The sequence below is a fragment of the Erpetoichthys calabaricus genome, chromosome 8 (genome assembly GCF_900747795.2).
Source record: "Erpetoichthys calabaricus chromosome 8, fErpCal1.3, whole genome shotgun sequence".
Taxonomy (NCBI): domain Eukaryota; kingdom Metazoa; phylum Chordata; class Cladistia; order Polypteriformes; family Polypteridae; genus Erpetoichthys; species Erpetoichthys calabaricus.
The window spans coordinates 170,809,940-171,098,297 of record NC_041401.2 but is presented as its reverse complement, the minus strand read 5'-3'; the positions used below and the strand labels follow the sequence as shown (position 1 = coordinate 171,098,297).

The 288,358-nt window shown below is 40.6% G+C and overlaps 4 protein-coding genes and 1 non-coding gene across 7 annotated transcripts; 4 read left to right on the top strand and 1 right to left on the bottom strand.

Annotated features, from left to right (window-relative positions):
- The first annotated feature begins 6,053 nt into the window (after window positions 1-6,053).
- LOC127529032 (kazrin-like) lies at window positions 6,054-46,139 on the top strand. 2 transcript variants are annotated; one of them, XM_051931319.1, is made up of 7 exons: window positions 6,054-6,635; window positions 7,533-7,651; window positions 7,757-7,988; window positions 16,163-16,264; window positions 18,613-18,779; window positions 25,361-25,469; window positions 45,758-46,139. In XM_051931319.1, exons 1-7 carry the CDS (start codon window positions 6,534-6,536, stop codon window positions 45,914-45,916), a joined length of 990 nt encoding a protein of 329 aa, XP_051787279.1. In that variant the 5' UTR covers window positions 6,054-6,533; the 3' UTR covers window positions 45,917-46,139. The 2 variants fall into 2 exon arrangements, with proteins under 2 accessions (XP_051787279.1, XP_051787280.1); XM_051931320.1 differs by lacking the exon at window positions 16,163-16,264.
- A 25,313-nt stretch (window positions 46,140-71,452) lies between these two features.
- LOC114656279 (transmembrane protein 51-like) lies at window positions 71,453-135,925 on the top strand. Of its 2 annotated transcripts, none has more exons than XM_028807796.2 (3): window positions 71,453-71,786; window positions 134,921-135,324; window positions 135,491-135,925. In XM_028807796.2, the coding sequence occupies exons 2-3, from the start codon at window positions 134,993-134,995 to the stop codon at window positions 135,915-135,917; spliced, it is 759 nt and encodes a 252-aa protein (XP_028663629.1). In that variant the 5' UTR covers window positions 71,453-71,786; window positions 134,921-134,992; the 3' UTR covers window positions 135,918-135,925. The 2 variants fall into 2 exon arrangements, with proteins under 2 accessions (XP_028663629.1, XP_028663630.1); XM_028807797.2 differs by lacking the exon at window positions 71,453-71,786 and adding an exon at window positions 71,831-71,932.
- trnai-aau (transfer RNA isoleucine (anticodon AAU)) lies at window positions 73,903-73,976 on the bottom strand. Its single transcript has one exon. It is a non-coding gene; the product is annotated as a tRNA-Ile (tRNA).
- Window positions 135,926-140,173: 4,248 nt separating the features above from the next.
- LOC114656787 (chymotrypsin-like elastase family member 2A) lies at window positions 140,174-163,508 on the top strand. The gene is made up of 8 exons (XM_051931272.1): window positions 140,174-140,309; window positions 154,987-155,075; window positions 157,845-157,942; window positions 160,590-160,712; window positions 161,102-161,238; window positions 161,712-161,857; window positions 162,209-162,361; window positions 163,360-163,508. Exons 1-8 carry the CDS (start codon window positions 140,174-140,176, stop codon window positions 163,375-163,377), a joined length of 900 nt encoding a protein of 299 aa, XP_051787232.1. The 3' UTR covers window positions 163,378-163,508.
- A 2,117-nt stretch (window positions 163,509-165,625) lies between these two features.
- On the top strand, window positions 165,626-286,264 carry fhad1 (forkhead-associated (FHA) phosphopeptide binding domain 1). The gene is made up of 31 exons (XM_051931318.1): window positions 165,626-165,685; window positions 183,816-183,928; window positions 186,369-186,575; window positions 187,153-187,417; window positions 189,230-189,324; window positions 193,254-193,478; window positions 193,585-193,708; window positions 196,452-196,582; window positions 196,957-197,031; window positions 201,469-201,573; window positions 201,778-201,885; window positions 204,841-204,927; window positions 207,580-207,732; window positions 213,193-213,388; window positions 214,283-214,353; window positions 214,726-214,863; window positions 217,481-217,609; window positions 223,370-223,459; window positions 227,500-227,716; window positions 230,330-230,429; window positions 232,867-232,973; window positions 242,547-242,706; window positions 253,849-253,996; window positions 259,324-259,465; window positions 266,308-266,429; window positions 269,576-269,671; window positions 271,861-272,081; window positions 273,938-274,103; window positions 274,647-274,727; window positions 285,527-285,667; window positions 285,981-286,264. Exons 2-31 carry the CDS (start codon window positions 183,833-183,835, stop codon window positions 286,074-286,076), a joined length of 4,092 nt encoding a protein of 1,363 aa, XP_051787278.1. The 5' UTR covers window positions 165,626-165,685; window positions 183,816-183,832; the 3' UTR covers window positions 286,077-286,264.
- The last annotated feature ends 2,094 nt before the right edge of the window (window positions 286,265-288,358 follow it).

Sequence of the window (288,358 nt, the reverse complement as noted above, 5' to 3'; positions counted from 1 at the left end):
ATGAGTATTGCAGATGCCTTCAAAGACCCTAAATTTCTGGAGCTGAAGGAGGAACCCAAAGTGGTCATGGAGTGAGATGTTAACATGGTGGCAGCTCCACTCCCCTGACTCATATGATGAAACCCTGTGGTCTCTGTCACAAGAGCTTAGCGGGTGTGCAGGGCACGTCCACCAAAGGGGCACCAAATTGAGGCCTGGCAGAGCTGTTTGTGAGGCTGTAGTGGACCCATTGGGCAGTGTTCTCCTATGGATTAAAAACACACACCAGAGATCAGTGAGCACATGTCTTCATGATGGACGTCTCCATGTGACCCTCTAACCAAAAAATCAAAACTTTACCAAAACAACAAATTAGTTAAACAGAAATGCATAGAGAGCACAATCAAAGAGGGAATACAGAGGTATCAAATACAAAGAAGTAAAGTCGGGCCTTTGTGCCCACCAGACACCCGACGATCGTTAGGATTTCATTTTTCTCAGCTTTCATTTGTGTCGTTTTTATATCCCCGTTTGAGCTCCTGAAGTACAGTGAGGTCTCTGTGTTTGCTGGGGTTACGCGTCAATCCCTCTGAAATGCACAAATATTATGGAGCCTTCGCCCAAACTGCCTTCCCAAATCTGGATTCACTAGTAGGGAGCAGCGTTTCAATTGCCCCCATTTTGGGTTCCTTCCGGAGAAAATCTCTGAAACACATCCCAAGATCAGGAACACCCTTTGAACAGATTGGTGTCGTCTCCTCAGAGCTCCCTCTAGCAGCCCCATCACCCAGTCCAAACACAAACGCTAAGTGGAGAGCTCCGCCCATCGGTCATATAGAGCCCGCCTCTAACCACGGTGAGCGGTGTGCATCCCTGGTGACATCAGTCTGAGGAGGGACGGTGGTGGAGATGGTTATAAGGCAGGGTAGGTGGGAAGTGACGTTAGATATCCTCGTGCCATCGATCATCTGGTCTGCAGGTAGAAGAGGACGAGAGGCTTTAGGCGATGGCGCCAACCCTCCACTCGGGGTGGAATTACCATTAGATGAGCCCTGAAGTTATCTCCCACGTGTGTGTGACACCCTAAAGGGCTACACACACTCCTGCCAGCAGACAGTTACTGTTGAGAGGGCTGCACGAATGTTCTAATGAAGGCCACCAGAACCTTATGCCAGCAGGTTACTTTTATTCTTCGAGTCCCAGAATCTGAAAGTGCTGAACTTGAACATGAGGTCATACAAACGACTTGGAAGGCACACCTTTCTACTAAACTCCTGTTTAAATACGCACAAGTTTATTCATGTCAAAGCTACATCATATTTACATAATCCTAAAAAAAAAACAAGCTACCTAAATACTACGAGTCGTATTTAACAAACTGAAAGGAGACGAACGACACAAGTTTGGAGAGCTGCGGGTGGTGGGCTCTGTCCGACTCCGAGGCGAGTGCTTTGTAGGTGATGTAAAGAGAGAGCTCCGCCCACCAGCCACGCAGAGCCCATTTCTGACCAATGTGAGCGGTGCGCTCCCCTGGTGATGTCAGCTGATCTCACTCTGTGTCAACTAACCCCCCCCCCCACTTCTCTGCGCAGTGTGGCCACTACAACAAGCAGGAGCCAACACCTCAGCACCTGCCAGGGCCCCCTGGACACTCATGGACCCCCAGGGCTCAATATGGTAAAGAAACAAAAAAAGCAAAATGAAGAATAAAACAAGACAAGAGTTTAGAAAAAGGTAAACAGACAATAGAAAACGTAAAGAAAGACAAACACATAAATACAGTACAGGGGAGCATCGGAAAACAGTCTCACAATTAACAACAACGTGTTACTTATAGAGCACGATTTCATACAAATGATGTCACTCAAAGGGTAAACTAGAATTAACAAAACAATTTTACAAGAAATAATAAAAAAAAAATGGATAAAACTAAATCTAGAGATGGCGCTAAGTACAGCAGTGGACAACATGACATCAGCGCTGGCCGATCACTGAGTGAGGTCCATGCAGCAGAATGAGGTAGCAGACCTGTGGTCGCAAGGGTCTACACTGCCCATAAGTGCTGACCATGGTGGAGTTTGGAGGGGCACACCAATGTCTACACTTATATAGCGCTTTCTCACTACTCAAAGTGCTTTACATAGAGAGTGGGGGGCCACTACAATCACCGCCAATGTGCAGCATCCACCTGGATGAGGGGACAGCAGCCATTCTTGTGCCGCTACGCTCAGCACACATTAGCTGTTAGGAGGTGAAGGAGTGAGAGATAATTAGATAATAAGGCACAGGAGATGATTAGGGGGTCAGAATGACTAGGCCATGGTGGGCAGCTTACCCAGGACATCGAGATACACCCTCCTCTTGTAAAGGATGCCCAGTAATCTGTTATGACCACAGAGAGTCAGGACTTCAGTTTTATGTCTCACCCAAAGGAGGGGGCCATTTGTTTTTACAGCACCGCACTGGGATCCACACTCAGACCACAGGGTTAGCCCCCCTGCTGGCCTCACCAACACCTCTTCCTAGATGGTCTCCCATCTAAGTAGTGGCCAGGCCTGAACATGCTTAGCTTTAGGTGAGATGGCTGCTGCACACAACAAGTCATACGGTAAGGATCACCCAGGACTGCCTCCAGAAACATGAGGGCCGCCATGGCATCCCAGCCTGTCTGATCAGCTGTTGGATGAAGTGAAACTATTTAGCCAGCTGTTAGGATTTGCATTCGTTTTTTTTTATTTTTGTTGACCTTTATCTGCATCTTTCTGTATCTGTCCTGCTCCTGCTCTCCTGTGTGAGTTTGGTGAAGTGAACGATACATTTTCACCACTTCGAAAATGAATACTTTCTTTGTAAGCATTAAAAATGTTTCAGGTTTTATCATGGACCCCTCCATTAAGGGCCCCTTTGGTTTATGGTTGCTACGGTTTTGTTTCTCACAGTGTGTGGCTTGTGATGTCATTGATATGACGCTTTAAAAGATCAACACCACACACGTTCTTGAGTCTTCTTGTGAGATTTCTGCCATTCGATCCCCTGCTTTGTTTCTGACTTTCGATTTCTGGTCAATAATTCCATTAAGGCAAATCTTGTTAAGGTACAGAGTTTCCACAAAGGTAAAATGATTGTGAGACCACCAAATGAAGCCATCAAAGTAGGCCTGGATCTTCACTGGCCCACTAATAGTAGCTGGATGCAGCTGAAGCCAGCCCAAAAATAAGGAGCTAGGAATACCACACAAGAGGACGGATGACTGTAAACCCACGACTTGTATAGAAAAGGACAAACAGAGGAATCTTTATCAGAAAATTGTAAGAAAGTTATCAACGAGCAAAAGGAGTTGCCAAAAAGGCAACCCTAAGCAAACAAGTCCCAATGTGAAAACCAGAATCCTTAATCCAAAGCAAAAAAAAAAAAAAATCAGTAAATCTACACAGAAAACAGAACTCATGTAACTTCACAGCAAATGAATGATTTCCAATGCCTGAGCCTTCTCAGCTCACTTATATACAGCGCATCCAGAAAGTATTCACAGCACATCACTTTTTCCACATTTTGTTATGTTACAGCCTTATTCCAAAATGGATTAAATTCATTTTTTTCCTCAGAATTCTACACACAACACCCCATAATGACAACATGAAAAAAGTTTACTTGAGATTTTTGCAAATTTATGAAAAATTTAAAAATTGAGAAAGCACATGTACATAAGTATTCACAGCCTTTGCCATGAAGCTCAAAATTGAGCTCAGGTGCATCCTGTTTCCCCTGATCATCCTTGAGATGTTTCTGCAGCTTAATTGGAGTCCACCTGTGGTAAATTCAGTTGATTGGACATGATTTGGGAAGGCACACACCTGTCTATATAAGGTCCCACAGTTGACAGTTCATGTCAGAGCACAAACCAAGCATGAAGTCAAAGGAATTGTCTGTAGACCTCCGAGACAGGATTGTCTCGAGGCACATATCTGGGGAAGGTTACAGAAAAATTTCTGCTGCTTTGAAGGTCCCAATGAGCACAGTGGCCTCCATCATCTGTAAGTGGAAGAAGTTCGAAACCACCAGGACTCTTCCTAGAGCTGGCCGGCCATCTAAACTGAGCAATCGGGGGAGAAGGGCCTTAGTCAGGGAGGTGACCAAGAACCCGATGGTCACTCTGTAAGAGCTCCAGAGGTTCTCTGTGGAGAGAGGAGAACCTTCTAGAAGGACAACCATCTCTGCAGCAATCCACCAATCAGGCCTGTATGGCAGAGTGGCCAGACGGAAGCCACTCCTTAGTAAAAGGCACATGGCAGCCCGCCTGGAGTTTGCCAAAAGGCACCTGAAGGACTCTCAGACCATGAGAAAGAAAATTCTCTGGTCTGATGAGACAAAGATTGAACTCTTTGGTGTGAATGCCAGGCGTCAAGTTTGAAGGAAACCAGGCACCGCTCATCACCAGGCCAATACCATCCCTACAGTGAAGCATGGTGGTGGCAGCATCATGCTGTGGGGATGTTTTTTCAGCGGCAGGGGACTGGGAGACTAGTCAGGATAAAGGGAAAGATGACTGCAGCAATGTACAGAGACATCCTGGATGAAAACCTGCTCCAGAGCGCTCTTGACCTCAGACTGGGGCGACGATTCATCTTTCAGCAGGACAACGACCCCAAGCACACAGCCAAGATATCAAAGGAGTGGCTTCAGGACAACTCTGTGAATGTCCTTGAGTGGCCCAGCCAGAGCCCAGACTTGAATCCGATTGAACATCTCTGGAGAGATCTTAAAATGGCTGTGCACCGACACTTCCCATCCAACCTGATGGAGCTTGAGAGGTGCTGCAAAGAGGAATGGGCGAAACTGGCCAAGGATAGGTGTGCCAGGCTTGTGGCATCAAATTCAAAAAGACTTGAGGCTGTAATTGCTGCCAAAGGTGCATTGACAAAGTATTGAGCAAAGGCTGTGAATACTTATGTACATGTGATTTCTCAGTTTTTTTATTTTTAATAAATTTGCAAAAACCTCAAGTAAACTTTTTTCACGTTGTCATTATGGGGTGTTGTGTGTAGAATTCTGAGGAAAAAAATGAATTTAATCCATTTTGGAATAAGGCTGTAACATAACAAAACGTGGAAACAGTGATGCGCTGTGAATACTTTCCGGATGCACTGTATGTATATATATATATATATATATTGTGGAAGATAAATGGGTGCTATAAAGCGCTAACCCGACACAGACAGACACTAGAGGCACAAGTCCAAAAAGCACACGTGATTTTATTTATATACAGTGTCCTCAACAGCCCAAGCACACGTCTCCCAGAAGTGCTCCAGGTGTCTGATGATGCGTTTCTGGCAGCACCACCGGTTGTGGCAGAAGAGCTGCTCTGTAGGGCTCAGCTGCAGTTGTAGCACCCCCTGGCGGTGCCCTTTTATCCCAACAGGGCTGCACCAAACTCCAACTCCCATGAAGCCCTGCAGGAGTCCGAGGCACCGCTGCAACCCAGGGGGGCTGCCATCTAGCGTTCTGGGGGAGGTAACGTTCTGGCCACACTTGTTCCCTCAGTCCTCCCAGCATGTAGGTGTCCCGGCCGACTGCCACAATATATATATATGTGTGTGTATATATAAGACCAGAGGGAGGGCTCAGGTGTGGTGGCATCAGGGTTTTAGTGAACATGCCTTAGGTACAGTAGAATGCATTCATGCTGGTTTGGTTCAGACTGGCATCTTTGGGGCATCTTGCGGAGAAGACAATTGTAAATCATTGGCACTCCCTTTGACTGAGATGTAGAGAACCCTGCCCGATGTCATATTCCAGATCAGGACTGGGAGAAGACACAATGATATCAGTAAAGAGAGAGCTGGTGCCAACCCAGCCAAGGATGACGGGTGGACCAGGTAGGACCTCCACCTCCCTGATAAAACATTCTGTGCTGTGTTAGTGGAGGATTCACTGGCTTTGTTAGACTGAATGGCCTGTGGCAGTGAAGACAATGTCACAAAAGTGGAAATAGGAGAAGAAATCGGTCCCGTCTGCTAGCCACATGGTCACAATGGCTCCCTGTTATGATTCGGCCAGAGTAGCAGTTGGGTTGAAAAATCAGGGCAATGCTTAATGCCTTGGGACACACATGAGTTTTTCTTGGTGACATTACAGTCGGAGCAACAAATGTCTCCCAGTTACACCTCCAGTGTGAAGACTTCCCACTTAAACCCCCAATGTCTCCCAGTTAAGGCTCATGTGCCAAAGGCTGTGGGGGTTGACAGTCGCCATGTTAAATAACAGTCAGGCCAGCTGGTGACTCCCACTGCACTGCATGTAAATGGTCCTGGGTAGCCTCTCAGACAGGCCAGGGGTACTTGGTGCAAACTCATCTCCATTACACTTTGGACAGAGTGGCAGAGCAGTTGGCACCATTAAGACTCGTACTGCTGCCTCAGCTCTTCTAACACACTGATCTGCCTCCCATTCCAGATCCAGCCAGCGATGCACGTCCCACTCGCCTGAGCCAATTGGAAGAGGATGACCAGCTGGATCTCCTGCAACAGGTGGAGCTGGCCAGGACCACCTTGATGTCCCAGTGGAAAGCGAGAACCGTACAGGCCTGGCTTGAGGTGATCATAGCGATGCCCATGTATGTGCGTTCCTGTGCCAAGAACGTCAAGAGTGGAAAGGTAAGATGGGCAGAGGTGCCCAAGACTGTGGGTCACATGCAGCGAATGCCTGTAAGTGTTGTGCAGTCCAACTACAAAAATGTAATGGAAGGGGGGTGCAGGCCTGAACAAAACCCATTCAATAAGGCCAGGCCCACCTTAATTTCTTGGACCACCTAGGGTAGGTATTGACGACTACATACCAGGAACACCCCACAAGTTCTGCCATTTTGGAGATGCCCTGACCCTGTCACTTAGCCATTACAGTTTGGCTCTTGTGAAAGTCGCTCAGGTCCTTACGCTTGCCCATTTCTTCTGCTTCCAACACATCACCTTCAAGAACTGACTGCTCACTTGCTGCCTAACGTGCCCCACCATCCCACCCCCTGACAGGTGCCACTGTAATGAGATCGTCAATGTTACTGACTTAAATGGAGTGGCTGATTGATGTATCTGTGGACTGCGGGACATGGGGAGAACGTGTAAGCTCCACAAACTTATTAGAAATGCTTATTCACACCTAAATTGCATATAATTAACAAATCACTTTCAGGTGAGGCTTTCCGAAATCGACCAAACTTACAAATCCGAGTACAACTCTTCACTAAAATCAGATCCTCAGCACTCCAACAACATTAGAACTTTCTAGAAACTGCAGACATGAATCAAATTAAACAGAAATGCCCAACCACTGTAGTGGAGAGTGCGTCCTATCAAAGCTGAACTGAGTGACCATCATCTAGTCACATTTTAAAGAGATTAAAATATTATGTCTAAAAAAAATCCTATCACTTAGCTGCTTAAATGAAGGGCCGTTGCTCTTCTAAGTTGTTGGAACAAGTGGCAGCGCCAAATGATGGGCCAGACGCTATTTACTAATCAAGGCGCCACCTCACAGCAGACTGCTTGTACCATCAGGTGCTGCTTGGGCTGACCGACGAGGACCTGGAGTTCGGTCTTGGCATCTGCAACACCCTGCACCGCCGGAAGCTGCAGCTGGCCATCGAGGACTACCAGCTTGCGGAGAGCAGCCAAAGGTGAGATTTAATGATCAGTGGCCTAGCAAACACCATACAGTGACCACCAGCTAAAGCCATGCCAGTACTGGACAATGACCACTGACCCGAGGTGCTCTCCTACAGGTTGTCCAATGCAGCAGATCTGGATCACCACTGGGTGGCTAAAGCGTGGCTCTGTGACATCGGTCTGCCTCAATACTCACAAAACTTCCTGAAGCACCTGGTGGACGGCCGAGTCCTCCGCTCACTGACCCGCCGGGACCTCGAGAAGCACTTGAGCATCACCAAGAAATTCCATCAGGTCAGCATCCTCCTGGGAATCGAGCTGCTCAGCCAGGCGCACTGTGACAAGGAGGTGAGTAAAGTGGAAACGGGCGAGGGTCAGAGTCAGGCCACTCCCACATTCTGGGTGTGTGGGTGGGGACTTTCTGACTGGGGGCGTGGTTAGTCAGACAGATATATACACTAGGTGGCTCTGCCCACTGCTCGCTTCGCTCTCCAACCCCCGTGTGGGCGCTACACACTAGTCACTTTGTGGCTCTGCCGCTCGTGTATGGGGAGCGGATGTACAATTTAAACAGATTGTTATTTTCATGGGAATTGTTACATAATAGACCTAACTACAGCATTACAACATTACAGCGAGTAATTAACCATAGTAAAAAACAGTAAAACATAATAAATTGAAAGAAAACTATGTTTCCTGTTGCGTTATACGTTTTTGTTCTTTCTGGCTTTGAAATTAACACGCAAATACTTTTTAAATTTACACTTTTACTGTAAAATTTCAGTAAAAACAATATTTGGAATTAACTTTTCATCAATATCGCACTGAATTTTGATTCCGTGTTTGGACTTACATCGTGACAATGCAACGTATAACTTCCCGTGAGTGAATATCGTTTCTTTCTCTCTAATAAATAAACCGACTTTTTCAAATGTTTGTCCCTGTGATTTGTTGTCATAGCAAAAGCTATTCTAACGGGAAACTGTAAACGTTTTAATACGAATGGCATATCAAGATCTCCTTTGGTGTCTAATGTTATCCACAGAAGATGTACTTCATTATCTTTCTTGTCGCCTGTTAAAATTTTACGTTAGAATTGTTCGACCAATTTTGAATACAACTAATCTTGTCCTATTAGCCCATCACTCATACATAAATTACACAATAACATTACGATACATCCTTCTTTCAACAGTAATTCATGCGGTGGAAGACTGGACAGTGTTAACGGTGTAGATATTCTACGTCATATTGTAAGTTGATGTTTTCATCTTCCGCACCATCACCACCAACTGTTTCAGCAGAGTCTATTGATACGCATTTAACCAATTTGCATTTCTGCGTTAATTCGTTTGACTTCATCGTTTCTCTGTGCTAGGATTGCCAGTGTACTCATTTCCTCTGTTGGTAACCCTTTGGGATGAAATTCTTCAATAAGATGTGGACATAATAAGTCTTCTTCTTTTATTGGAAACTTAAAGTGAGGAAAACATAAAAATTTATAAGAGCTGAGAGCACAGGAACTGCGTCTGACAAAAGCATTCACACCAATGAGAGGTGAGAGGGCCGTGGGTGTGGGCTGTTAACCGTAAATGGTTGCGAGGAGGGCGGGACTTGATAAAATCTCTTGGCAATAGTCTTGTCTCAAGATTTTCTTTTGTAATAGAGAGATAACGTGACCTAACATTGTCCATCCATCCTCTTCCGCTTATCCAAGGTCGGGTCGCGGGGGCATCAGCTTGAGCAGAGATGCCCAGACTTCCCTCTCCCCGGCCACTTCTTCTAGCTCTTCCGGGAGAATCTTGAGGCGTTCCCAGGCCAGCCGAGAGACATAGTCCCTCCAGCGTGTCCTGGGTCTTCCCCGGGGCCTCCTCCCGGTTAGACGTGCCCAGAACACCTCACCAGGGAGGCGTCCAGGAGGCATCCTGATCAGATGCCCAAGCCACCTCATCTGACTCCACTCGATGCGGAGGAGCAGCGGCTCTACTCTGAGCCCCTCCCGGATGACTGAGCTTCTCACCCTATCTTTAAGGGAGAACCCAGACACCCTGGGGAGGAAACTCATTTCAGCCGCTTGTATTCGCGATCTCGTTCTTTCGGTCACTGCCCATAGCTCATGACCATAGGTGAGGGTAGGAACATACATCGACTGGTAAATTGAGAGCTTCGCCTTGCAGCTCAGCTCCTTTTTCATCACGACAGACCGATGCCGCACCGATCCGCCTGTCGATCTCACGCTTCATTCTTCCCTCACTCGTGAACAAAACCCAGAGATACTTGAACTCCTCCACTTGGGGCAGGATCTCGCTCCCAACCCTGAGAGGGCACTCCACCCTTTTCCAGCTGAGGACCATGGTCTCGGATTTGAAGGTGCTGATTCCCATCCCAGCCACTTCACACTCAGCTGCGAACCGATCCAGAGAGAGCTGAAGACAGTCCAATCCTGAGTCCACCAAACCGGACCCCCTCAACACCCTGGCTGCACCTAGAAATTCTGTCCATAAAAGTTATGAACAGAATCGGTGACAAAGGGCAGCCCTGATGGAGTCCAACTCTCACTGCCGGCAATGTGGACCAAGCTCTGACACCGGTTGTACAGGGACCAAACAGCCCTTATCAGTGGGTCCGGTACCCCATACTCCCGGAGCACCCCCCACAGGATTCCCCAAGGGACACGGTCGAACGCCTTTTCCAAGTCCACAAAACACATGTAGACTGGTTGGGCAAACTCCCATGCACCCTCCAGGACTCTGCTAAGGGTATAGAGCTGGTCCACTGTTCCTCCTGAATCCAAGGTTCAACTATCCGACGGACCCTCCTCTCCAGAACCCCCAAATAGACTTTTCCAGGGAGGCTGAGGAGTGTGATCCCTCTGTAGTTGGAACACACCCTCCGGTCCCCTTTCTTAAAGAGGGGGACCACCACCCCGGTCTGCCAATGCAGAGGCACTGTCCCTGATGTTCATGCGATGTTGCAGAGACGTGTCAACCAAGACAGCCCTACAACATCCAGAGCCTTTAGGAACTCCGGGCGTATCTCATCCACCCCCGAGGCCCTGCCACCAAGGAGTTTTTTGACCACCTCGGTGACCTCAGTCCCAGAGATGGGGGAGCCCACCTCTGAGTCCCCAGGCTCAGCTTCCTCATTGGAAGGCATGTTAGTGGGATTGAGGAGGTCTTCGAAGTATTCCCCCCACCGACCCACAATGTCCCGAGTCGAGGTCAGCAGCGCACCATCCCCACCATATAAAGTGTTGACACTGCACTGCTTCCCCCTCCTGAGACGCCGGATGGTGGACCAGAATCTCCTCGAAACCGTCCGAAAGTCGTTCTCCATGGCCTCCCCAAACTCCTCCCACGCCCGAGTTTGTGCCTCAGCAACCACCAAAGCCGCATTCCGCTTGGCCTGCCGGTACCTATTAGCTGCCTCCAGAGACCCACAGGACAAAAGGGTCCTGTAGGACTCCTTCTTCAGCTTGACAGCATCCCTCACCACCGGTGTCCACCAACGGGTTCGGGGATTGCCGCCATGATGGGCACCGACCACCTTACGGCCACAGCTCCGGTCAGCTGCCTCAACAATAGAGGCACGGAACATGGCCCATTCGGACTCAATGTCCCCCATCTCCCTCGGGATGTGGTCGAAGTTCTACCGGAGGTGGGAGTTGAAGCTACTTCTGACAGGGGGCTCTGCCAGACGTTCCCAGCAGACCCTCACAACACGTTTGGGCCTACCAGGCCTGACCGGCATCCTCCCCCACCATCGAAGCCAACTCACCACCAGGTGGTGATCAGTTGACAGCTCCGCCCCTCTCTTCACCCGAGTGTCCAAGACATGTGGCCGGAAGTCTGATGACACGACCACAAAGTCGATCATCGAACTGAGGCCTAGGGTGTCCTGGTGCCAAGTGCACATATGAACACCCTATGCTTGAACATGGTGTTCGTTATGGACAATCCGTGACGAGCACAGAAGTCCAATAACAAAACACCGCTCGGGTTCAGATCGGGGGGGCCATTCCTCCCAATCACGCCCTTCCAGGTCTCACTGTCATTGCCCACGTGAGCATTGAAGTCTCCCAGCAGAACAAGGGAGTCCCCAGAAGGTATGCCCTCTAGCACCCCCTCCAGGGACTCCAAAAAGGGTGGGTACTCTGAACTGCTGTTCGGTGCATACGCACAAACAACAGTTAGGACCCGTCCCCCTACCCGAAGGCGGAGGGAGGCTACCCTCTCATCTACTGGGGTAAACCCCAATGTACAGGCTCCAAGTCGGGGGGCAATAAGTATACCCACACCCGCTCGGCGCCTCTCACCGGGGGCAACTCCAGAGTGGTACAGAGTCCAGCCCCTCTCAAGGAGATTGGTTCCAGAGTCCAAGCTGTGCATCGAGGTGAGCCCGACTATATCTAGCCGGAACCTCTCAACTTCGCGCACAAGCTCAGGCTCCTTCCCCTTCAGAAAGGTGACATTCCACGTCCCAAGAGCCAGCTTCTGTAGCCGAGGATCAGACCGCCAAGGTCCCCGCCTTCGGCCACCACCCAACTCACACTGCACCCGACCTCCTTGGCCCCTCCCATAGGTGTTGAGCCCATGGGAAGGGGGACCCACGTTGCCTCTTCGGGCTGTGCCTGGCTGAGCCCCATGGGTGCAGGCCCGGCCACCAGGCGCTCGCCATCGAGCCCCACCTCCAGGCCTGGCTCCAGAGGGGGCCCCATTTATCCGCGTCCGGGCGAGGGAAAATGCCATCCAAATTTTTAATTCTTCATAGGAGGTTTCTTTGAACCGCTCTTTGTCTCATCCCTCACCTAGGACCAGTTTGCCTTGGGTGGCCCTACCAGGGGCATAAAGCCCCGGACAACAGAGCTCCTAGGATCATTGGGACCCACAAACCCCTCTACCATGATAAGGTGGCGGTTCGAGGAGGGGCCTAACATTGTCAAGACCACTTAATGCAATTCATCGACCTGGGGATGTCAGAGCCTATGCAAGCCGCATTGGTCACAAGGCCAGTCCTTCGCAGGGCACCACTATTGTTCACACCCACGGTCACTCACACTGGGCCAGTTTTCAGCTGCCAATTACTGTCAAGCGTCTACTTGACATTTTGGATTTTGACAATGTGGCATGGCATCTGTAGAAGGTTTCTGCAGAGGAGTCTTCGTCTTGCTGGAGTTGTCTTGCCACTCACATGCAGTGCAGAGACAAGCATCTGAGTCAGTGATGTGGCACACTGGCACATTCAAGAAGGGGAGCCATTTTGAATGGAAGACCTCATGGCTGTAGCTCCTGTGCCAGTGTGGCCCAAACTAATGCCTAGTCTCTGATCTGCAGATGAATGGTCAAGAGCTCAGGAGCATCCTCTGGGACAAGCAGTGCAAATCATGAGGACCATTCTGGTCACCCTGCCACAGCTGGCAAGTACTTGTCTGTGCCAACCACACATTGCGCCAACAGTTCTAATAGTGATCCTCTCACAGGGAGTAGGCCTCATAAAAAAACAGATCTGCCCTTCATGATGGACTGTGCCAACACAGCCAGCCTCGCCACATCAGGTGGCCGAGGGCCAATCTCAACAGACAGGCTTCAAGTCCGAAAATGCCAATAAAATATAGAGAGGCACACCACAAAGGCGCTGTCTGGGTAACAAACAAAACAAAGTTCTTGATAACAAAAGGTTTCTTCCAAAATGAATACAACAGCTGGAGTGAGAAGGAACAAAAAGGAGCGAAAACAAACAAAGCCAATCAATTGTAAACAGAAAGACACAAAATCCAAACAGTAATCACAACAATAAAGCGTCACTCCGACTCACCAATGCAAAGCTGAAGCTGCTGAGCCTTCCTCGGCTTCAGCTTAAATACCTCAGGGCCAGACCCCAGCTGTCTAATCAGGTGGTCCCACCTCCTTAGGCTACATAGACAGGTGGTTGAGCAGACATCAAGGAACACTTAGACAAAGAAATTTAACATAATACCAAATTGAAAAATAATTAAAAACAACAGCATCTCAAATAATTAAAATACATAGAGAACAAAATATGAAAAATAATATTTAAACAACAAGAAGATTAAACACATAAGGCTTACATTTGAGCCAGTGCAGCAAACCTGGCTGTAACTTGACGCTCAAATGGAGGAACAGAAATGGAGGGGAGTTTCCAGTAGAGGGCGCTACAAAGCAGTTTGATGAGGTAGAATGAGACATTTCAGTCTGCAGCCCCCCAAATGGCGGGGGCTGCTGCCCATCCTGATGAGTAATGAGGGTCCGTGCCGGCAGGTGGGAGGTGGTCTGAGGCGTCAAGTGTGCTTCTCACTGAGGTCAACAGCAGAGGACTGGCCTTGGCTGTCTTCAGCTTTGTTAATAAAACTGCACAGGCGGTGGGCTCACCTTGGGTCTCGGGGGCCGCCTACTGTGGCTACTGACAGAGCTCAGACGAGCTGAATCAAAGGCGGAATATGAGTTTGTGTTGACATGAAGTAATTCTGTGTGATTTCTTTTATTAATAAGCACCGATAAATAAACACCCAGAGGGCCTCTTGAACACAAGTGTCTCCTGGGCACGATGCCCTCGCTCTTCGTCTTTTTTAAATGGTATCCGTACACAGCAGAGAAATTGTAGTACAGCGCTATGGTCTCCCCTTCCCAGAACACCATCGATGGAGGGAAGCAGTTTATTTTTGCAGGCGGGCAGTGAGGCCCAGTGATGAAGGCCCTGGTGAGCTCGACCACCAATCATGTCATCCATCCATTGTCTATTAAACCCAGCTCAGGGTCACAGGAGGCCGGCAGTCGTATCATGTGGGCTGTGATGTTTCAGATGAACGTGTCAACTAACTGAACAAAGACATCCGTCTCGGCTCTGCAGCCCAGGCAGGGTGGTCTTGCCATATTTTCAACTTGGCCATTAAAATGAAAGTTTACCCATCTTATGGGTTATGGGAGACCCACTCAATAGAAAGTACTGATCTTGTCTCACCCAGGTGACCCCAGCTCCTTTTCTTTCACCCAGACCACCTTACTCAGAGCCCACCTGCTAAGTTGTCCCGGAAGGTGATATAAATCAGTTAATCGATCTTTAAATAAACAATCGAATATCGATAACATACATGATATTCTCAGACCCACTTGAATCAATTCTGAGTTACTGGGGGCTTCACAGGGTGCAAAGTGGGAATCGGCCCTGGGTGGGCCACCAGTCCACATCCAGACTCTCACAGGGTCAGTTTAGAGTCACCGGTCAGCCTGACCAACATGTCTGTGGAGATGTGGGAGGAAAACCCAGACAGGGAACCCAGGATGCTGGATCCACCGCCCACTGTGCCACCCATCTTTTATTATTTATTTGTTCTTTTCCTGATTTTTCTGTTGTTTTCATTGCATCATCACAATTATAATGTAAATCGTTCATCCATCCATCCATTTTCTTATCCTGCATACCCAGAGCAGAGTCACAAGGAAGCTGGAGCAAGGAGGGGGCACAAGGCAGGAATAACACCTGGGCAGGGGGGCTCAGTGTGCGCAGGGTGAGGACACACACACACACAGGACCAGTGCCACCATTAATACGAATTAAGCATTCGCTTAGGCAGCAGATCATAATGGGGGGGAAAACCCAGCCACACGGGTTAGCTACCCAACAGTCGGTTGGCACACTAATAAGCTTGGCCTAGGGCACTAAATAACTGGCACTGGCACTGCACATGCAGATCCACCAACAATACATGTCAATACATGTGGGCACAGTAAGAACATGAAAACTTCACTCCAGGAGGGCCAGGGGCACGAGGCAGAAGTGCCACCACTATTAAAGGTTTTTTATTTCAGTGTCAGTTTTGTATATTTTTTTATGCCATTAGAATGTTGTCATTCTACCATCTTCAATTCTGATCATTATGATGGCCACACTTTCCTCGGGTTGTCATGAATCTCAGGTGTTTGCCACTTACAGTTTAATTTTCTCACTTTCGTAGATTTCACTTTTCTTATTGTTGTTAAGTTGTCACGTTGCCCCCTTGGTAGTTTTATTCCATGTGGTTTTCTTCCGAGTCACGGCCATATATTTATATATACACACACATACATTTGTAATGCAAAATTGTGTTCAGCATTTCCTATAAATTTAAAAACAATATCTTGGCCTGCACTGGCACTTTACAATGGAGGTTATAGGGGACAGACGACTACTGGAAATCTAAAGTTTAAAAACTTACCAATGAAGTAGCAAAGGGATGGAAAAAACCAAACACACACAGCCTTGGAGTGATGAGCAAACTTCTCAGAGACAGAAACCGGAGCTCAGGAGCTGTGGATGAGCAGCACCAAACACTGCACCACCATGCTGCCCCAAACTTAGTATGTCAACCTTTCATAGCACCCGTCAACACAACACTGTCTGAGGACTCAGCTGATGGCCGTGTTACCATAACTCCTGTCATCGCTCCCGACTCAAGGGCTGGACAAATCTGAAGGGGAAGGAGGCCGCAAGGCATGCTGGGACAGTTTTTCTCTTTCCCATTGCAGGTGCTGATTGAGAGGCGGAGCCAATGTGAAAATGTCAATCGCGATCCCATTGTCTGGACGAACCAGCGCATGATGAAGTGGATCAGAGACATAGACCTCAAGGCAAGTAGAGTGGGCCACATTTAGGGTGCAGTGGTAGAAATGACGAAAATACAAGCGAATGTCCTTTATAAAGCACGCAAGGCGAGTAGCTGGCCTGCATGTACATATGTTGCAAGCAGGAAAGAAGTCGCCAGGGCTGAGGACACCACAAGGTTGGCACAGGATAGGGCCATACTGGCAGGAGGAAAAGCAGCATGGGGCCACTAGGGGGCAGCATGCCGTGTGTTTGTACTGCAGGCCTCGGGAAAAAGAATTAAGGAGCCGCCGTTGTGAACACTCAGAATAATTCAAAATGCACCCTGGGAAAAGGAGAAAGGGGGAAATAAGAGCAGGAGATGAAAGGTAAAACTCGTCATCTAAGGTCAAGCAAGCTCACAAGGCAAAGTCCTTCATAGCGATGGGCATTTTGGCTCAATTTAACTGATTCAAATCTTCCAAACTACACATTTTAAGCAAACAAATTCTTTTAATTCATTAATAGGATTCAAGGTCGGCTCATATGGGAAGTCCAGGGGGACGGGATCCCTTTGGATTACATCACAGATATGTAATTTCCATGCATTATTTTGTTCATATATAACTGATATATTTAACATTTATGACATAGTCCTGTGTTTAAATACACAAATGACATGACAACACATTTAAGATGAATAATTAAAATAAGATGCTATTGCATGCTATTGAATGAGATTTGTGGAACTTGTTCACAGGTAATCTTCTTCTTCTGGCTGCTCCCGTTAGGGGTTGCTGCAGCAGATCATCTTCTTCCATATCTTCCTGTCCATGTCATTTTGTTCTGTCACACCCATCACCTGCATGTCCTCTCTCACCACATCCATAAACCTTCTCTTAGGCCTTCCTCTTTTCCTCTTCCCTGGCAGCTCTATCCTTAGCATTCTTCTCCCAATATACCCAGCATCTCTCCTCTGCACATGACCAAACCAACGCAATCTCGCCTCTCAGACTTTGTCTCCCAACCGTCCAACTTGAGCTGACCCTCCAATGTACTCATTTCTAATCCTTTCCATCCTCGTCACACCCAATGCAAATCTTAGCATCTTTAACTCCGCCACCTCCAGCTCTGTCTCCTGCTTTCTGGTCAGTGCCACTGTCTCCAACCCTTATAACATAGCTGGTCTCACTACCGTCCTGTAGACCTTCCCTTTCACTCTTGCTGAAATCCGCCTGTCACAAGTCACTCCTGACACTCTTCTCCACCCATTCCACCCTGCCTGCACTCTCTTCTTCACCTCTCTTCCACAATCTCCATTACTCTGTACTGTTGATCCCAAGTATTTAAACTCATCCACCTTCGCCAACTCTACTCCCTGCATCCTCACCATTCCACTGACCTTCTTCAAATGAATGAGAAACGTGAGACTCGTTCTCGGGTAATGTTCAGTTCAGACAGAATTTCCATGAGTGACACATTTCCAGTAAAGTTGAAAGCAAATAATTGTTAGAAATTAGAATAATATTTTTTGTAAGGTTCAGCTTTGCATGACTAATTTGTTGAATGTGCAAAGTGACACAAACGTCTTAGTTTAATATTAGTTTGAGACAATTCTAATAATGACTTGTACAGAACAAAGCAATGAATACATTCTAACATAAACGTGCTGCTACTGTATTGTACTTACTGTCCATGACGAATGAGAGACTCATCAGTGACATCATGTGACTTGCTGCACAGTAGGGGTTGCTTAGCAACAGCCACCAACAGGACGGGCTAAGAGTAAAGGCAATCAGGGATGGGGCCACCCAGCTCAATCTTGACCTGAAATCCAAAATAAAGGAAGGTCTTGGGGTGGCATGGCAGTCCATTTCTGGGAGGATGTTCTGCCTGAAAGAGGAGATGAGAGCAGAGGAGAGCTAGTTGTTAATCAAAGCCAAGATCTGAAACCAAAAATGATTCCTATCTTTCATCAAGACCAAAAACATTAAACTAAATCGCTGCCAAAAAGTCTTAGCACAGACAAATATGAAAAAACACGTACCAAATATCAGAGGGTCTATGACCTGTAATACACATCAGGGTCTTCTGCAGCCCACCTTGACATTTCTCTCCCCATGGAGTAGTTAATGCATTTTAATGAGATGTCTTATACCACCCCCTGGTGGTGTATTTGGGTTTAACACTGGCATGCTAAGCAGTGACCGCCAGCCTTGTCTCCCTTTCCTAGGGTCTTGCTGGGTGCTGTTTTTGTCCAGTGCCACCCTTTCCTGCCTGGCAACCACTTATACAAGGTGTAACTGTTTTTAAATATGGAATGATAAGAAATGAATTATCCAAAAGTAAAATAATGAATGTTGCCAACCATTTTTATGTCCTTCTTCTGTACAAGGAGTACGCTGATAACCTGGAGTTCAGTGGTGTGCACGGTGCAGTGCTGGTGCTGGAGCCCGCATTCAACGCTGAGGCCTTGGCGTCTGCCCTTCACATTCCCAGCCATCGGCATATCCTCCGTAGACACCTCTCTGAGGAGTTGAAGGTGCTCATCACATCCAACAGGTGAGGATCAAGATGTGGGGAAGTGACGTAGTAACATCTGAAATGTACTTCATGAGATCTTTAAGCAAGGCCCATAAAGTGTCTGGAATTGAAACGGTCTGCAAATCATTTACAGGCTGCCCCAAAATGTAACAAATTTGACCGGTCCAAGGATTCTGGTGTCAGTTACCAGTCTCACAGCTTTATGGCTCCAATCAGAAATGCCAGTTCTGCAAGGAGTTTCGTAACATCAAATTAAAGAGGAGGTGCACTTGAGTATCACTGATTGACCCGAGCAAATTTTAAATAAGGCTTCTGTGCAAAGTCCTGAAGTAAATGCCAAGCAAATGGGACCTGAGAAACTAACAGGACTGACAGGAGATCCTCGTCCTCTCTGCTCAGGTCCCTCCAGCAGGTTAGATTCATTGTTGTCCTGGTGTCTTAGGCCTCCTCCTCCGACACCTCGTATTCTGTATGTGTGCACCATGTTAGGTCAGACTGCTGTCTCCTGGTCCCTTTTTGTTTGACTTTCACCTAAAGATACTGTGTACTCCACCCACAAATGATATTTTTATTTTATTTATCCAATCTGTTATCTCATTTTTCATGCAGAATGGAGATAACTAATTTTCTGATCTAATAATGGGTCTGTGGTGACCAGTGCTGGAGAGTAGCAAAGAATATAAAAAGAAAATCTATGTCAAGTCATCCATTCATATGCTCACATTTGGCAAAACGCATACATTTTTGATCAAATATTGTTAAATAAACACTTCTGAATAATCAGAGCCATACCTGCAGAGGAAACGCATTCTCAGGGGAACAAGATTTCAAACTGAAGATGGACTGTTGTCCAATGAGAGAGACAGAGAGGTCGTTCTTCACTTGAAACCTATTATTCAATTTTCTCAGCCATCACTACAAACCACACGGGGTACGTAAGATATATTAAAAAAAAAAAGGATTCAACTTCGACGAGCCTGCTGCCACCAAACTTTACATTCTTGCACTTGTCTCACTCTCATTTTCTGAAGCAGTGTGTTTGAGTCAGGATCGTACTCAACTCATATTTAACTGTAAACTGATATGTCCGCTCTCACAGCACCTTATTTGCTTCTGTCCTTGCTGAAAATCAACCCCTCTATTCTCATCCAAGTCGGTCAAAGTTAATCCTCCGCTTTTAGCAGAGCCGGTCAATCCATTAGGCAACCAGGCACCAAGGGGCACCGTCATCTGAGAGGCGCCATATATGAAAGTTGTACGTGCCAAGGGGGGGACCCCCCGATAAGAATCTCAGCGGTATGTACACAAAGGGGCATTGTTGGTCTGACGGCGCGGGTGCACTCTGGATACAGAGGGGACAAGGTTGTCCAACTATAATGAGTGGGCACCAGTAATGAAAAGTAAAGCGCCAAACCACCCGCCGTCATCAAACTCTGATGATAATGAGATGGTGCTGCTACTCTCTGGGCACTGCTTATGAAAGTTAAGGTGCACACACTCCTTATGCGCAAAGGGGTGCACACAACCCCAACCTCAGGTTCTCAAAGTCTAAAACTGACTACCCACTACGGGCAACAAGGGGGCAACGTCTGTCAACCCACCTAGGGCTCCAAATAGACTCTGACCAGCAATGGCCTTCACCTCAGGCCCCCACCATTCAAGCACATCAGCTGCTATGCTCTTATTTCAGACCCTCCTCTGTTCTGATGTGCCACACTTAACTTCTCTCAGCCCCTCAGCTCCTCATACCTTCTCTCTTTCTAGAACTTGTGTCCATCGCTTAAATCTTCACATTAGCCTTTTCTCCATGGGGTGAACCTCCATATCCCCCCTTATGTTAGCACCGTGCACTTCTTGTTGTCTGAGGTGAGATGAGTTGTGGCGACGTCACAAACCGACATTTAAAATGTCCTTTGAGAGACTTTGCTGTACTTCTGAGTGTGATCAACACTTCTTAGCACAGTCCCTCCGAGGAAGGACAAGATGGACTACAATGCTGACGGAGAGCTCCGCTGAGGTCACCAGGAGCTGCACGACTATATTTGTGTATTTTGGTGTTTTTCTTTATTATGGTGATTCTGTTTTTGGGGGTTTCTTAATAATTTTGATTTATTTTGACAAAGTTCGATTTCATTCCCATCCCGTTTTTCTTTTCTTTAAGGGACAGGGTACTGACATGGCTGTGTTTGTTGCATTAATGACATCACAGGACGGGATGATATACAAATGGTGCCATTACCTGTATGTATTATCCCTCGGTGGATTCATATCTTAAAAAATAAAAGTCTGTTAGTGATAGTTAACGTCTGTCTCTTAATTCCTATTTTTTGATCTCGCTTTACCCTCATGTTTAGTTTGCCTGTTCTTTCGATTTTCTCAGCTTTGATCTGTGCTTTCCTCGTGTTTATCAGCTCCTGGTTATCTTCTGCTCACCTCACAATAACCATCGGGCACTCATGTCTCATAAAACTAAAGAGGCTGTACGTGTAAAGCGGCAGCTCAGAGCGTTAAGGAGCTACTTGTGAGCGCGTCTTTGTATCCTAACTGTCGCAGGTTTGTAGCTGCCAACTGTCAATTCCACAGGCGATGTTAGACGAGCACACTGTATGGTGGTTTTGCATGGTAGTCCAATACTTAAAAAGTGCCAAACTACCCAGTTTTTCAAATGGCACTATACCAGCATTAGGCCCATTCAGTAGTGGCATGTCATGCTCTGCTCCTCGCCACTCTTCAAAACAAAATTGATATACAGTGATCCCTCGCTATATCGCGCTTCGACTTTCGCGGCTTCACTCTATCGTGGATTTTATATGTAAGCATATTTAAATATATATCGCAGATTTTTTGCTGGTTCGCGGATTTCTGAGGACAATGGGTCTTTTAATTTCTGGCACATGCTTCCTCAGTTGGTTTGCCCAGTTGATTTCATACAAGGGATGCTATTGGCAGATGGCTGAGAAGCTACCCAGCTTACTTTCTCTTTCTCTCTCTTGCGCTTTCTCTGATCCTGACGTAGGGGGTGTGAGCAGGGGGGCTGTTCGCACACCTAGACGATACGGATGCTCGTCTAAAAATGCTGAAAGATTATCTTCACGTTGCTACCTTCTGTGCAGCTGCTTAGTGAAGCGACATGCTGCACGGTGCTTTGCATACTTAAAAGCTCGAAGGGCACGTATTGATTTTTGACTGAAAAACAAACTCTCTCTCTCTCTCTCTCTCTGTCTCTCTCTGTCTCTCTCTCTCTGCTCCTGACGGAGGGGGTGTGAGCTGCCGCCTTCAACAGCTTTGTGCCGCGGTGCTTCGCATACTTAAAAGCAAACAGCCCTATTGATTTGTTTGCATTCTCTGTCTTTGTGACAGACTCTGCTCCTGACACACACTCCTTTGAAGAGGAAGATATGTTTGCATTCTTTTAATTGTGAGACTGAACTGTCATCTCTGTCTTGTCATGGAGCACAGTTTAAACTTTTGAAAAAGAGACAAATGTTTGTTTGCAGTGTTTGAATAACGTTCCTGTCTCTCTACAACCTCCTGTGTTTCTGTGCAAATCTGTGACCCAAGCATGACAATATAAAAATAACCATATAAACATATGGTTTCTACTTCGCGGATTTTCTTATTTCGCAGGTGGCTCTGGAATGCAACCCCCGCGATGGAGGAGGGATTACTGTATTAGTGTGTTCAGAATTCCAAGGGGAACCCCCACCACTCTTTCAAGCTATATTTGTGTGCTCAAAACTTCAAGGGTGACCCCCCTACCCCACCCCACCCCGGCACTCCTCCTCATTACTATATGGTTACATCTCCGCAATCTCAATTAAGCAATTACAAGCCTAGAGCAGACCCCGATGGGGAGACGTTATCTGTTATTTGCTCCTTTTGGTAGCGGTACTGAAGTCATAATGTTAGTAGCAAACCAACACTAACACTGTACAGCATTAGGGTTTGGATTGTTTTTTATTTTTTATACATTTTTTCCCCAAATTCTAAGATTACACATCGATTTTAGAAGCTTTTGAGGCCCCTGAATTTTGTCAGGAACAGGGAAGGGAGTCTCAAAAACTGCTGCAAAAAGCCCCAGAAGTGGACGGGTCTGTCAACCTTTGGATTGTAAAACAAAGTGCAGCTGAAGAATCTTTTGTAAAATAAAAAGATTTATTTTCAAAAATGCTCAGCAGCACAAGAAGCTGCGAGGAGCACAAAAAGCCCAGAAGGAGTTGAATTAAACAACAAAGGCAATCCAAGGCAAGCTAGTCCCAAAAACTCAAATCCAGAAGGTGCTGTAAAAGACAGAGCATAAAGGTCAAAAATCAATAATTAACAAGCAGTAATCACAGGAACTCGCCAACAGCAGCACGTCCAATGAACCTCAAGAGCCCGTGTGTTTCCTCAGCCTTTATAGGGTGGACGACTGTTTTGAACTTGAGAGTTCAGAGGCACATAATTCCCAAAAAATACTCCAAATGTCCACTTGAGGGGGAAACTGTCACCCAAACTAGTCACACAAAAGGGCAATAAAGAATTTTGTATAAATAAAAAATGTATTTATTATGCAACCATAGTCTGTAGCATAAAAATAAGCGCTGAGGAGCTCAAGACAAAGGCCACAGAAGGCAGTGCCTTCAAAACAGGCAATCCCAAAAGCGAGCAAAAGTCCCACAACACAAAATCCAAAGAATGATCAAAAACAGATCACAGCTTGAAAAAATCCAGGAAATCACAAAAGCACACTAACAATAATCAATAGTGGAAGTGGCCACCACACAAACACATTTAGAATGAACCACAAGGGCCTTTATAGGACTGAGGGCAGTTACTTAACAGTGATGGGCAGATGGCCTCGCCTCTTGGCAGACTACTTACAAAACTAATGGCACACCGCAAAAGATGTTTAGTCAGCAAGAAACTAAATAATCGACAATGTCAACATAAATAAAGGAATGGAAATGAACAAAACAGACATAAAAATGACATTTAAACCCCACCCAGCAGAGGAGTCCTGGTGGAAACATAAGAGTCCTTTGACGGAGATTGTCAGGTGGCTCTGCCTCTTGGAGAACCACACACAAAACACAAGGAACACAGTAGAACACGCATAAAAACACAGACATTAAATAATAACTGATTAAAACACATGATTAAAATAAATAACAATAAACAAAAGAGCCAAAAAGGACAAATCAAAGGAATTTAAACTCAAGTGAGGGGAGAGACCCCGGCTGAGACATAACAAGTATGAATTTGATGTTTATTTCTGGAAATTCCAATTGCCTTAAACAGATTTTCTCAGATTATTTGGACCGTTCTGTCCGCCATTTTTGGTTGCCATCACTGGAACCGCTTCAGGTGTTGCTTAGGGACGTGTCTAGGGAATCCATTCCCGAGAATCCCGGGCTCCCGGGAATGACACAGTACATGGGCATCTTACATGTGAATGGTTTTAGAGCGAGCGACACTTATTTTTAATAAAACTACTGCAATATGTTGACACAAATAAAAGACTAACCTTAACTACAAGCAGTTCATGCTGTCATATAAGTACATGTATCTTTAGTTGCAGTAATAAGAGCGTAGAAAGCACAACGTGTCCAGTGTGCAGTCATCCAGCCGAGAGCGCACCTTCATGCAGAGTACGCCAGCCGCTGAGAAAGCACGCTCTGCCTCTACTGAAGTAGGCGGCACAGTCATCAAATACTGATACACTTGTTCTAAACAACACCCGCACTTGCCGTTGCTCTGAAACACCGCCATTTCAGCTTTTACTGATGCATCCAGTTTCTTGTCATCATTTGGTGATGGCAAGTGGCACAGATAATGTGGATGCAACAGACTGACGCATTGCAATTTCAAGTTGCTGTTCAAAGCTGTTGTCTGATGAAGTGCAAGCTGCAGCAATGGCGCCTCCTTAATTATTTCAACTATAACTCTGTTATTTCTTGATTGATTTTTACACTTTTACACGTTCTATATGCGAGCTTGGCCGTTCCTGTTCAGCCGGGAATTCCAGCAGTTTCATTCCCAGGAATGCAGGAATGGGAAATGTCTGGGATCGGGAGCCCGGGAATGGATTCCCTAGAGATGTCCTCAGAGGTTGCCACAGGTCAAATGGTCACTCAGGAGTTCACTTCCTTATCCAAGTTGCGGACTGAAAGGCTTTCCACAGATCGATCTTCCCAAAGGTTTCTCAGTCTTAATGTGTTCTGGTTCTGACTTTAGTTCTGACCACGATTCTTGCCTCTCATTTTAGTTCTGCCGCTTGTGTTTTTGATTTCCCAGTTTTGACTTCTTTTCTGTTCACGCGTGTGTCCTCCTGGTCATTCCCACAATCTTGTCAGTTCGCTGACATAACACACTGCCCTACGCACCTTCACTGTCTGTTACTCTTTTATGTTGCTAATAAGACATTTGGCTCAGTGAATTCTGTTTAAATGGTCTGTCATGACGTATACATCAAGTGTTTGACTCCATGTGCTCAGAACTGACAGCCCCTTCCTCACTTACAAGGGTCTCCACAACCTGATGTGAACAACCAGGACTTCTGTTACACAGATTGTTCCCTAAAGATGGAGTTTCAGCACAATTTAACTCTTTCATTTCAGAGAAAGCTTCCCAGCAGACCAGGACAGACAAGGCTTGGGTGGGCCCACCTCTTGGCCAGGAGTCAGACATACAGAGGAGGAGCGGGCCGTAAAGTGCAGAGAGGGGAAGGTATGTACAGCCGCCATGCGCTCCACTTGCCATTTGAGCAGTCCTCCCTTTAGACAGGCATCATCTGACAGCTAAAGATCTTCAGTTAAATAAACTCATACATTAAAAACAAGAAAATGATGATACTGACAGCAAATGTTTAGTCTGATTGGCATCGGTAAATCGTGGCCATGTCAGTCTGATTGTTATGGTGAACAGCCAGACCTGAAGTGGCATCACTCCCAGTGTTACCCCCATATTCAGAAATGTGGAGTAAACTAAATGAAGAGCTGAATGGATGCTAACTATCAAGAGTGATAAATATTCAGAGTAATGTTTTATTCTATAATGATGCTGTATATAGAAAACCTACACTGTACAATGCTTTCAAACTCAATTAACAAGCTGATAAATAACTCCTGAACACTCAAAGCTACAACTGATTTTAAAGAAAATTCTTCTCATCCAGTAGGACAAGTCGTAAGAACAGGAAGTGTGTTTGACTGGGGGCTAAACAGTATAAAGTGACATGAAATAATTAATGTAGGATAAAAAAAGTTATTCTTTTAAATCCATCCATCCATTATCCAACCCGCTATATCCTAACTACAGGGTCACGGGGGTCTGCTGGAGCCGATCCCAGCCAACACAGGGCACAAGGCAGGAAACAAACCCCGGGCAGGGCGCCAGCCCACTGCAGATGAAAGTAAATAATACATTTAAATAAAGTTCTTATATTTCCACTATAAACATCAAAACTAATTTCTAAAAATCAAATTATGATAAATTTAACCCTAATAATTCACTAACTGTTCCTAAAAATCCTAGTCTGCAATGTGAGGTGCTGACAATGGTGTTTGGAGAATAATAGGAATAAAACGAAAGCTTCACACAGGCGGATGTGTTGTGATTTATGGCAGGAGGGGTGCGGATCACAAAATACACAAAACAGCAAGAGCAGGACCTCACTAGTCTGCCCCCAAACAGGCTTCACCCCAGACAGCCAGACTTTCAGGCCTGACAGGTCCAACTGGCTTTAAAATGAAACAATACTTCTAAATGTCCCAAATACACAAACATGCACTTCAAGGGGGAGGACGACCCCTTGTGTACTAATAAACAGTCTTTAGAAATAAATGATTTATTATCAAACACATAGTAAAATACCAGGAAAAAAGGTCAAAAGCTCAAAAATGGACAAAAGCAGCTGCCTATAAAAGGCAATCCAAGTGCAAAATCACAATCTAGAAGATGTCAACCTTAAACAGAAGCTGGAAATTGACAAAAACCAGTAAAACCAACTAAAATAGCAATGCTTACAAATCCTTCTTACACAAGTGCAATGCTTGGCTCACTCCTGAGCCTCTTCTGCTCTGGTTAAATAGCCAAAGGGAGAGCTTGGGGGGGGGGGGGGGTGTGTGATGTCAGAGTGGCCCCGCCCTCCTGGGGCTCCACCCACAAAGCACAAGGACTATCACGACATTTAAGTGAAGGAGACATCATAGAAAATACTGTGACAGATAGGGGGCGCTATTGCTCCCTTGAACCCTCGGATCAGACACCAGATAAAAGTCCAATAATTATTTTATTTGGACAATACAGTGCACAAAGCACCCAACACTCCACAATACTCCAATAAATCAGTACACAATAACAATAACCAATAATCAATCCTCCACTCCCAGACGCATTGCCACCCTTCCTCCCGACTCAGCTCGTCCGTCTGGGATTTCCCAGAGTCCTTTATAGTCCATGACCCGGAAGTGCTTCTGAGCCCTCAGTCCATGTGATTATCCAGCACTTCTGGGTCAGGTAAAAACTCCTCATTTTCCTTCAGCCCGGAAGTACTTTATTTCTTCCGTCCTCGTGACAGTACAAGTACTTCCGGGCTATACGAATAATACATGTCCTTCATCCTCCCTGCAGCGTCCTCCGGTGGCCCCCACGGTGTCCAGCAGGGCTGTGAAGGAAAACTCCAAGGTCCATGATGCCCTGCTGGAATTCGGGGCATCTCCATGCTGCAGGAAGGGCTCCACCTGGCTGCTTGGGGGTATTGGCCGGGATAAGCTGCCGGCCATAGCCCACAATACATAAAGACATGAAAAATAACAATAAAACGCATAAACACATGTTAATACATAACAACATGAAAGGAAGAAAAAAAAATCATACTTTTTTTCCCAAAAAACAAAGGAAATTAAATTTAATTAAGTCCAGTTTTTCTTTGTATAGGACTGGGGTGGCAGATTTTCATTGTGAATGTTTTCTAAGACAGATTATTAAAATTAATTTCAGAGCTCTCAAAATATTTGATAAGATAATTGCTTTGAAATTAATCTTACAACTGATATGTGTTGGCATGAGGGTTAAACCGTTTGCTAAGAAGTTGTTTGTTAATTTAATAGGCCCCATCATTTATTTAATTTGATTCAGGTTTTTGGCTGAGAGCAAGGCACATGTTGTTTATTAATGTGAAAAATAACTGAAAAGGGATGAGTTAAATATGAATTATTGACAAGTCAGGAAGCTCCTCTAGAATGTGGATTGCCCAGATGGAAAGCAAAACTCTTCACCTGGGGGCTGCCATCCCCTGGGGTTTTAACACAATGCAGTCATGAACCGACCCATGTAAGGAACAAGATGGAGGTGGCCTAGCGTGAAAGGTGCCTTCTTGATGGCAGCCTGACATTTTACACCACTATTCTAGTTGGTTATAAGGTCCATGGTGAAACACAAAGCCTTCATTGATGTTCTGTATAAGACACAGAAAAGATACCGTAACAGACCCTCAAATACATGGACACGGTCAGTGGATTGGCAGGTACCCTGAGGTGCAGTCTATTGCTACATTTTCTTACTCGACACATTTCTGTCTCTGCTCCAAATGGTTCTCCACCTGGCTGAGGTCTTCTCAACAAAAAGCTCCTTTTTGTAGGCTTTCCTTTGACATGTTTGGCCATGGCTGTTGGTTGCCACCATAGTGGTTTTTGTGTCTCAGCAAGAGACAGTGAAAAACCTTTTAATGAAGTAATTAGGAAATGAAAACAAGGTCAAACAAATATGAGCAGAGGTGAATACCAAAAAGACAAACTGATCATTTGTCTAAGCCAGAAATGTAGGACAAGAATCAGAAATCCTTAAACTAAAAGAAAGCCAGAATTCAGAGATAAGAAAGACACCGAAAATTGCACTTAAAAAATCATGGATAGATGAGAATAGCACAAGCCAGGACTTATAGGTCATGTCACACACTCCCTTTTCAATGACTGAGGGGCCTACCATAAAAAGGAGCACCAGGAGCAGCTTCCTTCCTTCCTTGCTTGCTTGCCTAGCACAGCTGCTGCGAGATGTTGTGACACAATTGGAATAGCCACTGCGACACTGTCAGCTTAAACTCCATCATATTTAGCTTTGGAGAAAGCAGAGGTCCATTTAGGAATGGACAGATGTTGGTACAGTTTTAGGAAGAAGTCCGTCAAGAACAGGAAGTAGAAACATCAAAGGTATGGGAGTCAAAATAAATAAATAAATAAATAAATAAAGGATAGCTGGAAGTTGAAATTAAAATTATATCCAAGAGTGGGTACTGGTAAGCCTCACACCATCTTCATAAAAATTTCTTTTAATAAATCTGTAGCTTCAACAATATTTTGTGAATAGCTAGCTAGGATTGTAAGCTCATGGCTTAACAACTGAGTTGCTCCAAAAATTAGAATGCAGTTATGATGTTGGAGAGACGGTGAATGAGAGTTTCCACGTCGGAAATTCCACACGAACGCCCTACAAACTTGAAGTGAGGCAAATCGAGGAAAACAAAGCTACTGAGTTATGATGTGATGCCGACCTTTCACCTTAGTCAAATGTATAGAATAAAAAGTGTAACATGATTATCCAGAAATATAATTTTTTTGGTTGAAATACATTTGGAGCAAAGTGATTTATTTTGCTTGTTATTTCCAAAAAAATGCAGTTTATCTTTGTTTTTCTTTTCTGCAAACCAAGTAATAAATCAACTGGGAGCTAAACACACTGAACTGGGAGGGTGAAATCAGAGGCGTAGCTAGGGTTTTCAGTGCCCGGGGACAACTGAAGATTTTGCGCCCCCCCAACCCCCCGTTTGCCAAAATGCAATGGGGAACATCAATTTGGCGCCCCCTGGATGCTGCGCCCAGGGACAGATGTCCCTCCTTGCCCCCTGCCAAAGCTACACCACTGGGTGAAATGTCACAACTAGGAGCTCTAAATAGTTCAATACCACATGAACACAGCATCATAGTCAGGGCCTGGTGGTGCATTGGGCACAAGGGGGCACATGTCCCGGGGCCCATCACGTTTTCAGAATTCCTCACCCATGCTCAGTACATTTTAAATTGTCGCTAATTTGGCTATAACGTACATGGAGAGAGCCCAGATAGAGCCCTTTGTCCCAAATTTGAGTGATCATGAGGGCCCTAATCATGAACCTCTGTCTTTGAGGGTCTATGGACCACGGAGTAAATGAATATTTGAATTTTTTGTTAAAATTTGATTAAACACAAAAAATTTAAAGCCATTTGGAAATAATAAAAGCTGCTGGCCATTGTTCAAGTTGATTAGCAGGGATCTTGAGACAGCTATCCTAGGGGCTTTAGTAGGGGAACATCTAGTTTTGCCTATAGCCGGGAGATGTTTGCTTGACCAGAAGTAGATATGGCACCAGTGCAACCAGGAGAGTGAGAAGAAAATCAAAAGTGAATGGATTAGCAATACTTGGTACAGTATTAACAGTAAGGAGAGTTGGTGTAGGTCAGGGGTCCTCAATCGCTGTCCTGGAGGACCGCAGTGGCTACAGGTGTTTGTTCTAACCCGGTTGCTTAATTAGAAAGCAATTCTTGCCAATAATTTAATTTCGTGGTTTGTTAGTGCATTAACTCTGCCACGTCAGCTCATTCTCATATCCTGGATTTTCTTCCCCTTTGTAAGGATGTCATCCAAATGATTTGAAGGCTAAAATGGAGGAGTAATTCTCAGTCCTTCACTTTTTTCTCTTCACTTTCCTTCCAAGTATTTGATTAAACCCAATAGTGCACAATAAAAACACAGCGGTGAAAATGGTAACAAGCTAAAAGGAGAACTGCTGGTCTCTTCTGTCATTTGCATGTCATTGTTAATTAGGAGCCATTAAAAACAGAATGCAGCTGCTTAAGACTAAAATAAGCAATAAGGGCTCAAAATCTTAACGAGCGAGACAACTAAAGTGAAGCAGAAGTGTTACTTGAGCAATAAGTGCTTCTTATTAAGCAATTGGGATGGAGCAAAAACCTGCAGCCACTGCGGCCCTCCAGGACTGTAATTGAGGACCCCTGGTGTAGGTATTATAAGTAATGGGATATTCCATCCATGGTATCTACTATCAAATCACCCCAAGATTTAGGGGCCCACTGTAAGTAAGGCTGCACCAAAGATTTGACTTCCAAAGTCGTCCCAGTGTTTAAGAGTCAGTAAGTAAGTTGAATGGGGTGAAGTTTAAATAACTATTTATGGTTTTGAATTTACCTGGACATCAGTGAAGAGCCTTGAGCACTGGCATCACACAGTCATACTAATTACATGTAAGTCGAGTAGACCATGAGTGATCGGAGTGCTCTACTTGTTCTGCTTGAAACAAATAAGCAAGGTAACACTTCTAAATCCACCTTCTTTTTGGAATGTTTCTAAGATGGAGAATCATTTCAGTATTGTATATGAAGTATTTTTAAAGCTGTGCCTGATACGCACTATGCTACATGAAGTTAAAAAGTGATAAAAGGCTTTTGTGTGCAGATGCATAGCACTTTCCAGACTAACCGGTGTCTACTAATTTGGTGTGTGGGTTAGCGTGAAAGGCAGAACACGCTGCAGGACGGGGGGTGGTTCCCTGCCTGGATATGGCGAGTGTACATTGGATGTTTAATTACACAATACAATACAATACAGTTTATTTTTGTATAGCCCAAAATCACACAAGAAGTGCCGCAACGGGCTTTAACAGGCCCTGCCTCTTGACAGCCCCCCAGCCTTGACTCTCTAAGAAGACAAGGAAAAACTCCCAAAAAAACCCTTGTAGGGAAAAAATGGAAGAAACCTTGGGAAAGGCAGTTCAAAAAGAGACCCCTTTCCAGGTAGGTTGGTCGTGCAGTGGGTTTCAAAAAGAAGGGGGTCAATACAATACAATACAGTACAAAGAACAAATCTTCAGTCTATACTAATAAAAGGCAAAGCCCTCACTGACTCACTGACTGACTGACTGACTCACTCACTCATCACTAATTGTCCAACTTCCCGTGTAGGTGGAAGGCTGAAATTTGGCAGGCTCATTCCTTACAGCTTACTTAAAAAAGTTAGGCAGGTTTCATTTCGAAATTGTACGCATAATGGTCATAACTGGAACCTCTTTTTTGTCCATATACTCTAATGGAGGAGGCGGAGTCACGTATCGCGTCATCACGCCTCCTACGTAATCACGTGAACTGAAAACAAGGAAGAGATTTACAGCACAACTCAAACGCGGGAACGAAGGTAAATGACGTTAATTGTTGAGTGTCTTTTAATACTGAGTAAGCATACATATTAACACATGTGCAATTAAACGTGTGCATTTACGGGGTGATTTCTCAGGCTTAAAAGCTCGCCTTTTATTAAAAAGGTAAATGCAAACTGTTTTCATTCTGAAGGGCACAAACCACGTTACATTTCAGCCGTTAAACGCGCAAAAATGTCGGTACACCAGATAAATAAGCGCAACATATTATCAGTTGTATTGTATGCTTACAATACATATAGAAATGTGTTAATCGTTAACTAATAGTATGGGATGGTGTTTTTCGACTCGCGCCTTGATTTAAACGATTGCATTTCTTGGTGGGTTTGCGTAGCTTATTGTCAATATCTTTACACCTTTTTTTAAGACTTATTGACTGAAACGGGCTTTCACGAAAAAAGTTAGGGCTTTGCTACAGGATACACCCTCCACAAGTTAAGGAAGTAAAAATAAAGGTATATATTTCTGTTTTATTGAAAACCTTTTAAGTTCGTATGCATAGCCCCATTTGACTGTTTTAGTTTTTTTTTTTCTTTCTTCAGTAATATTTAATCTCCTTAAAGAAAAAGAACATATGCATTTTACTTTTTTTGTATCTCTTTAGTAATATTTTAGTGTAAAAGGATAACCAGTATTTAAACCTTTTATGTTACTTAATAAAGTTATTTTACACAATGTTGAAAAATTAGTAAGAAAGCTACATATTTTGGCAGCTGCTGCTTTAATTTTCAATGAAATGAAAAAAGCTCTCCAAGAGAAAACCTCAATGAAGAAGAAACAGTTTGCACTATCTAAAAAGGAGAAACCATCATTTCTAAAGGTTTGCTGCAGATGACTTAACTGAAAATAAATGAATAGTTCCTATGTGTATAATACATATTTATCTATTTGACTTATGCCTTTATTCCAGCAACTTGCAACATCTGAGGTACAATTTGTTACATTACTTTTGTTTTTTGCAGCACATGCAGGTGAAGTGACTTCCTCAGGGTCACACAGTGGTGTCAGTACCAGGATTTGAACTGAAAAGCTCCGGGTTTGCTGAAATATTACTGAAGAAAGAAAAAAAATGAAAACGGGCAAATGGGGCTATGCATACAAATGTCCATCCATCCATTATCCAACCCGCTATATCCTAAATACAGGAGCCAATCCCTGCCAACACAGGGCACAAGGCAGGAAACAAACCCTGGGCAAGGTGCCAGCCCACCTCATGGCGCACACACCCACACACACCCACACACCACGGACAATTTAGAATCACCAGTGCACCTAACCTGCATGTCTTTGGACTGTGGGAGGAAACCGGAGTACCCGGAGGAAACCCAGACAGACATGGGGAGAACATTCAAACTCCACGCAGGGAAGCGAACCCGGGTCTCCTAAATGGCACCTTTCACTGCGCCACCATACCGCCCGCATACAAACTTAAAAGGTTTAAATAAAACAGAAATATATACCTTTATTTTTACTTAACTTGTGGAGGGTGTATCCTGTAGCAAAGCCCTAACTTTTTTCATGAAAGCCCCTTTCAATCAATAAGCCTTAAAAACAGGTGTAAAGCTAAACTTGCAGCACCGCTATTCAATTACACTTGCCTAACACCTCTCCTAAGGGGAGATACTGTGGGATCTGGGCATCCGTCAAAGCACCAATCACAGGCCCGTTTAGAAAGCGGGAAGCTGTGATTTGTCGTCTCCCTCCCATGTAACAATCACAGCCCGTGTTACAACGCACTATGTGTACATGTATATATGTGTATGTGTGTGTGTGTATGTATGTGTGTATATCTATGTGTATATATATATGTTGATATGTGTGTGTATATATATATATGTATATATATATATGGATGTGTATATGTATATATATATGTATATATATGTATATGTAGATATGTATATGTAGATATGTGTATATGTAGATATGTATATATGTGTATATATGTATATGTATATATATGTTTATATAACCTCTTTAACACACTACTTCTCCGCTGCGAAGCGCGGGTATTTTGCTAGTACAGTATAAAATTAAAATTTTACAAGTACGGAGCAGAATTTAACAGTAGACGATATCACTAAATATGATTTAGATTTGTTTAGAGTCCTGGAGACCTCAGCCATCAAGCTGCCTCCCTCATTTGGCCATTCCACAGCTGAAACTGCACTGGGCCAGCCAATCCGATGAAAGGACCCCTCTACCCCACGATTCCTGCGATCCTCCATCAGGGATGACTTTACCTTAGGCAGGCAAAACAACTTGGTAGGTGGGCCGTGGCACCAAGTGCCACATTTGAGTACCGAGAAGAGAAACAGAATAGGCGAGGGTTAGTATCAAATTATAACTGTCATGTTACTTATGTTTTAGTGCTAATGACTAACAACAGAGATGCAATCTGTACCGTTAATCAGCAGCTCTAGTCAGGGTATACTAAACTGAAGTAGTGAGTCTTAAGCCGGGATTTAAAAGCTGAGACCTATGGGACATCTCTTATAGTAGCAGGCAGACCATTCCACAGTTTAGGGGCCCTGTAACTAAAATCTCGACCTCCCACTGTTATTGTACTAATCCTTGGAATCATAAGCAGACCGGCATCTTGAGATCTTAATGTGTGCTTTGGTTTGTAAGTCATAATAAGTTCAGACAAGTAAGCCGGACCTTGGCCATTTAATGCTTTATATGTTAAAAGGAGGATTTTGAAATCTGCCCTAAACTTAACTGGGAGCCAGTGTAAGGATTTAGGAACTGGAGTTATGTGTTCGTATTTTGTTGTTCTTGTAATAATTCTTGCAGCTGCAGTTTAGATGAACTGGAGGCTGTATAAAGAACAGTTTGAACATCCAGTGAACACCGCATTGCAGTAGTCAATCCTACTAGAAATAAATGCATGAATTAATTTCTCAGAATCCTGTTTATTTAGAAAGTGCCTTAATTTCCCAACATTTGTAAGATGGAAGAGACATGATTTGGGCAACTTTGTAATATGCGCTTTAAATGACATGCTAGAGTCAAAGATAACTCAGAGATTGCGGGCTGATTCAGTAAAATTAATGGGGATTCCAACTGAGTTAAATGATGACAAAATATTGTTATGATCAGCATCATTCCCTCCAACAATTAACATCTCTGTTTTATCGATGTTTAAAGACAAGTAGTTCTCATCCATCCACTCCTTTAATTCACTAACACAATTAATTAAAGACAACATTGGAGAAACTTCATCTGATTTAAATGAAAGGTATAACTGGGTGTCATCTGCGTATGAGTGAAAATTAACATTATGTTTCCTAATGATAGATCCCAGTGGAAGCATGTAAAGTGAAAACAGTAAAGGTCCCAGTACTGAGCCCTGCGGGATACCTTATTGAACTTCTGTGTATAATGATGGAGTACTGTCAGCACATTTCTGTACATATTGGAATCGATTTGATAAATAAGAACTAAACCAAGCGAGCACGGTGCCTGTAAGCCCAACATCATTTTCTAGCCTGTGCTGTAAAATAGAATGGTCGATGGTGTCAAATGCTGCACTTAAGTCCAACAACATAATTACAGTGGAGTGTCCTTCATCAGAGGATATCAGAATGTCATTTACAACCCGCGTTAGTGCTGTTTCTGTACTATGACCAGTGCGAAAACCAGACTGGAATTTCTCAAATAAATTGTAATGCGTAAGGTGTGACTGAAGCTGACTGGCGTTTTTCTAGTATTTTAGAAAGAAAGGGTAAATTTGAAATAGGCCTCTAATTATTTAGTATGTGTGGGTCAAGGTCTGACTTTTTAAGTAATGGTTTAATGACTGACACTTTTAGTGTATCAGGTACTGTGCCATACAATAATAAACTATTGATAATGTTTAGAATAGGCGCTGCAAGAACATCCATTGCACTTTTTACTACTTTTGTTGGCACTGGATCTAGGGAACAAGTAGTGGGTTTCATTTTAGAATTAGAATTATATAATTAGGTTCCATATTTGGAAACACATGCCAGTTGCATATTAAAATGCTGGCAGAGTGAAGGCCTGGGTCCCCCTGCACCCTCCGTAAAGACTCTCAGTCTGATCCAAAAGAAACTGCACACTTGTTAAAATTCATTTCAAAGCCGTGAAGAGAGACAGAGTTGGAGGTTTGCTGCACTGCAGGCTACTTGAGCCTCCTGCTGAATCCACTCCACTCGCTGCTTTAACTCCTCGCCTCAGAGATAGACATCTGGCGGTCCTGCAAAGACGGTCTTTTTGGGTTAGTGTTAAATCCTCTTTTGCTCTCTTCCAGCAATTATATTTTGGAGCTCTTCCTCCCTGGCGCTGGAGTAATTCAGCAATCAAAACCAGACCAGCTCTGCCGTCTTTGTGCATCAATCACATGACATCAACGGCGGTTTCCATCAAGATGATTTACTAGCATGAAGATGTGGATTGTGCCACTGGCAAATAGAATCGCTTAGGCTGGTGCTGGAATTGCATTAATTGACTTTCATTTAAGTTTATACCACATCAATCACAGCTGGTTTACCTTTGATGCAGAGATTTTAAAAAGGCCACCATGCATTGTTTGAAGCTGATGATCCACTGCTGTGTGATCATGAGAGCCTTCAGAGCTTCAGTGCTCTGAACGGGCCCTCCATTCACAGGACTGTCTTACAACATAAAAGAGAATGAACATGAAGATAGCTAGGTAGCTCAGATCACTCCATTTTTACACCTAAGCAGCCAGTGAGATGCAGCTTTGTGTGTGTCACTAACATGACAGGACACCTGAATGGTAGAGGGCTCCCAAGCGATTTTTAAAGAAGGGACTCACTTCTGAAGGTTCATAATGGGGGGCTGCTGCGAGTTGCAAACGCCCACATGTACACTGAATGCCCTAGAAATGAAATGAACTCTTAATGTCTGAAAGGGAAGGAGTAGCGTGATGGCACAGCTATTAGCACTGTCATGTGCACTGACTTGTCATAAACATTGGGGATGAGAAAAATTATTGGCTACAGCATATTGTAAAAAATTACAACAATAATAATAATTCTTAAATGAACGTAGGATAGGAGACATAAACCCAGCAAAACAAAAATGAACTAATCAACACAGCAACAGGACTGCAACTGTAGCCTTTGACAACATTGCTGAAGATTGATTTTACTAAAGCATAAGCATCTCTCAGATGAGCTGGCATTGAAAATTGCATTAAAACTCCATAAATAAACTTTTTCGCGGTTATCACATCCTATGATTCGATTGATTCCGCTCTTCGCATTTGCTCCTGGCATGCTAGAAAAGTTCTCCATAGTCATTCACTTGTGGGAAAAACCTTGATGTTGTGCATTGATTGGATGATAATGCTGCCTGTTTTGCATATGTAGACTAGGATACACAGAGCAGGAATTATGGGTAAATGTTTAAAATAACCATTATACTTTAATTTCATTGCATTTCTTGACTATATGAGGCTAGTCGTTTTATTTTAGGGATCTTAATTTAATTTAAATGCTTATGAAGCTGCATAGTAATGTTATAATTATATTGTCACCATCACTGTAATCTTCCTGTTAGGTTGGCAAATTAAATAAAAAGCTACTCTTCCCATTACTTTTTTTAGACTTCTGTTAAACAGTCATTAGTTTTTGACTCGTGTTACAAAGATTCAATCTTTTTAGAGAAAAGTGAATTGCAAAAGTGAAAGAAAGTCTGCCAGTTCAGCCCAATTGCTTTGTGTTTTCTGAAATGTGCTTATTTTTCCGAGACAGTCTCGCTGAGTGGCTCCTCTCTTGTATCCGCAGGATTCACTATTCAGATCCGGCAGTGCTGATTCCACTCAAAGCATCTTTGAGCACTTGTCATTATGAGCTGATAAATTTCAAGATGTCTGCATGTACCTGATATTCATGGTTGTCTATGAGGAAGCATCTGTCTGATAAATTAATTTTGCCAATTCAGGATGGATATCAGTACACAGATATATTACATTGCAATCACTTGCAAAATTAATTTGAACAGTCAAACAAACTCCAAAATTTGGATTTGACTCCCTTCTGCCTGCAGTCTGGATGTAGATTTAGTAGCTCAGAGCAACATGAAACACTGCTGATATGGGCTTTTCAACTCATTTTTACCATTGCTGGTTTTCTCTAGCCTTTAAGCTGCCCCTCTGCCCACCAGACTCTGCTGCCTCATGGCTCTAGGAGACTTCGTTTGAATCCCAGCAAATTACTTGTTGTCCATATGTCTGTAGGGGTTCATCTGTAGGTACTCTAAGATTCCTACAAAAATAAATTGTATTGTATTGTATTCCTCCCACATTTCAAAGATGTACATGCTGCGTCAATTATTCACTAAATTGTCCCTGTGTGAGTGTACTGGCATACCTACGGCACTGTTTCCTACCTCGTGTCCAATACCACTGAGATAGGCTCCAGTCCCCATTACTATATACTGGGTTGATTCATTTTTATGGAGAGGTTGGCACTATATTTGTTCCAATCTTTTCCCAATTTAGGTAGAACAGTGACACTCTGCATTCTGGGTCTGCACTAGCAGGTGACATTAGAAGGCAGTTTAATGAGGTGCATAGTCATTTACACATGAAACAGGGCTCAGGCCTACTGGAAGGTGCTATGAATCACTCAATCTTTATTTTATACCGCGCCTTCTACGATGAGGCCCACTGCTATATGCGTTAGAGAATAACCCAAAATCCAATATAACGAGCAGCTCTGTGTGAGTGAGCTCATGGAGCCGAGGCAGCAGCTCAGTTGGGATGAAAGCCATTTTAAGGAGGTTCAGAGTGGAGGTGATAAGGGTCAGTCCTACACAGTCAGGCCAGTGCAGAGGACAGTTTGTGTTACTCCTTTATTTAACCTGCGTTCTTCTCCTTGTATGATTAATGAGTTTATGGTTTCCTTATTTTAAATTGTTATATCATTTTATTTGAAATCGGAGAAGAACACACTGAGGTGCACTTTAAATCCTGTAGTGCAGAGTTAAAAAGCACCGGCATCACTGAGCTGGAGCTTTAAAGGCAACTGCTGGCATCTCCAGAGAGGGGAGGGAGGGAGAGATAGATAGATAGATAGATAGATAGATAGATAGATAGATAGATAGATAGATAGATAGATAGATAGATAGATAGATAGATAGATAGATAGATAGATAGATAGATAGATAGATAGATGTGAAAGGCACTGTATAATAGATAGATAGATAGATAGATAGATGTGAAAGGCACTATATGATAGATAGATAGATAGATAGATAGATAGATAGATAGATAGATGTCAAAGGCACTATATGATAGATAGATAGATAGATAGATAGATAGATGTCAAAGGCACTATATGATAGATAGATAGATGTGAAAGGCCCTATATGATAGATAGATAGATAGATAGATAGATGTGAAAGACACTATATGATAGATAGATAGATAGATAGATGTGAAAGACACTATATGATAGATAGATAGATAGATAGATGTAAAAGGCACTATATGATAGATAGATAGATAGATAGATAGATGTGAAAGGCACTATATGATAGATAGATAGATAGATAGATGTGAAAGACACTATATGATTGATAGATAGATAGATAGATGTAAAAGGCACTATATGATAGATAGATAGATAGATAGATAGATAGATAGATAGATAGATAGATAGATAGATAGATGTGAAAGGCACTATATGATAGATAGATAGATGTGAAAGGCACTATATGATAGATAGATAGATAGATAGATAGATAGATAGATAGATAGATAGATGTGAAAGGCACTATATGATAGATAGATAGATAGATAGATAGATAGATAGATAGATAGATAGATGTGAAAGGCACTATATGATAGATAGTTAGATAGATAGATAGATGTGAAAGGCCCTATATGATAGATAGATAGATAGATGTGAAAGGCCCTATATGATAGATAGATAGATAGATAGATGTGAAAGGCACTATATGATAGATAGATAGATAGATAGATAGATAGATAGATAGATAGATAGATAGATAGATGTGAAAGGCACTATATGATAGATAGATAGATAGATGTGAAAGGCACTATATGATAGATAGATAGATAGATAGATGTGAAAGGCACTATATGATAGATAGATAGATAGATAAATAGATGATAGATAGATAGATAGATAGATAGATAGATAGATAGATAGATAGATAGATGTGAAAGGCACTATATGATAGATAGATAGATAGATAGATAGATAGATAGATAGATAGATAGATGTGAAAGGCACTATATGATAGATAGATGTGAAAGGCACTATATGATAGATAGATAGATAGATAGATAGATAGATGTGAAAGGCACTATATGATAGATAGATAGATAGATAGATAGATAGATAGATAGATAGATAGATAGATAGATAGATAGATGTGAAAGGCCCTATATGATAGATAGATAGATGTGAAAGGCACTATATGATAGATAGATAGATAGATAGATGTGAAAGGCACTATATGATAGATAGATAGATAGATGTGAAAGGCACTATATAATAGATAGATAGATATGAAAGGCACTATATAATAGATAGATAGATAGATAGATAGATAGATAGATAGATAGATAGATAGATGTGAAAGGCCCTATATGATAGATAGATAGATGTGAAAGGCCCTATATGATAGATAGATAGATAGATAGATAGATAGATGTGAAAGGCACTATATGATAGATAGATGTGAAAGGCACTATATGATAGATAGATAGATAGATAGATAGATAGATAGATGTGAAAGGCACTATATGATAGATAGATAGATAGATAGATAGATAGATAGATGTGAAAGGCACTATATGATAGATAGATGTGAAAGGCACTATATGATAGATAGATAGATAGATAGATAGATAGATAGATGTGAAAGGCACTATATGATAGATAGATAGATAGATAGATAGATAGATAGATAGATAGATAGATAGATAGATAGATAGATAGATGTGAAAGGCCCTATATGATAGATAGATAGATGTGAAAGGCACTATATGATAGATAGATAGATAGATAGATAGATGTGAAAGGCACTATATGATAGATAGATAGATAGATGTGAAAGGCACTATATAATAGATAGATAGATATGAAAGGCACTATATAATAGATAGATAGATAGATAGATAGATAGATAGATAGATAGATAGATAGATGTGAAAGGCCCTATATGATAGATAGATAGATGTGAAAGGCCCTATATGATAGATAGATAGATGTGAAAGGCACTATATGATAGATAGTTAGATAGATAGATAGATGTGAAAGGCCCTATATGATAGATAGATAGATAGATGTGAAAGGCCCTATATGATAGATAGATAGATAGATAGATGTGAAAGGCACTATATGATAGATAGATAGATAGATAGATAGATAGATAGATAGATAGATAGATAGATGTGAAAGGCACTATATGATAGATAGATAGATGTGAAAGGCACTATATGATAGATAGATAGATAGATAGATGTGAAAGGCACTATATGATAGATAGATAGATAGATAGATAAATAGATGATAGATAGATAGATAGATAGATAGATAGATAGATAGATAGATAGATAGATAGATAGATAGATAGATAGATAGATAGATAGATGTGAAAGGCACTATATGATAGATAGATAGATAGATAGATAGATAGATAGATAGATGTGAAAGGCACTATATGATAGATAGATGTGAAAGGCACTATATGATAGATAGATAGATAGATAGATAGATAGATAGATAGATGTGAAAGGCACTATATGATAGATAGATAGATAGATAGATAGATAGATGTGAAAGGCCCTATATGATAGATAGATAGATGTGAAAGGCACTATATGATAGATAGATAGATAGATAGATAGATGTGAAAGGCACTATATGATAGATAGATAGATAGATGTGAAAGGCACTATATAATAGATAGATAGATATGAAAGGCACTATATAATAGATAGATAGATAGATAGATAGATAGATAGATAGATAGATAGATAGATGTGAAAGGCCCTATATGATAGATAGATAGATGTGAAAGGCCCTATATGATAGATAGATAGATAGATAGATAGATAGATGTGAAAGGCACTATATGATAGATAGATGTGAAAGGCACTATATGATAGATAGATAGATAGATAGATAGATGTGAAAGGCACTATATGATAGATAGATAGATAGATAGATAGATAGATGTGAAAGGCACTATATGATAGATAGATGTGAAAGGCACTATATGATAGATAGATAGATAGATAGATAGATAGATAGATAGATAGATGTGAAAGGCACTATATGATAGATAGATAGATAGATAGATAGATAGATAGATAGATAGATAGATGTGAAAGGCCCTATATGATAGATAGATAGATGTGAAAGGCACTATATGATAGATAGATAGATAGATAGATAGATAGATAGATGTGAAAGGCACTATATGATAGATAGATAGATAGATGTGAAAGGCACTATATAATAGATAGATAGATATGAAAGGCACTATATAATAGATAGATAGATAGATAGATAGATAGATAGATGTGAAAGGCCCTATATGATAGATAGATAGATGTGAAAGGCCCTATATGATAGATAGATAGATAGATAGATAGATAGATAGATAGATAGATAGATAGATATTAACAACAACAGCCTGAAGGAGCAGAAAGAAACTGGCAGATGGTCTTTGTTTAGATGTTAACTGTTGATCTGTTAATTATTTTCTGCCTTTAGTTTTTGATGCAGTGCTGCTTATCTTTATATACTGCTCTTCAATAAGTGCAGGCACACAGCACTTTGATGAGTTCACAGGTAGATACAATTACAAATATTAGAAATGACTCAGTGGGTTGAAAATGGATGGATGGATGAATACAAATTTAATTTATAATGTACTTTTCTTAACCCAAAGCTCTACAAGGCATAACAAAAAAGTACAATAAAAAGTATAAGCTAAGCAGTAAATAACAAAATGAAAAGACAATATGTAATAAACAGTAAAATGTATAAACAAAGCAGAATATTAAAACAGAATAAAACATAGACAATACAAATAAAATCCACGTAAAATAAAAAGCAATCCTAAAAGTTGTTAAAAGTGTCTTCAGTCATTTCTTAAATCAGTCAAGCAGCTGGGCATTTCTGATACCTACTGGCAGGGCAGTCCATGGGCACAACAAGACAAAAGCTCACTCCTAACAGATCGAAGGTTGAAGCTTGGCTGCTGCAGGGTGAAAGAGCCAGCAGAATGGAGAGCGCACAAGGGAGCTTAGGGACCAGTGCTTGAAGTGGACTGCTGCTCACCTCTTCCAGTTTCTACGTGGAGTACTGGCACCTTTGCTTAGCATATCAGTGATAACCAGCACCCATTAGCGAGTCTTCACGGAGACCCCTCACCACAGTGTTGATGTATCCCAGCGCTTGAAGCTTCACAGGGACACCGTGCTCTTATGTAGATCTGTTGTCAATGTACAGGGACAATCAAAGTTTCACCATACTGGCACCTTTTTGTGAATCTTCAATTGATTGTGGGCGCATCCTGAATTTGAAATATCATGAGGGACTACACCGCCACCTCAAGATCTTTAATCGAGTGTTACTGTAAAAAGAGTTCCACCAGTAATTCAGTTCCATTTCCATTTATTTATTTGGCTGATGCCTTTATCTAAAGCGACTTACAACATCTGAGATACAATTGGTTGCATTTCTTTTCTTTTTCCAGTTGGAGCACAGGCGGGTAAAGTAACTTGCTGAGGGTCACACAGTGTCAGTGGTGGAATCTGAAGCACCATCCTTAGGGTTTGAGGTCCAAAGCCTTAACCACTGCACCACACACAGTTCCGCTATAAGCACTCATATGGACTGACGTGGTCACAGATTAAATGAGGGGTTTTGCCAGGGACTGTTTTGTATGTAAGAATAAGAGTTTAAGTATAATGTGTTTGTGAACAGAGAGTCGTTATAAATGTGAGAGTACAGGGATGATGTGGTGGTTCATTGATGTACAAGGAAGAATCTAAGCAGGTCAGTTTTGCACATACATTCGCTTTTTTTTGAGAATTTGCTGGAAGAACAAAGAGAAGCACATTTGAATAATCTAAACGAGAGGTGATAAAGGCATAAACAAGCCTTTCAGTGGCACTTTGTGAAATTGTGACAGACGTGGTCGGAGTCTTGCAAGATTATGAAGATGAAAGAAGGAACATGGAAATGTTTTTAATGTGTGCCTCAAATGTGAGCTGACTGTTAAAAATAACTCCAAGGTTATAGGCATTAGTGGTAGGTAATACCTGAATACTATCAACAGATACATTATTATGATTATTATTTTTTTGTATTGACAAAGGAGTACCAATTAAAATAAACTCAAGTGTATGAAAAACTTAGTTGAAGGAAATTATGCAGCAGCCATGTATTTGTTGGAGACTGGAGACGACTGCTGAGGTGAGTAGAGGTGGAAGTACATACATGTGGGTTTTACAACAATCCATCCATCCATCCATTATCCAACCCGCTATATCCTAACTACAGGGTCACGGGGGTCTGCTGGAGCCAATCCCAGCCAACACAGGGGGCAAGGCAGGAAACAAACCCCGGGCAGGGTGCCAGCCCACCGTAGGGCGCACACACGCACACATACGGGACAATTTAGAATCGCCAATCCACCTAACCTGCATGTCTTTGGACTGTGGGAGGAAACCCACGCAGACACGGGGAGAACATGCAAACTCCACGCAGGGAGGACCGGGGAAGCGAACCTGGGTCTCCTAACTGCGAGGCAGCAGTGCTACCCACGACTGCGCCACTGTGCCACCGGAGTTTTACAACAATACACATCTGAATGTCATCTGCATAACAATGACAACCCAAACCGATTTCCTTATGATTTGCTAACATAAAGATGCTGAACAGAACAGGCTCCAAAACTGAACCCTGGGGCACACCATGACATACTGGGACAGAGGGAGATTTATTGTTACCCATAAAAACATAAAGTCACAGAGTAGTTTGAAAGTGATTAACAATAAATGGAGCCCAGCAATATCTCTGCAATAATGAAGTGTTGAACTATGGCCAGCTGACAAATTCTACTCGGATTGTCTTTATATGACTGAGTGTGCCCTGTGATGAACTAACACTCTGCCCAAAGCTGCCAGTATAGGCACTGGGCCTACAGTACCCTGAACTGGGTAAGTGGTTACAAAATGGATGCATGAACTCTTAATTTCAACCTCAAGATTGACGTTCAGGGTGTGGAAGACATCTTGTAAACCTTTTATCGCTTTTCTGATTGTTTCAGTGCACCCACGTTTTTGCTCCTTAGATTGATTATTTAATACTGGAGAAAAATGGAGGGATTGGTTTAAAGGTATTAGAAATGAAAAATGCATGACTTGATGTCTTACTGCTCTTTTCAAGTGAGGTGTTCACCCAGAAGGAGCTGTGGCTGTGAGACGGACTGTTCTCTATTGTTCTGTTATTGGTGTTTTATTCCATACTGATGGGCCAATTGTATGTGTATACTGGATGTGACCCTCGTGTTCTGCAGATTTTTATTAAATTTACACTTCTACCCTCAGCAAAAAGAAATATGATCATGGTTACAAAATGACATCTCTAAGACTGTGCTGTTCTCTGTGGTTTCTTTAAAGGTTGCAAAGATGAGTTAGCGTTGGGGTGGCTGAGCATGGGGGTGCAGCTCTGTAATGCTAAACTGTTTTTTCTGTCCTCTGTTTTAGCCACCTGTAGAACGTTCATCCAGAGTGTTCACAGACAAAGACCTCGGGTTTCATGGGAATCGCAGCTCGCTGCCGCATGACAGCAATAATGGCAAGACGGGCAGACCACATGGGAGCAGCATGGATAGCCTTGCCAGTTCACGGGTTACTAATGTTTGATGTGTCACTTCAGACATCTTTGCAATTCACACTGGGATATGGAGGAGCAGACAGTTAACAGGCCACAGGTTTGTTCCTAACTGCTGCTGCTGCTCCCAGGAGAGTGTGGGACATCCAAGTGAGCTCCTGTCAGCCAGCACAGTGCACACATGTTTGAAGAGTAACGGCTCTGTAGGGCTGAACAGGGCACTCGACTGGCGCTGCCCACCGCAGAAAGGGAAGTCACTTGGAAAGGCACAATATAAAGGAGACCCCCAGCCCACCAACACATCCATCCTACTGTAAAGCAACAAATGAGCATCTAATGGCTTCTTTTGGAGAGAATGTGGAACTTAACATTAATTTAATTTCAACAACTGTTTTTCAGTCATTGCATGAAAGGTGCTATATATAAGAAAGAGTATTCTGTTCACTGATGTTAGACATTCCATAGGAAACAGCTAATAAAAATGCTTAGTCTTCAAAAGCACAGCAGGGGAAGTTGTTTTGGTTTGTTTTTTTTTTCAAGTAAAAGCTTAAGGTTTTGAATTTCTAAACAGTTGCATTTTGGCTCTCTGTTGTGGTGCTTGGCATTGCTGCCTCACCTTAGACCCAAGCCTGATTTCTGGCATGGATATGGCATCCCAAAATATGGTTGTGTGGTTGTGACCTTGATGAATGTGTCGATATTTTATTTTGATAATAAAGCGACACAGACATCATAAAGATTTGGGGCAGCCACCTGTATATTGTTTTCCCGGCTGCAAACGTTGAATTTTAGAAGCACGATGCGCATAGAACAGAGTCCAAAACAGAACTGATCATTACCAACAAAGATGGAGGCTTTAAAGGTCCGTAAAGGGAGTCATATTATCAAAAGGGCCGGAATCGGAAAGTGATGTCTTCTGGTCCGGAAGTGACGTCAGCAAAGAGGTCGGCACCGGAAGTGATGTCTTCTGAGGCGCAGTAACTTTGCAGGATTTCCTGGGAAAGGTTTGTAGGGAGGGGCGGCACGGTGGCGCAGTGGGTAGCGCTGCTGCCTCACAGTTGGGAGACCTGGGGACCTGGGTTCGCTTCCCGGGTCCTCCCTGCGTGGAGTTTGCATGTTCTCCCCGTGTCTGCGTGGGTTTCCTCCGGGTGCTCCGGTTTCCTCCCACAGTCCAAAGACATGCAGGTTAGGTGGATTGGCGATTCTAAATTGGCCCTAGTGTGTGCTTGGTGTGTTTGTGTGTGTCCTGCGGTGGGTTGGCACCCTGCCCAGGATTGGTTCCCTGCCTTGTGCCCTGTGTTGGCTGGGATTGGCTCCAGCAGACCCCCGTGACCCTGTGTTCGGATTCAGCGGGTTGGAAAATGGATGGATGGATGGTTTGTAGGGAACTGAGAAAGACAGTCGCCGCACTCCGCTGCCCCCTGGTCGGATGTTTTATTACAATTACTCAGGCCCTTTAGCTGCCCTCCTACTCGGACGTGTGTGACAGACTATAAGACGTGGCCTCTCTCTTGGAAGTTTTTACATTTTATACACAGTGGATTTCATTTGGCTTTTTTTGACACTAATCTACAGAAAAAGACTCTTTAATGTCAAACTAAGAACAGATCACTGCCAAGTGGTCTAAATTGATGACAAATATCAAACAAAACATATCTGATCACGTAACTATTCACTCCTTTAATATGATACCCTTAAATGACCAGTGGCATTGCCAATTTGTTTTAGAAGTCACTGAATTAATTTAATGGAGGTCACCTGTCTGGGGTCTTCATTGACTGTCATATAAATGCACCAAGAAAGGGCCAACTTGTGGTGAGTCAGTAATGGTGGCCTGATGTATGCAACGAAGTCAAAGAATACACAAAGCAACTTTGTGAAAAGGGGATTGAAAAGCACAAATCAGGGGATGGAGACAAGAAAATATCCAAGTTGCTGGATATTCCTTGGAGCCGTTAAGTCAGTCATTAAGAAATGAAAAGAGTACTGCACAGCTGTAAATCTGCCGGGAGCAGGCCATCCACAAAAACTGAGTAATCATGCCAGAGGAAGACAAGTGAGGGACGCCACCAAGAGACCCATGAGAACTCTGAAGGAGTTACAAGCATTAGTGTGTGAGAATGAAGAGAGTGTGCAGGCCACTGCTGTGTGGGTGCTTCATCAGTCATACTGTAGCCTTATGGGAGAGTGGCAGAGAGAAGAGCCACATAAACGCACATAATGTCGTGACTAAACTTTGCCAGAAGGCACAAGGGAGACTTTGAAGTCATGTGGAAGAAGGTTCTATGGTCCGATGAGACCAAAATGGAGCTTTTTCACTATCGGACTAAATGTTATATTTGAACACCTTGCACTCTCAAAGACACACCATCTCCACTGTGACACACATATTAAGCAGTCAGGATGCTTCTCTGCAGAAGGCCCTGGAAGGCTTGTGAGGGTAAAATGAATGCAGAAAAACACAGGGGAATCTTGGAGGACAACCTGACACAGTTAGCAAGAAACCTAAGCCTTGGGAGAAGACTGTTTCCCATCAAGACAACCACCTTCAAGCATAAAACCAGAGCTGCACAGGAATGTTGCAAAAACAACAAAGTGGATGACCTGGAGTGGCCGAGTCAGAATCTAGATCTCTCAATCTAACTGAGAACGTGAGGCTTGACTTAAAGTCTGTTCATTTGTGATCGAGACGCAGCCTGACAGAGCTTGAGCAACTTTGCAAAGAAGAAGAATGGAGGAAAATGGCAATGTCTGGATGTGCAAGGCTGATGGACAGAGAGCTGTGCACACAAGCTGTCATGCCTGCCAACGGTACATCTACTAATACTGACATGAAGAGCATGAATACTTAGGTGATCAGTTCTTTTAAGTTCTATATTTATGAATAATTTAGACCACTTTCTAGAGATCTGTTTTCACTTTGAGACTTTTTTTAACTAGCAAAGAGGTAGTAGGCAGTGTGCTGGAGTAGTGGGTAGCACTGCTGCCTCAAAGCGCCCGAGTCCTGGGTTCAAATCCCTGTCACCGTCTGTGTGGAATATGCGCGTTCTCCTTGTGTGTATGAGGGCTTTTCTCCGGTTCCTCCCACATCTCAGGTTTATGTTTTAAATTGATTGAAGATTCTAAATTGACCCCATGTGAGAATGCGATGACTGGCGGACCTCCAGGGTTGTTTTCTGACTTTCAATTTCAATTCTTTATTGTCACGTGTACAAGTACCATGTACAATGAAATGCTTGCTTGCATGTGCCCCTGCAGACAGTGAACACAGACCAAAAAAAAAAACCACACACAATAAATAAATGAATATAAATAAGTAAATAAATAAAACCAGAATCCTAGGAATAAATAGAGACAGTGGCAGACGTATATGTGCAGGTAGCAGTGGAGGTGACACAGGGTTACTGATTGTTCACTTGGGTAGAAACTGTTCCTGAACCTGGAGGTGTGCATCCGAATGGACTTCAGTCGCTTCCCAGATGGGAGGAGGGTGAAAAGTGACAGTGTAGGGTGGCTGGGGTCCCGCCTGATACGGTTCACTGTCCTGAGACAGCGTGTAGTGTGGACGTCATGGATCGCAGGGAGCTGTGTGCCCGTGATCTGCTGTGCTGTGTTCACCACACGCTGCAGAGCTCTGCAGTCCTGAACTGAGCAGTTGCTGTACCAGGATGTGATGCATCCTGTCATGATGGATTCCACAGTACACCTGCAGAATCTGCACAGGGTTGTGGGGGACACCTGGGCCTTACTCAGTCTCCTGAGGAAGTAAAGGCGTTGTTGGGCTTTCTTGACTACTGCCGCATGTGTGACTTGACCATTTAAGGTGAGGGTGACTCCGAGGAACCTAAAGCTGCTGACCCGCTCCACAGCCTCACCTCCGATGTAGATGTGGCTGGGCTCTGTTGCCTGTTTGCGGAAATCCACAATCATCTCCTTAGTTTTGCTAAAACTCTGGGAAGAATAAAAGTGTAATAAGAAAAATCAAAAACTGACATAAGAGTAAAGTTGCAAAATCAATTGGAAAAGAAAGATTCTTTTTCAAAACTTTGGTCTTTCTTTTCTTTGGTTTGTTACAGTGCCGGAATCTTCATCCCTCTCTTTTTTTTTATATATAATTAGGCCTCAGCTTGGAATAAAAATAATCAAGTCAAGGTCTGAAGACAAGCACCAGTGCTGAATTTCATCCTAATTGACCCGTTTGCTGGGTCTTTTCTGCCAGCGTTAATTGCAGCATATGTATCCACGAGGCGATATTAGAAATTAATGAGCTGTTTATCTCTAGTAATGGTTGAAGACGCTCTGGTGGGGAACTGGGCTTTGCAACTTTTCCAGGTGCTGAATTTAATTGGAAGATAAAGCTGAGCTACATCAAGGCGGCTTGAGCCCTTCAAGGCACACAAGACATCGTTGTCATGGAGAAGTATGAAATTGCCTTGCTCTCTGTTTTAACTCAAAGCCTGTGTAAAGACGGCCTTAGAAACGCAGGAGGATGAGCAATTTGGATCCTGGAGGGCTATGTGTCCCTTGCCTATCAGTGAAGTTCCTGATTATGCCATGGACAGTGGGGCCCCTAGTGGCTAAAGTTTTGGAGTATTGACTACAAAGGCATTGGCTCAGTCCTGGGCGTCTGTGACTGAATGACCAAAATATGAAAACGTTGCTCGAAGAAGCTCATCCTGGATGAGGCGCTACTGTGCAGTAGGTCTACAGGCACATTGGCCTAATAGGTGTACAGGATCAGCACTGTTATGTGTACAGAGCACAGAGAAATTCTTACCTGCATGCACTAATCAACGTGCAACATGGCACCATATCCTACCCTTAAACCTCTTTCTAACCTTACCTAACAAAATCTCAGGCCACATTCTTCATAACACGGGAGTAACAAATTCTACACAAACTGTGGTAATGAACAAGGCGATAGACTTCAAACCCATCTGATGGAGAGTCTCCAATGACTGAGTTGTTTTTTAAGTTTGCACAGACACTCTAACTAGTGTCTCCAGCTGGGCACATGCACAGAAAATGCACCGTTGTGATTGGTGAGTTGCTTTGGATGAAAAGTGGTTATTAAATAAATAAATGGAGACTCCTGTGAGGTGACACCACTCTGCGGCCTACTGTACATGATACCATGGGACTTTATTATCCAAGGCTGTCAATTCAGTCACTGCCTCCAACCCACCCTGTGACCCGAAACCTGCCTGGGCTCCAATTACAAAACAATATTACCTTACCCATATTTGAATTGGCACAATGTTCCCCTATAGAAAGGTGCCATATAAAATACTGCTTGCCTGCCAAGCATTTACAAACTGATGGACACCACGTGCAGCCATTCGAGGTGGGCTTCACAAGTCCTATTCATTCCACTTTGCTTGTTCTTAGGTGTGTTCACTTAAAATGCTGTCATTGTCATATCTGTCTGTCTGCTAGAGACAACTCAGCTGCCAGTGGGACGATTTCATTGACATTTGGTATTCTATATTATTTTCCATGGAAGTTTGTTGGGAAATTTTTATTTTGTTATACTGTCTAAAATAGGTCATGCCACACACATTTTTGAAATTTCAAAAAAAAATCCCATTTAAAAAGCATTGGTGAATTTTTGAATTGTCTGTCTTAACTATTAGAGAAACACTCCGTGTGATCTCATTTACTGATTGATTTACTTTTTCAAATTACAGTGGTTATTTTAACTTCTGTTTCTTGTTGTTTCCTTCTTTCACACTACTGATAGCTGCTTCTGATGGCAAACCAAATCCCCAGTACAAATTACCGAAACGCAGGCATATGGCCAGGAAGTCACCATCACATCCACTGCTTGCACTTCAACTGTCCATTGGGTACTTCTTTTAAAAATTGTATGTTTAAGAAATGTGGACTATAATTAGCCATAGACCCTCCACAAGCAATCAGTAACAACAGCACATCAATAAAATGCAAACGTTACAGTGCTTGAATTCAGTATTGTATAAAGTACCCACGAGCCATCTGCTATATAATGAAATGCTAAGGTCTGAGTCTGTCCAGTCCCTTTGAGCAATCTGACGGGTCAATTTGGCTTTGGTGACAAAATCGAAAGAGAAGTGTGAGTGTGAGACACACAAGGAGGAGTACAGGGGTAGGAATCATGCAGAGAATTCAATGACTGGAAGTATAAAACCAGGCAGGAGGCAAGTGGGGCATCTGGAAATGAGTCTGAGAAGCAGGCGTTACAGGAATGTGCTCAGAAGTGGGGTTTAGATCCACGAGGATAAGGGCAAAGGAGCTGAAGGTACACTTAGGGTAAGAGATATGAAATATTGTTGAGTTTGTTCCACTACCTATTTTCAACAGTAGACGTTTTCAAGTCTTTGATATTAAGTTTGCTTAAGTATAAAAAGTACAAGTAAATGTAGGATCTCTCCTTGTTTTATAGTCAAAAAAATGTTCTTACAAACCTAAAACAATCCAAGCTATGTTATTTTTGCATGCAACTTGTATTTTCATCATGTTAGTAACAGCAGCTTGAAGCAGTGACATTTGAAATGAGCAAATGTCTTAATGAGTAAGTGGAGTGATCAGTAACAGCAGAGGTGTCCTGGCTTCCTCCACTTTAAGGAGCTAATCCCATCCAGAAAACACCTTCATAACATCCATCCATCCATCCATTTTCCAATCCGCTGAATCCGAACACAGGGTCACGGGGGTCTGCTGGAGCCAATCCCAGCCAACACAGGGCGCAAGGCAGGAACCAATCCCGGGCAGGGTGCCAACCCACCGCAGGACACACACAAACACACACACACACCAAGCACACACCAGGGCCAATTTAGAATCACCAATCCACCTAACCTGCATGTCTTTGGACTGTGGGAGGAAACCCACGCAGACACGGGGAGAACATGCAAACTCCACGCAGGGAGGACCCGGAAAGCGAACCCAGGTCCCCAGGTCTCCCAATTGTGAGGCGGCAGCGCTACCCACTGCGCCACCGTGCTCCCATGGAAATTATTACTCGGTGAAATAACGGAACAGCGAAAAGAGATTGAATATATTGTTTGGCTTTAAAGTTTAAGTCGGAGACTTGTAGATCGTCTAATTCGTGTTGCCATCAGGGAAAAGTAGTTTTTCTTCAATGAAGAGGCGTATCCGCGAGAATTAAAAAATTGGTTATTTGGTGAAAGTGAAATCCCTCGTGAGAAAATTTCAAGCCCCACAAGACAAGACTTTATGCAAAGAGATTTGGAAAAGTCCTGCCCACATCTAAAACATTTACAACCACGCACACGGTTCAATCATTTCTCATTTGTGTGAGTGCTATTGTCAGACACAGTTCGTGTAGAGAGAAAGAAATGATATTCACTCATGGCAGTTATACGTTGCATTGGCACGATGTAATTCCAAACACAGAATCAAAATTTAATGCAATATTGACGAAAAGGTAAAAGCAAAAAGAGATTGAATATATGGACATAGGTGATATGACCAAAGTATGTAGATATTGTTTGGTTTTGAACTTTAAGTCGGAGACTTGTAGATCATCTAATTCATGTTGTCATCAGGGAAAAGTAGTGTTTCTTCCCAATGAAGAGGCCTGTCCGCGAGAATTAAAAGTTTGTTGTTCGCGAGCGGCAGAGATGCAAAGTTGCTGACACGTAGTGCAGAAGGGGGGTTGGCAAGTGAAGCAAGCAGGGAGTGAAGCCCCCTAGTCTCTGTAAAAAAAATTCAATAAATACTGAAATTATATGTATATGGACAGGTTGACAGATGAGATTAGACAGGAGTCCCCCTGGACTGTGATGTTTGCTGATGACATTGTGATCTGTAGCGATAGTAGGGAGCAGGTTGAGGAGACCCTGGAGAGGTGGAGATATGATCTAGAGAGGAGAGGAATGAAGGTCAGTAGGAACAAAACAGAATACATGTGTGTAAATAAAGTGGGAGGTTAGTGGAATGGTGAGGATGCAGGGAGTAGAGTTGGTGAAGGTGGATGAGTTTAAATACTTGGGATCAACAGTACAGAGTAATGGGGATTGTGGAAGAGAGGTGAAGATGAGAGTGCAGGCAGGGTGGAATGGGTGGAGAAGAGTGTCGGGAGTGACTTGTAACAGGCGGGTGTCAGCAAGAGTGAAAGTGAAGGTCTACAGGATGGTAGTGAGACCAGCTATGTTATATGGGTTGGAGATGGTGGCACTGACCAGAAAGCAGGAGACAGAGCTGGAGGTGACAGAGTTAACGATGCTAAGATTTGCATTGAGTGTGACGAGGATAGATAGGATTAGAAATGAGGACATTAGAGGGTCAGCTCATGTTGGACGGTTGGGAGACAAAGTCAGAGAGGCGAGATTGAGTTGATTTGGACATGTGCAGAGGAGAGATGCTGAGTATATTGGGAGATGCTAAGAATAGAGCTGCCAGGGAACAGGAAAAGAGGAAGGCCTAAGTGAAGGTTTATGCATGTTTTGAGAGAGGACATGCAAGTGATGGGGGTAACAGAACAAAATGCAGAGGACAGGAAGATATGGAAGAAGATGATCTGCTGTGGTGACCCCTAATGGGAGCAGCCGAAAGAAGAACAAGAAGAAGATTACCTGTGAACAAGTTCCACAAATCTCATTCAATAGCATGCAATAGCATCTTATTTTAATTATTCATCTTAAATGTGTTGTCATGTCAAGTCTCTCTGGAAGAAAACATCAGCTACAGAAATGTAAATGATTAGCATGCGCTTGGCAACACACACAAGGAAATGCGTCACAGTGGGGAACTGAAGGGATTTAGATTGGCACAAGCAGACTCCTTCCTTCTGAATATTCATTCTCTTGGATGTTTCCATGTCCTTGGTGTTATGCCAATATTCACTTTCATTCAGAAATCTGGCCAAATTTTGTCCTTGCCTTTCAAACCACAGCCCACCTGAGGGCTTCAGTTCTGCAAGGATCTAAGAACCTGCTACAGCTGACATCACACTTCATTAGGTGACATGTTGGTAGGGTTATACCATTGGGTTTCTAGGTGAAATATCAATGGTAAGTAGAAAGATGGAGGGCAGCCAGTAAAGTTTCACCATTCACTCACAGCTCCTAATAACATCTAAATACAGAGTGGGCACCGCTTAGGACCTCCAGTCACCCTCAGATCTTTTTGCTTTCATGAGATCTTTCTGGCTGAACATTCAGAGCAGTTTCCAATACTGCAACTCAGCTTGCATTTTGTGAGTAATTATGGGCACATGAGTAAAGACCATGCAACATTACATGACTTTTCAACAGATTTTCAGTCGCAGACGTCAGTTACATAATCTTAACGAGTCAGGCGCAGGTGTGGTGCGCTGTCAGGTCACATAGTGTGACATACCTAGTAACTCAGTCCAACCAGACTGCGACTCACCCCATCTGTGTCTTAAGTCATGGGGACGGGCTTATATGCATGAAAGCTGACCACCAATGAGCGCTCACCCGGAAGTACAATGCATATAATGCAGCAAGAAATAAGGAACGTGTGTGTTTTGGACCTTGCAAACAGGAACAAGGATCATCTCTGTGATTCTCATGTTTTACATACCATAACTGTTGAGAATTTTGTTCACTTATACTTTTTTGCTCTATCTGTGTGAGTTACCGTGTAAGTTGGGGGCTTTCCACTTCAAGGATTCTGGAGGTGATGTTTGTTTCTCACATTATGGTTTAGTTTTGGTTTTATAATATTATTTGGACACCATATAGTCACCATTTTGATTATTTACCAGTGGTGTCATTTTGTGTTCCCGTTATCACGTTCCAGGTCATTTCCTTATCTGAGATCATGGAATCAAAACAAAACCTTTGCCTTTGCTAAAACCTGCTTTCTAACAATCTTTCTGGTTAAGAGGTTTTACTTTAATTTTTGACACTGATCTTTGTCTTGCAATTTTTTTGGTTGCTCTGCTGCTGATCTCCCGATTTTTTGACTTGTTTCTACCTTTTGACTACATGTTTTCTCCAGCTTACTTACAAAATCCCAGTGAGTTTCCATTATATCATGACAACGACTGACTGGAAATAAAAGGGCAGATTCTGCAAAGTAACTCAACATACCTGGAAAGCCTTCAGTGCTTCCATCAGGCAGCACACTATTGGCTATCAGAAAAAGGGACAAACTCTTGATACTTTGGAAATGTGAAACTGTGTAGTCATTAAACAGTCATCTAATTTGAGATACCTTGCAATTTCTAGTCGTGTAATTGGGAATACTCGGGTGTAGAGAAATTGGGCATACTCGGGCATTGAGATCAGCATTCTCAAACTTGCTTAATCCAAGTCTCAAAGGGGGCAAAGCCTATTCTGGCAGGATCAAATGCAAGGCATAAAACAACCCTGGATGGGGTGCCAGCTTAATGGAAAGCCCACTCACTATTATGCTAGGCCAGTTTAGAATCTCCAAATAACCAAACATACACATCTCTTTACATGTAGAAAGGAAAAACCAAAAAGTCACAGATAGATCGTGCAGGGGTTCAAATCCAGAATGCCACCTTACTGTTCTTTCACATCAGTAGAGTACCTAAACCTATTTCTTCTAAATGGGCCCTAATAATAAAAAGAGCTACCATTCAAAGCATCCCTATCTCAATCCCACATGTTTTGCCAGTGTACTGTAGTAATTGATGGAATAGGCAAAATAGGCAAGGTGGCAGTGACTAAAATGAACCAATCAGATGCTTGAACTTAGTTTTGATTATGATCCTCTCAGTTTGTAAGGCATTTGCATATTTCTGAGGAATCGGACAATCTGGAGCCAATGCAGAGACTATTTTGCAGTTGATAATACAGTCTTGCTGCATAAATTTTTTTTAGTATTACCCAATCTATCTACTTTGAAAGGCACTATATATGGCACAATAAAAGTATGGTTGATTGAGGAGCCTCTAAGTATTCTAGGATTAAGAGAGGTCTTCTTGGAAACAGTGTGTGGGTTGGGTGATCAAGAATGAGGAATTCAGGCCCCTTCCCAGAAGTGGAAGCTCAGCTACTGCAGCCAGCCACCTCCTGGGAGTGATCTTTATTTAGAGTCAATTAATTTGGGAGAATGGAGATGTGCCACTGAGCCAAGTGAATGATAACAAGCGTGGGCGGCATCAAAAGCTGATCCCTGAGGCTAAACTCTGTGGTCCTAAACCTAAACAGTCAAGCCTTTGAAGGGAGTATGTAGAATGAGTAAGCAGCTCTGGGATTATTTCAGGAGTTTTGCAGCATGGGTAACAAGCAGTGTGAATGTTGGAGAAGTAAAATGCATAGTCTTCATTTGGTAAAACATGGATCTGAACCCTAATTAGCTTTAAGCTGCTTTCCCACCATGGTGGTTGTTGTTTTACTTGGTTGCAGATCCTCACACAAACAAGGAGCTCCTTTGAGTAGGGAAGCCTAGCAGGTAGTGAGCCCCATCATAGCCCTGGAGGACCAAAATAAATGAAGATGAATTACATCAGGTGTAAACAGAGAAGAATGCCAATTTTTAAGAACATGTAATTCCATTTTACAGATCCCTGATAGTATTGCATGGACAGCAGAAAACCACCATCTTAGGTAGTCACGCCAAAAGGAGAACTTCATAAGTGCAAATGACTAATTGGGCTTTTGATGGTGTGGGCATCTATGCTCTGCAGCAGACTCAATCCACTTGAGCGCTGCTACAATATGATGATATTTACAAATTCATTATGCACTACATTGAATGGTGTAGTGGCCAAGGCACTAAGTCGGAGTCCATACGGTTGTTGGTTTAATTCTTGCTTTCGACTTACTGTGTGACCCTAAACTGCAAATAAAAAAACCTGTAAGCAGTTGCATTTTGTTCTGATGTTCAGGATAAAGGGGTTAGCCAAACATACAGTAATAACAGTAAAACTTCAAAGGTTTAGATTTGTACTCTGTGGAGAAAAAAATCACTGCAAAGAATATAAAACTATACTATATTGATAAAGTAGTTGTATTTATTACTGTACATACAGTAGTTCTAGTCTAGGAACTGGGAGCAAAAGTAAACATCAAGTAAAATATTTTTTTTTGTTTTTTGTCAGACATAGCAGCGATAGACAAAGTCCAGCGAAAAGAAAGTTGACTGATTGCAGGTCATTAGCTATTAAGAAAGACAGACAGAGATGATTTGTTTTTACTTTAAGCTATGATAGACATGATGGAAGTGTTCAAAATTAGGAAGTTAGTAAGTCTGTCGTGACGTGTGTTGTATATTGGTCAAATGTGCAAATAAGAATTTCACTGTTGTACTCAGTTCATGTGACGATAGATAGATAGATAGATAGATAGATAGATAGATAGATAGATAGATAGATAGATAGATAGATAGATACTTTATTAATCCCAAGGGGAAATTCACATACTCCAGCAGCAGCATACTCCAATACTACTATTCACTGTAATAATAAATTGGGTCAGTATAAGTATTTTGTCATGAAATCACACCACAATCCATCCCAGTCTAACCAGTTGCAAACCCATAAAGTCCAGATTACAATGGCTCTCAGGAGGAGCTCCTTTTACACTGGGAGCTAACCGAACTCCTATACTCTTGTGTACAGTGACAGCCTCTAAGCACTGTAAGTGAGCTCTTCCCGGTGACATCAGTGGAGCTCCGTCTCTCTCCTTCCCACTCAGCCCCCTACTTTTTTGTGCAGCACCACTACTGCACCCCACCCATTTACAATGCAAGTCCTCACGACTAACAAGCCATCCCACCCACTCTGGACATTTGCATGTTGAGGGTTCATGGCTGGCTGCATACAAATGTCTGAAATGGGACAGATCGTGGTGTGATTCCACGACAAAACAACAAACATGGATTTGTTCAACACTGGGGCATGTGACAACCTGCTGTCCCAACTAGGGTTAGCTCCTGCTTTGCATCCAGTGCTGCTGGGGTGGACTCTGGCTCCTTATGACCCTGAGTTAGATTAAGCAGGTTTGAGAATATTAATACCCATTATTTGATAACCTCTGTAATTTGGAGCAATGGGTGATTATCTCTTAAACATACAATAATTAGGCTAAGTATATGTGTTTGGAAGAAGAATTACTACATTCATACGTAGAATGCTATCTCTCGGAGCTTTACTATTGAATAGGTGTTAGTTACACGCTGACCCTCGGTTACTGCTTCTGTTGTGGAGTTGCATTCCATTTTGTGACGTTCCACTCTAAGAGTCAGGGTGACCCTGGAGAACAAGCCAGTTAATGAAAATGAAAATTACCAACGACCACATCTTACCGATCTGTGAGGCCAGCCTTGAGCAGGCCAAAAACTGCACTAAGGTATCGTTTAATATAATAAAATGAGTAGGATATATTTACATTAAATAATTAATAAAAGTGTATATTATTTCAATATATATGATAAAAACTCTCTATCAAATGTAGACAATATATACTGTACAAGTAACGCCTTGGCAGATGTTTGATTTAATAAAAAAAAAGTCAAGTAGTGCCACTTCTGGCCTTCACTTGGCTGAATAGCTGACCTCCAAAGCTGTTTTTTTATATTAGACAGTTATGATTTTTTATTTTTTATTATTAGATTCAAGTCAGTGTAATAGTATACAAGTTACTCCAACACAGGTTCAGTACTGTATTATATTTTAATATTCTTAAGTGATTTTCATAAGAAGTACACTGTGTCACAGTTGTTTAGTTGCCAGATAGAAAGCATTAACAAATCTTTATTTAAGGTTGTAATATTAAAGTGCTGAGAGAATCAAACAAGCTTTTTTATGTTATATAGGACTAGCTGTAGTGCAAATCTAATACATGCTGAAATCTAAGTAATAAACCTAGACTTATGTTTTTTATTTGATACATGGGATGTCTGTTTGGTCTCATATAATAATAATATGCACCCGAACCCTGTCCCTCATGGCAGCCTTTTACACTTTGGGTAGAGCTGGCCGTTTTTACCACTTCCTCTCAGTGTTGCTTGTCAAACTGACCACTCTTACAGTCAAAGTATTTTGCTGAGACAATGCGGTGGTGGTTGCTACTACACTGGCCTGCTTTAGCAACTTTGAGCTAGTCGAGTCAGGGCTTTGCTTTCCTGACGCACATATGGATGTGTTGTTCTTGTCACTTATCAATAGGCGGAGTGGTGGCTCTGAGGCTAGGGAGCTGCACTGGCAATCGGAAGGTTGCCGGTTCGAATCCCGTAAATGCCAATATGGTCTCTGCTCTGTTGGGCCCTTAAGCAAGGCCCTTAACCTGCAATTGCTAAGCGCTTTGAGTAGTGAGAAAAGCGCTATATAAATGCAAAAATTATTATTATTAATTACTGCCAGCTACACAAGTTTATCATTCATTAGCATTACAGCTATAAACCTCATCCATGTGGCCCAAGAGGGTGCAAGAAAGTTGTTACAACACTACAGTTGCCAGTATATAACATCGGACAACAATATAATCTAATAAGACTAGTTTTCTCATTTTTAGACCTGTATTTGGTATAGTTACTATCATTTTTGATTTTTTTGTTTACTCTACTCTACATGTTATACATATTTTTATTTTTTTCTTTCTAACCCTAGCAACCAGATGGACACAAAAACAGACACACAGAGAGACACTTGTCCTTCTATTAAAGTGGACTAGTAACACTCAGAGAAGCACCTCTCATGAAACACATCACCTCCAGTTCGCTCAGCCAATGATGCTGCAATGTCCTTCACTGCCAGCTGATGTCGCCACAGCTCTTTCCTGACAGACATTCCGCATGCGCGCACGTCTGTTCTTTTCTTGGCAGCCATGTTGCAAGGCTGTGTCTCCACTCAGCTCCCTCAAAGTCCAATAATGTGACAGAGGAAGCCCACACCTCTAACTCTTTGGTTGTGTTAGACTTTCTGCTGTGCTCAAAGTGCTTTGGCAATTAAAACAATCAGTCGACCTGTGCTTCACTGTGAGCAGAGCCTGCCATGGTTATTTTCCCATCAGCGATGTCACTTGCCCATTCAGCTTTTTGCATGACAGACAAACAACCCTAAGCATCGTGTATCAATACATATAAAATAACCCAAGTATAATGTCACCCGGTGTCCACAAGAGGGTTGCAATGTCCAATGAAGAAAGTCAGTAAGGAGTACAAAGAAGGATGGATGTGCGGGCTAGCATATCTGGTGAACAAAGGTTCATAAATGCAGGATGTGATCAAAACAGACAGGCTAACCATTGTACCAGTCTTACTAAATGGGCATTTTGCTGTGCTAACTTTATATATTTAAACTATTTGTGATTACCACTTTTGGAAAGCAGGGTGATGCGGTGGTTAATGCTGCTGCCTCACAAATCCAGAGACCTGGACTCAATCCACCACAAACACAGTCTAGTTGAGTTCCCACCAACACTTAAAAGGTTTGCACTTTGTTAATTGGTAAGTCTAAAATTGTCCTGTATGAGTGACTGCCCTGCGATGGACTGATGTCCCATTAGTGGCCTCTACTGCCTTATTCCCAATGTTGCTGAGACAGGTTTTGTTAGCAGCCTTGAAGAAGTGACTCATCATGATCTGGATTAAGATAGAGAGGTACAGAAATGAAGAATTAAAATAATATCCATAGTACAGTCGAGCATTGTAGTTCCAGCCTTATAATTACAACTCAAATCCCCGCCTGATCATAACATATTCCTCATATCTGTGAAGATTTTTACTGGGTACTCTGTGATCACTCTGCATCACAAATATGCACAGACTGGTTTGATCGGTTACTGATAATCTGCCCAATATGAGTGTGCTCAGCAATGAACTGGTATTATAATCTAAGGCAGGTTCATTATAAAAACCTAATGCTGCTGCAAAAGGCTCTGGCTCTCCAGGAAGCTCTAAAAAAAGCATTAATAGGCATTATAAACGGCAAGGTCGCCAGTTCAGACCCCACCTCTGACAGATTAAGTGACCCTGACTGAGTCACTTGACTTGCCAGTACTATGGTGGTAGAAAAATGTAAAAGACTGAGCTGTATGTGAGAAGGTCAATGGTGTTATTACAGACTTCAGCCATCCTGCACAGTCAGTCAGTTTTCTCCTTCCTCCATTGGCACTCACAGCACCACATTAAGAGACATTTGAATCCACAGGTCATAAAGCTACACATACTGACAACTTCCTTTATAAGCACAAAAGTGTGGGTCCATACTGGACTAGTAGTACTTGCTGATCATGGCCCCATGTATTACTCTGTCAGGCAAGTAAAAATTTCATTTTAATTTGTACAAGTGACAATAAACTTGAGCTTAATGTTGCACTTACTACAGTATACGATGATGTATTTGCCGTTTGTTTTTTTTTATTTATTGTCTGTTGTTGGTATTATACTGCTGCAAGTCTTCTGCAGTAGACATACAAGTAAGAATTTCATTGTACTGTGTACAAGTGGCAATACATTTCAACTCGGACTTGGCATGGATTGACCCAGTGAGGTGCTTTTCCCTGCCTTTCGCCCAGTGCTGCCTGGATAGGCTCTACCTCCCAAAACCTGAGTTGGATTAAGCAGGTTTGAGAAAGTCAAATTCTATAAGCGGACGTCACTAAAGAAGATATCTCTACAATAAAAAAAAATCTTGGGAAGGAGACTAGGGAGACGAGACGTGATCTTCTCAGAAGACAATTTGACGTCCCGCGAGAGACACTTTAACGTCCCGCGAGACAAGGCAGTGAGACAACATTTAAAACAAGTTCACGGACATCTAACCTAGCAGTTGTTGGAATGCTTTTGGTAGACACGCTTCATGTGCTGCCAGCTCTTAAAACAACGACAAGCGACAAGCAGAACACGCAGTTCACCAGAAGCAGCAACAAGCCAGCAGATGATCCGACCGCTTCTCCTTAGCGTGCGTTCAGCCCCAAACCCACTTCACAACGCGAGCAGCGTTGAGAAAGAGATTTAAGCATGCCTGGGGCCGGTAATAAATGACAAGTATTGTTTTTACAAAAGTTTTAAAGTAAAAGTGAAAATAATGCATATACAGTATAACAATTTCCATGAAAATAACTATCTTTAAATTGCATATCCGGTAAACCAAACCCAGGGGTGGGCGAGCGAAGCAAGCAGGGGGCAGAGCCCCTAGTACTATATAAAGAAAGTTTTGTATGTTTACTGACATTGTGAAGACGGTTTGTCCTCTCTTGTGCCCACACTCCCACTCTATTTCTATTGTGGCAATACAGGAAAAGACAATATCTGCCTCTGTAATCAGCGATTAAACATCAACATGATTAAAGGAATACTCCACCAAAAAACATTCTTTTTTTTAACCTTCTTTGTTTCTTTGTTTGATCATTGTTTGTAGTAATGGACAAGAAAATTTTAACCCCATTATAATGAGGAATAGAGATAATAAAGTTTCTGACTTCAATAGGCTTCTATGGCAGCCAATGCTGAACAAATACCAAAAAATATCAAATCATCCACAAAAAAAAAATCTCAATTTACATGTATTGCATAATCCATATGTCAGATTTCCAGCTATATACTGATAATGTCCCAATCACATGTATTTTTGCAAAAATAAAAAAAAGTAAGCCACTTCCAGTCATGAATAGCTGGGGGGTGAGATCAAGCTTTTGAATTTAGGGTGCAGCAAACTTACCTCAAAACTCCTGTCTTGCTGACTGAAAAATCTCAGTACATTAATGGAATAGAATGATTATGGAAAAAATGTTAAGATTACAAAAATAAATAATCATTTGGGGCATTAAATGTTGAAAACAACTACTGTGTGACATTCAGAAATGCCTGAAGGATTGAACAAGAGCGATGACGAGACGTAGAATTGAATAACATATTTCATTATCAGACACTGGCTTCTAATTTAGGAATTAGAGCGACTGCTGCAGCTTTCCAGGTCCGAGACTACGAGCTCCAGTCTTTCGATGCTTGTGGCACCATCTGACTGAGCTTGGAGAGGAGAGCGGTTAGAAATCTTTACTAAAGCACAGGCTTTATTTTACTTAGCTTTTGGTGTGCATCCCATTAAGGAATGCAAGTCGGATTCTATTAGATTTGGGTTTTTTTTTCCCATAGTTCCTGATCCTAAATTAGCCCAATATGAGTGTTAATGTGATTGGTGTTGAACAAAGTGGGCACTGCCCATTCTGCCAGGCTTCTAGCGGCACACAACACCTGTGAAGTCAGCAGTTAACATGGATGCAGAAATCCAGCTGCACACCCACCCCCACCTGCATTCCTGAGTGAATGGCTGCACTCGCTTTGGTCAGCTCTGCACTTCATCTCATATCAAAGGTGTAAATCAGAGTTGTGTGGGCACGTCTGCAGAGACTCCTTCACACAAAAAGACGCACAAATGGATGTTCATTTTAGGGCAACCACTATCTGAAGTCTGGATGGATGCGATGGACAAAATAACATGTCTATAGGCAGGCACTGGATATGTAACTGGAAGTGACCTTGAACCAATCACCAGAGGTTGCACCTTCCTTCAGAACAAGTCACATTTGTCTCTTCTGTCTCTTATGGGGACCAGAAAGCTGGCACTCTGCTTTGTTTGTGAGCTGAAAGTTGGTTTGTTGCTTCCTTTGGGGTGAGAGGCCACTGACTCTCTGTAGAACAAAAAGCTCATGAACTTTCTTTGGTCTGGAAGTTCCTCTCCCATCAGCATTAGAGCTGAGCTAGCACTAAGAGTCACTCTGCCAAGCCAAGCTCTGTGCCAGTAACTGAGCCCTGTCTGAGAAGGCTGGAGAGCAGCCATTACTTAAACAAGGAAACTTCAGCACCTACACTCTTGTGCCAGAAACAGTCATGCTTTTCCCCAGTGAAGTTGCAGACGACATGACAAAGAACCTAACAGTGAGCTAAGGAAAGCAGCATCACACCACACCATGGACAAAGAACTATGTGGTAAATGACAAAGAATGTACACCAATGTAAGAAGAGACCTCCACCTGAACCAAGAGCAACAACATGCAGCTCCACACAACATTGGACATCATCCTCAAAGACCTGTACCCATATTTATCAAGCATCACACAGTAGGAAAACGGTCCTAACTGGCTCAAAAATCCTGAAGTGATGCAATTGTGGTCCTACTCATTGGAATAAAAGCATTTTATCAATATTCCTAATTTAGGAAACAACTCCTAGGCTCACCAGGACTTAGAAAACCACGTGAGCCATCCTAACTTGCTAGGAGCTGCCAGAATGTGGCGTTCAGGCAGAGATGGGCACGCATATCTCGGGAAAGACTGACTGCTTTGGAAACACTTGACAACAATGAACTCATGAAAAGATATCAATTTGACAGAGATGGATTAATATTCATCACAAATTTTTAAAGTTACGTGATAGCTCCATATATGTAGAAGTGCCATTCTCAGCAGGCTGAAATGAAAGTGTAACATTGTGTAAAACGCAGCTTTTGATTTCTGCATGTCAAAACCAAGCACTTCTCGTGTTTTGCACCAATCTTTAAATGCCCTTATAACACTTGAGGTAATACACTGATTTACAGTATACATTTCCCCACCACTCTACATAACATAATAGCAAGATACATTCATGCAAATTGACAAATACATAAAGATCATTGCCCCAACTGAGGATGATCATGTATATGTGAATCACATATAATAGCACAGTCATGGCTACACACTGTACTTTAGTAGCCAGCACCCCTCACTCTGGAGGATTGATGGGGCTGGATGGCGACTGACAACTGAATGTCACACAGGTATGATGTACATGAGGAACATTACCATAACATTTTACAAGCTTGGGAAGGCTCAAGAAGGCAGGCAGAGACTCCAGGGGCACTGGATAAACAGAGCCTTGAAGAAGCTAAAGGGAGATCACAGAAACAGACACGGCACAGCACAGTGGAATACAACTGGGACACTGGAAAAGTGAACGTGACTGCAAAAATAGTGCAGAAATAGCTGTGGCTAAGTTCATTAAAACTTACATTTCAAAGAGTCTTCATTTGGCATAAAAGGGAGAAGGTGATTCATCTGAATGTACGGCTATGGATCACCCATCCGTCTATCCATCCATTTTCTAAACTCACTTTACCCTGAGGAGGGTTATGGGGAAGTTGGAGCCTATCCCAACAAACATAGTGCTCAAGGCATGAATAATCTCTGGAGCATTCATTGTTAAACAGACATGCCTGTGCAGAAGAAAAATTAGACTTAGGGGTCACATAGTCATTTAGGGGTAATATAGTTATTGTATATGAAGTGTTTTAGTATGCATTTCATATTGAAAATATAACAACTATCTTAGAAGTAGTTTAAACAGTTAATAAGTTTAGTCTAAGAATATCAGTAAAACAGATAAAGGTCAAGTGAACAACAAAGAACAAGAAGGTTCTGGGTAATGGTTTAAGAAGCTGGCTGACTGTCATGTACCCAGTAAGAATTGACAGATGTCACAAACACAGGAACTTGAGAAGTATTGGAATATACTGTAAGGACCATGAATATAGTAAAATGAGACTTTTATTTGGGGGTATGTACAGTAAGCTGGTTATGCTTTCTGCTGGAAACAACCGATGTCTCTTGAGCAAATTAGAGTTGAATGCATGCTAGTGAACCAATCAGATTAAGCAATAATTCATCACTGTTATGCAAATTCAGTTATCTATAAATATAGCTCTCCACAATTACAGCAGCCCAGGTAAGCAGAGAGCTGAGGAGACTACATGCCAGCAAAGCAGCAGGTCCAGATGGAGTATCGCCACGACTGCTGAAGGCCTGTGCGTTGGAGCTGGGGAGTCCTCTATAGCGTATCTTCAACCTGAGCCTGGAACAGGGGAGAGTCCTGAGGCTTTGAAAAACATCTTCCATCACCCCCGTCCCAAAGGTATCACGTCCTAGTGAGCTGAATGACTTCTGGCCTGTCACCTTGACGTCACATGTGATGAAGACCATGGAGCGGCTGCTGCTTCACCACCTGAGGCCACAGGTCTGCCACGCCCTCGACCCTCTGCAGTTCACATACCAGGAGAAGGTGGGAGCGGAGGATGCCATCATCTATATGCTACACTGATCCCTCTCCCACTTGGACATTGGCAGTGGTGCAGTATGAATTATGTTTCTGGACTTCTCTAGTGCCTTCAGCACTATCCAACCTCTGCTCCTTAGGGACAAGCTGACAGAGATGGGAGTAGATTCATACCAGGTGGCATGGATTGTGAACTATCTTACAGACAGACTTCAGTATGTGCGTCTCGGGAACTGCAGGTCTGACATTGTAGTCAGCAGCACAGGAGCGCCACTGGGGACTGTGCTTTCTCCGGTCCTGTTCAGCCTATATACATCAGACTTCCAATACAACTCAGAGTCCTGCTACGTGCAAAAGTTCACTGACAACACTGCTATCGTGGGCTACATCAGGAATGGGCAGGAAGAGGAGTATAGGAACATAATCAAGGACTTTGTTAAATGGTGCGTCTCAAACCACCTACAACTGAACACCAGCAAAACCAAGGAGCTGGTGGTGGATTTTAGGAGGACCAGGCCCCTCACGGACCCCGTGATTATCAGAGGTGACTGTGTGCAGAGGGTGCAGACCTATAAATACCTGGGAGTGCAGCTGGATGATAAATTAGACTGGACTGCCAATACTGATGCCCTGTGCAAGAGAGGACAGAGCTGACTATACTTCCTTAGAAGGCTGGCGTCCTTCAACATCTGCAATAAGATGCTGCAGATGTTCTATCAGACGGTTGTGGCGAGCGCCCTCTTCTATGCAGTGGTGTGCTGGGGAGGCAGCATAAAGAAGAAGGACTTCTCACGCCTGGACAAACTGGTGAGGATGGCAGGCTCTATTGTAGGCACGGCTGGACAGTTTGACATCCGTGGCAGAGCGATGGACGCTGAGCAGGCTCCTGTCAATCATGGAGAATCCACTGCATCCACTTAACAGTATCATCTCCAGACAGAGGAGCAGCTTCAGCGACAGACTGCTGTGAATGTCCTGCTCCACTGACAGACTGAGGAGATTGTTCCTCCCCCCACACTATGCGACTCTTCAATTCCACCCGGGGGAGTAAACGTTAACATTATTCAAAGTTACTGTCTGTCATACCTGCATTTTTATCACTCTTTAATTTAATATTGTTTATATCAGTATGCTGCTGCTGGACTATGTGAATTTCCCCTTGGGATTAATAAAGTATCTATCTATCTATCTATCTGTCCATAAATATTTGGAGACAACTTTTTTCTAATTTTGGTTCTGTACATTACCACAATGAATTTTAAATGAAACAACTCAGATGCAGTTGAAGTGCAGACTTTCAGCTTTAATTCAGTGGGGTGAATGAAACGATTGCATAAAAATGTGAGGCAACTAAAGCATTTTTTTAACACAATCCCTTCATTTCAGGGGCAGGTGTGGGCAAGTCCGTCGTTATGTCATTATCAATTAAGCAGATAAAAGGCCTGGAGTTGATTTGAGGTGTGGTGCTTGCATGTGGAAGATTTTGCTGTGAACAGACAACATGCGGTCAGAGGAGCTCTCCATGCAGGTGAAAGAAGCCATCCTTAAGCTGTGAAAACAGAAAAAACCCATCCAAGAAATTGCTACAATATTACGAGTGGCAAAACCTACAGTTTGGTACATCCTGAGAAAGAAAGCAAGCACTGGTGAACTCAGCAACGCAAAAAGACCTGGAAGTCCTCGGAAGACAACAGTGGTGGATGATCGCAGAATCATTTCCATGGTGAAGAGAAACCCCTTCACAACAGCCAACCAAGTGAACAACACTCTCCAGGGGGTAGGCGTATCAATATCCAAGTCTACCATAAAGAGAATACTGCATGAAAGTAAATACAGGGGGTGCACTGCAAGGTGCAAGTCACTCATAAACCTCAAGAACATAAAGGCTAGATTGGACTTTGCTAAAGAACATCTAAAAAAGCCAGCACAGTTCTGGAAAAACATTCTTTGGACAGATGAAACCAAGATCAACCTCTACCAGAATGATGGCAAGAAAAAAGTATGGAGAAGACGTGGAACAGCTCATTATCCAAAGCATACCACATCATCTGTAAAACACGGTGGAGGCAGTGTGATGGCTTGGGCGTGCATGGCTGCCAGTGGCACTGGGACACTAGTGTTTATTGATGATGGGACACAGGACAGAAGCAGCCGAATGAATTCTGAGGTGTTCAGAGACATACTGTCTGCTCAAATCCAGCTAAAAGCAGTCAAACTGATTGGGCGGCGTTTCATGATACAGATGGACAATGACCCAAAACATACAGCCAAAGCAACCCAGGAGTTTATTAAAGCAAAGAAGTGGAAAATTCTTGAATGGCCAAGTCAGTTACCTGATCTTAACCCAACTGAGCATGCATTTCACTTGTTGAAGACTAAACTTCAGACAGAAAGGCCCACAAACAAACAGCAACTGAAAGCAACTGCAGTAAAGGCCTGGCAGAGCATTAAAAAGGAGGAAACCCAGCATCTGGTGATGTCCATGAGTTCAAGACTTCAGGCTGTCATTGCCAGCAAAGGGGTTTCAACCAAGTATTAGAAATGAACATTTTATTTCTAGTTATTTAATTTGTCCAATTACTTTTGAGCCCCTGAAATGAAGGGATTGTGTTAAAAAAATGCTTTAGTTGCCTCACATTTTTATGCAATCGTTTTGTTCACTCCACTGAATTAAAGCTGAAAGTCTGCACTTCAACTGCATCGGAGTTGTTTCATTTAAAATTCATTGTGGTGATGTACAGAACCAAATGAGAAAAAAGTTGGCCAGTGTTTGCCCTGATTAATCAAGGGTTTCATGCACAACAATAAATTAGATATACCCAGTCATATTATATTTAGAGCCAATCAGCGACACAAGACATACAAGGCAGAAAGCTACCATGGATTGAAACCCAGTCCATTTTTGCACACACTGACCCATTCTCTCTCCAGCACACATAAACCATTGCAAACTTAAAACAACTGTTTTGACCATGACTCCATATCATCTGTCCGAATGTGCCTCCTTGTTGCCACATCATCATATTCTACTAACACTATGAATAAAGCTGTGCTACGCTGACAGGAAGACAGTTGTACTCACATATAAAAATGCCAGCTAAGGTGTTGATGTTTAAAGCACAAGGTGGTCAGTTCAGTCAATAACTGACTGCTAATTGTTCTGTTACTGGTGATTTCTAATTTGCTTTGAATTAGGCTACCTGGCAAAAATGGCTGGATCTCACTTTAATCTTTCAGTCAACTCTGGGTGGATTTTACAAAATCGATAATGTGATCGAAATTTAGCGTCATATTAAAGAAAGAAACATCCTCTAACAGGACAATTCAGTAATCAGGCTGGAGAAAAGCTGTTCATTGTATCTTTTAATGACTTCTCTGCAAAATGCCATGGAGTCTGTTACAGCATGGTCAGAGAAACAAAGGATAGAGGTTCATTTTATAAATTGTTGAATTTACATACAGTGTCAATCAATGCATACATTTTACTCTGGTTGGTTCATTGGTTTACACCCAAATGATTTATATAAAATAAATGTCTGCTATATTATATTTTGGTTCTTCTTCTACCTTTTGAGATGAGACACCACCCTTGAAATTTCTGTGCATATAACAACTGTCCATTCTAATTTATAGGACAACTGCTCATTTCTTAGTCATCCTTCAGTACATTTTGTATATTACATCAACCTTTCTTCTGGCACATTCTTAATTTACTTGACCATCTCAGTATTTTTCCTAAACTAATTCTTATATTTCAGGGTACATTTTGTTGTTCACTTCACCTTTATTTGCTTTCCCACATTTATTAATCCTTTATGCTATTTCTTTAAGATGAATGCTATGTTACCCTAAAATTATTCTTCCACAATAAGACCTGATATGATGGCGAAATTCAGAATACAGTCAGAGGGTGAGTCGCCAAATCGGAAACATGAAGAATTCCGGTAAGGACAAAAGCTCATGTTGTTACTCTTGACACCTGGCTAAGATTGGCAACAAGTTCCATCCCTCTTACCCAGTTCAGGATCGCAGGTAATTCAATATACCTACAATGACAGGCGCTAGGTGGTGACCAAGACGGACACATAACAGTAGCTCAATACAGGACGTGTTTACAGTCACCAATTAACCTAACCTGAAACGTGGGAGGCAATCCAATTCGAATCTCAAAAAACGGCTTTAGCAAACCACCCCCAGGTTCCCTGGACCTCCTGCAAGGTACGAATTCATAAATGGTCTCCTAAAGAGCGGTTACACAATTTTTGATGTTTTAATATTCCAAAAATATAGAGATGAGTTCAATTGGCGGCTCCAGATTTTTCTAAACGTGTAATTCTGCGTAACTGCCCTGGCGCCCAGTCCAGTGTTAGTTCCGACATTAACAAAATTTAATAAGAGTGCTCGGTAAATGGATGGATGGAATCGCATTTCAAAAGCTTAGAACATGTGAAATTAAACGGATCGATACTTTTGGGTGTGCAGTTACTTTGGATCGTTTTTAGCCCACACTTTCTTCGTCCTTTTCTCACGTATGATGTGCGCCCCCGCGAGCTCACCTGACGGCAGACGCGCCCAGTGGGCGGAGCCTATTGGTAGTACCTCAGAGACTATTGCAGCTCGCTTCGGGACGAGCGGTCCATTTGGACTCCACATTGTTCTCCCCAAGTTGAGAGCTACAAACTCTGTAAGTGGAGCTAAAGGGTTTTAAGACCCGGGGGCCGACGCCTCCACGAACTATAGTCCCTGGGAGTAGGCAACTTGAACAAAGTTCCTGCCATTCTATCCACCAGAGGAAGAAGGAAACTGAGGATTTGGACAAAGGCCTGCTGGCTTAAGAATCTAAGACACAGCGCCTATTGAAACAGCTGGAGGAGTTCCCCAGCTCCACGTGTGGAACGCTGAGAAAAACCTCTTAAGTGCCAAACATCGGTAAGTCGTACTTTTGTTTTGCCAGCCCGAACCGGAGTGGACCACTGTTTGCGCAGCACATGCTCAGGTCGCACCTTTTGTTGCCGTCCTCGTGTCCCCACGAAGTGGGCTGCTTGCTTCGTGGAAGTCATCGTTTTGGATGGGTTGTGAGTACCCATTAAGTTACCCCTCCGGTGTTAAAGGTGCCTGAATTGTTTCACTTTCTTACCTGCAGCGCACGCGCAGTTCTCCTGCATGAGACCCACCTGTTTGGGTGAGGTGAGACAAGGGACCGTTGCACTCTGAGTCAGATCCTGCCAGTCTATAGTTCTATTCGCGTCTCATCTTTCTTTTTCTTGAGGCTTATTGAGCTGTTCTTTAAGGGTAGTGATAACTTTTACCGGAATCGCGCCATCAGTGTAGAGAGAATTAGTACTGAACTCTGTCAAGCTTAGAGTTTCCTCAGAAACAGTGATGGTGTATGGTGGTGGTATCCTCGAGAGACTTGCCTAAAGGGCATACTTCAAGGTTAAAAATAAGCACGTACGACTGCTGATGATACCGCTAAGGTGGTGTGTGTTAATTGCGACTGAGAAGCAGAATACTAGTATACGTGCATACAATTGAGACCATGTTAAGTGTTTTCCATGTTTTATTTAATATGTCGTTGAGCGGATACAAAAATGATTTTGAAGCGACCACCAGACAAGTTATAATTTATGCAGAATGTTTCTAGTATTTATCCAGACTAAAAAGCTTAATTCATATTGTCTCAAACTGCTGAATTTGCTAGAGTGCCGATATAAATGTATTGTTTAATACTTAATAACATGCACCCGTGAAGCTACAATATTTAGGTAAACGTTTACTTTCTTGTGCATCTTGTAAGCAAACATTTTGTTGTTGTTTTTTTTTTCTCCTGTCTCTCACTTAGTATAATATTCCAGTTAAAGCTGTCTATGACATGTGGTTTCTGAAAGAACATTTTCAGTAATGTTTTATACTTCTTGTGAGTATAATACAAGTAATCTGAAATTGCAGAACACTCTGTAATTTAAATACCCAATGTCTGTATAAATGAACCTTTTGAAATATGCTATTTCAAACACAATTTTTATATAGCTTCAGAGTAATGAAAAATTTAATTTGGGTTAAAACACAGATTTAACATCTTGCATCCCAGCCTTTATTTATTTATTTGTCTGACCTCTTTAGCCATGGCATTCTACAAAACCTGAGAAAGCAATTGGTTATATTTAATATATACACATACACTAGGGGTCTGCCCCCTGCTCGCTTCGCTCACCAACCCCTGGGTTTGGTGAACTGGATATACAATTTAAAGAGATTTTCATTTCATTCATTTTTTATTTATTGATATTTGCTAGTAATAAAGCTGTAGTGAATGAGTTATTCCCCCTCCCCAGGGGGCACGCTTTAAACCAGCTGCCTTTTGTGCCATGCTGTGTGATCTGCATGTCGCGCTGCACATCGATCATTTAAAAGCCTGTATAGCAGCTGTCCTTTGTGCTAGTCTCTCATGACGTCAAAGTGTCTGCCCGAGATGATGACGTCTCGACCCAAAATGTTTTTATATAATTGTGCCTGTGAAAGCTTTTTTCTCTGGGTATAAAGGTATGTTAGGTTTGTTGTCTGCTTAAAATTGCTCTAATGTGAGTGAGTGAGTGTGTCCTACAAAAGACTGGCACCGCATTAAGAGTTGGTCCTTGCCTTACACCTTGCAATGCCAGATATATTCCTGCTTTCAACAAACAAGCTGGTTCTGAAAATTGATGGATGGCATCTTTGCCAATTTCAGCTTTGTCTGCATGCTCACAACCTCTCTCTCTCTCTCTCTCTACACCTGTGAAGATTTTTTTTTTTTTTTTGTTCTTTATTTCGCCTTATACAATTTCTTGTATTAGGAATTTGGTAGTTTTCGCATACCCCTTGGGGTCAGTGCGCAGGGTCAGCCATTGTACAGCGCCCCTGGAGCAATTACAGGTTAAGGGCCTTGCTCAAGGGCCCAGCAGAGCAGTGGCCTTTAGGCAGTGACGGGGATTCGAACCGGCAACCTTCGGGATACCAGCGCAGATCCTTAGCCTCAGAGCCACCACTCCGCCCTAAAGTAGCCACGTGGCCCGTACGGGGATCGAACCCGCGACCTTGGCGTTATTAGCACCACGCTCTAACCAACTGAGCTAACCGGCCGCCGCTTTATGCCTTTTCTCCCCTTCTGCACACAAGCTAAAGAAAGATGATATAGATACATTTGTCAATCCGTTCAACATTTTATGTTGACTGCTAGAAATGTAGATAGGGCTACTTATTTTAATTCATGTAACATTTGTTCAAGAAATTTTTGATGGCTGTTCTACCCAATATAGTATGGAGAGTTTGGCTCCGTACTACTTGTAGATTTGTTTCTTTATAGTGCATTATCACTAACAGGTCCAGGGAACTGCATACATTTTAGGGAAATAAATAAATACATAAATAGGTAGATGAATGAGAATATATATACACACACACACTAGGGGGGCTTTGCTCGCCCATCCGCTCAGCCTGCGATACGCACCAACCACTTTGCGTCTCTGCCGCTCGCTTTGTGAATCCCCCCGCTGAACACACCCCAAGGAGTTGCAATCACTCCTCCGACACCCCCTCTTAAACGGTGATACAATGGGAAACGCAGTTTTGTATTTTTTTTACCTCCTCTTTGCTTGATCAGCTGCTGGCTTGCTGATGCTGCTGTGCTGTGTGATCTGCATTTCACGCGGCGCACTTCTGTCATGTCGCCTGCAGTATGTCTCTTTTCGCTTTTACCTTTTCATCAATATGGCATTGAATTTTGATTCCATGTTTGGAATTACATCATGACAATGCAACGTATAACTGCCTGTGAATGAATATAGTTTCTTTCTCTCTACAAGAAATATGTCTGACATTACCACACAGGGCTTTTCCAAATTTCTTTGCATAAGCTCTTGTCTCGCAGGGCTTCCGGCCCTGGGTGTGGTTACATCGCTTGGCGCGAAGACTTGTCTTGCGGGACATGAAAGTGTCTCTGAGACAATCGTGTCTCGTTTCCTTCCAAGATTTTTTATATATGTATACTTATATATATATATATATATATATATCTTAATACATAATTCGCCTGCCTCCTCACTCACTCACTCACTCACTCACTGACGTCAGTCCAAACTGAATGCGCAGTCACCTTCTGCGCCGCTGCCCGAAAAACCTTACGAGACCGAAATCCAACCCCAACATCGCGGCAGGCGGCGGATTTAGCCTTCGCATTATACAACTGTCTTCAACAGGTACATTCATGACTTAAACATTTCAAAGTTCGTCTCACTTCCAACTTATACAAATGCCTCTAAAGAGAAAATTTGCTTCATCGCGGCAGGCGGGCGGATTTTAGCCTACGCATTTTGGGATTATTATTCTGAAATCCCAAATCTTTCCGCCCAGGCGTAGGATATTAGCCCCGATCACAGCCAACCCTCACACTCAAAATAATATGTAAGAACATATTATTATTAAGTACTTTCAGCGGGCGAGTGATGTGAAGGTGTAAGTTAAAGATGGGACATATCAAGGGAAATTACTACCAAACAGTGAGAGTGTCTTCACAAAAAATATAGTCTACAGAGAGATTTGACAACTTTAGTTGCATACTGACAGGCCTCCAGTATACAAACAAAAAACGTCCTAGATAGCATGTCTTTTTTTAAGTGTACAGTATTTTTTGTCGTGATAAAGTTATACATATCCCAAAACTTAGTTAATTATCATTACTTACATCACTTTCTTAGTTATTTCTAACTTATCATTTGTTCTTCATACACTACTGACACAAACACGTGCCTGTTTCATCTTACATTGTCGAAATGGGCTTTTTGTCTAGTGTAAAACGTTCTGACGTGGCTGTCACAGTAAGGTATTATGCAGGTATATTGCTGTTAGTATAAAGGAGCCCCCGTACTGTTTCTTGACATACTTTTGCTGAATGATACACATATAGTAAAAGCAAAATAAGTTGCAACAGAAATGCACTATGCAGTATACATACAAGGTGTTTATATATGTACAAGGAAGTCTAGCTAATCTAAGAACAGGTGAGAGAAAAACAAAATTATATCTATGTAGATTTACATTAGCCATTATCCATTCAATCATGTGGCTATGTCCTGAGCTCTCCCATAAAGCACAATGACGCATACAATCTGTGGCAATCTACAACAAAGTTTTGATGCCAGATCAACCAGAGGTAGTAATGCTTTCACCCTAATGTCCTGTTTCAGTTGAAAAAGGGGTGACGTGATCAAAATAACAGGGAACTGATAAACAAACAACTGTCCATCCATCTGATTTAGATTCTCTTGATCTTGTTCAGGGTGGGGGTTTTGGGGTGTTCAGAGCCAATTTCTATAGCATCTGGTGCTAGGTAAGAGCAGGCTCTGGACTGTGTGGAAGTCCATCACATTCCACTTTCACACCCACACAGTTTCATATGGGGACAATTTGAAGTCTGATTGATTGAGTACCTGAACCGTTATAGCAGCTCACTGTTCTTATTAATATGCTGTTGGTCAGAGCTGCAGAATGAATTGTTGGCCTTGTATAAAATCCAGTGACTCAGCGACTAGGCCAAAAGAATAGGATACTCTGTGATATGCAATCAAAATGACTAACACAATTATTAAAATGTAATATGAACAGCTGTCTTGCCAGCCCTAACAAAAGTATACTGTTAGTATAATGTTTATTTATTCTTCGTGCAAATCCTGATACCAAAAGGGCATATGATATTGGTAGGTAGGTCAGTGCAATATTAGGTAAAGGCTCTTCACATTCAAAAGTTTCACTTATCCTGGAAAGTGTGCTAAGACCTAAATCCTGCAGGAATAATTTTAGTGAGAGAAATAGGGTTTAAGCCATTTGCAAGTTTGTGTTTATATATATATATATATATATATATATATATATATATAAAAAAAAAAGAGGGTTTTGTAGTTGCTTCAAATTTAACAGGAAGATAAAGAACAGCCTTCCAAATGAGACTGCTGTGGTGATACATTCTAGCTTTAAATTATTGTCTTGTGTGCTCTGTACAGTGAAATTCCTACTTGCATGTCTGACCTTGCCATTGTTTTCAAATAACTATAAAGGTCTAATCAGATAATCTGAACATCCTAACAAAGTGTTACTGCAGTCAATGCATGGCATTCTGCAGTAGAAGTAACCTTGTCCTGTATGGTAAGAAACTAGTCTTTTATGATATTTAAGAAGCAGAGAAAGTTGTTTGTAGTGTTGAAATGTGATGACTACAGGTTAAATCTGTGTCAAAGAGAGCAACATAATTTCTTGTGTGAATTCAATCAAGCTCAAATTAAGCACTTCAGACAAGTCATTGTGGAGAGTTCCAGTCCAATAAAGGACATTTAGAATTTAGGGACACAAGTTTTACTAATTTTGTATAATTTGTATTTTGTATAATTCAGTATATACATCCGGTGCCGCCGAGAGTGGCAGCCTTGTCAGCAGCTCCGTGTATGACTGTATGTGTATGTGTACTTTTCTACTTTTATTTTTCTATTTTTATTTATTGATCACTCCTTGTGAATTTCCCATTGGGATTAATAAAGTATCTATCTATCTATCTATCTATCTATCTATCTATCTATCTATCTATCTAATTTTGCTTCATACTGTATTATTAAAGAAGCTAGCTTAATCACATAATAAAGTTTTAATCATTTTTATTGATTAATATCATTGGATGTCATCATTATACAAACAATTCAATGTTATATGTCTTAATTATACTTCATATTTATCAACATATGAGGAGAAAAGAATTTGTTCCAGCACCGAAGTTTGAGGGACACCATACTAAATGCACACAGGAATCAGTGACTTCGGCATGTACAGGGAACAGTTTGGTAAGTACAGTATATAGTACACTGACAACATAACATTCCCAAACATGCTTATTCCAATATAACCAAAAACAGTTTGATAATCCGACTAAATTAATGAGCCAATCCAGTAGAATACTATTGTCGATAATATCAAAAGGTATTTACAACATTTCCATGGTGAAAGATACACTCCAGGGGCCTCATGCATAACACTGTGTGTAGAATTCACACTAAAACCTGGCATAAGGACAAAAGCAGAAATGTGCTAACACACAAAAAATTCAGATGCATAAATCTGTGCGTTCGCCAACTTCCACGTTCTTCCACTCCATAAATCCCAGTCAGCATAAAAAGTAACGCACGTGCATGCGCCTGCTGCCACTCCCCAAACTCCTCCCGGAATTACACCTCTTTGAATATGCAAATCAGTATAAATAGCCCTTAAGCTCAGCGTTCTGTGAAAAGGCAATAGTAAAAGCACGGGGGAAACAGAAGAACTTCAGCAAATACCAAGTGGAGGCAAGGAAAAAGTACTATACAGTGGTATAAACAACAAAAGGAAGTTGATCGAGTGACATAGAGTGTCGGAGAAACTCAAAGCTCAAGTTCACAACGTCGCATAGTGTCCGAAATAAAAAAAGAAGTTGTCAGATATCAAAGTCGCCATGAAAAGGCAAGTTGTAGCCCACCGTCTGAGTGTCATATGAAAGCTTTTTAGGGTACAGAGAATAAAAATAGGCACACAGTGGGGGAAAAAAGCACAATGTCAACTTTAATCTTGAAATTTCCACTTTAATCACAGTTTATTTTGTCATTAAAGTAGAACATCATAAACTTCATCTTAAAATCGTTTAATTTACTAGTCTCTCAAATCCCATCGTAACTAAAGTAGCACGTTAAATGCTTTGTTTTGTATTTAATCTATGTGCTCTGTGTGTGAATCACTACGTGCTTCTTAAACAGGCTTTCTCTTCCTCCGATAGGACACAGAATCCATTACATTCGTGATATTACAGTTCTCTGAATAATTAAAATACTGAGATGTATACAGTACTTGATATCATTTTCATGATGGTAGGAGTTAAAGCTTGTTATTAAACATGGGAACATGGTGGTGCAGTGATTGTTCATGCATCACACAAGATGCTTGCTGCATCGTACACGACCTTCGATGAAATAATTTATTGCAGCAGTACCGTCTCTTTCAAATATACTAACCCCCAATTCCTGTCCTTACTTTTCTTTCTCCAAATACCCAATTGCCACACAATCAGCTCTGTAATAGACGTTAAGCCATCTGTAAGCTTAGAACGCCGATTCTTCAAAACTTTTAAGGAACATTGAAATATCTTTGTAGTACATGTTTAATTATTCTATCCTTCCAGTGTCACGCCAGTCCCAGCAAGAATACAGCACGAAGCAGGAACAATTCCTGAACGGAGGCCAGCTCCTTGCTAGTGCTGCGACACCGTGTCCTCACATGTTTAATTATTAACAATATAGATTATTTAAATTAAGTTAAAGTTTTATCTGTATAATAAACATTTTGCTGCATTTCATCTTAAAAATGATATCGTCATCATATGTAAATGCACGCTTTATAAAGTGGCTCAGGTTGTGCAATATTATAACTGTATCACAAGTTTACAGTGAGGTAATTGTACTCATAGGTACAAACGGTTCTACAAGGAGCACTTGATGGACTGACTGAGTGCGTTTTATAGTTATTGGGATGAAACTGTTTCTGAACCGCAATGTCCCTACAGGAAAGGCTCTGAAGTGTTTGCTGTGTGAGAGCAGTTCAATAGACGGCATGGCTGAGGCAGCATGTGCTGTATACCGATAATTCTGTTTCCAATCAGCTGTGGTAGATCTGTGATTCCCCACTCAGATACAGTGATATAAATACTCCAAGTGGTGCAGTGAGAGTAATATGGAAAAAGATGTTCCTCTGTGGCAACCCCTAGCAGGAGCAGCTGAAAGAAGAGGAAGAAGAAGGTGCAGTGAGAGTAATATGGAAAAAGATGATCCGCTGTGGCAACCCCTAGTGGGAGCAGCTAAAAGAAGGGGATGAAGGTGCAGTGAGAGTAACAACACTAAAGCAGCTATGGTATTTAGAATAGTTTGACCATTCTGTGGACCATTATATTGTTACAGGTTAATTACAATGTGATACATTAAACTAATAAACAATATGCGGTTAATTTCAGAGTAATTATAAAGCCGCATCAGAGATGTGGATCTAAAAAAGAAAGGGAAACCACACTAGAACAGTAGCACTGCTTTGACGCTGGGTGCCACCAGTTTACAAAACTGAGCGGAGAACTTGCATATTGCCAGGGTTTTAGCTAGTGTGAAAATGTGCATGGCTTTACGCCAAGTTTAGGTTTTATACATCGCGATTTGAGCGTGGAAACTGGCTTACACAACATTTTTGTGTGTATGCACCATTTATACATGAGGCCCCAGATCTTCATAAAGATTTTGTTTTTAAGGTCAGTGTCAAATTGCATTATTATGGTTTGGGCAAGTTTAGAAACAAATGGTGAATTTTCTTTTTTATTTCTTAACCTCCTTAGCGTTGGACCCGAGCATCACTCGGGCTGTAAAAACATGCTAAAAGCATTTGTCCTGAGCATCAATTGGGCAACTGTGTAGATGTGTCTTGTGTAAGCGTTAGACCTGAGGATCACTCGGGTTGTAAAAGTGACAACAGCGTTAGTGCCGAGTGTTGCTTGGAAAACGATACAGGAGTGTCTTGTGTGTCAGTCCAAGTGTTACCTGGGCAACGGTGTAGACGCATCTTCTCCTAGCCTCATAGTGGCTTCTCTCAAGAAATGTTTTTCAGCAGCCCAGGTGTTACATGCTCTTGACAGTGATACGAGCAGTGATGACGAAATGAATCTGTCTTTAGACCGTGAAATTGAACGAGATTCTGATGAATCTGAAAGTCACGCTTGTATAAATCACACATGTGCAGTGTACTGTTCAAAAGCTGATCAGTCTGGAAAGAAAATCTGCAAGGAATCACATCATGCCCCGCCTGTGACGTTGGATTGTGTATTTCACCATGTGTCAAGATATACCACACAAATGACATATTTTGACAGTATATACAATATTAGCATTATTATTTTTCATCATTATACTTTCTAAACTTCTGACTTTGTACTTTTAGTGTTTTGTATATTTTACAGTAGAAAGATGAGATTTAATAAATAAATATATAATTTTTCAAGCAAAAAATGCAAAGCTTTTTTGAGAAAAAATGTAATGCTAAGGATGTTAAGGACATTTAAATGTAGGTATAACTTAGGTAAAGTCTGACCATGGCTACTCTGAAAGATTGGGGTTAATACCTTTCAAAAGTGATGCATTATTAGTTATGTTCAGTGCAAGTGTGTGTTTGCTTTGTTTATTATAATTTTAAAGAATATTTGGAATTGGGACTGAAGGAGAGAAGGTATATTTAATTTTAGAAACCAATCAACATTCAACTTTTAGAAATCAGTCTTTTTTCCTTAAATTGTATAATAACTACTGCTTATCATGTACACTATATGGTTTGAAGATTTTGTAACTGCCTTTACATTTTTATTTTCATCTTTATTTCGTAGTTCACAGAATTGTATTTAAAAAAGTAATTTTCTAGGACACCTGTGAGTTATGAAAGCCACACCAAGTCACTTTAAGGTAATAACAAGATGAAAAAAAATTTGTGTATATTTTTATAAGTTAAGCGTGGCAATGGAAAAGACTTTCTCAGAGTTTCAAAGGTGGATTTACATGTCAAAATGCCATTCTGTTCAAGAGTTAGCTTACAAGTATAGGACCAGCACGATCCACCAGTTTGACCCACCTCAGATAGCAGTGCAAGTGCTCTGCTGAATTCTGCCCTCATGAGTTGCAGTGTGTCTAGAGCGTCTGCATTTTTACTCCTTCATTGTGTACTGTATATCCTCTTAGCAGCAGTGTATCTTCTAGAGTACAGTAATCCCTCGCTGTATCGCGCTTCGCCTTTCGCGGCTTCACTCTATCGCGGATTTTATATGTAAGCATATTTAAATATATATCGCGGATTTTTTGCTGGTTCGCGGATTTCTGAGGACAATGGGTTTTTTAATTTCTTGTACATGCTTCCTCAGTTGGTTTGCCCAGTTGATTTCATACAAGCGACGTTATTGGCAGATGGCTGAGAAGCTACCCAACTTACTTTTCTCTCTCTCTCTCTCTTGCGCTGACTTTCTCTGATCCTGACGTAGGGGGATTGAGCAGGGGGGCTGTTCGCACACCTAGATGATACGGATGCTCGTCTAAAAATGCTGAAAGATTATCTTCACGTTGCTACCTTCTGTGCAGCTGCTTCCTGAAGTGACATGCTGCATGGTGCTTCGCATACTTAAAAGCATGAAGGGCACGTATTGATTTTCGATTGTTTGTTTTTCTCTGTCTCTCTCTTCCTGCTCCTGACGGAGGGGGTGTGAGCTGCCGCCTTCAACAGCTTTGTGCCGCGGTGCTTCGCATACTTAAAAGCCAAACAGCCCTATTGATTTGTTTGCTTTTCTCTATCTCTCTGACATGCTCTGCTCCTGATGCGCACTCCTTTGAAGAGGAAGATATGTTTGCATTCTTTTAATTGAGAGACGGAACTGTCATCTCTGTCTTGTCATGGAGCACAGTTTAAACTTTTGAAAAAGAGACAAATGTTTGTTTGCAGTGTTTTAATAAAGTTCCTGTCTCTCTACAACCTCCTGTGTTTCTGCGCAAATCTGTGACCCAAGCATGACAATATAAAAATAACCATATAAACATATGGTTTGTACTTCGCGGATTTTCTTATTTCGCGGGTGGCTCTGGAACGCAACCCCCGCGATGGAGGAGGGATTACTGTATTAACACAGGCTAATGAGCAGGGTTTACAAATGAGCTTGATTTAGCATCACCAGTTCTTCTAACCAGCATATCTATGTTGAGAAATGTCATCCATTGTGATTTGTATGCCTTATTTATACATTTTTTTCACAGTGAAAATGATCAGATTGTTTAAAAAAAAACAACATAATTTTACATAAGAGACCCAGATTAAACAAATAATTTTCATATGTATTCCATTTATTCTTGACAGAAAGTTAATAGTCATTGTGATGATAGGAATTACTTTCCTGTGACCTTTAACTGCCAAGTCACACTTAGTAGCAGTGACTGTGGCCAGAGGTTTCCCATAATTATTGATTAGTCAATGCCTTCCCTCAGAACTGCTTCATCTCTGACATTTTGTGCGTTTTCAAGCATTACTTTGAGGTCTTGCTGTGTCATTGCATTTTAGTGTAGTTTACATACCCGTTGACAAAACCTTTTCAGATTTTAGACTTGCTCGTGTGTTTTTATTGTCTTACTGCATGACTCAGCAGCACTTCAGCTCAAGGATAGATGGCTTGAAATTCCCCTGAAAAATTTGCTTATACACAGCAGAATTTATTGCTCCTTCAGTTACAACAAGTCATCCAGTTCCTGATGCAGCAGAATGTTACCAAGCTAAGACACTACCTCCCACCCTGTCTTGAGATTCCCACCATGAAGTGAAATGCTTTTGAGCAGAAATAACTGGGCACATGTCAGTAAGCAGAAATAACTGGGCACATGTCAGTAAAAGTTACAATTTTCATTTATTTTTGATATATAGACTATATTTCTGCAACTGACTACTTATTCATGTTCATTTTGGCAAAACTGAGGTAAGAACTCCTTTCCTTGTATTTAACAAGCAGTTTCTGTTTTCGTACCTTGATATGCATTTTAGTTTTTTCCCCAATACCTTATATGAACTTAGCCCAGGTAAGAGAGGCCTACAGATCATTCAGATCTTGTTGAGGTTCTTTGTGGCATCATGGAAAATCTCAGAGTTTGCAGTAGAAGAGATTTTGGAAGGACAGCTACGCCTATACAAACTTTCTCTGCATGGACAATATAGCTCGAGTCCAACAGACATTCCCCTTTATTCTACTAAAGAGAAGCAGACTTAATGTGCACAATGCCAGAAATGATATTGTGGTGAAATGTGAAAAAGCACTTTGAGTTGAAGTACAAACTGTTTCCTGTTCACTGTTTAGGCCTACTTTCCAAGTTTAAGTAGAAGTGAAACAGAACAGCTTTGTTGCATTTTATGCCATGTGATATAAAAGCAGGTGTTTTTTTTTTTTTTTTTTTTTTGTAAACTAGAAGAGAGTGATTAGTGTGCAGCTGACACACTTACACAAAAGAGTACGTACAACCCAGTACTTTGAGTGCATTATCTAATTTAAAGATATGCAGCTCAACATTCCATTACAAGGACTGCTTATTGATATTCTCTGTGCATGTTTTAAAGAAATTAATTTTCATACACAAACAATCATCATTTTCTTAAGAAAGGACAATTACCTTTAACGCAACAAAGACCATTTTGGTATATTTGTGTGGTCAAAGCATAGTTCTGATAAAATTAAAGGGCAGCAATACTATGCCTTTCAATAGTAAGTGAAAATACACAGCAAAAATTATGTCTTTAAGCAGAGAATACTTAAAGAATTAAGAAACACCTGTAGGTACTTTGAGTCCTGTAGCATGAAGTCCATTCACACATGGGATTTCACAAGATGTTGTTAAAGTGAAAGCATCATATTACACATGACGACAGAAGGACCACTGGCCATCCTCTTCAGAAAACCGAGAGGACTAACACGCTAGCCTAGATTGCATCTATTAGGGTCACACCATTAAACACCTCGTCTTCAGCTCTAGCGTCCGATTTGCAATTGCGTCAAAATAAATTAGTACTGTAGGGTAGATTTTAAAAGTGCAGCAGCGTTTTTACCAGACTGCTGCAACCATTGTTCTCAGGATGAACTGAAAACATTTTTGAAGTGATGCTACATTTTTAGAATCTTGCAAAGGAGCAATTTCATAATTTTCTAAATGTAGTTGGATAGAGCACATATATATTTGCAGTGTTTTACTAATTAGAACCACATTCATTAGAAGGTCACATTTTAAAGACGTCACTTAACTTGTGCCTGAATACGGTAATGACTGCAATCCTGCACACTTGGAACATTCAAAACTTTGATACTTTTTTTCAATTTGGAGTCTTTTCATTTGCTAGCAAAAAAAAAAAAAACTCTAAATGATCTGGATTATATTCAGTGTGGAGTGTGCAATCTTGCAGAAAATTGGTGTGGGAGGCACTGGGAAATAATTGTTTATTATATAAAAAAATCTGCTACTTTTTCTAAATCTTTTGTTTCATTTGTTTGTTACACTTGTGTACCAGGAGTCAAAAATCTGAACAAAGATTACAGTGGCGTTAAGAAGAAAAAAGTTTTTAGCTATGTGTTTGTCAACTCTGGGATGGACAGATAGGTAGGGTAGCAGGTTAAAGTCGAACCACTATTTACTTTTTTTTTTTTTTTCTTTTCAATCTAGTTAAGCTGATGTTATGGGGTATGTCAGATTTGCCAGTTGCAGTTGCTGATCTTGTCACTGCACCATGTCAAATTACATAATTGAAAAAAGTAGCCTGTGTTAATCTGCCGACTGAGCGCAGATCTTCCAGCACAGTCATGCTTGCACCTTTTTCTGACAGCCAATAGCGTGCTGCCTGACAGGGCTGGCGTTGTACGAAGGGTTAGCAGCTGGGATCTCTGCACTCTATTTATCTATTCTGTTTTAGTACGTAAAACATGAGACATCGGACAGATAAGTTTCTGTATTATTTGTGAGGTTCAAAACACACATGCTCCTTATTCTTCACTGCTACATTCTATGCATTGTATTTTCAGCTGAACACTCCTTGGTTCTCAACTCTTGCATGTAAAGAACCCACCACTGCAACCAAAGAGAAAATCAAACATGTTTAGTTTGGGATTTAACAAAATCATCAAGCTCCAGGGCCTGCATCTGAGAGCTTCATTGTGCAGCTGGGTTTTTGACTTCTTGACATGTGGGTGGCCACACTACATCATTCCTCACTATCAACACAAGCGCTTTACAGGACTGTGTTCTGAGTCCTCTGCTACACGCCCCCTATACCTATGACTGCGTGGCCTCACGTGACCCTTAACAGCATTTAAGCAAGTTTGCTTATGACACAACAGTGGTAGGCCTGATGACGAACAACAGTGAGCAAGCTTACATGAAGTGGAGAGTCAGTCGCACTGGTGTAAGGGCCACAATCTACTCTTGAATGTCAACAAGACAACCGAGCTGATTGTGGACTTTGGAAGAAAACAGTAGAGGCACTTCCACCTCCTCTGTAGTAACAACACTGGTGGAGTGGGTTGACAGACTCCGATACCTCGGTGAAAAAAGCACAATGATTTTCTCTCCTCGGATGCATCAGGGATTTCAGGCCACAATTCTGTCTCAAATCCCCCAGTCTCTCTCTCTCCCCCAGACTAACCAATTTATTAAGAACTAACCACCATTGAAAGTATCCTAACAGAAAGCATTACTTTATTTCCTCAACCAGCTGAAATACTAGGTGAGTTGCTGCAGAATGCAATGTACTCGTTTGTGCCCTTGCCATGTTTGAGATGCTAGTGTTTTTTTAATATACTTAAAGCAGTCTGTGTTTTGCCAAGTGCCTCACATTAAAATGTTGTACAGTTGTGCTTGAAAGTTTGTGAACCCTTTAGAATTTTCTATATTTCTGCATTAATATGACCTAAAACATCATCAGATTTTCACTCAAGTCTTAAAAGTAGATAAAGAGAAACCAGTAAACAAATGAGACAAAAATATTATACTTGGTCATTTATTTATTATAGAAAATGATCGAATATTACATATTTGTGAGTGGCAAAAGTATGTGAACCTTTGCTTTCAGTATCTGGTGTGACCCCCCCCATTGCAGCAATAACTGCAACAAACGTTTCCGGTAACTTTTGATCAGTCCTGCACACTGGCTTGGAGGAATTTTAGCCAATTTCTCCGCACAAAACAGCTCCATCTCTGGGATGTTGGTGGGTTTCCTCACATTAACTGCTCGCTTCAGGTCCTTCCACAACATTTCGATTGGATTAAGGTCAGGACTTTGACTTGGCCATTCCAAAACATTAACTTTATTCTTTTTTAACGGTTCTCTGGTAGAACGACTTGTGTGCTTAGTGTCGTTGTTTTGCTGCATGACCCACCTTCTCTTGAGATTCAGTTCATGGACAAATGTCCTGACATTTTCTTTCAGAATTCTCTGATATAATTCGGAATTCATTGTTCCATCAATGAAGGCAAGCCGTCCTGGCCCAGATGCAGCAAAACAAGCCCAAACCATGATACTACCACCACGTTTCACAGATGGGATAAGGTTCTTATGTTGGAATGCAGAGTTTTCCTTTCTCCAAACAAAACGCTTTTCATTTAAACCAAAAAGTTCTATTTTGGTCTTATCCATCCACAAAACATTCTTCCAATAGCCTTCTGGTTTGTCCACGTGATCTTTAGAAAACTGCAGACGAGCAGCAATGTTTTTTTTGGAGAGCAGTGGCTTTCTCCTTGCAACCCTGCCATGCACACCATTGTTGTTCAGTGTTCTCCTGATGGTGGACTCATGAACATGAACATTAGCCAATGTGAGAGAGGCCTTCAGTTGCTTAGAACAGGGGTGGGCAAAGTCATTCCTGGAGGGCCGCAGTGGCCGCGGGCTTTTGTTCCAACCCAGTTGCTTAATTAGAAAATAATCCTTGCCAATAATTACATTTCATGGCTTGCTAGTGCTTTAACTCTGCTATGTCAGGTCATTCTCATATCCTAGATTTTTTTTCCATTCTAAGGATATCATCCAAATACTTTAAAGTGTAAAACGGATGGGTAATTCTCAATCCTTCACTTTTTCTCTTCTCTTTCCTTCCAAGTATTTAATTAAACCAAATAGTGCAGGATAAATACACACAGATGTAAAGGGTGGCAAGCAAAATGGATAACTGCTGGTTTCTTTTGTCATTTGCATCTTATTGTTAATAAGGAGCAATTAAAAACCAAGAATGTTTAAGCTGTTTAAGACTGAAATAAGCAATTAGGGTTCAAAATCTTAATGAGGGAGACAACTAAAATGAAGCAGGAGTGTTTCTAGAGCAATAAGTGCTTCTTATTAAGCAATTGGGTTGGAACAAAAACCTGCAGCCCTCCAGGAATGACTTTGTCCATCCCTGGCTTAGAAGTTAGCCTGGGGTCCTTTGTGACCTCGCCGACTATCACACGCCTTGCTCTTGGAGTGATCTTTGTTGGTTGACCACTCCTGGGGAGGGTAACAATGGTCTTGAATTTCCTCTATTTGTATACAATCTGTCTGACTGTGGATTGGTGAAGTCCAAACTCTTTGGAGATGGTTTTGTAACCTTTTCCAGCCTGATGAGCATCAACAACTCTTTTTCTGAGGTCCTCAGAAATCTCCTTTGTTCGTGCCATGTTACACTTCCACAAACATGCGTTGTGAAGAGCAGACTTTGACCAATCCCTGTTCTTTAAATAACACAGGGTGCCCACTCACACCTGATTGTCATCCCATTGATTGAAAACACCGGACTCGAATTTCACTTTCAAACTAACTGCTAATCCTAGAGGTTCATATACTTTTGCCACTCACAAATATGTAATATTCGATCATTTTCCTTAATAAATAAATGACCAAGTATAATATTTTTGTCTCATTTGTTTAACTGGCTTTTCTTAATCTACTTTTAGGACTTGAGTGAAATTCTGATGATGTTTTAGGTCATATTTATGCAGAAATATAGAAAATTCTAAAGGGTTCACAAACTTTCAAGCACAACTGTAAATGGACTTGAAATTATAATTCTTATCATGTGGAGCACCATTCTTTGAGGTTGGCAAAAAATGGAAAAGACAATTTGTAGAGTCTTCTGTGTTGAGCACAGTTGAGAAAGTGTGTGAAAGCAGACTTTTAGAGGTAAAAATGTGCCTGTCCGCTTTTCTAATGATGAAAGTGGCTGAAAGTTAAATTTTGAGGGTTTTTGTAAGAGTACAATTTGCTTTTTTTGTGTATCTGTAAGTGAATCAAAAGAATGATGCATTTTTATTCTATGCTCCTGAAATTTAATTCAGATTTTGATAATTATCATTTATGTACTGTGAGGTATCGTGGCACAGTGGTTAGAGCTGCTGCCTCATGGGTCTCTAGATTTAAATTCTCTGCCAGGTCTTTGAGTAGAAGTTGTTGCCTGCCTTGCTGGTATTGGCAGCTGTCAATCTGTAAACATTGCTATTTCTGTCTCTCTCTATTTGGTTGTATTATCATAAGGATAGACAAAGCTCTTAATTCATCACTTTGCAAATCACCGATCGTAATACACGTACATGTATTTTTATGATGTACGTCATTTTTAATGGCTCCAAATGATGGATTTGCATACATATGCCTTTTCTGACTCTAGACAGAGGGTCACATAATAGAGCACAGTTTATGACGCTGTGTGTCCTTTTATTGCTTATTTTCTAAACATAAATAAATCCATTTCTTCAGTCTGATGGCATTTATTTGTATGAGTGGTCTAAAATAATGCAAAGGAACAGTTAAACTATACCAAAGATAAATTAAATACAATATCTTTACAGTACTTTTGACAGTTCAAAACACTTTTGAAAAAGTTAGCAACCAATTTTTGAAACAGAATTGCAAAATGAAACTAAAGACATGTAGTAAAATAATTTGCATTTATCTATAAAGACACAGGAAGAAATGCAGTATCCCAAATGCAGCCATACACAGTGTTTAAAGATGTGAATGAATGCTTGCTAGAAACATAATACAGAACCAAAGATAAAACATGAAGGACATTGTATTGATAGTAGGTAGTCTTTTAGAACGAATGTGTTTTTTAAAGCTGTCTATACTTGTGTTTGATCATTGATGCAAGCAACTCCTTAAACGTGTTCTAAACTGCAGGCTGCTATTTCTTAGAGCGACAAGACACAAAGTATGGCAAGTACAAGATGACACAAGAGTGTTACTTAATCATTCTTTCTCATAGTCATTAGGAAGTTCAGTTCACCTGCTAAATAAAAGTACAAACTCAGTATTTGGTACACTGTATTAATCTATATGAAAATAAAATCCCCAGTAATGCAGTTTACTCCATAACTAATACTCAGACTTTGAAGAAAGAAAAGGAAAAAAAACACATGAAGGGTGCTGTGTATATTGCAGGTTGTAATGTTTAGGTAGCGGAGAGCGTGTGAAATGAAGGGACGAGGGCTTACATGTTGTGCAGATGTCTCACTTCTGGTGTGATGTGAATTACTGGCTAGTTTAGTTTTTTGACCCTAACAAAGTACAAATATTTTCTGGGCATAAGTTAAGTAAACAAAAGTGTGCATTAACCTCTTTTGGGGCTGAATATTTTTTCCAAAAAAACACAATTTTCTGAAAAGCACACAAAGAAATGATTTCAGACAGAAATCAGCCAAAGACGTCTATTGCTGCTTGCTGTGGCTGCCACTTCAACAGGAATGTGTGGCAGGCTGGCTGCCAGGCTGTGTTTGTGTGGTGGGGGGCAGCAGCGGCGGTTGCAGTCACAGTGCATCGCAATCTGGTTTGTAGCTCTTGTCGCTGTAAGTGACGGTCCTCCCAGTCAAATGTTGCCATAGGCACGTCAGCTACATGAACATGTTCAGCACCACGATCAACTGGGGATTGATCGGCTGATGCTGGTACCTCGCATTCATTTTCGAACACTTTGAGTCCAACAAGTCAGAGTCCAATTCAGTGATAATATGCAAAAAGTCATCCACAGAGTATTTTGCTTTGTGCCTTCACTTCTTATATCTCCCCAGATATCTGTGCCATTTCTGCCGTTGTTTACTCCCTGCTACTCGAACCAATGAAGCTAACTTCCCTTCTAGCAACTAAAACATAACGGCCGGTTTTGTTACCATTTACAGTTGATTACCGACATCAATTCCTCCTTTTGAAAAAAGTTGACATCTGCCCTGAAAGATTTAAAATACAGTGGTCTCTGCAGTTCTTAGCCTCTCCGTTATTGCATCAGAACAGCAAACGTTTTATGGAACTTGGCTTAGCAGGGACCTGTTTTGTCTGGAAGGTAGAACAGCGCATTGTAGTCACTGCTTGTCCAGGATGGCCTTTTCATGGGCAGTAACCTGTTTTATCTTTAGATACTCCACTGCTTGAACTTCGGAAAACCAAAGCATTTGCAAAAAGCAGCGCTTACCTGATCTGTTACAGTGTTCTCCCCAGAAATTTTTTCCAGTCGGGTGGCATGAAAAAGTAGCCGGGCGGGGTGGGGAAAATTAAATGTGCACTATTTTTATGAGTTAATTATTATTAATTATTTTCCAATGCTCAATATGACTTCATTTTTTAAGGTTTGACACTTGTGCCAGAATATTTTTTATTAAATTTAAGAAGTATCCAATTCAGGATCCTGCAACCCTAACAAAAATTTTAAATAACAATTGTTATGACATAAACCAAGAGGCACAAGTATTGTTGCTGTCAGGAAGAAAAGTGAAAACAATGAAAAATATTTTAAAATATTCTTCAGAGCCAACTTGCATATGCAGAAGGTGTCTTCAGTTAAATATTTACTCTTCTTCATAGAAAAGGAACAACCCATTTCTTTACTGTGTTCCAACAGCTTTTCAAACAACGTTGTATGTGACAACTCATTTTTTGCCAACCAATACATGGATCAATTAGGGATATTAACACCTAGTCCTAGTAAGAATCCTAAAGCTCCCACAAAGGCATCTCTCTGTAAGTTATTTAACACAGATACAGATCTTGCAATTTGACCAATTCCAGTTTGCTCTAGTACACACTTTCCTAAAAGGTCAGCAGAAGACTCAGAATGTGCGTTTTACTTTTTTCATGGTACAGCAAGCTTTCTTTTTGAATTCTTGTGCATGGCACGTTTACCCAAGGTAACTCCCTCCTTGTTTGAATATTTCATGCACAATGAGCACCACATACCATTTTCTTTGATCATTAGCCAATATTTAAACCATTGTTTGTTTATGCCGGATAAGCGGTGCTTAGATTTATCAATTGGCAGAGTGTGTGCTGAAGAGATTTCTGCAATGTCTTTGTCTGAAATTGCCACATGAGGAGTTGACGCTGCACCTTCATTAGTTTGTGGCATCTCTTTTCTGGAACGAAAGTTGTCTATATAGAGAGAAGTCTGACTATGAATAGTTGCATTTTGGAAAGTAGAAGTGAGGTTCAAAATTACAAAAGCCAGTTTTTCTTCACTAATGTCTATTATGTCTGGTTCCATCCCAGTACTTTCCCATATAGCTCCAGGAATCTTAATTTTAATTTGCATCTTTAAGTGGAGCATTTAAACTATTACGGAGAAGGTCCTGGATGATGAAAATGTGCCTCACAGTATGTTGTATGAAGATCAAATTATCCGGAATTACAGATGTATATGTACTGTGAAACGTAATTTTTTCATATTTGGTATTAAGCATAACTAATGGCATAGTTAGCTTCAGTTAGTGTTAGTTAGGGTTAGGGTTAGTTGTGAATTTCCCATTGGGATTAATAAAGTATCTATCTATCTATCTATCTATCTCTATCTAGTTATGTTTAGCAGATCTAAGCTATGTTTTATTTGATTATCTATTGAAAATAAGACACTTAAGTTGTACTTTTTAATAATAAATCATAGCTGTTCACACTTCTGTATTACTTTTCCATCCTGGAGGGAGAAGCCTTATCCACCCATGTACTCTCAAATACAATTTAGCTCTTCTGTTTTTATAAGGCAGATTAAGTATTTTAAAGCACTCAGTTATCCCTTGTGAAAACGTTTAATTTAAATTAACGATCTTGTATCTTGGGTATAGGGAGGTAGACACATGCAGCCCTTTCAACATTTTTTTTTGGCAGTTTCCCCTCAACTAAGGGTTATAATCACCAAGGGACATTTTACAAGCTTAACTGTATATGGTCCAGTAGAAGAGGCTTTTTCTTTGGTACATTCGGCTTACCTCTGTTTTCAGATTACGGTTTGGCTCAACAGTAAGCTACCCAACCCAGGTGTACCTAGATCTAACACTAATTAACCAGTATAAGGTGGAAGATTTCTGCTAAGGAAGGTAGATGAGTTAATATTGACCAGTGATTACTGTTACACATAATTGCATTTCTTTAAACCTATGGGATGCATAGGAGCCAACTGTCTGTTCATTATTTAGCAATGCACTTAAAATATTTGGATTTTTTTAGATAAATGTTAGTTTTTTTCCATGTGTGTTTGTATATGTAAATGTCACTGGAATAGACCAAAAAAGCATTTTTTTCCCCGTATCTGACCTTCCTGATTGGTAGGGCCGAAACATAGATGACTGCAATTCAATTCAATTCCATTTTATTTGTCATTCAGCAGAACATCCAAGATGTGCTGCAGAACGAAAATACGGTGCACAAGACATTAATAAAAACACATAGTTAAAATCAAGTACATTCAATTAAAAGTGCAGAAAGATTCTGATTAAAGATGCACAAAAATCTCCACTTGATGCTGTTTTGTCTCCACAGAGACCTGGTCGGCCTGCAACCCCCTGTTCTGAATAAGCAGATGGTACACTGCTTTTTCCTCCTCGCATCTTTGTATATTTCCTAATACAGACACACATGTGATCATGTTACCTTATACAGAGAGCAATCAGCTAGTGTTTATACATTTAGACCACGAGCATCTGCCTGCCTCAGGCACTTTGCCACCCTTCGCACATGTATTGTAGGCCGAATTGGAAAATGATTATGATTGGCAACGTTGCCTAGCTGAGCTATCCTTGACCAAATAGTATAGGTACTGCTTTTCTTGATAGCAAAAATCCTGTCCTTTGTGCAGATTTCTGTGAAACAGTGAAATAAGAAAAAATGGTAAGTCCTGTGATTTTATTTTTCTTTTGTGCCTCTGGGTATTAATTTACAAATATACCAAACACGATCATCATGAGATGGAAAATAGCGGGCATTGTCAGAGGGCTGTGCTGTGTGTTTGTTCTGCAATGAATTATTTTTCTGTGGGCAGATACTTGGACTATCATGAGAACATCTCCATTGTAGAATGGGAAGATATACAACAGAATCCCAGCAATATCAAGTTACTTATTCACAGGAGAAGGATTTGGTTTTAAGGAAAACCGAGCAACCATTGGTTTGCAGTTAATAAAAAATAAAGAGAATTAAAAAAAAATGTGACATTTTGTCTGAAATATTAGATTTAAACAAATTGCTGTCTTCTGTTGGAGCAAGAAAGATATTCTGTGAAGATAGTTCTATTCTAGGTAAAAATAAATAAGATTTATAAAATGCCTATACACTAAAATACCTAGAACATCAACTATCATAGGCATTTTAAAATGGCACCGGTGCTGCCATCTTTTAGATTAAAAACAATACACAGAATTGTTGTTTTGTATTATCCATTATCTCTTTTGTTCTTGTCCATGCTCCGCCATTACAGTAACCTTCAGCTTACATATGTGTAAATATTGTTTGTTTCTTTTTATTTGTTCAAAGAGTATTATTTACAAAATTTTCATAAAATGCTCCATTATATATTATTAATGCTTAGTTTATCATGGCACCTGAGTGTGACAATAACTTTCACTATCAATACTTCCACAGCTATCTAAAGTGGCTGTTTTTAGTTGTTGTTTTTTATATCAAATGCTGTACTTTTTTTTTTTTAATATTTTATCATTGGTTTCAGCAGCCTCAGTTCCACCATTACTATGAGCACCCCACTGTTCACTAACAAAACTGCAAACATCCATCCATCCATTATCCTAACTACAGCCAACACAGGGCGCAAGGCAGGAAACAAACCCTGGTCAGGGCGCCAGCCTACCACATGGCACACCCACACACACACCCACGCACCAAGCACACAATTTAGAATTGCCAATGCACCTAACCTGCATATCTTTGGACTGTGGGAGGAAACCGGAGCACCCGGAGGAAACCCACGCAGACACGGGGAGGACATGCAAACTCCACACAGGGAGGACCGGGGAAGGGAACCCAGGTCTCCTAACTGCGCCACCATGCCGCCAAAACTGTAAACAGTCCCACTTAATTGACATTACATAATCAAAGACATTGTATTTTTGGGAGAGTTTGGAGCCTGTTCAAAACTATCAACACTGAATTTAAAATGAATTCAAGTTGACTTTAATGTTTTTTAATGGTATTGGACAAGCATTTGCTTGTATTTATAGAGTGCAAGTTACACCGAACTGTTTGTTAATTGTACCCATAAAACAATGCAGTGTGTTTAGATGAGGTCATACATTTTTAGAATAAGCCTTTTTACAGAGGGTGTTATGACTTCATGGCAAGTCTGCACTCACATTAGTGACTAGGCAGTTTAAGTACAAAATTAAGTTCTTCTAATGTAGAGGAGTAGTTTTTAGCACCCTTAGTTTTAGGGTGGCCTTTCATAGTTGGTTTGATTGCTACATTCACAACTTCACTAAAGACACTTACATTAAACCTACTGTATGCTTAAGATTTCATTTTAACTGTTTAAGATCCAGCTACGTACAGTACAGTAAATGACAGTCTCTGCATATTGTGCAAATGCTGGCTGGTTAACTGGATGCATATTATAGATGGCCTGAAATAGTGACGTTTTATTGCAGAACCAGTATAACATGGTGCTTGGTGACATTTTCCTCGCGTTTTGCAAAAAATACTTTAATGTGTGAAAGGGTATACTAGCAATACTTCATTATCAGTACTCCTCAGGGTACAGACATGATGTCCAGAACAACATCTGTGCTCTGACTACTATTTAAGTGCTCTAACGGATTATTATCGCTGATCACTATTCAAGGTTGTTTATTATTTTTTTTTCACTGCTATCTACAATTTGATACTTAATGTGGTGTTATGATTTACTAGTGACACTTTGATCTTTGGACCTCAACCCCTGCATATGAATAGACCTGTTTTATACACACGGCTATACAAAAATACTCTGCCTTAACCTCTTAGGAGAATTGCTTAACTAGGTGGAGATAAGTTACAACATAAGGGTAGTTAATATATACTTGGCTTCTTGATGGGTAAGGCTGGACATAGTCATAGCCAGACTGATACTGGCAGTGAAATTAGGAGTTTAAATGGTTGTGGGCATGGTGGTAACTGAAACTTCAAACAGTCATTAACTTAGAGCCAGTAGTGCTGTGTGGTACATTGTCTGTCTATACCAGTACAGTACTGGCTTCATACAGTGGTGAGAATTTTTAATTTTAATGGTACTTGATGATAGTTAACAACCTTTACATTCTCATGAAACATAAATCTATTAAATAAAATATTGTCTTTTCAGCTGCCCAACCCAAAGTAGTAACATCAAGGTATATAGGCTAACTCTTTATTTAAAAAAAAAAAAAAAAAAAAAAGCTTGTACAAAAACAAAATGCAACATCCATCACTTGGTCCAGGTTTAAATTTAAAAATGCAGACACTGACCAGATATATTTTGAACTTTCCAAACAGTATGTTGTTGAAAAGGGTGATAACACACACCTTAAAAGTATCCATGCTTGTGACTACAGTGACTGTTTGAAGAGGCGAGCCATGGCTTATTTTGGCATGAAACAAACTTTAATCTACAATTACCCAAGTCATTTGCCACCAGATGATTTTAAAAAGAGGAAACTCTGGAATGAAATAATGAATGCTTTATTAAAACACGTTGCTAATGGAAAAAGTGGGATTCATACAACATTAGACACCAGGTAAATAATGCCAAGATGTTGTTACTTCACCACAACAGCAATCCTACAAAAGAATGAGGAATGCAGGCTAAATATCCAGCCATAAGCTACTGTAGTTCAGTTGACTGTTTTGCATGCGGAATGGATCCTTATGCAAGGTTGACTTCACTCTTTATTTACAACGACTGGACGCTAATAAGCAAGTGCTTGCAAACCTCATACTTCTAGAGAATTGAGTATACATGAAAACTTAACAATGCTGCTAATATACTTAATGCCATGGATCTTAATGGCAGTCTCAATGGCTGGATGAGACTACGGTGTTTTGGACATCATCTTCATATGGGGGGTGTTGTTGTCATTTGTTTCTGACCTAACAAGTTTACAATGTTACATGGTGCAATTTTTGAATTCACAATTACTGGAATTTTAATTAGGCTATATTTTATAATGAATTTCAGCCTCCTGTAGTTTTCCTTTCCTTTATACCCAAATTGCCTTTCTAGGAGTAAATGCTTTATAAAAAGATAGCAATTAGATATTTTTCTCAAAATCATATGGGCTGTACATAGTATCCTCTTAAATTTCTGTTTACAAATAGAAAATGTACATTAATGGTAGTGTGGACACTTTTTGTGACTGAAGACAGAGAAGAAAATTAAAATTAGTCAAAACCTTTTATTAATACATACCAGGCAAGGGTAAAATGTCAGAGAAACACAGTCCTAGGACACCGCGCTTCATCTGCCTCGAGCGCAGATGTCCTTGTTCTTTTATACCTTTCTAATCTCCTGATCGTTGACCATGTAAGCAAAAAATAGCATCCTGACTCATTGTACTTTTCCAATTTTGTAAAGTCATTACCCTAAAGGTATATTTTCTTGTCACACACATCATCAAAAGAAACTTCTAGAAAGTATACATGCTTTTTGTCACGCACGCAAAACACAAACAAGTTTCATCACTCTGTCCTATTTTCTATACACACATACATTTTGTTCAATTACATCTTTTTATGTTTTCACACTCCTCCCTTTTTGAACAAAAATGATGTGGGCCTATAAAATTCTATCTTGAAATGGTTGATGAAGGGGAAGGGGGAGAGAAAATGGAAGAAGCTATACGAGTCATGCGCTCCTCATGTAGCATATATGCCCTTTCCATAGAGGCGGTAAAGTACTTAGATATTATATAGCGAACCAAAGGGATAATACAACAACCAAACAGGAGGAGGAGACAAAATGTCACAACCAAAGAAATGAAAACAGATCTTATCCATTGTCCCCAGGATCCGAAGGAGGATGCAAACCACTGATCCCAAGGATTTGTAATGCCAGAATTAGTGGAAAGTTCTTTAGAGAGAGCAGTGAGGCCTGCCAATGCACGAGTTATTGATCCATCTGGCACGGTATTATTTGGAATATATGTACAACAAGCATCACCAAACATAGCACAGACACCTCCCTTTTTGGCAAGTAACATGTCCAAGGCTAGACGATTTTGCCAAGTCATCAGAGAAGTACGATCAAGCTGTTCATGTATGCTTTCAATAGCGTCTTTGGTGAAGTTAAGGAAACGTTGTTGGTTATAATAAAGGTAATTAATCCAGTCTACATTCTTATTAATAGTAATTTGGGGTATGATAGATTCAAAACCGGCTGCGACTTGATCCCTAGCTTTAAATCTGTCTGGGACACCCCTAGGGACTCCAATAGCATCTATGTATATTCCAGGGCCATGTAAGGAGATATTAGTAGAAGGCAGGGCAACCCCACGGGGTCAGAAATGTTAGATAATGGGAAAGGGACTGTAGCTAAATGAGGACGGGCTGCAGCACACGCATAACAATGAGAACGATTAACTTGCTTAGCTGAATAGAGAACCCACTGCAACCATCTATTCTGATCCCCATAACCAGTTTCTACTGAAAAAGTGGATGAAAGGGTGGAAATATTCATAATCTTAACAGGAGAAAAATCTGAACCAAAGGTTGGGGAGATGGGTGTGTGTGCCAGAGAATGAGGGGTGTTAGTAACAGGATTGTCAATCTTAATTAGAAATCTCCCTAAAGGGTCTGTTCCAGATACATATGCCCCTAATACATAAATACCTGAGTTACAATGGTTGTCAGCACATACAATGAGAGGCATGTCCTTTTATGATAGAAAACCGATTTTTCAAACCGTATTTTTGGGCCTCAAAAGGTTGATAACCCCAGTCCTCAGTTCCAGTGTTAGCAAAAACCCATTGCCAGTTGTCGCAGTCACTTCCCCTCATACACACGTATTTGTCAGATCCGGTCCACTGGGCTTGTCGACCAGTCCCACAGTTGATAATAGAGCAGAAATCAAACTGTACTGATGTGGTAATTCCTAACGGGAAAGTCAAGGTGACCAGGGCAGTAGACAAGGGAAAAGAAAAACATAATAGCACAGCAATCAAGGGTGCCATCTCTTGCAATGTGAGGCGTGGATCCAGGCAGGCAGTCCCTCAACTTTCACGGCGTGTGGTGTGGATAGAAGAATTTGGAATGACCCTCTCCACCTAGGCTGATGCCAGTGTTTCCTCCGAGTATCTCGAACCAGGATCCAGGTACCCAAAGGAATTGGTAAATCCTTGGAAAGGGGGCTGGTCCTCCAGGCTTGATCAACCTGCTGGTGGATTTCCTTCAACGAGGTTCGCAAACCTGCAAGACTAGAGAGAAAATCATTGGGAGAAAAGGTTTGTTAGTGTGTTTATGAGTCCAGACTCCATCAGAGAGGGACCCTTCTTTGGACCATTTTCTCCTTTCGATATCCGTGGCTGCATTCTGTAAAGAAATAATTTGATTATCAGGGTCCTGGTCATTTCTCTGTTGGAATAAAGAAATTGGTGTGTTATTATATGCAGCCTCTTTAGCAAAGTGGTCAGCTAATTCATTCCCTTTGCTAACAGGATCCTGTTTTCCTGTGTGAGCTATTATTTTCACAATCGCTAGCTTCGATGGTTTGGTATGGCTTCTAAAAGGGATTCGATCAATTTCTGATGTTGGATGGGTTTGCCAGTACTGGTCTTAAGTTGTGCTTAAAGGTTATCTATGCAACATACTTAAACGCGTCTTTTCCTTCATGCTTATTATTAACAAGGAAAACATACGTGCTTGAACCTTTATTCGTATCAAGTGTGCTGACCACTGCGTCACCATGCTCTTCCTTTATAGTACCTAAAATACACAACTTCCATTCATATTACAATTAGACACACATTCATATCACAATTAGACACACATTCATATCACAATTAGACACATTCCGCTTATCGCCAAAAAACTTGTCTCCCTTCTCATGTAATATTATTAAAAGAGTATTTTTCCTTCAAACTTGATCAGGGTTTAAAAGGAAAAATACTTTTGTATATTTACAAGCCTTAAACAAAAGTGGAGACATTCATTTGCGCTAAACCAATTACACAAATCGATAATTATCTTTTTCAGTTTTTAGTTAGAGCTCTCCAGGACTGGTCTTAAATTCCCTTAGTTTCCATAGTGTTCCATGATCATGGCAGACTCCAAAAGCATACCTGGAATCTGTATAAATTGTTACGATCTTCCCTTCGGACAGCTGACATGCTTGAGTGAGTGCTACGAGTTCAGCTGTTTTGTGCACTTAGCTTGATGAAATTTGATTTGCCTCCAGCAGGCGGTCCCCTTGGACCACTGCGTAACTAGTTGAGATGTGAAGTTTTTGCTTGTACTAGGATAGAATGTACAGCGTGAGGCACTTTAACTGTTAGGGGGCTGTGAGTCACCGGTCTTTGTTTATCTCCATGCATTCATAAATCCCTGCTTTTCGTCCACGAACAAAGTGAATGGACGAGAATGATCAGGCAAACCTAGCAGAGAGCCTTCTCAACCAGTTGTTGCAACGGCTGTGCTCTTTCAGTAAAATTTAGAACCCACTGTCTGCAGTAGCCCAGAATACCTAAAACAGACATAACCTGTTGTTTTGTGACCGGTCTAGGAAGATTTTGGATGGCTGTAATGCAATCGCTAGAGAGAGCTCTTGTTCCAAACGTAATGTCATGACCTAGATATTTTACAGTTGTTTTGATTAGCTGCAGCTTAACTTTTAGAAACTTTATGGCCATTGTCCCCCAAAAACATTCTGGGTATCTATTGTCCCCCAAAAACAGCAACAATTTCTGGGTATCTATTGTACAATTTTCTTTCCGTAGCGCTACATATTATTTCCATCTACATACTGTATCAATGTACTACCTTTTTCCGGCCAGACGCCTTCTAAATTTTGGGCAAGAGCTTAACCAGAAACACAAAGGGCTTCTCTGTATCCCTGAGGCATGATGGTCCATGTCCATCGGCGGTACCGCGTTTGACGAGATCGGGATGTACGGCGGAGATGCCAGCCTCTGCTTCGGGAGACAAAGGATATTGGGCACGGTGCGGGCGGAAGGAGGATTTCGGGTGGATCACCAGAGGCTCACAATGGGCTATCCTTTGAAACACTACTATAGTTATTAAATGGTCAGGAGTATCAAAAATACCCGGAGTAACTTGTAACCAGTCTGTTCTTTCAAGGCATTTTTCCACCCATGGTCCTATTTCCCCCCATTTAACAGTGTGTGATTTAGCTAAGGAAAAATATGAGGCACTATTTTGCCAAGATAATATATGTGCTGTGAGCATGTAAAATGAACAGAAGCAGCTGCCTTTGTGGATGAAATAAAAACACAGTAGATGTGAAGGGTTTCGGGGCAAATACAAGTAAAGGAAGATTCTAGGCAAAATGTCAGGGGCCTGTAAATTGGGAAAAAGACAAGGGGAAAAAGAGTGTAGGGCTTTGAGGAGAATGGTGTGTGGGGAAATATCTAAAGTCCATGCTGCAAAAGAGGGTTTGGGGTAAGGGGTAATTTGACACAACAACTTGGGGGTTGAACAAAGTATGTCCGCCAGGACGTGACTGGACTTGAAGAGGTTTTGATACTTGAAGAAGGTAAGGTTGTCCAGAAGCAGTAAGCACAGTAACAGTTTCGTTCGAAGCAGGGACCTTTGCCAGCGAGCGAGTGGCACCAGTGTCGATTAAGAAAACAGTCTCAGTGCCATCAACGAACAATGTCAGTAAAGGATCAGTCTCTGAATTATGAGTGAGCAAAGGTAGTTGAAAAGAGTGGCTGGAGGTCCCAGCGTTTTCCTATGGCCAGTATTGTTAGTCAGGGGTGTCAGAGGAAACAGGTGGAATAAGGGGAGGTGGGGGCTGTTGCTGTCTGTGAGGGCACTCCCGACGAAAATGTCCAGTTTCACCACAAGCGTGGCAAGAGTAGGAATTAACATTGGGATTAAAGGGAGAGGGAATAAAAGGATTCTTAGTGTGGTCAACAGGAGGAGCTCTAAAACCACCTCGTCCTCTTCCTCGTCCTCGTCCCCTTCCTCTAAAGCCATATCCTCGACCTTGGTCAGGAGTATTCCTGGTATAATAGTTCATCTGTGCTGCCAATAATTTGGCATGAGAGTTCGATTCGGCCTGTTCAGCATGTCGTTTGACTTCATCAAACGTGGCACTTTCCCACTCAATACAGGAAGTGCGGACCTTGTTTTGTATATCAAAGCACAAACCGGAAACAAAAGGTGGAACTTGCAGCTCGGGTGCGGTCATCAGCATTTCCCAAGCCCGAGTGATTAGCCATAAGGTCTTGAATCCTATGTGCCCATTCATCAACCGTTTCGTGTCTCTTTTGTTTTGCAGCAGAAATAAGGGACCAGTCCGTTCCTTTTTTATATTTTTCTGCAATATTTTGTCTCAACGCCTCCCATTGTGGGTTAAATTCGCCTTCTCCACCTATCCCCTGTCCTCGAGTTAAAGCTGGGTTCCATACCCATGGAACGTCATTGCGGACACCCCTGCTAACAGTGGCCCATGTGGTCCCAAACTTTCGACGAAGTACCTGGGTCCATTCAGCAGCATTAGGCTTATACATGCTATCTAACTGATCAAGTTGTTCAACAAATTTTAGTCCTCCTACTTCCTTTGGATCTGGAAGTGCATTCACGACATCTTTTAGTTCTTGGATGTCCCAATTCCGATTTATCATAACTGTTGTGGGATTTTGGGGTCCAGCTGGATGGGCAGGGTTATAATGGGGATTGGGAACTTCTATTAAAGGGCAAGTAAGTGAAGGATTAGAGGAGAAAAAAGTTGGAGCTGGTTTGTGAGTGGAGGTTTGACTTCGAGTGCATTTGGAGACGGGGGTTTGTCTAGTACAGGGTGGGTCATCACGATGGGTTGAGGGGTCATAGTGATCTGTGCCTGGGGAATCATCAGGGGAAACTTCTGCTAGTTGTAGTGTAGGGGGGGGCAATCGGAATGGGGAATAGAGGAGGGGATAATAGAGGTGTCTGAGGTCGGTTCTGAGGAGGGGAAAAAAATAATAGGATAAAGGGAGGGGAAAAAAATAATAGGATAAAGGGAGTACTGCTTCTAAATTTCTGTCGATTCGATACGGTCCACTATTATTTACATCTCCTGTTCCCTCTATTGGCCAACGCCCATCACTCTGTCTATTCCATTTCTTACATGCCTTCTTGAAATCTAAACCTGTCTTCTTTTCTATTAATTTTCTAGGAGACCCATTTTTACGGAGCGTCTGTTGATCCTCCGAAAATAATTCTTCCAGCATTAATGATTTTGATCCCCCTGTGCGGCGATTAACAGGCTTACTGTTATAAATTCCCATTATATCCCCTTGCTCTCCCGGGTTCTGTATTTAATTTTCCAACTATATACTGATTCGCCTAATCCCTTGTACGTATGAATCAGCGAGGCATTAAGTGTGCCACTCACTAAACCTAAACTGTTCCCTTCTTAGTTTCAAGGGGAGACACCTAACTATCGGTCCTGATCCAGTTCCCAGGAGAACACGGTATTGTTGCTTATTCCGTATGTAGATTTATTTATTTTCCCATAGCGCTACATATCTTCCATAGCTACATATCTTCCATAGCGCTACGTATCATTCCGTTCCTAACAGGCAATCCTGCAATCTGTGCTCTTTTCGGTTTATATTTCCATACCACCCCGTTACTCGTCCCGTTAGCCTGTCCGCTCACATCCCCGGATTCCAGCTCAGGTGACTTCGTGTCCGATTCGGTTCAAGTCTCCATCACCTTAAGCAACCCGTTGAGATATGAGTATGACTAGACGGTCAACAGGAAACTCGCCCTCCCGTTATTTAGAAAATAAAAAATATTCGGAAATCCCCCGGTGCTTACCCCAGCCTGGAAGTGTGCAAGCTCTGTCTGGAAATCCGTTCAGTCACTGTGGATGTAGCAAAGAGGAGACCAGGGGCTCCTCACGCAAGAACTGTTTCAGGACAGGGCAGTCCTAACTTTTGCCGGAGCTGCATGCTCTGCTGCCGGATATCTCAAGTTAACGGCAGTCCGCTGTTAAGACGGATCACTGAAATGGTCTCGCTGGAGGAGTCGACCGGCCGTCTCTTGACCCACGTCCGGGCGCCAAAAACTGTGGACACTTTTTGTGACTGAAGACAGAGAAGAAAATTAAAATTAGTCAAAACCTTTTATTAATACATACCAGGCAAGGGTAAAATGTCAGAGAAACACAGTCCTAGGACACCGCGCTTCATCTGCCTCGAGCGCAGATGTCCTTGTTCTTTTATACCTTTCTAATCTCCTGATCGTTGACCATGTAAGCAAAAAATAGCATCCTGACTCATTGTACTTTTCCAATTTTGTAAAGTCATTACCCTAAAGGTATATTTTCTTGTCACACACATCATCAAAAGAAACTTCTAGAAAGTATACATGCTTTTTGTCACGCACGCAAAACACAAACAAGTTTCATCACTCTGTCCTATTTTCTATACACACATACATTTTGTTCAATTACATCTTTTTATGTTTTCACAGTAGAGTAGTGTTCTTTTCCTGTTTTGAAGTTCACCTAAATGATAAGCACCATTCAAACTGAAAACATGTAGAAGGAAAAAGTTTACATATATGTGTGTGTGTGAGTTTGTAGAAGGAATATCAGATACAGTTGCTGAGGCTTCTAAACCAAAGCACAAGAAGACTCTGGGAGGCCCTTTTAGAAAGCTCAAAAAAGCTCAGGAACTGTTTTTGCCAGCACACATGCATTTTAAGAAAGAGCTGCAAAGCTGTCTGCAGATGCCTGAGGCAGAGAGTGAGTTTGACCCTCTACAATGGTGAAGAACCAATACGACCAATTTACTCAGAGTGTGTCACTTAGCAAAGAAATACCTCTGTACAGTATTCCGGCATCTACTGCCCAGTATGAATGGGCATTTAGTACAGGTGGAAGCATTGTTACTTGCCATAGAGTATCATTCAAGCCTGACTGTATGGGCAAGCTTGTCTTTCTGTCCCACTGCGTTGGCACAGTTCTAAGAGTACGCTGTTAACAAAACCCCTGATGTCAATGTCAGCACTAGAACACCTAATTTGTGAACAGCCTTACATGTGTTTGTTTGGTTTGATCTATTCTGTTGTTGTTTTTTGTATTCTGTTTTGTCCATACCGTTTAAATATTGGAAATCCTTAAAAGTCAATAGCGTGAACTAAAGTATCTGTCCTTTAGTGAGCAGTTTATTTTTCTATTCAATTTTTGTGTAGTTTGCACAAATATTTAAAATAGTGTCCAGTACGAGTTACAGTAATGTCATTTAGTGAATGGTTTTATTACAATGTGGAAAAGTTATTGATACAAAGTAAATAATAGCAAAGTTTCCTTCTGGAAATTTTTTCTTCCTGGTGAAATTCTGAAATACTGGTAAAGTTTTCAATCTTTTTGACATTGAGTACTGGTACTCTAGAGGCATTTTATTACCTTTATTAACGCACATTTAAATATTGATATTGTGAGATATTGGGTAACTATGATATTTGATGTTATCAATATTGCCCAGCACTACAAGCCAGGGTAGGAAATTTGTTTTTTAAGGTGGCAGACTTTGCCCTCACTCACTGAACTATAGGGACATTTTATAAACAAATAGACTTTTTGCAAAATAAACAATAATATTTTAACTTGTAAGAATAGTAACAAACTGACAAATTTAATATTACCAATAGCAAAACAATTAAGCAGTCTACAGATTCAATTACCTTTTATCCCTTTTAAAAAAATGTCAAAACATAAGCAGCATATGCAATATGTTTTCCTTTGAATCGATACATATGAGTTGGTGGTAGTTAAAGACCAAGGACCAATTTATTAAAGTCAAAGATACAGAGTAGCACCTATGGTCAACAGTCATTTGCTAGTTTTCATTTTCAAGTAAAGGTAATCAAATTTATTTGCCTAAAGCTGGTTGTTTTGAAAAATGCTAATCCAGTGCTGCCAAATTTTCATTTCAAAACCATAGATTTCAGCCACTGGTATTGAAAGCAGTATAACAGCAGGCAGCCTGACTACATTGATACAGCAGAAGGGGCACTCGCCACCAGCAACCCGGAATTTAAGGGTCGTAATAGATAGATAGATAGATAGATAGATAGATACTTTATTAATCCCAAGGGGAAATTCACATACTCCAGCAGCACCTTACTGATAAAGAACAATATTAAATTAAAGATTGATAACAATGCAGGTATACAGACAGACAATAACTTTGTATAATTTTAACGTTTACCCCCCCCCCCCCATGTGGAATAGAAGAGTCGCATAGTGTGTGGGTGGAACGATCTCCTCAGTCTGTCAGTGGAGCAGGACATTGACAGCAGTCTGTCGCTGAAGTTGCTCCTCTGTCTGGAGAATATACTGTTTAGTGGATGCAGTGGATTCTCCATTATTGACAGGCGCCTGCTCAGTGCCCGTTGCTCTGCCACGGATGTCAAACTGTCCAGCTCCGTGCCTACAATAGAGCCTGCCTTCCTCACCAGTTTGTCCAGGCGTGAGGCGTCCTTCTTCTTTATGCTGCCTCCCCAGCACACCACCGCGTAGAAGAGGGCGCTCGCCACAACCATCTGATAGAACATCTGCAGCATCTTATTGCAGATGTTGAAGGACGCCAGCCTTCTAAGGAAGTATAGTCGGCTCTGTCCTTTCTTACACAGAGCATCAGTATTGGCAGTCCAGTCCAATTTATCATCCAGCTGCACTCCCAGATATTTATAGGTCTGCACCCTCTGCACACAGTCACCTCTGATGATCACGGGGTCCGTGAGGGGCCTGGTCCTCCTAAAATCCACCACCAGCTCCTTGGTTTTGCTGGTGTTTAGTTGTAGGTGGTTTGAGTCACATCATTTAACAAAGTCCTTGATTAGGTTCCTATACTCCTCCTCCTGCCCACTCCTGATGCAGCCCACGATAGCAGTGTCGTCATCAAACTTTTTCACGTGGCAGGACTCCGAGTTGTACTGTAAATATGAACAACAAAAATAACTTTTTAACCAAGTTAGAGTTCAGCATATGCCAACAACAGCACCACATGCATCAAGGTCAGACTTAGTGTTTTGTCTTCTGTACATTTGTATAAGATGACAAATACTTGAATTTGATCTTGGCTTAATTACTGTATGAATCGAGTGTATGTTCATACAGCCCTGGAGAAAACCACTAGAATATTACTTCAGATTCAAACTTGGAAATGGCTCATGAAGTGAAAGAAGCTTAAGCGTTTCTTGTTTTTATTTCTCTTTGCAGACCTTGTCAACTTTGAAGTGTTATATTAGATCACAGTGACTGTGTTCCGCACAGAATTAATATTTTTTGATGAAAATATCTATCCATTTTCTGACCATGCCTATTTAGTATCAGCGAGTTGAAGTCTATCCCAGCAAAAATAAGTGCATGAGTAATCATCCCTGGAATGCAATGCAAATGCCACATCCCCTCAGGGACCTTGGAAAATCTAGAGTAATCCGCTAACGCAGTGTTTCTCAAACTCGGTCTTGGGGACCCACTGTGGCTGCAGGTTTTTGTTCCAACCAGATTCCTAATCAGTGACAACACCTGATAACACGGATCTCATTTAATTAGCTGGTATTTTTTTACCTATTATTCTACATTCAGAAAAGCACATTAGCATGATTTTTACATTTATAAGGAATATTTCTGCCTTTGATATAGATTTAAGTGCTTAACTCTCTCTTTCGTTGATTTCATTATATTTTGCCCTTTCTGTGTGCAGTTTTGCCCCTTTGTTGTATCTTATTAATGACAGTTAAAAAAGAGCAGAGCAGACACCCGGGCAAACACTGAATAACTAACAGCTGCAACTACTTCAACGTTAGGCCCACTAATTAGAAAATAATAGATTAATTAAACAATTGGAACACCTGGAAAAGTAGAATGAAAATCAAGATGAAAATATTGATTTAAAAAAAAAAAACAAAAAAAAAACATTATTACCATATAACTGCTTGGTAAATATATAACTTTTTTTTTTTTTTTTTACCAAACGTAGTTTTCTAATTTCTATATTGTTCCCAATATACAGACTTGGGAAATAACAATTCACTTAATTACTCCAGGAGTCCAATTAAAAACAGAAACTGGTTGGAACAAAAACCTGTAGCCACAGAGTGACTGAGTTTAGGAAGCACTGCGCTGACCAAAGCTCCCATTTTTTGGAATATAGGAGGAAACTGTGCTACTTGGGGAAAGTCTAAGTAGACACAGGAAGTAAGAACAAACTCCCCATAGACAGATGCTATGCCACAAATTGTCCAAATGTGAAATATCAACTGCACCATCCTGCTGCTCCTTTTAAGGGCTGTGTGTTTTTTTTCTTGATCTATTTCTTTTTTTCTGAATCCTTTTTTTATTACGTTGACATTTGTTTGCCATTGTTTCTTTATTTCATTCACCTTCCTTTCTTCCACTTCCTGTAAGTCATGGATGTTTGAAGGAATACCAAAAGCCTGAAGCAATGTGGGTCTCTGCAGAAAGAGGAGTATCTTATAGGATTATTTGTCTTAGAATTGTAGCCACTGAGCCACAGGGTCTCGCCTGAATCATCTCTAATGTGTGCGCAGGGCACAGTCTTGTATTTTTTTTTTTCCCTGTTACCTTGCAGCTGTGATGTTTGATTCTTATATCTGAGTACTCACTTTTGGAAAGAATTTTCTTACCATTTCCTCCCCATTTTTTACAAGATACTGATGTCAAAAAGAAGCTGTTGTGACCATGCTGCCTGATAGCTCTTGATGGACCAGATGCCGATTAGAAGCTGGCACCAACTAAATTGAAAATTAGAGGGCTGAAACTGTAGGCATCGCTAAAGTGTTTCTGAATCTGCATAGTTGAAAGGCCAGCTGCAGATACTTTTGTATGCGGTGTGAAAGTAGGAACATTGTCCTTAAAGTGATGGCTCCATTCATGATGTTAACTGTCATGACAATTACTGTGCACATTTTGCAAAATGTCCAGTGCCTCAGACGCTTTAGTGTCCTGGGTATTTGGTGCTTTTAGCTCTTAAAAGCATTTTAAAACTACTAGTGGTGGAAAGGTAAAAGTAATTCACATTCCTTGGCATTGTTCTTTTATGCTTGGGTGAGGGACTTGGTTACCAACAGCCTCAAACTGGTAGCAAAATCAATAATTTAAAGTTAGTCTGTTTTTAAGCAAATGAAATGTCTTGAGAATTCACAAGTAATCATGCAGGAGTACATGTGCTAACTTATGCTGCGTTCCATTTGAAGTGGAAGGTTGAAATTTGCGAGTTCCAAGTCAGAACTTTCAATTGGAATGCTCCCTTAAGTCGGACTTCCAGCTTAGAAACTCAAGGCTGGTCTGTCAAGTCCAAGTTTGTCCAACTTCAGATCATGACGTCAGTCCAAAATGACGTGAACAATGTGAACGTTAGTGTAAGCTGCATCCATTTGTGTCTCATTAAATCAGTCGTACACACAGTACTGTCCAACTTCTACCTGTGAACATGTTTCTATGATGTTTAGATGCACAAAATACTGTATAGTGCATTGTTATCAACTGCTATTTATTCTGATGGAGCAAGCACAACAAAGGTTTTCCTGGATGCGTCCAAAATGGTTTTCCTGGAACGTGGTCGACTTGGGTGTGACGTCATTCCCAGCCCTGACATTCGAGGAATGCAGTATTATTACATTAGAGCCACCAAACATGTGCATTATACCTTTTTTGCAACTGTTTTTTGAGGATGCTCTTGGTTTGAAAGCAGAAAGATGGATAGATGAGTGTCTTTGGTCTGTTGCTATTTTGCGACTGCATTTTTATTCTTTCATGATGGCCCATTGGCATTGCAGGTAGTTTTTTTTTTTTTTTCCATGTACCAGCAGCTGAACCCGGGTTTCAGTATTAGCTGGGGTGCTGACTCTCTGAAATGTGTTCATGTTGTTTTTTTTTTTTTGTTGGTGATACTGATTTCCTCTCACAGTCATGTTGTTGCATTAAATATTAACTCTTTGTTGCCTAGAGGGTTTATAAATGATCAAAAAGTTTTTGGCCAGATCTATTAAAAGAAACTTCAGTGAATACTAACTTATTAAATCGTCTCAAACTTTTTGCGTGGCAGTCAAATCACACATTTTAACTTGCTTGTACAATTACTCATCAGTAGCTGACTTGATGACTTTGTCATTGGCATAGCACAGAGGAGTCCAAGTCTGGTAGTATGTCTTCAGATCTGCAGTTTCACAAAACAACCTGCAAACACCTACCTGTATGCAGTGAAAGCAGGCAAATTATCATGAAGCAGATGGGGATCAATGGCAGTTTCCTTGGAAAAAAATATATATGCCACAATGTCAAATGAAATCTGTGTAATACTGACAGATTGCATGGACGTATTGAGCCATAAATTTAATGTGGCTATATCCTCAAGATCATTAAATAAAGTACTACACGTGATACTGTCGGCACCAATTTGGACCATGAATTTCTTTAATATTGACAATTCATTATGTTTCCATTGTTTAGATTATCCTTTGGACCCCAAGTCATAGGGAAGTAGCCGATTTTTAATCCGCACTTGCGTCTTAAATTTCTTGCAGTCCAATTTCATTAGCTCAGGTCATTCCTTCGAACATTAAATGTGGTGATACCTCATTTCAGGTGTCAACACTCTGATCATGCAAGATGTATACACTTCCTCATGTTTATTTGTTCATGAAGAATGGGTTGAACTGACCTGGCCTGTTTAGATGATTGGGTCATCTACAAGAAGCTTCCTGCCAAATTAAGTCCATCCCTTCAGTGTGACATAAGAGTGTTACTGGTCCTTGTGCCCATTGACTAGGCGAGAATCGGCTTCCCAAGGTTCTTTAGCATTAGAAATTAGGAATGATAGCAAAATACGTGTTTTTTTTTTTTGTTTTTTTTTTTTTGCATGTGTGTTAGTGCAGTTCTGCAGCAAGAAAACATACACAAATACTAGAAACATTATTAATTAACATTGAGTATTTTAGTGTGCAGAAGCTATTGCTTGGATACCTATAAAACTACCACTATAGAATAATTTGTTCAGGTCCAGAACATTTTGATCACCCCTCGTAAGTCAGTTCTGAAGCTAACTGGTGTCCTGTTCAAAACCAGTTTCTTCCGTAAGAGTGATGCTACTTGTAAATGGCTTGGCTACATTACCAAACTGATTGCTAAAATCATTGTTTAAAAACCTGCTGGTTTCGACTAGTACCACTTTAATCAAACACTATTTATTTTAAATCTTAACAGTGCAACAAAGATTATGTGGTAAAACTAACTGAATGAATACATTTAAAATTAAAACTGCAGCAGACATAGAAACAAAAATAATGTATTCGCAGAAACCAGGAATAAACTGAAAAACATTTCATCAAGGAAATAGGCAGGGGTGGCCAACTCCAATCCTGGAGAGCTACGGTGGCTACAGATCCATCCATCCATTATCCAACCCGCTATATCCTAACTACAGGGTCATGGGGTCTGCTGGAGCCAATCCCAGCCAACACAGGGCACAAGGCAGGAAACAAACCCTGGGCAGGGCGCACACAGACACACACACACACACACACACACACCAAGCACACACTAGGGACAATTTAGAATCGCCAATGCACCTAACCTGCACTGTGGGAGGAAACCCACGCAGACACGGGGAGAACATGCAAACTCCACGCAGTGAGCACCCGGGAAGCGAACCCGGGTCTCCTAACTGCGAGGCAGCAGCGCTACCCACTGCGCCACCATGCCGCCCATGACTGCAGATTTTCATTCTAATTTATTCTCTTAATTAGTGACTAGTTTTTGTTGGTATTTAAGTTCATTTAATTTATTTGCTATTTAAGACTCTGACCCTTTAACACTAGAATTACCAGAGCCTATGAAAAAACTCGTAAATCCGTCCCACCTTAAATCGCGTCTTAAAGCCGTTTGCACATCTCCGCCAGAGTCTTTTGTCATCTAAATGTGCTGATAAACAAAAGCTACTAGCAGCCAGCTATTCCATCCCCCCACCGACTTAGAATGAACTCCTAGCTCATGCCTTGCCTTGATTTGATTATTTGGGATTGAAGTGGAGTTTTACAGTGGAAATAATTCAAGCGTTATTTCGAATACACGCATTTCATGTGTGTTCCGTTTCTACAGTATAGTAGGCTGTGCAAACACATTTTTAAAACAGAAACGTTTTTCATATTCTAATAGTAAATGACAAAATGTAGGCATAAACTATATAACGTATGAAGCCTGAAGTCCATATATCAAAGAAACACTTTCACAAGGTACAAATAAGAGAACACGTGCGCTTTTCTTCAAAAATATAACTGCACAAAAAAAAAAGCCGCGTTAGCATGCCACATTGACACTCTTACTACTACTGCCGCGGTGGCGTAATGGTATCAGCTCCTGACTGGGGATCAGAGGGTGGCGAGTTCGATCCCGCACGGCTCCACTTCGAGAAGTAACCTGCTCTTATTCTTACAATTTTAGAATAACAACATAAATTTCATTTCAGTCTGTAACAGCCGGTGTAACTTATGATACTGGTAAAGGTTAGCTTTTTTTTTTTTTTTTTTTAATTCACTTTTCATTCTCGCAGTTGATGCATACTAACGCCCCCCCCCCCCCCCCCAAAAGGGTTCTGACACATAAACGCTGGCGAAGCTGCCTTCTTCGTAGCACACATAAAATTTTCACACCTGATCTGACGCTGTTCGTTTTCAAATAATATTGCATTAGTGCGATGAAGTTTTCACATATATTGTCTCTTTCAGGTGTGTAATAGAAACCACAGCATAGAGAGAAGTGAGTACATTGCTTCTTACAGGAAAAGGTGATGGAAAAAGTGCATTGGTACGAGAATGCAGTCACGAGTATTCTGCAGTCTTTATGTGAAAACAGCATAAATAATGTGAAATCATTCTCTCCTCTGCATGTCCTGGAGTACAAAAGAAACAGCATACAGCAGCATGTGGGGACTGGCAGGAACACTCAATAACACTGAATAAAAAGAAAATCAAGTGACGGTGAGATACGAAGGAAGGCAGCTTCGCCAGCGTTTATGTGTCAGAACCCTTTTGGGGTGGGGGGGGGGGGGCGTTAGTATGCATCGACTGCGAGAATGAAAAGTGAATTTAAAAAAAAAAAAAAAAGCTAACCTTTACCAGTATCATAAGTTATACCGGCTGTTACAGACTGAAATGAAATTTATGTTGTTATTCTAAAATTGTAAGAATAAGAGCAGGTTACTTCTCGAAGTGGAGCCGTGCGGGATCGAACTCGCCACCCTCTGATCCCCAGTCAGGAGCTGATACCATTACGCCACCGCGGCAGTAGTAGTAAGAGTGTCAATGTGGCATGCTAACGCGGCTTTTTTTTTTTGTGCAGTTATATTTTTGAAGAAAAGCGCACGTGTTCTCTTATTTGTACCTTTTGTGAAAGTGTTTCTTTGATATATGGACTTCAGGCTTCATACGTTATATAGTTTATGCCTACATTTTGTCATTTACTATTAGAATATGAAAAACGTTTCTGTTTTAAAAATGTGTTTGCACAGCCTACTATACTGTAGAAACGGAACACACATGAAATGCGTGTATTCCAAATAACGCACGAATTATTTCCACTGTAAAACTCCACTTCAATCCCAAATAATCAAATCAAGGCAAGGCATGAGCTAGGAGTTCATTCTAAGTCGCTGGGGGGATGGAATAGCTGGCTGCTAGTAGCTTTTGTTTATCATCACATTTAGATGACAAAAGACTCTGGCGGAGATGTGCAAACGGCTTTAAGACGCGATTTAAGGTGGGACGGATTTACGAGTTTTTTCGTAGGCTCTGGTAATTCTAGTGTTAAATCCGGGCTAAGCAATGTCTGTCCTGGAGGGCCGCGGTGGCTTCAGGTTTTTGTTCCAACTCAGTTGTTTCATGAGAAGTCATTCATTGCTGATGAAGCACTTTTTGCTCAAGTGACATTTTTCTGCTTCATTATAGTTGTCTCGCTTGTTAAGATTTTTGAACGCTTAATTGCCTATTTTAGTCTTAAACAGATGTATTCATTGTTTTAACTGCTCCTTCTTAGCAGTAAGTTGCAAATGAGAAAGAAACTTGTAGTTCTCCATTTAGTTTATCTCCATTTCCACCTGTGTGTTTTCATCATTCACTATTTGGTTTAATCATCTTCAGTTTCCTTCTGATTACTTAAAGTGAAGAAATTAAAATTACTCATCCGTTTTAGGCTTCATATCACTTGGATGATACATGTATCATTAGGAAGGGAAAAAAACTATCATTTAAGAATGAACTGACATTTAGAGTTAAAACACTAACAAGCTGTGAAACTAAATAAGATCTGTTATTGGTGAGGATTGGCTTCCTAGTAAGTAACTGGGTTGGCACAAAAACCCGCAGCCACTGTGGCTGTCCAGGATTGGAGTTGACCACCCCATGACTACAGCAATGGAGAATAATACACTTTAAATACAGAGAAGTCAATTGAAATAAGAAAAGCTAAAATATAGCATAGTACAGCAGGCTTTTTCGAGAGAATTGATGTATAGAAATACCTTGAGGTTAGTTTAATGTCAGCTGTACATTTAACCCATCGGTCATCATAACTACTAGATGGTTCACATGTAGTGTGGCTTGGGTTCTGTTTAGGATGCTTTTTAACTCTTATTTTTGCAGGACATAGTAAGTAAGAGTTTAATACTTCTTCTGAGTTGAACTGAAAATGTTAGAAAATACAGTGGATTTGGAAACTACAGTATTCAGACCTCACTTTCTGCAAACTTTGTGTTGTATATTTAACTTTAAATTAACACATTAGTTATTTTTGCACATCAATCTACACTCAGTAACCAACAATGACAAAACTGAAACATGTTCTGAGAAAGGTTTACAAATTTATTAAAAATCAAAAACTGAAATCTGTCAGTTCTGTAAGTATTTACACCATGTGCTGTGGCACTACAGCTTGTGATCAGGTGAATCCTGTTTGCTTTAATTCGCCTTGAGAACTTGAAAGAAGTCCACCCATGGCAAATTGATTTGATTGGACAGCTTAGAAAGATGCACATCTGTGTATATAAACTCCCACAATTCACACCTCAAGTCAGGACAAAAACCAAGCCATGAAGTCCAAGGAACTCTCTGTAGACTCCCGTGATCAGATTGTGCCGAGGTATACATCAGGGTAAAGGTATAAAACCATTTCTAAAGCTTTGAATGTTCCCAGGAGAACAGTCACCTCAGTAATGTGAAATGGAAGAAATTTGGTGCCACCAGGACTCTTCCTAGACCTGTATAACTTTGCAAGAAGAGGCTTGGTCAGGGAAGTGATCAAGAACTGAATAGTCACTCCTCTGCTGAGCTGGGCAAACCTTTTGGAAGGACAACCATCTTAGCTGCACTGCTTCAATCAAACATTTATCGTAGGGTAGCTAGATGGAAGTCACTCTTAAGTAAAAGGCACATGATGTTATTTAAAGGACTCTGAACATACAGTAATTCCTCCTCGATCGCGGGGGTTGCGTTCCAGAACCCCCCGCGAAAGGTGAAAATCTGCGAAGTAAAAATCATATGGTTATTTTTATATATTTTAAGCCCTTATAAACTCTCCCACACTATTATAAACATTTCCCGCACAATTATACAGCATAAACCCTTTGTATTCTCTTAGATATTAGGTAAGATTCGTTGAAATTATGTATGTAAACACACTGTTTATATACAGTAAAACCTAAATATTATTTTAAAGATATTGAGCGTCTCCGATATCACATATGTTACAGCCATTACGACAGACAGGCCACCAGCAATAAATACGTACAATGCAAGAAAAATTGTATACAGTAAAATGTGTGTACAGCGACACTAAACTATGTACATGTAATAAGTACTGTACGTAGAAAATTAATTATGGTTACTCACCAACAATGACACGACGACTTGTCCGATAATGATGAGTTTAATTTTACTGCACAACAAAGGAGAGCGGTACAGCTCTTCTAAAGGTGCCTCTTCAGGCGATTGTGTAGCACCGCCGTTGTTCTTCTTCCGGCAGTCTTCAATCCAAATCCCTACAGCAGATTCCATCCAGACTACCTCCTTATTACATCCACTTACAACTCGTTTTGCGCCCTGGTTAAAGGACACTGCGGTCGTAGATCTTATATTCTTTTCCTCCTTTTTAAATAAAAAGAATCGTGGACTCATTGATGCCGTAATGGCGTCCTGTAGCGGTGTAGCTGTTCCCTTCCTTCAATATATCCAAAACTTTTACCTTTTCTGCAATCGTTAGCATCTTCCGTTGGCGCTTGGGCACGGCCCCTGAAGCAGTAGCAGGAACAAGTTGATGCTGAATGAGCGAGACAAGACTTCCTGGTTAGCGCAGCGGAATCGAGTTCGGCGCTCCGTCGCTGAGCCAATCAGCACACAGGAACTTAACTGCGTGCTCTGATTGGGTAGCTTCTCAGCCATCCGCCAATAGCGTCCCTTGTATGAAATCAACTGGGCAAACCAACTGAGGAAGCATGTACCAGAAGTAAAAAGACCAATTGTCTGCAGAAACCCGAGAAGCAGCGAAAAATCCGCATTATATATTTAGATATGCTTACATATAAAATCCGCGATAGAGTGAAGCTGCGAAAGTTGAAGCACGATATAGCGAGGGATTACTGTATTCTGTAGTCTGATGAGGTGAAGGTTGAACTCCCTGGGCAGAACTCACTGTTTTGCAAAGACCAGACACTCCTGATAAACTTGCCAAATGCCTTCCCTACAGTGATAAGTTGTGGTGGTAGCACCATGCTATCGGGGTGCTTCTCAGTGGCAGGGATAGGCAGACTGGTCAGAATTAAGGGAGAGAGGAATGCAACCAATTATAGAGAGAGGTGCACATGGCCTTTGACTGGTTTGGCAGTACACCTTTCAGCATTACAATGACCTGAAGCATACAACCAACACAATGCTGGAGTAGCTTTGGAACAAGCCTTTGACTGTCCTTTAGTGGCCCAGATAGCCCTGACTTAACCCCCTTACAACACCTGTGGAGAGATCTGAAGATGGCAGTCTACAGACTCTTCCCATCCAGTTTAATGGAGCTTGACAGTTTCTGCCAGGAAAGCTAAGAGATGAGATGGCCAAATCCAGGTGTGCAAAGCTTGCAGAGACTTACCCGCGAAGACTCAAAGCTGTAATTGCTGCAGAAGGGATTTCTTCTACATAGTACTGAATTAAGTGTCTGAATACCTGCATGAATGAAAGGTTTCAGTTTTTCATTTTTAATAAATTATTTTCACTTTGTCATTATTGGTTATTGAGTGTAGACTGATGACCAAAACTCACAAGTTTATCAATTTCAAATTTAAATCTAAAACACAGTTAATTGTGTAGAATGAGAAGGGGGTCTGAATATTTTCTGAATCCACTTTAATTGCTTTTTATTTGCAGCACCTGGTTCAGCTTTTGGTGAAGCAGGTTTCTTCCCTCTTATATGATATGTGGAAGTTAAAGATGCTATGTATTATTTTTAATCAAAATTCATTAACATTATTTTTTTAGAAATATTTAAATTATTGCAATGGCATTTTGAAATTTTTTTATTTTCCTTCTTAAAATGAGGTTTCGTTCAGAAGAATTTTTTTTTTATTATTGAAATATTTTATATATTTCAGTTGCTGTACTGCTTCACTTAATCTTAAATAGTAAAGCCCTGTTCAAATTATTTTGCAAGCTTAGTTTAGGTTGATTCTCTTTCTTTATAATGTTATATTGGTAAAAATCATAACCTTTTGTCTAAGGTCATATGCCAGGCTGTCACAGAAAATACAAAATGTCAAAGTGCACATCTGCTGCTACATATTTCAGAACAAGTCGGCGTGTTCTCTATTTCTATCCTTTAGTTGTCAAGGTATCTCTTCTGTTGCTAGCTTTAAGTGAATTATCCTTTCAGTGCAAACTTTTATTGTGGATATTCTGTTTGCATTTCATTGAAACTCAGAGATGTAGCACAAATATTTTTGCTTCAAGTTGCACAGCAAGAACCATTAATGGCCTTTGTACCGGTTGCCTTTTGCCTTCACAGCCAGCTGTTTACCCAAGATACTTTAGCACTAAATGTTTTCTGTTGTGTTGGGTCACCACTAACACACTTCACTTAATGTTTTTTCCCCGTTTTTTTATTAAAAAATGAAGTCATAGATGAAACCAGTCTGACAATTTAAGTATAAAGATATTTGAAACAACCCAATGCTTGGTTGCTGTTCTTCTTCTTCCATATCTTTCTGTCCTCTGCATCTTGCTGTGTTACACCCATCACCTGCATGTCCTCTCTCACCACATCCATAAACCTTCGCTTAGGCCTTCCTCTTCCTTGGCAGCTCTATCCTTAGTACCCTTCTCTCAGTATACTCCGCATCTCTCTCTCTGCACATGTGCAAACCAACGTAATCTTGTGTCTCTGACTTTGTCTCCCAACCGTCCTACTTCAGCTGACCCTCTAATGTCCTAATTTCTAATCCTGTCCATCCTCGTCACATCCAATGCAAATCTTAGTTAAAACTCTGCCACCTCCAGCTCTGTTTCCTGCTTTCTGGTCAGTGCCACTGTCTCCAACCTATGTAACATAGCTGGTCTCACTACCATCCTGTAGACCTTCCCTTTCACTCTTGCTGATACCCGTCTATCACAAGTCACTCCTGACACTCTTCTCCACCCATTCCACCCTGCCTGCACTCTCTTCTTCACCTCTCTTCCACAATCCCCATTACTCTGTACTGTTGATCCCAAGTATTTAAACTCATCTACCTTCACCAACTCTACTCCTTGCATCCTCACCATTCCACTGACCTCCCACTTTATTTACACACATGTATTCTGTCTTGGTCCTACTGACCTTCATTCCTCTCCTCTCTAGAGCATATCTCCACCTCTCCAGGGTCTCCTCAATCTGCTCCCTACTATCGCTACAGATCACAATGTCATCAGCAAACATCATAGTCCACGGGGACTCCTGTCTAATCTCATCTGTCGACCTGTCCATCACCATTGCAAATAAGAGAGGGCTTAGAGCCGATCCCTGATGTAATCCCACCTCCACCTTGAATGCATCCGTCACTCCTACCGCAGACCTCACTACGGTCACACTTCCCTCGTACATATCCTATACAACTCTTACATACTTCTCTGCCACTCCTGACTTCCTCATACAATACCACAGCTCCTCTCGAGGCACCCTGTCATATGCTTTCTCCAGGTCCACAAAGACGCAATGCAACTCCTTCTGGCCTTCTTTATACTTCTCCATCAACACCCTCAGAGCAAACATCACATCTGTGGTGTTCTTTCTTGGCATGAATCCATACTGCTGCTGACTAATCATCACCTCACTTCTTAACCTAGCTTCCACTACTCTTTCCCATAACTTCATGCTGTAGCTCATCAATTTTATCCCCCTGTAGTTACTACAGTCCTGCATATCCCCCTTATTTATAAATATCGGTACTAGTACACTTCTCCACTCCTCAGGCATCCTCTCACTTTCCAAGATTCCATTAAACAATCTGGTTAAAAACTCCACTGCCGTCTCTCCTAAACACCTCCATGCTTCCACAGCTATGTCATCTGGACTAACAGCTTTTCCATTCTTCATCCTCTTCATAGCTGTCCTTACTTCCTCCTTGCTAATCCGTTGCACTTCCTGATTCACTATCTCAACATCATCCAACCTCTTCTCTCTCTTGTTCTCTTCATTCATAAGCCTCTCAAAGTACTCTTTCCATCTGCTCAACACACTCTCCTCGCTTGTGAGTACGTTCTCATCTTTATCCTTTATCATCCTAACCTGCTGCACATCTTTTCCAGCTCGGTCCCTCTGTCTAGCGAATTGGTACAGGTCCTTTTCTCCCTCCTTAGTGTCCAACCTCTCATACAACTCATCATACACTTTTTCTTTAGCCTTTGCCACCTCTCTCTTCACCTTGCGCCTTATCTCCTTGTACTTTTGTCTACTTTTCTATCTCTCTGACTATCCCACCTCTTCTTTGCCATCCTCTTCCTCTGTATACTCTCATGTACTTCCCCATTCCACCACCAGGTTTCCTTTTCCTCCTTCCTCTGTCCAGATGTCACGCCAAGCACCCTTCTTGCTGTCACCCTTACTACATCTGCTGTAGTTTCCCAGCTGTCTGGTAATTCTTCACTACCACCCAGTGCCTGTCTCACCTTCTCCCTAAACTCAACCTTGCAGTCTTCCTATTTCAAATTCCACCATTTGATCCTTGGCTCTGCCCTCATTCTCTTCCTCTTCTTGATCTCCAACTTCATCCTACAGACCACCATCCTATGCTGCTTAACTACACTTTCCCCTGCCATCACTTTGCAGTCTTCAACCTCCTTCAGATTGACTCTTCTGTGCATCTTCCTCCACTCTTGTACGTAACCCTATGTTCCTCCCTCTTCTTAAAATAAGTATTCACCACAGCCATGTCCATCCTTTTGGCAAAATCCACCATCCTTTGACCTTCTTCATCCATCCTCTCCTTGACACCATACCTACCCATCATCTCCTCTGTTCCCTTCACCAACATGCCCATTGAAATCTGCTCCAATCAACACTTTCTGTCCCTTGGGTACACTGTTCATCACTTCATCCAACTCACTCCAAAAATCTTCTTTCTCACCCATTGCACACCCAACTTGCGGGGCATATGCACTAACAACATTCATCATCACACCTCCAATTTCCAGCTTCATAATCTTTACTCTGCCTGACACTCTTTTCACCTCCAAAACACTCTTGACATACTGTTTCTTCAGAATGACTCCTACTCCATTTCTCCTCCTATCCACACCATGATAGAACAATTTGAATCCACCTCCGATCCACCTGGCCTTACTCCCCATCCATTTAGTCTCTTTCACACACAATATATCAACCTTCCTTCTCTCCATCATATCGGCTAACTCTCTCCCCTTACCAGTCATACTGCCAACATTCAAAGTTCCTACCCTCAGTTCCACTCTCTTTACCTTCCTCCTCTCCTCCTGCCTCTGGACACGTCTCCCCCCTCTTCTTCTCCTTCTTCTTCTGCTGTTATGTACATAAATAGATATGATGCTTTTACAGTATTGTTTGGTGAGAGATGTTTCTAGTGGAGATGATCCTAAAGCTTAAATATAATAATGAAAAGGCTCAGTGGCATAGATTCTAATACTGTCTAACAGTTATATTAACAAGTATTAAATGAAGACAAACACTTGTGGATGTCCTCCTGTGGCTGTCACAATTAACACTAGGAAGCCCTGTATATAACATCTCCCCTAATAAACAGTCCCTGTAATAAACAGTTACATTTACTTGTTTGGCTAATGCCTTTATCCAAGGTGACTTATAGCATTTATAATACAATTAGTTACATTACTTTTGGTTTTTCAAATGTTACATTTCTGCAGTGTGAGCACTTGTCCGTAATATGACATGCATAGGTTTATGTAGTAACCATCTAGACCACATTATGTGCCTAGACCTCTATGTGTATACTGTAGATAAAAATGTGTGGTTCCCTTAGAGATGCATGATAGTCACAGTGGTTTCCCATCTAAACAATCAATTCAGCTAATTTCTGCCAGGCTTCTGATAGCTTACCCCTCTTCCCACTGAGCATATATATTACCATTTTGCCCAATTAAACACACACGGACCTATTTAGACAATCTTTTTTTATATAGCACCTTTGTATACTGAGCACCATCTTAATACATTTTACAGAAACAGAGCTAAAGTACAATTCTTCACACTTTCTACCCAAGTTCCAAGTAAGCGACTGGAGTGTTGCAACGGAAACTGGAATTTACATAATAATGTGATATAAAATAGTTATAAGCTGCTGATTAAGCTGATGTCCCATTACATGACTTCTAGTCGTGCGATATGTCAGATTTGCTGATTGAGTGCTGACCTTCCAGCACAGTCCAAGTCCAGTGCAGCCCTTTTTGTGACTGCCAATAGTGTACTGCCTGATGGAGCTGGTCTGTATGAGTTCAGAAGCAACCTTGGATTTTGTTTTGTTTTTTTTCTCATTTTCTTTTAGTATGTAAAACAAGTGATGTCAGACAGACACGCCTCTCTTCTGTTTGCAAGGTTCAAAACTTGTGTGTTGCTTATTCCTGGTCGCTACATTCTATGCATTGTACTTCTGAATGAGCATTGATTGGTTGACAGCACACACAGCCTGCCCCTACAACTAAAGCCAAATTCCAACCTGTTTGATTTTTATTGTATTGTGTTGTAGGCTAGTTGAAGTGAATCGTTGGGTATGTCAAATTACGCAATTCTATTCATGGAAGTGCTGCCACCGACTTAACAAGATCATGTTTGTGAAGGCTACAACTAAAAATCGCTGGTAAAGTCGTGTAGTGTGACAACGGCTTTAGTTTACCATGGTGACCTAGTGCATGAGAATGTTAGTCATTAAAATAATTTTAGCAAGGAAGACCAGAATATTGAGGAATCCCCATGGTGGCTGTTTGGGGCAAGTGCAGGAGAATGAAACTTCTTAGTAATTCACTCCAACCAATAATGACATTAATGAGCCAGACCCAATCCTGACGGCAAAGGCAGAAGGGCAGTTGCACTAAAGCTTAGGACAGTTGTTAGACCCATAAATTGTGACAGTATGTTGTTGAACTACAAGTGGAAGCAAAAACCTATAGATTTGTCATTGCCTTGGTTTCTTATACCTTTTAAAGCTGGTTGTGTGGGCTTGTGATTTAAAGGCTTTTGATTCAACAGCACTTTTTAACCTCTAATACTCTTATCTATTTCATCACTTGCCTCTCTCTGTATGTTTGGTTGTATACAACCTGTCCCTAAAGGATTTGTAACTAGGAAGGTGTTCTTGCTTGACTCCTGTGTATCTTCTGTCGTGAAATAAAATGCCTGCTTTATCATTATAGGCACAGTTAGTCAGAATGGGTAATTCTTACCATTTTGATGTGGACTTCAGATGGTCATAAAGTGTTTCACACTCACTTGTTGAATAAAACGAAAACAAGCAAGTGTCTGCCTCCTGCAATAAGTGTGGAAATGAGAGCCAATTAAAATGTAATGGCTTCTAGCTCCTATCATAAAAATTGGCCTGAAAGTAAAAGCAGGAAAGAGCCTTTAGATGATAATGCTTTTGAGAAACACACCGGCATAAATGCTGCAAATTATCTTCTGTTTCCTGGCAACCTTTCAAGCTCACCACGGTCAGTGCTGGAGAAGTCTTTGGAGACATTGTGCAATATGTCTGATTACAAAAGGTACTGTTTTCTTTAAATGTATTAAATAGATGGCTGTGTAAGGACGGAAATGGAGTTAATGTAACACCTGTATCGCTTCTCTACACAATGAATGTCATATACTGAATTTTACATTTGATTGAAAGACATCTCTGACCAGACACCTCAACTGCAAATTCTTTGAGACCTGTAAAATGTGACATTTACATTTTCATTAATAGCAGTACTTTAATAATGTAGATAAAAAAAAATATTTTGAAGCTTGTTTATGAGAAGGAAAAAAAGCCCAAGATTGAAGCGGAATTTATAGTTAATACCTTGCACAGCCAGGAGGAAAGATTAGGCAGTAAAAGGAGAGTCTATTCAAGCCAAGTGGCCATTTCTCTTGTAATATAATTTGTTTTGTCTTGTAATTTACTCAGCCACCTTTGTTTTACACAGTGCCTTTAAAAAGAAAGTACAATGACAAGAAACATAGCATTTAATGATATTACAATATAAATATAACATACATCTGTAATAATACAGACAGGAAGTGATCATCTCTTTAGCAAATGCCAAGGTCAACGTTAGGCTTGTGCTCATATTTGATTATTTTGAAGTGCACTATTTTGCATTATCAGCAGTATATTCATTAATCATAAAATTACTTTTAGCAGTACTATTGTATGTTTTTAAGCATATAGCTTGTGAAATAAATCTGTGCTTGTCAAACACAGTGGTTTTAAGTTTTCATCTTCTTGTGTCAGATTTGCTTTTTGTTAACTGCTCTTACCAGTTGAAGAATGCATCTTAAGACAAATGCCAGAGTGATCTGGTTGAGTGCCAATGTTGTATGCAGTTATTGGCTTACCAAAGATGCATCTGTATGGACAAGAATTTCACCAATTAAAAAAATTACGAAAAGCACAGCACGAAGCAAGATATGTACCCCTGAGAATATTGTCATAATTTTTCAATTTACAGGTTTCCCTGCAGAGTAAGTTTTTGGCATGTTTATTTTTAGACTTTGCTAAATATTGGGAAGACTGCATCACATGAAGTGAGGGAAACCTGAAGTGCATTTTCATAAAGCTAATGACTAAAAATCTTGACAGGCTGGTAATTTTCACACCAATTGCAGAAATAGGGGACTGATTACTAGTCATTACTCATGCCTGTGTTGCTAGTGAAGGTACGAGGGTCATACTGAAAGTAATGAGCATATTAATTTTATGATTCAATGAAAATATGAAGAGGAAATTACTACTTGTCAGTGCAATCTGCATACCTTTGTTTACCTGTCTACAAAATCCCCATCCTAATCAATGTATTTTTATCACAGTTGTAGGAGTTTGCAACAGTAATCTTTTCCAGCTCCTCCGCACCATTGCTCTCAATAGGGGCAGATTTTGGGCAACCACAGCAGTGCTTGTGTTGCAGCTTATAATGTGCTTTACCCATTATCTGATACTGACAGCACCCATGACAGCAAATCCAAATCCATTTTCAAGTCGCATATAAAAAGTCAGCCACAGGGGATTTCCTCCTTCCTGGTAAGTTCAATCACAGCACTTTGTCAACATATAGTATGTTCTTATCAGCCATCCAGCCCACATGGAACTTTAAACATGTGATCAAGGGAGGTCATCTCACTTGGATTTAGGCAATAGTGGAGCTGCAAGTTACAATACCACACATTGTATTATTTTTATCAGGCATTTTAGGTGACTCCAATATGCTTGTTAGTTTAGCACAACCCTTGTACAACTAGTTATAATAAAACTCCCATTACAGCTCTGAGAGTTCATTTGAAAAATTGACATGGCCAACAAACTCCACAGTCTGGATGAAAAAGACCGAAAAAGTTAAATTGAAAAGGAACTGTTTGTGAAATCAAATTAGTTTACAAATAAATATTATTCAGCTTTATGGAAAAATAAAGTGCCATTGTCAACATGTGTTAAAGAAAAACAGTTCACTAATCCCTGTGATTAGAAGTAAGATTTATTTTTTTTAGCTTGTTGGCAAATAGGGAGTTTGTCTGTGACAAGCTAGTTCACCGGTGGTGAAAAATGTGAATGAAGCTAAAAGACTAAGAAGGGACCTCCTGACAGCTAATGTATCAAGTGACAGATGAATACTGAGACCAGACCATACCCCTGCCTCCGAACCCTCAATTACCAGGTTACCAAGCAGTCCACCATGGAACCCTTGGCTGTGGGGTGTACATACCACACCACTGGTCAGAGAATATCATTTGATGTTGGAAGCTTTTGCGTATCTTGCACTGCATGCCAGCTCTTATGGAGCCACTGTTGGCTAACAACAGTATAAAGTTGAAATTTCACAGATAAAGGTTAATGACACATTTTGTGTAGTACAAATGACAATTGGGAAATCATCTAGTAGTTCTTACCTCAGTTAAGTTTTACGAATGCAGGATTTCTTATTGATAGCAACAATAAAGGATGAGTATAGGTTAAGTATTTCATAAAGTAAGTAAGAGCAAAAATGGCAGACAAATGGGGTAGCTGATATAAATTGGGAATACCATTTTCTACCATTAGCAGTATTGAGTAGGACAGTCTAATAGCCTTTAACTCCGATTTGTGTAAAAGCTCAATGTTTATATTATACTGTGATTGTATACTTAGCTTTACCTTAAAACTAACATTGAACACCTAACATATGTAAATATTTTTCTTTTCATAAGAGAATTCAGTTTTGTTCAGGAATATATTTAGTATATAAAGAAAAATATAATTTATTCAAGTACAAAGAATTTTTTTGCAATGCAGGTACTTAATGCCAGCATTCATTTTATTTTCATATGGACGTCGAGGTCAAAAATCATATCGGGTATTGGTCAAAATATTAGTCCTGATGCACTCTGGCTCCAAATGATACCAAATCAATTTTCAGATTTCTCCACTTTAATTTGAGGGTCTAATTTACACATTTATTAGAAATCAAAATGAGCAACAGGGTACAATGTTTGAGTGTTTTTGGAGGCAGTTGTTAACTCTGATTAAAGTGGCAGTAGTGGGATTGAATACACTTTATAAATTTGTTCAAGGCTGGGGGGGCATTAAGGTTGGCAAAAGCATTGGCTATAGTAATTACTTTGGTAAGTGTCCAATTAGCATTTCTGCTAAGACTAGCACTCGTCATAAAGAGGTTACGATCAAAGTGGGGAAGGAACCTCTAATTTATTTTAGAAATAACTCTTGAAAGAATTTATGCATTTATGGAGTAAGATCACACATACTCCAAGTAAGCTGTTTTTTTTTTTAATAAGGTGACAATGTTTTCATTCATCAAATACCTGAAATGGAGAAAATGAACAGGCATGTGTGTTTTTTCTGAAAATGTTTTTTTGAACAAAGGTAGTACCTAAGCTGTAAGATTTTTTTTTTTCTATATTTGTTTTAATGTGTAGCATTAAGAAATTCACTTTTGCTTCACTATTGCTTTTGTTTGTTCACAGCAAAATCTTCCACATGTAAGCACCACACCTCAAATCAACTCCAGGCCTTTTATCTGCTTAATTGATAATGACATGACGACGGACTTGCCCACACCTGCCCATGAAATAGCCTTTGAGTCAATTGTCCAATTACTTTTGAGCCCCTGAAAAGAAGGGATTGTGTTCAAAGATGCTTTAGTTGCCTCACATTTTTATGCAATCGTTTTGTTCACCCCACTGAATTAAAGCTGAAAGTCTGCACTTCAACTGCATCTGAGTTGTTTCATTTAAAATTCATTGTGGTAATGTACAGAACCAAAATTAGAAAAAAGTTGTCTGTGTCCAAATATTTATGGACCTAACTGTATATATACATACAAAGGTGGGCAAAAGTAGGTTTACAGTAGTTTGTATGGAAAAAGACACACAGGTTATGATTATTACAATAGCTTTATTAACTCAATAGCTGCTTTAACCTTATTAACTCAAAAGAATTTCACAGTGGCACAGTGCACTTAGGTATAATCTGTGCTCAGATTGACGGCATTCAATATTTACACATTCTTGTAGTCTACTTGCTACACTCAAACACAATTTAACAGTAATAAGAAGACAAATACAAATAAATAATACAATAACAAATATTAATACAAGAATAAACTCTGTTTTGCGTACTCACAATTGTAAACCTACTTTTGCCCACACATGTATACATTTACTTTATTTTTACGTTTCCTTAAAACACACAAGAATTTATTCCACTGGAATAGATGGGTCCATATAATGTGGCCACATTTTAATTTGACTTCAACACAGTGTGTAAAAAGTTATAGTGAGAACACTTGTACTTTTACCTGTTAACTAAGAGAGCAAAGGAATGCTTATATTGTAAATTGCTTTTATGTGGCACTAGCTATGTTGCCTGGCTTTGCCCAGGAGACTGCCTAAATCAATGGGCCTCAGTTATTGTGCCATAATAACTACCGTAAATCTATGTAACTAACTGATCATTTTCTGTATACAATATTTGTATTTTCTTTATAGTAGGAGCTAATATTATTAAGTCAGTCGAGCTGCTTACATTTACACATGCTGCATACAGTCCTTGGTGGTGTAAGTGTAAAAGATCTTTCAGCAGAACTCTGTATATTAAAGTGGTATTTGGTAATAGTGCAGAGGTGGATTAAAAGTTTATTCATTCAAAGCTAAAAACTGCTAAAAAATCGGTATCAAAGCATAAAGACAATATTGCCGCAGTATACAGTGGATTTAAATAAATGTCTACGAACCAAAAAAAAAAAAAGTTACTAATTACTTCCACTCACACAAAAGCACAGTCCCGTTTTTTTCTCTTATCACATTCTGAAAAACAGCATCTCCATCAGCTATAGAAAAAACATTGTTTCATAATGTTTAATCATGGCTTGGATCCATTGGTTAATATTCAGTGATTTTTTTTTTTTAATTTCCTTTTTTTCCTTAACTTCATAAAGCACTTATCACTGATCATTGATTGGTATTGTGAGATTAATGATGATATACAGGTGGACGACAGTGTTGGCTTTTTGAAAAACACAAGGCTGTGCACTGATGAATGGGGTTTTTTCCCTGTTTCACCAAGGTGATCCTGTTCCCCTTGCTGTTCTAATTGTGTTTGATTCGCGAAAGGGGGAATGGGGCCCTGTCTTTTGGTTGTAAAAGAATCTAAAGAGATAAAACTGGACCCCAAGGCCAAAAAGGTTGAGAATCCAGGGAAACAACGGTTATCCCAACATGGTTGAGGAAAAACACAGCAGCCAAGAAAAATACAGGAGGGGCATATGCACAGGATTGTGAGAATGGTTACAGACAACCCACAGACCACCTCCAAAGACCTGCAAGAACATCTTGTTGCAGATGGTGTATCTGTACATCGTTCTACAATCTGTATGGCAGGGTGATGAGAAAGAAGCCCTTTCTGCACTCACGCCACAAAGAGTCGCTTGTTGTATGCAAATGCTCATTTAGACAAGCCAGATTCATTTTGGAACAAAGTGCTTTGACTGATGAGACAAAATTTGAGTTATTTGGTCATAACAAAACGTGCTCTGCATGGCGGAAGAAAAACACCTGCTACCTACTGTCAAATTTGATGGAGGTTCCATCATGCTGTGGGGTTGTGTGGCTAGTTCTGGGACTGGGGCCCTTGTTAAAGTCGAGGGTTGGATGAATTCAACCCAATATCAACAAATTCTTCAGGATAATGTTCAAGCATCAGTCACAAAGTTGAAGTTACGCAGGGGTTGGATATTCCAACAAGACAACGACCCAAAACACAGTTCGAAATCTACAAAGGCATTCATGCAGAGGGAGACGTACAATGATCTGGAATGGCTATCACAGTCCCCTGACTTGAATATCGTCGAAAATCTATGGGATGATTTGAAGCAGGCTGTCCATGCTCGGCAGCCATCAAATTGAACTGAACTGGAGAGATTTTGTATGGAAGAATGGTCAAAAATACCTCCATCCAGAATCCAGACACTCATCAAAGGCTATAGGAGGTGTCTAGAGGCTGTTATATTTGCAAAAGGAGGCTCAACTAAGTATTGATGTAATATGTCTGTTGGGGTGCCCAAATTTATGCACCTGTCTAATTTTGTTATGATGCATATTGCATATTTTCTGTTAACCCAATAAACTTATGTCACTGCTGAAATACTACTGTTTCCATAAGGCATGTCATATATTAACAGGAAGTTGTTACTTTGGATTTTTGTTGATCATTAGCTGAGCTTTCAAAGAATTAAAAGGGGTTCCCAAACTTTTTTGTGTGTGTATATCATCTTATATATATGTAATACCTTTCTTATTGGATCAGTTGTGTGAAATTCATGACACTCGCAGCCACATCACCTGGCGAGGTACTGAATCACCTGCTGAATGTGTTGTCTTTTAGCTTCGCCAGACCTTTCTCTTTTCACTTCTCTTCTGTAGACGGTCTTCATTTATATAAACTGTCCCATTTCTTTGTGCAATTGCTGTCAGTGCCATGGCAAAATTGGTGACATGGTGCATTAGAATGACCCACTTGCTACAGCATTATTAACCATAAGTATCAACAAACAAGAAAATGTGTTGGCTCATTTTTGTTTTTTGTACAATCATATGTGTTAAGGCATTTTTAAAATGTTGAGGCATTTAGTTTTCTGTTGTATCAGGAGGTACTGAGATTTTTTTTATATTTATTACAAAGAAGTTATCTGGAGAATTGTGTGATCGAACAATTAAGGCGAAAGTTAAAGGTAAGGGTTTTTAAAGCAGTGGCAAGTCCAGCAATGATGTATGGAGCTACTAATTGGGCAGTAAAGGCAGAGCAGGAGAAGGAGTTGGATGTGGCAGAAGTGTGAAGGTTCAGATGGATATGTGGAGTTACAGAAAAGGACAGAATAAGAAATGAGACAATCAGAGGCACAACAAAAGTAGGAGAGATATCTAAAAGTACAGGAAAGTAGGCTGAAGTGGTATGGACATGTGATGAGGACAGACAATGATTATTTGAGCGAGAGAGTGATGGGAATGGAAGTACAGGGGAAAAGTGAGGGAGGCCAAAGTGGAGGAGGAAAGATAAAGTAAAAAGATTTAAAGGAAAAGGATCTGACTGTGGAAGAGGTACAAGACTGAGCTGTTTGGAGAAGGCTGGTAAGGTACATGGACACCACATAGAAGAAGAAGAAGAAGTTGTGTGTGTGTGTGTTCCCAAATAACTACTGACGCATCGAAATGTCCTTCCTTGGTGGATACCTACAGCATTTTTTAGTGGAATGGGAAAGTGTATTTGTTGACAAGCAACTGAATGACTGAGTCAACTTTATATATACAGTGGAACCTCGGGTCACGACCGTAATTCACTCCAAAACTTTGGTCGTGACCCGAAGGACTGTATTTAAATACAATTAATCTGTTCCAAACCATACAAATTGTACGTAAATATATATTTTTAACTATACCATAGAATGCACAGCGTAATAGTAAACTAAATGTAAAAACATTGAATAACACTAAGAAAACCTTGAACGGAGAAAAGTAACATTGCAAGAATTCACGCTATAGCCTTACGAACCGCTCGCTGTAAACACTTTTTTTTTTTTTTTAATGAGTTTTAAGCACAGGGAAAAACATTAACATTTGAAAAATCTGTAATTTAATAAACGACCAAGAAAAGTAACATTGCAACAATGCACACTACGAACCGATTGCTGTAAACAGAAGTGAAGTGGAGGTTAAAATCCAATAGAAAAAAGTCTTCATTAAATACAATGAGGTTAAAACAATGCTCGAATCAGTCTCTTTAAAAACAAGTCCGGTGCATTCTTTAACTGCCTTCTCTGCCTTAGGCGGCCAGCCCTCTCTCTCTCTCTCTGCACTGGGAGAGACTGCACACGTGTGGAAATCATCGGCACTTGCGAACCAGAAGGGAAACTGGCTTGTTCGTCACCAGAGTGTGTGGTCGTGAACAGATGCAAACTTTTTGTTCGTAACCCGATTTGTATGTGGTCCAAGACGTTCATGACCCGAGGTTCCACTGTACTAGAGATAGAGTTGAAAATACTGTATTTAGTTGGGTGTCTGTCTTCTAACTCAAAGCAAGATTAAAAGTAGTGCAGTAATCCCTCACTTATCGCGGGAGATAGGTTCCAAGGCCGACCGCGATAACTGAATTTCCGTGAAGTAGGGACACTATATTTATTTAATTATTTAACGTGTATTTGGACGTTTTTAAACCCTCCCTGTATTGTTTACAACCCACCATTTACTCTATTAAAAACAGGGACAACTGCTAAGCAATATGAAATCGGTAGATAAGTCTACACTTACTGTATAGTGAAGTACACGTAGCAGCTTGTAGGCGGTCATGACGTCGTCGACCTTTATGCAAAGATTCCTAAAGCAGATTCCATCCAGACTACTGCCTTATCACGTCCACTTGCAACTCATTTTACACCCTGGTTAAAGGACACTGCGGCCGTAGATCTTATATGCTTTTCCTCCTTTTTAAATAAAGAGAATCAATGTCCTGCAGCGGTGTAGCTGTTCCCTTCCTTCAACATATCCAAAACTTTTACCTTTTCTACAATCATTTGCATCTTCTGTTGGTGCTTGGACACGGCCCCTGAAGCATTAGCACGTTAATGATGAATGAGTGAGATGAGACTTCCTGGTTAATGCAACACTCCGTCGCTGAGCCAATCAGCAGCACACAGGAACTTAACTGCGTGCTCTGATTGGGTAGCTTCTCAGCCATCCGCCAATAACATCTCTTGTATGAAATCAACTGGGCAAACCAACTGAGGAAGCAAGTAAAAAAGACCCATTGTCCGCAGAAACCCGTGAAGCAGCGAAAAATCTGCGTTATGTATTTAGATATGCTTACATATAAAATCCACGAAGTCATGAATCCGCGAAAAGTGAACCGCGAAGTAGCGAGGGATTACTGTGTATTACTTAATGTAGGAATAGCTGTGTAATCTGTTTCCCAATATAAAAAAATGAATTCTGCAAAAGTGGATGACATTAATTGTAAGGCATGTCCTAGAACGGAAATTTAGAAATATGCATCTTGCATGGTTTTTGTAACAGAAACCCTTGCCTGGGGTTGTGCACTTGATGGCAGCTACTATTCCACTGCAGAACAGATTTGATTTTTACAAAGCATCATCAGTCTCTCAAACCACGTACTCCTGAGAATATACCAGAAATTATATTTTCCACGACTGGAAAGCAAATCAACAAAAAGGGCATTTTAGTGACTTGTCATTATTTCTTTTCATAAGCAATTACTTAAAGCTGCTTACAAAGTATTCCAGTCTTCATTTGCAAGTGTACAATCAAACAGGCTTCATTGTGGCTAATGTTTGTTTTGTGATCAAATTTTAAGTTGTGGCTAATGATGATGCACTTTAATGTTTTGGCTACACCTGAATTGTGTAAAGGGGTAGTATTTTTAAAGTGGCGAATGATCTAGGCACAGAAATGACTGGGATGCAGCCTTAAAACACAATATAAAAAATTCAAACCTTTGGTTTTTTTTGATATCTCTCCAAAATTACCACCAGATTTGTTGTACCTACAAATTTCTACTTATGTGAATACTGTTAGCCATGATCAGTTTTAAATAATGCTAAACTAAATCTTCAATAAGAACTGCCTTATTAACGAGCTGCATATTATGGACCGAGGGTATGACAAATTTACAATAAGTGTTTAAGCAGCAGGAAGCTTAAGCTGGTGTCTTGGATCATCATGGGTACAAACGCCTTTTATGCAATTTAAAAATCACAAGCCAAACTTATGAGTCAATAAAATATGGCAGGAAGAGTACCCAAGTCCTGTTCAGTCATGTGCGTGATTATTTTCTTGATTCAGGGTGAAGTGTCGCAGTAAGGCAAGCTGATATGTGATCTTTGAGGAAATTACTTTTATTTACCCCTGAAATTAACTGTCAAATGCCAACCACATTCCAGTCAGTTAATCTAGGTAGAGAGCGGCAGTATGATTCAACGTACAAATATAACTTTCTTTCTTTATAAATGATATATTAGCTGAGAAATGTGGTGTTTGTGTTTTTGACAGAATTATTCAAATATTTGAATTTATTGCCTGGCTGTTAACTTGTGTACTTTTGCCCTGTGAAATGGAAACACGCAGGACTTCATATATGAAGTCTCATTTGACAGCTTGTCAGTTTCTTTGTGCAGAGCTGGCCATTGTGAGTTTCTGTTAAGAACTTTGTAGCTGGTGCAGTAGTTACTCATTGAGTGTTTCCTCATTGGACTCTTATTTTTTTTATTGAAATTTATTTAAATGCTCTGTACTAGAATGTTGATGCTATCCATCCATTTTGTCCAGTCTGCTTATCTGTGAAAGGTCATAGCACAAGGTGGGCACCAATACTGGACAGTGCACCAGTCTATCACAGAGTGTACACATACATTATATAGTTTATAGATTTGTATAGTGACTTGGTATTTTAAAATATATATAAAAAAAAAACACTTCTTGTATTTTGAATTTATTGGCCGATATTTGGATTCCTTTTTTGTTTAGTTTTAACTAGAATGTATGTGTGTTTGTCCTTTTTAATTTATTCCATAGAATATGATGTACACACTTTAACCTCCACCCTTGGCTCATTTAAGCCAATGCACTTGTGCCGGCCTTGTTGCAATTTAAGAAAAAGGGCTGCGATATGAGACCATTCAGCATGCACAGGCAGTACAATACCACATAGTGCATCAATATAATCATTCAAGGAATTCACTCGGGTGCATACAGTATTTGGATGTTGTCTGCCCTCTTGTGTTCATTCCATGGAGGTGCAGCAAAAGCATTCCTAAAGAATGAGTCCCAACTCATTTTCATGGAGATTATTGATGGAACAATCTTTTTTACTTTTGTATGACTAATAATTTTAGTAAAACTATTTTCCCCTTTGTTAGTTGATCACTGTTTTGTACAGCAGCTTTCATAATATATTTTGATGACCTGCTTTTGGACTATAGTGCTATAATCAACGTTTAACACCAGATGCTTTATGGACGTCCAGTCAGGAGACACCAGCATAGTATGCTTAGATTTTGCAGGCAAAGATACAGACAACATAGATCCAGAAAAAACATTTTAATAAAATCCTGAGTTGTTTTTTTTTTCTGACTGTCAGCCTATCCTAGGCATGGTGCTTTTGTCCTTTTGTAGATGAAAAGGACAAGGTTTCAGAGTCAAAAAGAAAACCAACAATGATAATCAAAGCAGAGATTTTAGTCCTTTATAGTAATGGGAGTCATCTTCAGAAGATCTGGCATGTTGGGCACTCGGCCCACAGTGCCTGTGATTGGTACACTGACTAACTGAGTCATGCTAATCGAGACATACATGCTTTACCTGTATAATAAAGAAAGGAGTAATACTTTAATACAGAAAATACTGCCATCGCTCACACACCATTACTGAGAGATGAAGCCTATTTTAGAACAACTGGGCACACTCAGAAAAATGACGACCCAAATGTTTTATGTATTCCATCCTCAAACATGAGGGTCAATTCTGTGCTGCCATTGTTGATAGTCAATCAAAGCAAAAACTCCCTCATGAAACATTGTGGTTGCATTGTGGCCTTAGGTGACTAAAAGTAATTGTAATATTTAACTGTACATGCATAATGTCATTTTGTTAAAACTGCTTCGGAATAATTTGGTATGTAGCACTATGTGAACACTTTTGTGCACATTTGTTATGACAGGAGGAAACCCAGTAACTTTTTTCCCCATTGCAGGTTTGGAATATTACAGTAACTGAAGACTGCTTCATCTGCTTGGGCCTCCTGGCCTGACATCAAGTGTCAAGAATGGCTCAGAGCAGCAACTCTAGTGGATCACAGTATGCACTTTCTGCATTGGGCATCGGCCTTATTGCACTGGGCATTGTGATGATCGTTTGGACCATGGCACCTGGTAACAGTATTACAATGGGCAACAGCAGTAAACCTGATTCAGGAACGGACGCTACCAAAGGGAAGACCACCTCAATTGCCTTTGTACTACTTGGTGCTGGTGTAGTCATGTTGCTGCTTGCCATCTGTTTGACAGTAAGAAATAAAAGGACTCAGCGACGACGAGAGGCCACCCCACCAAACATTCACTATGATGAAAACAGACCCCCTCAGGCAGCTGGGAGAATGTGAGTTCATTTTATTACGCAATTTGAAGCTGCGCCTTCCTGCTGTGAGATGTTTCATTATGTTGGTTGGGGGTGGATTTCTAGTTTTGTGGTTTTTAAAATGTAATTATGTCCAATCCAGTTTTAAATTTGCATTCATTCTTTCTTCTTGTGTTTTTGCATGCAGAGAAGAAGTTCCAAGAGCAGTGTATGATGTCCCCAGTTACGAGGAGGTGGTTGGGAGTGCAGAATACCCTGTGAGACAAAGCAACCTTCCAGCTGCCTCACTACCCTCCTATGAATCTCTGGTCGATGCAGACGCAGTATTGACAGCTATGCCAGCTACATCAGCTACAGATGCACCAGTTGTCACCCAGACCACCCAGCAGCAGCTTCCACCCCAACAACAATCTGGCCCTCAAAACCAGCGTCCAAGCAGAAGGCTGAGGCCACTTAAAATCCGTCGCATAATGTCAGAGAAACTGCACCTGAAAGACATAAGGCTCAACGTTGAAACACACAACCAAAACAAGCTGGTCAGCATTGAGCCTCTGACACCACCACCCCAATATGATGACACTATCATGGACAAGATCCCTGGGCCATCAGTCTAAGCAGAAAATTAAACTGCAGAAGTCTGTGATTGTTGTCGTCCGGCTGAATTTCAAAATGACCTTCCTGCTAGTGTGTGACAAGATTTACTGAAGGTCTACAGACCTGCTGCAGTTGTGGCTCGGATGGTCAACACTGAAAAGGATCGACAGGCTTGTAATGTAATCTGAAATTGTGGCTCTTTTTGACTGTGTATTCTGTGCCACAAAAACGTTGACCTCTGGCCTATTTTGTGACTTTTAAGTTGTGCTCCTGAGATTTAGGCATGTGACACCCTGCTTGCAAACTCATCCTAATGGAGGCAGGGCCTCGTTGCCACAGGCCTGTCTGGACTTATGGTCAGGGGTTGCAAGTACAACACTGTTCCTGAGCACTGATAATTTTCAACGTTTAGTTGTCTGAACAATTAATATACACCTCTTCTACTGTATAGACTCGCACTGATGAGGAAGGGAAGGTGGTTGATGTTGACAGAGCCACATTGGAACTTGACCAAAAGAAGTCAAGCGGTCATTGAATTCATATATTTTACTTTGCTCCATGATGATGTGTCCTGGTGGCAATTTTAGCCCAGTAGTAAATAAAAGCTCCCCAATTTTGTTATTCTTATTCCTTTTAATTGTCAGTATTAACATTTTAAAAAGTTTTATGAGCTTGAAGTAAGAAGATTCTAAATTTATATAACCCTACTACTGGTGGCAGCATCCATTCTGGCCATGGCATTTTAAATGTTTGCTGTATGTGTTTAATTCAAACTAGCCTAAAAAATGTACTGCCTAGCATTTTTTGTAAACCAATGAACGGAACTACATGTAGATGGCACTCTGTTTTACATTAAGTTTTACGGTTCAGCATCCAGCCCCCTGCCAATGACCGTCAGTTTCCTCGCGCATTTCCAAAGAGCGTTGCTAAATTCTCCTGATACGCTTGGCATCCCATCCAGGACCAAATCCAGTCTTGCATCTGGTGTTACCAAAATGGGCCCATTAAGGACTTGGATTGATAGATGAGTATATCTTACAGATTGTTTAACTTCAAACTTAATATTTTATTGATGGTGATCCCTATTGATGGCACAAATCCCAGTTCTGTGCAGGTCAGGTTGATTTTGTTCATTCTTAAGCACGCTAAAAATATTCGTAGACAATGCTTCATTTTCATCGTGCAGCCCACACTAGAGCAAAGCTTTAAGGATGAAACACAGATATTAAGCTACTTTCAAAGTACAAACAACTATAAGGTTTATTTAGCAGCAGGTGACGGGCCAGTAATCTACACTGGCAAACGCAGTCACGTATCGGCACACAGAACAGACCATTATTTGAAAAGCAGGCCCCTGTCTCTTCCCTGCTACAGTATTTACAAAGCATTTTTCTACTCTGTTGAAGGTCAGTGCAGTATTTGGAATAGAAGAATATTTTTACATTTGCCCTTTTTCTAAAGTTCTTCAGCGGACCACAAACCTTTTTGTTAAGTATAAGACGCAGGATAAAATGCTCTGATGTTCAGCATACAAAGACTTCTGTGAGTGAACTTTTTTTTTTTTTTTTTTTTCCATTTTATGGAGCTTTGAAAGACGCACACTTAAGTGGTGTGTATTTTTGTGTCAGTATATGCCAGTGTGGCTTATTTTATTAAAGAGATTAATGTGTACATAATGAGTATTATTTGATACACGAGGCACTCATTATGTACTAGTATTGAAAAAGCTGGCAAGGGACTTGATATTTTTAGTCAGCTGTCATATAACTGTGACCTCTCGTGCAATTGACATCCCTATGCTGGAAAATAAAATGGATTTTATACATACCTCTATACTTTATTTATTGTCTTTAAAGTGATTCAAAAAAGAAGACACCATTGCCAAGAATAAACAAACCTAAGGTGACATGATGTCTTAACATTTTACTTAAGGAAGACTGAAAGTTCAGCTAAGATCTCCAGTCATTGTCTTATCCAATGTGTGTTCATAACTGAGCATCAGCAGAAACTACCGTTCATTCAGACTGAAGTGTAAAACAGAATGTTGTTTGCAGTGATCAGGTGGATATTGGACAAGGTCGTCAGCCATGTTAGATTTCCATTTAGCTACCATATCAAGTTCAGCATGTGTACTTCAGCCTAAGTGCAAACAAAGTGACCTCCTTGGAACAAATTACGTGACTTTCCTGGGATTTGACGTATCAGAGTTACAATAAACTGAGCACCTGATGACGTTCTGAAAACTTGTCATTTTAAGCATAGTTTTTTAATCCAGGTGTGTGTTCTTGTGTACTCTGAGAACAAAAATCAAGTGATTTTTGAATATCGGTTCTATGCTTCATCAGAAGATAGTGTTGCAATTTTAAGGACCTAAACCTTCCTTATGCTAGAGCTAACCAACAAGGTTAATCTATGGAGGCTGAAAAATAAACTTTGTTAAAAATTGTTATGAATAGAATACAAACATAATATGCAAGGTTTTCTTGTGATGTTAATGTCATACAATGTTAGCAATGCACTCAATACCTGCTCATTGGTTTTCCTGCATGCCCAAAACTGGGCAGCTCAGTGGGATGCAATATGCTCCCATTGTTGAAAAACCCAATTACGCTTTTTATTTGTTTAGGGCGTTAACCACGAGCAGGTGTCGGGCTCAGAATTCTGTATAATAATGGTTAAACTGGAGTCAGGCACGTGGTGACATGTAATGATACACTTGACAGAATTAAGACTGAATAACTGTTGATCTGGTATTGTGCTGCCATCTACTGGATGAAATCATCTCATTCTGCAAAAAAAAAAAAAAAAAATCCTTTCTGCTACTTCATGGTAACTCTAAGGTAAGCCATCAATATTCATAAGTGAGGTGGAGGCCCCAACATAAAACACAATGGCAAATGAAAAGCTATGAACTGAAACTAAACCATTGCTCAAATTGTGTGATGGTGATGATGATGTGAATTTGTCATCTGATGTTGACACGGAAAATGAAACTGATGTATGTATGATACTGCAGTGTACAAGCGGACTGTTGTGCTATGCTAGTGAATTTGGTAACCTGAAGTTTTAGTGATGGAGTGATAGCTGTGTGACTAAAAGGTAAAATTACAATCAAGTGCATGGATAACCAAGACATTAACCCCATAAGCACTCTTCACAACTGTCAATGTTCATGTCAAGGGAAATGTGGATATGATTAAGCCTTGTGCTGTGGTGGCCCACAATAACACAAGGCACATGTTGATCGTGCAAATCTGGCACCGACATTCTACCCTGTTGACAGCAACAATATAAGGAAAGTGCACAAAGACTCACACTTGTGCTATCCCGATTGTGATGTCGTGCTGAGCATTGGTGACTGTTTCAAAACGTGTCACGTTAAGGACGACTTCTAAATCTGCATCAGCAGTGGACCCTCAAAAACATACCTTTTCTACTGTATGTTGAATGTTTGGAATTTACATGTTTGTTACATGTGAAAACATTTTTGGCTCATTTTTCTTGAAGTAAACATAAGGCTAAGAAGACTAAACACCAGTTTCTCCAATCCTGGTACTTAGGATACATTTAACTGAATTTAACTCGTCAGTTCCTATTAACTTATCTTTGTGAATCTGGGAAAGTAGTTTATTTGTTTATATACAGGTAGCACAGTTTAAAAACAACCAGTGATTGACCAAAATGCTTTACAACACTAAAATAATTAAAACATACAAAAATAAATGTGTAATACAAGAATATATACATAGGTCTGAATCACAATCTGATTATTTGGGTGGTTATGTTTCCAGGTAACGCTTGTGATTGATAGGGCGAATCACGTGTCATGTACTCTTTGTATTACTTGGCAGGTACCATATAACATGTTTATGATCTGCTTCTCGCAACTGAAAGGGCATGGCGGATGTTTGGTGACTGGCCGAATAACCACAGGCGTTACTTGGTAGGTGACCACCCAAATAATCAAATTTTGATTCACACCTGTGGATATAATAATCCAATCTACACCCTGTCAATTAAGTGAACCAGCCGCCGTGGTGCAACGACTGAGGCTCTGCCTCAGGTGCCGGTACATCCAAGGTTCGATTCCCCAAAAGGGGGGGAAGCAAAAGTGCGTACACCTGATGGGCCACAATAAGGGCAAAACACGTGTTGTGTCCTCTTTGTATTATATCTGGAAACTACTATATAACAAAAATACACATAAACACCTAAAAAGCTGGAGTACACAAATGAATTCTTAGCCTGGATTTAAAGCGCTCAATGGTAGGGGTTGATGGAACATGGAGAGGAAGACTATTCCACAATTTTAGCCCAGCCTTGGAGAAAGCACAGTTACTTTTACACCTCTGACGACTCTTTGGGACCAAAAGTAGCAGCTAATCGGCTGACCTCCATTCTCTACAAGGACAGTAAGGGGTGTATGAGGTCAGTAAGGTAAGCTGGAGCTAACCCGTTCAAAAACTTCAAAAAATGAACAGTAAAAGTTTAAAATTGACTATAAATTTCAGAGGTAACCAGCCTAAAGATGCTAAAATTGGGGTAACATGGCACAATTTCCTTGTTTTTCTTATCAGACGTCCGGTTGCATTTTGCACAAGCTGAAGACGAGAGAGTAGTATGACTAACCCCAAAATATAGCCCATTACAATAATCCAGACAAGAACAAATAAAAGTATGGATTAATGTCACAAAATCCACAAAAGAAAACATGTGCCTTACTTTGCTTAAAACTCTCGGATGATAAAAAAAAAATTAAAGTTGGGATCAAATAAGATGCCCAGATTTTTTGCATAGGGTTTAACATAACTGGAAGGTGACTGTAGATTGTAGGTTATGTTCTTAACAAGATTTGGAGATCCAGAAATGAAAATTTCTGTCTTGCTCTCATTCATTTTTTAAAAAATGACTAGCCATCCAATGCTTAATGTCAGTGCATCTGGGCTAGCAGATCTCAAAGGGAGGTCCAACTGTGTATTATCAGCATAACAGTTGTAGGACACTCCATGCTTTTTTTCTTCTTCTAAATAATGTGGCTTAGGGGTAACACTAGCTAGCTGCAGGTGGTCTTCGGGATGAAATAAAACCCAAAGACTCCCTAGCAGTTTTACTATTTTTGTGAACTTGGAGCAGCATCAGCTAACTTTTAAGAATTAGAGTGTGGAGGATGTGGGCCCACCAGTGCTTGCTGCCCCACTGGCTTTCGCAAGAAGACACTGGCACTACCATATCTTAGCCGTATTACTGGCATATGAGTCATATTAATTTTTGTCTCAAGAAAGTACCTCCAGCTAGACAATGTTTTTAGTGAAAACTTCAAGCCTTGACCTCCATTGCTGGGGTGTTTCATGTGCATATTGTTCAGGCACGGCGTTGGCTTCATTTTGACGTCGTGTCTCTTCAAGCGTCATTAGTATGATGTCGTTGTTGTGCAGTGGCGTTTGCTGCATACATGTCTCCAGTAGTGAGAAATAAGATGCATGCATGCGCCATCTAGTGGCTGTGGCTGAGCTTGAGCAGAGCACACTGCTCCATACACACGTCTTTCATTTATATACTGTACAGTATGTCTAAAATGTACAATGGAAATAAAATACAGTTAAGCACTGATCCTTTTTTTTGGGGGGGGGGGGGGGGGGGGGGGTCAGATAATAGTCCATTAAAAGAAGCTGAAAGTTCTCTTTTCCAAAAAGGAAGTGAACAATTTGACAGTGGAGTATGGCTATTTACTAATCTTCTTGGCCATTCCACCCCACATACTATACCTGTTGTTCTTTGTGTGAAGAAAAGCTTTTTAACACTTTTGGGAAATGTACACACAACAAGCTAACTTACTACCCTGTAGATTAACTCATTTTAAAATAACATCTTACCTTGCATTGGCTTAAACGTCATTCTTTTCCTCATTGCTCATTATGTGTAGTCCTCCAATCAGGCCTAGTTGCCCTCCTTTGGACTGCTGTCTTTCTTTTTTATTTAAGAGATGGAGACCATAACTGTACATAGTGTAGTCCTGGTTAGGGCTCACTAGTGAGTTATGTACCTTAAGCTTAAGCCACTTTGACTTGTTACTCCACACATCAGGCCATAATGGGTACTGGAGGAAAATACGACACAAGCCTGCTGTATCCTTGTCAAGTTCAGCAACTCTGTACTCCAGGTGCTGCATCAGCTAGCATTTCTTGCAGATGTCCGCCTCCTGAAAGCAGCTGTTTTATATGGTACACTAAAAAACAAAAGATTGAAAAAAATGACAGCAGCTGTTGTGCACTGACCAGTAACCCTTCTGTAAGTATTTGTAATAACGGTTAATAATGTTGTCACACAACTTGACCTTTATCACTCTGGTATTCATGCAATTTTATAGCCTTGTGCATGTTTTTTTATCTGTAGTGAAGTAACTTACAAATGATTCTAGAGCTGTTTTTTCTTTTGTGTCTTTTAATTTCAATTTTTACATTTATTAAACACCCAGTTTTACTTTTTAGCACAACTGCAGCTGTCTACATACACATGGTCTGATTAAACATCTCCCATTAGAATTAGATCAGTGGTTCTTAAATCCAATTTTGCCAATTTCATGTCTTCATTACCAGCATCTGCCAAACGTTGTTCAGTGAGAGGGGGGCACCCTTTTGAAGATTCACTGACTAACAGCATCTTGGGATGTTTATCATTCATACAAGTGGTGACCCAACCGTTCGAGACCCTTCCTTATTCTCTTCAACTGTAATTCACAACTCAGTGTGACCCAATTAGACATATCTCACAAACTAACCAACACCTTCAGGAAGTCTGCTTTAGATTAATTAATGAGGATGCCAATGAATTGCATAATTTAGTAGTGAAGCTTGAATTGTGGAGGGGCTACAAGGTCCCAAACTGATGTGCATAATACTCGAGTTGCTGTACTTCAATAAAGATAAATCAGCTGAAGTTAAGCCAACACCAAACCCCTACTTTAGTTTCCCCTCCATCACTCTTTTAGTAACACGACCACTCCAGAAGATATCGAAATACTAATCTCTACTAAGATCATACACAGTCTTCAGGGGGCCGATGTGTGTGTGTCAGAGATGACTATCAGCAGAAGTCTTCAAGAACAGAAATACAGAGGCCACACTGCAAGATGGAGACCACTAGTTAGCCACAAAAACTGGGATTACAGTTTACAAAAAAGGACTTGCAAAAGCCTGCAGACTTATGGGAAAACAGACGAGACAAAGATGCACCTGATCAGAGTGATGGCAAGAGCAAAGTGTGGAGACCAAAACGAACTGCCCAAGATCCAAAGAAAACCACCTCATCTGTTAAACGTGGTGGTGGGGGTGTTATGGCTTGAGCATGTATGGCTGCCACAGGTCCTGGCACACTTCTCTTCACTGATGATGGAACTGCTGACGGCAGAGGCACAGTGAATTCTGAGCTGCAGAGAAACATCTGATCTGCTCAAGTCCAAGTAAATGCCTCCAAACTCACAGGACGGCGCTTCATCCTATAACAAGATAATGACCCCAAACATACTACTAAGGTAACACAGGTGTTTTCAAAGCTAAAAAAATGGAAAATTCTTGAAGGGCAAAGCCAGTAACCTGATTTAAATCCAATTGAGCAGGACTTCTATATTCTGAAGAGAAATCTTAAGGTGGACAAGCCCCCGAATAGGGGTGGGCGGTATGACCAAAATTCTATATCACGGTATTTTTCTAAATTATCCCGGTTTCATGGTATTCGATGGTATTTTTTTACCCCATGCATGAGTGGATGTTAACCACATTTTCCACTGCAATTACTGGCTAAGAATAACCTATTCCACTGTCAAGAGTATTGTACATTGTACAAAAAAAACATTTTAATGTGCACACCAGTATTAATACAGGTTTGCATTGCCCCATAAAGTGATAGTTTTCAAGGGGGTGGCACTAATGGAGAAGGTATCACATTGCATGACAGATGCAGTCAAAATATAGAACCTTTTTATTGAACAAATTTTGCAAAAACAAACTATAATTTTGACAACATATTTTCAACCATACAAAGAGGCATTTAGACTTAGTAAAATATCCAGAAGTGCTTGTCAAAAATTGTATTGCACCGAATATGTCTTAGAAAAGGAATAAATAGTAAATATTTTTTGTAAACCAACTACACTTTCTGTTAATGTTAACAATCTCTGTCCACTGACACGTTAAAGTCACTTTTTCAACAACTTTATCATCATTAAACTGCATAATATTTAAACTAATAAATAATAACAATAAAATAAATAATTGTATTATTACTGATAGTTGCACTATTACTTAAAGACTTCAAGCCCAGGTGCATTACACAGTATTCACCAAATTAAAATAAAATAAAACAAGTGCAACTTGGTGATGACATCTTTACCAACTGAACCATCATTTAGGCAAACTGCATTAATATGGACCTTGCTTCAAGCTAAGCTATACTGGGAAGAAAAAAACTAACTATATGTCGAGAACAAAGTCAACATTTCCACTTTATTCTCGCCGTTTATGTCAAGATTAAAGTCGACATTTCCACTTTATTCTCGCCATTTATGTTGAGATTAAAGTCGACATTTCCACTTTATTCTCATAGTTTACTTCATAATTAAAGTAGAATGTCGTAAACTAAACTTCTTCCTAAAATCAATGTTTAATCAATTACTTAATTTAAATTAATGCAGCACATTAAATGCTTTGTGTTACGTTCCCCGACCCAGTGGTTAATCACTATGCTTCTTAAACTGACTTCCTCCGCACTAAGAGAAGACAGCGATCACCATACAGAATCCATTCACTTCATGATATTCCTGCTTTCTGAAAATTTAGAATGCTAAGATAAATACTTGATATCATTTTCATGATGAAATGCATTAAAGCAGGTATTACACATGCACGGTAGTGAGGCGGTGGTGCTGCTCCCTCGCAGTAAGGGGTCCCCAGGTGTATGTTCAGTGTAGAGAACTTTATGGCAGGTGTGACGAGGCTCCAAAAAACTGGATGTATGAATAGCTATCGCACAGGTTTAACTTAAATATTGTGTAAATGTTGGGTTTGTGATCTGCTGGTCGGAGACACGAACACAGAATTCAATGCATGTTCTTCTGAGCAGGATTTCTTTATTGCATGCATGCTGCCTCTATCTGACGTACCAAAACCCCAGTTCCTATCCTTCCTTTTTCTTTCACCACATAACCAATCACCACACGATAAACGTCTTTGTGAAATTAAAACTAGTTATAAACTTAGCCCACGGAGTGTTCAGAACTTTAAAAATATTTTTGTTATACATGTTTAATTATGCCATCCATTCAGAGTTGCACCCATCTCTGAACGAGTCGCCAGCACATCGCAGGATGAATACAAGCAAAACATACACTAGCAGGGTCAATATAGCACAACAAAACCCCACATCCTACATGACTTTGAAAGGAAACTGAAGCGCCGAGTAAACCCACCAGAAAAACATACAAATGCAAGGCAGGCACGCCGCCGTGCCCCCATATGATTAATGCATGCTTTAATGCATTTCACCATGAAAATTATATTAAGTATTTATCTTAGCATTCTAAATGTTCAGAGAGCAGGAAGATCATGAAGTGAATGTATTCTGTGCGGCGATCGCTGCCAGTGCCTCCTCTTAGTGCACTTAACACAAAGCATTTAATGTGCTATATAACTTATGATGGGGTTTGAGAAAATCTAGTAAATTAAATATTCATTTTATGATGAAGTTTAGTTTACGATGTTCTACTTTAATGACAAATTACGAGAATAAAGTCAACATGTCGACTTTAATCTTGACATAAATGGCGAGAATAAAGTAGAAATGTCGAGAATAAAGTCAACATGTCGACTTTATTCTCGTCATAAGCGTCAAGATTAAAGTGGAAATGTCGAGAATAAAGTCAACATGTCGTCACACTATTACACAGTACCCAGGTACATTACACTGTATTGAAAACAAATAAAACAAGTACAACTTGGCTTGTAGTATTATCCAGTAGTATAGAAACAGTATTTACACATCTGACCTTTCAAAACTAAAGTATCTTCAGGCGACGGACGTGACTCCTTTTTTTCGGCAAAAGTTCTTCTGTTCATCATGTTCAATTTTATTGTCGGCTTCAGTTTCGGAATGCTACCTATTTGGTGGTGTGGCAGTGAAAAAGAGCCCTAGTGCAACAAAGCTGGGTTTAGCGGTGTAGCAGTGAAAAAGGTCCCCACTTGAACAGTTTCCCGCTAGCACCATGTTCCGAACGTCGGCAATTTAAACCGGTGTTGCGGTATAAGAAAAATCCATATCATAAAAAAAATAAAAACGGTTTTCGGTATGAACCAGTATACCGCCCAGCACTACCCCCGAAACAAGCAGGAGCTGAAGATGGCTGCATTAGAGGCTTGGTAGAGCATCACCAGGGAAGACCCTCAGCACCTGGCAATGTCTGTGAATCGCAGACTTCAGGTAGTCATTACATGCCAGGGATATGCGTCAAAGTCCTGAATATTTTGGCTTTAATAGACCTGCCATTGCTGTGTCTAAAACAGGGTGGTGCTCTGAAATGGAGGGACCATGTAGAAAAAGTGTTGTCATTTCTACACGGTGAGACTGAAAAGTGTGGAAATCCCTTTAAATGAAAGTCTGCAATGAGCCCTTTAATCACATCTGAATTGTTTGGTTTGTAATTTTAAAATATGACAAATCAAGGAAAAATGCATCCCAAACATGGAGGGCACTGTATATTGGTGGCCTACACGCCTGTATATAATTTCCACAGGAACAACACAGAACACATACAGTACTGCACACAATATTAACACTTTCATCTCTTTTACATCCATGGGAGCCTCTATGGCTTCTCCCCCAAGACATGGTACCTATGTGTTTGTAATTCATAATCGGGCTTATCATTATATTGGTGGACTACACTTCTTTTAATTCCCTTTTTTAGAGGAGTGGAGGTCCGCATGTTCCACTAGTCTCAATGTCTTGTTGAAAGATCTCATCTATCATTTTCAAACTGCATACATAGCCTCTTGCAATCGCCATTAAATATCTGCATCTCTATCCACATGTAGAAAATTTCAGTCCTGTGTCTACAAACTTCCATTCTAAAAGTGCACTGACATTAAGCTGCTGCGGATCATTTTACAGCATTTGTACTTCAGCCTCATTTTCCCAGTGGGGTGGCTTTAGCGTGGAGTTTACATTTCCCCTATGTTCAATTGGTCTTCCACTGGGTACTGTACCCTCTTTTCTCAGTCCAAAGATGTGCACTTACCCCAGTATAAGTGCCTAAGTGATGGTGAGTACTGCGGTGGGCTGGTGCCCTACCCGAGGTTTGTTTCCTGCCTTGCACCCTGTGTTGGCTGGGAATGGCTCCAGCAGACCCCCGTGACCCTGTAGTTAGGATATAGCAGGTTGGATGACGGATGGATGATGAGGAGTATATAAATTAGTGCTGTATTGGTTCCTACTTTATACTCCTCATCTAAGATAGAATGCAACTCCCTGTGTACCTCCTCTGAAGAAGTGGAGACAGAAAATAGGTGGCTGATGTTCAGTTATTACATTAACCCCTCTTTCACTCTGTTGGGAAAGAACAAAGAAATCATGTCATTTGAGCACTGTCTCCCAATCCATCCATCCATTATCCCACCCTATATATCCTAACTACAGGGTCACGGGGGTCTGCTGGAGCCAATCCCAGGCAACACAGGGTGCAAGGTAGGAAACAAACCCTTGGCAGGGCACCAGCCCACTGCAGGGCGTGTGCGCACACACACACACACATACCAAGCACACACACTAGGGACAATTTAGGATCGGCAATGCACCTAACCTGCATGTCTTTGGACTGTGGGAGGAAACTGGAGCACCCGGAGAAAACCCACGCAGACACTGGGAGAACATGCAAACTCCACACAGGGAGGACCCAGGAAGTGAACCCAGGTCTCCTAATTGCGAGGCAGCAGCGCTACCCACTGCGCCACCGTGTCGCCCATCTCCCAATCCTCTACTCTATATTGTGATGGATAGGTCGCATGAATTGGCGTCCTGGCAGGGAAGACACAAGGTTCATTGTCTACACAGGAGGCCAGCCCTTCGGAGCCACAAGAAGGAAGGTGAAGATCATCCTGCCTCAACCAGCAGACAGACAAAAGATGCCAGTGTAGCAGAGGGTACACTGGCATCTCTAGCAGAGCTGGACTGAGGAATAATAACAGGTGGAAGGGCAGAGGGAGACAACCTGGCAGGGCGATACGCTCCCCTGATGCACTAAATGGCAGCCTCTTTGGACAGCCGTAAGGCATGCTGGGAACTGTAGTTTCATTAGAGCAGCCTTATCAGGTTCCATGGATGCCATAAGGGCCCATCACCTCTACTTTGTGAGACTTCAGTTTGATCCAGAAGTACTTCCAATGGGCTATGCTATAGCACCAGAAATACTCCCAAGTGTAAGATAAAACAAGCTCTTCAACCTCATCCAGGCAACTTGGAGTCGGGTATAAGGACTACGCTCAGCTTGAGGAGTGGATGGAGAAGAACATAATTTTCAAAGCCTTTTGTAAGGTACTTTATTGTAATAAAACTTGTATTTAAACCCGGGACTTGTGTAGTGGTGGTTGTGTCTGGGGTTTGCAATGCCCCCCTACTGGTCACAGAATATAACTAAATTCATCTACAAAACTGATCCATTAGAACTTTTCAGGTCCATGAGCAACGATTGATAGAAATTAAGTAAACTAAGTAAGTAACCTAAAGTTGCCTTGATTCATTTTAATAAATCGGTTGTTTAAACAGACACGGACAGCATTACTGAGATTGGGCATATGAACGGCTTCAGAGTTACACTTTTATTTTTTATTTGCTTAGACATTATTTGCGTTGGGTGTTAGTCAGACGTTGCATACTATAGAGGTGGAGGAACTAAACACAGATAAGAAAGGACCTTCAGAGAATTGAATGTGTACAGTAAACTGATAACATATCGCAGAATTGAGGGAAATACATGTGCGTGATGACAAACTTGGAAAGCTATACTGCTTAAACACTGGGAACAGATGGCTGCCTTCCACCCTTGCTTGGGCATTGCAATGGTAGGCCATTTTCTGTGTTCACGTCCATGGATGTTTTCTCCTTTAATCTAAAATTAAGTGTATAAAGTGTATTTTGCTCAGTTTATAATTTTTTCTGCATGATTTGAATGACCCACTATCTAGGAAGGGGTTTTAACTCCCAATAGTAAAAGTATAAAAATGGACAAAAATTGATCTGTTTTAAAGACTTCATGAGCATGAAGTGCTAGTAAAGAAACCACAGCTATTCATTTCCACAGACCTATTACTTGCAGAAAACACAGTGGAACTGGTGATGTTTGTGGACGCCACTTCCATGTAACATATACATTTGCTGGTGAAGCATGCTGTTCTGCTGGAAGGTTTTCTGGGATATGTTGTGGTCAGGCAGTCCTCCACATACAGGGTCTGCAAACATTTGGTATAACTGATGTCCTGAGTTTCATTTAGTTAAATGTCTTGTTCTTTCATTCATCCTGAAACTCCGACCTGTCATCAACTGAGATTTTAGAGAGAAAAAAAACATTTACTGAATTAAAGAGATTTGAGCTCCGAAACTCAACTTTGATTTTTCTTGTGAACCTTCTTATTTGGGTAGCGGCTACGTTATTACTTGCACCTCTATTGTGAACCAGTAGCTGGAAAATAGAATTCAAAAACTTAACAAGCAAAGTACCAATGAGGCAAAAATATGCTTTCACTACAAGTGAGTCCGATCACCCTTAGTGCTAATGGTTTCCAATCTGCTTAACTGCCTTTGATTCTTGTCTCACTCCAGAATTTTGATTGCTGAACAAAATCACTTCATATAAATTCTATTCCGAACCGTTCACATTAAGATTAAAAAATAAAAAACCTGGCAGGTGTACATTTCTGAAGGGAGGCTTTGTGTATTGACACAATAGTTGGAAAATGAGAAAATACACTCTGAAAAAGAAAGATACCAGAGTGGTTCTGTAGAGCGTTGCCACAGGGGAACTACTTTTTCGTTCTTAAAAGATCCATCCACGTGAAGGTTACAGAAAGAACCCTTTATTTATTTAGACCCATAACAGGCTCCATACAGTAAATAACCATAAATTGATGGTAACAGATTTATGAAATACCAGTGGGTCATGATTTTAAAAGGACTCTCGCTATACACAACAGCACAGGCCAAGTCCAGGTTTTTTTAATCTGTTAGTGCCCTGCCAGGTAGCCTACCATACATTAAAGATGTCAGGTTTTTTCCCCCCCACATATTACGAAGTCTTACATAGCACAAAGAACCAATTTTACATGTAAAGAACCATTCCCATAATGAACCAGTATTTTTAAGAGTGTAAGGTTCAAAAATAACACAAGGCTATCCAGTGCAACAAGCTTGTTTCATTAGCTAAGTTATTCTAACATTTAATCCAGACACTTTTGAAAAATGACAAAGTTTTCTATTTCAACATTCAAATGTATGTTCCAGATTTCCAAAATCCTTTGTGTGAAGAAGCCCCTCCCATCTTGGGTCTCAAATGCTTTTCTTCCTAATTTCCATCTTTGTTATAAAGTATGAGATTTGTGGTTTAGTGGAAAAAATTCTGAATGGATCCATTTGATCAATGCCTGTGAATAAAAAGGATTAGGTCCCCATGTAGCCTTATCTGCTCAGGACTAAAGAGGTTTAATTCCCTGGGGCAGTCAGAGAAGGACGGGCCCTTTATTGCCACGGTGCATTTGGTTGCTCGTTTTGGCTCTGCTTTTTTATAGCTTGATGACCTGAGCTGAACACATCCCTTCATTTACATTTAGGTTCTATTTATAATTGTACACTGTCTGGTGAAGTAAACCCCTAAATCCCTTTTACTGATTGCTGCCTATAGGTCTGCATCTTCCCATCTTGTATTTATAATTAACTTTTCTTTTGCACTTTTCTACATTGAACTGCATTTTCCAAATATTTTCCCATTTTTTAAAGATTATTCAGGGTTTTTTTTTCCAGTTGTTTTGCTACCACCTCGGTATTTACTGTACTATGTGACGGGCGGCCGGGACGCCCCTGCTGCATATGTTCCAGGGAAGCAGCCATGGGCTCCTCAGTACCTCCCCCGGGACACTTGGTGGCAGCCTCCCTGGGTGACGATGGTGCCTCAGTTTCCCGCAGGGCTCCATGGGAGATGGAGTTCTCCACAACCCTGTGGGGATCTGGGGTGGCCGCCAGGGGGTGCTGCATGGATCCCGGAGCCAACCTAGACACCTCTACAGCCCTGCCCGGAAGTGCAGTTAGCAACAGGTGATCAAGCACCTGTAGTACTTCTGGGTGGGCTATAAAAAGGGCCAGCATCCAACACTCAGGAGCCAGAATCGGGAGGAAGAGGACGAGGTTGCCTGGGAGGAGTGGTGGTGCCAGAGGAAGGATTGGATTGTGTTGTTTGTCTTAAGTGCTTTATTTGGGACTTTGTTGTGGCTGGAGGAATTACGGGGAAGACGTGCCCTCCAGCTGAAGAAAAATAAAAGTGCTTGTGTGTTTTTACACGTGCCTCTGTGTCAGTCTGTGCCGGGTCAGGTGCTATATAGCGTCTCTTTTACAACTATCACTATAATTCTGGTGTAATCTGCAAATTTCACAGGTTTACTGAGGTTATGTTCACATTACTAGGCTGAAGCGACTCAAATTCTATGTTTTTGCCTTAATGTGACACAAATCTGATGTTTTCAAAGCTGTGTGGAGACAGAGATTCAGACACACAAAATCAGATTTAAGTCAATTTAATACGTGGTCCTAGATTGGATATGTATGCGATTTGTAGCCATGCAAAATGAATGAGAACGACCAGATTGAAATCCATGCGTTTTTATGCGTATATGTGTGGGCTGAGCACTGCTGTCATCAGCCAGCACCAGCAGTGCTGCAAATCAACAATGGAGGAGAGCTACAGCTGTGACAAAAGTCACGGTCTCCCCATTGCTGACTCCTTTCTCTTACCCACACACCTCTTAGTGCAGCAGTGCCAGCAATAGCTGTGAAAACAGCAAAAACTAGCCAGCTGGATTCTTTTTTGCCTTCTCAAGCCTAGTCATGAACAGCTGGCAAACTGTTCACCATCCTCCAGAGCAAAATGCAATGCGTACACTAGCTAGTAGCATGTCCATTTTGTTGTTTTTAATACCACGAGTCATCTGTTGTACTGCTTTTGATCTCATTATTAAACCAGTAACGACGCACTGCACGTTTCACTTGACTTACAGGTTTCAGACTCTTCCTCTGTACGTTTAGCATTCGTTTGCTCAGAGGTTGATGCGCCTGCTGTTTCCTGAGCAGCTCTTCTGTTCTCCACCCTAGCGGCCTGCTTCTTCTCTTCTTTCGTTGGCATCTTTTTGCGTTAAAACTGATCAAGTCAGTGTTTGTGTTGCAATTACTTTGTATGTTTTCTTTAATTTTTCAATTAAGCCGGCACTTAAGTCTTCAATCTGCCTCAAGAATAATTTAAGATATGAAGCGGTAGTGGTGGTAGGGAATGAGAATGGCGGCCGTGCTGCTGCCGAGAGTTGATTGCACAATAAAATAAAATAAAAAGATGACTAACCTTGGAGGTCAATCATCACCCTGAAAGCGGATAGTAGACGTCACATAGTATATGTGTACCAAATTTCAGGTCAATAGGTCAAACGGTTTGCGAGCTACAGATGATTTAAAATCCTGGTCAGACAAACGGACAGCCATGGTGGCATATTATATAGGATGATTTTATAATTATTTTGTTTGCATCGTCTTGGTGCAATTTTGGTGGAGTCCCTCACTGTCATCTCATGATATCTTTGAATGGCTACAGCATTTTGTTTACAGCTTACTGCATCTGCTGCCATGACATGAAAATCATGTAATATACTGTACTGTGATAAAATCATCTCGTTCTGCCTAACACAATATGACAGTGAGCAGCAGTCTCTTACTAATATTTGCATTAGGCGTCTAGAAAAGGATTTTAGAACAGGGATCGATTTTTTTTAAACCTTGATTTTTGCATAACCCTCTGTGGTTTTGGAACTTCGGTTTTCTTGTGCTTTTTTGGTATTCAACCCTTGCATGTTCAAGGACTACCCTTTGCTTTACTTTTTCAAACAGTCTTCATTTTTTGGTCAGCTGCATTTGGGCAGTTCTTTTCCTATGGCCTTAACAACATACTCTTTGTCTCCTGACAATTGACCAACTTGAAACTTAACACACCTCTGATGATAATGGCTTATAGCTTCAACATTATTCATAGATGCCAGTCTGCATTAATGGCTTTTTACAAGACTTAGTAAATTATGTCATATACATTTACTTTTGTCTGCTTTTCCAGTTGCCAATTCTAAAAGCAGATTGCTTTGGAAGGACCTTCTTCTCATGAGCCCATAACGTTTAGTATTATACTTTCACATAAGTAGTCTTTTAATATATTTCTGATTATAGTTTCCATAATTTTGCCCAGGACAGAAGTATCGCTTTTCATTCTACTAGGATCCATTTTGTATGTCTTCTTAGATTGCTTTGGAAGGACCTTCTCATGAGCCCATAATGTTTAGTATTATACTTTCACATAAGTAGTCTTTTAATATATTTCTGATTATAGTTTCCATAATTTTGCCCAGGACAGAAGTATAGCTTTTCATTCTACTAGGATCCATTTTGTATGTCTTCTTGTGGTTACCATTACTTCCTCAAAACAACAGAGACTTGTGTTCAGTTCCTAGCCCTGTCGCTGTCTCCATGAAGGTTCTTGTTGTTTTTGTGTTGGAACAGAATTCCCCTTATACTCCAAACCCATGCCAGTTTTATTAATTTGGCTCTAAATGTGCTTAGGTGGTATATGCTCTGACTCCTGAACAATCCTATGATGAAATAAGAGGTGCAGGATAATGGAGGTCAAGTGACTTGCTCTGTAAGCCATAAAGAAGGAACCTTTGCTTTAAATTATGTCACTTAACTATACACACATTTCAGGCTGCGTTTGACATATGGATACCAACCAATATGGACCCTTTTTTTTTTTGCTAGCTCTCATTCTTAAGATACTGAAAATGTTGGATGTGATTAGTGCTTTCATTTGAAGTATGCATCTCTCTGTGTATTCCATAATGCTTCCCGATGCAAGATTTACTTTAGTTCACTTCAGTAGAATGTCTGTTACAGGCAAAATCTCTCTGGATTTCATAAGATGTGTGACTGGTGCTAGTGGACATGCTGTGGTGCTGTTCGTGTTTTGCTGGAACTGTATTCAAAGACTATAAAGTGGCATCTTACAGAATTGTGCATTATGGTATTGTGAAACAACACTCCAGAAAACATGGAAGAAGTGATCTTTTTCTCAACAAATATAATGCAATTTTTAGATTGAAAAAATGGAAAAAGCGGAGGATCAGCAATATATTATTAGAATAGAAGGTTAATAAATAACGACAAATATCAATAGAATTTTTTTTTGCCGGCTATCTTTGGACATTTATCATGAAATCCTCAGGGTCTTTTTTATTTAATCGTATGAAACAGCCAAGTTTTACGTGTCAGTTCCCACAAAGCAAGTCCTCCATGTGTATAAAAGCGTAGCACTAGTCCATCAGCAGATAGACATGACAATGCTGAAGTGTGTGGTCCCTTGCGTTTCTTGTAGCTGGTGGTAAGAATTGCTTTGTACTTCCTTTTTTTGTTGTTGGATTCAATTACCTGCATGTACGAAAAATTTTGTTTTTAAAAATGTAGTTAAAAAGAACTAAAATTTTTGTTTTAATTGCTCCCAGTTAGACCAAGCAGTTGTTAGCAGTTTGTGCTGTCAGGTAGCTAATAATCGACTCTAAGCTATCAGGGATGAAAACGTTTTGCAGTGATAAAGCAGGAGGGCTGGGTTTGACACTTCACTATACAGTGAAGAGGTTATACCACAGTATCCAAAAACATTTGCATTAAGGAACAGGAATGCAAGATTTGGTAACTAAATTGACAAAAAGGACGTCAGCTTCATTACTTAATCATGCTGCCATTTCTCTTTTCCAGTCTACAGCTGTGGGGTGCAAGATGTACCCCCCCTTCTTTCTAGGGTCGTTGGAGGAGTGGATGCACGACCAAACAGCTGGCCTTGGCAGGTATGCTAGCACGTTCTTAAAAATAAAAGGTGCCAGAGCAATTCTTCAGAGCAATGCCATAGGGGAACCATTTTTGGTTCCCAAAAGACCAATCCACTTGAATATTCCAGAAGGAACCTTTATTTATTTAGATCTGTAATCAGCTCCATACAGTGAATAACCATGAATAGATGGTAACAGATTTTTGAAATACCAATTGGTCATTATTTTAAAAGGACACTCACTGCATATAATCACACAGATTAAGTCCGCAGGTTTTCTTGATCAGTTAGTGTTCTGCTAGGCATCCTACCATCCACTAGGGTATTGTACCGTGTTAGCCATTTTGTTTCTACAAATTACTGCATTTTATCTAAGCACAAAAAAACAACTTCATATACAAAGAACCCTTGTCAGAAATAAATGATTCTTTGTCAAGAAATGGTTCTCTGAGGAACCACACAACCCAGTACAGTGCCATTAAAGAACCATTATTTTTAAGAGTGGATAGTGGATGATGTTGAAGTAGTGTGGCCTTTTAATCCCAAGGTGTCTAAGTATTTAGTTTCCATTCATTACTAATCAGCTGCTTCTTGAACATCATGGTAAATATATCACCTTTAAATGGGTGATGTTGGCTATAGCAGGAAAAAAAAAAGTTTTAAAGTGTTCAAAGCTGGAGACTCTAAAGATACTTAAAAAATTAAGGACAGATTAAAAAGCTGTTTCTGGACCCTAGGAGTAGCTTGGATGTTGTCTTCATACGTCATGATCCACATAATATTGTAAATAAACACAAGAATAAATAAACCTGTGTGTCACTAGACAACACAACACCGTAATAAAAGAAATAATATGGACAAACAAATATTTAATATTATGTTATAAAAAATGATTTAGGTAATGAGGACGTGGATTTTCCAACTTTTATAACAACAAGTCCATTCCCAGGCCTTTGTTGCTGATTTTATTATTACTATTAAACTACGTCAGTCAGTCAGTCATTATCTAACCGCTATATCCTAACACAGGGTCACGGGGGTCTGCTGGAGCCAATCCCAGCCAACACAGGGCAAAAGGCAGGAACAAACCCTGGGCAGGGTGCCAACCCACCGCAGGGCACACACCCACACACCAAGCACGCACTAGGGACAATGTAGGATCGCCATTAAACTATGTTTACAGACAAATATGTGACTTTGTGTACATTTTAACTTTGCTCCTTAAAAACTCTTCAGTTAAATTTTCATCCATCCATTTTCCAACCCGCTGAATCCAAACAGGGTCACGGGGGTCTGCTGGAGCCAATCCCAGCCAACACAGGGCACAAGGCAGGGAACCAATCCCAGGCAGGGTGCCAACCCACCGCAGGACACACACAAACACACCCACACACCAAGCACACACTAGGGCCAATTTAGAATCACCAATCCACCTAACCTGCATGTCTTTGGATTGTGGGAGGAAACCGGAGCGCCCAGAGGAAACCCACGCAGACACGGGGAGAACATGCAAACTCCACGCAGGGAGGACCCGGGAATCGAACCCAGGTCCCCAGGTCTCCCAACTGCGAGGCAGCAGCGCTACCCACTGCGCCACCGTGCCGCCCCAGTTAAATTTTACTACTGCATATTTTTTTTATACCAAACAAGTGATCAAAATAAACTTAATGTAATGATGCAATTTGGCAAAACACATTCCTCCAAATGATGCACTCTTGACCTTCATCTACATAAGTGAGTACTGTGCAACGTGTGTTAAAATGTCTTGAAAAATCACAGACTTATATGGGGAACAAGAGAAACGATGGAGTAGTTTGGAATGCAGCCTAATGCAAACGGCATCTTTTGCTCCAATTATCTACAATATCTGTTCATTTTCAGCTAACAGATTTTAGATGCTATCCTAAAGTGATAGCTGAGCTTGGCAACAGTTGGCCTATTGCAATTCCACAGTCAATTATAGAAGAATAGCTATTTGTTTACACACTAGGGCATGGTAACCATTCACTTACAATTAAACACAATGTATCACATCAATGTGCCACATAACATGTTGCATCTGTTCTCCGAAAAACATTCATGGCAAATGTGTCACACTAACACAGAACGATGGCCTTAAACCACAGCCTCCTCCTACTTCTGTTTAGTACAAGCTATCACAATAAGGATTTCACAGAGAGAAGTACAAATTTACTGATACGTTAAATAAATTCTTTGATAGCTTCTTGGATATCTCCTAATTTCCACCAACATTCCTCAGTGGGTTACCCAGTATTTAAATGTCCTACAAAATCCAAGTGCAAGTTCAAATCTATTGTTGAGTTTACAGATTACACTGAAATTCTTATTAGTTTGTCTGCCCAACATGGATTGTATTTGACACCATCAGTCTCCAGTTCAACTCACGTTTTTAGATGCACCAGTATTGCCCCAGTTTTTGGCTCTTAATTCACTGCTCAATAAGTACAATGTTTTCAGCCTACAGTATGTTCTGTAAGCTCCACTGAGCTGGCACCAAACAAGATTTAACGTGTGACCTTCAGAAGAATTAGTGATGCCCAAGTTAAGTATCCAATCCCAGAAGGCTATTGCTAAACATTTCAGGTGTCACAAATTCCAAGTTATCTGATAAAGGAGATTGTGACCTGTCTGCTACTAGTAATATGGCATTCAGATCATCACTGTAAGGTAGCTTGTATGTGACTGCGATAATTATTGTTCCATTTTCCTCACAGAATACAGCAAAACAAATGAGAAATTCTCACATTTCCTCTTCTTTGTGAATTAGATCTCTCTACAGTACTCAAAGAATGGAGACTGGGGCCATACCTGTGGAGGAACCTTGATTGCTACCAACTGGGTGCTGACAGCTGCCCACTGCATCAGGTAAAAAGAAAAAAAAAAACAAACTACAAACTTTGCCAGAAAATTGCAGCAATGTAGACAGCCAAGAAATTAGATTTAATTTATCCATGGCCCTTTGAGTACAAAAACCATTGACAGTGCTGAAACCAGTCAAGGGTAACAGAGGTGATTATAAGCTGTCCGCTCATCGTGTTTTTTCTCCATACTGTAAGAGAAAACAGAATGTCGCGTTTCACTGAGCACAAGGGTCCCAAGTGCAATGTGTGCTTACAGCGTATCATTGAGAATGAAGGGAGGTGATGCTACTAAAAGGGCAGAGAATTCTAAAACAAAATGCCAAGGTAATCCAGCAATGTGATATTTACATTCAAACAATAATTAACTACACAATTACATGACTAAACCCTTGTCATTCCTTTTTCTTTTAACTAATTTATATTCTTCACAGCTTCTGCCCCTGCTAGATGCTAGTCTTTTTTAATTTTTTATTTTTTTTTTATTTATTTTTGCATAGGATGCTGGCAGTTTGAGTTTCTAAATGTATGCCATTCTGTAGCACTTTAGACACCGAGACCAGAGGTTGGCATACAAGCCATTGTTAGATTCAGAAAGCAACCTGGAAGGATTCCATCTCTTCAAACCACTTTTCCAGTTCTTTACCAATATCGTTTCAGTCAATCAGCCTTTATTTTACATTGCTTCAGTCAGTGATATCAGAGTATATGCGGTATAAGAATATTTTGGAAAAACAAAAGAGTCCATCAATACATTCAAGAAATAAAAGTAGACATTTAACTGCAGAAGTAAACACTTAATATTAAAATGAGACTTGAAGTAAGAGTTAATGTCAATGCTTTAGATGTATAGCATAGTTTTGTTAAGAATGGCATTACGGTGGGATCAGCTGTGGAGTTACATAAAAAAAATTATCACTGCAACTCAGACTTAAGTTAAAGATGACGAAGTCAATGCGTGTGTAACATAAAGGACTAATTCTGATTGTGCATTTTGAAAATGATTATGCCATTTTCTACTTGTATTCTCACCTGCCATTGCAACATGACCCTAAATCATGTTTTACTTGTCCTGCATGGCTGCACCAGAATGATATGAAATGGTGTTTAAAAAAAAACAAGATTCAAAGCCATTTTATAGCAAAGTTTAAACAACATCATTGAAATCAGTTCTTCAAAGTGTTGCCACCAACCTCCACCAGTGTATAATGGATGTGCAAGATTTTAGGGCAAGTATTTTTTTTTTTTAGTGCTTGTAATCTTTCCAGATTTACAGTTTTTATTTTTAATTTCACTTAATGTAATCTGCAAGGACAACAGATATCTCGTATTAAAATAGGCCTCTTTATAGACCTACATAATTTTTTTGGTTCTTTTTTCTACAGGCTAATCACATAAAAGTGTGTTGGCAGCTATTCCTAATATACTGCTTTTTCTAATTCAAACAGAAGGGATCCTACATCACTTGAGCAAGGCCCTTAACCTGAAAATTGCTCCAGAGGTGCTGTACAATGGCTGACCTTGCACTGTGACCCCCAAAAGGATCACACAAAAAGACAGTTTCCCACGGAGTATATCAGTGTATGTCAGCGTATAACTGTCCCCTTAGACCAGGAGTCATCCGGCATTTCAGGATTACGTGCTGGTGGGCAATTTAATTTACTACTTGTAAGTGAGAACACACTCTTTAAAAGAGATTTCTTAAAAGCCTGCAACTGTAGGATTTATTGTCTAAGGCAGGGGTGTCGAACTCCAGGCCTGGAGGGCCGCAATGGCTGCAGGTTTTCATTCTAACCATCTTCTTCATTAGTGACCAGTTTTTAATGCTAATTAACTTCTTTTGCTTTAGTTTTAATTAACTTGACTCAGGCCCCTTAGTTGTCTCTTTTTTTAATTAGCAGCCAAACAATAATGAGACACAACGAGCCGCCACATGACCAGCTCACATGTGCCCGTTCACACAATATCTGAAAATAAAGAAAAGTGAAGGTCTCGGTAAGGTTGATCTCTCAGGTCACCAAAACATTTTGATGAAGAGAAAATCAACAGTTTTGGAAATGTCTGCTGTGGCAGAACGAGTGCAGCAATAGGCCACAAAATTAAATAACAGGCTTAATTAACAGCAAGAATCAGCTTCTCATTAATAGATTGGTTGGAGTGAAATTAGTTGGAGTTTGAAATCCCACTTTAGCTGCTCATCTGTTGCCTCATTTCATGTCTCATTTCTGTTTGGCTGCCATTTCATGAAGAAATAAATCAATTCAGAGGACTGAATCCTTAAAAACAGGGCTATTAAGATGAAGGGAAAAGGAGTTAATTAGCAGTGAAAACTGGTCACTGATTAGGAAAAGGGTCAGAATGAAAACCTGCAGCCACTGCGGCCCTCCAGGCCTGGAGTTTGACACCCCTGCCTTAGACAATGAATCCTACAGTTGCAGGCTTTTAAGAAATCTCTTTTGAAGAGTGTGTTCTCACTTACAAGTAGTAAATTAAATTGCCCACCAGCACGTAATCCTGAAATGCCGGATGACTCCTGCCCTCTTCATCTTGCTCCAGCGTCTTAACTTTGACCAACCTGCTTGATATCACTAGTTGCAGCGGCAGGGAATCCTAAGAATGTTTATAGCTGATGTGGTTTGGTTTTCTTTCTGTAGCAGCAGCAGGACATACAGGGTGGTACTTGGCAAGTACAACCTGAATGACAATGAGCCAAACTCTGTTGCAATTGACGCAGAAAAGATCTTTGTCCATGAGAAGTGGAACTCACTCTTCATCATGTGAGTATTTATCACAACTTACAGGTTTAACTTTGTACACTTTTGGTGAGGCTCCACATATTGCACTGTTAAATGTGCCAGCATAAGAAGAGGAACCTGACAGTCTTTCTCTGGGTGAGCTGGGTGGAGTTTTTCAAAAAGTGCCCAAAATTACTGGCTCTCACAGTTCATCTATGTTCATGGAAATGGCACTTTGGGCAGCCGCCTTCTCCAAATAAATGTGTGTATGACACAAATCAAATATAACTGTTATCCCTAGTAACATAAAATTTGTCAAAGGTTAAAAATGGCAGAACACAAGAAGGATAGATGATGACCACCACTTTCACCTGCAAGTTTCTTGATGTGATAGATGGTGAAAATTTGGTTTGCCTGACTGTCTCTTGCAGAAATGACATCGCCCTGATAAAACTCAAGGAACACGTCACCCTCAGCACCAGCATCCAAATGGCATGTCTCCCCCTCGATGGTCTTGAGCTGCCTAATGATTACCCTTGCTACATCACTGGATGGGGGCGTATCTATAGTAAGTGTTTCCTTTTATCAAATCCCCATGGCTCTTCCTGACTGTTGAACAAAGCATGCTTGTCACAAGTGGGCAGCACAGCATTTATTGTGTAGACCTGGTAGGAGTAGACTCATAGAAAGTCACTCATGTTACATGACTATGGCCAGACAGGACAGTATGTACTGAGGAATGATTTATACTGGAGTTTTACAAAATGCTATGATCTTTACACATACTGTATAATGGATATAATGATTTATTATGGGAAAATGTGAGCCATGACAGGACAGCATGCTACTCATTACTAAAACAATCTACTCACTGAGAGAATCACTAAGCTTAAAGAAAAGACCTTCACAGACAGACTTATTATAGGAGACTGTGTATCAGCAAATACTGCTTTACTGCACTAATGGGCATGTGCCCTCAGATAGCTATTAGTTCAGTTTGTTTCAATCTGAGAAACATTTGTTCTTATTGTTTTCTCCAAGCCAATGGTCCCCTGGCTGACAACCTACAGCAAGCCCTACTGCCTGTGGTCAGCTACGACATCTGCAGCAAACCAGACTGGTGGGGTGGCACTGTTAAGCGCACCATGGTCTGTGCAGGAGGAGATGGAAACCTGTCAGGATGCAATGTAAGATTTCTCAGTGTTCCTCTGGTCTTGTTTAGAAAGGAGATGTTTTAAAATGCTAATAACACTTTTTCAGCTATTTCCTTAAACTATTTTCAATTGTTGTAGGTCTGAAATATTAATTCAGATTTTAATTATCCAAACACATGTCATTTTTCTTTCCTGATTTTATCAAAAATATTTCATTATTCTTTCAACATATAATTCATTCTGAATGATGCTTCCTTTGCTCAACAAAACTGTTTCATTAACATTATAATTTCCCTAAACATTCCACATTACTAAAACACACACTAAATATTTTTCAGTTGGAATGAGAATTCATTTTGAGTAATTGCATATTCTCTTTGGCAGGGTGACTCTGGTGGTCCTCTTAACTGCCAGAATGCTAACAGGGCCTGGGAGGTACATGGCATCGTCAGCTTCGGGTCTGGCCTGAAGTGCAACATGGCAAAGAAGCCAACTGTATTTACCCGGGTGTCAGCCTACATTGACTGGATCAACGCTGTAAGTGCCGCCTTGTACATACCATAAGCAGTGGAAGAGGGATTTGTGTGACTGTGCAGCTGCAATCATCGTGGCACGCCTGATACTGCTATTTGACATGAGAACTATAAATACACCACTTCACTTGCTGAGACATGCCCCGTGAAAACAGGCCCGGTTATTATGTCAATTGGAGATAACATATGCAAATGGTGCAATGTTCTGCTGCACCGTGTTTAGGGTTAGCTCTTGCTTTGGGCTTAAACTAAAATTGTGACTTATATGTTTTTACAGACTGTGGTGGGCTGGCACCCTGCTCGGGGTTTGTTTCCTGCCTTGCGCCCTGTGTTGGCTGGGATTGGCTCCAGCAGACCCCCGTGACCCTGTAGTTGGGATATAGTGGGTTGGATAACGGATGGATGGGTGGATGTTTTCACAGAGACCTCTACTAAGAAAGTAAAATGTATAAATGGTGAATTTAGTCAAGAATTCCCAAGAACCCGATTCTGAGTATGGACATGCATTTGGAAACTTTATTCTGTTATTGATTGAAAGTGTTTACCTTGTACTAATGCACCCCTGATCTGTAGGTTGCTTTGTGTGCAAATGTATCAATTAATTAATTAATTAATTAATTAATGTTTATAGAAAAAAATTTTGAAGGTGCACACAAAGCTGCATAGGAACCCAGAATTAATTACTAAAATACATCTGCAGTCGATTTAGTTCTTCATTATTTTCCCCAATACTTCAACAAGATCGAATCTTGGCTAAGGAGAGTTATCCCATAAGCTTTACCTTTTTAATATATTAAAATACGTATTAACAAAAATTTTAACAAAAAAATAAGACTGGTTCAAAGCATGCAGGTGTTTCATTCTTGACCAGCAGATGTCATCTGGAGCATTTGAAGCCCATAATGTTAACAATTAGACAAATGCTACATATATATTTAATAACAGATTATTGGTTTCTCTATATTTAGCATGTAAATAATTCTGTATATTTTTTTCCTCTAGATAATGACAAGCAACTGAAAAAAAAGGAGTCAAAGACCAATCAAGTTCTGCATTTCAACTGACTGATGACATCAATGGTGCAAGACTTGTAAATTTAAGGAGTTTGTTATGCCTGATCCTTGCAATAAAGATAACTGATTCACCAGAAACTGTTTAAGATAGAGCCATTTATTATTCAGTTTTCATTGCAAAGCTCTATGCCAGTGTTTTTCAACCAGTGTGCACAGTGGTGTGTCATGAGAGCTACCAATATGTGCTGTGGAAATAATAATGTAGTGTACCTGGGTCTGAACCTGAGAGGGTCAAGCTCCACAGGTGGTGGGGCGCTGTCTGAAGCTGGCATAAAAGCAGCTCTGTGAACGCCCTGTTAGAGCACTTTGGACATGTCTCCTGGTTGCTAGAGTCCATCTGCCCTGGGTTTGTGGTCACCTGCGAGCCTCACAGGGCTAATGGATAGTGGGCATACGAGTTGCCTCTGAGGCAGAGAGGGGCAGACAAAAGGGTGAAGCAGCTTGGAGATGCCACAAAGTGCTCACTAAGTGCTGTCTCTGTGAACACTGATCTCAAACCTCCTTTTTTACCAGCTTCTCTGGTATTCCAGCCCCTTTGGGCAGTTGAGCAAGTGTATGAGATATATATGTATTTGTGGTTAGTAAAATAGTAGTGTGCCTTGGGACGATTTAGGTTACAAAAAGTGTGCCACTACAGAAAATAGGTTGGGAAACATTGCTCTACGCTTGTGTAGGGTGGAACAATTAATACACTTTAGAAGCATTAAAACTTAAGATTTAAGAACCTTTTAAAAGTCCATAATATACTGGGTTTTCAACCTGTATATTTGTTTGGACAAGTCTTTTCGAAACTCTGGTACGATTTCCCTGAAAGTCCAGTTCGTTTACTAGATTTGAACATGCCAAATGCACTCTAGGGCAGACAAAAAAACAACCAAAACTTTCTTTTTTTTTTGAAAAGGGAGATCTCTATTTGGTACCAAGTGAACCCTGGAGCAGTTCGCATGAGGTCTGAAAGTGATCCAGCATGGGACAGATTTAACTACACCTTTAAAACTAAAGGTGCCAAAGTGGCTTTTCAGAGCAATGCCACAGGGGAACCATTTTTGGTTCCCAAAAGACCAATCTGTGTGGAAGTTCCAGAAAGCAGTCTTATTTATTTAGATCCTTAACAGGCTCCATACAGTAAATAACCATGAACAGATGGTAATAGATTTGTGAAAGATTAAGGGTAATGATTTTAAAAGGACTCTTGCAGCATACAGTTACACAGACTAAACTGATTTTTCTTAATCTGTGAGTGTCCTGCTAGGTAGCATACCATACATGAAAGATTTCAGGTTTTTTTCTACATATTAGGAAGCTTTTTAAAGCACAAACAACTCTTCCACGAATGAAACAGTGCTGGTTCTACAAGGAACCACACAACCCAGAAAAGAACCATAAAGTGATATTAAAGAACCATTATTTTTAAGAGTTTACACGCCTTGAACCCTATGCTAGCAGAGAGCTCAATGTTCGTCAGTGGCCTTCCCAAATTAACCAATCTGAATCCAGTAAAGCACCTTTGGGATGTGGATGGACAGGTGATTTACAGCATGAATGTGCAGTTAACATGGACCTGAATCTCAAAAGGAGTATCTTGTGGAATCCATGCCATGAAGAAATGAGAGCAAAAAGAGGTCCCATCCATTGTTAGTACAGTGTTCCTAATAATTCGTTAATTGCCCATTGCCATCGTCTGTATTCTGCAATTTAAACTGATTACATTGCAGTTTCTGATAAGAAAGCAGAACCGTCACCATCTCTGTCTATTCTGCACTGTTCACAAGTCTGACTTGCTAATGCACGGCTGAGAGTTTAACTTTTTAATGCGTCTTTAGTATTATATAAATACCCCTGTTTGTATATGCGCATTCATGGTAACTATTTTATTCCATTCCACCAGAACAAATGGCTTTAAAATGTAAGGCTTAATTGCTACAAATTGTACCTGAATAAAAAGCCGGTACTTGACGTGGTTTTAAAATGCTTCGTCAAAAGGGTCTTCTGCCGTCATAATATACAACACTTCAGATTCCATCCCTCCATATATCCACGTCCCGTGGACAACTGCATATTTATTTCACTTCGCAAATCTCTCCGCAGTTGAACTGCACGGTTCAATTTACGCGTGGAACGCTGAGAGAGGCCAGCCTACCTATTAGTCAGCGCGCGCACGCGCACTACCCCGGATAGCCGCTTAGCGTCGTTTCCATGACAGCGGTATACACGAGATTCTCCAGCGCAAAGCGCGAGCGGAAGACGAAGTACGAGTACGTGAGTGACTAGAATTTAAGATTTTTTTCTTCTACTTATGAAATGTGGCAGACAGGTGTCCTTACCTGGGCCACCGTCCTATGTCATCGTAACGAATTTGGAGCCCATTCGTGATTTAGAGGTCTTATAGCGAGAACAGATTCCGAGTTGCACTTGAATACTAAGTCCGGGCTTGATTGGCATTGCTGAACGGATTATGAGGGGTAGCCTGCAAAGGTACGTTTTTGTGTGGCTGACTAGGCTCAAATAGGATTTTACTTTATAACTGGATTTTGTATGCTCAGCTCTCAGGTGAGCAATAGGTAGGCAACTAGTTTTAATAGAATAAAGCCTGTTGTCAGGCACTAGTTTCTGTGGTTAACACTGAGAATTAGTAGCATCACGTACCGCTTTCTGTTTCGAACAGCATTATAGAGAACGTTCTGGAGGTGATCACATACTGGTCCCTGCCTGTTCCTCAGTGGACTGGCTCATGGCACTCGTTTACATGTATAATTGTCTTAAGCTAGTGTATTTTAATTAGCATCGGCTAGTGGATCCTGCATCTATCAGTCATTGTTTTATGTCTAGGTACTGTAGCTCTAATAGAAAACAAACGTGTAGGTCCAACTTGTTATTGCAATAAAAGCTAATTGAATATAATAAATTGTTGGATTTACTTAATATGACACCTATTTTCCATTTAATTAAATTAATTTGACCTAATCTAAACCAGCTGTGTAAATCTAATGTACAACATCCAATCATGTGGTAAAAAAACTACTCTATCACGTTATTAACTAAGATTTATTTATCATTAGAAGCAATCCCACCATTGACATGTACACACCTTTTGGTGGGTGGTGGCTCAAAAGAAGTGAAGGCTGTATTTTGTAGGATATTTTAATCATGGACACAAATTAGTGCCAAAATTTTAATTTCTCTTAAACTTTGGAAGTAACTTTATTCTAGATTATAGATGGATATGAAAAGGCACTATTTGATAGATAGATAGATAGATAGATAGATAGATAGATAGATAGATAGATAGATAGATAGATAGATAGATAGATAGATAGATAGATAGAACATTATTTGTCCCTGGGGGAAATATAGCTTTTCACAGAAGCTCTTTAAATAAATAGATAAATAAATATATATACACACATATTATGGTATGAACACACAACAGAATGACTAAAAAGCAAGAAAATTAAAAAGAAGAAAACTTTTGACTTGGCAATCGCAGTCGCAGTGAGGCATTATACAGGCATATTGCCGTAGGTCTAAAGGAGCCCCTGTAGTGTTTCCTGACCCACTTTGCTGACTAATTCTTTGGCTGAAAGTGTTAGTGTGTCAGAGAGGTGATGTGCAGCATTATTCATAATGGCACTCAGTAGCCATCCCTATATGCACATCTCTGCCTTACACATAGTAGTACTTCTCGGACAATACCAGACTAACCTAAAAAAGATACAGTAAGCCAACCTGAAGGACTTGGACAGTCAAGTAACTTCTTCCATCAGATGGTACAATCAAAGTGTCACATAAAACATCTTCTCCATGATTTGTGACATGGGATGTTCAGTTGGTTTGCTAGATTATTGAAGACACTTGAGCCCAAAGCTACTTTCATAACTACACAAATCTTTGGCAATTCTAAAAAGTTATTTTCTATGCAAAGATTATCTTTGTCTGACACTGTACAAATGGATGAAGACCCCCAAAACTGTCTGTGCAGTATCTTAACAAAAAGGGGATTACAATTTAACTAACCTTATGCAAATAAGGCATGTGTGCCAGGATTAATAACTGAAAAATGCACAACCATATAAAAAAATCCCAAAAAATCACTCTGTTCAAGTGTCTTTATCCGGTTTGGCAAATTATAAAAATGTAATAATTGATTTGGGCGGACCGGTACACTGGTCAACATGGCTGCATGACTTTCTATTCTATGCCAGTGAGATTCATTGGCTTTGTTTAAATATGTGTGGCGTCCAACAAAATTATGTTGATTTTGTTAGAAACAGATACATAAAGCCTAGAAATATACTTATATTTGTTTGAATCAACTTAAAGTTGCTGTATACAGAGAGAAGTTTCCCAAAATAAGATTTAAAGCTTAAGAACAATAATTTTGAAAAAGGTCAACCTAAGGTAACTGGGCATTGACAATACCCTACAAATGATACGTGGGATTAGTGCAGGTATTTAAAGCAATTCCATCCATTTACATTGCAAACATCCATCCATCCATTTTCCAACCCGCTGAATCCGAACACAGGGTCACGGGGGGTCTGCTGGAGCCAATCCCAGCCAACACGGGGCACAAGGCAGGAACCAATCCCAGGCAGGGTGCCAACCCACCGCAGGACACACACAAACAAGCACAAACTAGGGCCAATTTAGAATAGCCAATCAACATAAATTGTACATTTGACACACATTAATGTAATTCACTTTGACTAGAAAGGAATATGTAAAGCCGTAAAACTTGCTAACTTTGAATAAAGTCTTTTACGTCAACTGTGCAATTACAACATACCCTAAAATTCATTTTTGAGCATGTGACTGGATGCACATGGGTACTTCAATCTGATACTGTTTAGTTATCTCCAGGTACTTGTCTCTTGGACTAATTCACAGTCATTCTCCAGTATTCTAAGTACATCATTCTCAGTTTTGTTCAGGTTTATAGCACTGGGAATTGTATCTTTCTGTAACTGTCTTTGAGCAGCTTTGTGAGACCGACTAGCACCAGGCACTAGTGCATACTATGGCTAACGCTGCTTTCTGAGCTTGATTAGCATACCGTACTTTGTCTGACTAGTTTTGGTCCGGCTTCAGTGTCTGAGTCGACTCAGAAATGTATTTTCTTACTGTAAGGCACTTGTTGGCTCTATGGCGGACTTTTGCAAACCTCATGTTCGGAATCTTGGGGTTATTTTTGACAGTAATCTCTCTTTTGGGAAGCAGATCAATTCTGTGGCCAAGAGTTGCTTTTTTTAGCTTTGTCTTTTAGCCAAGGTTAAGCCTTCTTTTAACTCCTAGGGATCTTGAGAAAGTTACTCATGCTTTTATCTTTTCTTGGCTTGATTACTGCAACTCGTATTCTGGGATCAGCAAAACCCAGATACCGAAGGCACAGTTGGTCCAGAATGCTGCTGCCTGTTTTTTGGTTGGGACAAGAAGGTTTGATTCTGTATCTCCAATTTAGTCTCTTGACACTGGTTGCCTGTTAGTTTCAGAATTGATATTAAAATTTTACTTCTGTTTTTTTAATCAATACATGGGTATGCTCTCACTTGTTTATATGAATTGTGTGTTATACACCAGCCATCCAGTCATCTTAGATTTACTGGTCAGTTGTCTCTTGTTGTCCCGTGCACTAATTGTAGAACTAAGGGGGACAGGGCTTTTGCAGCTGCTGCACCTCACCTGTGAAATTCTTTACCTCATTACATTTAGGAGTCCCCCTCAATTCAACTGTTTAAAACGAGCTATTCTCTCGCTTTCTGTGACCATCCTCCTAGTCATGTGTTTTGTTTCAACTTATAGCTGGATGGTATTGTGTTTTATTGTGTTTATTCTATTTTTTTTATGTTTATTGTATATTTTATTGTAAAGCACTTTAGCTGCAGCATTACTGATGTTGTTTTAAATGTACTCTATAAATAAATTGACATTTTTTCCTGTGCTTAATTAGTATCAGTTAACAGGTGTAGTTTCTGTGTCTGACTGACTCTTGATTCTTCCTCTTGTTAGCATCAGATACTGGGTTGTGGGTAACATTAGTTTTGTTACTGATTTCTGTGCCTGACTATTGTTATGCATTGTTTATTCCTGAGTGACTAGCATTAAGCTTGCATTAAATACTCTATTTGTCATATCTAATTCTTAGATAACTGTATGCCACAAACAAGCACACTTGACCACCTTTACCGTCAGCAGGGTCAGTTCCACATGGGAGGAGAGCTATAGAGGACCCAGCAGTGCTTTAGGGAGAGGGATAGGCACGACACAGTGCTAAAAGCTGGATGTATTCAGGCACAGTAGAGCTAGAAGCCAGGAAAGCAGATAAAACAAGCAAACAGTTGTATTTCTAAAAGGAAGAGGTGTAGTGTTTGAAATACACATTGCAGGAAAACAACAACAAATTCACTTGAAAAAGGCAGAAAGGTCCGAAATCCCACAGCTTCATAAGCACAAAAGCCGTCCTCAAAGATTCAAAGGCAGAATGACTGAGGCCAGAAGGGTAGATTAGTATTGTTTAAACCCAGTAGTTGTCTTGCTGTTACGTACCTGCCAGGTAATTCATGTTTCTAGGCATTTCTAATTAGAGAATTGTGTGACTAAAGGCAGATGACTCATAGAAAGCATGATAAACTGCAGACAGTGTATGGAAGAATAGGACTGAAAGTGAAGAAGTATGTGTTTTCAAAGGTGAGACATGATGGTACTGGTTAGCATGGCTGACTGGCATTAAGCATAGAATAATGAGTATGAGTTGATGCTGGTTTCTGTATAAACCTTGCACAAGGTCCTCCTTCAGATAAGTGACTTACTTATTAAAGTTCATTACCCTTAGGTACCAATTTGTGTGTCCAAGTAGCAGTAAACATCAACTTCAAGGTGTGACTTGACACTAATAATGCTTTGGAGTTGAATCAGAAAATGCTTTGATTTCTGTGAGTCACTTAACGTATTTGTTTGTTTTGTGCCTGATTGGTTTTCTCTCTTTTAACGCTGATTTTTTGTGTCAAACTAGTATCACTTTCTAATTTAGCTGTCTGTCGAGATTCACATTTTACTTTTTCTGTCTGCATAGGATCAGGTAGTAGATTCTTTGTCTGATTTACACTGTTTTTTGAAGTCTAAACAGTATCAGCTCCTTCTTTTTGGGTTTGGGTAACATCAGGTGCTGTTTTGTTTACTGTTTTTTTAGCACTTGAGAGTTTTTCTTTGACTCACATACTGAAGATGTTTCTGTGAGTACAGGTTCCTCTGTCTGAATAACTTTTATTACTATTTTTATTTATCAAGAGCCATATTAAGTCCTGGCTCCTTAGTCTAACTATAACTGATTTTGTTTTTTGAGTAAGTATCAGTTTCTGATTTTTCTGACTGCCAATGCCTGGTTTCAGATTCCAACTGGTATTACTTAATTCTCACCCTGACTGCTTCTGATTAGGCAAAGATTTGAATGTTTGATGATTCAAATAGTTAGGATGTAGCGGGTTGGATAATGGATGGATGGATGATTCAAATATAGTTGTATTTGTTTCGGGTTAGCTTCAGGAACTGGCTTTTATGATTTATTAGCACTAAGGTGTTGTACATTAAACAATAAGTGCTGGGTTTTTGAGTTTGATTAGCACCTTGATGAAAACAGAAAGAGTGAGTTTTTTTGCCTGACCTGAAAATGAATATATCCTTGTGGAAGACAATTAAGGTAGAGGAGCATCAAAGAAATGTTGGAGTACTAATCAAGTCATCCCATTTACTATCAGTGTCCAAAATGGAGGATACAAATGGTGGGGAAAACAGGTGTAAAATCTGCCTCTTAAACCTCAGTGGCTTTTGTAAATTCTCGACCGTATTGAGTGGATCAGAGTCTGGGAGCTCTGTTATGCTGGAAGTGGTTCCTCCAACTAAGACGCCATCATCTGTGAGGCATCAGATATACAGTATATTGTCCAGACTGGAAGAGGTGTGGCATAGTTGAGTGGGGGTGTGGCTGAGGTGCCTTCCTTGGGCAGCTTCTTGGAGCTATGGAGGAAAAAAGAGATGGTATTGTTAGCGCTGGTGCCCCCTCTTGTCCCAGAGGGTTATTGCATACCTTATCTGAGCCTGGAAGGTGATCCTCTCATGTCCATACACTACACCCTTTTTATTGGAACTACCCTAGATTTCATATTTAATCAGCATTGATACTGGTGTCTGTATGTGATTACCATCAAGTATTGGGATTTCTGTATCTCAAGATTTAGATACTGAATCCTGTATCTTGAATTTGTACTGATTGCATTCTTTTCACTGTTTTCCACTCGTAGGCCATCAATCCTTTTAAGAAGAAGTCTCTCTTGCACATTGGTTCCATACATATACATGCATGCATACAGTGGACTCAGAAACTATTCAGACCCCTTCACATGTTTCACATTTTATTTTGTTGTTGCCTTGTGTAAAAATCATTTAAATTCATTTTTTACCCACCTTGAGCAACACTCAATACCCCAGAATGAAAAGTGAAAAGAGGATTTTAGATTTTTTTGCAAATTTATTAAATATAAAAAAGGGAAATATCAAAATGACACAAGTATTCAGACCCCTTGCTATGACACTTGAAGTTTGGCTCAGATGTATCTATTGATACATTGAGATGTTTGGAGGTCAATTCAGTCGATTGTACATTTTTAAGAAGGGCACACACCTGCCTTTATACAGTAAGGGGAAGACTACATAAACTTCCTGCCGCATTGTACGCTTTCAAGAGCACAGTGGCTTCCATAAATCTTAAATAGAAGTTTGGAACAACCACATCTATTTCTAGAGATGGTCACCTGGCCAAACTGAGCAATCGTGGGAGAAGGGGCATGGTAAGAGAGGTAACCAGGAACACAGTGGGCAGTCAGGTTGAGTTCTGGAGAACCTGAGTGGAGACAACAATCACTGCAACACTCTTCTGATCTGGGCTTTATAACAGACTGGCCAGACAGAAGCATTTCCTCAGTAAGACATATGGGAGCCATTTTGGAGTTTGCCAAAAGGTACCTAAAGGACTCTCAGACTGTCAAAAATAAGATTCTCTAAACTGAAGAAACCAAGGTTAACATTTTGTCTGGAGGAAACAGGCACCAGCATCACCTGTGCCATGCCATTCTAACACTGAAGCATAGTGGTGACAACATCAAGCTGTGGAGTTACTTTTCAGAGGCAGACTGGTGGAGGTAAAGCTGAATGTAGCAAAGTACAGAGAAATCCTCAGTAAAAACCTGCTGCAAAGCGCTTTAGACCTCAGAATGGGCCCAAGGATCATCTTCCAACAGGACAATGATCCTAAGCGCAAAGCCAAGATAGCATAGAAGTGGCTTATGGGCAACTCTGGGAATGTTCTTGAGTTGTTCAGCCAGAGCCCGGACTTGAACCCAATAGAATATCTCTGGAGACACCTGAAAACAGCTGTCCACTAACGATCTCCACCCAACCTGATAGAGTTTGGGAGGATCAGCTGCAGAGAAGAAAGGCAGAATATCCCCAAATCCAGGTGTGTGAAGCTTGTCACGTCAGACCCAAGAAGACTCCAGGCAGTAATCGCTGCCAAAGGTGCTTCAACTAAATACTGAGTAAAGGGTCTGAATACTGTGTCACTGTAATAGTGCAGTTTTTAAGTTTTAATAAATTTACAAAAAATCCTAAAATCCTGCTTTTGCTTTGTCATTCTGGGGTACTGAGCGTTGCTTGATGTGGGTAAAAAATGAATTTAAGTGATTTTAGCAAAATAATAACAAAAAGCAAAGGGGTCTGAATACTTTCTGAATCCACTATACTGTACATGTACGTATTGTCTATCTAACAAATTATAAGCAGACAGTATTGAAATCACAACCTTTTGCCATTCTTCTGTCTAATAACTTAATCACTAGAGCCCAGTAAATGAGTGCTTTGTAACTCTGTGAGAAATGATAAATGGCCGAAGTATTTATTTAACTTACTTACTTATTGTCCAGATTTTAGCACATCTGCTCAGTGAGGGGGAAGCATAACATAATAGGTACATTTCTCTAGAATCCACTGGACTGTTTCCAACATATATCCAAATGAATTTAGAGTACATTTAGGAAACACATGAGCCAGGATAAAGTGAAATGTTTGTAATACTTCTCCATATTCTTGACACATTAACTAAGCTAATGGACCCCTGTAAGTACTGGAGCAGTCCTAGGAGCATGAAAAAAATCATTAGCTCTGAATATCTACTCACAGTCCTGATGGCAGTGTAATAGAGCTAAGGATGAGCAAGTACAGCAAGTGACATCACCACCTTCTCATATAGGGTATGAGGCAGGGGAGGGGGTGGTGGTCTCACGGTCTGGCACATCTGACACTTGATTGGCTTTAGAGGGGCTCTAGAATAAGGCAAGGATTCGAGACAACAACAGTCAAGGGACTGGCTCTGGCAAAACGACCCTTGAACATCACTTGAGAATGGTATTTTGCTTTGAATTCTTTAATTGCTATTAAGCAGGTAGAGAAATGCAAATTCCTGACTGGTAATGAAAAGAGTACTTAAGACATACTTTATGAGTTTTTGTTGGCCTGTCTGCTGTTGCACACATTCTGAAATAAAATCAAAATGACAAACTATAGTGACTTTGTTTAATGAACGCCATCCCAATGCACTTTACAAATATCGTTACATTCTGTAGAACAACTTTTAGTATCAATCATTTATAGCACAGGCAGGTTAATGAGAGTCTCATAATTAGGTGGAGAGGGGAAGTAAATCCCCCTAGAGTCCCTTAAATGTGCCCCACACTGTTCAAAAAAAGTATGGAATCTACATTTTGGCTTACACTTCTTTTATTTATCATTTTTATTATTTGTTGCTCTCACACGCAGAGATCTGTGTGCATCCCACTTGTCTCAGCTTAGCTGTTAGAAAACAAGCACGCCTCATTCTTAGCTACAGTTCTACAACACTGTGCCTTATTTGTCACTGAGGGTAAAAAAAGGCCTTAGTACTTTGTCTGCCCACTCACATGTGGGGCGCAGTGCTCTCATAGAGGATCTCACATGAATTGTGCCCAGATGTTACCCTGAAAATATTGGATTCATTTCTTTTCTAACTGTGCCATTGTGTTTCCAGACATTTATGTCTCCATTTCAATCTACACATCCACTTATTTTTTCCCAGTGATCACCACGTAACTTCGCCCCAATGCCCTGCTCTCCTTTTGAGTTCCTGGTTTTATGTCACTGCATTACCAGGATTTGCGTTCTTCTATTGTTGCTTGTGTTATACTTGAATAGAATACTCTATATTGACAAAACAACACTCAGCATATGAGGGGACCTATTCTACATAAAAAAAAATGAAGAAGATGAAGACTGACAAAGTGAGCAAGACCTGGCATCCTGAAATCAGTCGACAATGCGCTGCACAAAGTAAATTATAAGTCTCTCCAGTGTATGTGTATTCTTGTCTCCAGATGTTAGTAGCATGAATTAGCATTGACTTTGGCAAATTAAGCCACTTTAGAAAATTAGGTACAAAAGTGCCCACCCTGTCCCTCAAGCTTTGTCTTGAAAATAGACCTAGAGATGCTTTCTTTTATCTGTGAAGCCTCAAAGTTCGCTTTTGACCTGCATATGACATTTTCCTTTTTTTCATGACAAGCTTGTGCTGTACAATAGGGTATAATAATGGTTCATTTTACCCAGTCTCCCACTGGCATCAAACCCTAATGTGTGATTCTACAATTCAGTCAGTCAATGTTTAAATTGTGCAGTTTGCCCATACTAAGCACAAACCCTAAGTCCTTTATAAAGGCATCAAGCAAATAGAATAACATATTAATATTATCTGATGTTAATACAACATTAAACAGCAGATCGGAAAGGAAGGAAATAAGATATTATAGGGTCTTAGTATTATTATGTTTAATTACCCAGCTAACACAGCATTCTGAAAATCCTTTGAAAATCACAAATAAACCGTATTGCAATTGTTCCTCCTAAGGTGCAGTCAGGTCCATAAGTATTTGCACAGTGACACAATTTTCATAATTTAGGCTTTGTATGCCACCAAAATGGATCTGAAATAAAGCAATCATTATTTAATTGAAGAGTAGACTCTCGGCTTTAATTTAAGGGGTTTACCAAAAATATGGTATGAGCTGTTTAGGAATGATGGACATTTTTATACATGGCCCCCCTTTTTTCAGGGGCTGAAAAGTATTTGGACAAATACTTGTGGACTTAAACAAATGTTTTGTAACGTAATCAAATTAAGTTAATTCCGTTTTACCATAAAAATGTAAATATTGAAATGAAGCACATTTAGAAAATGCATGGATGGTTGGGAGGAAATTCATAGGAAAGAATCTGAACAGGAGATGAGTTTGTAAGCAACTGGAAGGCTGATTGTAAAACTTCATGTAAACGTGTAGAAGCAGTCAGTGCCTGCTTGATTTACGAGTTCAAAGGTCACAGGCTCATGATCGTCATGTGTTCAGTGAAATTCTCACTTGCATGTGCACAATGTTGCCACTCTCCAGCGCCATAGGTAGTGAACAGAACTGCGTTACTTCAACACTTCTGTCTTCCTTACCTGAAAAATCTCTGTTAAGCAAAAACATTTTTTACTGCTTAATCGCAGTATTTGACAAATGACATTCTGACCAGGTGCCATTGAGGCATCGAAGGACACATCACTTCACCAACGTGAGCCTACAGATTTTGTTTTTTGTTTCCTGGTGGCCCTTCCTCTTGAAAACTCAGATACCTGAATTTTAGAACCCTATGCTACTGTGCTACTATTTGTAAATGACAGCCATAAAACTCTTTTTCAAAAGGAGGTGGCTGTCTTAGTATTTATTAAATTTTGGAGACTAAGGAGCCTCTCAGTGAAGAGCAGAATCTGAGTATTGACCATCAAAATGGTTTTATTCAAGTGGAATTTTTTTATTTTTTGTTCCAGCAGTATCAAATTTCTTAGTAGGTCCTTGATGACCTGCATCTTTCTTATTTACCAGAAAAGGTCAGTCAGTCAGTCATCGTCCAACCCGCTATATCCTAACACAGGATCACGGGGTTCTGCTGGAGCCAATCCCAGCCAGCACAGGGCACAAGGCAGGAACAAACCCCAGTCAGGGCACCAGACCACCGCAGGGCACACACACCCACACACCAAGCACAATTTAGGATCGCCAATACACCTAACCTGCATGTCTTTGGACTGTGGGAGTAAACCCACGTAGACACTGGGAGAACATGCAAACTCCACAAAGGGAGGACCCGGGAAGCGAACCCAGGTCTCCATACTGTGAGGCAGCAGCACTACCACTGCTCCACCGTGCCACCCTTTACCAGAAAAGTCATCTGAAAAATCAAATTTTAATTTGCTTAGTATTCACTTAAGGTTAAATACAAAAGTCAACTCCTACCCAGACTGCAGTACTTCTGCAATCTTGTTATAACCTCAGGGAAACAAAACGATTATGTATTCTCTTCTTATATGTTTGCATGAGGCATTGAGAGAACTCCAACGTTTAGATCCAGAAGTATCGCTTAGAATAGATGCAGTCACAACTCTGAAAGCTGCAACACACCACTCACACTAAGACCGCATCTCAGTCATAGAAATGATCGATCGATTCAGAGTCCCACCCTGCTCCTCACAACGCAGACTGTGTGAACTCGAACATTTGAGGCAGGCACCATTGTGTTCGAACTAAAAGCAAGATCAGTATCTTTCTCACCTCTAAAACAGTAAAAAAACAAGTTTCTCTTGAAATTTGCAGTTCTTCTGCTTCTGAAAACAGAGGATTTGTCACCTACTTTGACACAAGCACCTCCAAACTTCAGATGTACTGAAGCAGGCCAGCAGGAAAACCAATGGGCCTGAGTGATCTTCGTGTTAGTCAGTTTGCTGTTATTTTTACATATACTGTTTTAATTTTTCACTTAAAAAGAAGACATTTCTACACTGTTCTACGATAGCCTTTGTAATGTTTGTGCAAAGAAATGTGCTGTTAGTTTGCTTCAGTGGGTACAAACCTGTCTTCTAACCTCTGTCATAATTAGCAACTGATATTTAACCCCTCGTCTAATACACACTTACACTTGTACTGCTTTGTCTATACAGCAGTTAGTTCACCAAACATGTGATGCATTTGGAACCCTTGAATATTCTTGTACATACTTTTAACATAATTTTTCATCACTTGGATATACAGTAACTTACTCTTTGTCTTTTTTGCTATTGAATCTCTTTTCTGGCTGAACAGTACCATATCTTACCCCACCTCCATGAATGTGCCTGCCCTGGAGGTGAATGGTTTTTATCAGCACTCTTGTATACAATGAGTAACGACTTCATTTTGCTAGCAAATAATCTGAAAGTTTCATCTTTATACATTGAAGAGCAGGTTGTGTAGGTGACAGGCAAGTTGAAGTTCAATGTCAGATTTCTAACATGGGAGGTTAATTTGTCAATCATTGTGAGAAAAAAAGTCAACAATGTGGGACAGAAATCAACAATGACCCTTTGAAAGTGTTTTTTCTGGGGTATGGCAATATCAAAGTCTGCAATGTGCACTTTAATCATGTCTCAATTGTTTGAATTGTAATTTTAAACCCCTTGGGATTAATAAAGTATCTATCTATCTATCTATCTATCTATCTATCTATCTATCTATCTATCTATCTATCTATCTATCTATCTATCTATCTATCTATCTATCTATCTATCTATCTATCTATCTATAAATCAATTAAAAATATGTCTTTGTCCCAAATGTTCAGAGGTGTGACCACGGGGGGGGCTGGGGTGAGCACTGCCCCCCCCCAGGGACAAGCCATGCCTCCCCCTGCGAAATGAAAACTCCGGAGAAGAATAACATTTGATTTTCAAAACTGAGTTGCTTTCCAATCGGCCCGTTTGAATTTGGGGTGTATCCGTCAGTGTCTCCTCCTGTAGACAGGCACCGTGCTGCTCACAGTTCACTTCGCTGCACATTTTGCAGCACGTTTTGAACTTGTTGACCGCATTCTTTAATTAAAACAGCGTATATGTTCCATTCTTCTTTTATTTTCTGGTTGGTAACACCAAAGGCTATGCATTGGTGGCTTATTAAAAAGCAGACATCTTCAACATCTGTCCCTCCACAAGCTGCTGGCTCCACGGTTGACCCCAACACCGCTGCTAGCACAGCGCACCCACATCGGGAACTGAAACTCCAAAAGATGTAGATAAGCCTACACAATCCTCCAGCTCTGTGCCCGTGTCGGGTACTCCAAACCTCTGCCTTCAACAAAATATACAGTCCGGTCTGCCTGACTTAAATATGGATAGCCCATCCCAGACCATTTTAATTAATTATCCCAAGCGTGCATTCGGAAAGACACTCAGATGTTTTAGTGCAAGCTGGTATCAGTCTCGACCCTGGCTTGAATATTCTGTTGTTCGTGATGGCAGCTTTTGCTTTGCCTGCTATAAATTTAGTGTTTCCAATTCAGACCGCGAGGACATATTCACCAAACATGGCTACACTATTTGGAAAAAAGCTCTAGAAAAAGACGGTGTCGGCTTCCACAAACACGCGTCTAGTATCCCGCACGTCAGAGCCATGTCTACATCACAGTACTCATCATCGGTGTGTCTTCAGCTGCATGCGAAAGCTCTTTCTCTACTTTGAACCGCATTCTCACTCCACTCCGCTGAACAATGCTGCATTCAAGGAAGAGAAATTTAGTCATTCTGGCACATGAGAAAAACATCACAGAAAATCTAGACATGAATGAATTTATTTCAGAATTTGCCAAGAGTAACCGCAGACTGGTCCTGTAGATAATATCCAGGTTAAACACTGGAAACTGATGTCCTATAGCCTCCCATGACTGCAATAAGCCACGTTTCTGTTCTTGCTCTCATATGTTGTATACATTTGACTTTATTGATATTTACCTTGTAGATGTAGTTCTATATTTGTTCTCAAAAAATAATAATACAAGTTCCATTGCCTCTGTTAATTTTATTGAACAATAGGTTATGATTTATGCCACAATTTTTGCTTTTATATGTTATATAAAACTATGTTGTTATTATTATTTGACCCCCCTACAAAAATGGGGATGGATGGATGGATATTTTTTGCCCCCCCCCCCCCAGACAAGCCAAATGCCCACCCACACATGATGTTCTGGTCACACCTCTGCAAATATTATTTGTCACTGAGAGGCAAGCAGAATAAAGTTGCAGGATTATCCATCCATCCATTATCCAACCCGCTATATCCTAACTACAGGGTTACGGGGGTCTGCTGGAGCCAATCCTAGCCAACACAGGGTGCAAGGCAGGAAACAAACCCTGGGCAGGGCGCTAGCCCACCACAGGGCACATACACACACACACCAAGCACATACAGTACTAGGGACAATTTAGAATCGCCAATGCACCTAACCTATATGTCTTTGGACTGTAGGAGGAAACCGGAGCACCCGGAGGAAACCCACGCGGAGACGGGGAGAACATGCAAACTCTACGCAGGGAGAACCTGGGAAGTGAACCTGGGTCTCCTAACTGCGAGGCAGCAGCACTACCCACTGCACCACCATGCCGCCCATTGCAAGATTATACAGTAGCTTATTATTGTCACAAATTAAAGGTGAATCCTGCATTGGATCATTTAGTCTAAAGTAGTTTGGTGTGCTTCTGATAGCATTTATAACAGACTGGCACCATGTCCAGAAATTATTTCTCCCTTGTGCCCAGTGTTCCATGGATAGGTGCCACTCAATGCAACCCTGCGTTAAGAAATTAATGGATCAGTCTTCAGTAACCAAAAATTTTGTTCAGCCCTTCAGTAAATTATTCACAGACACAGTTTGTTAAATAAGTTAAGTTAAATAAGACATAAGACAGTGGACTCTAATAGATATAATGACAGAGATCCCAATATCTAGTTAAGAGCTCACATAGAGACAGAGAGTTATGGGGAATAATTTCACTGATGTCCATGTGTTGTATGTTTGCACTTATGTTTTATTTTTTGTAAGCTTCACCAAATTCAGTTGCAAGGAAGTGAGTGTTATTACGGCAATAAACTAAAGAGAAAAATTTCTTGTTGAGCTGCTACCCAACAACCTGAAATCTAGAATAATATTCTTCACCAGCAGAGGGTGTAAATGAGCCATAGGCTCTCCTTAGAGTAGTTTGCATTCTGAACAAACCTTTCCTACCGGTTCCCTTTTTCAGAAGCAGTTTGCCGCTTTTAATGAACGCCTTTATTAAATAAGTCACCACATTCGGCTCTGATTCTGTACAAATGGGAACAGACTTCAGTGTGTGACACAGTGCTGTAGTTTTCGAACACCACTGACTGGAAAAAGCAGACAAGAAATCAAGAGTTCGAAGCTATGCGATCATTTATATTTCACTATTGTAATGAGGTTACTTCATTTACTAGCTCTGGAGAGTTTTCTAAAGCAGGGGTAGGCAACGTCGGTCCTGGAGTGCCACAGTATGTGCAGGTTTTTGTTCCAACCCAGTTCCTTAACGAGAACTCGTTTATTGCTGATGAAGCACATATTGCTTAAGTGACATTTTAATGCTTCATTTTAGTGGTCTCGCTTGTTAAGGTTCTCCAACCTTAATTGCTTATTTCAATCTTAAACTGCTGCATTCAGTGTTTTAATTGCTCCTTATTAGCAATAAGATGTAAAAGACAAAGCAGCCAGCAGTTCTCCAGCTAGCTTTTTTCCAATTACATCTGTGTGTGTTCATCATGCACGGTTTGATTTAATAAAACACTTAATAGAAAAATGTGACAGACTGAAAATGATCTGTTTTAGGCTTCAAATCATTTGGATGATATCCTTGGAAAGGAAAAAAATCTACGATATAAAAGCCTTACATTGCACAGACTAACAAGCCATAAAATTAAATAAGGTCTGAGATTGGCAATGATTGGTTTCTAATTAAGCAATTGGGTTGAATGAAAACCTGTAGCCACTGCGGCTCACCAGGACCGACATTGCCTACCCCTGTTTTACATCTTATTGCTAATAAGGAGCAATTAAAACACTGAATGCAGCAGTTTAAGATTGAAATAAGCAATTAAGGTTGGAGAACCTTGACAAGCGAGACCACTAAAATGAAGCATTAAAATGTCACTTAAGCAATATGTGCTTCATCAGCAATAATTGAGTTCTCGTTAAGGAACTGGGTTGGAACAAAAACCTGCACATACTGTGGCACTCCAGGACCGACGTTGCCTACCCCTGTTCTAAAGCACCACAAATGACAGCAGAATACCACGCAAACTAAACATCCTTCATTTTGTATCGTGCAGTTCTAACGTGATCATTATGCTAATGTTTAGAAAACAGGGCTTGTGCTGCATTTTCTTTTGTAATTGAAGCACAGAATGCTGAATAAATAACTGCTTGAGCCAAAAGCAGAAAATGAATTGTCAGCCCTGTGATTTAAAGGCTCTCGCCTTGCCAATTAACTGCGAAGCTTGATAACAAATAGCAGTGGACACCACTGCAAATAATGATGTGTCTTGAAAAGACTATCTCTTTATTTTGTACATATCATCAACTACTTGCTTTAACCTGTTGATCAGACACACAAGTAAGAATTTCACTGTATTCTGTACACACGACAATACTATTACTACTTATGACATCTTTCTATTATACAAAAAAATCTTGGGACGAGATGTGACTTTGTCAGAGAGATACTTTCAAGTCCCACGAGACGAGACTTTGTGCCAAGAGATTTAACCATGCCTGGGGCTGAAAATAAAAGACAAAGAGTAGATGACAAAGTACAAAGTCGTAAAGAATTCAAAAACGTTGGCGAGATAAACATGCAGAACAGGTTAGAGATAATGGAAGTACTAAAATTCGAAAGTCTGAAAAAAATTGATAGTAAAGATTGCATTAGTGCAAACAAATGGAAATTATTACTCGGTGAAATAGTGGAACAGTGAAAAGAGATCAAATATACCATTCAGATTTAAACTTTAAGTCGGAGACTTGTAGATCGTCTAATTCGTGTTGCCATCACGGAAAAGTCATGTTTCTTCCCAATGAAGAGGCGTATCCGCAAGAATTAAAAGATTTGTTGTTTGGTGAAAGTGAAATCCACATACGCGAGCGGCAGAGATGTGAAGTGGCTGGCGCATAGTGCAGGCCGGGGGGTTGGCAAGCAAAGCCCCCTAGTTATTAATAATAATAATCCTAAAAAATTCAGGCAATTTCAGAAAAACACACCCATTCCATGTGAAATCTTTATTAAAAAACAAAATATTAATGAACTGTCAAACTACATGATTTATGAGAGCTTGAGGATGGGTATGGGGTAAGTTGTTGTAGAATAATGACCTTCATCTACCCATCTGTCTGCAGTTGCTATTCAAATAGAGCAACACAGTGAATTGAGGCCTGGTTTGGTGGAAACAGAAACAGCCATAAAGGCAGTGCCTTAGGAAACCCATGGTGCAATTGTTTTTTTAGATTTAATTTTACAGGAAAAGATAGTAGAAAGTACTTATACAAACCATTATCAGATTATAAAGACATCAAATGTGTCTACTACTACAGAAAAAGATAGAAGGAAGGGAATCTATAAAGCTCCATTCCACGAACACACCTGTATGCAAGACACACTAGTGCAAAACTGTAAAATCTCCCTTTTGCCCCCACCCACTAACATCCAGCCCCGAACCTGCCTTGCACTGTCATACACATTTAGAAAAGCAGCTAGCAACAATGCTGTGGAAGAGACACATCATTTACAATTTAAAATGATTAAGACATTTTAAGGAAAATACATGGTGATGGAGACAGACACAAACTCATTCTCCCTCTACCACCTAGAAGGAGGCCTGTGTATCACGGATAATTCTTAATTAACTTCTTTATTAGTATCACTAATAGCTAATGAAAGGCATAAAAATGGATTAACAACAGACCAGAAAGAGTAAAGTGTCATTTCAACAGATCAAGGAAGACATTTAGAACTCCATTCACTGGCGCCTGAGAATCGACAGGCACAAGCTAAAAATGAATATATTGACTTAGGAGAGTAGAATGAACTGGTGTTTAGTTTCCTTCAGTATTTCCTTGTTGTTGCTCCTTAATCATATTTTATTTCTTGTCAGATTGTTGTTTAATTACAAAAATAAAACTGAAATTATATTGAAGTTGGTTTTATTTTCTAAAATGGCCCAAAGGAGAATACTGCCAAGCTTTCGGATTTGTCATGCATTAAAAATGAAAACACCCCTGCAATCAATCTTCATTTTACATTCACTAACGTAGTACATTTACTTGTATTGATTACCAGTCAGAAGTGGACTGTTGCATCTAGTTCAAACATTAAGTCTTTGATTCACGTGTTCTCATTTTCAGCTTCATTGGAGTTCAACATGAGGGCATATCTGAAAACATCTGAGGGGCTTTTTCCACTTCGTCCAAAGACCACTAGTCTAGGGAGAAGAGACGACTGTGACCTGTGTTTGCAGGTAAATATTTTGCTCTCTAAAACACAGAAATGTGAAACAAATTCAGTCAATGTCAATCATTTCCATATTTTATTCATCTGTAAGTATATTCTGTGAAATGAACAGCCTCAACACACACAAAAAGGTTTGGGGCAGCCACCCATATATTGTCCCCTGGCTGCAAAAGGGCTTCAAAAGAGCACTCATGTGCATGGTTTTGAGTCCTGAACTAAACTGAAAAGGTTTGGAACAGATGGCGGCTTTATAAGCCAAAAGGCGGAAGTGATGTCATTTGGCCAGAACCAGAAGTGGCATCAATCTGTGCGCCAGAACCGGAGGTGATGTTGAATCAGGCAGGTTTCCCCGTATTTGGCCTGCAGAGATAACAGAAGTAGGTTTAGTGTATCCCGCCACCCCCTGGCCTGGTGGGTAATTACCTTCACTTGGTCCACTCGGCTCCCTCCTAGTCGCACGTGTGTGACAATTCCTTTAACTAAATAAGATAAGTATGGCAGCTAAGTTGGTACAACTGCTGCTTTGCATATCTAGTACCCTGGGTTCACACCTTCTGCCTAGTCAGTCTTTAAAAAGAGTTTGCACAATTCCCCTATGTTTTTCTTTAGTTTTTCTTCAGGCACTTTGTTTTTTTTATCTCCTGCATCCCAAAGAGCTGCCAGTTAATTAGACTGAAGATTATACACAGAGTTGCCAGTTTATTAGGTACACCTGCCTATTGGGGTGTTGGACGGCCTTTGGCCTTCAAGACAGCATAAATTAATCTGGGCATGGATTCTGCAAGATGTCATTTGGGTAGTTCAGTAATGTGGTACCTATGCAGAAAAAACTGTAGTGATGAAGGGAAGAATTTGGTCAGAAGCGATGTTCATATTCACCTGTCCTTTCAGATGTTCTTTAATGTTGGTTATTGAGGCCCTAAAAGTGTGCCAAGAAAACATTCCAAATGCCATCAACTGTTACCATAGGCCTGAAATTTGGAAGCAAACAGAATGGCTCCATGGACTCTCATTGCTTGTGTGAAATTCGGATCCTTCCATCAGCTTGATGCAAAAGGAACCAAACCACTTTTTTTACTTTCTTGTATATGAAGTATAGGGAAAGTATTGCAATCGTCCAAAGATTTGATGTCGAGATTTTGATAAATCTCAACGTTTAAAACCTCACTGACTTTCTCGTATATGAAGTAGAGGGAAAGTATTGTAATCGTCCAAAAATTCCATTTTGAGATTTTGATGAATCTCAACGTTTTAGACCTCTCTGAGTCCGAAAATACCATTTTTGGAATTATGTCTGTGTGTCTGTCTGTGTGTGTGTGTATGTAAACACGATAACTTGAGTACGTTTTCACTTAGGTCAACCAAATTTTGCATACAAGTATTAGGTACAAAATGTAGATTTCTAGCAACTTTTGGGCTATTTCCATTAACCGGAAATGGTATTTTATCTTTTATTCATACAGCAGCAGAGTCTAATTTATTCAACTTTACTTTTATAATAATTGTTAAATATTTTATTAATTTGATTTGATTGTACATAATATAAAAATATAATCATTGTCTTGTGGTTTACTCCTCAAGTATCCATCCCCATATTTGAGTATACGAGAAAGTCTAGTGGAGACCACTCCCGATTTTATTGTACTTATCAGTAATCCCGGTTTGATGCTTCTATGCCTTCTGGAGAAGTGCTTTCTTGTTTTTCGCTGACAACATTAACACTTGACATGTCCTTTGTCATCTTCAGTTGTCCATTCTAGACAAAACCTGATAAGTGGTGCATTCTGAGGTGATGTTCTGCACATCATGGTTGAATCTGGATGTGATATGCTCATTTGTTTGCTTGTATGATTCTTGCTATTCTCCTTTGTCACTCCTGATTCACAAGGAATTTTTGTTCACAGGTTTGCCTATCACTGGTAGTATTCTGATTTGTGCACCATTCCCAATAAACCCTTAAAAAAGGGTTGTATGTGAAAATCCAGCCATATGGGAGATACCAGAACTGATGCACCAAGCGGCAACTATCACGCCAAGTTCAAAGTCACCAAGATCATTTGTTTTTTGCCCATTCCAATGCTCGGTTGAATGCCAACTGACTTATATCACACTCCAGAACCCAATGACATAACGTTGATGGAATGCTGAATTTGTATTAAGCTGGAAGTGTACCTAATAAACTGGCAACTCACTGTAAATAAGCTCTTACATAGATCTGTGCATGAATGGGCCCATCCAGGTTTGGTTCTGGCCTTGTGCCTCATTGCCATTAGCGTTGATTTGTGAGCCCTCCATGAGTCTGAGTTGATATAACTTGAGTGTAAGAATGTTTTATATATATATATATATATATATATATATATATATATATAACCACCAATATTCTAGGAAATGTCCTGATTCATCCATTTTATTAAGCCAAGTTGTCTTTCTTGCTTTTTCCCCAGAATAGTGGGATTGAAGACCGCCATGCTCTCATTGATTTCAGTGAGACTGAGGGCTGCTTTGTACTCCGAGATCTCAACTCTCAGCATGGCTCTTTTGTGAATGACTGTCGAATCCAGAATGCCTCAGTGCGCTTGGCTCCAAGGGACGTACTGCGATTTGGATTTGGAGGTCCAACCTATGAGCTTATAGTTGAACACACTCCTTCAGTATGCTGGTTGCTTCCTTTCTTTGACATTCCATAAAAAGGGCAAAAGTATCTCTAGTAAAGTTTTGAAATGTCTTTTTTTTCCATTCATATTTATTGTATGTAGCAGTTTACATATTAACCACGGAGAGATTTTAGATTTTTTTCTTTTCTCCCTCGTTTGTATTTTCCATAGATTTGTCATTTCCATCAAATCTTCATGACTTTCTTTTCTTAGGTTTTAATCATATTTTCTGTGGCTATACTTTTTTTTACTATACTAATATATTGTACTATTTATGCCGTCATTCAGAGAATGATGGCTGTGTCCAGCACGGTGTGCAAGCTCCTCAGACAGAACATGTCCAGTGCGGTGATTGCACTATGGCGAGCTTTGCTGCTGAGATATGCATGAACTCTTTTTTGCCAGTGAGCTGTACAATCTAGAGTTGCATTTAGTTTATGGTTGTTTATATTTATTTTTTATTTGTGAAAGATGAGCTACATGAAATTTGTGTTTTCACTCCTACTTAATTTACTATCAGCTCATGCTGTATTCATGGCTTTAAAACTTCCTCACCTCTATGTACTCATCTCAGGTCTCCTGCCCTCCAATGACTCATCGTGTGGCTTGGCAAGGACAACTGCAGCTCATTGAGGAGCCCCAAGCACGTCCTCAGTCCTCGTCTTCATCCCAGTTGCCCTTCTTGCAGCGCACATCTTCTGGTTCAAATCCATGGGCTCAAGGGGCAGTTTCAGGAAGCACCAAAAGGCCCTTTATGAAAAGTCGACCGACTAGTTCCGGAAACAGGAAGGGAGTGCTGGTCTCTGCTACTGAACCTGGGGTGCCCACCCTTAAAACAGGTGCGTTTATTGTCTAAACTCTGTAAAGCGTATCTTTATAAAAATAAATGATGTTGTTAATTGCTGCAATGCTAAATTGGCCCATGTGTGTGTTTGGTTTGTGGGTGTGTGTCCATGCAGGTGCGTCCAGGCTTTGTTCCTGCCTTGTGCCCTTTGCAAGATGGGATAGGCTCCAGCATCCCCCATGATCCTGGTCTGGATTAAGCAGATTATAAACTGGCATGACATGTTGTTAATTGCATCTTTTTCACCCTTTGTTTCATTGTATTTTAAAACTTTCCCCAATTTAAATTGAGAGTTGTCACCTCTTACCCAAAACTGTGTGAGTTGATTATTCTGCAGTGATTTTTAAAGGTCATATTAGAGAAAGCCTTAAAGGCAGTTAAATAGTAAAATTATTATTAAGAAATTATTAGTCATCCATCAGTCAGTCATTACACAACTCTCTATATCCTAACACAGGGTCATGGGGGTCTGCTGGAGCCAATCCCAGCCAACAGGGCACAAGGCAGGAACAAATCCCGGGCAGGGCGCCAGCCCACCGCAGGACACACACACACACACACACTCGAAGCACACACTAGGGACAATTTAGGATCGCCAAAGCACCTAACCTGCATGTTTTTGGACTGTGGGAGGAAACCGGAGCACCCAGAGGAAACCCACGCAGACACGGGGAGAACATGCAACTCCACACAGGGAGGACTCGGGAAGCGAACCCAGGTCTCCTAACTGCGAGGCAGCAGCGCTACCCACTGTGCCACTGTGCTGCCCAAGAAATTATTATTTGTAATTTTTTTTTTTGATGAGATGTTCCAACAAATCTAAATTCTGAGCTTAGACAGTGTAAGCTTGTTTGTAGTAGAGACAAGTAAACTGGCTCAGAACTTTGTTTTTGTCCATTAACTGTCTTTATGGTTGGCAAGGTGGCACAGTGTTTAACACCAGTAAATCACAGGTCCTGGGTTCAAATCCCACACCAAGTCATTGTGGAGTCTGTATGTTTCTCAACATGTCTGCATGGGTTCTCTTCCTTGTATTTATGTTTTATCCCCAAAGACATATTATATCAATCTGGTCATATAGTATTAAGGTAACACTTACTTTAGGTACTGCAAAAACTACTAATTTAGTCTTATGTAACTAGACCCTAACAAAGCTGTCTTCTGGTTTTAGTGACACTTACAAAGCATCAATAAAATGTCTATTCATATCAGTGCAGTGTGGCCTGCTAAAGTAACTTCACTTTAGAATGGTTAGGAGTGTCATAAGTGACCCGTATTTATCTTGATATTATTTATTTCAACATATGGCCTATAAATCCTTTATATTCAGTGGTAATTTTACCAGCATATCAAATGCCACACTGCACAGAGATGAATAACCACCTGACTGATGCTCTCTGTAGGTGTCATTAACACCAAAAGAAGCCTTCATTACAGTCTTGGTACATAAGAGTCAATAATTAAAAGATGCTGTTTGCAGTACCTTAACTAAAGTGTTGCCTGAATGAATATGGTGTGCTGTGTTGGACTGGCCCTCTGTCCTGGGCTGGTTTCTGCCTGGCACCCCTTGCTGGTTGGATAGGCTGCACACCCAATTCACACACACCACAGTGAATTGCAAGAACTTGGGTTTAGAATAACATTTATGTTCAGCAAAGGATTGCCACCTCTACTGGGTCACACATGGTTAGCATTAAAATGTGAAATAATTTTATTTGTAAAAAATTCTTTCTTGTTGTTAAGTGTTAAAAGTTTTGCCTATGCCTTGCAAATAGAAATCACTTATAAATATTTCTGATTGTTTTAGGCTCCTGGACCAGTAATGCTGGAATGGGACGCTCAGCCAGGAGTGCACCTATAACTTCTTCATCACAGAATGTGGAAGAGCTTCTTCTAGAAAAGGTATGTTTGGCCACTAGGGGGTGCACCAGCTCCCCAAACCGGACGCAGACAGACACCAAGCACAAGTCCAGCAACACACACATGTTTTATTTGCTGCTGTGGAAACCCTTTACTTTGTTGCCCAGTGCCCAGCACAGTACAAAGCACCAATAAACAGACAGTACAGAAGTTTCTTTTTTTCTTTTTTTTCTCTCTCTTTCTGTCTTCTACTTTCACTACTCCTCTGGCATGCTTCATCCCTCTTCCTCCCGACTCTGGCTCCATGAATGAAGTGAGGCAGTCACTTGTATGCTGTGTCTGGGAGCACTTCAAGTGGCCCATCAGAATTATCTGTAAGTACTCCAAGGTGTGGTGGAGGCCCAAAATAGGGCTCTGCAGCTCCCCCTGGCAGCCCACAAAGGATCCAACAGGACTATGCTAAAGTCCAACTCCCATGGAGCCTTGCGGGAATCCATTGCACTGCCGCTGCAACCCAGGGGGTCTTCCATCTAGCGTTTGGGTGGAGGCAGTGCCCTGTGCACATCTGCTCCCCCAGTTCTTCCTTTACGACAGCCTCCCATCCAGGAAAGAGCCCGCGCTGTCCATCACATTTGATATCATCTTAATATAATAATTTTAGCTAAAATAAAGGCTCAGATCTAAGTGTTGAGGGTTGTTCCTTCTTCTTTGAACTTTTGTGTTCCCGACTACCTGTGTGCTGCAGAGACATATACAGTGGACCCTTGACTTACAAACTCAATTCATTCGCAAGGGCTGGTTGTAACTCAAGTTAGTTGTAAGTCAAGACTATTTTTTCCATAAGAAATAATGGAAATGCCCTTAATGTGTTCCGAACCGCCCACAGCAACACTTACTTAACTTTTTTAATAGAAAAGGGTTGTATAATGTGCATAATTTACCAAAAACACCAATACTTTTTCTAATGTACTAACCAAAAAGTTATAAAAAGTGCCTAGCCTACCAGAAACAACAATTTCATACTGTACTCACCATTTAAGTTGACATCTTTGGCTTGCAGGAGGAAAGGAGGAGGAGAATGAAATGGAAGGTGGTTATTGTTTGGAAGGAGTTTCCTTATACAAATCTTTTCTTTGTAAAATTGTTGAGATGGTGGATTTCGACATATTAGCGAGATCGGTCACACGAACGCCACTCTCATATTTCCACACAATTTCCTTCTTCGTTTTGCTTCCCTCCTTAGCAATTATTGAAATAAATTATATAAAGCACTGCACTGACCGAAATTACGTCCACAAACACATGTATCTGGGCTCCGACTGACGTTTACAAACGCTCTCGGCTGTTTGTTTACAATCGCACAAGCGGATACACGTGACCGCATTCGTAATGCAAGATGTTGGTCGTAATTCAAAACAAAAATTTTGGTTGTAAAGCAAGTTGTTCGCATGTCAGGCCGGTGGTATATCAAGGGTCGACTGTACCTGTACTGATAGAAAAATTAAGCAGAACATTTTCTGTACTTTCACAAAGAGTAGTCAGTTTGTTTTAGACCCTCCAACCAGCAATGTGGGTTGAGCAGTGAGGCGTTAACAATTTTTCAAACACACAAAGGTTTTGTTTTTTTACCCAGCAAGGTCCAAGTGAAACAATGCTTTGAAAAAGCCTTAATCAAAGACGTAGGCCATAGGCATATTGTTAGTGCATTCCATAATGCCTTGAATGTCACCAGAAGCAAGGAAAGAGGCATGTTATGTGTCAACATTGCCAGACACAATGGATCAAGCTACTCCATTGTGGTGTGACTGTAGGCAAAGTTTCAACTGACTGTCCCAAGATCTGGACTCCTTCTACTGGCCACCCCAGAGCAGGACTGACACATCAGACTAAATACTGTCGGTGAGAACTTGGACTTTCTTTGTTATCAGGCTGCTTTCCAAACAGGTGCCCAGAGTGCACAACTAAGTCCCCTTGATAGTAGGTCTGGCCATGAACCAAGGTACAAGCGACAATGGAGAACTGCACAAGTTACCTTTAATTAACAATGATACTAGAAATCTCAGTTAGCTGCTAAGTAATCGAACTCCACATGTATCACAAGTTTGGGGATTTGGCTACGGTCTTTGAATACTCGTTCCTATTTACTGTGTGAAAGTAATTGAAAATTGTGAAGTCCACAGTTATCTAATTGTATTCACAGATTTCGCAAATTCTCTCAAGTATCACATTTTTCAGAATATTTACATCTGACGTGATGTGCTGATGTCCTATAGTGTTTTACCATATAAAGACTGACTTTCTATTTCACTTGATGGATGAAATGTAAAGGCCCCCATTGCTGACAGAACTTGACTTGTACCTTGTGTCTGGATGTAGCTGATGATGAACTTTTCAGAACATTTTTTTTTTCTTGGGTTGCTTTGCGATGTCTCTCAGTCTTGTCAGTTTTTCTCCATTTAAATACAAATATTCGTTATTGTATGCACCTTTTTTGGATCTTTTCATTTTTCACTTTACTATGTATGAAGCATAAACAGTATCTTCACAGCTATGTGACACTACTAATGTTGAATGTAAAGAAATCCATAGGATGTTTCAACCTCGGGCCTGTTCTTCTTCAACAGAGCTTTTTGTTGGAATTGAGTGGATATTTTCCTATTGTGAAACTGGAAAAAATATAAAATAACTCATCTATTAGAACAACCAAGGTATTTACTATCATAGAGATCTTGAGAATTGCATAGGTAAATGAACTGAGTGCATTGCAGTGTTATGTAGTCTTTTAGTCTTACAAATTGAGCATAATTGCTTAGTGGTTTCAAGCCTCCAGCACGTCCTCAGTCCTCGTTTTCTTCGAATTTGCCTTTTGTTGCAGCACACACCTTTTGGTTCAAATCCATGGCCTCAAGGGGCAGTTTAAGGGAGCACTAAAATGGCCTTTTAGAAAAAGTCAGCTGACCAGTACGGGAAACAGGAGGGGAGTACTGGTCTCTGCTACTGAACTTGTGGTGCCCACCCTTGGAACAGCTGCTTTTATGTCTAAACTCTGTCAGGGAAATTTTTATAAAAATACTTGATGTTGTTAATTGTGTTGATGCTAAATTGTCTCCAGTGTGTGTTTGGTGTTTGTGTGTGTGTTTGCCTTGCGATGGACTGGCACCCTGTCCAGGGTTTGTTCCTGTCTTGTGCCCTGTGCTAACTGGGGTAGGCTCTAGCATCCCCCACAACCCTGGTCTGGATTAAGTGTGTTAGACACTGACATGACATGTTGTTAATTAAATCTTTTTCACCCTTTGTTTTATTGTTTTTTCATATTTTCCCTGATTTACATGCTAATTGTCACCTCTTACCCAATAACTGTGTGAGTTTATTATTCTGCAGCCTGTAAGCTTGTGGTTCCCATCCATTTTGTCCATTAGGCCACATTGCTGGTCTAACAAGACATACTGTAATAAAGAATTGTGTATTTCAGTATGGATTTGCCTTTCTTGGATGTTTTTTTCTTTTTTTTTTTGCGATGTGAGCATATGTGAGGGCGGCACGGTGGCGCAGTGGTAGCGCTGCTGCATCGCATTAAGGAGACCTGGATTCGCTTCCCAGGTCCTCCCTGCATGGAGTTTGCATGTTCTCCCCGTGTCTGCGTGGGTTTCCTCCCACAGTCCAAAGACTCGCAGGTTAGGTGCACTGGCGATTCTAAATTGTCCCTAATGTGTGCTTGGTGTGTGTGTGTGTGTGTGTGTGTGTATGCGCCCTGTGGTGGGCTGGCACCCTGCCCAGGGTTTGTTTCCTGCCTTGCGCCCTGTGTTGGCTGGGCTCCAGCAGACCCCTGTGACTCTGTAGTTAGGATATAGCGGGTTGGATAATGGATGGATGGATGGATCATATGTGATTTAAAGCCTTATTCATTACTCAAGAAATAAATGGTCTTAATGTGCTTAAAACTCTCAGGCATGTCCTCAAATATTTTACAGGAACAGAGACTTCTGCGGCTTGAGGATGAAGTTAGTCGTTTGCTGCTGTTTGAGGCAGACTCCAGGAACAAGGACATAGTGATCGCCAGTCTACGGGATAAAGTAACCTCACTGCAGTACCAGGTGTCTCAGAATGGCATCGACAACAATATGGTGAAAAAACCTCAAGGGCTTGAAAAGGATATCATGGCAAAAGAAGAAGAGATTCAAGTCTTAAGAGAACAGGTACAAGACTAGTTGGACGGTTTTGAGTTTTCTTAAATCCACAGTTGTACTTGGCTGAGAAGGGCAGATGCATCTCTTAACATGAGTCCTGGTGTTTCTGATTTAGATGGTTAAACTCCAGAAAGGCTCCAGTGAAGTAATGAGACACTCCCTCACCGAGAGAGACCTGGAGATCACTAGTCTGAAGAGTGACATGGAGAGACTGCGGCGGGAGAACACCATGTCAGCAGGTGACACTAGATATGCTGGCTAAGGCCATTCATGAACTGATTAAACTCTGTTGATTAATAAAAGACAAAAACACAGGGACAAATATGGAACATAGCTTCAGATCAGAAGCAGATGGGACATTCATTATCCTAAGAGGCATATTGCCAACATAAACCTCATTTCTAACTTCAACTCAATAGAAAAACTACCAGTTTTACTAAGACCGTAATGTTCTGGATACCATTCATATTATACAGTGTAAATACACTAAAATATTACCGTATATACTCATGTTTAAGTTCTCAGTCGGGGCTTGATTTTACCGTATAATTTTCGATATTTTATAATGTCAGTTGTACAAGTCGAATGCAGAAAATTCACGGTATTGGTCCAAGAGATTATGATATGCCTGAGAGAGTAACCACGGAGCACACAGCCTTTCTTTTCTATGTATTGTGCCTACGTTACCACACGGTAATACCCAAACTATTCCAAAGCGACGTTTGTACTGATTTCTGTTTTTGTATCTCACACCCTCATACACCTTTATCGTAAGAGCATCCCTTATCTATGATGGAGCGTTCGATCAGAAGAAAATATGAAGCTGGTTTTAAATTAAAAGTTATTGAAATAGCGAAAGAAATTAATAATAATAATAATTCTTTGCATTTATATAATGTTTTTCTTGCTACTCAAAGTGCTCAGCAAGTGCAGGTTAAGGGCCTTGCTGAAGGGCCCAACAGAGTTTGGTAACTGCGCTGCTGAAACAAAATTCGATGTGTCTGAGAATCTGATGTGAGATTGGAGGAGGCAAGAAGATGTAAAAAAAATTAAGTGTCACATTTTTGAACAGACGTATAAATCAGGGTCTGTTTTTTTGGGTTTCAAGACCCAACTTATACGCTAGTATATATGGTAAATTACAGTTGCTTAATTATACACAATGACACATTGTTAATATAGAGTATTTCATTCAACACCAACACCATATAGTGAGGTTTATTTACATTGGGTTAGCAGCCTTATCTGTGCAAAGCCGAACATTGACGTTTCCCCTTGCAGGGAGAACCTTAGTTGCTCAATCTTTGGTCCACTCATAAAACTGCATGTTGTAGTACAACACTGTTATGTGAATAAAACAATTATATTTGTTTTATAAATCAAAAAAATTACCTTTAAATTTTACCAACACTTACGCCATCACACAGATTTGCTTGTTCTGCACATCAACAGTGAAATTTCATTTGACACCGTGGTCATTGTTCCTGATCCTGACTGCATTTTTTTCAATGAAATGTATGCAGCAAACTATGGTTTCACTTTCCTGGTAGAACTCCATGATAAACACATTGCTAAATTAAGTTTACATTTATTTATCTAGTGTGAGAACTAAAGACAGAGACCATCAGTGTTGTAGGGCACCCTGAGGTAAACCCTGCGTAACTGAATATATTAATTCAAAAGAAATGTGTGAAAATATGTGAAACATTCTTCCCACATTTAAGCCCTTATCAACACTGCCCAAGATGGTGGGGCTTCTTGTCATATGGCAGCCGGGCAGGAAGAGGCAGGTCCAGATGGATGATCACCAGAAGTGATGTTATTGGAGGAGTGCTGTCAATCTTCCAGTCTGCAGAGGGAGAAAAAGAGTGAACGTTATCACACAGTGCCACCCACTGGAGAATTACCATCGGCTGAACCCTTAGACTGTCTCCCATGTGCATACATGTGACACTAGTTAAGGATTTTATCCAAAGTGCGCAGTTCTTACGTTTTCTAAGAAAACTTACATGTTAAGCAATTCTTTCACTTTGAATGAATAAGCTAATTTCAAAGATTAAGACAAGATCAGTGAGTATTAAATTACAAATCTCTAGCCACTCAACGACTTCCTTCAATGCAGGATAACAAACAGACATTCCTCGACTACCTTTGAAAGTAGGCAGTCTCACAGTTTTATATTTTTGTCATCCATACATTTTCTTAGGCCACTTATCCGGGGCAGGGTCATGGGAGCCTGTTCAAACAGTCATTGGGCGCAAGGCAAGGAACAACATCTAGACAGGGCGTTAGTCTATCACAGGGTGAACACGCTCACACTCACTCACACACACACACACACTACGGCCCATTTACCTAACCTGCAAGTTTCTGGACTGTTGCAGGAAACCCACATGGTTGCACCTTGCAGGGAGAACCTGGGATGTGAACCCCAGTCTCCCCCTTGTGAGGCAGCAGCACTATCAATGCACTACCATACCACCGATATTTTTTTCATTATGGCTTAATTCATTGTAATAATTGTTTTTAATTGGTGTATGAAGTCTTTCAGTTAGCTGTATGCAAACAAAAGCATTTTATTACTTTTCCAGCTCAGCTTCTACAGAGACACACCATAATGTTTGTGACAAGGTTTCCTGTTTCCTGGTGATGTCTTTGAATCACAGACTTCAAGTAGTCCTTGTATACAAGGGATATGCTACAAAGTACTAAATATGACAGCTTTAATAGACCTGCCATCCATGTGTCCTAAACATTATGGTGCCCTGAAATTGGGGGGCCACGTAAAAAAAGTGTTATGTGACTGAAATGTATTAAATGAAAGTCTGCAATGCGCACTTTAATCACGTTTGAATTGTTTGCAGGGAGGTAAATTAGGGAAAAATGTGTCCTTGTCCAAAACATTATGGAGGGCACTATATGTATAATCTTTTTGAAAAGCACATAAATGCCATTGCTGTTTTCTGGCTGTGCTCTCAATAGGGTTGGTAACCAGCTTACAACGGGACATTTCTGTACGAGATCAACAAGTTCAGCGCCTTTCAGGTGAGCTGGAGAAACTGCGACAAGAGATACGAGAGAGAGACAGTCAGCTGTCAGCTATGTCCACCAAGGTAGGAACCTTCTAGCACGCTACATAAAGAATAATTGCGTTTTATTTTATCTGGAGATTATCTCGGCAGCTTTAATAGGATTATAGATTTTCCTAGTTTAGACTAAGAAAGGTAAACTGAAAGTTAAGAGTGCATTTTTTTTTGTAGCTTAACTGGAATACTGCAAATTATAGTTGGTTCACATGTCAGTTTGAATGACCAGCTCTCTGCCTGATCAAAGCTTTTTGTCCCTTTTAGTGACATCCTAGTATAAAAGGTTGCTAAATGTACTATTCTTTCACAAATTATGCTTGAACTACACCTAATCAGCTTATCTTGTATTTCTTGAAATGTTGCTTTTGCCCTTATTTATCTTTGCCTTCTATGATAAACAGTTCTCAAAAATGAGGGATGCAAAGAAGCAGGACAATGAGCTGCTGGCATGGGAAAATGACATTGTTCAAGAAAAGGTAATGTTAAATAAATATTGGAAATTTATTTAAAATTAGCTCATACATTATAGGACACATTCAGAAAAAATATGAATTTCAATAATACCATTACTGCAAAAAACATTAACATACCAAAATCTAAATATGAACTCCAGAAAATTGTTATAAGCTTCACCGTCATTTACTAAGTGATACTTGAGGAAGTGTAGGCATGGAAAGAAAGACACCGACTAGGTGTTTGAATGACGAGATCCTCCTTCAAGAATAAAGCAGAGCACAGATGAAATTAAACAAGATTTAGCAAATGGAACAATTGGCCTGTAAATGTCTAATTGAGAGCAAGCTGGCCTCTTGGTCACTTCTCCAACAATAGGCTATAATGCACATGGTAGTACTGACATACTTCTGGTGAAATCTCAGCCAGCTTAGTCACTTCCGTTGTCCATACTGCAGCTGTGATTTTTGTTTATTGGCAAGAATGTCCAAGAAAAAAAAGTTTTAAGTTTCAGTGTATAGGTAGCTCTACAGCTGAATATTGGTGTGTACCTTTATGTCTAACTTCCAGTAAGTATCACAAGGTACTTAGTTCTCATACATTTGCCCCCGATGCAGAAACCCAATCTTAATTGATCATCACTATGCGGAGAGCTTTATGGTTATTTCCCATATCCGAGTTTGTAGCTGGCATTTTAAAAATGAGGATTTTCATGAGCCAGGGTCCGAGACAGGGCAGCAACTGCTGAAGAAGGGAGCAGTTCTTGCGTTATTTGAGTGGAACAATTTCTCCGTTCCTCTTTCAAGACCGGGGGTTTGGGAGAGGAGAAAATGTCCGTGGAAGATGGCACGCTGGGCGAGGAGGAGGATGATAAAATCCTCAAGGACCACGTCTATGCAGTTGTCAACCTAGCGCTTGATGAAAACATGTCTCTCAGAGAAGAGATCCTCCAGCTGAGGAAACAAATTGAGACCCTTAAAATGAAGCAGCGGTTTGCCGTTCACTGTTTTGCTGGCTTAGACAGAGACATTCACCTTTTTACAAGGTAAGATGCCCAGCAGACTCATGTTATTATGTATTAAGCTTATACTGTATAATGTACATACTCGTAATGTCCTTGAATAAAGTGTAATAACTAATTAATGAAATTCTGTTTTTTTTTTTATTAAATAAGCCTAATGTAATAGTAGATGCAAATTTTTAATATGTCCAGATCTTACCTTCGTAATTGTGGATGTACAGTCATCCTTCACCTATCGCGGGGGTTATGTTCCAGATCCCCCCGCGATAGGTGAAAATCCGCGAAGTAGCGACCTATATTTATTTTATTATTTATACATATTTTAAGGCTTTATAAACCCTTCTCACTCTCTTGTTAACCTTTCCCACACTCTTATAAACACTTCCTATGCTCTTAAACACTTTCTACATTCTTAAACACCGCAGACCAACACTGCACGCAGCGATCAGACGTCAATGTGTCTGCACTCACTTTGTGAAGGGGGGCAGCTGAACTCACGCTGAGCAGAAATGGACTTTGTGCTGCTTCTGCCAAAATGCCTGCTTGTCGCTCTGCGCGTTCGGAAGGAGGAGGAGGAGTGGGGGTGTCTGAGGGCTGAACGCATGTTCGCTCAAACCCCCCTCCCCGGAGGCGCAGTAGCTCCTGCCACTTCGCATTGTCAAGGGGGTGGGGAGCTGAATGAACGCTAAGGAGAAGTGGACTTTGTGCTGGCTTTGTGCTGCTTGTCGCTCTGCATGTCAATAATTTAAAAGCCTGTACATCACCTATTTTCCTGTCTCACTGTCTTGTCTTGCGTGAAGTTAAAATGTTTTATAATAGTGAGATGTTACTCATATCCTTAGCCCCACATCCACTTATCATATGTGTTAACAAAGTGTGTTTTATAAGTTTACATGTGTTTAAAGCATGTGGGATGGGTATTTTAAGGCTTAAACTATAAAAATGTTATTTATATGGTCTTTCTATATCGTGGATTTTCTCCTGTTGCTGATGGGTCTGGAACATAACTTCTGCGATAGGCGGGCAATCACTTGTATTTAAAAACCTGCGAAGTCGTGAATCCGCGAAAAGTGAACCGCGAAGTAGCGAGGCATTACTGTAGCTTGAAACATATAGTTTGAAGCCCTTCTCCTTTTTAGCTCTAGATGTTTGGCACAATATTTGAATAATGAGATTATTGTCATTTCCTGTAAGTCTGGTCACGTCTTGAAGCGATCAGGTGAAAAATGCCATAGCTAGTCTGTATTGATATCCACAGCAGAAGTGAAGAAGCTGGCTGATGCGAAATGTGGAAGAGAGTGGGCATATAGCCTATTGTCATGTTTGTTCAGTTGCCTTTGGCATTGGAACCCCTGCAGATTTTGTTTTTTTTATTCAGCTTAACTGGAGTTTTTTTGTTTTTCTGCTCCCTGAGCCGTTTGACCTTATCACCAGACACATATTTAGAAACTTACATTACTGTACATAAGGACACTACTCTTCTACTAATTATATATCTATGTTTTATAAAATCGTATGGATTTTTTTTCTTTGTTACTTATTCTTACCTATAATAATCTTGTTTGTAATTTTCTTTTCTTGCATCTAAGCTTTTGAATGTTCTTAATGCTAAAATTGAGGTCTCATGTTTAATTAGTGATCTTTTTTTCTAGTTTTGACTTCAAACCACTTGCTTTCCTTGTTGACCATGAAATCTGCCTTGCATTTCTGTTTTGTTGCATGGTCATTGTGCCTATATATATATATAATGTATTTACAGTATTTACAGTGTATGGGGAAGCGGATATACAATTTAAATAGATTGTTACTTTCATGGGAATTGTTACATATGCATAATAGAACTATTTTACATTACAGCAAGGAATTAACCATAGTAAAAAATAGTAAAGCATAATAAATTGAAAGAAAATTATATTTCATGTTACGTTAGAGGTATTCATTGAGTTATACGTTTTCGTTCTGTTTGGCTTTGAAATTAACACACAAAAACTTTTTAAACTTACACTTTTACTGTAAAACTTCAGTAAAAACAATATTTGGAATTAACTTTTCGTCGATATTGCATTGAATTTTGTTTGGACTTACATCATGACAACGCAACATATAACTGCCTGTGAGTGAAAATCATTTCTTTCTCTCTAATAAATAAACTGACTTTTTCGAATGTTTGTCCCTGTGATTTGTTAATTGTCATAGCAAAATCTATTCTAACCGGAAACTGTAAAACGTTTTAATACGAATGGCATATTAAGATCTCCTTTGGTGTCTAATGTTATCCACGGAAGATGTACTACATTACCTTTCTTGTCGCCTGTTAAAATTTTACATGTTAGAATTGTTTGACCAATTTTGAATACAGCTAATCTTGTCCTATTGCATAGCCCATCACTCAGACAAAAATTACGCAATAATATTACGATACATCCTTCTTTCAACAGTAATTCAGCCGGTGGAAGACTGGACGGTGTTAACGTTGTAGATATTCTACAAGATATTATAAGTTGGTGTTTTCATCTTCTGCACCATCACCACCAACTGTTTCAGCATAGTCTATTGATATGCATTTAACTAATTTGCCATGTAACTGATCGACAATTTTCACGTTAATTCATTTGACTGCATCTTTTCCCTTCGGGATGAAATTCTTCAATAAGATTTGGATTTCTTTTATTGGGAACTTAAACTTAGGAAAATGTTAAAATTTATAAGAGCTGAGAGCACAGGAACTGTGACGAAAGCAGTCACACGAATGAGACGTGAGAGGATCGTGGGTGTGGGCCGTTAACCAGAAATGGTTGAGAGGAGGGCGGGACTTGAAAAAATCTCTTGGCAATAGTCTCGTCTCAAGATTTTCTTTTATAATAGAGAGATAATTTATATTTTTTATTTATATTTTATATTTTTTGCTGCACCCCAAACACCAGACACAACCACACAGACACAAGTACTAGTTTTAAATTAAAGGTTTTATTAACGTGAATACCTCAAAACAGGCTTCTTGTTAAACACAATCACTATTCTTTCTTTCTTTCTTTCTTTCTTTCTTTCTTTCTTTCTTTCTTTCTTTCTTTCTTTCTTTCTTTCTTTCTTTCTTTCTTTCTTTCTTTCTTTCTTTCTTTCTTTCTTCGCACCTCCCAGGTGAGCTTTGTGCTTATTCCACTGAACTTCAAATCACTGTGGATGAGGCAGAATGTTTCTGTGTCCCTCCTACAATATATATATAAATGGATTTTCTTTATTTCTTTCCATTTAGCTTTTACCTCATGATGATTATTGGGGACCTGAGGTGGTGTTCATCAAGATTTTCTAGTAAAGATGTAGACATTCCATCATATCCCTCCTTTCTCAGCATAAAGTCTCCTAACTGAAAAAAAATTAAATATGAATACCCTTAACAAAGAATCTGACCATTAAAAACTCTACTTTTTCTGTTTTTCAGGGTTTCAAAGAGATGGAGCAAAAAATTAAGCAACTTGAGGAAGAAGTTGAAAAGAGTCATAAAGAAGAAAAAAGCTTAAAAGTTTCTTTGGAAAAGGAGAAGCAGGTACATTAAAGTTACATTCCCTAAGACCTGAATATATGGAGCTTAGCCCGCTAGTCACTGGTTCATTGTGCCTGGTTAGGGTAGTATGAGCAGATGTGGTGTTTTATAAAGGCACTTGTTGATCATTTTTTTGGATTTCATGACCTCCGCCTTGAAACGTATCTTTCTTGTTTAGAATTTCATCTCCATTCTTCTTATCTTTAGAAACAATTTCAGCTGTTAGATGAGATTGGAAATGGAAGACAGCAGATACTAGAGATAGGCCGTAAAAACCAGAATGTTAAAGTGGAATTTGAAGAAGTCCAGTCTCGGGTAAGAGAAAAGCACACATTCAATGTTACTGACTTTCATTTAGGACAGCAGAATTTCTGCGTGTTATTCTGTTGGAATGTCTAAACAGTTACTAATTCAGGAGTTGTCACTGAGTCCTACCTGTTGTTCTTTTAAGGTTTTTCTGCTCTCTGTCCTGCTTATTTTACTGGAGTTTTTACTATTTAAAGAACTCTCATCTTTTTCTTGGGTTTATGTTTAAAGCTCTAGAAAAGCAAACTTTTAAACACTTAGTCAATGTCTTTTTTTATTATACAGAAGGTGTTTTAATTCTTTTGTTTGATTTGATATACTTTATTAATGTGTAATGGAGTTTTGGGAAAGCACATTCATTTTAAAAAATAGTCCTCTGCATTGCAGCATATAGATAAACACATATGTTAATATAAAGGGGAATCATGCAATCAAATTCAATTTTATATATTGTGGAAACTATCACAGATCACTTTAGAATGCTGTTATGGAATACTACACCAAACCTGAGATAGATAGATAGATAGATAGATAGATAGATAGATAGATAGATAGATAGATAGATAGATAGATAGATAGATAGATAGATAGATAGATAGATACTTTATTAATCCCAAGAGGAAATTCACATGTTGTGAATTCACAAACCTGTTGTGATTCTGTGATTTCATGTACTGGTCATAGTGTTTCTGGCCCAGCTGCAGCTCCTAGATGTTGTCCACATGCAGTCTCCCTGTGTCTGTGTGGCTTTTCCCCTGGCTACTGAAGTTTTCCTCCACATTCCACGTGACAAACAGGTTACTTTGAGTGGTGACTGTAAATTGGCCCAGTGTGAGTGTGGATTTGTGCATATGTGTGTTCTGTCGGTGAACTGGCTGATACATTTTTCTGCAAAAACCAGGAAAAGCACATCAAAAACAAAACAAAACAAGAAAATGTGAAGTGAAACAAAACAGAAGCCCAGTACAAGGCACGATAATTGTAGTCAAGAGAACAAGAGGGTCAAAACTGAAAGTACAGTACACACGAGGAAAGAACACAAAATAACACTTTGAATACTTCAGAGATTGGCATCCTCAGATCAGATAAGGATTTGCAGTCATAGCCATCCTTTTATCCTGTTGCACCGATTATGAATGGGTCCCGACCTCAGAGGCCACACCCCCTAGCAACACTGGAAGGAGACCAGACGATGGAAACAAACACTGGTGGCCTTTGAAGACCCCAAATCATGACAAAGTGGGCCTTGTGATGGTTCTGATGCTGTTTCTTGCCTTGTGCTCGGTACTGTCTGCAAGGATAAGCCTGAGTCCCTTGTGATGTGAATGGAATTAAATTGGGATGAAATGAGATCAGATTTTTTTTTACTATACCATGTCAGATTTTGAAACCTATTTGTGAGTGGGGTGTTACAGGTGAACTAGTTAGTAATACTTGGTCCGGCAAACTTTGTGATTTAAAGTCCCACACTGCTAGTTCACAATTTGATTGATTTCCTCTTCTGATACATCATTCATTATTTGTTTTAATGAAGCATATGTTTTATTTTATCACTTTTCTTTTCTAGTAAGAACCGTTTCAAATATTTAAAAAAAATATTTCACATCTGTTCCATTTTCTAGTAAATAACACAATATGCAGGCGGAGTGGTGGCTCTGAGGCTAAGGATCTGCGCTGGTATCCCGAAGGTTGCCGGTTCAAATCCCCGTCAGTGCCAAAAGAGATCCTACTCTGCTGGGCCCTTGAGCAAGGCCCTTAACCTGTAATTGCTCCAGGGGGCGCTGTACAATGGCTGACCCTGCGCTCTGACTCCAAGGGGTATGCGAAAAAAACTAACAAACACTGTTGTAAGTCACTCTGGATAAGAGCGTCTGCTAAATGATGTAAATGTAAATGTTCTGCACTTCCTAAAATAATTATTATCAAAATGATTACATATTTTTGGTGTTTTTATATTTTTGAGGTTCCCAAAAAGTGTTTTGGCTGTTTCTGAAAATTCAACATCTGATATTTTGGCTTTTGGAAATATTGCAACGCCAACAACACGGTGTTTTTACTTTCTTGTAAATGAAGTCTAGGGAAAATATTGTAATCACCCAAAGATTCGATGTTGAGAATTTGATGAATCTTGACATTTTAGACCTCCCAGAATTTCTTGTATATGAAGTATAGGGAAAGTATTGGAATCCTCCAAAAATTCCATTTTCAGATTTTGATGAATCTCAATGTTTTAGACCTCCCTGATTCCGAAACTACCATTTTTGGAATTATGTCTGTGTGTGTGTGTGTGTGTGTGTGCGTGTGTGTGTATGTGTATGTAAACACGATAACTTGAGTATACTTTCACATAGGTCAGCCAAATTTTGCATTCAAGTATTAGGAACAAAACATAGATTTCTATCAACGTTTGGGGTATTTTCTTTAACTGCAAGTGGTTCTTTACTTTTTATTCATGCAGCTGCAGAGCCCAATTTATTCAACTTTACTATTATAATAATTGTTCAATATATTATTAATTTGATTTGATTTGTTGTTGATGGTTGTTTAATGTACATAATATAAAAATATAATCATTGTCTTGTGGTTTAATTTTGTCCAATGAATGAGTTCTGTGACTGACACTAGCATATATTTATTCTGTATATACAGTATATGTGTACTGTACATGTGCCAGAGTTCTCCATTGACAATCCTGCTCAGTACAGCAGCTGTTAAGATGCAGAAAATGAGGAGGTGTGACAATTTTTTCACATCTTTGCAGATGCCTACCAAGTATTCATTGCTGTTGTTGGGCATCCCCTGACATGCTAATATGAGAACTGAGAGCTAGAATACAACAAGAATACATAGCTATACTTTCCAATCATAATAACTCTGAAGGTGTTTGCTTATATCAGGATGCTAATTTATTTCTATGGTGCTGCCTTTTACTGGAACTCTGTATATTTTCTTATAACATTTCAGCTGGAACGTTTCAGGAGTCGGATCATCCAGACCATGTACACATCCAAAGTAATGCCAGCCTCTGAAAATGCTATTGAAGATCAGCAGGTATGACACTCAATAAACTCCTCTAAGGAGGGTCTACTGTCCTGGCTCCCTTTTGTTGGTATCTAAAATTACCAACAGATCAAGAGATATAAACATGCACAATTAACATGTTGGATGGAACATTTCTCTTTCCAGTAATTATTTAAAATAAAATTTTACTTCAAAAAAAAGTAGTGACCTGAGTGTTAACAAACTTACATCTCGTATTTAGATTGCTTTAACTTGCTTTTCTTCACGGAATCTTTCTGAGCCCCAACATCTCACTTGTTGAAGTTGAATGTGACTTAAATCAGTTGCTCGATGATACCGTGATAGCGGATGACTTAGCTCCAGATGGTCCTTTGTACCTCTGTTATGGAAAAATACACAAACCACAGGCATCCTACTTGCTGTCAATTTGTTGGTCTTACCATCTTGGAATTGAGTATCATATCTGCCCTCCATGAGTGCTTTAACATCCATCCATCCATTATCCAACCCTTTAACATCTCAGATAAAATTATTGCTAGAACTATAATTATTTCACATTTTTCGCAACATGCTTTTTTGTAACATTGACATAAATTTACATAAATTAAAGTCACAACACCAGGGGCCTCATGCATAACGCCGTGCGTAGAATTCACACTAAAACATGGTGTAAGGACAAAAGCAGAAATGTGCGTACGCACAAAAAAATCCAGATGCAGAAATCTGTGCGAACAACAACTTTCACGTTCTTCCCCTCCATAAATCCCGGTCAATGTTAAAAGTAACGCACGTGCATGTGCCTGCTGCCCCACCCCAACTCCTCCTAGAATTATGCTTCTTTGAATATCCATCCATCCATTATCCAACCCGCTATATCCTAACTATAGGGTCACGGGGGTCTGCTGGAGCCAATCCAAGCCAGCACAGGGCGCAAGGCAGGAAACAAACCCCGGGCAGGGCGCCAGCCCACCGCAGGGCACACACACACACACACACACACCAAGCACACACCAGGGACAATTTAGAATCACCAATGCACCTAACCTGCACGTCTTTAGACTGTGGGAGGACTCTTTGAATATGCAAATCAATATAAATAGCTCTTAAGCTCAGCATTCTGTGAAAAGGCAATGGCAAAAGCACGGGGGAAAATAGAAGAATTTCAGCGAATACCAAGTGGAGGCAAAGAAAAACGTACTATTTGTTGGTTTAAACAGTGGTATAAACAACAAAAGGAAGTTGATCGAGTGACATAGAGTGTCGGAGAAACTCGAAAGCTCAAGTTCACAAAGTCGCACAGTGCCCGAAATAAAAAAGAAGTTGTCAGATATCAAAGTTGCCATGAAAAGAAGAGTCGTAGCCCACCGCCTGAGTGTCATCCATCCATTTTCTAACCCGCTGAATCCGAACACAGGGTCACGGGAGCCAATCCCAGCCAACACAGGGTAGGAAACAATCCTGGGCAGGGTGCCATCCCACTGCAGGACACACACAAACACCAAGCACACAGTAGGGCCAATTTAGAATCGCCAATCCACCTAACCTGCATGTCTTTGGACTGTGGGAGGAAACCGGAGCGCCCAGAGGAAACCCACACAGACACGGGGAGAACATGCAAACTCCACGCAGGGAGGACCCGGGAAGTGAACCCGGGTCTCCTAACTGTGAGGCAGCAGTGCTACCACTGCACCACCGTGCCTGTCATATGAAAGCTTATTAGGGTACAGAGTAAAGAAAAAAAAATAGGGACACAGAAAAATGCTTGAAATGTCAACTTTAATTTTGAAATTTCCACTTTAATCACGTAGTTTATTTTGTCATTAAAGTAGAACATCATAAACTTAGTCTTTAAATCTTTAAATTTACTAGTTTCTCAAATACCATCGTAACTAAATTAGCACATTAAATGCTTTGTTTTGTATGTGTTCTTCTATGTGCTCTATGTGTGTGAACCACTATGTGCTTCTTAAACGGGCTTTCTCTTCCTCCGACAGGACACAGAGTCCATTACATTCGTGATATTACAGCTCTCTGGATGATTAAAATACTGAGATGTATACTTGATATCATTTTCATGATGATAGGAGTTAAAGCATGTATTAAACATGGGATCATGCGCAGTGATAGTGATGAGCTGGTGCCCTGTCCAGAGATTGTTCCTGCCTCACGCAAGATGCTTGCTGCGCCATGTGTGACCTTCAATGAAATAATTTATTGCAGCAGTACTGTCTCTTTCAAACGTACTAACCCCCAATTCCTGTTCTTCCTTTTCTTCCTACAAATACCCAATCGCCACACAATCAGCTCTGTAATAGATGTTAAGCCATCTGTAAGCTTAGAACGACGATTCTTCAAAACTTTTAAGGAATATTGAAATATCTTTATAGTACATGTTTAATTATTCTATCCATCTATCATTCCAGTGTCGCGCCAGCACCAGCAAGAATACAGCGCAAGGCAGGAACACTCCCTGAACTAGCTAGCACTGCGACACTGTGTCCTCACGTTTAATTATTAACAATATAGATTATTTAAATTATGTTAACATTTTATATGTATAATGTAATAAACATATTTTGCTGCATTTCATCTTAAAAATGATATTGTCATCATATGTAAATATGCACTTTATTGTCAGTGAGCTTCTAATTTGGCTCTGCTTTATGTGATTTTGACTTTTAGGTGATTGACCAGATGAAACACATCATTGAAGATAGAGAGCATCTCCAGAAGCAAGTGGAAGAGTTGCAGCAGTCAATGAAGTCAAGTAAAGAAGACTCCATGAAGTTAACAGCCATCTCTGAAGAGCTGAAGAAGGCTTTGGAAGAATGCCAGGTGAGATGAGTCAATGACATCAAGATCTGTTTGTGCTGCAAATGCTGCACATATCGCCACAATCTCCAATATGTGTAGTAAATTCTATAACATACATGGCTTTGTGTAAGACTCATAGTTTACTGGTTACTGATAAGCATGTTGTAAATTATGGAAGTGATGTAGAGTAGAGTATATCCTTTTAGGCGAAGAAGGAGGCAGTACTTGTGTGGGTGTTGAAGAGCATTGGCTAGAAATAGTTTAACCCATTTCTGTGTGCAGCACAGCATGGAAAGCCGTTCTCTCATTTCATCAAGTCATTTTTGTTACATATTCAGAGTACAGTGAACTTCTTACTTGCATGTGCTGATCAACATGCAATGCGTGTCATGTTACTCCTTTAGTTATAGAGGAACCTTCAGGCTTGTGGCTTGGTGCTGAACAGTTTTGTATGAGAGGACTTGAGAGGTGACTCAGTTCTACTTTAAGTTTCAGATAGAACATTTTTAAATACTACTTAAATTCTGACAATATAGCCCTACTTGAAGAATTGAATGCTCATATATGGAATACAATTGAAATAAATGCCCCATCTGATATGAATTCAAGTGTTCAGTTAGAATTGGATTATTGTGCTTACACTTACCATGGTAGAAACTTCCAATTCACAAATTGTACAAAACAATGAATAAAGAATGACCAAGGGTAATCAATGCTATATGAATGGTTAAAAAAATAAACCCATTGTAGTATTTATGGAAAAAACATGGCATATACATAGTTTTGTCAATTTTTAATTTGTTCGTTTATATTTTTCAATTTGCAGCAGTTGAAACTTCTGCAAGATATTTTGCTTTTCACATGAAATGGATAGAGCAGTTATTATCTCTATATATGAAATCCAATGTCTGTCTGTCTATTCGCTTTTCACAAGAGAACTACTTGACAGATTTAGATCAGGTTTTTTTCTATAATTTGCTTGAACATTCTGTTTGATTTTGTGACTTCTCTCATTGCGCTAAGTATTATAATTCAGTTGCAGCAGCGATTTATTTCTGTGAATCCTAGAAACAGGCTCCGGTCCAAGTGGAGTAGGAAGCCGGGTGGGGCCCTCCTCACTCACACGCCAACCTCCGTTCGAGTCATTGTACCTTTTGCCACATGTTGGAGTGCACCTCGCCTCCACTTAGCTAGCTGTTTGTTCAGCAGACATTATCATCTAGAGATTTGTAAAGAGTAACGTTTGACGTTTTTATGAGAGAGAGATCAGAGTTATGTGTGTTTTAGAGGGTAACTGCTCATTGGCAGAGATATAACGGCCACATGTTCTTCTCCCTATGCGGGGGACGCTCTCCTGTCAAAGCTGAACGCGATCAGATACAATGCCAACGTTTCATATTGGAGTGTACCTACCTTCTGCTTGGCCGGAGATACCTTGCCAACTTTTTACATTTTTGCCAAAGAGATCACAGCTACATTCTCGCCCCTGATAGCAAAACCAAAAATATTGTATATCAAGAAGCCCTTGGATAAGAAAGCTATCAATATAAATTGTTCTCAACACCAATTATGTTTAAATTTTTACATTTTTTTTTATTGATTTTTAAAGTTTGTCCTGTCTCACTACTACACAGGTGGCGTCTCAGGGTACTGTGAGTAATGGTATATATTGGAACAGAGAAATTTTTAGGAATACAAATGGCATACTTATGAGCTGGAGTGATGATTTTAAACTCCAAACTAAATAACTGTACAGAAAGCAAGACAGACATGTGAGCTAATAAAGAACACTGCAGAGGTAGAGATGGCAAAGGTTCTGATTTCTTAAGGGGTTTTGGTAATGCAATCAGTAAATAACAAAACAGAAAGTTGTCCATATGCTTCTAGTCAATGAACTATTACAAAATAAATTCACATTTTAATACACCTGCAATAGATGGTCTTGCACCCTATGCTAGCTGGGGTAGACTCCAGTCCCCCCCACAACCCTGGTCTGGATTAAACAGGTCAGAAAATGACATGACATCTTAGCACATCTTACTAAATGATGAATGGGTGGAAGTAAGGACTAAAGACTGTAGTGTGAGTATCTTAATTGTTTTTAACAATATTATTTGAGTAGAGATGACTCTTCAATATACACACATACAGTATATAAACATTATATGGAAAGATGTTTGTGGACACCTGACCATCACACCTATATGAGGTTGTTGGACATTCTACTATAAAACCGTGAGCATTAATATGGAGTTGGCCCCACATTTATGGTTGTAAGAACTACCAATCTTCTGGGAAGTCTTTCCACAAGATTTCGGAGTGTCTTTGGGAATTTCACACATGCAGCCAAAGAAGCAACTGAGAAGCCATGTACTGATGTTGGATGAAAAGACATGGCTCACTATTGGTGTTCTAAATTGTCCCAAAGGTGTTCAGTATCTATCTATCTATCTATCTATCTATCTATCTATCTATCTATCTATCTATCTATCTATCTATCTATCTATCTATCTATCTATCTATCTATCTATCTATCTATCTATCTATCTATCTATCTATCTATCTATCTATCTATCTATCTATCTATCTAGTGTTGAGTTCAGAGCTGTATGCAGGCCACCTGAGTTACTTAATGCCTTTAGAGATCTGGATTTGTGAACAGGGGCACAGTCAGACTGGAATAGAAATTAAATTAATTAAAGCCTTCCTCAAACCGTTGCCACAATGTTGGAAGCAGACAATTGGCATTATATTCTGTGGCATTAACAGTACCCTTCATGTGATCCAAGGGGCCTAGCCCAAACTTTGAAACACAGCCCCAGATCATTATCCCTGCTCCACCAAACTTTGTAGTAGACACTACACAGTCCACCAAACCATGATTCGTCCATTAGACTGCTAGATAGTAAAATGTGATTCATCACTCCAGCGCCAAATGCTTACTTTACACCACTACAAACAAACTTTGTCACTGCGTATAGTGATCTTCAGCTTATGTGCAGTTGCTCCTCCATGAAAACCCATTCAATGAAGCTCCAGATGCATAATTCTTGTGATGCTGTTGCTTCCATAGACAGTTTAGAAGTTTGTCTGACTGTTTGGGATGGTGTTCACCTTTTATAAAAAAAATTAAAAATTAGTTTTGCTCCAGTTATCAAGGGACCATATTCCTTATCCTCCCTGGGAAAATCAGTGAAGTGATAATAGTCAGTTAAACCTCCGATCTAGGAAAACTAATGTGGATATGTGTTAAAGAAATGCTTTAGTTGCCTCACATTTTTATGCAATTGTTTTGTTCACCCCACTGAATTAAAGCTGAAAGTCTGCACTTCAACTGCATCTAAGTTGTTTCATTTAAAATTCATTGTGGTAACGTACAGAACCAAAATTTGAAAAAAGTTGTCTCTATCCAAATATTTATGTACCTAACTGTATATTGTGTGCCGGGAGGGGTTTTGTGTAGCTGCTGTTACATTTCACCGAATCTCTACGTTTGCATATTTGGTGTGATATCTAGCTGTAAAGTTGGCATTGGATTCCTAAAATCCTCATCTTGTCTTCTTTCCTATTTTTGATTTGCATAGTCAGGAAAAGCCAAGAGTTGGGCAGTGTCATGTTTGGGAGTCCAACAGTTACAGCTTTGCTATTTGTAATGGCCTTCACTGGACCTCGGGTGTTCACACTGGATCATTTTGTAGCTGATAGTGACTCGATCAAATGAGATTTAAATTCTGTCAGAAGAGGTTGACTTGTTGCACAGGCATAGGTGGTGGCTCTGAGGCTAGGGATCTGCACTGGCAATCGGAAGGTTGCTGGTTCGAATCCCGTAAAATGCCAAAAAGGGACTCTGCTCTGTTAGGCCCTTGAGCAAGGCCCTTAACCTGCAATTGCTAAGCGCTTTGAGTAGTGAGAAAAGCACTATATAAATGCAAAGAATTATTATTAATTATTATAATCTCAGTAGGCGGCACGATGGCGCAGTGGGTAGCGCTGCTGCCTCGCAGTTGGGAGACCTGGGGACCTGGGTTCACTTCCCGGGTCCTCCCTGCGTGGAGTTTGCATGTTCTCCCCGTGTCTGCGTGGGTTTCCTCCGGGCGCTCCGGTTTCCTCCCACAGTCCAAAGACATGCAGGTTAGGTTAATTGGCAATTCTAAATTGGCCCTAGTGTGTACTTGGTGTGTGGGTGTGTTTGTGTGTGTCCTGCGGTGGGTTGGCACCCTGCCTGGGATTGGTTCCTGCCTTGTGCCCTGTGTTTGGATTCAGCGGGTTGGAAAATGGATGGATGGATGGATAGATAATCTCAGTAGACAGTGACTTGTTCTCTAGAGATTACTATCATCTCAGAAGAGAATCACTTGTAGGAACAGCTCCAAATGGATCAGTTCAAGTACTTAAGGTTATTGTTTGTGACTGTGGGTGATTGTAAGATTGGTCAATGGATAGCTACAGTGGTGAGCTTAGCCATTAATGAGGATACCCCGTGGATTCCTTCAGATGAAGACAAGCCAAGCCAGGCCAACTTAAAAGAGACCTAAAGGAAGACACTCTGGCAGGGCCATCTTAATGCATGGGCACAGTGGCAGTTGCCCGGAGGCCCCATGAGCATAGAGGCCCCATGCTAATCTATGTATGTTGTGACTTGCTGTCAATAAATAAATACTATACTATGCTAAACAATAAATATTTGTTATGGTGTCACAAGTGGACATTGGCATTCGCCTCTGATTTAGTATCACGGTCACCTCTGCCACCTCACGTGTAGGTATGCGTTCGGATCTCACACACTACATAACGTAAAAGCATATACGTTAACGTCACTTCAACTCAATTCTCTGAAAAGAAATTTCATAAATGTTTGTGTTGAACACTTGATTAATAACCAATAATTCATAGAAATTTCATACTGTGCCATCTCCATCTGTAGAAAAGAAATTTCATAAATGTTTGTGTTGAACACTTGATTAATAACCAATAATTCATAGTAATTTCATACTGTGCCATCTCCATCTGTATGGTTTACCAATTGAGTATCATGTATATGTTGAAATTTCTGTGTTTTTCAAGGCTCATGTTATTTTGTTCAAATATTTGTGTTGACTCATCATTGCTGTACAGCATGTTTTTTAATGTTTAAACACTGATTTTGTTGGAACTACCAATACAATAAATATTTGTTTCATTTTTTCGACCACTTACATTTTTATTCCTGTGAGTGGTTGTGTAGGTAGGGGCCCCAGTGCACTGTTTTGCTGTTAAGATGGCCCTGACTCTGGGAGCGCCTGGGAACTTCCCACCAAGAGCTGGAGTTGGAGACTGTTGTGAGAGTTCAGGAAGTTTGGTGTGACCAGCTTTGCTTGTTACCGCTGCAACTGTCATGGCAAAGAGCAGTTTAAATATGAGCACGAGTGTCATGTGTTACTGTATGTTCATGTCTGCTTTGTTTTTTTTTACTCAAATTGTTTCTCAAATCTCTGGTTTAAGGTTCGGCTGAAAGGTGTACACTCCATATCAACACTGAGGAGAGAAATAGAAAAGGTGGAAAAACTGCGTGTTGAGAAGTCCTTAGTCTGGGTTCAGAAAGCCTTTGCTGGCGTCTTATCTGATGAGATGTCATGGCAGCAGGAAGTGGTGAAGAGTATTGAGAAAGCTGGTTTTGATATTTCTAATTCTGAAGAAGGTGAGCTATGAGGCAGATGGCATATTACTGTTTATTTTGATGCTTGCAATGGGTAAACTAAGGGAGACACACAAGTGAAGTCACTTAATAGTCCATGGCTTCTCAACTGCAGGTTGCAGTTATGATAGAACCAGAGATGTGGACTGGACTAACCTTTATAGAATAAAGTCTAAATGACAATATGGCTCTAAAATTTGGAGGGATTATAACGTAACTTCTCATTAATTTCCTGCCCTTTAAAGTTTATTCCCTTTACCCTATTTGCTTTTAAAAGTCACACGATTTTTGAAACTAAACATGACTTCTACGAAGGGGATTATTGTTGGACTGGACGCAATGCTATAACAAAAAAGTAATTCTTTTTTCTTTCCAACAATAAATATAAAGCATGTCATCACGAAAACTTCAGTAGATTGAAAATAAATCCATACATAATGATAATATAATATATGTTTTCAGTGTTTATTACCGTAAGCTCATATCAGTCATCTTACTGCTTTATTTTGACTGCTGTGGATAGCAACATTGCTGCAAAGCTCTCAAGTCTTGAGTTTGAATGGCAGATTGGGTGCTGCCTGCATGGAATTTGCAGCCTTTCCCATCCCTGCACTGGTATTTCAGCAAGTAGTCCTCTATACTTATCATCACTAATTCGGCACCGAGTGGGACTTTGTGTGTATTGGCTTTGCAACGGACGGGCATCCTATCCACGGCTGGTTTCTGCATTATGTTTACTGTAACTGACATAGGTCCAGGGCCCCCATGACCTGAAAATGGATTACTCAGGTTCAACGATGAATGGATGGATGGATGTACTTCATAGTCCAGGAGTAAATTGAATTACTTGGTGCTAAATTAAGAAATGAAATGTTGAACTGAGCTGTCATTTTGCAGGAATTTCTGGCTGTGTGAAGAATCTGCTGCTGCACCATGAAGAAGCTAAAGTCAAAGATAAGGCTTTGCAGGTACTCCAGGGTGATCATACTTGAGTAGAGTAGGCATCTGCACCTTATCAATAACTAGTCAGGGTCGCCAGGTGTCCCAAAACACACTCACTCTGTACCTATAGTGGTACCTGAAGCCATAATATTTTGTGAAGTACACTATGAAAATCTAAACCAATGCAAAACATTCTCCTGATTTGTGTTTTTAATGCCTGATGAGCATCCATGTTTCCATCATTTTCATACTGGTGTAATGAAATAAATACCAGACACTGTCAACTAGTTAAAGAAAAGAAGTGTGAGATGCCCTCTTGAAAAATGATCTGCCTGATTATTGTCTTTTTGGGACATATTTAAGTTTAACTTTTGCATGTTCTTGTCTATTCCTTAAAGGCTCAACTTGCAGAGCTACAGACTTCCCATAGTTCTGTGCTGCAGGAAAAGATGAATAAAGCTTCGAAAGAACTTGAGGAAAAGATGCAAAAAGAAATACAGCGAGTCAAGGAGATATCTGAGGAGCAGTATCAGCAGGTGAGGGAGAACTGCTTATGATCTCAGAGAGCACGCTGCCATCCATTCTGACAGTGCATACGGCCATGACATCTTTGTGAAAACAGGAAAATAACACTGTGATATGCATATTTCTCTGGTTTATATCACACTTGAGGCCCAAGAATTGCAGTATCTTTTGCAAATAGACTGAGAATCAGAGTTATGGGGAGGCAAATTCCAATCCAGCAGTGTCAGATGAAAGTCATCAATCAACCATGGGAGGATTAATGCTAGTCCATTACAAGGCTAATTGTCAGTTTTCTGAGTTTTGGCCAGGTAAAAAGGAGAAATGCAAGTATGGCAACATGGAAGGAGATTAGAAGAAAAAATAGTCATGGGCTGGCATTTGACAAATTTGTCAAGCCAGTGTAGAAAGAAGTACACCACCAGGGCAGCATGTGGTGTATTTGTTAAAAGATACAGCCATTCATTTCCCAGAACCCTAGCAGGAGAAAGAGTGTGTCAAAAGGGTGTCCATACTGGGATGCTTCCAGTCGACCACTGCCACCTAACGTATGGGGAATGGATCTGCTCCTGGCGTTTGGCTCCTGCATCGCCTGGTACCTTCCAATCTAGGCAAGAGGTCGTGCCATTGTCCAGTTAGGTAGATATCTGTCCTCCATGGCACTCACTATATATATATATATATATATATATATATATTTATATCTTTATATATAATCTTCATTTGGATCTTGATCTTTGTTTGTCCGCGAATTCACTGCCTTGTGTGGTGTTCCTGCTGTGTTCAGTAGAGGGCAGTAGTGATGGAGGAGGAGAGGAAGTGAGGGGGAGGATCGTTGGATGAGGTTGGAGTGTGGTGATTAAAGAGGATTGAACTAAAGGAGACTACGTGCTGTTTGTACTGGCTGAATACACATCACCTTGGTTGTTACTTTTGTTTACAAACATAGTCAATACCACTCTTTGTGTTTAGATCTGGCGTCGACACCACTCTTTGTGTTTAGATCTGGCGTCGACACCTGCTTCATTGTCGAGACTGTGGTTTTTTGTGTTTCTATCGACCGTCGTTGGCAGCACTTCTTCCAAATCGAATGTTCACCCACTTCTTGGAGTCGGCAGTCAGAGTATATAAGTCGGACACACTTCTGTGATTTTCCATCAGTCGGCGTTTGGAGTTCAAGAAAGAAGCATTGGTTCTTCCTTACTCTTTGGATTGCCACAAAGCAACCTGCGAGATTGGAGAAAGGTTGAGAAGAGATCGTGAGAGGAAACGACAGTGTCATGAAAACGAGACAGACTGTGAACGGAGAGAAGCAGAAATGCTCCTCCACCACCACATAATTACTATTCGGACAGTGATTCCGAGTAGGCTGTTCCTATCGAATCAATGTCCAAGGGTTTTGTGTTGTAATTTTGTTTCCCTTATAAAAAATCATAATGCTGTGACGAAGGGCCCAGTTCACGACTGGCAGCCACGTTTAAACAGGGAGCCCTTCACAGACAACTTTAACACGCGCAACATAGTTGGGCGCACATGGCTAGTATATATATATACAGTGGGTACGGAAAGTATTCAGACCCCCTTCAATTTTTCACTCTTTGTTATATTGCAGCCATTTGCTAAAATCATTTAAATTAATTTTTTTCCTCATTAATGTACACACAGCACCCCATATTGACAGACAAAAAAAAGAATTTTTGAAATTGTTGCAGATTCCCTGCAGCTGAAAAACACCCCCACAGCATGATGCTGCCACCGCCATGCTTCACTGTGGGGACTGTATTGGACAAGTGATGAGCAGTGCCTAGTTGTCTCCACACATACCGCACATCTCCTCAGTGCAAGACACATGACAGCCCGCATGGAGTTTGCTAAAAGACACCTGAAGGACTCTGAGATGGTGAGAAATAAGATTCTCTGGTCTGATGAGACCAAGATAGAACTTTTTGGCCTTAATTCTAAGCGGTATGTGTGGAGACAACCAGGCACTGCTCATCACTTGTCCAATACAGTCCCCACAGTGAAGCATGGCGGTGGCAGCATCATGCTGTGGGGGTGTTTTTCAGCTGCAGGGATAGGACGACTGGTTGCAATCGAGGGAAAGATGAATGCGGCCAAGTACAGGGATATCTTGGATATGACATTGTTTTTTCTAAATGTTTTGATGACCTGAGAGATCAGTGTCACCGGGACCATCACCTTTCTTTATTTTCAGATATTGTGTGATGGGCACAGGTTAGCTGGTCATGTGGCGGCTCGTTTCATGTCTCATTATTGTTTAGCTGTCAATTAAGGAAAAAGAAACAACTAAGGGGCCTGAGTCAAGTTAATTAAAAGTTAATTAGCAGCAAAAATGGGTCACTAATGAAGAAGATGGTTAGAATGAAAACCTGCAGCCACTGCGGCCCTCCAGGACCGGAATTCGGCCCCAGTGCTCTAATGCATCCTCCTGTTGCTGCTGAGTATTTCAAGATTTAACTGCCATTACCTTAAGAAGGTCAGGTGACCGTTTTAACATTTCAGTGTATATACGCTGCATTTCTTTTTTTGGGTTGGAGTACAGAACTTTCCTCTCACAGCTGTACCCATTTGTTGTTCTTCTGCTTCATTCTGTCTCTTTTCCATATTAAGCGTTTGCAAGAGTTGTTGAAAGAAGAGCAGAGCCGTCTGAATGAGGAGCGAGGTCGCTTGGCTGAGTCACTGAGTCACGAGCAGAAGAGACTCCAGGAAATGGAGACAAGCTGCGGTGAACTGAATAAGGTCTGTGTCTACCTGATTCCCTACATGACATTCCTCACAATGCTTTAAAGATCTGCATACTTATCTTGATTTTTTGGCTAAAGCTTTTAAGACAAGAGAAAAACCACATGATTAACACTTTTTTCTTGAATGTATTTAATGAGAAATTGAATAGAACATTACTAATCTGTGAACCTTTTAAAGGTAGCATCCCACAGAATGCATTGATATGATAATGTGTTTTGAACTTTACTGCTATTCCACACTTTGTGCCCTGTTTGCCAGTACTGCAGGTGGTATGGTGCCCTCTTCTAATATTGGCATCCTGGGTTAAAAAACACAACAGGGAAAAAAGTGTTTATTGTTTATCCTCTTGATCTTTCATTCAAAATAATAGCAAAAATCGAACCTTTAATTGCAGGAAAAATGAAAGGTTAAAGAAGTTTTATTATGTTTTTCTCACAATTGGCACTTCTTCATTTAATACTTTGTTCAGTACTCCCATTGCCAACATACCTGCTCTTAGTTTTCCCCTATAATACTTAATGAGGTTAGAGAACACATTCCAAGGGATCTGAGACCATTCCTCAATACAGAAAATCTCCAGATCCTTCAGATTGTGAGGTCCACGCTTGTGGACTCACCTCTTCAGCTCATACCACAGGCTTCAATGGGGTTTAGGCCAGGGGACTGGAATGGCCATGGCAAAACTTTGATTTTGGTTAAGAAAACATTTGTTTTTTGGGTCCTGTTGGAAGTTCTACCGCCACCCAATTTTAAGCTTCCTGGCAGAGACAGTCAGGTTTTGATTTAATATCTGCCAATACTTGGGAGTCCATGATATCATGTATGTGTTGTCCAGGCCTTTGATCGATAAAACAACCCTACAAGATCAGAGATCACAGTGGGGATGACTGACTTTTCTACGTGCCTCTACACTAAACCTACGTCTGCTGCTTGTTTCTAAAGAAACTCCGTTTTTGTCTCATCTGACCATAAGAATTCATTCCCAATAAAAGTTTCAATAATGTTAGACACCTGAAATTAACGATGGCAGAGGTGTTTTTATGGCCTCCCTCCCAAATAATTGATGGTTCTGTAGGTGGTGTCTGATCATAATTTTGGAGACCTTCTGACCCCAAGACCCACCTAACATCTACATGTTCTCCATCTGTTATCCTTGGTGATTCTTTTGCCACTCCAACCATCTTTCTCCGTGTGCATGTGGTCAATATACAGTACTGTAGACACGCTTCCACTTCCAGGACAATTCTTAACATTTCTAGTTACTTTAAAGTTATAAATGATTGCATTTTCCTCTAGCCAGTTCCTGATTTGTGTAGCTCATTTGTTGCATATTATTACTGTGTTCTCAAGTCTTTCTCAGAGAATTTGGCCTGTGTGTTACCTCATATCTATACCTCAGTGAAACAGGAAGTCTTCACTGACCAGTTATGTGTTCCTACTCACTCTGATGAACTTAAAATCATTAAAATGAATGGGGAGATGAATGGAAAAGATGAAAAAGTGCTGTCTGCCTCCTGAAAAGTGATGAAAGGAAAAGCCCCTGTATACCTGCATGCCTTTGATGAGTGAAGTAAAGCAAATGTGAAAAAAGACAAAGTAGTGCTTATTCTAAAATGGCCAAGGACACATTTGTTGGCACCCCTCAAAAAGATTCTAAATAATTAGATTCAAGTGGTTTTTCAAACTGTTTTCTTGAATTTGTATCACATATGTCTCCAATTGTGCCATCAGTCATTTAGCTGATTTAAATGGAGGAAAGTCATCACTGTTTGGTGCCATCGTGTGTCCCACACTGTACATGGACCAGAGAAAGCAAAGGAGGGAGTCGTCTGAGGAGATCAGTCAGAAAATTAGAGACAAGCATGTTAAAGGTGAAGGCTAGAAGACAATCGCCAAGGAGCTTGATGTTCTTGTGTTAACAGTTGTTAATATCATTGAGAAGTTTAAGGAACATGAGACTGTAGCCAGCCTCCCTGGACATGGCCACAAGAGGAAAATCGACCCCAGAATGGGCAGAAGAACAGTGAGAATGGTAGACAGAAAGCCAAGGACAACTTCTAGAAGAGATACAAGCTGAAGTCCATGGTCAAGGTGTCCATCAGTGTCTGATCACACTAGTGATCTCAATAGAAGACGACCCAGGAGGACTCCACTGTTGAAAGAAAAACATAAAAAAGTCAAACTGGAATTTGCTGTAATGCATATTAACAAGCCACAATTCTTCTGGGAGGATGTCCTCTGGACAGATGAGACAAAACTGGAGCTTTTTTGACAAGTCACATCAGCACTATGTCCACAGATGAGGAAATGAAGCTTTCAAAGAAAAGAACACAATACCTTCTGTAAAACAAGGAGGGGGCTCAGTTTTGTTTTGGGGCTGCTTTGCTGCATCTGGCATGGGGTTCCTTGATTTTGCGCAAAGAACAATGAAATCTCAAGACATTCAAGACATTGTGGAGCAAAATGTACTGCCCAGTGTCAGAAAGCTCTGTCTCAGTCTCAAGTTATGGATCCTCCAACAGGATAATGACATAAAACTCACAGCTGAAAGCAAACAAGAATGGCTAAGAGCAACACATTGGACTGCTCTGAGGTGGCCTTCTATCCTATCAAACATCTGTGGAAAGAACTAAGATATAGTATGCAGTTGGAGAAGACCCCTTTCAAACCTGACACAGCTGTAACAGTTTGCTGAGGAAGAGTGGGCCAAACTACCTGTGAACAGCTGCAGAAGTCTCTTAGACAGCTCCAGGAATCATTTGTTTGCAGTGATAGCCACCAAAGCTCGTGCAACAAAATAATAGTTTAAGTGTGTCATCATTTTTGTCCATACTATTTTCATTTGTGTTATTATTTAAAATATTCTTTTGAATCAAACCTCTAAAGCAAAGTCTGATACGGAGTAAATAATGATGGGTTCCCATTACTTTTGTCAGTTTCAAGTTTTTTCAGAGATGATTGTGTGTTCCTTTTTTTTCGTGGTGAGGTACCAACACATTTTTTCCCGTCTTTGTCAGTGACTTAATGCAAGTGTTCTTGATAAGTCCAGGACAAATCATGAGCAGGTGGTTGCCAGAGTGGTCTCCAAGTGGCTGTGTTGCAGGAATATCAGTAAAGGGGCTGCCTTCCATCACTGGGATACTGAGCAAGCCATTTCCTCTGCCAGTCTTCCAGATGTTGAAATCTAGAAATACTGTATTATTTTTGTAGAGAAAAGCCAAGCAAAATGATACCTTTTATTGGCTAACTAGAAAGATTACAATATGCAAGCTTTCGAGGCAACTCAGGCCCCTTCTTCAGGCAAGATGTAACATTATTTTTATAATGTAAATATAGCTTATATTTGTCTTAGCTGTCATCAAATAGGCATTTTTGCACAAATGGTGTTATTCTTCCTAAATAAAAATGATAAAACAGTTAACATGAAGTTCCTGTATGTACACATTTTGCATCTGTATATTTAACTGGGTCTTTTATCAAAAGTAATTCACAAATCACAAGTTTATAATATAATTGCTTCTTCAAATGGCGCACTGCCGAGCTACATGACTTACACGCTCTAGGGATTGAAGCGTCAACCTTAAGCCTTACAAATTCCATGGCAGAGCTGGCACACTGCCTTTGAATATGTGTTTTGAGTTAAACACCTTTATAAAATTGTATTAGCATTAACCTAATAAGCATCATGGCCAGGCAATTTAAATTTTCTCTGGAAAATAATTCACTTTTCTGTTAAGCTAGGATGGGCTGCACTTTTGAAGCACTGCTGAAGCTCCATACTGTATATTGCAGCTAATTTAGAGCCAGCGTACTTCTCAATATACCAGTTAAATATTCTCACAGTTCTTTAATCAGACAGAAGTTCAATGCATCCATCTGATCAACAGTTCCTGATGGTGCTTAGGTTTATTTTCACCTCTCAGAAATGGCCTTAAGATATCCTACCAGGACAAAATAATTAGCCCAGCATAACTCTTAAATGTTGTCTGCTTTTTTGTGTATAAGGAACTTTGGGGTTTGAAGGCATTTAACTTGTAGTAATTTCATAGCTGTGCTACCTGACAGGTTTAAATCTAAGTAATCAACGTAGACCTCAGCTTATTCAGCATTAATATTTGCTGTCCACCATCTATTGGACTGCATTTTGTATTCCATATAGTAATAAAATGCATTGCATTTGTCTTTCCAACTGATGGTGCATTATAAACATTTGCGCTAGTAAAATGCATTACTACAAATATTTGTGATGCGCCATCTGTTGGAATGACAAATGCAATGCATATGTCAGTTCTCTGCCATTTGTGTGGGATTTGGAAAATATTGCTAATGTTTGTGGTGTGGGCGGCATGGTGGCGCAGTGGGTAGTGTCGCTGCCTCGCAGTTAGGAGACCCGGGTTCGCTTCTCAGGTCCTCCCTGCGTGGAGTTTGCATGTTCTCCCGATGTCTGCATGTGTTTCCTCCGGGTACTCCGGTTTCCACCCACAGTCCAAAGACATGCAGAATAGGTGCATTGGCGGTTCTAAATTTTCCCTGGTGTGTGTGTGTGTGTGTGTGCCCTGCGGTGGGCTGGTGCCCTGCCCGGGGTTTGTTTCCTGCCTTGCGCCCTGTGTTGGCTGGGATTGGCTCCAGCAGACCCCCGTGACCCTGTTGTTAGGATATAGCGGGTTGGATAAATGGATGGATGGATGTTTGTGGTGTGCCATTTGTTGGAATGACAAATACAATGCATTTTAGTAATACAAATTTTAGTGACACATCATCTGTGGGAATGGTAGAGACATAGCAACCAGATGGACACACAGATAAGAAGACAATACAGACACTTACCTCTATATTAAGGTCAATGTTACCTCGAAAAGCCGTATTGCAAAATGTGAAGTAGCCTTATTATCTTGTGCAACTTTTTATTTTTGATCTTAAAAATAGTTATTACAGATAGAATACATTATTTTTTTTATTTTAGAATGCAAGGCATATGTCTCTGTTATATGCCATTTGGTATGGGATTTGTAAAAGCATGGTTAATGTTTGCAATGCACCATCTGTTGGAATGACAAATGCAATACATTTTATTCCTACAGATGTTAGTGATGCACCTTAATGTTTGTGATGTTCCCTCTGTTGGAATGACAAATGCAATTAATTTTATTACTACAAATGTTTGTGGTGCACCATCTGTGGGAATAATAGAGACATAGAAACTGGATGGACAAACACATACATAGAAACACTTTTATTAAGGTGGATGATACCTTGAGAAGCCTGTTATATTTTAAAGTATGTGATATCTTTAACATATTGTGCAGCTCTGTACTTTTGATTGTAAAAAATAGTTTTTTTTAGTTTAGGAAGCTGTTTGCCATTGCATTCCCATTTGTGTCTAAAAATGCAACCAGCTTTCATTTCCATATACAGTCTATATTACATCTATTTCGTGAAAGGCCTAAGAGCCTTTGAAAATCATTCTCATTGTTTTACATCCCTAACAAGTGTGATTTAAATGACTGCCTACTCTGTCATGGCCTAGAATTAAATCTAGTGTCCTAATTACACTAATCAGTGAAATCTTAATTGTAAAGTGAGATTAGCTAGTGAAGTGATGTGCTCCATCTATTCAATTCACAGGCTCTGGCTGATGCCTGGTGTTCTTTTCTTGTGTGGGTAAAACTATCTCCATCAAAGAGATCAGGTTTATGCAGAAGTGCATGTGATATTCATTACTGTTTTCTCTTGAACTTCTTTTGTGTCTAACAGGTAATAGAAAAAAAATCAGGAGAAGAAGAAACCCTGAAATCAAGAATATCAGAGCTCCAAAAGGAACTGGAATCGTCCAGGAAAGCAGAGGTGAATTAGAAGATGATTGCCTTTAACGGGGCATCGTGTGGCTTTTAGTAACCTTTTATGAAAAATGCATTGCTGATAGCACTGTTGCACATTTACACATGTGAATGCTTTTTGGGAAAATGTTAAAAATTAATCTGGCTGACCTCCTTTGATTCCTGTAATGCTTAGATAACCTCTGGCCCTTTGCACCTGCCAGTTGGATAAAGTGGGTTTGCGAGCGTTAGTTTACATCACATTCATCTGACTGCCGGTATTTAACAGTTGAACAGGATTCATCACTTTTATTTCAGGACTTCATTTTATCTTTAAATGGCTATTGTTACCTTATGAGTTGTCTTCATAAGGGACACAAGAAAAAGGAGGTTATGCTTTATAATGCACTGGTGAGGTCTCATCTGGTGTACTTTTTGCAGGTCTGGCCTCCAGGCTACAAAAAGGACAAAGCAGTGCTAGGAAAAAGTCTAGAGAAGAGCAACTAGGCTGATTCTAGGGTTACTGGGGATGAATTATGAAGAAAAATTAAAAGAGCTGAGATTTTTTAGTTAAAGCAAACAAAGATTTAGAAGAGAAATGACTGAAGTGTTTAAAATTATGAAAGGAATTAGTCCAGTAGATCAAGACTGTGACTTTAAAATGAGTTCATCATGGGGACACAGTTGGAAACTTGTTAAGGGTAAATTTCACATAAACATTATGAAGTTTTCCTTCACACAGAGAACCACAGACACATGGAATAAGTGTGGTAGACAGTAGGACTTTAGGGACTTTCAAAACTTGACTTGATGTTATTTTAGAAGAATTAAGTGGATAGGACTGGCGAGCTTTGTTGGGCTGAATGGTCTGTTCTCGTCTGAACTGTGGTATTGTTCTAAAAAGAAATTTGACACACGACAGGAGACCATTCAGTCCATCAAGACTGTTTGTTTAGATCAGAGGTCCTCAATCCCAGTCCTGGAGGGCCGCAGTGGCTGCTGGGCTTTGTTCTAACCCGGCTGCTTAATTAGAAAGCAATTCTTACCAATAATTTAATTTCGTGGCTTGTTAGTGCTTTAACTCTGCTATGTCAGGTCATTCTCTGATCTTGGATGTTCTTCCCCTTTCTAAGGATATCATCCAAAATGAATGAGTAGTTCTCAGTCCTTCACTTCACAGTCCTCAGAATTACTCAGTCCTTCACTTTTTTCTCTTCACTTTCCTTCCAAGTATTTTTAATTAAACCAACAGTGCATGATAAATGCTCACAGGTGTAAATGGAAACAAGCTAAATGGAGAAATGCTGCTCTCTTTTGTCGTTTGCATGTCATTGCTAATAAGGAGCCATTAAAAACTAAGAATACAGCTGTTTAGGACTAAAATAAGCAATCAGCATTCAAAATCTTAACAAGCGAGACATTTCAAGTGAAGCAGAAGTTTTACTTGAGCAATAAGTGCTTCTAATTAAGCAATTGGGTTGGAGCAAAAACCTGCAGCCACTGCGGCCCTCCAGGACCGTGATTGAGGACCCCTGGTTTAGATAATAGCTAAGCTGTTCCAATATCTCATCCAGATTCTTCTTAAAGTTTGCCATTGTTTTGGCTTCATCTATATGACTCAATCATTTTTTTGGGACTCTCACAAATGTTTGACTAAAGAAGTGCTTTCTGGCTTCAGTCCTAAATGCTCTTTTCTTAATTTCTGCTGGCATCCTCAAGTATGTGATTCACCATTTAGTTGAAATAATTTGGCTGGGTCTTCTTTATCCGTGCCTTTGAGGATTTTGGAGACCAGGATTAGGTCTTCTCTTCTCGAGACTTAACAGATTTAATTCTCTGAGACTGTCACAGTACAACATGTCCTTAAGTCCTCGGATGTCCTTGGCTGTTCTCCTCGGCACAACTTCATGTGCTGTTATGTCTTTTTGTAGTGTGGTGACCAGAACTGCACACAATACTCCAGGAATGGCTTCACTAGTACATTATGTAATCTGAGCACAACTTGCCTCGATTTATATTCATCACTTTTTACAATATAACCTAACATTTTATTTACTGTTTTTTAATCACTCCTGCACATTGTTTAGATGATGAAAATGTTGTGTTGACATAAAGTGGACTCTAAGCTATCGACTTCCCGACAGTGTTCACAAGCCATTAAGAAGGCTAACAGAATGTTAGGATATATAGTATGATGTGTGGAGTACAAGTCCAAGGAGGTTCTGCTCAACCTTTATAATGCACTGGTGAGGCCTCATCTGGAGTACTGTGTGCAGTTTTGGTCTCCAGGCTACAAAAAGGACATACCAGCACTAGAAAAGGTCCAGAGAAGAGCGACTAGGCTGATTCCAGGGCTACAGGGGTTGAATTATGAGGAAAGATTAAAAGAGCTGAGCCTTTACAGTTTAAGCAAAAGAAGATTAAGAGGTGACCTGACTGAAGTGTTTAAAATTATGAAGGGAATTAGTCCAGTGAATCGAGACTGTTATTTTAAAATGAGTTCATCAAGAACATGGGGACACAGTTGGAAACTTGTTAAGGGTAAATTTCGCACAAACATTAGGAAGTTTTTCTTTACACAAAGAACGATAGAAACTTGGAATAAGCTACCAAGTAGTGTGGTAGACAGTAAGACGTTAGGGTCTTTCAAAACTCAACTTGATGTTTTCTTGGAAGAAATAAGTGGATAGTACTGGCGAGCTTTGTTGGGCTGAATGGCCTGTTCTTGTCTAGAGTGTTCTAATGAATTTATAAAACCCCTACCTCCTTTTCAGATGCTGTTTCCCAAGTGACCATGTCTCCCATCTTGCATTTATAATTGATGTTCCTTTTTCCCATGTGTTGCACTTTGCACTTTTCTGTGTTAAACTGCATTTTCCAAGTGTTCATCCACTTGTAAAGCTTATCCAAATCTTCTTCGATTGTTTTTACTGCCTCCTCACTGTCTGCCATTCCTCCACGTTTAGTGGATGGCCATCTTGTCATTTGGTGGCTGGGTTGGTTGCCCCTCACGTGATTGGTGACAATGTGATGATGTGATATCACTTCCCTCCACTGTAAAAGAGAGCACCATGCTGTCCTTAGCATCCAAGTTTATATGTTCAATGGGAAAAGAATCAACAACTAAAAGGCTTGCAAATTTTGCTCTATAGCAGTAGAGTGTTGTACTGTGTTAGTCATAGATTGATACAGGAGAAAGTGGGGTGAAATGACACCTTTTATTGGCTAACTAAATAGATTACAAATGCAAGTTTTTGAGGCAGCTAAGGCCCCTTCATCATACAAGGTGTGAGGTTACACCATGCCTGATGAAGGACATGTTAGCTCTAGTTAGAGAGAATTCAAATTTAGTTTGGCTTTGGATTTCATTTTCTTCTGGTTTGCGTTTTTTTTTCAGTAATGAACTCTAATTGTGCCCAGGCCTTGTAGAGCACCATCTTCTTTCCTGGTTTTTCAAGTTCTTTGTTGCATTTGGACATACGTGTTTTTCAAACTGACCATGACCGGCACATCCTACCGCGTTTTCCTGCATTGATGGCCTTATAGGCAGAAATTACTTAGCAGCTTTTTACTTGAGTTTACTTCACTTAATAGAGAAATTCCAAACTCTTAGATTACAAATTCCTTCCATAACAGAGGAGCCCTCAAATGTAGCACTTAACATTTTCTCATCACAATTCTTGTCAACCCTAATGATGCCATGGATGTAAACAGCTCTTCTCCGCTATGCTTCACAACACTGTGGCCCAGGTTTTTTCTACCTTTGTAACTTGATATTCTCAGAACGCTTAATCGAGTCGGGGTCATGAGGTTCCAGATCCTACTCCAGCAACAGATTACCAAGAAATTACATCTTTTATTTTAAAGTTGGATATGGCTAACTGAAACAAAGCTTTGTGCGAGGTTTGTAATCGCAATGCGGGACAGTTGAGGGCAACATGAAGTAATTTTAGAAACCGAGAAAGTTGTTGAGCTGGTGTTGCAAAAATGTACACTGCAGTGTGATGCATACTGGGTAAACTCCTGAGCCAGTCACTTTAAAGTGACATGTTAACTTTATGTCCTTAGGCTACACTGCGAGAAGATTTAAACACTCAGAAGAGCCACCGTCAAAAGGAGGCCACTGCCGAGCAGGAGAGACACATGAGTGAAATAGCAGAGTTCAAAGAGCAGATCCACCAGCACTCCCGCACCATTGTTTCTCTGGAAGAGAAGCTCCGTAGGATGTCAGACCAGCTGCAGACTGCAGAGGTGGAGAAGTCGCAGATGCTTGAAAAATACAAAAGTGAGAAACTGCTTAAGCACATCTCGTTGGGGTGGCCTGAAGACACGGTGTGTGTCAGTAGTTGTAAAATGTATGCTGATTATGTCATGAAACAGAAGCCATGGCTGTGCATTTCTACTCATTTCACACATGATGCTCACTTATTACTTCTTATTTGCTTTGCTTTACATGTGACTTCATTTCCGTTATTTTCCATTTGATTTTCAAAATCATAGTTCAACTCAGTAGAGTATCAGATTCTGTATGGAAAAGGTCTCCAACCTTAAAATGCCATGACTACATCTCTCATTTCTTAGGGTCACCATCCTATCAGTTGGTAAGGAAACCATCTGTCCTTCCACTCAGCTCCATATTTAGTTGGTTTGTGCTAGAGAAAGGACTTCAAATCTACAGGTGCCATATGCAACTTAAAATCTTTCCATGTTGCATCCTACTAGCCTTTTCTTCACTGAAAGTTCTACTATTGTGGTGTTCATTCCTTTCTTTTGTTCCTACCCCTTAAAACCCAAGTTACCTCATTGTCTGTAACTTCTTGCTTAATCTAACAACAATTTCGTCCTGGAGACACAAAGCTGTCTCTGAATTTTCTACCTAATCTCCATAGTGCTAAAGAGATCATTTGTCTATCATGCTGTGTGAAGAAATCTGGAGTGTAGTTCTGGCACAAGAGCCTCAAAAAGGGTGTGTTTTTTAGTCATAGAAGAATTCATTAAGGTTATAATACAATACAATACAACAGGTTTTAACTTTCTCGTATATGAAGTATAGGAAAAGTATTGTAATCGTTCGATGATTCGATGTCGAGATTTTGATGAGAATAACAACACTTGGTGTAAATGCCCCACCCCCCATTACAGGACACCATAATGTTTGGCATCACAGGTGTTTGAGATTCCTCAGGTGAGTTTCATTGTTTCATAAGATACTTTGGTGTGCTTGTACCCTTTGGAGTCTGTAGTTGCCATTGTTCAACATGAGGAGAAGAGCTGTGCCAATGATAGTCTAATATGCCATTATGAGGCCGAAAAACAAGAATACAATGATTAGAGTCATCTGTAACACCTTAGGTAACCTAAATCACCTGCCTGGAATATCATTAAGAAGAAAGAACACACTGGTGAGCTCAGTAATCACAATGGTAGGCCGAGGAAACTCCCCACTGCTGATGACAGAAGAATCCTCAAAATGGTAAAGAAAAAGCTCCAGACGCCTGTCTGACAGATCAGACACAGTCTTCAGGGGACCGATGTGTGTGTGTCAGAGAAGACTATCAGCAGAAGACTTCAAGAACAGAAATACAGAGGCCACACTGCAAGATGGAGACCACTAGTTAGCCACTACAACAGGATGGCCAGATTACAGTTTATGAAAACGGACTTAAAAGAGCCTGCAAACGAGACAAAGATGAACCTGATCAGAGTGACGGCAAGAGCAAAGTGTGGAGACCAAAAGGAACTGCCCAAGATTCAAAGCAGACCACCTCATCTGTTAAACACAGTACTGTAGTGGGGTGTTATGGCTTGGGCATGTGTGGCTGCCACAGATTCTGGCACACTTCTCTTCATTGATGATGCAGTGGCACAATGCATTCTGAAGTGTAGAGAGACATCTGATCTGCTCAAGTTTCAGTAAATGCCTCCAAACTCATTGGACGACAATTCTTCCTAAAACAAGATAATGACCCGGACATGGTGCTGAGGCAACACTGGAGTTTCATAAAGCTAAAAAATGGAAACTTCTTGAATAGGCAAGCCAGTCACCAGATTTAAATTCAATTGAGCAAGCCTTCCATATTTCTCAAAAATTAAGGGGACAAGCCCCGGAAACAACCAGGAGCTGAGGATGGCTGCATTAGAGGCTTGGCAGAGCATCACCAGAGAAGCCCCTCAGCACCTGGTAATGTCTGTGAATCGCAGACTTTAAGCAGTCATTGCATGCCAGGGATACGCGACAAAGTCCTGAATATGACAGCTTTAGTAAACCTGCCATTCTATGGTGCCTTGAATATGGGGGTGCCATGTAGAAAAAAGTGTTGTGTGACCAAAGTGTATGCAAATCCCCTTAAATGAAAGTCTGCAATGTATAATAATAACAATGTGTAATAATTACGATGTCTGAATTGTTTGTTTTGTAATTTTAAACTGTAAAGCAGAGGAGCAAATCAACGAAAAGCGTGTCTTTGTCCCAAACATCATGGAGGGCTCTGTACATTGCAGAGTCGGGTGGTGTTCCCACATCCTGAGAAGTTCTTTACCTCTAGCAGGCATTTACTCTACTTTGACACAAACACTTACAAACAATACACACTTTTGTCACAACCCAGATAATTATGGAAGTTTTAAGGGACCCTTGATATCATGACATAAGAACATGTGGCTATTGTTACTCAGCGGGTTCACTGAAGTAAACTTGTGTTAGAAATGTCTGAAGTAGTACCCTCATTCTTACTAATTAATGATTCTGAATCCTCAGGCAGTTTCTACTGATGTTTAAGCTTTTCTTCTGCTCTATAGTTCCTCCTTTCTCATTTTTATTTTTTTTTTGACTGCTCTGTTTATAATTCAATTCAATTCAATACAGACCTGAGGTGTAAATTTTCACTTTACATTATAGATGCTGAACAGAGGCCACCCAGCAAAAAAATAGTTGTGGAAGCCGTCCCTGCTGTCCATCACGAGGTGGAGTCACTACAGCACATGTGCACTCATCTCAAGTGAGTAAAAGGGGGCGCTTACCTCCTACTTCATGATTTTTTTTGGCAATTCTTTATTGAATGTCTGGCCATCGGAAAGTCATTCTTCTCATCTGAGAGGCAGCGATGACCCCAGGCCTGAATTTTAGAAAGTGAATTTTGATCAGTGCCAGTGTGTTTGGCAGTCTGTAGTGAATTATTATAAGCCAGGCTGCCAAATCATGTTGTACTGACTGCAAGGACTGTTTGGCGGTGTGTAACGTGTAGCATTTTTCTCCAAGTGATAAAATGTTATGTCTCAGATTAATTTGGCATATCACAGCTCTCCTTTGCTAGAAATCTGGTGTCTGTCAAGGAAACTTGATGATGAATAATGCACCAATTTACAAACCTTCAGGATCATAAGGACATTAATAATTTGTGGAGTATCATTTAATAATTTAAAGAGAAACATCTTTTGGTCTAATCATGGCCTAAGTGAACCATGTGTACTATAAAATTGTGTAATTACATCTCTTTAAATTGGCTGCTTTCAAATCATTGTATGGAATATAAAGTGATTGGCAGTACCTTGAACCTAATGGGTTACAGTGTTATAAAACTGAAAAATAAAAAAGAACACTTGTTTCTCTGAGATGCCCGTGAATATTTTTTCTTTAAGTAGATTTTATGGTTTGTGCACGTTCTAAATGAGTTCATGAATCATGAAATATATGGATGATAAGAAATGTGCCCTTCTCCCTTATGCAGTTCACCTATTTTCTTAACTCAGTTGTCGATCACAGATCACACTGCTGTCCAAACTTACTCTTACTTATGTCACCACAGTTTAGAATTGTCAATCAGTCTGAAAGCTCGTGGAATCAGCCTGTCAAATATGACATGAACATGATGACACAATGCCAACTTCACACAGTAGAAATTGTGCCAGGATTGAGAGCTTGGCAAGCCACAAAGTGAAAACATGCTGTCAGAAAAGGTTTGCAGATGTGTTTAAAAAAATTAAAAACTAGGTTTTGATTTATTAAAAATTAAAAACTGAAATCTCATATAAATATTCAGACCCTTAATTCTGTACTTTATAGAAGCCTCTTTGGCAGCAATTCCAAATTCTAGGTCTTCTTCGTTCAAGTCTACAAGCTTTGCACACCTTGATTTGGGCAGTTTATTGAATTTTTCCTGGCAGATCCTCTCAAGCTTCGTTAGATAGGAGAGGAAGAGTCTGCAAACTGCTATCTTCAGGTCTTTCCACAGATGTTCTGTGGGGTGTAAGTGGCAATCGGAAGGTTGCCGGTTCGAATCCCGTAAAATGCCAAAAGGGACTCTGCTCTGTTGGGCCCTTAAGCAAGGCCCTTAACCTGCAATTGCTAAGCGCTTTGAGTAGTGAGAAAAGCGCTATATAAATGCAAAAAATTATTATTATCCATCCATCCATCCATTTTCCAACCCGCTGAATCCGAACACAGGGTCACGGGGGTCTGCTGGAGCCAATCCCAGCCAACACAGGGCACAAGGCAGGAAACAATCCTATTATTATTCTTATTATTGACCTGAAGACACTCCAGCAATGACTTGGCTGTATTCCTTGGGTCATTCAACCCAGTCTCTGGAGCAGGTTTTACAGAAGGACCTCTCTGTATTTGGCTGCATTCATCCTTTCTTCTACCCCTCTCTCCATGCCACTTTGTTGCTGCCACCACCATGTGTCACCGTAGGGATGGTGCAGTATTAGGCAAGTGATAAGCAGTGCCTGGCCTTCTCCAGACATAGTGCTTGGAGTTCTGCCCAAAGAGTTCAATTTTTGGCCCATCAGACCAGAGAATGTTTGTCCTCATGCTCTCTGAGTCTTTTAAATCCCATTTGGGTGCCATATCCCTTTTACTCAAGAGTACCTTCTGTCTAGCCATAAATGTCTGGCTGATGGAGTGCTGCTGAGATTGTCATCCTTGTGACAGGGTCTCCCATTTCAGCAGAAGACTTTTGTTAGAATGACCATTGGGGTTTTGGTCATCTTCCTAATCAGAACTTCTTCTTGCCCAGTTATTGAATTTAGCTCTAAGAAGAGGCCTGGTGGTTCCAGACTTCTTTCATTTCACAATTATTGAGGCCGCTGTGCTCCTTGGAACACGCAAAGCTTTCCAGATGGTTTTGTACCCTTGCCCTGATCTGTGCCTCACCATAATTTGATGTCTACAGAGAGTTCCTTGGATTGGCTTTTGTCTTGACATGCAGTATGTGTTGTATGATCTTCTTTACACAGGTATGTGTGTGCCTTTCTAAGTGATGTCCAGTCAATTCAGTTTGCCACAGGTAGGCTTCAGTCAAAACACATCTCAAGGATACATTAAATAAACGAATTCAATGTAAGACGCAATACAGTGTGCAGAAAGTGAAGAGGTCTGATTACTTTCTAAATCCAGTGTAACTCTAATGGTGCTTGTGCTTGTTTCATTTATAGGGAAGAGTTAGCTCGGTCGCAACAGCAGAGCCTTTTACTGGAAGACACCATTGCATGTCTTAAAAGAGATTTGGCTGGCGCCACAGCCAGGCTGTCAGATGTCACAGGTAAGCTTTGTCATTATGTCATATCTTTTCAGTGCAATTGTTCTAACCCTGAATGAAAACTGGTCAAAAATCCTAATTTCTGATTTTTTTTTAAAACATTTCCATACATGGAAATGTCAGTCATTGTCTGACCCTCTTAGTCCTGAATAGGGTCACAGGGGGTGCTGGAGACCACCCCAGCCAGAAGAGGGCGCAAGGCAGGAACAAACCCTGGACAGGGTCCATTGCAGGGCTAACAGACACACACACACACACTCTACGGCCAATTTGGTACTGAAATAATTATTATAACATTTTAAAGCATTTCAAAACATAATACAGTGAACCCTCGTTTATCACGGTTAATCCGTTCCAGACTCTACCGTGATAAATGAATTTTCGCGAAGTAGGATTCTTTATTTATAAATCGAATATTTTCGCAGTTAGAGTATAGAAAACCTGTTTACGACTCTAAATAGAGTTCTGACATTTAATCATATTAATACACATGTGTTGGGATAAAAAATAACTTTGAAGTTATGTTGTAAGGACTTTGTGCAGTTGGACTTTTTATTTTTTTTTTACTAGGTGGATTCGCCCCCTTCCTCGCTTCGCTCGGCCTGCACTACGCACCAGCCACTTTGCATCTCTGCCGCTCGTGTATGTGGATTTCACTTTCACCATAAAACAAATCTTTTAATTCTCATGGATACGCCTCTTCATTGGGAAGAAACACTACTTTTCCCTGATGGCAACACGAATTAGACAATCTACAAGTCTCCGACTTAAAGTTTAAATCTGAACAATATATTCAATCTCTTTTCACTGTTCCGTTATTTCACCGAGTAATATTTCCGTTTGTTTTCGCTAATGCGATCTTTACTATCACTTTTTTGAGACTTTCAAATTTTAGTACTTTCATTATCTCTAACCTGCTCTGCATATGTATTGCGCCAACGTTTTTGAACCTCTTTATGATGTTCTACTTTGTCATCTACTCTCTTTTATTGCCGGCCCCGGGCATGGTTAAATCTCTTGGCACAAAGTCTTGTCTCACAGGACTTGAAAGTATCTCCCTTAAAAATTCTTGTCTCATCCCAGGATATTTTATATAATAGAGAGACTATAACAATGCATAACTGTAAAGGGTCAGAGAATGTAAGAGAATGAACACTATAAGACACTGTAGTAACACATTTTGTGAATTTCTAAACTCATATGAGGTCACTGAAACATTAGATGTACAGACGTGGACAGATGTGTTGGTCCCCTTTTAGCTCATTTGTATGCCTGCTGAAAGGTGATGACATGAAGCGATTTCCCCCTGTGTACCTTCATACCTTTGAAGTCTCATCGAGTGAAGCAAAGCAAGTGTGAAAAGAGATCAAGTAGTGCTTACTCTGCAATGTTATTCTAAAATGGCCTGGACTCGCTTGTTGGTACCCTTAGAAAAGATCCTAAATAATTGGATTCCAATGATTTTTCAAACTACCTGTTTTCTTTATTTAGTGTCACACATTTCTCCAATTGTGCAATCAGTCATTTGGCTGATTTTAATGGAGAAAAGTCATCACTGAGCTGTTTGTTATCATCACACTGAGCACGGACCAGAGAAAGCAAAGGAGAAAGTCGTCTGAGGAGAAAGAAAACGATAGGCAAACATGTTAAAGGCAAAGGCTAGAAGACCATCTCGAAGCAGCTTGATGTTCCTGTGGCAACAGTTGCAAATATCATTAAGAAGTTTAAGGTCCATGGGACTGCAGCCAACCTTCCTGGATGTGGCCAAAAGAGGAAAATTGACCCCAGAATGGGCAGAAGGACAGTGAGAATGGTATCCAAAAAGCCAAGGACAACTTCCAAAGAGATACAAGCTGAACTCCAAGGTCAAGGTCCATGAGTGTCTGATCACACCATCCAGGAGGACTCCATTGTTGAAAGAAAAACATAAAAAAACAGACTGGAATTTGTTAAATTGCCTATTGACAAGCCACAATGCTTCTGGGAGAATGTCCTTTGGACAGATGAGACAGAACTGGAGCTTTTTTGGCAAGTCACATCAGTTCTATGTTCACAGATGAAATAATAAAGCTTTCAAAGAAAAGAACACCAAACCTTCTGTGAAACATGGAGGGGGCTCAGTTTTGTTTTCGGGCTGCTTTGCTGCGTCTGGCACAGGGTGCCTTGAGTCTGTGCAAAGAACAATGAAATCTCAAGACATTCAAGACAATGTGGAGCAAAATGTACTGCCCAGTGTCAGAAAGCTCTGTCTCAGTCTCAAGTCATGGATCCTCCAACAGGATAATGAGCCAAAACACACAGCTACAAGCAAACAAGAATGGCTAAGAACAAAACACTGGACTGTTCTGAAGTGGCTTTCTGACTTGAATCCTATCATTCATTTGTGGAAAGAATGGAAACATGCAGTCTGGAGAAGACCCCCTTTAAACCTCACATAGCTAGAGCAGTTTGCTCAGGAAGAGTGGGCCAAACTACCTGTGGACAGCTGCAGAAGTCTCATGATGAGCTCCAGGAATCACTTGTTTGCAGTAATGGCCTCTAAAGGTTGTGCAGCAAAATATTAGGTTAAGGGTCCCATCATTTGTGTCCATGCCATTTTCATTTGTGTTATTATTTGAAATATTCTGCTGAATGAAAACACTAAAGCAAAGTCTGTTTTTTGTTGCGGAAATAAACAATGATGGGTGCAAACTGCTTTTGTCAGTTGCAAGCTATTTCAGAGACAATTGTTGGTTCTTTTGTACATGGGTTAGTTTAGCTATGCAAGCTACAAGACAGTTTCTGAGAATTTTCAAGAAGAACATTCACTGCAGTGAACATTGAAGCAACAGCGTTTTATTAATATAATTTAGTCCTTTTTTTAGTTTTGGTATCCTGGTGAAGTGGACATCTGTAAATAATCATAGCAAGGCAGGAGTTTGTCACAGATAGTCTAAGTGAGTTGTAGAATATTCAATATGATGTTTGAGCTGATGTTCGACAGGGAGCATCCAGTCCAAGTTCAAGTTTATTGTCATATGAACAGAGTATGGTGCGATTTTTACTTGCATAAACTCATGAGACAGTGAGATACACAGAGCTAAACGGGTACAGGCCGAGTTTTACATTACTTTAAAAGCACAAGTGCTTTCCACTGCATGTTGTTTTTGCTACAGTAAACTGTGTTTATCTAATCTCCTTCCTGTGTCTCATGTACTGTGTACGGTGACGTTGTTATTTACATGTCTAACTAATATACAACACCTCTCCACACTCTTGAATCATGATCAGCTATTGTTATTAATCGAACGAGGAGCTCACCTTGAAACTTTCGGAATCTTCCTTTCTGAAAAGTAAGCAAGCAGTTAGCAGAACCTTTTGGCAAGTGCAGATTTGCAGTGTTCCACCAGGTGGAGATGTTATTAAAGAAACTAATTTATTCAAAACAAATTGATATTTGTCCACTTACACTACCAACATTCACTCACGGTTGTGTGTTTGATTTTGCTTTACATTTTAAAGTAATATTAACAGTGCACACACTAATACAGTCTGTATAATAAAGTATCTATCTATCTATCTATCTATCTATCTATCTATCTATCTATCTATCTATCTATCTATCTATCTATCTATCTATCTATCTATCTAAAATGTGTTCACATTTAAATGTTCTACCACTTTGATTCCCAGTGGATTTAATTGCACTTGTTAGACACTGATAAAAAAGACTCTTTATTGCCAAAGTGGAAACAGATTTTTGCAACGTGGCCTAAATTACACTCTAAAAAGAGAAAAAGGGCTCTTTTTGATTTAAGGTAATTTTAGTAGTTGTAATGAACTATATTAATGTTTGTTCAACTAACCCTAATTTTTTGCTTTACTTCAAATTGAAAAACCTTGCTGTCGCTTAATGTAAGTTCTTCTGTTTAGTCTAAAGCAAAAAATTGCTTTGGAGACCTTGCCGGCTCCGACCCCTGTGATGTCACGTCCGGGCTCGCACCAATGGCAGAAGACCTACATGAGCCCGACCCCTTTGACTTCACTTCCTGTCTCCCCCTTTAAAAGCTTCCACCTTTTCCCTATTCCCTCAGTTCTGTTTGGACTCGGTTTTCTGCACATCAGTTCTGTATTATTTTGAAAAGCAACTTTGCAGCCAGGAAACCAAATTATACGGGTGGCTGCCCCAAATCTTTATATGACTCTGCCTCGAGTTTGTGACTGTATATATAGAATTTAAATAAGTTGGCATTACAGTGAATACAATAATGGACAAAATTTTAATTTGAGTTCATCCATCCATTATCCAACCCGCTATATCCTAACTACAGAGTGACAGGGGTCTGCTAGAGCCAATCCCAGACAACACAGGGTGCAAGGCAGGAAACAAACCCCGGGCAGAGCGCCAGCCCACCGCAGTTAATTTGACTTTTTAAAGAAATTTGGTTTGAGCTAAATACATTTTTTGCTTTTATTCAAGTTTTTGAAAAGGTTAAAACAAACTCAAATGAATTAAGTTTACTCAAATACTTTTTAAAATTTGAAAGAAATCAATTAAATTGCTTGTTACCTTGTGAAGTAATTTATTTAGGTTGATCCAACAAAACATTTTTTACAGTGTAATTACAAATTTTTAACACACATATTTGATCCCCTTCAAGTCAATATTTAGTAGATGCACGTATGGCAGCCATGACAGCCTTGTCTGTGGAAAGGGCTCCCCTCTGTCAGGTTTGCACATCTGGACGCTGCTGTTTTTTCATAGTTTTATATGCCAGGCTGCTCAACTTCTCTCAGGTTGCATGGAGATCACAAGTGATCAGACTTTGACAAGTTCTCAGTTGGGTTACGATCTGGACTCTGACTCGGCCACTCAAAGACATTAAGATTGTTGTTTTGAAGCCATTCCTGTGAAGCTTTTCGCTTTATGGCTGCGGTTGATGTCCTGCCTGAAACCAAATGTTCTCCCAAGGCATCAGGTTTTCCTCCAGGATTTCTTTGTATTTTGCTGCTTTCATCTGATGGTCTAAAAGCTCCACTTTAGTCTGATCAGACCACGGGACCTTGTTTCAGCTGACTTCACAGTCTCCCATGTGCCTTAATAATACTATTTGTTAAATATGAATTCTGGTGTTATTTTTGATAGAAACCTTGAGCTACTGAAACATGTGCAAGGAATCCTTGGCTGCACACCACAGTTCCTCAGAAAGTTGTCAAGGTTCCTGTTCAAATCTTGTAGGGCTTCTTGTTCCCTACTCCAGTTACACTATATGATGATAACTGTTTCCTATTTTGTATACAGAATTACATGCCTTTGTCTCAGGTTGTGACATTAGAACATTAGAACAATCGAAACGAGAACAGGCCATTGAGCCCAACAAAGCTTGCCAGTTCTATCCACTTATTTCCTCTAAAAAAACATTAAGTCCCTAAAGTCCTACTGTCTACCACACTACTTTAAAGCTTATTCCAACTGTTTATGGTTCTCTGTGTGAAGAACATTATGACTCTTTGACATTTCTAAAGTGAAGTTTAATGAAAAGACATCATTAAATGAAAAATGAAATCCTTATCGGAGATACCTGCCATTGAACAGATAGAAATGTTTCTTTCTTTTCAACAACCTTTTGTTTAAATGAAAGACATGTATTTACTGTCTGTCTTCTCTTGAGGTAAATTATTGTAATGCTGTTTATGTAAAACCAGGCCTCTGCTTTATTTTCTCTTGAAAAATCTCAGATTTCGTTACAGTATTGTTACAACTGAAAATGAATCCCATATTTAAAAAAAAAAATGTAAAGTACAATGTATAAATACCAAATGGCACTACCCTGTTGTCCATGCTTGGCACTAGAAGGTGCCCGTCACCATATGAGCATGGTTGATGGGTGTGGCAGGCCACGGAGAGAGCTTTATACTCAGGCAAGTGACTCAGCTTGTGGTCAGTTTACCCAGGAAGCTGTGGAGTGAAGACTGTAGACACTGTAGGCTGCTTAAGAGCTAACAAGGAACAGCCTGCCAGCTTTGATTTGCTACTTAAGGGCCAGGAAATGGAGTGACCCTGAAACCCCAATCTGGAGACAGGGGAGCCCCCAGATGGCCTAGGATTGCAAGACTTGGCTTATGACAGGAGCATACATACTTGCTTTTTGGGTGTAACTTGTACATGAAAGTGGTGTTGTTTTGTACAACATCAGCTTCCTAAACCTTTGAGATGGGGCAGTCAGACCACCGTGGTGGGTCAGGTTGCCACAATATTAATAAAACAGTGTGAAGTGACTGTATATTTTGTATACATACATGAAAATGTTATGAATCTGAAATTTCTTTTAAAAAGCATGCACTAAGCACTTGGAATTAAATGTCATCTTATCTACCATGGGATCAACAGTAGCAGCTGTGACATCCTTCAATGTGTCACACCCAGAAACAGTAGAGATTATTTTTATTTTAAATATTTTCAGATGAAGAAAATGTCTGACGACGGTTAAAGAAGGTATTTACAAAATCACAGGGCACACAATATTACAGCATAAAGCACTCTGTGCCTCTTAGTCTTACTTTAGAGGTTGAGATTGTTTCCTTAACATGTGGAATAGCTGGTCCCAATCTTCCCACCAGTGGGCCTTCCTCCTTTCTCTTTGTGAAGCAACTCTGTCTTAGGTTTAGGGTCAAACCAAGAATGTCTTTTGTCAGTCTGTGTTTGCATTGAATGAATCAGGCCCCCACAGTGCTGTTTTGATGCTTGTTCTGTGTTGCATTCAGCAGAGTCCATAGGTCCTCCTAACTTCCACCAACACTGTGCATCCCAGCTGAACCCAGAAGGACTATGAGACAACCACTAGTATATTAACCTTAGCTAAGTGTCTCCAGAAGGACGATTAGACTTCCTCCAGTGTATTAACCTTGGCCAAGGAGACTTTGACTGTGAGACTACCTTCTGTATATTAACCTTAGCTAAGTGTCTCCAGAAAGACTATGAGACTACCTCCAATATATTAACTTTAGCTAGGTGTCTCGAGAAATATGATGAGACTACCACTAGGATATTAACATTAGCTTAGTGTTTCCAGAAGGACTATGAGACTACTATCAGTTTATTAACCTTGGCCAAGAAGACTATGACTGTGACACTACCTTCTGTATACTAACCTTAGCTAAGTGTCTCCAGAAAGACTATGAGACTACCTGCAATATATTAACTTTAGCTAGGTGTCTCCAGAAATATGATGAGACTACCACTAGGGTATTAACGTTAACTTAGTGTCTCCAGAAGGACTTTGAGACTACCATCAGTATATTAACATTAGCTAGGTGTCTCCAGAAGGACGATGAGACTTCTCCAGTATATTAACCTTGGCAAAGGAGACTTTGACTGAGAGACTACCTCCAGTATATTAAACTTAGCCAAGTGTCTCCAGGACAATTACATCCATATTGCAACTGTCTTTTGGTTTCTTCTGGATTTCTGTTCTCAGTGTCGTTTTTCATTAAATATTACCTTGATCTGGCATTTCCTCTGTCATGTGCCCAACTATTTCCCTTTCTTCTTTGGGTATTTATCGGAAGGGATCCAGCATGCAGTGTTTTTAAAATTGTTGATTTTTTTAACTGTTTTGTCATGTATTTATTATTTGCATAGGTCATAGCAGAAGTGCTAAATTCTTTATTTACCGATGGAGAGCCTCTGCTGCCTTTAGTCTAATACAGCCAGGCAAAGCAGTGAAGTAGATCGCAGGTCTCTCTACCAGTAGTAGTTGATCTACCAGGATGTCTGAACTTAAAATCCATTGCAAGTGACCTTTTACATTGTTAAATATGCTCAGAGAGTGATGTACAAGGGTAAATCACAAAGTCGATGTATGAGGGTAAATCACAAAGTAAAGGCAGTTTGAAAATTACACAGTAACCATAATGAATAGAAGCTGACACTGTACAACACATTCTTGGTGGCTTATGGATAGTCTGAACATGCACAATGCAGCACTCTGCCATTAGTCTAGTTGAAGCCAAGGTCAAATGAACATGGATGCTTCACTGCAGGATTGCACCAATGAACAACACACCATAGTGAGATTACTTTAGGCAGCGGGAGTGAAACCTGCTGAAATTCTCTGCAGGATGTTGTCTTGTGTAGATAAGTAAGCTGTTTGGGTATCCATCTTGCTCCATCTTTATGGTCTTCCAAGTTATCAGCAACAGTTTTTCATTCTCTGATGAAGGCATTCGCCATGTCGATGTGGGCTTGTGTTTGCGATGTTGATGGTTGACCAGATTGAGCTTTGCTGGTTACACTTGATCTTTCCACTTTAAATCTTTGTACTCATTTATAAACTCTTCATTGAGTCATGCTGTTTTCTCTTCTGAAGTGAGCCAGCATACATCAGTAAATTTCAGCAGGTTTCTGTCCATCTGCCCAAAGAAATTTCAAAATGGTGCATTGTTCAACAATGGTGCAATCCCTCAGCGGAGTGTCCATGTTTCTTTGACCTTGGCTTCATGTAGATCAGTGTTTCCCAACCTCAGTCTAACAAGTGCCCCCGCTGTGGCTGCAGGCTTTTGTTCCAACCAGCTTCTGTTTTTAATTGGACTCCTGGGCTAATTAAGTGATATGTTATTTCCCAAGTTTTGTGTTTTGGAAACAATATAGAAATATATATAATATATATATACAGTATATGTATATATATTAAAATGTACCAAACAGTTATAAGGGAATAATGTATTTTTTTTCTTTTTAACAATATTTTCATCTTGATTTTCATTTTACTTTTCTAGGTGTTCTAATTGTTTAGTTAATCCATTATTTACTAATTAGTGGGTCTGATTGCAAAAGTTCTTGCAGCCTTTGATTATTCAGTGTTGTTTGCCAGCATGTCTGCGCTGCTCATTTTTAGTTGTCATTAATAAGATACAACGAAGGGGAAAAAGGGCAAAATATTATGAAATCAACAAAAGAGAGTTAAGCATTTAAATCTCTAGCAAAAGCAGAAATATTTCTAAATGTCTTATAAATGTAAAAATCATGCTGCTGTGCTTTTCTGAATGTAGAATGTAAAATAAAAGAAAAATAATACCAGCTAATTAAATGAGAGCCCTGTTATCAGGTGTTGTCACTGATTTGGAATCTGGTTGGAACAAAAATCTGCAGCCACAGGGGGGCCACAGGACCAAGGTTGGGAAACACTGATCTAGACTAAGATGAGCTCTGCACTGTGCATGTTCACATTACCCATAAGCCATCCTGAACGTGTTGTGTTGTTCCAGCTTCTGTCCACTGGTTTCTGTGTAATTTTCAAATTGCCTTAACTTTTTTTAATTTACCCTCGTATGAAGATACCATAATAATGTTCAGTTATATTTCACTGATTGTTGAGAAGATTTTAAATATGAGTGACCAAGACTGATTTTAACTAAGATATAACTTGCAAAGCACATAGGATACTTAAGAAGTGATTTTCACTGTGAGTGGTACAGTATGTCGTTTCTTCTAAATCCTCAGTGATACCACAGCACTGTTGGGTATTCAGTAGCACCTCACTTATACAGTCGCTAAACCTCACCTACTCTTTTTAACTTTCTTTTTCATTCTTGTAGGTGAGCTCAGTGAGAAACAGAAACATGAACTGGAGAAAACCCGCGCCCTTGTGGTGGAGCAAAGGGCAGAAATGTCTTCACTCAGGCAAAAGCTGTCTATGATGTCTGATTTGGTAGAAAAAAAAGATGCAGAAATGAAACGAGTGAACAAAGAACTGAAGTGAGTAACACAAGCCAATTTGTTTTCAGGGGTGTAGAAGGGAACAGTTTTGTGTTTGGCGCTCCTTACAATAACTGCCACTAGACCAGGGCTGTCAAAGTAAATTCCTGGATGGCCAGGCTGACTGCCAGCTTTCATTCCTACCACTTTCTCCATTAACTACCAATTACAAATGCTAGTTGAACATGCTGTGCTGGTTTTAACTTGAAGTGGTCATGAGGACGCGAAGATTTACTCTGTCCAAAGACGATGATTTATGTATTTTATTTTGTGGACCCCAGGAACACACCCAACATTGACCTGACACCCACACACTCGCACACAGTGACACTGTTATTGGCACAATAAATAGATCATTAACAATGAAATATATGAATCAAATAAGCAAAAAATCGGGAGTGGTCTCCACTAGACTTTCTCGTATGCTCAGATATGGGGATGGATATTTGAGGAGTAAACCACACAACAGTGATTATATTTTTATATTATTTACATTAAAGAACCATCAACAACAAACCAAATCAAATTAATAATATATTGAACAATTATTATAAAAGTAATGTTGAGTAAATCGGACCCTGCAGCTGTATGAATAAATGGTAAAGTACCACTTCTGGTTAGCGGAAATATACCAAAAATTGATAGAAATCCATGTTTTGTACCTGATACTTGTATGAAAATTTGGTTGACCTAAGTGAAAGCGTACTCAGGTTATCGTGTTTAATACACACACACTCACACAGACATAAATCAAAAATGGTATTTTCGAACTCAGGGAGGTTCATCAAAATCTCAAAATGGAGTTTTTGGAGGATTCCAATACTTTTCCTATACTTTTACGAGAAAGTCAAGGAGGTCTAAAACGTTGAGATTCATCAAAATCACGACATTGAATTTTTGGAAGATTACAATACTTTCCCTATATTTTGTATAGGAGAAAGTAAAAAGAACACATAATATAACCAAAGCCACATACACAAAGGCCCTCCCTAGCTCCCCAACAGCGATAACAAATTACAACGCTAACAGCAAGCAATAAACACTGAAAACATTGTCCAAAAATAGCAGGTGTAGTTGATGATGGATATGTGATTGAAACACCCTGTGACCAGCTTTCTAAAAGCAATCTGAAGTTTTATCCTGCCAGGTTCCTGATTCGGTGTGGGGTTTGAAGTATTTTTGGAGCGCTCCCTCTGACAAACATGTGTCCAGTCAGTATGGACTCAACACAATCAGGCAGGCACAGGACTGCACATACGTCCAGACAGAAACTGTAATCCAAGGTGGTCAAGTCGCAATCCAATTGTGTGTATGAGGCGTATAAAAAACAGATGGATGTTTATGATCCTCCCACGTTTTTTTAGGTTCATTTTTAAAGGCCCTGTCTGCTCAGTCTTCTTCCCAGCAATAGCGTTATATCACCGGGGCTGCTGGGTGATATAGGACATTTTAAGTAGCGGTGTTACGTACTGACTTGCATTTTACTAGTTTCATGTCTTTTTTAACCAGCAGCCAAACAATAATGAGGCTAAAGGCAGGCCAAGAGACGACCAGGCCAGATTAGTTCACATTTGCGTTGGAGTCTTTCATTCAACAGTATCAATACAATATTTCAGTAGAAAAAAATAAAGGTCTGGAAAATACTCTGGTCTGTAAAGCATTTAGATGGTGATCTCAGAAGAAAGAAAATTAGTTTTGCAAATGACTGGTGTAGCAGAATGAGCGCTAAAGCCAGCCATAGAATTAAATAACGGGTTTCATTAACAACTAAATTAAGAGACCAGGAAAAGGAGTGAAAACCATGGCCCTCCAGACATGTGTGTGATTGCTAGGCTACTGCGTAAAAAAAAAAACAATTAAGAAAAGGATTTAAGATTAAGACAAAAGACATTTTAAATGTAGTAGAAGTAATTGGTTACTAATTAAAAAACAGATGGAATGAAAACCTGCCGCTGCTACAACCTCCCAGAATCTGAGTGTTTGACACGTCACTCTCTTGTGTTTACTTGTTTCTAAAAACAGGCCAGCTCTCCTTATCTTCTTATTTGATATTTAGAATTATTAAGGCTGTTTTAATTTACACTTGTGCTGTACGCAGCTGTGTCTTGGGATACGTGTGCACCCAGTATGGGAGGCTGAGCACCTCTTTGCTGTTTTTATGGCAGAGAAAGGAGATTAAAGCATCAAATGAGTTTGCTAATAGGAATGAGGCTGATTTATCTGAAACTATTAAACTCCCTTAAACTGGCAAAACTGACAATGTCAGCTTTTTAAAGGATTTTCTAGAAGTTAATACTTTATTTATACTTGCGTATATCAAGAGGTATTCTTCACAATGAGCCATGTCTAATGTATGCGTTGAATTTGTACCCAATATCCAGTTGCTAATCTTTTGTAATCCAGCTGTCCAAGTTGAAGATCCTCTTTTAGCTTTAGAGTGGTTGCATTTAACTATGTGTTTCAAGCTTTAATGTTCAACAAAATAGAGTCTAGTGGCAAATGAACTTCCAATTAGCTGCTTTTTCCAACTCTTTCCTAGTAGTGTGTAGTCCACATGGCAGCTGGAATCCATTAGACCAGGAACTGCACAGAATATATAAGGTGAGGCAGGTCAATGTTGATCCATGTCAATTCAAGAGTCTTCCACAGCTGACATAGTGGATGGTAGACCTCTGCTCTGAATTCTTTGGTGTTTATCATCCTACTGTTTAAAAGATTAGTCAGTCAGTCATTTTCCAACCCGCTATATCCTAACACAGGATCATGGAGGTCCGCTGGAGCCAATCCTAGCCAACACAGGGTGCAAGGCAGGAACAAAACCCGGGCAGGGCGCCAGCCCACCGCGGAGTTTAAAAGGTGGCCAGTGTAATTCATTTTCAAGTTCATGGAATCATTCTGGATTTTCCTAACAACCATCCATCCATCCATCCTCTTCCACTTATCCGAGATCGGGTCACGGGGTCAGCAGCTTGAGCAGAGATGCCCAGACTTCCCTCTCCCCGGCCACTTCTTCTAGCTCTTCCGGGAGAATCCCAAGGCGTTCCCAGGCCAGTCGAGAGACATAGTCCCTCCAGCGTGTCCTGGGTCTTCCCCGGGGCCTCCTCCCGGTTAGACGTGCCCGGAACACCTCACCAGGGAGGTGTCCAGGAGGCATCCTGATCAGATGCCCGAGCCACCTCATCTGACTCCTCTCGATGCGGAGGAGCAGCGGCTCTACTCTCAGCCCCTCCCGGATGACTGAGCTTCTCACCCTATCTTTAAGGGAAAGCCCAGAAGCTGGCTTTTCCTAACATTGCAGTCTAAAATATGTTACATTTGGGGGAAATTGCGGAAGCTCTTTAAATTAAAAAAATAAATAATTATACACAAACTTTGATCTGAACACACACCAGAATGTCTATAAAGCTTCCAACTTGGCAGTCCCAGTTCCAGTGAGGCATTGTGCAGACGTATTGCTGTTGGTATAAAGGAGCTCCCCCCCTTGTGTTTCTTGACACAGAGTTGCACTTATTTTTTACGATTCACCTGTCCCCCCAGGCCTAAATGTCAAGCTCCACCAATGAACTGTATCTTGTTAATCTAATGTTCATCTGTAGCATTTGGCTTAAACAGTGGCATCCAAAATGTACTGAACTGTCCTGTTGTCGATGAAATCCTCAGTCCTAACAACGTGAGCTTTCACAAAGGCCAGAGCCACATACAATAAATCCATATTCTCTGTCATCTGTGTGTGATAATTAGGAGGAAACCACTATCAGGACCTTTTACAGACTTCAAAAATATCCACTATGGCATTCCATGAAAGCTAGTAAAAGCCACAATAACTCTAAATGAACACTCAACTAGCCAACTGCTAAAGTGCGCCCAAGCAAACCGCTTCTAAATGAGTTCATGACGCAATGGCTGAATCATGCTGATGACTTTTGCTTACTGGAAGGCAGCCAGGAGTGGAGCCAAAATCAGCTTGAAATAGCCAAAGTGCAAAATTGATCCCCCTCAAAGCGCTGTGTTAGCAAGATTAAACAAATGCCTGTTAATGCCAACTGGATTCCAAATTAAAAGTGACACTAATCCAACAGAATTTGAAGATATCTTGGCTCAATGATGGCACCAAGTACTACCCATCCAGTGTTGAATGTGGGTTATATGGTTTAGGACTGTACTGAGCAGAGCCTAGTCAGTATTGGGGGCAAAGTGGAAACGTCTAAACCTGGATGGAGTACTAGTCCATTACAGGGACTACTCGAACACACACACATGCACACACAGATGCTGCTCATCTAATCACCAATCAGCCCAAAACACACACCTTTGGGATGAAAACCAGAGTGCTGAGTAAACATGCAAACCTACAGTGCATCCGGAAAGTATTCACAGCGCATCACTTTTTCCACATTTTGTTATGTTACAGCCTTATTCCAAAATGGATTAAATTCATTTTTTTCCTCAGAATTCTACACACAACACCCCATAATGACAACATGAAAAACGTTTACTTGAGTTTTTTGTAGAGAAAAGCCAAGCAAAATGACACCTTTTATTGGCTAACTAAAAAGATTACAATATGCAAGCTTTCGAGGCAACTCAGGCCCCTTCTTCAGGCAAGAAACTGGAGTTCCCTGTGTTTATATACACACTCTAGGACAAGAAACAACATTGGTAAATATTTAAATGAGAAATTTTAAATGTAAAAAATTAATAGATTCATTCAGGCTAGGGTTAATTTAACAGGAGAGAAAAGAACAATATATTGTCAAGATCTCTGGATAAGATAACTGTCCAACAAAGTCTTTTGAAGTTTGTAATGAGTTTTTTCAAAACAATGTGGGTCTGTAGTCAGGTTGTCTGTCATTCTGAGAGATGTAAACAATCCTCATATCTGGCCATAAAACTCTTGTCTTTATTCAATCCATGTTGTAAAGTATTAAATTTTAGCATGAGTTTAACTTCCCATTCTTTTCTCTCTTGCTGTGTTTTGAAGTTGCCCATAAGCCCTGTGACTTTAAAGTCCTTCTCACAGTGTCCATGGCTGTTGAAGTGGGCAGCTACAGGAACATCTGTGTTGCCATGTTTAATGTGGAACCTGTGTAAATTCAATCTCTGGCGGAGTGTCAGGACATTTCATGCAGAAAATTAGGTAGACTACATTAGATGATCTGCAGGAAAATGATCCCTTTATGTGATGTTCAAGTTGGCAGTGTGGTATAACTATACGGTCTGTATCATAGATGTGGGCACATGTTTTGCATCTTTTCTGTAGGCATGGAGATGTGCCATTTTCTGTTGGTTCACTTAGGGAGCCTCGGACAATTAGTTGTTGAAGGTTTGGTGGTTGTCTGTATGCCAGGAGGGGAGGTTCAGGAAATACATTTTTCAGTGTTTGGTCATTGTTTAGTATTGGCTGAAGTTCTTTTATAATTTTTCGAAGTGTTTCAAGATGTGGGTTGTAGGTGACAACTAGGGGGATGCTATCCTTGTTGTCTTTGTTTTTATATTCCAGAAGGTTGTCTCTGGGTATGGCAGTAGCTCTTCTTATTTGAGTGTCAGTTGTTTTGGGGGTGTAACATTGTCTGATGAAATCTTGTCTGAGCTCCTGCAGTTGTTGTTCCCGGTCTGTCGGGTCTGAGCAAATATGATTGTACCGTATTGCTTGGCTGAAAATAATGGAGCGCCTTATATGCTTGGGGTGGAAGCTATCACTTTTCAGGTAGGTCCGACTGTCTGTCGGTTTGTGAAAAATAGAAATTACAAGGGTGTTGTCTTGAATGGTGGTGTCAAGGAAGCTGATTTCTGTTTTTGAGTAATTCAGCTTCAGCTTTATGTTGGGGTGAAATCAATTATATTTATTATGAAAATGGAGGAGGTCCTTCTCACTGGCAGTCCAGATTATGAAGATGTCATCTATGTAACGGAGATACAACATTGAGGTTTTTTCAAATTTATTAGAAATAAAAAAACTGAGAAATCCCATGTACATAAGCATTCACAGCCTTTGCTCAATACTTTGTCGATGCACCTTTGGCAGCAATTACAGCCTCAAGTCTTTTTGAATATGATGCCACAAGCTTGGCACACCTATCCTTGGCCAGTTTCGCCCATTCCTCTTTGAGCACCTCTCAAGCTCCATCAGGTTGGATGGGAAGCATAAGTGCACAGCCATTTTAAGATCTCTCCAGAGATGTTCAATCGGATTCAAGTCTGGGCTCTGGCTGGGCCACTCAAGGACATTCACAGAGTTTTCCTGAAGCCACTCCTTTGATATCTTGGCTGTGTGCTTAGGGTCGTTGTCCTGCTGAAAGATGAACCGTCGCCTCAGTCTGAGGTCAAGAACGCTCTGGAGCAGGTTTTCATCCAGGATGTCTCTGTACATTGCTGCAGTCATCTTTCTCTTTATCCTGACTAGTCTCCCAGTTCCTGAAAAACATCCCCACAGCATGATGCTGCCGCCACCACGCTTCATTGTAGGGATGGTATTGGCCTGGTGATGAGCGGTGCCTGGTTTCCTCCAAACGTGACGCCTGGCATTCACACCAAGGAGTTCAATCTTTGTCTCATCATGGTCTGAGAGTCCTTCAGGTGCCTTTTGGCAAACTCCAGGCGGGCTGCCATGTGCCTTTTACTAAGGAGTGGCTTCCATCTGGCCACTCTACCATACAGGCCTGATTGGTAGATTGCTGCAGAGATGGTTGTCCTTCTGGAAGGTTCTCCAATCTCCACAGAGGACCTCTGGCGCTCTGACAGAGTGACCATCGGGTTCTTGGTCACCTCCCTGACTAAGGCCCTTCTCCCCCGCTCGCTCAGTTTAGATGGCTGGCCAACTCTAGGAAGAGTCCTGGTGGTTTCGAACTTCTCCCACTTATGGATCCACTTACGGATGATGGAGGCCACTGTGCTCATTGGGACCTTCAAAGCAGCAGAAATTTTTCTGTAACCTTCCCCAGATTTGTGCCTCGAGACAATCCTGTCTCGGGGGTCTACAGACAATTCCTTTGACTTCATGCTTGGTTTGTGCTCTGACATGAACTGTCAACTGTGGGACCTTATATAGACAGGTGTGTGCCTTTCCAAATCATGTCCAATCGACTGAATTTACCACAGGTGGACTCCAATTAAGCTGCAGAAACATCTCAAGGATGATTAGGGGAAACAGGATGCACCAGAGCTCAATTTTGAGCTTCATGGCAAAGGCTGTGAATACTTATGTACATGTGCTTTCTCAATTTTTTTTTAATAAATTTGCAAAAACCTCAAGTAAACGTTTTTCACGTTGTCATTATGGGGTGTTGTGTGTAGAATTCTGAGGAAAAAAATGAATTTAATCCATTTTGGAATAAGGCTGTAACATAACAAAATGTGGAAAAAGGGATGCGCTGTGAATACTTTCCGGATGCACTGTATCTTACTGTGCATTTGGCTGGCACCATTAGTCAATGTGATTTACAACAGATGTTTACAATTGAAGCACAGACATGTAAAGTGACATGCTCATCACCCTTGTGGGTTAAAAACATATGCCTTAGCCAACTTCTAAGGGTGAAAATTTGAATCCAGGACTCTTGAGATGTGTGACAACAGCACTAACAATTGTACCACCATTGCAACCAAGGATATGGACGCTTAAATTCCCAAAAAAAATGAAAATGTTCCTATGAAATTTGACAAACGAGAAGATACCATTCAGTTCATCAAGCCTGTTTGTTCAGCTAATAGCTAAGCTGTCCCAATATCTCATCTTGGTTCTTCTTAAGGGGTGCCAAGGTTTCTGCTTCAACTGCATGTCTCAGTAGTTTGCTCCAGATTCTTGGCTTCAGTTTTAAATGTACTTTACCTTAATTTTCCAGTGATATTCTCAAGTATGTGATTCACTCTTAAGCTGAAAGAATGTTTCTTCATCTACTTTATGAATGCCTTTGAGGATTTTGAAGACTTGGATTAGGTCTTCACATAGTCACCTTTGCTCTGTGGAGTACAACATGTCCTGAAGTCTGGAGATTGCACCTGGTTGCCACGCTCTGTACTGCCTCAAGCCCTGCTGTGTCTTTTTTGTAGCGTGGTGACCAGAACTGCACACAACCCTCCAGATGTGGTCTCACTGGTACATTAAATAGTTTGAGCATAACGTCCCTTGACTCAAATTAAACAGTTTTTATGATATAACCTAACATTTTATTTGCTTTTTCTGTTGCTTTTGTACATTGCTTAGTTGATGAAAATGTGTCAACCTAAATCCTTAAATCCTTTCCAGGCGTTGCTCCCTATGTGATGGTGTTGCCCATCTTGTATTTGTAATTGATGTCCCCAACATATAGCACTTTGTACTTTTCTACACTAAACTGCACTTTCCAAGTGTCTGCCCAGTTCTGAAGGTTGTCCACGTCATTTTGTCTGCCATCCCTCCAATTTGAGTTTTGTCTACAAATTTGACCAGTTTACTAACTATACTAGAATCAGTGTTATTAATATAAATCAGAAAAAGTAACAAACCAAGGACTGACCCCCTGAGGGACTCCCACTGATGACCTTGCTCCATGTTGAGTATTCTCTTATCTGCCATCTTTGTCTCCTGACGGTTAAACAATTAGAGATCCAGTTTTGATTCCTACAGCTTCTAGTTTCCAAATTTGTTTTCATCAAGTATTCCAGTTGCTTCTTCAAAAAATCAGGAGTGTGCTCCCCTCGACTTTCTCATATACTGAGAGAGAGGAAAAGGTCATCAGAACCACTTCCAGTTGTGTAATATTTCTCAAATATCATATCTTGTTTTTTCTCATCATAACTAATTGATAATATTGATACACAATTATTTATCTCTATTTATAATCAAACTTTAAATTAAAATGATATTTTCATACTTAGGGAGGTCAAAAACAGTGATGGAATTTTTTCATGATTACATATGCATTACCTAGATTATATGCAAAGTCAAACGAGTTATAGTCACCTATAAACATAGAAAAAGTGTTAGTATTATATAATATTTGTTGCAATAAGTTGCTATAGGTAAAACTGCATTTAGCTACATTTAATTATGATAATGATGGCGAAGATAAAAAAAAAAATTAAATGTATTACCAGGAACAAGACAGGGACGTAGCAGCTTATTGTTCCCATGACATCTTTATATTTACATGGCATGTTCAGTTTTTACACATTATTGTTAAACTGAAGATGTATAAATTAAAATAAAATTAATAATAGTTATTGAAAGAATATGTGTTATACTGAATACAGTTTTTATTATTGTGTAAACATTTATATTTCCATCCATCCATCCATTATCTAACCCGCTATATTCTAACTACAGGGTCACGGGGGTCTGCTGGAGCCAATCCCAGCCAACACAGGGCGCAAGGCAGAAAATAAACTTTGGGTAGGGCGCCAGCCCACCGCAGATTTATATTTCCATGATACAAAAAATTTGAATGGTTGTTTAAATAAAATGCTACTTCTGGTTGAGTAATTTTTCTCAAATTTCATATATGTTTGGTTTTTATCATTATAAATGTCTATACAAAATCTGAATCATCTATCTTTACTTATGACCATAGTATAATTAATCAGTTAAAGTACCAATTCCGGTTACCAGAAGTGGCCCAAAAGTTGACAGGATTCCTTACTTTTGATGTAAAGCAGGTTGTACAAAATCTCATTGACCGAAGTTTTAGGTTTACACACACACAGACAGACATAATTTCAGAAATGGTGTTTTTGAACTCAGGAAGGTCTAAAACGTCAAGATTCATCAAAACTTCGTGGTCAAATTTTTTCACGATTCTTATAGTTTATACTGTGTATACGAGAAAGTAAAAAAGCTTCTAGTTTCAGAATTAATCTTTGGTGTGAGACCCCTGTAGCAAATGCTTTTTGAAAGTCTAAGTAAATGTCGTATGCTTTGTTCTTATCAACTATTCCGCTTGCTTCTTCAAAAAAACCTAAAAGATTGGTTTGCATGACTTTCCTGTAATAAACCCTTGCTGGCTGCTATTTAGAATATTATTTTGTTTATGTAAATTTCTAATTTATTTCTTATTATAGTTTCCATAATTTTATAAAAATGGCTGTCATTCCTAAATGGTCAGGTGTCCGTATGCATGGTGTCGCCCAGGGATGCTGCCATCTGGTGTGACGGAGGAGTGAATAGTCCGACCAATTTACGTCCTCCTGTCCCTACATGATATTATTGGTTTCCTGGCTGGGCAAGAATTCTAAATTATGCCCCTCCAGGATGCCAGCAGGTCCTCTGCAATGTTGGCACCATTTTTCTTCCTACTAGGGGGCTCCGCCCCCTGCTCGCTTCGCTCGCCAACCCCTGGTCTTGGGTAACCCGAAATAGATTTGAAAGAGATTATTTATCTCTGTCAGTTGTGGTCTTTCGTTTTGAACCCGTGCCTGCTTTGCTTCCGCAGTTTCAGACGCGCGTTGTAGGCGCCTGCGTTCATTGATCTTATCCAGGTGGGCTCGTGTTTGTATCGTTGAGCTGTATTGTGTTTGAATTTGGTGTAAAGCGTTCAGCGGTTTGTACAATCCCAAGCAGCACATTATTCCTAACTTCACTCCGCAGTAGTGCCACTCACAATATGGCGGTGATGCCTGCGCCTTTCATACTATCTTTGTGGACCTGTGGGGCCTCCGTAGCCTCTTACGTTTGACTCTGGGGTGCAGCGCAGAATCCTCTTTTTTGTGTAGTTGTGTCGCTAGTGGTAGCTATGGGCGCTTTGTTGCTTCATTTCTCATTCACGTTAGTTGAGCTCTTTCGTTCTTGGGCCGTGACTCCTTCGTTCGCGGTGGATACGACTTTGCGCGGTTTATGAGATGCGTGCCTGCGCAGTATGTCTCATGGTCCCATTGCCGTGTCCCTGCGTCCATATCCGGTGTATTCTCGGTTAGTAATATGGATAACTGTGGCACAGAATGCCCTACATCTCTTGTTCAGTGGAGTGGTCTCTCGGCCCCAGAAATAATTAAAAGTATTTGAACTGGAAATGAATATATCTGTTTTACAATGAGCACATGTCATTCTATGTTTACTGTGAGCAATTAAAAAGATGATGGCTGGGGTTTTTAAATGTGCACAAGAGTAGAAATATTGTTGTGCCTATCATTTCAAATCCTACAATCACTGCTCCATTTCCTTTCTGACAGGCAATGCAAGGAGAATCTTGCAAAGGAACAGAGTGCCCTCAAGGACAAAGAATTGCAGTACGAGAAGCTCGAGGAAGAAGTCAGGAGCCGGCATAGCACAGGCTTCTGTGAATCACCCATCTCTGACGAGTCATCCAAGGCAAATGAGGTACCAACTGCCTGCAACAAATTCGTAGGCAGCTGCACTTTGCTTCTTTTATGAAATCTGGCTAGGTGCTTCCTCATTTCTTGATCTGACAAAATAATTGATCAAATAATTATTGACCCTTTGAATATGACACACCTAAATCATCACTGGGGCAACTAATTGGCTTTAAAAGGCATAGAATTAGGAGGTCACCTGTTGGGTTTCAAATGATTACAGTATAAATGTGCTTGATCTGGAAGGGCCAGCTAGTGGGGAGTCAGTCTGGTGGACTAACCTACACAATGGAGACCACTCCAAAGAACTCCATAAAAAGGGGATTGAAAAGCACAAGTCAGGGGATGGAGACATTTACATTTACATTTACATTTACATCATTTAGCAGACGCTCTTATCCAGAGCGACTTACAACAGTGCTTAGTAGTCTACGACTGTTCTTCAGTCTTTAAGGCTAGGATTAAATCTACTGTCATTAAACAAAATACCCAAGTCACTGAATATCTCTTGGTGTCCAGTTTTGTCAATGATTAAGAAATGGAAAGAGTATGGCACAGCGGCAAATCTGCCAGCGCAGGCCATCCACAAAAACTGATTGATTGTGTAAAAAGATGTCTATAATGTGTGGACACTAGAGGTCGCTGTTGCCTCTTTCAACCTAACTGAGAGACACACTACACACAGGGTAAAATCACCAAGAAGATCTTTAATGGTTTTTCTTCTTAATGCAGTGCCCAAAAGCACCTCCACCTCCATACATAAACAAAGTAACAACCACTGTTCAGAAATCTCTCCTCCACTCCTCCCACCAAGCTCTGTCCTGCTCCCACCCAACTCCGGCTCAGCTTGGTGAGTCTCCACAAGCCCTTTAAATAGTCTTTGACCCGGAAGTGCTTCTGTCCTTCTAACCATGTGATTTGTCTGCACTTCCGGGTTCCGATGGAGACTTGCGGATTTCTTCAGCCCGGATGTACTCCTGTGGTTCCATCCCCATGACTCATGAGTGTTTCCGGGCTATACAGGAAATATAAATTCTCAAGCCTCCCTGCAGCGTGTCCTGGTGGCACCCAGGGCACCCAGCAGGGCTGTGAAACCGGACTCCAACTCCCATGGTGCCCTGCGGTAATCTGGGGTGCCGCTATGCTGCAGGGGCATCTCCATCTGGCGTTCTGGGGAAGGCATTGTCCCTCTACAACTGCTTTCCCCCTTCTTTCTCCTTTCTGGGTGTCCCGGCCGGGTTGAGCAGCCAGCCGTCCGTCACAAATGATAGAGACCTATGATAACTGTGGAGGGAGTGGCAGGCTACAGTGGAGAAGATCAGAGAGACTGTGCAGACCGCAACTATTGACCGGCTGCTTCACCAGTCACAGCTTTATGAGTGACTGGCAAAGAGAAAGCCGGCTAGAGTTTGACAGAAGGAACATGGGCAACTCTGCTGGAAGAAGAAGGAGGCTCTCTGGTTAAATAGCTTATTAGCACTTCAGACTAAACATCTAAATGTTGTACATCATCAAAAACGCACCATCTCTGCCATGAAGCATGGAGGTGACTGCATCAGGCTGTTGGGTTACTTCTCTGCAGCAGGCCCTGGAAGGCTTGTGAGGGTAAAATGAATGCAGCAAAGTAAGAGAAATCCTGCAGGAAAACCTGATGTAGTCTGCACAACACCTGGGCCTTGGAAGAAGATTTGTTTTCCAGCAAGACAAAGACCCCAATTATAAAGCCAAAGCTACAGAGGAATGGCTTAAATTCACCATTGTTAATGTCCTGAAGTGAGAACTTGTGGCTGGACTTGATGAAAACTGTTCACTGATGATACCCCTGATGAGTGGTTTTGCATAGAAGAATGAGTGAAAACGTGTAGATTCCAGATGACAGAGAAACTGTGTGCACACAGACTCCATGCTATCATGGCTGCCAAATGTGCATCTGCTAAGTACTGACTTGAGGGAAGTGAATATTTATGTGATCAATTATTTTGTGTTTAATTAATTTAGACCTTTTTGCAGAGATCTGCTTTCACTTTGACATTAAAGAGTTATTTTCTGTTGATCAGTATCAAAAAACCAAAATTAGCCCCATGGTGATTCCAAATTGTATAACAGTAAAATATAAAAACTTCCAAGGGAGTGAATACTTTTTCATTGGCATGGTTAAGTCACAGGGTCTGGCAGACTCATCATAGTATTTTTCAAGGCTAAAATATTCAGGAATGTGTTCAATAATGATGAAGCTTCATGCTTTTGGTGTTATTCAGACTGCTGTGGTATTTGTAATGGTGAATGTATAATTATTATGGATCAGTCTGTGACCAGTAAGGGACGTAGCAGCACCCCAAACCCCAGGCACAATTGCACAGCACTGAGTCCCGGGTGCAAATAATAGTCTCTCAATTATATAAAAAAATCCTGCAACGAGACAAGACTTTTTTGAAGAGATTTTTTCAAGTCCCACGAGACTTTGGCCATGAAATTTTTTCAAGTCACGCCCTCCTCTCAACCATTTTCAACCACACACACGGTCCTCTAACCTCTCATTCGTGTGAATGCTTTTGACAGACACAGTTCTTGCTCTCTCATTTTAATGTTTTCCTCACTTTAAGTTCCCAATTAAAGAAGATGTATTATGTCCAAATCTTATTGAAGAATTGCATCACGAAGGGTTACCAACATTAAAAATGAGCGTGCGGGCAATCCTGGCACCGGAAAATGATGAAGTCAAACGAATTAACAACAAAATGTTGATCGTTTACACTGCAAATTGGTTAAATGCGTATCGATAGACTCTGCTGAAACAGTTGGTGGTGATCGTGTGGAAGATGAAAACATCAACTTACAATATCCCATTGAATATCTACAACCGTTAACACCATCCGGTCTTCCTCCACACGAATTAATGTAGAAAGAAGGATGTGTCCAAGAAAGGTAATGTAGTACATCTTCCGCGGATAACATTAGACACCAAAGGAGATCTTGATATGCCATTTGTATTAAAACGTTAACAGTTTCCCGTTAGAATAGTTTTTACAAAGACAATTAACAAATCTCTGAGCCAAACATTCGAAAAAGTTGTTTTAATTAATAGAGAGAAAGAAATGTAATTGGGCAGCACGGTGGCACAGTGGGTAGTTCTGCTGCTTCGCAGTTGGGAGACCTGGGGACCTGGGTTCGCTTCCCGGGTCCTCCCTGCGTGGAGTTTGCATGTTCTCCCCGTGTCTGCGTGGGTTTCCTCCCACAGTCCAATGACATGCTGGTTAGGTGGATTGGTGATTCTAAATTGGCCCTAGTGTGTGCTTGGTGTGTTTGTGTGTGTCCTGCGGTGGGCTGGCACCCTGCCTGGGATTGGTTCCTGCCTTGTGCCCTGTGTTGGCTGGGATTGGCTCCAGCAGACCCCCGTGACCCTGTGTTTGGATTCAGCGGGTTGGAAAATGGAAGGATGGAAGAAACGAAATTCACTCACGGGCAGTTATACGTTGCGTTGTCATGATGAAAGTCCAAACACAGAATCACAATTCAATTGATGAAAATTGAATTCAATAAATTGTTTTTACTGAAGTTTTACAGTAAAAGTGTAAGTTTTAAAACTTTTGGCATGTTCATTTCAAAGCCCAACAGAATGAAATTGATTTACACAACAAATGACTCTTAACGCAGCATGAAACATAATTTACTTTCAAATTGTTATGTTTTACTATTTTTAATATGGTTAATTACTTGCTGCAATGTAAAATAATAGTTTATTAATAAGGAAATACCTCTCAGCAGGCTTCTCTTTACAATATACAGTAGAACAGTCCATAGCTCCCCCGCCCCCCCGAGTGTTTCCCTGTTCCTTCCACTCTCCTCAACATTCCTTATCCACCTCCTCCTGACTCCCAACTCCCTGCCCCAAGTGGAGGGCTCTCTTTTAACTCTGGACCCAGGAGTACTTTCTGAGTTTAATCTGTTGCCTCTGGGAAGCACCTCTGTGCCAGGCAGGACCCCAACAGTCTTTGTGCTGTCAGTATCAGTATGTAACAAAATCTGTCAGGGCAGGCCCCTGGGATCACAACTCTCATGCTACCCTGAGGACATCCATACTAGGCCTTGCCAGCCAGGATGCACCCATGTACTGTTTGGACACACACTGCCCATAGGAGGCAGTCACCCACTGTCCCTATGTTCCAGGTCCCCAAGCCCAACCAGAGTGTCCTTTTGTGATTTATGGGATGCAGTATATTTCTGTGTCCATGTCCTGGCACGGCAGAGTAATATCATTGCTCCCCAGCCGACCTTCATTTCCCATGGCCTCCTGGCACGGTAAGGGAGCAGGATCCATCCTGTCGGGGACGCCGAATCCCTCACATGTCTTTAATATGTTAATTAGGTTAGCTGCCAGGTGAATACAAAGCAAAGGAAAATGTCTGTTCATTAGAGGGATACTTTAATTGAAATCCAAAGCTGAAGTTCCATTTCCGGCGGCACGGTGGCACAGTGGGTAGCGCTGCTGCCTTGCAGTTGGGAGATCTGGGGACCTGGGTTCGCTTCCCGGGTCCTCCCTGCGTGGAGTTTGCATGTTCTCCCCGTGTCTGCGTGGGTTTCCTCCGGGTGCTCCGGTTTCCTCCCAAAGTCCAAAGACATGCAGGTTAGGTGGATTGGCGATTCTAAATTGGCCCTAGTGTGTGCTTGGTGTGTGGGTGTGTTTGTGTGTGTCCTGCGGTGGGTTGGCACCCTGCCCAGAATTGGTTTCCTGCCTCGTGCCCTGTGTTGGCTGGGATTGGCTCCAGCAGACCCCCGTGACCCTGTGTTTGGATTCAGCGGGTTGGAAAATGGATGGATGGCTGGAAGTTCCATTTCCTCACTCCAAGATACTAACACCCCTACAGAGAGATACTGTGTAACGAGTCTGTACCCTCTGAGTGGCTTTGCTGCAGTGGTTATTAGTACTCATTGGCTAAATCCAGTGCTTACATGCATGTAGTGGTGACATTCAAATGATCTCCTTCTCTTTCTCTCCATCTGTCTTGTTCTGTTTCTCTCTCTCTCCCTTCCAGCCCTTTTTCTCTAGAGACACATTCTTCCTTTTAGCATTGAAAACCCATCAAATACATCCTCACAACAAGATCCTTGCTGCCTAGCTGGTGTAAGACATGTTCCTAATAGAATTCTGGATCTGGGATTTCTAGCTGTTAATTTTAGTAAACGCACCGGGAATCACACAGCGGAAAGGTGCTAATGCTTAACAAAATGGAATCCCCGGTTCCTGACAGCTGAATGCGATGTTGTTTTTTTTTTGTAGACATTGCTGTGCACAATTTGAATGGCTCTTATTCTGCATCATTTGTCTATTTAAAGGAGAAGCAGGTACCCTCTGAATTGGCAGACCTAGGTGCGAAATGTAGAGGCTATCGACACGAGGAAGTCATCCAGCGTCAACGGGAAGCCTTGGCAGAGCTTAGGACCAGACTGAAAGCTTTGGAGAATGCAAGACCAACAAGTAAGGAAAAAATAAATCCTGACGTACTGGCATTCGAATATGAAGAGAATGGATTAGAGGTTTAGGTTCTATACAGAATAGTTTGATATAGACCTTCGTGACAAGCATTGTCACAGAGTCTTTTAGTGTGGATTCAGTTTACAGATGCCAGTAAACCCAGTTTTTATGCTCACTGTCAAAACAACCTCCTACCAATACCTTAATCTATCGCCCCTCTCGCATTATCACACCACTTGGCCAAAATTTAACAAAAAATATCACACCTCCCTGCCAAATATAACAAAACGAACTGCATAGCTATCAAGATGCTGCTGGTCTCACTGTTTGAAATCTCCATCAGGATTTGAAATGTTTCTAAAATATTGCAACATCCTTCACTCTGAGGAGGTTCTCTATTTTGCATAATTTTAAACGGACAGTGAAGTGAATTTTTGAATTAAAAAGAGCTTCAAGATCAAGACCACTGAAGATGCATTTTGACTAGACATATAATAAATAGCAGTTGTGGTCAATGATAGACCTGCTGCCATTTCACCTAAGTGAACCTGAAGGCTTTGCAGAGTTTTCAGTGTATTTATCATGTGCTAGTCTGTAAAAACCCACCCAGGCTTTGTTTTACTGTAACTGACATAAAAGGTATTGTGCCATATTTCTGCAATAACTGCATTACAAAAAAAAGAAAAGATGGTTGCTAAATTTGTGATTCGTATCTTTGTAATGGACAGTTATTAAAAGGAGGCTCAACCACGTATTAATATGAGGAGTCTGAATAGTATTTTAGTACTGTAAGACAAGTAAATTGTTTTGTCTTTATGCAGTACCAGTGAAAAGTTTGGACATGCTTAGTAGTTTTCATGTTTTTGATAGAAATTGACACCATTTTTTATAGTAGCAGGGTGTTGTACTGTGTTAGCCATTATGGATACAATGAGAAGTCAAGCAAAAATGGCACCTTTTATTGGCTGAGCAGATTACAATATGCACACTTTCGAGGCAACTCCGGCCCCTTCTTCAGGCGGGTTGTAACCATTAAAATCACTACAAATAACCAGGAGAAGGAGCTTCAGTTGCCTCAAAAGCTTGCATATTGTAATCTGTTCAGTTAGCCAATAAAAGGTGCCATTTTGCTTGACTTTTCATTAACTTTTTTATCAAATACCATTAAATTGATTTAAAAATACAGCCAAGGCATTACTAGTAAGTATAATGGCTATTACTGCTTCAAATGACTGAATTTTAATTTATTATTCACATGTGACTGCAAAGCCCATTTTAGCACCCTTTCCTTTGTGTTTACATGCCAACTGGTGTGGGGAACAGCCCGGACACAGACAGGCAGACATGATGATTTTACCACACACGTGTTTATTTATATTATATACAGTGCACATATCCAGTGCCTCAGCACCAATCACCCCTTAAGTCCTGGCCACACGCACAATGCCTTTCTCAGTCTTTGGTCCACCTCCACTCCTCTCCACCAAGCTTCGTCCTCTTCCACCCGACTCTCGCTCCTGACTGGAGGGAGGCTGCCCCTTTTATTCCTCCCGGAAGGACTCCAGGTGGATCCTGAGGGCTCATAGCCACACCCCTGTGTGGCGGAAGCTCCCATGGTGAAGCCGGAAGTCCACCGGGTGTCTTCAAGTCTCTTCCCCCCAGTACTTCCCGGTGTGGCGGAAGTACTGAGGGCCAATACTCCCAAGGCATTGGGGCGCCCCCTGGCGGTGACCACGGGCCCCTACAGGGTTGAGCTTCCAAGCTCCGTACCCGTGGTCCCCAAAGCCACCAGGGAGGACGCCCCCTCGTGTCCTGGAGGAGGCACAAGCCCTCCTCCAATCCTCCTGGGCGTCCCGGCCGGGCATGGACGTCCGCCGGGCACCACACTGGTTATTAAGTTCAAAGTTTATTGTCATGTGTACAGTAAGGAAACATGTTTCGCTGTACAGTGAAATTCTTTCTTTGCTGTCCACACCAAATGATAAAAAAACAACGTTTAAAGATAAACATAAATAATAAGTAGTAGATAGATAATAAGTACCAGAAGCATCATAAAGTATAAAAACAGAATAGAAAAAGTGTTATGTGCAGGTAGGTGTGTGATTGGCAAGTCAAATACAGTTACAGTTTTGTGAGGTAGATAGAATGAGATGAACCATGGTTATAAACTACAATCAGTTATTTAGAACTCTAATGGCCTTGGGATAGAAAAAGTTCTTTAGCCTGGAAGTCCTGCATTTCAACTTCTATACCTCCTGCCTGAGGGAAGAAGTGTGAACAGTTTGTGTTGGGGGTGGGTGGGGTCCCTGAGGATCAGGCAGTTCTCCTGCGGACTCTGCAGTTGTAGATGCTCTGCAGTGAGGGCAGTGGGGCCCTGGTGATCTTCTCAGCAGTCTTTACCACTCTCTGCAGGCGTCTGTGGTCCATAGCAGTAGTATTGCTGTACCACACGGTGATGTAACACCATCCCAGATGCCAACGTGGAGCTACCCGGGTTTAGCACAGTTAGAGTGGACAGAGATGCAAGTACCTGTGGTAAGCACAAAGGAGGAGGACTCGCTCTCTATGTTAATACACGGTGGTGTCACTCTGGACATGTTAACGTCAAAATCTCCACTTGCTGCAGGGACATCGAACTGTTGGCCGTAAGTTTACGTCCCTACTATTTGCCCAGAGAGTTTGGACATGTCATTGTTGTTATTGTATACATTCCTCCTCGGGCAGACATGGAGTCAGCGAGTGACATCATCCATTCCGCTGTTGCTAAGTTACAAACGCAGCACCCTGAGGCGCTTGTGCTAATCGCTGGAGACTTTAACCATGTGACGCTGGACAAAACATTACCTGCATTCTCCCAGTATGTGCACTGTAACACCCGGGGAAATAAGACTATTGATTTACTTTATGCAAACGTTAAAGATGCATACAGCGCCACCCCGCTGCCTGCGCTTGGGAAAGCAGATCATAACCTGGTTCTGCTTCAGCCTCACTATAAACCAAAAGTTAGAGTCCTACCTGTAACCACACGATCATTCAGGAAGTGGACTCCGGAGGCTGAGAATACTCTGAGAGAATGTTTTGGAACTACAGACTGGGATATCCTGCAGGGATCTCATAGTGAGAACATTGAGGAAGTTGTTGACTGCACTACTGACTACATCAACTTCTGTATGGACATTGTAGTTCCAGTAAGAACAGTACGCTGCTATGCTAACAACAAGCCATGGATTACAAGTGACATCAAGGGCCTTTTGAATCAGAAGAAAAGGGCTTTTAAAGACGGTGATCAGCATGAGCTCAAGCACGTGCAGAAGGAACTCCGAGTCCAACTCAGGGCGGCGAAGGAGCAGTACAGGAGAAAGCTGGAGCAGAAGTTGCAGAATAACAGCATGAAGGAAGTGTGGGATGGGATGAAGATCATCACTGGCTGCAGCTCGAAGCGGGGTACCACCATTGAGAGAGACGTGAAGAGAGCAAACCAAATGAACAACTTTTTTAACAGGTTTGACCACCCTAACCCACTCTCACTCTCACCTCGGAGTACTGTACCCTCCACACATCCTTCTGCTGATACCAGCATAGGAAAGACATTCCCACCCATAATTACAACAGCACAAGTGAGCAGAGAGCTGAGGAGACTTCGTGCCAGCAAAGCAGCGGGTCCAGATGGAGTATCGCCACGACTGCTGAAGGTCTGTGCATCGGAGCTGGGGGGTCCTCTACAGGACAAACTGGTGAGGAAGGCAGGCTCTATTGTTGGCATGGAGCTGGACAGTTTAACATCTGTGGCAGAGCGAAGGGCGCTCAGCAGGCTCCTATCAATTATGGAGAATCCACTGCATCCACTAAATAATGTCATCTCCAGACAGAAGAGCAGCTTCAGTGACAGACTGCTGTCACTGTCCTGCTCCACAGACAGATTGAGGAGATCGTTCCTCCCCCAAACTATGCGACTCTTTAATTCCACCAGGGGGGGTAAACGTTAATATTTAACATTATACATAGTTATTGTCTGTTTTTTTCACCTGTATTATTATCATTCTTTAATTTAATATTATTTATTGTATCAGTATGCTGCTGCTGAAGAATGTGAATTTCCCATTGGGATTAATAAAGTATATCTATCTATCTATCTATCCATCCATCCATCCATCCATCCATCCATCCATCCATCCATCCATCCATCCATCCATCCATCCATCCTAGCTAGCTAGCTAGCTAGCTAGCCGGTCAAGATGCTCTCAACAATGCAGCTGTAAAAGTTGCCGAGGATCTTAGTTGACGTACCAAACTTTCTCAGCCTCCTCAGAAAGTACAGCCGCTGTTGAGCCCTCTTGACCAGCTGTGTGATGTTAAGTGTCCAAGTGAGGTCCTCACTGATGTAGATGCCCAGGTATTTAATGCTGCTCACCCTCTCCACTTCAAGCCCTCGGATGAACAGTGGCCGTTGAGGTCTCCTCTCCTTCCTCATGTCCACTATCATCTCCTTCATCTTGTCTGTGTTGAGGGTGAGGCTGTTGTCCTCACACCATGACGCCAGACTGTCCACCTCCCTCCTGTAGGCCGCCTCATCCCCGCCAGTGATGCATCCTATCACTGCAGTGTCATCTGTGAACTTTAGGATGATGTCATCTTTGTGGGTGATGACACAGTTGTGGGTAAACAAGGTGTAGAGGATGGGGCTGAGGACGCATCCTTGTGGAGTGCCTGTGTTTGTGATAATGGTGGCTGAAATCCTATTACCAATCCCGACAGCCTGGGGCCTGCCAGTCAGAAAGTCTAGGAGCCAGTCACAGAGGGTGGAGTGCAGGCCAAGTGTAGACAGTTTATGGGCGAGTTTATGGGGGATAACCGTGTTAAAGGCGGAGCTGTAGTCAACAAAGAGCATCCTGATGTTAGGAGTCTTTGTTCTCCAAATGGGAGAGGGAATGATGTAGCACGGCCGCGATGGCATCTGAGGTGGACCTGTTGTGCCGGTAGGCATACTGCAGGGGGCCAGAGTGTCCTGTATGCCGTTCTGAATGTGGGCCAGCACCACTGTCTCAAAACACTTCATGATGATTGGAGTGAGTGTAACTGCATTATGATATTCTGCTAATTTGTGTTGCATGGTGCTGCCATTCCTAAAGTTCAGTTCTGGGTTCAAAAGTGGCCAAAAATAAGCAGTCTCCTCTCTTTTTTTGCAGAATGAAGGTTGTTCCATGTAACGGATTGTCAGGAAACTTTGAAGATTTCATACAAAGGGGGTCTTGAGAGATGAGGACAAACTGGACTGATTCAGGATAAAAAAAACCAAGATAAAAGCCCAAATGCACAATTCCATAAGAGGACAAGGACATCAGAGTATGTAGTGTGAGAAACAGATACCTGATAGGTGCTCACTTGGTGTCTCTAATACACAACAAACACCTGTGTCATCTGCAACAGTGAAAATGCAACTCTGGCTTTAATCTTTTTTATTTCAATTTGCAAGTTTCAGATATTGCTTATCCTTGAAACTCTACCTCTGAGGCCAGCATCCCAGAGTTGTCTTTTCTCTGTTACAGACAGCAGTAGGAGCCAACTGAGGACCTGTAAGGTGTTTGTTTCTCACACTACACACTCTGACGTCTTTATCCTCTTATGCAGTTGGCCATCTGGGCCTTCCTTCCCCTTCTTTTCTTATCCTGTGTCAGATCCACTGTGTCCTCACCTCTCAAAAGAGTGACAGACCCCTTTGTATGAAATCTTCAGTTTCTTGACAATTTGTTACATGGAATACCTTTCATTCTACAAAGAAACAATAGACGGTCACGTTTCTTGAGAAAGCCGTTCCATTTTGGCCATTTTTGAATCCAGAACTGAACTTTAGGAATGTCAGAACCTTCTAACCCAAGTGAACGGAATATCAGGCTTCAGTGGTGCTAATGCAATTATTAAGGTTTCTCTAATAACCAATTAACATTTAAAATGACTAATTTAGGAAGAGCTGAATAATGACACTGAAGGAATGGCTGCTGAAAACTGTGCTCTCTAGTGAAATTGAATAATAAATTAAAAATCAGCCAATTTAAGCCATTAGAAACACTGGTAATGTCTTGGCTGTATTTTTAAAATAAGTTTAATGGTATCTTGATAAAAAAGGTCACTATTTCTATTAAAAACATGACATTTCTGGGAGTGTACAAATGTTTGACTGTCTCTGTAAATATTTATCTTGGGCAGGTGAGTTTGCAATTAAAAGAACATGTGGATTTTTTATAATCCAGAAACAGTAAAAAAATTAATACAGGGTCTGAATATTTTTAAAAGGAACCATTTAAACTCTTTATATCCGCAATGGTCAGGAGAATAAGATGTTCACCTCCTTCTTTTTTCTGTTTATCAGTGGGATATATTTGTGTATCAATTTAGAGACCAGTATGACTTTTTTCAAAAGGGGCATTTCTCTCTATTATAATAGTTTATGAGTATTTTTATTGAAGGGGGTCCGTCTGTCCATTTCCTGAACCGGCTTAATCCAGTTTGTTGGTAGCTGGAGTGTCTGGTTAATGGTAGGATGCCAACCTGGACTGGGTGCCAGTCGGTCAGAGAGTATCACCACTTGCACCCACCAACACTCACTCCCAGCCAATTTAACATCACCAGTCTACAGAACAGGCCTCTCTGTGGAGTGTGGAGATGGACCACTGGCTCATCAAAACTTTAACAAACAATTTTAGCTCCTTAATTTAGTGCTCAAAAGAGTAGGCAGTTTTCCATTCCTCCTTCCCTCCAGCTGGGTGTTACCTTCCAAAGAGTTAAATTGTTTGAATAATTATTCTTTTAATTTAATAAAAGGTCAACTGTTCTTCTCCTACCCATAGGCTCCAGTCAGGCACAATCTCTTCAGCAGGCTGCAGCCATGAAGAGGGAGCTGGCAGAATTCCGTGCCCATCAGGCTGCTTCAGAAAACCAAGAACTGGATTTTGGCTACACTGGCAAGTTGGTAGGGAAAAATAATTCTGTTTGATCCTAAATACATGTGAACATATCAGTAGGCTGACAATTCAATATATGTTCTCTTTAGGCTTTTTCTGGGTGTTCAGTTGAGGGTTTTTTGAAACCAATCCACCTAAAAATCTGTCAATCCAAAATTCTTCACATCCTTATAAATATTTCCCATGAATTCAGGTTAAGTATTATATCAAGAAGATAAAGGATTATTTAAAGCAAATCCAATATAAAACAGGCAGGCAGTGTGGGTTAGAGGCTACTGCTTTTTGACTCTGATGTTGTGGGTTCCAATCCCGCTGCTGAATTGTATGACGATGAGTAAGTCACTTCACCTGCCTGTGCTCCATTGAAAAAAACAAAAGAAATGTAGCTAATTGTATCTCGAAAAATGTTGTAGGACGCCCTGGATAAAGGCTTCAGCCAAATAATAAATCATGTCATTTTCTAACACAAGACCAGGGTTGTAGGGTTGGCTGGAGCCCATGCCAGCTAACACAGGGGGCAAGGCAGGAACAAACTGTAGACAGAGCGCCAGTCCATCACAGGGTAAACAAACAATCACACCCAAACACACACTGGGGACAATTTAATCTTAATTTGCAGAACATTAGAACAATCCAGACGAGAACAGGCCATTCAGCCCAACAAAACTGGCCAGGCCTATCCACTTAATTCTTCTAAAATAACATCAAGTTGAGTTTTAAAAGTTCTGCTCTCTGCCACACTACTTGGTAGCTTATTCTATGTGGTGGCTATGAGGGTAGGGATCTGCACTGGCAATCGGAACGTTGCTGGTTCAAATCCCGTAAATGCCAATTGGGACTCTGCTCTGTTGGGCCCTTGAGCAAGGCCCTTAACCTGCAATTGCTGAGCGCTTTGAGTAGTGAGAAAGCGCTATATAAATGCAAATAATTATTATTACTATGTGTCTGTGGTTCTCTGTGTAAAGAAAAACCTCCAAATGTTTGTTTGAAGTTTACCCTTCTTAAGTTTCCATCTCTGTCCATGTGTCCATAATTCCCTTCATAATTTTAAACATTTCAATCATATCCCCTCTTAATTTTCTTTTGCTTAAATTGAAAAAGCTCAGCTCTTTTAATCTTTCTTCATAATTCATCCCCTGTAGCCCTGGAATCAGCCTAGTCGCTCCACTCTGGACTTTTTCTAACGCTGCTATGTCCTTTTTGTAGCCTGGGGACCAAAACTGCCCACAGTACTCCAGATGAGGCCTTACCAGTGCATTATAAAGCTTGAGCAGAACCTCCTTGGACTTGTACTCCACACATCAGGGCGCTATATAACCTGACATTCTATTAGCCTTCATAATGGCCTCTGAACACTGTTTGGAAGTTACAGTCAACAAAGTTCACCAGTCCTATACACTTAATTATTCTAAAATAACATCAAGTCGAGTTGTAAAGGTCCTGCTCTCTACCACACTACTTGAACTCTAATTTTAAAATAGCAGTCTCGATCCACTGAGTTTAACAAGATGACAGGACGACAGCAAACACATAGCGCATTAATGGGCTGATAGCGCATTGCTGCACCCACCACATGACGAACCTCCAGGATTGGGACCCAAGTGCAGCGGGTGACACCTCGGCACCACATTTGAACAGTGTGAGGTTTTTTACAGTGGCTTGAGTGCCACCAACCCCCAAGTTTTCCCCTAGAAAAAGCCCATAGAAGAGCGATGAGGCTGATTCCAGGGCTGCAGGGGATGAGCTATGAGGAAAAAGTAAAAGAGCTGAGCCTTTTCAGGTAAAGCTAAAGAAGATGAAGAGGAGACATGACTGAAGTGTTTCAAATTCTGAAGGGGATTAGTCCAGTGGATCGAGACTGTTATTTTAAAATGAGTACTTCAAGAACATGGGGGCAAAGTTGCAAGCTTGTGAAGGGTAAAATTCACCTCGTTTGTCAAATTTCTTATGTTCTTATGTACACATACATGCAACAAGGGGTAAATTATACTTCAAATCTGTAAATAAAAGAAGATAATTTGTAATTATGACCTTGGATGTAGAAATGTTTGTCTTTACAATAATTTCCTACTTGCAGAGATAATTACATATATCACCAGTGGCATGCCATGACATCAGACTGCATTCCAACAGTAAGCACCCGTAACATCAGACAGCACAATATAACCGTCTTCAGTCTGTCGCCTTAGCTGCCAAGACCACACTGCCTACTGATCCGTGCTCTGTCGTAACAGACTCATTAGCCACATTAGTTAATACACAGACTTGAAATTTCAATGTTCAATTGATAGCTTAGCAAAGGAAAATTTGAGTTTATATTGTTTTAACGATAATGAAGCATTAGAGCAAATTTTTGAATGGATAAAACAACATGCACAAAAGTAAACAAAAAGATGTCATCCTGCCAATCCAATTAATGTGCCTTAAGTGAGGATTAAGTAATCGTATTTCAGAACAGCAGCTCATTCCGAGGGACACTGGAGGTGAGTGCAGGTGGGGAAGGCTAGAGCAGGAGGATTTCCCTGAAGAAGGGTCCTGAGTTGCCTCGATAGCTTGCATATTGTAATCTTTTTAGTTAGCCAATAAAAGGTGTCATTTTGCTTGACTTTTCGGTACATTCATAATGGCTAACACGGTACAACACCCTAGTACTGCTTTCAGAAGGATAGAGAGAAGCAGGAACAGCACAAAGGAAGCGCGATGCTTAGGCTGAACGTTCAGTCCGAATGCTTACTGTGAGACTCTTCTGTACAAAACGCCTGTGTATAAGATGGCTAAACTGGAAGGTTTCATATTACAAGCAAGAAATGATCTTGAATGTTTGTTCCAATTCGCTTTAATTCCTGGGTGGGCTGCTTTAAACGTGCTGTTATCCTGAGGTTCACTCATTATGAGAGGGACAAGTTTACTCTTGTCAGGCTGATAAGAGTGTTGGCTTTGGAAAATGTTTGCCTTTTTAGAAGGCAAGCTGTCAACCTGGGACTTGGCTGTATATTACAGTATATATATTAGACATGCAGCTGCAACCTTATGTGATGTTTTTTATTAGATAACTTTCTTCATCTGTGTGGTCTATAAATAAATGCAGTATTTTAAAAATTACATACAGAAAAAAATGTAGTAATAGGTCACCTCCTTTCTCTCACCTTTACAGTCTCGAAGCAGTGCTGGTTCCAGTCAATATGACAATATAATGGAAAAGACGTCGAAGCTGGAATTGGATGAGAGTTTAGAGATGAGTGAAAAAACGGTAAGCGGAAATTCTGACTAAATTTGGGGAAAGGCCCCTCATACTATTTTTTTTTCATTTATGCTAGTTTCCTGCTATTACCCTCTCACAGATAATGATGATTGGAACTTCATTGTACGCGTACTATAGATCTGTGCCCAAAAGATGTTTTATGAAATCTGTTTTTTTGAGGAGTCTTTTCTGTATTTCTGCCTGTTTTTAGTTTCGCTAGTTTTTATATTTAAGTTGGTGCTTTCTTGAAGAAGTTAGAAATGACATTAATTCATGGATGGACCCCATTTGCTCATACGTAAAACTGAGCTGGACAACAGTGTAGGTTTCTCGTAGATAAACTGAGCAGGATTTGCATCCCGAATTGTGGGTGCCGTGGATTGCCTTGGTGTTTGCTTTTCTTCTTAAAGGTGAAAGGCAAAATATCAAAAGAAAAAACATTGAGATTAGATTAGATCAACTTTATTAATCCAATGGGGAAATTCAGCAGAAACATTAAAAACTAGGATATAGACTTACAGGACAAATGATAAAAATAAGTTGAACAAATACATTGGGAGAAAGTATTGAATTGCCTGATAACAGTGAGCAGAAAAGACCTCCAGAGGTGCTACTTAACACACCATGGTGGAATGAGCCTGTGCCTAAAAGTGTTCCAATTGTGTGAGTTCCATGGAGGACAGGCTGGCATCCCAGTTGGATGATGGCATGACCTCCAACGAAAATGGAAAGTGCCAGGGGATGGACGAGCAGTAGCCAGAGTCCAAGAGCAGTTCCATCCCCCATACATTAGGTGGCAGTAGTCCACTGGAGACATCACTGCTTGGATACTCACCTGGGTTCATGAGAACTGGAGTTTGGTGGTGCAGCCCTGTCGGGGTCCCCTGGGTGCCACAAGGGGGATTCTGTCAGGGGAGGACTGCCCTGGCTTCCAAACACCCCAGAAGTGCTCCCCACAAGTCATTTTGGGTCCAGCGTAAAAGGCAACACTCAACTGGAGGCAGAAGGATAGGAAAAAGGTTCTTTGTTAGTATGGTTATTGGCTGTGCTTCATTGTAAAAGGTGCTTGGTGGATTAAATATCCATCTGAACCTGTGAATGTGTTGGATATTATTGGGTCTGGGGTTTGGGACTCGGTGGTATTCTGTACTGGTTACAGTTATTAATTGAACATATTGACGTATTCAGTGTAATTAACATATTGTCAGACACCACCGCCTGTCTGCTACCAGAAGCTGGGTTTCACATACAAATCCACCTATTTCAATGTCTATGTCCGAGTAAGTTTTCAGCAACCAGTAAAGCACATTAGATCATGGAGACATCACACAGACGCCCTCAGTTCATCCAGTTTATTCCCCGAGGTCTGTGTGTTGTTCACAATAATTGTTGGCAATGGTGTTTTAAAACCATTTCAATTCAGACATACTTGAAGCTCACCTCACTTTCCTCACATTTCTGGGTTTTGGAGTTTTTAAATGCTCCGGTATGTTATGGGTAAAGGGGGCTTTACTGGGTGGCTGGTCTCAGTAATGGCAGTGCTTCCCGACTGTACTGTAGGTGAACAATGCCGGCCACCCACCTGGCACTTCCAGCATATTTAGTGTGTGAGTGTCCCATTGAATTCCAAAAGTAATAACAATTAAAAGTAGTAAACTTTCACAAACAGTGTAAATCATTTTATGAAAAGAAGTACTGACTGCTGGGTAATAGAAAACAAATGAAAAAAAATGGCACAAAACTTGGAGATACCCACTGAGAGGTCAGCTAGAGAGCAGCATTGCTACCTTAATCTGGAAGTGCAGAAGTGTTTGTGAGTATCATGTGACCATTTTAGGTCAAAATCAAACTGCTACAAGCAGTTAGCAAAGACTGTTTTTCAAATGATGTAAATATTTTAGAATTTCCTTGTATGTTTTTAACCTTTCTTGTCTCAATTTATTGTTTTATTTCACTTCTGCCTTCAATTGGGTACATCTGAGAAGGCAAATTTCACATTTTCTTGTGTCAACCTGATTAAATAAAAGTCTCGAATCTTGAGCAAGAAATCTGACAGAGGAATTCATCATAAAGCTAACAGTGTGGCCAACAAAAAAAATTATGTGTTCAACTGTTACAGAAAAAGGTGTTAAAAATAATTTGAAGCACATGAATCAAACATTCTGACTCAGCCTTGTGGCCTTGTTTTTCCGTTGCAGTACTTAGAACTGGTGAGGGCGTTGGCCAATCTCCTTAAAGTAGATGAGCTCTCAGGCTGCAGCTCCCTGAAGCACGTGCCTCAGGACGAGAGGGACATACTGACCACCTTTCGGAAAAAAGACCATGATGTGTTGAGTACACGCATTGTCCTGCTTCAGAGCCAGGTGGAGCGCAAAGAAGAACTCATACGGAGATGTGAAGAGGAGCTCAACAAGCTCAGGTGGGCAGCTGTCAGATGAGGCAGTGCTCTAGCATTATTCTCAATAACAAATAAAAACTCTTCAGATTAGCAGACTGTGATACACTGGGAGGCACATGCAGTCAGTTAGTAAGAGGTTAGGGCATGGCCACGTAATCCATTAAAAGATCTGAAAGACAGATTTAGTCTGATGATGATTCTCATTCCTTCAAATGACTCCAGTCAGTTTCATAGCAAATGTTTGGTTTTCCTTGATTAGACAGGTTTCTGCTCTTACACATAGATGCAAAACTAATGAAAATTATTAAAATGGCTATCAGTGTTCTGGCACTGTGGGGATGTGTAGGGAATATACAAGGACCAGAAAGTGGACGAGAGAGGCACACCCGGTATGAACTCATAACTGAAATGTTTTCTAGTAAAACAAAACCTAAAGAGGAAATCAGTAAAACAGCCAGGGAACAAAAAATCCACCCAGGTGGATAGGGGGAAGTTCAAAATGGCAACTATGTATATTGTCATGTCAATGACAACACAACCTGTGACCTTCAGAGGTCTACCCAGCAAACTCAGATGCATGTGGCCACCTAATCCATGTACAACATGGCATTGCCGTAATCTTAAAACTAATGGCATTAATAATTTTAATCTTTTGAAAAAGTTTACCTAAATAGATATTAAACATAAAAGAGAAGCATTCTGTTGTGAAGTAAAATTTTACTTCCTTCAGAAAAATTTTAAATATACCTCTGAGTTCACAACAATCAGTGTTCGAAATAGAACATATTAGCATAGTCAGTCAGCCTGATAAAGGAGTTTAACATTTATATCATACGTTTATTCTGCATATTTCCTCATAACGCAGAGTCAGAACTTGAGATCTATCTATCTATCCATCTGTCATATAGTGCCTTTCATATCTATCTATCCTTTTATATAGTGCCTTTAATATCTATCTATTATATAGTGCCTTTCATATCTATCTATTATATAGTGCCTCACATATCTATCTATCTATTGTAACAATGGCGCTATATAGTGCCCGACCCGGTACAGATTACACTCAGAGGCACGTATAAAATAACACAATTTGTTTATTTTCTTCACCTGTGGGGAACACCTTCTTCATGAACCCCACAGGCAATACACAGTCCCAAAATCACTTACTACCAACACACAATCCTGCCCTTCTGGCAGCACCACTCCTCCCTTGAAGCTTCGTCCTCTCCTCCCGACTCTGGCCCCTTGAGTACTGGCTGCAGGCTCTTTTTGTAGCCCTCCCAGAAGTGCTCCAGGTGACAATTGGCCTAATTAGGCTGCACTTCCGGGTGTGGCTGCATTCCAGCCCACAGAAGCTTGTTAAGCCATGCAGCTCCTTCGGGTGGTGGCCACGGAGCCCATCAGGTCTGAGTCCTGAAGTCCCACACCTGTGGCCCCGATGTAACCCAGGAGGGCTGCCACCTTCTGGGGGACATAGAGTGCATCCCATGGCTGCTCCTCTGGATCCATGCATGGGACCCGGCCGCCCGTCACACTATCTATCTATTATATACTGTAGTGCCTTTCATATCTATCTATCTATCTATCTATCTATCTATCTATCTATCTATCTATCTATCTATCTATCTATCTATCTATCCATTATATAGTGCCTCACTATCTATAGAATATATTTTTTCATCCACTGACACATATTAATACCATAGTTTTGTTGTCCATTGGCACATTACCAGAAAATATGTCAGTGAACTGCCTATAAAGTGTGAAAGTGTTGAGAGTAACATCATTCTGAAAGTTGAAAATGTCTCAGAACTGCTGAATAAATAGACTTCTTCATTGAGAATGTATATTTTTAATTTTCTTGCCCTTTGTCTCAGACTAAGTAATGCAAGTCTGCAACAACAAGAGACTGGGGTGGAGAGGCTGAAGGAAGAAGCCCAGGCTGTGGCACAAGAGAATGCTCTGCTGAGGGAAGCACTTGAGCGGGCCCAGCAACGCCTTGACCAGGAAAAACGACTAAACAAGGCCATTAAAGAGCGCAAGGTATCCATTACTATCAGGTGTCCTCTCGTCTTTCCTGTACTATGTGACTCAATTTTAATTTTGCCATATTATATTATTTTAGATTACAAGTGGGCCATATCTGTGTAGCTTATGATTGGAGGCCAAGTAGTAGCCGCGTCTTGTGTAGGTAGATTACCCAGATGACCTCCTTCAGATTTAGCTTTAGAGTAGATTCCTGTTGCAGGGTCTGATAATATGTAAGAGAAACCTTTTCCAAGTTAAACAAATATATTTTTTTAATTAACACTGTTCCACAGAAACTTTTTAGAAGTATCAGCTCAAAATCCTTTAACTAGATTTGTGTTTTTAATTTTTGTCATTTCCTCATCTTAAGGTTTAGGTTTAGGTTTCACAGATATAAAATACTTTATACAGAACATTAAACCCAGGAGAAAGTACAACGCTGATTCAGTTCGATACAAATTGTATGAGCCAGAAGAAGAAAGGCCCATCTGCTGCCCCAAGGGATGCACAGCTTCTTATTCCAATGTTATTCCATCACTGTTTCCTTTGCCTCTGCAGACTTTCCACTTGGAACATCTAGACATGAAGTCAACAAAGACCCCAACACACAGCTGTGCAAATGAGGATAGTTTTGGGAAGGTGAGTATGAAATGAGAAGTGTCTGCTGCAGACTTTTATACTGGAGTATTATTTTATTAAAAATGACAGAATAAAACATCTGGTCTTCCTCAGTGCTCACAGTAAGTGATCTGCTTCTCACATCCTTAACAGTCACGTTGATGTTAAAATGTCTGGGGCAGATAAACAAGTTCTGGTAGAAGCAGCTTTGTTTGGAATCTTTAGAGTGGTGACAAGAGGGGCCCTCGCAGCACTTGTGGAGACCTGTAGTATAGTGCAGTGCCTTTAAGATGTCTGCCTCAAACTGTCACTTAATTTAGTGTCGTTCGATTAACAAGTCTTCAGGCTGAACTCCAAGGGCTCAGTTCCAAAACCCATTATTTTTTTTTTTTGCTGCCTGAAACACAATCTGGTACCAGTTGGATAGATATCATTGTCTTGCGTATTTTATTTTGTGCTCAATGTTGCTTAGTTTCACTATTATAATTCAGATTTAGAATACTACATGTCATTTAAAACCAAACAACTCCAAATATTTTTAATATAATTTGCAGTTCTTGGAACAAAGCCCTCCTGTTTCTCTTCTGGGGGAAGATGGATGCCAGGTGTTCAGCTGATGTTACTGAATCAATGTCCAGAAATGAGGAAATTTGTTTTCCATCTGTCTGTTTTCATCTGATGTATGATTTTCCACACTAACAACTCGTTTCAGTCGTGCATTCTTAATTATCAGGTTTACACTACTAGGCTTACCCTGTCGGTAGGAAGTAAATACATTGTGCTTTCTTAATTCCTTGTAGTATGAAATGAAGCACGTGAGCAGCCTGCATTGCACCTTGGACCTTTAATCATTATACTGTGGATTCAGAAAGCATTCAGACCCCTTTACTTTTTGCACACTTTTATTGTTGTAGATTTTTCATTTTTAAATGGATACATTAGCCATTTTTCTCATCAGAGTTCTACACTCAATAACCTCTAATAACAAACATGTTTTCAGAAAGGTTCGCAAATTTATTAAAAACCAAAAACTGAAATCTTTCATTCATATAAGTATTCAGACCTTTAATTCAGTACCTTGTAGCAGCCCCTTTGGGAGTATTTCCAGCTTTGAGTCGTCTTGGTTAAGTCTTGATTTAGGTAAGTTAACCTGTTCTTTCTGGCAGGTCCTCTTAAGCTCCACTCGATTGGGTGAGAAGCGTCTGTAAGTTGCCATCTTCAGGTATCCAGTCAGATATTCTATGGGGTTTAAGTCTGGGCTTTGGTTGGACTCCCGACTGGGGTCATTGCCATGTTGAAAGGTGAACCGTCCCCGCAGTCTAAGGTTGCGATGTGCAGATTTTCTTCAAGGACCTCTCTGTGTTTGGTTGCATTCATCTATCCCTCAATTCTAACCAGCCTTCCTATCTTTGCCATTGAGAAGCCCCCCCCCCCCAAAACAGCATGATGGTGTCACCCCAATGCTGCTTCACCATAGGGATGGTATTAGACAAGTAATGAGCAGTGCCTGGTCCTCACCAGGCATAATTCTTGGAGCTCTGGCCAAAGAGTTTCATTTTCATGTCATCAGATCAGATTATCATTTTCCTCATTCTCTCTGAGTCTTTTAATCTGCATATTATTGAAGAGTAGCTTCCATCTAGTCACTCGCTGAAAATATCTAATTGATGGAGTGGCGCTGAAATGGTCGTCTTTCTGACAGGGTCTCCCATCTCAGCAGAGGACTTCTTGGTCATCTCTCTGACTAAGACCCCTCTTACCTGGTTATTAAATTTGGGAGGAAGGCAAACTCTAGAAAGAGTTGTGGTTATTTCAGACTTCTTCCATTTCACAAATATTGAAGCCACTGCTCTCCTGGGGGCAATCAAAGCTTTAGAAATGGTTTAATACCGTCTCCCTGATCTGTACCTCACCACAATTTGATTGTAGAGGTCCGCAGAGGCTTCGTGGCTTGCTTTATGTCCTGACATTCAGTGTGAATTGTGGGACCTTCTATATACACAGAGGTGTGTGTCTTTATAAATGATATCCAATCACTTCAGTTGGCCACGGATGGACTCCAGTCAAGTTTTGGACACATCTCAGGAGAATTAAAGCAGATGAGAGTGTCACAGAAAAGGGTCTGAATGACTTCATGAATGAGAGATCTGTTTTTAATTTTTAATAAGTTTGTAAACCTTTGTGAAAACATGTTTTCATTTTGTCATATTGGGTTATTGAGTGTGATGGACAACTTTATCCATTTATCCATTTAAATTACATATAAAACACAATGTGTACAGAAAGTGAAAGGGTCTGAATACTTTCAGAATCCACTGTACATACAAAATTAATTACTTGTCCCTAACTTGTACATTCTGTTAATGATTGTTGTTTAGTTCTTAACATAATCTTCTTATCTTGGCATACTTTGTGTAAAACTGATTCATGCGTCATAAATAAGGGCAGAAATCCTCGTTGATGAGCAATTGTTGAAATTAACACCTGCCACTTTTGGTTTTAATAACTGTTGCTTGGCAAAGTAGCACTTATACGAGATGAGACACAAAAATAACCAGATTGTTAAAAAAATATTTATTGATGAATTACAGCATTCTAAACATTGTCACTTTCTATACTAACTTTTATCATGTGAAGTTCTTCATGCAAAATGTGTCTCACTGATTCTCTGTCAATACCAGCCAACTCTGAGATAGCCCAAACACCTAGGCGACGATCATTTCGAACAATCTGATTCACCGTTTTGATGTTTTCATCCGTCCGAGATGAGCGTGTGTGACCTGGGTGTTTTCTTGTCCTTCCTTGAAACGTTTGTGCCACTCAAAAATTTATGTGAGAAACAAACTGTTATCACCGTACACTGTTTTTATCATTTCATAAGTTTCTGTGGCCGTTTTGTTCAATTTCATGAGAAATTTCATGTTAATTCGCTGTTTGATTTTTTTACCTGACGTTACTGTGGCAGCTCGTGTAGCGATTGTTGTGCAAATACTGACTGGGCTATCCACAGGATATAACTAGCCAGTCGGCGGTTTGAAAGGGCGTATAGGAGGGGATATCGTTCTGATTCACGTCCAGCCAACTCTCACCTCGTATAGTACGTGGATAATCTCTCACAGAAATTTCTCAATCTATCTATCTATCTATCTATCTATCTATCTATCTATCTATCTATCTATCTATCTATCTATCTATCTATCTATCTATCTATCTATCTATCTATCTATCTATCTATCTATCTATCTATCTATCTATCTATCTATCTATCTATCTATCTATCTATCTATCTATTATAAAAAGAAATCCTGTCCTGGAAAGCAAAAAGCAAGTCTACGATACGTGATCTTCTCGGAAGATATTTTAAAGACCTGCGAGACCAAACACACGCCCTACTTACAATCTATCAAATAGGACAATAGTCAGCAAAACATTCAGTCTTGTGAAGGATTTGAGCACACACAGATCCAGGGCTCTCAGCGCATATAAAGCGTATAAGGACAGTACGTTATAAATTAAATGTCGACATCTAAGTGAAGAAGAAAGCAGCGCGGAGAAAAGAGACTCAAATGCGTTGGACAGAAAAAAGAGCAAAAAAGAATAATCGAGGTGCAAATTCAGAAAATAATGAAAGTAATTATCAGCCCGGAACAAGTGGAATTGAAAAAAAAGCACGTCCAATCCGGCTCAGAATTAAAAGACAATGAGTAAAAGAAAGTAGAACTTCATAAAGACGTTTACAAATGTTGACGCTAAACACATGCAGAGCAGGTTAGAGACTATGAAACCAGGGAAATTAGAAAGTCTCAAAAAAAAAAAAACGGGGCTATACACATGTGGAGAAAGTTAAAGGATATGAAAGTAGGAAAATTAGAAAATATAAAAAAAGAAAGTAAAGATCGCAGTAGCGCAAACAAACTGCCTCATTTAACTATCCACCAGTCTAACTTTGGTTTTGCACAATAATTACTACGCTATTGCACCTTAACCTGCTCTGCATGTGTTTAGCGTCAACGTTTGTAAATGTCTTTATGAAGTTCTACTTTCTTTTATTCATTGTCTTTTAATTCTGAGCCGGATTGGACGTGCTTTTTTTTCAGTTCCACTTGTTCCGGGCTGATAATTACATTCCTTATTTTCTGAATTTGCACCTCGATTATTCTTTTTTGCTCTTTTTTCTGTCCAACACATTTGAGTCTTTTTTCCCAAGTCCAAAATTAATAACGAATCACATACAAACAAGTACAGATTAAGTTGTAATATGAGTCTTAACATGTGGATTGCGATACATGCACAAACATTAAGTGATTGTTAGCATATTACAAAATAGCAAAAATAACACACTAACCTGAAGCTTATCACTGTTGTGATAATAATTTATCAACATCTTCAGTAAATGTTGTTTCAGAGGTTGTCATCTATCGTTTATCCACAGTAGACTCCAAAAGTGCTGTCGCTAAATCTTTGGATCCAACATTTCCAGAATATTTGGCCAAAAATAGCATCTAGCATGCGAAACCATTTACTGGTTTTCCTGTCAGAACCACTTTTGCTATCATGGAACTTTAATTTTTTTTTTGCAGTGTATTGCAACACTGATTTGCACTGTGGTTAATCCTAGTTCAGTGAAACGTGACAAAATGTTTAAGTAAATGTTATCATTTTGGGTGAATGACTATAATTCCTTTTGAATTTCATCCTCCCCAAACACACTCAATTAAAGTCTGAATCTCGTTGTCCATCCATTTTGCTGTATTCATGTTCACTGATAAGTCCAAAATCCAAACTACTAACAGATTTGTAAGATGGTGCCAATGCTTGTGGTCAACCAATCAGCACAGTTCTTCATGTGAGCCCCACCCACAATGGCTCCTAGTTACATGAAAAGTACATACCCTGGAATAGAAGCTAAAAAAGTACTTGGAACTGCAAATGACCAAAGTTTCTGAGGTGGGAATGTTAGAAAATTTCCCAAGCTTCTAAAAAGTCTCAGATTCTTGAAAAACGTTCCAATGCTGGGAAAGCTCCTCACGATTCCGCATTCTGCTACTAGTCTCTGAATGTGATGCAGACAATCATGTCCTTTAAAGAATTTGAAGTGTATTCTAGCAGCAAAATCTCAAGTCAACATTTCATTCGTTTTTGTTAGCTAATAATTTACACTTTGCGCTTACTTTCAGCTCTCAAGACACGTCTCCAATATGAACAGACTGGTGATGTAAACACATAGCAATACAGTCGACTATTATCTTGACAAATTTCAGTAACAGAATGAAGAAGCATTTCAGCAAATGCAGTGATCCAACTGTTTTAAAATGGGTTGAAAACGCTAATTTGTTTTGCCAGTTTCCATATTTTTTATGGTCCAGTAACATTCTAATTCTTTGTACCTTTTTAATTTTAGGGATCCAGTTGGCATATTTTGAATAATAATTAAAAGTGATCTGTTTAGTTTTTTGTAACTACTATTTTTTTTAAAGCTCTGTTAGAATATTAGAACATAAGAAAATTTTTCACCAGAACAGGCCATTCATCCTAACAAACTTTTTAATTCTGTCCACTTAATTCCTCCAACATAACATCACATCGAGTTTTGAAAGTCCCTAAAGTCCTCCTGTCTACCACACTACTTGGTCGCTTATTCCAAGTGTCTGTGGTTCTTTGAGTGAAGAAAAATGTCCTAATGCTTGTGCAAAGTTTGCCCTTCACAAGTTTACAACTGTGTCCCTGTGTTCTTGATGAACTCATTTTAAAGACACAGTCTCGATCCACTGGACTAATTCCCTTCATAACTTTAAACACTTCAATCAGGTCTCCTCTTCATGTTGTGATACTTGCCCGGACACCACCAGTTGGAGACCACATCTTTATACAAAATCTCTCTTTATTTTCTTCTTCACAACACAACTCACAGTCTCGCACAACAACACAGTGCCTCTAGCTCGGTGATTGGAGGGAGGCAGCCCCTCTTATCCTCACCCGGATGAGCTCCAGGTGCTCTACCTGACGTCACGTCCTGGTGTGGCGGAAGCGTCAGGAGAGCACCCGGAAGCACTCCGGGTGACCCTGGAAGGATCGTCCGCCATGGGTGTGGCAGAAGTAAATAAGTCCCGGGCTCCATGAGGCTCGGGGCGCCCCCTGGCGGTGAATACGGGCCTCCACGGACTTGAGCCTCCCTGCTTCCCTTCCGTGGCCCTCTTCTGCTCCAGGGCGGTTGCCCCCTCGTGGCCCGGAGGACAAATATGCTACCTCTTGGTCTCTGCAGGCGTCGTCCCGGCCGGGTCTGACCCCCAGCCATGTACGACAATGTCCTTTTACTTAAACTGAAATGGCTCAGCTCTTTTAATCTTTCCTTGTAATTCATCCCCTGTATCCCGGGAATCAGCTCTTCTCTGGACTTTTTCTACTGCTGCTATGTCCTTTTTGTAACCTGGAGACCAAAACTGCACACAGAACTCCAGGCGAGGCCTCACTAGTGCATTATAAAGCTTGAGCAGAACCTCCTTGGACATGTACTCCACACAACAGGGCGCTATATATCCTCACATTCTGTTAGCCTTCTTATTGGCTTCTGAACACCGTCTGGAAGTTGATGGTGTCAAGTCCACTGTGACTTCCTAATCCTTCTCATAAGGTGTACTTTCAATTTTCAGGCCTCCCATTGTATATTCAAACATAACATTATCATTTCCTACAAGTAATACTTTACATTTACTTACATTAAGCTTCATCTGCCACAAATCTGCCCAATTCTGTATGCTCTCCAAGTTCCTCTATAATGATTCATTGGATTCGAGATTATCTGCCAATCCGCCTAGCTTTGTATCATCTACAAACTTGACCAGCTTGTTATTTATATTCCTATCCAAGTTATTTATATAATGTATATACTCACGTATAAGTCGGGTCTTGAAACCCGAAAAATCCATCATAAAATCAGACCCCGACACTTAATTTTTTTTTTACATCTTCTTGCCTCCTCCAATCTTGCACGAATTTCTCAAACACATCGAATTTTGTTGCAGCAGCATAGTTACCAATTTCTTTCACTACTTCAATGACTTTTAATTTAAAACCAGCTTCATATTTTCTTCTGATCAAACGCTCCATCGTAGATAAGGGATGCTCTTACGATAAAGGTGTATGAGGGTGTGAGATACAAAAAACACATATTAGTGCAAACGTCGCATCGCAATAGTTCTAGTTTTACTGTGTGGTCACATAGGCACAATACATAGAAAAGAAAGGCTGTGTTCTCCGTGACTCTCTCCGGTGGGAGTTAGCATATCATAATCTCTTGGACCAATAGCGTGAGTTTTCTGCATTCAACTTATACAACTGACATTATAAAACACCGGAAATTATACAGTAAAATCAAGTCCTGACTTATCATCAGGAGAACTTAAACGTGAGTATATACTGTATATTTAAAATAGCAGCACTGACCCCTGAAGGATGCCACTCTTGACTCCACCCAACTCTGATAGGGTTCCCCACACCATAACCTTCTGCTTCCTGTGTCTGAGCCAGATCTGCACCCATCTACACCCTGAACTCCCACCTCTTTTAGTTTGATGCCCAACCTCTCATGTGGCACCTGATCACATTCTTCCTGAAAATCATGATAAATAATATTGTATGCACCACTCTTATTGTATCCATTTGTTGCTTCCTTATAGAATTCCAGCATGTTAGTAAAACATGACCACCCTTGTCTAAACCCATGCTGACTGTTCAGTTAAACTTCTGTTGTTTTCCTCTTATTCTCTTCCTTAATGATTCCTTCCATTAATTTACCTGTGATGCATACTCACTAACCTCCTTCAGCACTCTGGGATAAATGTTATCTTGTCCTGGTGATTTGTTAGATTTTAGGTTATACAGGTGATGTCATTGAATGGAATGTAGTGTAAAGAGAGTTTGGAGAGTTAGGGTGGCACGGTGGCACAGTCGTAGCGCTGCTGCCTCGCAGTTAGGAGACCCGGGTTCACTTCCCGGGTCCTCCCTGCGTGGAGTTTGCATGTTCTCCCTGTGTCTGCGTGGGTTTCCTCTGGGTGCTCCGGTTTCCTTCCACAGTGGATTGGCGATTCTAAATTGGCCCTAGTGTGTGCTTGGTGCGTGGGTGTGTTTGTGTGTGTCCTGCGGTGGGTTGGCACCTTGCCTTGTGCGCTGTGTTGGCTGGGATTGGCTCCAGCAGACCCCCGTGACCCTGTGTTCGGATTCAGCGGGTTATAAAATGGATGGATGGATGGATGGAGAGTTTGGAGATCTGTAGGTGTTCTTAATGACAAGTCTACTGGTCCATCCCCTGCTACTGACCTCAGTACTACAGAGTGTGACCACAAGAGGTGCCAGTGAGTTCCAAACCCAAGACACAGTAATACAGCACATTTTGATGTAATAACAATACACAATAAAAGCAATTCTTCCCCCTCTTTGCCTCTGCTGAGTGTTGCCCACTGCCTCCCGACCGGCTTATTAATGAGACAGCAGCCTCACTTTTATGCCAGACCCTGGAATACCTCTAGTGTCACACTGTGACCTTGAAGCTGTGCTTCTGGGCCACAGAAAAAGTAGGGTGATCCCCCCTTGATAGCATCCTCCATTGATCCCTAGGACCCTGACAGGGTAGTACTTCTAGGGTGGCACCCCTGTGGGTGTCCCGACTGGGTTCCCATATGAGGACCACTGCCACCAGTCGATTTGGGGAAGGAACCACTCCCAATCCTCAGCTTTTCTCAGTCTGTCTGCTATAGTATGCTGGCCAGGTGCAAATTTATTTCCTTGTCACTCCAGCCATTCTGCATGCGTCATCGCACCGACATCCTGTCAGGTAATGAGATATCCTATCCTCAGTTTTGGCCAGGATGCCCATTCTCCTCCTCCAACAGCCATTCTCAATATGTAGAGAAGGAGGATAAATGAGCTAAGGCTGGTCTAAATTGTGCTGCTCACTGCTTGGATATGCACTTGAGTTTGAATTTTTAACAATTCTGACTGGATGTTGCCAGTGGTCTTTGATCCCAGTTATACACTGAAGACATAAATAGCCAACCACTCACTTAACAGGCGTGCACAAGGAATTGCACAATGACACTGTCGTATGTGTTTAGACATGTTTAACTCGGGAATTTAATTCTTCTGAGCAATGCATGCTTTGTCACTGCCAGTTATTAATTTTCAGATTAGAGTTATCCAATGCATTTGTTTTTTTTTAATCATACATGTTTAGGCAATTTTGTCCAGTTTGTATGTCAAACCTTATTCTGTCAGTACTGTTTCAGTTCAAGGACAATGGCCATGCGATACCATCTGAGGAACCTTCACTGCAGTAGTGACCAAAAGTTTTGGCAGTGACACAAATGTGTTTTGCAAAATTTGCAGCTTCAGTTGTTGTGGCCGCAGTTCACATTGTTTTTATATTATGGTGCACAGTGATCAGATACTGTACATATTAATTAATTGCAAAGAGCTTTATTAGCATAGAAAGTTCACTTTATCACAAAAACCCATTGTCACTTATTTTGGCCCTGGCACAAAATGATCAAGTACAAGTGTCCTGCAAGTGCCAGGACCATCTTCTCCAGAGAGGTCAGCTAGAAGGGCAGCAAAGAAGCCACTTCTTTCCAAGAAAAACATCAAGGACAGACTGAAATTCTGCAAGAAGTATAAGGATTGGACAGCAGAAGATGGGTGCAAAGTTATTTTTTCCAGTTGAATCCTCCTTCTCACTGTTTGGGACATCTGGAAAATTGATTGTCCAAAGAAGGAAAGGGTGAACGCTACCATGAAATCCTGTGTCACTGTGCCAACAGTGAATGAAGCATCCTGAGACAATCCATGTGTGGGGTTGCTTCTTATTCAAGGGTGTGGGCCTACTCACAATTCATAAATAAAGAATGGTATGAAAACATCCTCCAAGAGCAACTTCTCCTAACAATCCAGGCGCAGTTTGTTGATGATCTGCATATTTTCCAGCATGATGGAGCACCATGACACAAGGCAAAAGTGATAACGAAGTGGCTCGGAGATCATAACATTGAAGGTTTGGACCCGTGGCCAGGAAACTCCTCAGATTTTAATCTCATTAAGAACCTGTGGTCAATTCTCAAAAAGCGGGTGGACAAGTAGGAGCCCACAAATTGTGACCAACTCCAAGAACTAAAAAGGCAAGAATGGATCAGCATCAGTCAGGATTTGGCTCAGAAGCTGATATCCAGCATGCCAGAGCAAATTGCAGAAGTTATGAAGAAGGACCAACACCGTAAATATTGACTCTTTACATAAATTTGAAGTATTTGCCAATAAAAGCCTTTGAAACTTATGAAATTTTTACAATTGTTCTTCAGTATACAATAGAAACATGTAAAAAAATAATCTGAAAATGCTAAAGGAGCAAAATTTGCAAAGCACAACATTTGTGTCCCCAGCAAAACTCTTGGCTCCTACTGTACATTTGCTGAATCATGAAAAGTGAGGCCACGGCATTCAGACACCTTCAGAACTGGCGGCCGCTCATTGCTATCTCATCTTATGCTCCACTTTTCTGTGTTTATTAATATTAATGACTTTTCGCCATAGTATATTAAACATTTTAGGGAAAATCCTGGATTCTTAAATGGTGTGAAAACTTTTTAAAAAAATTTATTTTTGCTACATCTCTTAATTATGATCATGTAATATGTAAACATTTTGTAAAATAGAGGAAGATGGGAAAGAAGCCCTTTTGCCTCTTAGTCTGAATGCTGTCCACCAAAAAAATAAAAAAAAACAGCTAATGATCTTTTTGCATTTGTTAAACGTTGACTTTGTATGCCCTGCAGCTGAATGCCAAGACAACTGTACTACAAGGAAAAATGAAGAAGAAGGATTATGAAATTGAAACACTGAGGAAGCAGCTTTGCAAGCAGGACAAAGAGCTTATCAGCACAACCTCTCAACTTGCAAGCCTCAAAACTTCCCTGGTATGTATGCCTTTCTTTTTTGTAACGCGTAAAATCTCTTCAGCTTGCCCTAAAAATACTATGGGTGTCCCCATTAGATCTCCGGTTAAGCAAGTAGAAGCCTCTTGTTTGCTAAGCTATCTCTGTAGCCCCAAGAGATTGGGTTTTTCTGTTTCTTTGAAAGAAGATAAAACAATTGCTTGATGACATTCTTGACCTGACTAGACTTTTGGATGAGCCAATTGTCTCCTTTGGGCCCAATTCTTTAATGCTGTATTCTGATTCATAAGCTATTGTATCATTACATGCATTTGTGTGGTGGTTTCACTTGTAGGCCGCAAAGCAGAGGCAGAGGAGCAACTGTCCAACAATCGAGTCTCTTACAGTGGGTACGCTAATGGAAGATTCATCCCCCAGTCCCACCCCATGATCCAGATGCCAATGTCCGACGGGCCTCCCACCCCAAGCCAGCAGTCCTGTTAAACCTGTATGTGTGACATGTGCCACAATCAGCTATCAACATGTAATGATGTGAATCTGTAAATATTTCTGCAAAATCTTTTATATGAAAAAAATAAATCAAAAGTGCTCTTTGCATTTAAAAAGTCGGAAAAGAAATTCAAATGCCTGGCTGGTTGTACATTTTTGTTGTTCTGTATAGTAATCTATCTATCTATCTATCTATCTATCTATCTATCTATCTATCTATCTATCTATCTATCTATCTGTCTATCTATCTGTCTGTCTGTCTGTCTGTCTGTCTGTCTGTCTGTCTGTCTGTCTGTCTGTCTGTCTGTCTAGTACTGTGGTTGAATTGTGTTTTGTCTGCTTGCACCCCACCATGAACTTGTATTTCCTTTTAGAACAGTTGAAGGAGGTATCCACTTCTTTGTAGGTTTTCTTTGTTTTGCAATTTTATATGGAAGGCAAGAGTTTTAAGATAAGGTTGCTATACTAACTAATCATGATGGTAGAGAGTGGCTATGTGTTGCACATGTAAGAATTTCAGTGTTTTCAGTACATGTGACCATAATTCCCCTATTTACCTATGGTGGACAGAGCAAAATAGCATGTCTCCAAACCAGCCAGCCGCCAACTACTAGTGGCAGGCTTCATCTTAAGCAGGCCCCAAATGGGGAACGGGAAAGAAACCTTAAATAATTCTGCCGTATTTAGATAATCCATCCATCTATCCATTATCCAACCCTAGATAATCTGAACAAAAAAATCTCTAAATATATTTGAAAAATCACAAAAAAGAAGCACACAGTAGCAAAAGTGCAAAACATGGGCCAAAACATTTTGCCTAAAGCGGCAATCCAAAGCCAACACGTCAAATCCATGATCCAGTAATCAGTAATCCCAAAAACAGAAAAAGGAAATTCAGAAATCAGAATATTCAAAGAAAAGCAATACAATACAACTCCAATAAAAGTCAATGAACCTCTACAGGACCCCCAGCCTGAATTTATGAGCTGAGGGTGGCCCTGTCTCTTGGAGATCCACCCACAAAATACAAGGAATATTAGAGAATAATACAAGATACATGGACACCGAATTAAAAACAACATTAACAGAAATAAAGAAGACAACACAATAAGAAAAATACACATAAGCTGGGGAGCAAACCCTGGCAAAACAGAATGCTCTGTAAAACCTTTTATAATAATACTAGGGGGTCCTCAGGGCCTGCGCTATGCGCCAGCCACTTCACATCTCTGACGCTTGCGTTGTGAAGTGGGGGGCTGAACGCACCCCAAAGAGACGCGGTCTCTCCTCCAAAACCCCCTCTTAAACGGTGATACAATGGGAAATACAAACAGTTTTTTTTTACCTCCTCTTTGCTCGATCTGCTGCTGCTGCTGCTATGCCATGTGATCTGCATCTCGCGTGTGTGGTGTTATGGGTCCACAGCTCTTACAGCAAAGGCCGTTTCGTTTTAAATAAATAATCGCCGCACTTGCGGCTTAGCGAGGGGGTGTGGTAGCTGTAGTGAGCCGCAGGGCAATCTGCGGTATGGGCCTTTCTCACCTAAGCGCACAGGTGAGAAACTGCCCACATCCGTGATTGTTCCTGTGGCTAATGGGCTGCAGCTGCTATGTCCTCTCTGCATATAAAGAGAAGCGCGAGCCAGTTAGGAAGAGAGAAGTAAAAGGGAAAGAAACGGGGGTTGCAGGAGATGGCAGGAAGTAGCAGGAGGAGAAAGTCGGTGCGAGAGAGCGAGCGAGTGTAGGCTCATGGGCAGCTGTACAGGTAGCTTGGGTATATGGCTGACACCCGAGGAGTAGCAGCAGTGGTCGCTCTCGCAGAATATTCTGAAGGGCAAGAGTGACCGGAAGGTGGATGACTCTCCGCGGAAGGCAGCGGGAGTTGGGGCTTGGGGTGTGTATTCCCCAGCGTGTGCGCTCTGGTTGCTGTGGAACCCAAGTCGCTGTCTGGAGGAGCCTACCGGAGCCAGAGGTCGGTGAGGCAAGCCAAACAGCTGAAGCATGACAGTGTAGAGAAGGTCAGCTGCATTAAGAGCGTCTCGCCTGTTGCAGAGCCCATATGGGAGAAGCAGGTGAGACGCTGACACTAACAGAGAAGCCCCAGGCGTTAAATCTCTTGGTTAAATCACGTGGTTAAATCTCTTGGCACAAAGTCTCATCTCGTGGGATGTGAGTTCGTGATATTTTAGTTTATATAAGAATCTGAAAATCTAATCACATCACA

Bases quoted from the DNA above. Each gene is read 5' to 3' on its own strand.
- LOC127529032 (XM_051931319.1), top strand. From the start codon at position 6,534: ATGTCCCAGTGGAAAGCGAGAACCGTACAGGCCTGGCTTGAGGTGATC. The intron at 7,652-7,756 runs GTGAGATTTAAT...GCTCTCCTACAG, and splicing joins CTTGCGGAGAGCAGCCAAAG to GTTGTCCAATGCAGCAGATC. The intron at 7,989-16,162 runs GTGAGTAAAGTG...TTCCCATTGCAG, and splicing joins AGGCGCACTGTGACAAGGAG to GTGCTGATTGAGAGGCGGAG.
- LOC114656279 (XM_028807796.2), top strand. From the start codon at position 134,993: ATGGCTCAGAGCAGCAACTCTAGTGGATCACAGTATGCACTTTCTGCA. The intron at 135,325-135,490 runs GTGAGTTCATTT...TTTTGCATGCAG, and splicing joins CCTCAGGCAGCTGGGAGAAT to AGAAGAAGTTCCAAGAGCAG.
- fhad1 (XM_051931318.1), top strand. From the start codon at position 183,833: ATGAGGGCATATCTGAAAACATCTGAGGGGCTTTTTCCACTTCGTCCA. The intron at 189,325-193,253 runs GTATGTTTGGCC...AATATTTTACAG, and splicing joins AAGAGCTTCTTCTAGAAAAG to GAACAGAGACTTCTGCGGCT. The intron at 193,709-196,451 runs GTGACACTAGAT...TGCTCTCAATAG, and splicing joins GGAGAACACCATGTCAGCAG to GGTTGGTAACCAGCTTACAA.
- LOC114656787 (XM_051931272.1), top strand. From the start codon at position 140,174: ATGGAACATGGAGAGGAAGACTATTCCACAATTTTAGCCCAGCCTTGG. The intron at 155,076-157,844 runs GTATGCTAGCAC...TTTGTGAATTAG, and splicing joins CAAACAGCTGGCCTTGGCAG to ATCTCTCTACAGTACTCAAA. The intron at 161,239-161,711 runs GTAAGTGTTTCC...GTTTTCTCCAAG, and splicing joins TGGATGGGGGCGTATCTATA to CCAATGGTCCCCTGGCTGAC.